The sequence below is a fragment of the Thermobia domestica genome, chromosome 1 (genome assembly GCF_964235325.1).
Source record: "Thermobia domestica chromosome 1, izTheDome1.hap1.1, whole genome shotgun sequence".
Taxonomy (NCBI): domain Eukaryota; kingdom Metazoa; phylum Arthropoda; class Insecta; order Zygentoma; family Lepismatidae; genus Thermobia; species Thermobia domestica.
This window is the reverse complement of record NC_137454.1, coordinates 332,859,667-333,148,024: the sequence shown is the minus strand read 5'-3', so window position 1 is coordinate 333,148,024 and position 288,358 is coordinate 332,859,667. Positions and strand designations below refer to the sequence as shown.

General features: G+C 35.4%; 4 protein-coding genes and 1 long non-coding RNA gene across 5 annotated transcripts; 2 read left to right on the top strand and 3 right to left on the bottom strand.

The window, feature by feature from the left end:
* The first annotated feature begins 80,400 nt into the window (after positions 1-80,400).
* Positions 80,401-80,793, top strand: LOC145681140 (kynurenine--oxoglutarate transaminase-like). Its single transcript, XM_081752579.1, has one exon. The coding sequence runs from the start codon at positions 80,401-80,403 to the stop codon at positions 80,791-80,793; it is 393 nt and encodes a 130-aa protein (XP_081608705.1).
* Positions 80,794-83,065: 2,272 nt separating this feature from the next.
* On the bottom strand, positions 83,066-205,189 carry LOC145681133 (uncharacterized). The gene is made up of 6 exons (XM_081752565.1): positions 205,142-205,189; positions 202,450-202,534; positions 176,147-176,221; positions 140,477-140,525; positions 136,003-136,141; positions 83,066-85,867 (listed from the first exon to the last, which is right to left on the bottom strand). The coding sequence occupies exons 1-5, from the start codon at positions 205,187-205,189 to the stop codon at positions 136,006-136,008; spliced, it is 393 nt and encodes a 130-aa protein (XP_081608691.1). The 3' UTR covers positions 83,066-85,867; positions 136,003-136,005.
* Positions 205,190-207,341: 2,152 nt separating this feature from the next.
* Positions 207,342-207,842, bottom strand: LOC145681125 (uncharacterized). The gene has a single exon (XM_081752552.1). The coding sequence runs from the start codon at positions 207,840-207,842 to the stop codon at positions 207,342-207,344; it is 501 nt and encodes a 166-aa protein (XP_081608678.1).
* A 699-nt stretch (positions 207,843-208,541) lies between these two features.
* Positions 208,542-208,988, top strand: LOC145681118 (uncharacterized). Its single transcript, XM_081752542.1, has one exon. The coding sequence runs from the start codon at positions 208,542-208,544 to the stop codon at positions 208,986-208,988; it is 447 nt and encodes a 148-aa protein (XP_081608668.1).
* A 21,885-nt stretch (positions 208,989-230,873) lies between these two features.
* On the bottom strand, positions 230,874-283,155 carry LOC145668017 (uncharacterized). Its single transcript, XR_014127943.1, has 4 exons — positions 283,072-283,155; positions 258,003-258,179; positions 248,839-249,048; positions 230,874-230,980 (listed from the first exon to the last, which is right to left on the bottom strand). It is a non-coding gene; the product is annotated as an uncharacterized LOC145668017 (long non-coding RNA).
* Between the last annotated feature and the right edge of the window lie 5,203 nt (positions 283,156-288,358).

Below are 288,358 nucleotides of genomic sequence, written 5' to 3'. Positions count from 1 at the left end.
CAATGTTTTTACTATTAATTACTAACTCATAACCGTCTGAGTCAGAGTCATTCATCAGCTCTGCAATTTCATTATCGCTAAACATTTTGCCTCTTCTTTTTGTAATACCGCCGCTCGTGAAGAAATATCCACTTTTTTTTTTTTTTTTTTTTTTAATCAAAAAGCACAAGATATACTCACGAAAATATAAATGCCCGTTCGTCCGTCTCATTGCAATGAACCCATATGATATGAATGCGTGTGTAAGTTTTTGACGCCTACGAACCGAAGGGAAGTATTGAAGACTTAATCAGTGCGACGTGATTAGACGCAAATACAGCCCTCGTCACCTACTCATTGCATTGTTTTCTTTCGTTGAAAGAAAACAAAGGACCCATTCTGTGTTACTGTACATTCGGCAAGGGAATTGATCGCAGAACTTGGGTGAACACGTGATTGCCAAGGCACATTTCTTTTTAACCTTTAACATGTTCGTAAGCTGGAGAGTGTGTATACTGATAGATCTTGAAGTAGAAATGGAGCAATTGTTTATAAATATTAGGGAAGATAGCAGGAGCAGCGATGAGTCAACAAAGTCATGACGAAAGTGAATGAAGTAAATAGATTAAGAGATGAGTTTTTGGATGTGTTACTTCAACGTTTTATTTCGATTACATTGAGATGTGTACACTCATGTCCAAAATTATTGTCGCATATCTATAACTGTCTTCTTGTAAGAATATAATTTGATAATGATTTTGCAGGGTACTTTTAATACTGATACTATATGTAGAGTCGGGAAATGTATATTTGTGGTAAATTTCATAGGAAAAGAATACGAAAATTAGCATGAGTAAAACAAAATGTTGCTAAATGGATAAGAAAATTTTAGTTTCGTTTTATTGTTCTTATTTACTGCTCTTTTGACATGAAATTTTCCACATAGCCTACATGTCTTTGCCGATTATACACATACTAACATTATAAGAAATACCAGGCGAATTCGTTATCAAATTATATTCCTACAACAACATATTTATAGACATGCGACAATAATTTTAGACATGAGTGTACATGCATTAATGTTTTTATGATTTGTAAAAGGTTATAATAAATACTTTTTCCTATTACATTCTTATGAAGTAGGCTACGCGCTACAAGCTTCCTGAACGCGACAACACTGCACGACAGCGTTGCCGCACTTCCATTTACTGTATGCTGTTTCTTCATATAAGCGCGGGGAATTTAAAGATTGGGTTGCAACATGGCTCACCGCTTAACGCAGAGAACATGTTGAAGTAAACATATTTTTTTAAAAAATAAATACTCTACGAACTAAACCCTTTTTTGTTAATAGTTCCAAATATTTGGAACACTAGACTTCCAAATTTTCGAACAGTATTTTGTACGTTTCTCTACCTACCATGGTAAAGGAGATCAGAGCTTCGCACATTTGTTTTAATTACACAAAAAAATATCAAGTGATGAAAATTGAACTTTTCACAACTTACAGTTAATGGATGCATCTACATATTGTACACAGGAAATTATTTCACGTGATCTCTTTTCTGAGATATAGCTCTATAAACATTGATCTACCAAAAAAGTACGAAAAAATACGCACTTTTTCATTAATTTTTATTTTTTTCTCACTACATAGTACAAAGAAAATTTTTATGTCTTAAGTATTAAAAAGACAACATTCCAGCAATTCCAACGAGGTACGACAATGCAATATAAGTTTTGACTGGACGTCACGGCAGCACCGCGAAGTCAGGGGCCTATCTTTATGAAATGGATAGTAAGTGAAGTTCGCTGGGCACTTTGTTAGTAGGGTGCAGCACCTTCTCCTGCTTCTCTCTAAATAGAGATGCGTGCACAACGTGTCATTACCCCGTTTTCCCCAATATATATATTACCAAAACTATTTCGTAGTTATTGTACTTACTTTTCTGTATAGTATGTAAGATTACTACTTTTAGACATATATATTATCTTGGGAAGTGAATACATTACCTAACTTATAGAGTTTTTTTTGGGGGGGGTAAACTAACCTAAACTAAGCTAAGCTGAGGCTTACGTATAGATAAATACAATTAAGTAGTAAAACTTGGAAGAAAAAGAAAGTTCTTAAGTCAAATACAAAATTTTGCGTGCGTGTTTGTATACTTAATAGCAAGAATTTTCTATTACTCTCATTTGTAATAATATAATAAATGTTAATTAAGTAGCATCAGAACTTTGAAACATTTTAAAATAACCTAACATAACACGAAAAAGCACTAGCACACAAAAAAAATTCAACCTTGTTATATTATTGGGTCAGAAAGACCCCACATATATGAATCACAGTAAAAAAAAAAAAAAAAAAAAGACATATGTATCCCAGGGTTAAAGAAGTACGTGCCATTGCAGATCATGTACGAGTTTTTTGATTTACTTCTTCGGGCTAGATAAATAACTCTGAGCAAGAAATTCAGCTCATATTTTTCATTCATATTTTTGAGCTCATATGTTTTATCTTTTAAGAACATTTTGCAATACTTGGAAGATTTATTTTTTGTATTAAAAAAATATAGAAATGTGAATGTTCAAACTTGTTGATATAAACTCAACAGACAGTCTATTCCTATGTAAACCAACCACACTTTTTTGGGGGGTTTGGGTCGTATAACAAGCACACGTTCGATATGAATTTTTAGCATTTGATTTTATCGAAAACGATAAGGTACTGCAAAGATTATGTGAAAGTGTTGTATTGTTATCAGTTTTACGTATCTGTGCAAATTTTAGATTTGAGATTTGTATATAAGTATGTTAGATTTAAGTAGCAAATTTTGACTCTTAACGAGTCTGACATAGTAAAAAATAATACAGAATTTACCATTTATCATTTGTTTCTTTCTTATAAGTGAAAGGAGAGAATGAAATGCAACTTACCACAATCATAGATAATGTTATTCTACAACAGAAAATATGAACCTAAAGAATTTTCAGTGTTGCTATCCATACAAATTACAGTGTTGCCAGAGTAATATTTCCCACAAAATCTAAGTTAAGGCAGCGACTAGAGGAACGAATTCAACTACATTTAATTACGTATCATGTTGCCTTAGAATATTGCGAACTACTTTTTAAATAATAGTTATATTTATTTTGTAATAAACAAAATAGTTTCAACATGCAGTTATTAAAATTAAATAATAATGTCATTTAAAATGTAGTTCACAGAACACCAAAATAACTTTATATGTAATCAAACGCAGTTGAATTGGTTTCTCTAGTCACTGCCTTAACTTAGATTTTGGGGGAAACATTATTCTGGCAACACTGCAATTTCTATAGATGGTAACACTGAAAATTCTTTAGGTTCATATTTGTTGTTGTAGAATAACATTATCTATGATTTAGGTAAATCGCTTTTCATTATCTTCCTTCATTTATAAAAAAAATATGAAAAAGAAATATGGTAAATTTTGAATTATTTTTAGTATGTCAGGCTCTTTGTAAACAAACAGGAAGATAATATATTAAATGTATAAAAGAAAAGAGCTAATTCTGTTTATCTCATTCAACACTCGATTAAATATTTTGTTTTAAGGGGGCAGACTACTAAATATTTTTGAAAAACTAATAATTTTTCCTTTGTCCGTTTTTCGTAAGTGGAAAGAGGTAATAAAATGTCACTTACCACAATAATAGATAATGTTATTCTACAACCGAAAATAAGAATCGGAAGTTTTTTCAGTGTTGCCATCTATAGAAATTACAGTGTGACTAGAATTTGAATTACTCAAAAATCTAGGTTAAGGCAGCGACTAAAAACATGAACTCAACGGTAATTGATGATACATCATGCTGTCTATGTTCCTTGTTTACTACTTTTTAAATAATGTTTCTATTTATTTTGTAATGACTTATTTATTTTGTAATAATTTATGTAAGGTTTGTAAAATAAATAGAAATATTATTTAAAAAGTAGTAAACAAGGAACATAGACAGCATGATAAGTCATCAATTACCGTTGAGTTCATTTTTCTAGTCGCTGCCTTAACCTAGATTTTTGAGTAATTCAAACTCTGGTCACACTGTAATTTCTATGGATGGCAACACTGAAAATTCTTCCGATTCGTATTTTCGGGTGTAGAATAACATTATCTATTATTGTGGAAAGTTACATTTTATTACCTCTTTCCACTTACGAAAAACGGGCAAAAGAAAAAATATTAGTTTTTCCAAAATATTTAGTAGTCTGCAGCCTTAATGGAAGTACTATGTAAAGGAAATGAGTATCCTTGTCTTCCATATGCTCTATTGTCAGATTTTGTTTTCACTTAATGGTTTTCTGCATCATTAGAACATGAAGTTATGTTTACATTAGTGTTACTAGCTCAGTAAATGCTTAGTAATAATACCTAATGCAGTAAACATCAAGATAAAAAAGGAAACTAGGAACTGTTTACTTTCGTTGCATACAAATTAAAATTCTATATATTCCGTTTTTGTATTGTTGTAATATTTAACGATTATTGAAAATACATATGTGCTAATGCATTTTATTGATCTGTACAAAGGCTTTTGTGAAATACAGTGTGGAGCCATTAACCATTTGGTTTTATGACAATATTGCTGTATTTTAAATGCAGTCAATATTATGGAAGAATTTTACGTGTTTGTTTTCCACATTACAACCAGAGAATAACGTCTTTCAGGTTTTTCCAGAGAATTGCTTCTAAAATATATGTCTGTTCGTTTACTGTATATATATATATATATATATATATATATATATATATATATATATATATATACAAAGCCTGTTATATCCATAAAGTGTATTGAGGTTGAAGGTCATATCAATTTGAGGTTGATATTTTGAGGTAAGTAGATTCTACAAGTGGCGTTGCAAGAGTGATAAGCACGGTGAACTCAAATATCTAAAGAGCTCGGTCTAGGCTATATGGTTAGTGTGCGCTTCTTTGCTGTGGGAAACCCGAGTTCGATTCCCGGTGGGAGCTTGTTCGAATCCCACGTTGAGCACGTCTCGGATCTATGTCTTATATAACTTCAGTCCTGAAAGGGACGCTAAATTCACATCACATGAAAATCAAACATTTTAAATATCATAGAGGGTCGAGAAATATATAACATTAAAGATCATAATGAATAATAAATAAATAAATAATAATAATCATCATCATAGGTATCCTGCCTTTATTGGCAGGTCACTTGCCGCAGCTGAGAAGCCTCCATGCTCCACGGTTCTACGCTATCTTCTTCGTCTTCGCGTATGATCTTTCTGTTTTTATATCATCCATTAATTGTAGTCTCCTTCGCCCCCTCCCTCTCTTTCCCGCCACCATACCCTGTAGGACGTCCCTCATGATACAATCTCTTCTTAGGCAATGTCCCAACCAGTTTCTCTTCCTCTTCCTAATAATATCTAAAAGTGTTCTTTTCTCACCCACCATTTCTAACACTCTTTCATTCGTTTTCCGCTCGACCCAACTAATTCTTTCCATTTTTCTCCACACCCACATTTCGAAGACTTCCAGTCGATTTTCGTCACCTTTGCATAATGTCCACGTTTCCGCCCCATACAGTACAACACTACGCACGAAGCATTTTATGAGTCTTTTTCTCAACTCTTTATTCAAGCTCCCACAAAACAGATTTTTCTTCCTCCTAAAGGCTTCTTTCGCCATTCTTATCCTTGCTTTTATTTCACGTTCGCACTTCATGTTATTAGTAAGAATACTACCCAGATATCGAAAACTGTTCACTTGTTCTATTTTCTCCCCTCCTACTTTTATATTTGACACAGACCCCTTCTTTTCAATTACCATGGCTTTTGTCTTTCTAACATTTATTATCATCCCATATTCTTCAAAGCCCTTTCTCATTTTTCTAACATTTTATTGATTTTCTTTTCAGATTCTGCAACAAGCGCCATATCGTCTGCAAATCTTATGCTCTAATCATTCTATCTCTTACCGAAATGCCATCATCATCATATAGGCTCTTTTTCACTAACTCTTCTAGATAGACATTAAATAGTGTTGGCGAGAAGCAGCATCCTTGTCGAACTCCCCTTCCAATTGCACTCTCTTCCGTCAGTTCTTCCCCTATCCTAACACTTACTTGTTGGTTTATGTATAAGTTTCTTATGAGTCTTCTATCTTTCCATTCCAACCCTATCTTCGTTTGAACTCCCAACAACAATTCTCAATTCACGCGGTCAAAAGCCTTTTCTAGATCAATAAATATTACATACACCTCTTTTCCTTTTTCTATAAATCTAAATAAATAAAATAAATAAATAAAAGATAATGTTTTCTTAGTTTTGTATTTGTCGTTGTTCACTATCGGCAATGAATATTCAAGCACACAAAGAGTTTGCCAGCTTGTGTATAAGTGTAGAACGGCTGAAGCTGTATGAAGACATTCCTATTATCAATTGAGGAGCGTTTTTTTTTAATTCGATAGAGCACAAAACATCTTTTTTTTTTTTTTTTTTTTTTTTTTTACAACAATTGCATTTTTGTTCTTATTGTACATAACCTCCATCGAGTTTGACAAAAGTTCATGATTTAGTATTCTATACACACGGCATATTTCGATATCTGTCAATTCTGATTTCACACCTCGATTGGTAGCTCAAAAAACATACCAGGAAAAAAAGCATTCCTCCCTTTCTCAAAATTTTCTCTATCGAGTTTTGATAAAACGGTCCTCAATTATTTTGCAAAATCAAACTGACCCCAGAACAGTAACTAAGCGAGATCGAGCTGCAATTCAAAAATTGAAATAATAATAATAATAATAATAATAATAATAATAATAATAATAATAATAATAATAATAATAATAATAATAATAATAATAACACGAACCCCTCATGCAGAAACTCTTCCTATGCAAAGCAATGCACGACAGTGATGATTTCAGATTTTCTGCGGAGGAATTTCAGTACCCTGGGGTGAACAGCAGTATCGTCTGACTTATTTCAACGTAGAACTTAATTTTTTCTACTTTTTTTTGTGGCTAGCTATATATATATATATATAAGGGTTGTGTCATTATTTAATCAAAGTATTTGAAGAGGTTGTAGTCAATTCCCTGGTGGAGATGTGTTTGACTATATGTATCAGGTCATCTAAAATTTAGTGAGCCTTTTGCACACGAAAAGGGATTAGGCTCCCAAATCTCAGGTTATATGAGTTGCAGGGGTCCGGCATAGCGTCATTTGACAAGTGACAGTTGAAACTAATAGATACACAAAAAGTGTTTAAATTTTTAAAATCAGACGTAAGATATTGCACAAGAAAGATAAGTGAAGTTTCTGCTAAACATTTTGTATATTTTATTTTGAAAAAGGTTCAAGTCCATGAAGAAATTTGTGCTAATTATAGGCAAGACATATTAACAAAAACATTAGCCCAAATATTGTTCTCTTGCTTCCATTCTGAAGATTTCGATGACCAAGGTGCTTCTCGCAGTGGACGGCCAATTACAGCAAAAGTGGAACATATTCTTTCAAAAGTCGAGTGATACCAGTACGTAAGCAGTCACTAGATCACCAATGACTTAAGCATCCATCATAAAACCGTGTTAAACCATTTGGAGAAGTCTGACTACAAAAGGAAACTCGATGTTTGGATGCCGCATGATATGATACAAAAAACATTTACTCGATAGAATTCCCATCTGTAAATCTCTAGTAAAAGGCAACGAACTTGTGTCATTTCTAAACGGTTGATTACAAACAATGAAAAATAGATAACTTACGACAACAATGTGTGCAAAAGATAGTGATTGAAGTGAGGGAGAAGTTCTACAATCCGTGGTAAGCCGACACAGATGTTCAGAGAGATTATGTGATAATATGTAAAAAAAAAAAAAAAAAAACACTATCACCTAACAGTTTCAACACAATAACTGTGTCTTCATCAGACTTCCACTTCTTCTGGCTGCTTGGGATTTGGTCATCACTTACATACTCTCCAGAGATCAACTTTTAATTAGGCTCCGCCCCTTCAGTAAAAAGTAACACTTCTGTGGCTTTCACTTTTTAGGTGCACACGTGTCCAATTAAAAGTTTACTTTTTTCGCTCGATACATTCAGTCCTCTACCTTATTTTCCTTATTAATTTTTCCTCTTTCTTTCTTCTTTTTTTTCATTTCTTCTTCTTTAAGCAGAATCTTCTCCCAGTCTTTATTTATCGAGAACCCTGCATTCCAATTCATCACCTTGTCTCCTGCCTTCATAATCTTCCTGGCTTCTTTCCATTTTCTCACCAAAGTTCTGTTCTCTACTTCTTCCCACCCTATCCTGTGGTATCCCTCTTTCTAATGCTTATATATGGTATTGTTGGCCCTTTCAATCTTTCATCATTCTGGTGCTGTTTTATCCATCTTCTTTTTTGTTTCCTATGTAAATTTTACTACACTCCGCGCATCCTACTCTATATATTACTCCTCTTTGATCTTTGTCCGCTATTGCTTTTCTCTTGTTTCTTCTGACTAGTTCAATTATTATGCTTCCTCCTTTTCAGTAGAATAATTGAACTAGTCAGAAGGACCAAGAGAAAAGCAACAGTGGACAAAAATCATAGAGGAGTAATACATAGAGTAGGATGCGCGGAGTGTAACAAAATTTACATAGGAGAAACAAAAAAGAAGGTGCAAGAAAGGATAAAACAGCACCAGACTGATGTAAGATCGAGAAGGGACAACAATGCTCAGTGTATTGTTGTGTGGTAGTACAAAATGGAAACGAGGCCTGATAGAATAGTTTCAGGAAGATTATGCTGTGCGTTTCGTCAGATTGGAAGGGCATCGTGCATCACGTACTGCTGGAGTTGGGCAGAACGCAGACCTTTGCTATCTGCAATTAGCGTGAAGAAAAAAAAAGAGAAAAAAATGAAAACTCCTAATCAGAAAGAGTATCGCATATCACGCTAAAAAAAATTGACCGCAATACATATTTAACGATTTGTTAGAAATTACGTTAACTTGTCTCGGAGGTTTCATTGCGTCTATCATAGCCTGGCCCTGGCTCTGTCGGGCTATCATTACTTTCGTTGTCTGAAGAACTCCCTGATTGGTGTTAACTCTAATAATCGGAAATAAGATTTCCGAACCCATGAAATAGTTTCTGTCAAAAATTTCCAGCAAACTATTATTAGCCTATTGATCATTTAACTATTTGTCAGTTACACTTTATTAGACAATTTGCCATACTGATGAAAATAATGAGTTCATTAGTTTATTAGAAAATAGGGGGTGAGTCCGAGTATCCCCCTTTCCCTGGCATTACTAGCAACCATTTCATTTGAACACGTTAATCTAAGCTTTAGGCTATTATTAATATCTGGCAGGAATATCAAAAGTAGTTGTATCTCTGAAATCAATAAAGTATATATCTGATGACACTGTCCCACCAAGTAACAGATTAGTACTATTTGCGACCCATCTGTCTATTTTTGTACACTTTCTTTTCAGTTTGACGTCAATAAAGAATATAGCAACTTTCTGATAGGAAAAGAAAATAAATCCTACATATTTTATGTACAAGAGTACATAGATGTTTACAAATGATTGTAATAACTTCTTTCCCCTTTAATTATACAAAAACATTAACAACTGGGTTCATGGAGTTCACGCTTAGGATGGCATGTAACCTGAAATAACTTGGGATTCATAGGATTAAATTAGTTTCGAAAAAGGGCTTTGAAAGCTTGTCACAATTTTTTTTTATTTATAGCTACGATGTTGCCTGAATAATGACACAAGATCTCAACGATAAATATCAAACAATAAATGCTTTTCATATTCTCGATTTTGACCTCAAAAGGCTCAAAACATTTTAGACAACCTAATATTCCTGCTTGTGATAAGTTAGGAATGAATGAACACGTACTAATAAAGTTAAAATTGAAATTATTATCCTTTATTGAAAGTGTGCGCGAAACTCTTCCTGATTTAAGGAATTGAACTGATGAACACCATCAATATGTTAGCTAACTTGTGACTTCACTTTGTGAAATCCACAGTGTACAAATCTACCATACTTAGACTGCTCAAAGACAGATGGTGACATAATGATTGAAATTGTTGGACGCGCCATCGCTGACTCAAATACTGGTATATTAATCCGAAAAACACATTTTCAAATGGTGCTACCTGTAACGTATTTTCTACTTTATGTCACAGAGGATAGCCAAACGTAAGTGATGCTTAAGGTACATTTCTTTCAGAAATGAATGTTATTTTTAACTGGACGGACAGGCGTGTTATTAAAGACAACATTTCCTTTATTATCTTAGTGAAAGAAAAACAGATCACTGTGAACACTAAACTTATGGGCAGGTGCTTTAGGAAACCACGTAGTTATTGGTCCTTTATCATAAGTGGAAACCTGATCTGTGGCCGTTATCTGCTACTCCTAATGAGAGTACTCAATCCTTTGATCACTATTGTAGAGATGTATGAAATCGATAAGGACGGAGTATTGAATTTTGATCCAAAAATTATTATTTTCCAAGGGATCCTCCACCATCACAGGATAGTACACGACTATTTGAACTAATATTATGCCAATTTACATAATTGATCATTTGAATAGTTATCGCGGTCACATCGATTGAAAGTCTATGGACAGCAGTTCATAGAACTAGTCAAGATTGTAACTTTGATAGGTTTTGGACATCTACAATTTTAGGGAGAGGTACATAATGGAAAAAGTGAAAGTGGTGTCAATCTCCTCAAACGTTGAAACAAGGGAGTTACTTCACACATTCCTTGGATCGATCCTATATATCTACAATTTTCGAAATTGTCAAAAAATAAAAATAAGATAGGGATGCCACCACACCACCTCAAATTAGAACAGCAATGTGTTAGTCACTCCACGAAAATTTGCCCTTTTGATGGACAGGATTCCTTTGGTCTTGTTTTGTCAAATTATTTCCTTTGATTCAGGATTCTAGGGGAGATTGTCCCTTGAGACCATAAGCTATGTTCCTGGCAAATCAAAGATTAAATGTATTTTAATCCAAGGTCCTTGGTCTTGTCTTAACAAATGAATTTCTTACGTTCAGTATCTTAGCGGCAAACCATTCCTAGAAATCATAAGCTAAGGTCACTGGAGATCAAATGTTAAGGGCTAATATAACTTATTTCTAACCTCTGTGTTAAATAAATATGTTCTTTCTGCTATGTTCCACTAGATTGGTTACTTTGTAAAGATATTGACCTTATAAGTCCGGAAAGAAACATGAAAAATATGGATTTGCATTAGGTTCAACACATCAATTAAAAAAAAAAACATCGAGTCTCTTTTATCACCCTCTATAAATTTTCATTTATTTGGGAAGGGAAGTGTATTACTTCTGTCTCTGTGGATATGCAATACATGGAGTGGATTTTGAGTTTAACATCCCGTTCAGCAGCAAAGCTGTATAAGACGGGACCTATTGATTAACTTGGAATCTGAACCACATGATCTTCCGCCGAGAATTGAACCCTGGTCTCCCAAACCAAAGGGGTATACGCTAACACCTTAGCTACAAAGGTGTTCGTGCTTATATACATGTAATTTTTATTTTCAAATTTTAATACTAAATATCACTCCAGTAAATATCACACAATTATGGAAAGTAAATCTTATTCTGAAATCTCTTGACAAGTTTGACGCTTTCTGTTGAGAACGTAGAAAGGAAGTATTACTCAATGGTAAACATATGCATGGAAAGAAGAACACAGTCTACATTTTAAACGAAAGAATATTTTCAACATTATATTCAATTACTATTAGTTGTATTAGTTATGTTGTCGTAACTAACTGACTTAGGAAAGATAACAATATTAACATTAACATTAACCTGTCTCGAGTTTGTTCAATGCATTTTATGTTCAAACAAATGTCAGAAAGAATCGTTCTTACTTACCTGAGGAAATAAACAGAAGTAGGAGTACAATTTTGTGTAATCTTCATAACATAAATAGTACTTATGAGCCTGAATGTGTAAATTTGTATATGTAATTTACATTCTTTTTCAATTTCAGGTTCTCCTCCATCGTATATTTTAATAAAATATTATTCATATGATTAGATTTCCGTTGTAATAACATCATGAATTATATCAAATACTTCGTTTGGAGCTTTTTGGCAGTTTGTGAACTAAAGCAAGTAACAACATTAGCAAATAACTTGCTACTGGAATCAGAATATAATTTGAAACTCTCGAATACCATTACAAAGCTCTTGTCGTATACATTACCTGACACACGACTTGCTACTATTTTACTGAATGGAAATTATGCGTCATTCCAAAGGTACAATTTTCCAACAGCAATCGGAAATATCATTGTACCGTCAGTAATTACTGATGTTAAGAGGTTATCCTTTACAAGTTACACTCAAACAATACAAATAGTAGGCGATGGTATAATTTTTGTGGAAACCTTTCAAGAGTTTCAGAATTTGATTGAAAATATGAGTATTCCTAATATAAATAGAAAAGCAAGATTCTTGGTAATTTGTATCTCACACATAGAACCTGATGTTTCAAGTACAGTAGATGAACATCCTACACTCTATGTATCTCCTACTTTTACAATACTATTCAACCATGAAATATATAGAGCTGCAGTAATACAAATTCATGTACCGTTCATAGAATGGAGTAATACTCATAGTAATTATAATATAACTGAAAATATCTTAATGACATCATGCCATCCTTTCTTGAAATTGTGTAGCACTCAGCAACTAAATCTTGAAACAATTGACCAAATGAGGAATATTTTCTTCAATTTGTACTCAGAAACAAACTTTCACAATTTATATGGACATACGTTACTTGCAACTACTCTTTACACTTCCTCTCCACCAGTTTTTGTGTTCATAAATAGATTTGGAGAGAATTTGCTATCGGGATATTTACCGAAGTTATATGAAACTTTGAGTACTGAGTTGAATTATACGATGAAAATTATTAAGATCAATAACTGGAAGGAATATGGAACGAGGCACAAGAATGGTAGTTGGTCTGGTGTTGTTGGTGATCTTCAGAGAAAGAATGTTGATATCGCCCATGGTAGTTTATTATTAAATTTCGAAAGACATTTAGTCGCAGATTTTTCAAATTATTATGAGATACAATCATCAGCAATTTTAGTACCCAAAAGTGAGCGAGTACCGTCCTGGAGAAGTTTGTTTCGAATCTACGAACTAGATGTATTGACTTCAATATTAGGGGCATTTGCTGTTATGTTTCTAGCATATAAACTAGTAGAGAAATTAACTTTTGAGGAAAAATGGTTGAAACCCTATTATGCATTCTTCAGCATGTTTAGTGCTATGTTACAAATTTCAACATTGCAGCCTAATTCCGATTCTGTCCGAATTCTCTTTTTTACTTGGATATATTTTTGTTTAATTATATCATCTATTTACACAGGTTCAATTGTCAGTGTACTTACAGTACTACGATATGAAGATGACATAAATAACATTACATTAGAAGAATTGGTGAAGTCTAAATTGACACTCGCAGGCAACAAATATTACTACAAATTATTAAATAACAGTTCTAACCGTCTTCTGTGGGATTTATACAAAAGATACAAGTCTGATGTAGATTACGAAGTATTGGTAAGATGTATAATAAATAATGAAAAAGTAGCATTGATTTCAACCAATGTCATACTTGAATATTTCTCCAGAAAATTTAAATCCTCTTCGTCTTGTATTGAGTTTTTCCATTTTTTAAGGGACTCTTTTGGTATTATTATTCGAGCTATACCTTTTCGGAAAGATTTTCCTTTTTCTACACGAATTTAATGAAGTAATTGGTAGAATACGTGAAAGTGGACTAATTTCAAAGTGGTATTTGGATGAAATGTCGAAGGCAAGAGAGGACAGTGCATATCAATCAGAATGTGAAAGTAACAGAGCACTCTCGTTGGAAGATATGCAATCCTCTTTCTATATTTTGTTCTTGGGTGTCATTATAGCGCTTTGTATTGTAGCAGTTGAAGTTGTTTACTATAGATACAGAAAGAAGAACACATAAACAGATTATACTTGAAAATAGAGAAAATAATCTTTAAAAAGTTGAAGACGTAAATAATAAATTAGATTTGTTTATTTAGTGGTGATAGTGATAGACCAGTAAAACTTCTCTATGAGAAATGCACCATATTTATGATGCATCATATTTTGAATTACTTAAGAGATTTTTACAACTTGTATGATGGACAAAAGAATTGGGAGCACGTTTTGTAAAAATAAAATCGGAACTAGATAAGATAGGACTGTAAATAAGCTATCGATTAAAAACAATTTGTTTTAAATGTAACTTATTCTAATTTACTTCTTTACAAGATGTAAATGTCTAAGTGTATGCTGCCAGCAGCTCCGAAATCGTGCTACCTGACATGCAAGTAATTTTAATTGTATGTAATAATTTGCCAGAATGAACTATTTACAGAATGATTTTCTTTGTGACCTTCCAGACAGTGTCTCGTGCAAGCTTCAGTGAGCATAGACACAGGAGTTACTCAGAAGATTAAGTAGTTGAAAACGTAAGGTTGGACACTATTGTTAGATCACATTAATGATATTTCCCTGTCAAAATGCGTCGCTATTGCTGAGATTATACATTAAAATATGTTTGGGGAATTAAATGTAAGGTTTTGGAGTAAAATTTGTACACTGTGTACAGAATTTCATTATGGGCGACATATATTAGTGAAGAACATACTATTGGACAGAAGAAAACATTAGAGGTTGGAGCTTAGGCGCACTTCTAAAAGTACATTTTATTTTTAAAGTGTATTTCTGTTATTACCGAGTAACCGTGAGACCTAAACAAAACATTTCATTTCATTACATATCCTAACTTCATTTTATAAAGCAAAAAAGGGAAAATTTTCATTCTTGTTTTATATTTTTTGTTTCTTTTACCTGTAAGAGAAAATATTGAAAAATTGTATATCTACGCATAAATCTCATTAAGTTTTATATATGTGCTGTGCGTTGATGTAGCATAGTGTGAAAAATTTGTTTATAGAGTCCAATCTATTGACTCGTGTATTACCCCTAAGCCCGTTGTTTTATAGTCTCTCTAATTACTCTTGTTAAGTTTTAAATTGAACTGCTTTTACTGTAAAGCTGAAGGGTTTATAAATCACGCAGAGTCAGTCAAGATATTTAGGTGGGTGAAAGGGCAAATGACTTAAACTACTTATCACATCATAAATGGATAAGGAACGGAAAAGAAATGTGTTGCCACATTAGAATAAAGTAAACGAAGATTACCATGGAAAGTTGATATTAAAATTACTTGAATGAAAAATAGCCTAGAATCATTTATAAATCAAATGAACTATCTTCTTCAAGGTCAACGTAATTTAGTTAACAGTTCAAGAACTTGAAATTTGATAAAAGTGAAGATGAGCTCTAAATGATTGTATGAATTCATCTGCTGTAAGTCAATTGGACATTTCTGAAGCAGATTAAATTATTATATGCTATCGTTTGTATCTTACTTTTACATTTTTAAAGTTTAACTATCGTCATCTGGTACCAATAAGAAGGTTCCATTTCTTTATTCTGAAAGTATTAATATTCTAAACGGTTAAAGCTTAACAAATGTTGGGAAACCACAGTAGGCGAATAGTAAACTGTTGAAGGCGAAGAATTGATAGAAGCCCAAAACTACGTAGATTCCTAAGGAAATAGCAGACAACCAACGTAAGAACGGCACTTAGTTAAGTTACAAGGCTTGTTGCTACATTGTCTCAAAGCAAAATGTTTAATATCATCTGTTTCAAAAGATGCTACGTAAATTTCGCACAGAACACAAAATTCATTCTTATTGTATGTCAGCTTGGAAATGAAACTAATGTAGGTAATGAACCATCACAATGATATTTCAACTTGACTTCTTTGATTTTCTATGTGCTATACAAATAAGTATAAAAATATTTAGAGAATCTCTACAATTCAACTTATATAAAATATATGTTAAAATTTTATTATTAATATAGACGGAACACATGATCTGGTACACACACAGAAATGAATCGATGATTTAATTATGTTTAATAAGTAAACTGGATATTAGTTTATGATGTCAATATCGTGCCTTAAGTGTTAACTCTTGAAAGTCCGTGCTCGCATCTGTTACTTGAAGGACCAAGGGGAACTGGGGATCAAATTTGCCCACGCTGATTTTAAGTAGCTTTCAGAGTATATTTCTTCAATTTGAGTTAATGCGTTGAACTAAATTTCAAAAAATAAATTTTTCAAGGAATTGTGCCTTTTATCTGTAAAAAAAAAGTAGAAAAGGAACGGGCTCCATACAGTGTGTAAAACTGCTTATATATTATACCAAATTTCTTACAATACTATGCAGAAAATCAGTATTATAACTAACACTCGACAAGTTCTTTGAAAGCTTAAATATTTCTATAAAGCAGAAAATAACTTTTTAAAAAGTAATAGGGATTTTAATATTTTATATATATATATATATATATATATATATATATATCAAAGGAATTTTGGGATAAACAGGGATGGGTAGCACCTGTGACCAAGAAGTGATCAAATCGGCCCGCACAACATGAATACCTTTTTTTTAACGGAAGAACAATGCACAATAATATTCCAGTTGAAAAAAGCGAAAATGAACCTTTCTTCAAAAGGAACAAAAAGAAAAAACATAATCCTGAATACATATTAATTCATACAAACTAAATAAAAAAAAGAATTGACCCCCTGGTGTTTCTAGGGTTAAGATGTTCTTTAGTGAGTGCTCTGATATGAGGTATTATTTTTTTTAGACTTACGTTCTTCTCCTTTCGTAGTGGCTTTCGATTATATTGAGATTTCTTAATTGGTTTAATTTACCCTCCAAAAGACGTGAGACGATACATCCTTGCAAATACTTAGTATTTCTACTAGAATTTCTACAATATTTCTAACAAGAAAGTCCAAAAATGAGACAAATCAGTCGATAGATTCCATTAAACTCAATAAAATTATATAGTTGTGTATTAAACCTCATGTGATAAAATCAATAAAAAGAATTTGATTTTAACCTACATATTGAAGCTATACGAGAATCACGCTATGTAGAGACTGATACCTAATCCTTTAATAGGCAATCATTGATAGCATTAGCATTAAAATATTTAGTTTGCTTCTATGGTTGAACCATGTGTTCGTGATCATAATTTCGTAATTTTTAAAATATTTCTGTACTTTGGTTACAAAATACAGGATGTTTATTTCAAAGTAACATTGCTATAAAATATGTCTTATGTGTGGCTACTGAGGAGCATTGCCCTATTATGGTCAAATATCATAAGAACGCTCTCAGTAATTAGCAGCAGTTTAGTTGTAATATCTTCCTACAGAGCAAGAAACCACAAATAAAAAAAAATTAAAAAAAAAACTTTCGTGGAACGTAGAAGATAGAGCTTCTACAATACTAAATTTGACTGTCACCTGTTGACGAAGATTAGAAGTATTTAAAGAAGCGAACCACAAATCATGTATATGAATATTGTATGAAAGCAATAATGCCAATTAAATGATCACTGCAGTTATAATTCGTGCGGATAACGCAATAGAATGCGATATTGCTTGAGAGCAACAATGCCAAATAAAGGGTTAAATACTTTACAATCAATATCTTCATTATTACACTAGCAAGCTGTAGCCCATAACAATTATTAACACTATAATTTCTGTTCACCTAAAATCAAATCCGAAGTTCACACATGTATCAGTCGATAGATAGCATCAAACTTAATAAAATAACATGGTTAAGATTAAATTGCTATGGATAGTTCCTAAGAAAATCGAAAAAAAAAATGTTATTTTGCAAAATGCATGTACTATGTTGCCAAAATATTTTTAAAAAATTGAGTTGCTACAGAGCATTTCTAATTTGTTTATGTACGGTATGTGCAAAAACTACCTGTACATTGTGTACAGTTAACTAGTAAAGAATGGGAAGTAAAAACGAAATTCACACTTCAACGTAAGTGTACATGTATATACAATGTATTCATGTCCACATAAAATTCTCATTAACGCACGTTTAAGGTTTGAAAGCGTTCCTTATTTCTTCCATCCTGGCTACATAACCTGCCCACCTGAGATTCCTACACTTGATGACTCTAACAATGTTTAGTGAACCGTATAAATTATGCAGTTCCTTATTATGAAGTTACCGCAATTACCGTTCCTCTTGGGTACGAATATTCGTCTCAGGATCTTGTTCTCGAATTCTTTTAGCCTACGTTCTTCTCTCAAAGTAAGTGTAACCATGTTTCGCATGTAAGGTTGACGATTAGGACAACAGGCATAATTATCGTTTTATATATTCCAATAGATAATATATTTTACTTAATACACATGCAGGATTTCGCTTCACAGCTGTGAAACTATGGTAGATATTCGAACTATGCAAATTCAATATTTAAACATGTATAACTTCCAGCTATAATAGAGGAATAGTGAACATGTTAATTTGTTTATCTGACGCGGAATCAACATCAAAAACAGTTTCTTATTATGTCTTAAAATTATATGTTGAATCGATTCCAATGAACCACTTGTCGCTATGTACACTGTTAAAAATAATTTCTTAAATTTGAGAAACCTTTTATTTTCTGTTCATTGAAACAATATTATCTTAGAAATGAGATTTGGCGATTCTCATTCATAACGAAAGTAACAGTACGATATTTTTTTCGTTTCGCTTTATGCAACCTCATCTACTTTTCTTCATTTCTCATTAATGAGAGTTTCAAACTCTTGTTTCTAAGAAAAGATATTCTCAGCGCACAGATAAGAAACGGTTTCTCAAATTTAAGAAAGTATTTTTAACAGTGTAGAATTACCATTTTTTTCTATGACTAACAAAGCAAAAACCAAAAATATTTGATTTCTACCACTAATGCGGTTTGAATAGATAGTTAATAGAGTGTTACGCACCAGATGTGCGATACATTGTGGTTTGATTGTATCAAATATACAGGCAATCAAAAATGTATTTGTGTCGACAAACATATTGCATACAGATCTATCAGAGATGACTATTAACAATAATAAAAGTAAATAAATAAATTTATTCTACTATAGTATTTTATGATAGGATTATCTATAATAAGAGTATGTATACAGGCTATTTTCATGTATTTATTATATTTTATTTGAATTTAGATTCTTCGAAAATATAATAACTTCATTTTTGGTAGTATAGAATTTCCAATAATTTCGATATATTATTATTATTTCTTGGTTTTCAAAATAAGTTATGCCATTTTGAATGAAAGGAGTTCTTCATAGTTAGCAGTTCTTTGCAGCCTAGGTATCCAATGTTGAAAAAAAACTTTTCACAGCATTTGTTTAGGTGCTAAAATTATATTGGTTTGGTTCCTTTGAAGTAGTGATCTTCTATCCGCAATTAGCGGAGATTTTCGCATCATTCTATTATCATAGAAGCCTTAGTAGTGTTTTCGGTGTGTCACCATGGAGGAGAAGGCTGTAATTATCGTCCCCAGATATAAAATAATAAAATTTCCAATTTATTACCTTCTGTACAAAAAAATGAAAGACTTAATTTACAATAGTAATTCCAAAGTATTTACAGTATCCTCTCATCAACAAAAACTAAAGCTGACGACAGTTAAGCCCTTCGGGTGGCATTTGGTTTCGTCATTGTTTGTAGAATGATGTTTAGCAGCCATGCTACCTTAATAGTTCTCGTTTTTGTTTATCAGCCGTGAAGTCTGAGTTAACAGCCTGGTTAAAGTAATAAGACAAAATGGACTAAATTAATACCAAAGGATAAATTTTATATGTAGTACTACTATTTCATATCTGAAGAAGATTGAATATTGGTATTCGTTACTTGTTTGTGGGTTTTAGAATCTGTACCTGGAAAAGGAATACTATTTCATTTATCAGGATAATAGTTTCTGGTGAGAGTCTACCATCCTCCTAGCCTAGTAAGCCTAGAGTTAATAATAAAAAAAGTGAAGGTTTGTAAAATGATTCGGTTAGTTCATACATTGGAAGTATCAGTGTTTAATTTGCGTATCGATCATAGCAGGGAGTGATGATTTTAAAACTTTGTTTTGCAAAGTGATTTTAATTTTCAACATGTTTGGATAAAAAGGAATCCCCTTCAGGTTGCCATTTGCGAAATAATTTTACCATGTACAAATCTTAGGGAGGAACATTTTCATTTCATATCTCGACATTAGCCTAAGTTGCATTTGCACTTTCAAAATGTAAAAATAATTAGTCAAAATAAAATCTCGCTTTCTGAAGCATGGTAGTTCCGCTCCTTCGAGCGTCAATTGTTTTACTATTATTATTTATAGTTATCTTTTATATAGGCATGTTTGCTTAAACATGAAATTCCAGCTATTAAAGCTAAGGGAATTCAAAATTGCCAAAGTTACTTACAAAAATGCTTATCGAATTTAACGAAAATAACTTGCTGGTCTTATTTGTTTAAATATTTATCGTAATTCCAAATAAGTTATTGTTAATCCTATTTACTTTTGGTAAGAACTGTAACGAGTAGGAAGTTAGATAACTTTCAAGTAAGTGTCAACATTTGTTAATGGATGCAGATTTGGAACGCGGTGGCGTATCTTCAACAAAGTGTCTGGTCTTATTTTTAATCTTATTTCGGCATTTACCTTTAGGAAGGATTTTTTTTGTTTTTAAGATGCCTGTGACCATTCATTTTAATATATTTAGTTAAAAAATAGTTCTACCAGAAATGACAATTGCATCCGTCGATCATGTGACCTTTCTTACCTTTTAAGCGGATGTGAAAAATAAATTGTCACATACACACCGTATGTGTATCTTGTGTACCTAAATCAAATTTTATATCATATAAGAACAATGTGAAGTACCATATCGTATTATTAAGTTATGTGGTTTTGGCTCTACCAAACAACATCTATACTACCACTATTGTTTGTGCTCTCAAAATTTGGAAGTTGTGATATATGAAGTTGTCAAAATTATTGTTTTGAATACTTTCGTATATTATTACTATCAGATAGTGCAGATTTACAAAGAGGTTGCTTTATTCTATAATTGGCGATACTATAAATTATCACTGCTAATTTGAATTCAATTTCTCTTCCATCATATTTATTTGGCGTCCAGAGACATATTTAATCCCTAATTTTATCTTTATTAGTAAAGTTCAGGAATTGTATTCTTTCAACGTAAACTCTTTTGAAGAGTGTGGCGTATGCCCCTTCATTTCTAATATGTCTTTACGAAATAAAATAGTACTCAGTGTTAAATAACGAACTTGATGTTGTGTCTTTTTTTATGTCATGATGCCAGAGATTTCATAACACAAGGTTGAAATAGAAATAAGAGGTTAAGGTAGATTAGCTTAGGGGTATAGGTTAAGATTATTTTTTATTTACTTTGTTGTGTGTGTCTTTATTTTCTTGTATTGTATTGTATATTGTGTTGTCAAATATTTGGAAAGCAGGTACCTAACTGTAAAATAAATCATGCAGAATGACAGTCGTGAGGCCAATTGAGTCTCGAGTGGCATCAATACTTAATGATCATGCATGAGTACGAGGAATGAAAATGTGAAGTGGACTTAAAACACTGTAGATAAAATACAATCACGATATGGTGCTGTAACATAGACGTGATGATGTGAAACAGTCTAAACCTGTGAGTGTTAAATGCTGTCTAAAATTCTATATTGGGCACATTATAATATTGTTGAAAGACAATATAAATTTGTCAAACATGACCTCAGTATTCTAGCTTTCAAATAATATTTTATAAATTCATGTAAGCCAAGAATTAAACATTAGTGATGTCAGAGCCTTAATGTTTTTTAACTGGTCATTTGTAAACGAGTTTATCTGCTGCTCCCTGATGTCTCTAATAAATGATATTTGACGAAATCTATTTCATTTAGTACAATGAATTCATAATAATTTTCTTTTAAGGCGCTCCCTTGTGGCTTAGCGGTTAGCGTACGCGCCCTTGGCATGAACTCGATTCGATTCGTGGCATGAACTCATGTGTTTGGATTCCACGTCTCATATAACATCGCTGCTGAAAGTAACGTTAAGCTAAAGAAAAAAGTATTAAAAAAGTGAGAGAAATTTCAACGCACAGTTTTACAGATAAAAATCGATTTAGGTTATCGAACAGAAAAAAAATCCTATATACATCAGTTATTGTGAGATATGAATCAGTTTCAATAGAGACGAGAAAGTTTTACAAATCATTACATACGTTGTTTAAAAAGGATATCCATTAGTGTTTATTGAATGTACAAAATTGTCAATGTTTTGTACCTTGATTATATCTTTTAATGAATATCTCTCCATTAGTTAACCATTAAAAGATACAATCAATGTATAAAATATTAACTATTGTAATACCCACTACGTGAATGAGTAATACCCAGATCACTTTGCTTCACGAGGGTACAAACTTGGGACATTAAGTGCATTTCTTAGCTTCACGAATTGGTGGTGTACTGAGAGGGGTTATTCATTTTCGATAAACAGGTTTGTAAATACTGCATTACTTTACTGACTAAAAATTACGACAATAATGCATTGCTTACAAGGGACATCACCCAATTGTCCGGCTCCGATTTCAATGAAATTTTTCTAGCTGATAGAGGATATATATGTATTATTTGTGATGACAGAAATTTTTGCCATGGTGCATGTTTTCTATTTTTTTAAATAATTTTTAAGAGTTGTGATGTGGTTATTAGAGATTACTGCTGAAGTCCCGTACTTACCTTTGTAAACGGAGCGTTAATGAAAGAACAACCATGTAGATACATATAAGGCCTAGGGAAAGTTGTATGGTAGGTATGACCTTGACGGCAGCCATCTTGAAATCAGGTCATTTTGAATTAAGGTCAAGTGTTTTAAATGGGAATAGGGTAATATGATACATAATTTCGGGCTAGAATTTAATCATGAAGACAATGGTGAAGTTAGTTTTGAGATATACCCATTTGGAGAAAAGTTGCAGGCATTTAATTGTTTACTTACTACGTGCCAAAGTCCCTTACCTCCACGTCTAACCCGCGTAGTAATGATAATAAGTGGATAAAAGCTTCGGTAATACATGTTATGCCTAGAGGGAAGTGATACGGTAAGGGTATCCTTGACGCCAGCCATCTTGAAATTCGCCATTTTGAATTAAAGTGAAGTTCGAAAACTGGAAACCATAGCATGTGACATCTCATTTTAATAGCAAATTTTCCCAAAAAGTCAATGGTATGCTTATTTTTGTTCTATAGTTAACCAGTATGAATTTAGGACTGCTTTTAATGTGCACCAAAGTCCATTATTCGATCTTTCAAATTCGCAACACTCAGAATTTTCACCGCATATTTTAAGATATCAACTGGCACTTTGCAATTGTTGCCATGGCTCATGTTTTCTAAATTTATTACATTTTTTTAAGAGTTGCGATTTGTCAGTTCATGAATAGTGTTGAGATAAGCATCCAGCAATTTTTCTTAGTTTTGAAGACTTGCCATGTAATTATTTATTTCTAATACCTGCCCTTCAAAAACTCGTTTACTGACATGAATCATCGCATAACGAAACAACTCCAACTTTGCATTCAGGTAATACCGAAGTCGTAGCTTGTATAGTAGATGAGACGAAAAATCAAATGAAAATTCATTTCAAAAATAAAAACGAAATACGATTGTTGTGTAAATCAAGGATCTTTTGTTCTGTTTTATATTTATTTCTTTATTGTATATTTATTTATTTATTTTCTATGGTAATTTTCTAGCTAGTCATACAAAAAAAAATGTCATTCGTTTTCTAGCGATTGTTGTTGATGATTCATATTTGTAAGATTTATAATCAGTATTGATCGGGAACTCAATTAAGTTACACCTCTTTATAAACAAGTTACCTGTTTTCATATTATGTTCATGGTACAATGTTTTGGGAACAGTCATATTATGCCACTTTGATAATTTCTATCATTGCTGCTGTTTTTTTAAAGTTGTATTTATTAAAAATATTTTATTGCTTGTCGTTTGCGCAACATGCAGGCTACATTTCTTGATAATTTTGCGTTCGTGTAACACCAGTTTGTTATAATTTCATTTGTATTTCTTTACGTCACATAGGTCCACAGGTTCTTTATGTATTCTCGTTTAAAGTAAATCATTACATTGCAAGTCTTCAAAATTCAGAAAGATTGCTGAATGCTTATCCCAACACTATAAAATATTCACGAACTGACAAATAGCAACTCTTAAAAAATGTAATAAATTTAGAAAACATGAGCCATGGTAACAATTGCAAAGTGCCAGTTGGAATCTTAAAATATGCGGTGAAAATTAGGTGTGTTGCCATTTTGAAAGATCGAATAATGGACGTTTGGTGCACATTAAAAGCAGTCCTAAATCCATACTGGTTAACTATAGAACAAAAATAAGCATACCATTGACTTTTTGGGAAAATTTGCTATTAAAATGAGATGTCACATGCTATGGTTTTCAGTTTTCGAACTTCACATTAATTCAAAATGGCGGGTTTCAAGATGGCTGCCGTTAAGGATACCCTTACCGTATCACTTCCCTCTAGGCATAACATGTATTACCGAAGCTTTTATCCACTTATTATCATTACTACGCGGGTTAGAAGTGGAGGTAAGGGACTTTGGCACGTAGTAAGTGAACAATTAAATGCCTGTAACTTTTCTCCAAATGGGTGTATCTCAAAACCAACTTCACCATTGTCTTCATGATTAAATTCTAGCCCGAAATTATGTATCATATTACCCTATTCCCATTTAAAACACTTGACCTTAATTCAAAATGGCGGATTTCAAGATGGCTGCCGTCAAGGTCATACCTACCATACAACTTCCCCCTAGGCCTTATATGTATCTACATGGTTGTTCTTTCATTAACGCTCCGTTTACAAAGGTAAGTACGGGACTTCAGCAGTAATCTCTAATAACCACATCACAACTCTTAAAATTATAAAAAAAATAGAAAACATGCACCATGGCAAAAATTTCTGTCATCACAAATAATACATATATATCCTCTATCAGCTAGAAAAATTTCATTGAAATCGGAGCCGGACAACTGGGTGATGTCCTTTGTTAGCTGGTTTTGAAATAAATTAAACAATATTACAAAGAGTAATATATGCTTACTTCCATATAAGAATGTAAACGGAGAGATATATAGAATGATTTGTTGTTATAAATACTTCCCTTATACTAAAATAATAGATAATTTTTCAAATCAAACTGAAAATTCAGTCAGTTTTATTCTAATTATCGACTTTAGCACCTTCATATCTGATTAAAAATAGTATTATAATGTTAACTTTAAAAGGATAGTGAATCCTAAAGAGGCACAGAACTAGGTTTTTTATAAGAGTTGCAGAGTAAGTGTTTTATGAGTAGATCTTCGTGATAAGTTTGACTTGTTGAAATATCACTCATTCAATAATACAAAACCTGTGTCATTCACGATATTATATTTCAAATGTTTATTGGAGGAAGTCGAATTTCAAGCACTTTCAATGGAGAACTTCAGACACACGTATATTGATGGTAAGAATCTCTTTCTCTCTTAAGTGTAAAATTTGGCAAAACCTTATAAATCCATAAAGTAAAAATGTATGCTTAATTTCAAAGTTCTACGTCCCAAAATTTCTAGAGATCCGGTAAATGTCGAGAGTGAATCCACACCTTCGTTTTCTATCTTAGAGAATGAATATTTAATCTTATCCAAAATCCTGGACTAGAGGACAGAATTCCTACAATAAATTCGAGTGTCTACACCTCAAACAGTTTAAGACATGTTGAAGGTGATAAATTGTTGAAGCCACCCTTTTCCTTCGGAGCCGAATTTGGTAAAAATCTTTTATACCGAGTACTTAGTATATTAAGAGAAGACTTGTACATGATTTCAAGTTTCTATTCCCAAATGTTTCGGTGCTATGGTGAAGGCGATATATAAACATTTCAAGCCAACTTTTTTCCACTTAGAGGCTGACTTTTACAAAAATCTCCATTATCCGCAATCTAATGTTTAAGGGCTCTGGTCTAATTGATAGTGTGTGCTCGCTTTCGTAGCACAGAGTTTTGTGTTCTATTCCTGGTGAAACAGAATTGAATAATTTGAACGCATTATGTTGGCTTCTATTCCACTTTAAACTATAGATCCGTATCTCATAGTGGTTTGGTGCTGACAGGAACATTAAACTTCAATCCAACAATTAGCGTTTAAGGGAAAGACTCGTACACAATGTCTGCCTTCTAAGCCCAACTTTTTTGGAGATTAGATTATGAGTGAATCAGTGGATCTTCTCTTTAATATGTATAACATTTTACTTTTGTAGAGAATTTCTCTATGGAGGTTGACAATGTTTACATTATCCTATTCAGGCACGTAGCCAAGGGGGGGGGTCCGAGGGGGCCGGAGCCCCCCTTCGAAACCAGAAAAATGAAAAAAATTAAGTTAGAATGAAACAAAATGAAACGAGAAAAAGAAGAATCAGCTTTAAAAATATACAGCTACAGCAAGCGTTTGGTTACTCTTTCTTATGAGGAGCTTTGTGTGAAGGAAACGGGGAGTCAAGTTAAAAGAGGTTATTGTTGTAACGGAGCATTCCGAATACCATCTAGCTCTATGCTAATCCTATGGACTACAAATGACGATTGCTAAACCGGTTCGATCAGAAAGACTCTCAGGTTGAAATTAAGAAATGCTCCCAATCACCAATAATATGAGCTTGACAACATAGATTCCAGTTACACTTGTTAAAGAACTTTTCAATTTCGCGTTAACACTAATCCATTTTATAGAATGTCTTTACTGCCGAAAGAGATCTTGTTGCTGTTCTTGACGGCATTAAACGAAGATAAGAAAAAGAAGAAAGAAGACGCGAAGAACCAAGTTCGAATGACCTCGGAAGACTATATCGTTTTCAGTACTTTTTTAATATTCTTTTACTGAAGATTTCTTTATAGATTGTTATTGAAATACTTATTAACATATCCTCATTTTACCGTCCTAACCAACCAACATAGGTATAGATTGATCGAGCCCTTGGTGTGATAACCACAGTACTTTGTCACGGACCCCCTTTCTATTACGAAATCCTGGAAACGTGCCTGGTCCTATTTATGAATACAGTTTTACAGCAACATTTATCCTTGAGATTCTAAGAATTTACAGAAGAATTCACAGAAGAATTTATTTGTAGAATAGTCCATTTAAGTTTAATATATTTCAAGGGTTATGGGGACCTTAAAGATTTATGAAACAGAACTTTGTCCTGTTAAATAGGTTAATTACGTCGAATATTAAGATTATTGTCCAGAAATACAGTTATTCAAAGTGAGTGGAATTACTATATTTCCTTTACCTCTTTCGAAAACCTTCATATAGCAGTCATTTTAGTTTCACATCGAGAATGTTATTCACTTAATCTACAAAGAAAATGCATTCACTAGAATGCCAATTTATTCAAGAATATATTTAAATTTTTTCGATTTACGAATAAACAGATACACATTACCAGTCATTAGCTCTGGACTCCCTATGTATGAGTAATAATTTCGGTTCGTAATATTTATTGTACTATGATGCCTCTTCTTTCTCGGTTGGCGTTAATTGGTTTCCATTCATAGAACGTAGAATAGAATCTTATTACCACAGCACCGAAGACTTAAGACCATACTAAAGGCTTCCAAATTAATTTTCACTCAAAAAGTTTCGAAGTGTGTTCTTTGAAAGAAACTTGAAAGAAAATAAGTCAACTTTTCTGTATCAATTTGAAAAAATCTGCATACATGTGTAGCATACTGAAACATGAAATTATTCAATCGTAGCTTACCTATATCTTAATCCTTTTATGGGAAAAGTGTTTTATTAGTTGACAATCCAAAAATAACTTATGAAATCATATTAAATCTCAACATTGAGACTATCCATTCTATTTATTGATATTTACTATATACGTGAATCTCTGCAAAAATGAAGATTTAACACACCAACACGAATCACTCGATACACTTCGTTATTTTTAGAAAATAGAGATGATGATTCATTACTATAAGTTTCTAAGTTCAATTTCTAAGTATGTTGATGAATCAAAGAAATCATACGAAGTATTGCTATGTAAAGAATCTTTGGGAACCAAGAAAAACTAGCAAAGAGAATCTTTCCATTTGTTGTGGATATACATATCTATGATGTCGTTTATCCTATGAAACTTTTCAGTAATGCACCTCTTTTGTTCTGTTTTATTAATGTTATTGCAAATACATATCAAATGCCATTTTAAACTAAGAACTATGCTTAAGAGAATTTTCCAGATAAACATCAGGATGTATATAAGTATACCAATGAGTATTCAATTGTTTGTTTACCAGACAAATAAATTCCTTGAATAAAAGTTAGCCAGGATATTCAGTCACGAAATTTGAAAGCAGTAACTACCTGATGTGACAGAAAGATGTTAACAGTTTACTTTCGTCATGTATTGATTTTCAAATAGCTGGTAACGTTTCTTGTTTATCTTTATATTGATAAAACTGAAGTGTTATTGCAGTCAAGGAAATCTATTTTGTTAAAATTTTCTCTGTTTTCAAAAGCTTTAAAACTTAACTTTAGAGATTTCTATTTATGACATCAGTGAAAATTTATAAAGTATTTTCACAACACATAATTATAGGTTGTTGTTACAAGAATATGATTAGAATGTAAAGTCAGAAACAATATTAAATATAGGTTAGAGCTATCCAGCGCCGTAACTTATAAATATATTTTAGAAGAGCAAGCATCAATACGCGTATTTGAGCCCCCTTGAAAATTTTTCTAATACTTGGGCCCTCTCTTTCCATCTTTATCTTACTGTTTATGGGCCACCGGAGCCTGTGGGCCTTCCTGCACGGTAAGGTCTGCGGGGCCGTTACTAACGCAACTGGGCCCATTCCATACATGACAAATTAATTAAATGGACAATATTGACAAATCTCAAAGCCATACGAATAAATATCATTTCTAGGGCTCTTAATAGTAGACATTTTTTTTTTACTGAAATTGGCCCACGACTCATTTTTGTTTTACTTACCTTTAGTATACTGTTTTGTTTATGTAATGTAGTGAATCTGTTTGATGCTTCATTTATAATTTCATGTTCATATCGTATATGGAGTAGGACAATTTTGTCTTAAAATGGGCCCCTCTCGAATGGCTGGGATCTTCCCTAGGGGGCAGTTGTCCCCTGCCTCCCTTAAGTTACCGCCCTGGATTTATCATTTCTTATACCTACAACCTATATTTAATATTATTTGTGACTGTACGAATCACTTTTCAAGTTATTAAAAAAATCTATTTCAGTTTCCTGAAAGATTAAGTATTATTTATATCGAGTCACACCATCATCTTCACTACTACCAAAAGTTAATAAAACTATGAACACCGAAAATGAAGAGGTGTGTCTTGTTCTTCATTGCTGAGGTAGAAGCAGTTGATATACCAAACCTATTGCTATATTTGCTGCATGAAAGCTTTTGTGTTCTTGGGATATCCATTAGAATTTCAAAGGAGACGTGAAAGATTTCTCAACCTGTAGTACATTTATCACTGCTGATACGTGAGCCGCTTTTGGTAGTACATAAGGCTTATGGTGGTATCAACAATTAACGTGCTTTGGTGGTACGCCTGTGCAAAAAGTTGAGAACCCCTGATATTGATCATTTAGCTTTACTAATTCGTGGTCACAGATTTGAGTAATACATTTTCGATAGAGTAGTTTGTAAATTGTAAATTTCACTTGAAGTTTAATTTGAATTTCATTATATATATATATATATATATAATATATATATATATATTATATATATTATATATTATATATATATATATAATTTGTGTGTGTGTGTGTAATAATAACAACTTTGTTAGGTGCTAAGTAATTACCTTGAAAATATTTTCTAATTTTGAAACTTCTACTATAAAAGTTGACAGCTTAAATAAAATACTTTAAATTGAGCTGAAAGTACAGTCAATTTGTATCTAATTATTAGAGAATAATAATCGGCTTCTAAAGTTAGTTATTTACCATTTATTCAATTTCCCGGTACTGTGATGATGTGAGAGTAATAAAACTATAATTATTTAATTTCTAAGTAAATATATGCACTTAAGTGCCAACAGGTAAGGAACAACTACTACCTAATAACGTTTGGAACCTTCGCAAACATGGTAAGTGCAGTAAATTGACGTGAGAGGATTAGACAAATCACTTGTAGTCCGTTGCTGGCTGGACTATGTTGATATGCTTGCCCCAATTTCTATTCGAATTTCGGTTGTTGTTGCAGGTGGAGAATCTTGGGCACGAATGGACCCTTAGATGATGTTTCAAATTTGCTCAATAGTGTTCATGTTCGGAGATCTTGAAGGCCAAATTATGCGTTGGAATTAATAAAGGGCTGGGGAAGGTCACCAAACAGCTGGACATAGCGATGATTGCTAAATGTTTGGTTCAAGTGGACTAGAGAAAGTAAACAATACCATATAAACATGCATAAAAAAATTACACAGTCACCACCAACTTGAAGAGAACCTTGTTGGCAACTTCTGTCGATGGCTTCATGAAATTTGTGCCACACCTGGACACTAACATTTGCGTATAAAAACTGCAAACGTGAATAATCTGACCACGCTACACGTTACCAGTCATTTAAAGTCCAATTCTCATGTTTCTGAACTCATGTGAGACGCCGCTGTCGATGTTAAGCTATCAGTACCGGTACTCGTGTTTCTTTCTTTGCTATTACATTGATGTCTGACACATTGCTGGGACATTGTGTATTTGTAGGTGCTGCCAGAACACGCACTGCTGGTTGACTGTTTGCCCGAACGAATTTGCCCATACGTTGCCAGTCGTGGTTATTCAGCATACGAGAGAGGCCACTGTGTTGTTCTTGGTGAGTCGTAATGCCTCCAACGGGGTACTCGCAGTTCACTTTTGATACTGTGGAGCATCTGAACGACTTTCAAAATAGAATGCTTCATTCGCATAACACCAACACTCATCCCACGCCCAATGCCTATTAATTGCTACCGGGATTGTCATCACCACTGTACTACACGTTCACTCACAAAAGTCCAACTGACAGCAATAAGACTGTTTCACGTGATTCCATATGTTTTCCGCGATGTTCTCGCGACACCAACTAGTTTCCTATCGCTATCTCGTGACTTTTGACACTTAAGTGTACGTGTAACAAATTTATAATGAATTAGTTTTTATACTACGTTACTTTTATAGTTACTAGGTTTATACGTATTTTAATTATTTCAATTCTTCCAACTTTAGTAAAATAATTCTTAGTTTCCAAATATCCTTTTTAGTTTCCAGGTTAATAAGCTTGGTAGTATATTGTTACTCTATTGCATCACTAGCCCTTCTAGATACATTAACTATATAGAGAAGAATTTACTGTCTACAGCACTCAGACAATGGTGTTAGTTATATTCATATAATTCAATACTCTGAAGAACACATAGGATTATTAGTTTATAAAAAAAGGAAATAGCCAACGTTATTACTAACAGGTTTTTAAAACATTTTGCAATGTTTTATCTTGTATAGGATGCATGTATTCTTGATCATGAACATTGTACTTTCTCTTGACATCCTGCTTGTTATTGTGGTCACTGGTGAAGCACTGATGAGCACGATAGAAGAAGAAAGCAGCGACTCTGAATTAGCAAACGTTACCAGTGAATTTGTTGTAACAATTTTAGAAAACTATTTCCACAATACCAGAACGTTATTGCTTTCAGTAGATGACAACTTGAAAATTAGTCACTCATTTATAAGCAAATATAAAAAATTTGTAGTAAGTGTCAAAATGAATGCAACCCAAAAATCTGAAACAAAAGTAGTTGACAACTTAGAAGGTGCAAGACACTCAACGAAGTACCTTATTCTATTGAGTGATATATTATCATTTCCAAAATTGTTTGAGTACACTCAAGAATTTATATCATTCTGGAATTCACGATCGCAAATCATTGTTGTTCTTATGACTGATTACTATAGTGAAGAAGTAATAAATGAAATGTTCAAGATATCTTTTCAGAAAGACATATTAAATATTATTTTCATCGTTTCTGCTCCTGTCTTAAATTATCATGCTTTCTACACGTACACGTACTTTCTAGGGATGCGCTCGAGTCAAGACATGTCTCGAATCTCGACTCGACTCGACTCGAATTCGAGTCGAGATTCGAGTCGAGACACACGTTGTAAAATTCGAGACGAGTCGAGACAAACGTATTTCTCGACTCGATTTTTCGTGAAAATCTCGACTCGACTCGAATGTCTCGAAAATCTTTCTATGATTTTTAATATTATTTTGAAGAAAGTATTCACTCAGAAACAGCCTTGAAACCAATTGCAGCATTTATTACTTTAGAAAATTATAGAACGCTAAACTTAATAGTTAATCTTTCGAGATCAAGATTTAATTTTCAGCTCAATTAAGTTAATTAAAACTAATGTCATGATATTGATTGTACTTCAAATATAATAATAATAATAATAATAATAATAATAATAATAATAATAATAATAATAATAATAATCGATTATCTACTTTGTATAAAACTCTTATCCGTAGCCTATACGTAGTATGTACAAAACTATTGCGATAAAATTAACTTCATAAATTCTCTGAATGAACAATTGGCAGTCTATAGTAATTTAGCATAGTTATAATTATTGTTTTCGTTCCCATGAACGCAATAGGACTACATAACTTCTGGATTATTCGCTTTCGTAACTATTTTGAGGCTTTAATGTGTTGCAGCGTATCACGAGTTACGAATAATATATTATTATTATTATTATTATTATTATTATTATTATTATTATTATTATTATTATTATTATTATTATTATTATTATTATTATTATTATTATTATTAGATTTATGTCTTTCGGCAGGTCCTGGGACTAATGAGGATTTTTTTTGCTCAATTTTAGATTGTGGCCTGGAAATGTTTCTTCCACTTTTCTCGATCTTCAGCTTCCTCTTTTAACTCCCAATATTTTCTCCTACCTTTCAAATCTTGGATCATCTGTGTTCTTTTTCTTCCTATTCCTCGCTTCCTTTCCATCTTTCCTTCTATGGCGGTGTTAAGAAGACAATTTCTTCGCAAGATGTGTCCAATCCAATTGGCCTTTCTACGAAGAATGGTGGCTAGAAGTGTCATCTTTTCTCCTATCCGTTTTAAAACATCTCCGTTTGTTGCTCTCTCTGTCCATTTTATCTTCTCCATTTTCCTCCAACACCACATTTCGAAGCTCTCCAAATATTTCTTCTGTAACTTCCCTAATGTCCATAATATATAATGTAACATTTGTGGTACATCACATACGAGACTATTTTACATGGTATATTACAAAAAATGGACTGCTTGGATGCCAAGAACTAGTAAATATAGGTACCTTTCACTTCTATAGATAGGTATTTTTTGAAAGGATTTTTGTAAATACTAAATCATAAAACAATAAACTACATACAGTAGTTACGGTTTTGGCTCCCAACATAAAAGAAACTTGGATTGTCCATGAGATATTGAACTTCAACTTTCACTCCTGCAAAATTTCAATTTTTTTAGGCCACTTGGCATCAAAGCAGTTCACTGTAAGATAAATACACTCCTCATTTTACTCTAGTAACATAGTTGTTCAGAAGCCTGGGATTTCCATCCTCTCAAATGACAGCTGAACGATTGCTTGATACATAGGAGTAATAGTGTATTAAGTTTTCGAGTTTTGGTGCATCTCCGTATTTACACACTGATATAACTTTTAATATGAATTTATTTAGCTTTCTTTTGTTATTGAGTTAACACCGATTTCTCTCCGTTATCATGGAGGTGTTCATTCGCTGGATATTGATTCTGCGCACTGCTGAAGGAGAAATGGGTTTAGTAATTTTTATTTTCCGAAATTCACGTCCGAAATGTATTTCACTTACTTACTAATCTTTTTACAACGCTATTTGCTTTTTCTTTCTTTCTTTTCATGACAATTCCAAATAGTTTTGTTTGGTGCTGGGAGTATATTTTATATTCACCTAATAAAATTACAGATTGATTTTGTAATCAATTTTAAATTTATAAAAACTATTAACTACACAATCAAATCGCGCTAATTGTTTAATGCATTTCGAAGGCTTTTGTTTTTATGCAGCTCATTAAGGAAAATCTATTTCATAATGGTAACATTCATTACTTTAAATACTAAGAAACTATAAAGGCAAAGGCGACTCGATCTAGCCCCGAGGCCGCTGTGACTCAGTGGCACAGCATTCACCCTTGGTGTGTGAAGACTCAGATTCGATCCCAGCTGGTACCAAGTGGGCTTTGTGGCATAGAAACACCGTGTGTGTGGACTTTCTTGTGGTTCTTTAGTTCCCTTCCACTTACTTCATTCCACCATTTCATTCATTCTCAACATCACCGTTTTCTTTAGCTTACAAAAGACTGTTTACTTGCCGACTAGTTTTATTATTGTGAACTGAAACTCAAGTACGCAGTTATCTTGGATATTTCTGTCCCTTTTTATTTTACAACTTGAGGTGGGATGAGGGTCAGGATAGATCTAATGATATACCGTTGAAAGAAATGCTTCAGTACAGTGTCGGAAGCGGTATGTATTGTTTATGTTACTTACAATGTTACTTCACTATAAAATATAAATTCACCCTTTCAACCCTCCCCTTATTCGAATACAGTGAACCGACTCTTTTGCTGAAGAAAGATGCTAAGATAAAACTGAACTATCTGTGTCTTAAAATTTTCTTTGAAGTGCAGTCTTTTGTGTTTGTAAGGTTTTGCGAGTATGTTTTCACATCAATATGAAAAGATAGCTAGCCAAATGTTTAACCATGGACTCCTGCTGCGAACTGACCGTGACTAAACACCTGATCTCTCTTTGCTCATTTTCTCTCGCACACGTGAAATGGGTTTGTTGTTTCCAAAACAAATGGAAAGACAGTTATCTGGTGCTTTTGGTTATTTTCCCCGCACACAGGCATCATTGCTATGTTTTAATGATCAGAATAAATATCAAAACCATCCGATACACATGATACAAAAGAGTGAACAGAGGGAGGCAAATATTATAATAGACCAAGTTTTCCGCGTGGTACCGCGTGGCAACAATACTTCATACTTCTATCATTTGGTGCACATCTCTATGAAGTTGTTTTCCACATAAATATAGCTTACTTCTTTTCGAAGTAGCTCCTTCGTGTTACAGCTGTGTTTAGTTTTGTTTCGTGCTAGGATGAAAGGGAGAAATGCAACATTTGCTTCTCGGTGAACTTATATATATTATTAAGATGAGCGGTAATAAGCGAGGTTTAACAAAGGGATCGGATCTACAATTTAACGTGTAGTTGCAGTCCGTGTTGAAAATCGAACCAAATCTATGTAAGGCCTATTAACATTGAGCTCTTTTGTGGTAAAAGTGAACTTTAGAAACACACAAAAGACTTGAAACATCAAGCTAATGTAAAGGAATTGCAAAATGTACTGCATCTTTTCTGTGGCAAGGAACATGTGGTGCACAGCAACTCAAGAATCGTGTTAAGGCCAATATTTTTTTTTCTTCTTGCCGAACTTAATATCCCCTTTCACACCATAAAAGAAAATATAATGTTTGTTAAAAGAAAGTGCACCTAATATTTTTAAATTTTGTTTGTGATCTTATCATGCATAATTATATATAATGCTTTTCATACACCGAGAATGAATTCAACTGTAAGTCATAGCAACTCTAAAGCGATAATTTTCAAACTTATTTATTGCAAGATATTGTAAATTTACGGTATCTATCTTATTGGGTGGGAAATTTTGCGTCTAATCGGAAAATTTTATGACTTCGGACAGGAATTCGCAGTTACGAAATTTGCATCACTGTCTTCTGAAAGGATGTCTCGAAAAAATACTATTGGAAAATAACTGAAAACACAAGATGAATTAGATAGCCAAATTTACATCATCTTGGTGCGTCATCATTTTTCTTTAAATACTTGTATTTAGTATTCGATTTGAGTTTAGTATACGTTTTAGCATCGAGGCCATATGAGACGTGAACTTACAAATTAATGTGGGATCAGAACCACAGGAGTTCCCACCGGAAATCAAACCTGGGTCTCCCGCAACAAAGACCCGTACGCTAACAATATTTGGTGAGGGTTCAATATTTGGTAATGTGTACATAAAGTTGTGGAATTGCGCTTGTATAATGTTAGTAGTTCTACCTAGGTACTAACATAAATTTTCACAATACTCAGCTTAATAAAGTATCTTTAAAAAGAAAATGTCAGTCTTTATGTTTCAGTTCCTGGTTCGACTGAAGAATGGTACAAATTCCAATGACCTTTTTTGGGATCCTACTTTATGCAGTAGATCCATCATAAACTGGGTGTTTGATACAGATATAAACTAAAAACTTACAAATATAAATTTAAGTCACATTCAAATATCTTTAAACTAAAATTGAATGTATACATATGTTGTGTCATTTACTAATTCATTTTTATCGTTTGTGTAAGAGTCATGTTAGTTCTTTAATACAAGTACATGAATACAGTTAGCTCCTCTTAATGAAAGTAAGTGGTGACTGGTCTTTAAAATTAGTGTGGAAAGATAAGTAAATAATCTGACATAATTTAAAAAAAAATCTATCGTAATTCAGACCCGTGCTTGGCATCATTGATTGTCTCAAGTGTAGCAACCCTGACTTAAAGGTTTTGCTGCGAGAAAGATGGATTCTCTGTTATATATCAGATATATAGTCTCAAGTTGGAGCAGTATTCTCTATGACAAGCTTTGAAGCAGGCAGTATATCTGTTGAAATAAGTTATTTCTGAGTGTATGACTGGAATTAAGAACTATTTTGAGTCAGTTCGATTTGTTTCTTGTTAAGCCTAGGTAAATCAATCCCCAGATAGAGAAATAGATTACTCTTATGTTATTTCTTAGCAGGGTGGAGGAAAATCATGATTTTTTTAAAAAATCATTTTTGTTGATTTTTTTTATTTAAATCGATTTTTTTTATTTAAATCATGTGTAAATAACTTTTTAAACATTTTTTGATTTAAATCAAATCTTTCTCCTCGTATAATACAAGTCGCGAACTGAAGAAAAAGCATTAGGAATTAGTATTAAATGCTAATTACGCCATTTAAGTGGAAGAATTGGGGTTGAATTTTGAATTATCCCTAATCTTAACCTATATCAATCCCAAACAATGTTTTTTTTAACTCTTTTAAATTATGGCTCTTTTTAAAGGTAAATTATTGACTTTTAGTCAAGCAGCTACAGCATCATCCCTATTTATCCTAGGATCATGGTACATACATCACTCTCTTTAGAATAGAACAGTTTTTCAAACGGTAACATTCACATTTCCCTATCGTGTCCCTCAAGCGGGAAAATTTGAGAGTATCGGATTTTTTTATTTTTAAAAAAAATTTGATCCCCTCTGGACTCTCCTGTGTTAATGCACAGATCCCAAAATCAACTGGGAAATACTAAGGGGTGTACTAAATATGTGTACAAAATTTCAAGCTTCTATCTTGTGTACTAAGGGTGAGGAAACTATTTAACAATGATCTAAGAACATTCCCACAATGCCCCAGATGACCCAGATGTAATATAAAAATTTCATCAGACATCCCTATTTATCCTAGGATCATGATTTGTGCATTATTCTCTTCAGAATAAAACAAACTTTCAAACGGTACCCTTCACATGTCTCCATCATGTATCTGGGGCGGGTAAATCAAGAAAAAAGGAATTTTCTGTTAGAAATATCCTTTTTTCTTAATATTTACCTCTGTGGATCCCTCCCCCTGTTTTAAGGCAGTGATCTAAAAGAAATCTGAAAAATACTGAGGAGTGCACTGAATAAATGTGCAAAATTTCAATCTTGTAGGTGCAAAAGTAAGCCCGCGAAAAACAATATTCCCCAAATACCCCAGATTTCCGTATAAAACAGGATCTCAGGTAACAGTTTCCTGAGACATCCCTATTTATCCTAAGGAGCATAGTATGTACATCATTTTCTTCAGAATGGAACAGCCTTTCAAACGGTACCATTCATATGTCTGCATCTGAGGCGTGAACATCACGAAAAAAGCTATTTTTGTTAAAAATATCCTTTCTTTTTTAAACATTTTTGCCCTCTGGACCTCGCTGTTTCCACGCAGAGGTCTGAAAATATCTGAAAATTATTAAGGGGTGCACTGAACGAGTGTCCAAAATTTCAGTTTTCTGAATGAAAATGTAACCCGCCAAATAATAATAATAATAATAATAATAATAATAATAATAATAATAATAATAATAATAATAATACGCATAACAAAAAATATCTTTTTAAATTTATGATATCACACACTATGTCTCAACGCAGAAAGGCGTGAAAGCATATGTAACCTGTTCTAAAATGCCTCCAGTCTTAAAGAAAACGAAGTAAAAAGCCTTATTGGTACTTTTTATTTATTTATCTATTTATTTATTTATTTATTTATTAACACAACTGGCATTACTGCCCAGTTACAGTGTCTACATATGAACTTAAATACATAATGTTACAGTATAACATAAAACTTGAATACCAATATATATATAATGAACCTGATGCTTGAACACATAATACTAAATTAAAATAATACATTTTATCTTTTTTTTTTTTTTTTTTTTTTTTTTTTTTTTTTTTTTTTACAAAACACTCAATACTAGTTTCTTGAATGATTTTTCTGAACAATGAAATATGTCTACATCTTCGTAATCTTTAATGATTTTATTGTACGTAGCACAAATTCTCCATGTAGGTGACATATTCAGTGCATTTGTACGTGCCTTTCTGCAGTAGAATAGGCCACTATTTTCCTTGCGTGTTTTGATGGATGGAACCTGTATCATTATTTTTGTAGTTATGTCTATACAGTCTATTTTGTAGTGCAAAAGTCTGTGTTAAAAAAGGAGATCGTTTAACGTCCGTCTTTGTTCAAGTTTCTGAAGTGTAAAGTTATCAAGTAAATTATCATACGGTTCGTATTTTGGGTAAAGTCCTGTCCTCTTGTACGTGAGAAAACGCATGAATTTGCTTTGTATTTGCTCTACTTTTTGGCTACGTACTTTCACAGAAGTGTTCCAAAAAAGTGAGGCATATTCAATTTTTGATGTGGGGGGCGCGGTGGCTCAGTGGTAGAGCGTTCACGTCTGGTGCTTGGGGTCCCGGGTTCGATCCCAGCCCCCGCCAAGTGAACTTTGTGGTGGACAAACACCGTGCTCGTGGGTTTTCTCGGGGTTCTCCCGTTTCCTCCCACTTTCTTCATTCCACCATTTCACTCATCTCTCATTATCACCGTCTCCTTTAGCCTAACCGGCATAACCGTGGGACGTAAAACTTAAAGATTTATTTTCAATTTTTGATCTTACGTAAGAAAAATAAAGCAATTTTAAAGTGTTACCATTTATAAATTCTTTGGACGTTCTGATAAGTAACCCAAGATTTCTATATGCATCTTTGGTAATATTTGCCACATGATGCGCAAAGGTTAATTTTTTATCAAATATCACACCTAAATCTTTAATTGTATCTATTTTTTTTAATCGAATAATGAAGATTCTACCCTATCACCTAAAACTAGGTGATATAATTTAAAAGGTTAAGCATTAAGGAAAAAGTACAGCAACATTTATCAAAATGACACTCTTTTTCAATAGCTGCTGATATTTGGCAGGGGTTCAATTTTTAAAAACTCAGAACTAGCTTGCGGCATGAAATACATAAATTTCGCTTAAAGTTATAAAATTAAAAAAAAAATTGGAGAGGGGATAGGACCCCTCTAAATACGTCCTATTATCTGGGAACAAACAAACAGATACGCACAAAAAAAGAGTTTTCGTTTTAAATGTCGGTGGTTATTTCTCCGTTGGAATAGTTAACGATTTTAAAACCCAGACCCAATGTTACGAAAAGAATAAAGCAGGATTGCTCCGTTACCTGTTCAAAACGGGATTTTCCCTAATCATCCTCTGCATGACACTTGTTTTCATACTATACTGTACATTTGAGTCTCATTGTATTATGATTATTAACTTTCATAATCAAAATAACAGAGCAAAAACGGGATTTTACTTATTTTCACTTTAAATTAATTTATTTCGTAATTCGATTTAAATCAACGAATTTTTTAAAAGAACAATCAAGTGATTTAAATCTTGATTTAAATCGTGATTTAAATCAATTCATCCTGTTTCTTAGCAGGGAACAACTAACATTTTCACGGAAGACAGTGTCTGTTTATGGATATTGACATTTCCACGTTTATTTAAGATTGCTAGCAATACCTGGTTTCTATAGTAATGGAGCAAGTCGTAGGGATTTTAGAGTAAGAGCCTTATTTGAAACGTGAGTGCGAACTTAAAGAATACTGACTGGACTCAATTTTCGGTGCGAGAACTTGACGACTGTTTTTGTAGAAACTTAACCTCAAACGAAAATTCTGCTGAAGGCACTTCACTTCTCTGGTGAGAGGAATTTTCTTATATTCAACCAACTCAATCCTATAAGTAACAGAATTAGCCTTTTTGATGGAGAGTCTCTTTATAGACCATTCCATGTTCAGGACTTTATGCCAGACAGCTTTCTGATTAATGAAATTGTCTTTAAGATGTTGAGGGAGTATGATGTAAGAAAACATGTCCTGGTCTCTCATGATTAAAGCAAGACTTAGCTGCGTTAGAGAAAATCGGTTTGAAGTTATGGTCACTCCGGACTGAAAAGTTGGTCTGTTATTTCATGACAGTTAACTTAAAGAAACTCTTCTCAAATCAGAGTACCATTCTTAAGCACCAAAATATCCTGTATGGACTGTAGAAATGCTTTATTTATCAAAGTTTTCCTAAACGTGTGGTGTGTACTGCTCTGTGCTTGTTAATTACCCTACACAAACTTACCGGGCCGTTAAAATTTTTACAGGTAAAGAAGTACTATCAAATATCATTGGGCTCCCTCCACCTTTTTACTGATGTCGGACGTCGTAGGCTGAGCAGACTGGTAAAACAGGACAGGCAGCGAACTGTGGCGGAACAAACATAAGACTTTAATGCTGGGCAAAGTACAAGTGTGTCTGAACACAGTGCACCGAACACTCCCAACGATGGGCCTCCGCAACCGACGACTCATCCATGTGCGAATGTTCACAAAACGACATCGGCAACTACGACTGAAATGAACACGTGACCATCGCTACTGGACCTTGACGCAGTGGTAGAGCGCTGCATTGTCTGATGAATCCTGATACCTTCTTCATCATGACGATGGGAGGGTACGAATCCATCGTGTTGCAAGGGAATAACTCCTTGACACCTGTACTGCGGGACGGAGACAACCTGGCGGCGGCTTAATTAAGCTCTGGGGAACATTCACGTGAGTATCCATGTATCTAGTGGAGCTTGAGCAAGGCACCATGACGCCGAGGTGTATCGCATACTGCTTGCAGACTACGTACAACCCTTCATGACGACCATGTTTCTCAACGGTAGTGGAATTTTTTGACAAGATAATGCACCATGTCACAAGGCCAGGAGTAATGGAGTGATTCGAGGAACATAGGGGCGAGTTCCAAGTCATGTGCTGGCTCTCCAACTCGCCGGATCTGAACCAAATCAAACGCATCTGGGATGTGATTGAACGTGACGTTAGAGCGGATCATCCCCTCCCTGGAATTTACGGTAATTAAGTGACCTGTGTGTGCACATCTGGTCCAGCTCTCCCCAGCGACCTACCAAGGATCATTGCGTGCATGCCAAGACGACTCGCCTTTGTTATCCGTGCCAAAGGTGGACATACTGACAATTAGGTAGATAGTCATAATGTTCTGGCTGATGTGTGCTTATATTTTAACTCGTATATTTTGTCTCGACTCGAATTTCGAGACTTCTCGACTCGAATTCGAGTCGAGTCGAGACAGAACATGTCGAGTCGAGACAGAAACATATTTTCAAGTCGAGACACGAGTCGAGACAACATTTTCTCGAGTCGAGTCGAGACAGGCTTAAATCTCGACTCGACTCGACTCGTGCGCATCCCTAGTACTTTCCGTTTATTGAAAGGTCAGTGCAAATGTAAAACGGAACCTCATATATGCGTCAAATTTTCATAAATATGAAATGAGTGCCAACCTATTCCCAGAGAAGGTTAGAAACCTCCATGCATGTCCCCTGGCACTTACTAGTTTCAATATGCCACCTTATCAAATCTTCGAAACACATTCCGACGGACAATTTGACTTGAGAGGTATGAGCGGAAAACTTACGGAGACATTTTCTACTAAATTAAATTTCTCCTTACTACTGAAATACGCAAATAACCTGAAAGAATACGTACAAAATCTTCCTAATGGTACTTCACGTGGTACATTGATCGATGTTCTAAATGGATTATTTGAAGGTGATATAACTTTTATGTCTACAATTGAATCTAACTTTAAAGTATTTGAACCAATATTTGCTAGAAATTTAATTTACGGATCTTTTGTTGTTCCAATATCTGGTTCATATCCTAAGTGGTTAAATGTCTACTTTCCATTTCAACCTGAGACTTGGGCAGCAACTTTGATTGCATTTATACTTTTTACTTTTGCCGCGTATATCACAAGAATAATTGCTTTGCGTAGGAAGAAATCTGTATTGCTGATTTTCTTACAAAATCTATGTGTTTTGCTGGGAATCTCAGTTAAGGAACCTGAAAACATTTTAAAAATAAGAACCGTATTCTTAGCTTGGGCTTTTCCAGCTTTTGTTCTCTTTAGCTGTTACCAGGCTGCTTTTTTGGATTTTTGACATCTCCTAAGAAGTATCCTCCAATTGACACTTTGCAACAAATGGTGAAGTCTGGCATCATGGTTGGTGGATTACACGAACATCGTCGATACTTTCAACACTCTTCAAACCCAGTTATCATGGGCATATATGATAATTATGTAGGAGTCGATACTCTGATGGAAGGTTATGAAAAGGTAACCCAAACGAAGAACTATGGTTTCTTTTGGAGTAAAGCTGACTCAGAATACATGATGCAAATGGATGCATTTCTGACTCTACCGGAAATTCCTTGATGCATATAGTTTCAGAATCATTTGCTTATTATCAAGGTTTTTATAAAATGCGAAGAGGTTCTTTATTTGTTGACGTGTTTGAAGAGATAATTGAGGCTTGTGATTCCACTGGTCTCATTCACAAATGGCACCAGAATGTTATACATTCGATTTCAGCAAATGTAGCACAGAAGAACTCCAACTATGGATTTCGAGTGTTTGGGATTTCTGATTTATTTGGTGCGTTTTGGCTAGTTATCTTTGGTTTGTTCTTTAGTTTTATAGTTTTTATAATTGAACTATTGACGAGTAAGTTTAAACGAAAGTTTAGATAAAGAGGAAGATTTAGTTAAGTTTACGAAATACTTTGACACTGTAAGTTCACGCCAATCCGAGTGTTGTTAAGTGATTAATGAATATATTCATCTTTGATAAAGCCCAGGAATATCTTATTGTTCACTAGTGACAAAACATTCAAGTTACTCATAAAGTCATCCTACTTCGGGAACATTTATACTATTTAATTATTAAGTAAGCCAAATTGAATATTTTATTAGAAAAGAGTAAATATTCAATGATTCACATCTTAAAGTAAATACACTGGAAAAATATGCTGAAGTGTTGATTGGAGAATGAGCGGTAAATTGAAAGCGACAGTGTTAGATTGTGTAGTCTGGCGTTAGTTCTAACAGTGTAGTTTAGTTTATTCAAGAATGATCTTTACAAAGATATTAGAAACTTAGTATCATAAGGGATTAACTGATTGAAGCCTTAATATCAAAATAACACAACGAAGTTAGTAAGAATCTAAAGTAGGTAGTGAAAACGCTAAAATAAAGAACAGAAAACATAGAACGAGCAAAGCAACTAAAATGTTACGAACAATAGAGACCACCTGACGTGAAATCCAAAGCGAAAAGAATCAGAGAACATTAACCCTTTAACTGGCACAGTTTCTGGAAATGTGCACTCTCAGGTGGCAGACGTAGTAATACGTCGTAGCCACAAGAACTGTAGAACTATGAAATAATGATGTATGTTTCACACAAACAACAATAGCACTCAACAATAAAGAAAACAAACGTTACAAAGACGTCCCCGCCTCATCAAGACGTTTGCTACTGTTTTGAAATACAGTTTCTGCTTCTTTTATAACAGCAGCAATGTTTTTCTTACGAGCAACAATGTGCTATTTATTATTCCAAAATTCAATGTCGTTTGCTCATTCAGAGCCATCTATTCATTTGTTTTCGATTTAAATGTAAGAATAAAAGTTTTCAGGAGAGACCTTCGTCATTGCCACTGAACATTAGTGATGTTTCAGTCAAGACGTAGTACTACGTCGTAGCCATTTCCACTGCATATATGCCTTGACGTAGTACTACGTAATAACCAGTTAAAGGGTTAATTAGTGCAATTTCGAATGCGAGAATAGGGCCACAGAATACATTGTTATTCCCCGAAAACTCAGTAATATTATTAAGCTTTTCTACATGTTGTGAGACATCTGAGTGTTCAGGAATTTATACAAGAATGTACCCTATACTTTGTGGAACAATACATTTTCAAAAACTGGACAGTTACGGCCACTACGTGCTAAATTTGAAAGTGTGAGATGATAGTGCCCGGTAAGCTAGCGAGCAGTATCACTTCATCTCATATTAGTGTGCGACGACATCCTCCAATTGTTCAATATAACTTTTACTGAGTAGAACTCATGTTCAATTATCTTGTTTCAATCTTCTTACTAGTGAGAGCACGAGCACAGGAGAGACTGCTCTAGTGCAACACATGTCGATTGGGAACTCTTGGCTGCCACCCAGCAGACAACGACGATATAGTTCTGATGGGGTCATTTTATATAGGTGAATATTTACTAAAGACTTTCTGTAAGTTTATAATACTGCTTTGAAGATAAGCACGTAATAGTGTATGGCCAAGGGCAAGTGCAACTGGTGTTAATTTAACAGTGAATATGCAACATAAGTGATGCAGACTAAATCCTGAAATGTTCTCATTCGTGACGAAGACTCAAGCAACACTCAAGCAAGCAAGACTCAAAATATTTCAGATTGTCCTGACTTAGTTTCTTCATTGAATTTTCATGTTCTTTCATTAAAAGCCCATAAAAACATTAGATTCTATTACTGTAAAAACTAATATATTATGAAATAAGCAACCTGGAGAACAACAGCTTTGTATAATAGAATGTGTGCAAGTAACAATAAATTGGATAAATATGATTTGTCGCCTAAGACATTTAGAAATGCCGTTATGAATATGTAATTATGAAATTCTCAGCAGTGTAATTGGGCTATTGTGTTGACAATATGAAAATAAATAAATAAATAAAATACTTAAAAATGTAACAAGCAAAAGAAGAGGTGACCTAACAAAGAGGCTAATTTAAATGCTACTGACCACTCAAATAGAAAGTTACAGAATTACATGGCCTCTGCATTAGGGTGGAGCGAAATGGGGGGGTCGATTATCAAAGGTTGTCCAACAAAATAGCACTAGGAGTCAAAAGTTGTGTATTGACTAGTATAACATTCGTGATTCTTTTCATAATTTTTTAACTTCATCTACATTCCCCGTAAAGGCCTTAAAATTTTGCAATTTTTATCAAAATTTGATATTTTTTGAAAATATTAAATTTTTTTTAAAGCTGCCCAATGAAATCGAACTAGGTGACTAAAGTTGAATAATGACTAGATTAACTACACTGTTCATGATTTTAAAAATAATTTGCATCTTCATTCTCCGCAAGGACCTGAAATTTTGCAGTTTTTATGGTAAATTTCGAAATTTCACTTAAAATATTATAAAACTTCTAAAATCCGCCAAATCACTCCACACTAGCTTAAGGAAGAGTTGTGTTCACTACCATAACACCCATGATATTAAAATAATTTTCGTGCTTTATCTTATTGCCTGCTGGAACCTTAAAATTTTGGAATATATACGGTAAATCTCAAAATTCATTGAAGACACTGACTTTCAAGAACTATCTGCTAGACATCAAGCCTTGTGCGTGACTAGTATAATTTAGATGATTTAAAAAAAATTTTTCTTTGTCTTCGTTACCTCCAACAAGTTTTAAAATGAGGTTTCACACTAATATCTAAAAATATATTGAACATAATATTAAGATACATTACGTAAATTTAACAAGTTTGCATTGAATTTATTTTTGATATGCAGCTTTTTGCTGGTTCCCAGAACTCACCACGAGGAGCTGGCTGCATGTAGAGTTCCGCCCATTCACTCTACCTTTGGAAATTATCTCTTTAACTCTTTGGTTTATATTCAGATTTTGTTTCGAATGTGGGCATAATTGACCTATCCAAAAACGTTTACTCTGATAAATCCATCTCGAGCTAAATCATCCTTCACACGACGGTTACACACTTCAGACGAAGCTTCGATAACAGTTTTAACGCACTTCTCGATTGCTTGGGTATGACATGGCAAATGGAAAACAGACAGGAAGATAGATTAATCTTCCGTTACATATTTCTGTAGATCCTCCTCGAACAAATGTCACGTCATTGGTGGCTCGGTTACTTTGGGTTCTTTCCAGTTGATTAGGTCAGTGTAATCCTGAGCACTAAAGTGTAATGCTGGAATACTGAACTTAAGTACAGGAGGTGTTTACTTTGAGATTCTAGACCTTGTGTCAAGGATTCTACGCATAATTAGTTTTCGAATATGCTTTCGATCACCGGCGAGCTTATATACCAGTAAATTCTCCGGATGCTCGAAGAAATCATTAAGATGAATTTCCTAGCTCAAATGACCTTCAGTTCATTGTTTAAATACCGTGAAAAGGATATAGTACGATATAAGTTCAAATAGTTAATGATATCGATTCTACTCTTTATCTTAGTGTCAACAGCTGTTATCGATTAAAATCAATTGCTTCGGGAAGTGGACCTGGAATCATTGTAAATTTATTAGACGCACAGACACGGACACCTTTCCACAGAGACGAAATGTTAAACGAAGGCCCTGGTTGTGCTGACATATATGGTTCTTATATAGTTCTGGTTCTATTATATATGCTAATCAAAACTTAACTTCTTACCTCAGGAAGGTGTTCAATGAAGGCGAATTTTTGACAATTCCAAATTTAAAGATGGATTCTCCCGGTATTCATGTTCAATGTCGTACAATAATACCTTGTATTTGTAATGTTACAACCTACATTACTGAACGTTAAGCACACCATTCAAACTTTGCATCTCATACTAATTCAATTATTTCCCGCAAAAATTAAAATTTCCGTTAAATATCAAGTGTTACTTTTAACAATATATTTTTGGTAGGTTGCTCCCATAAAGGGGGAGTAAGCAAATTTAGAGAAGTCCTAGAGAACATTTATAAGCATATCTTTTTCCAATTCTCAAACTTAATTTGTGTATCGTTCCCAAATCTTAAGAAGAGTACATTAATGTACCTAAGTCCTATATATAAAGACATAATTGACTTTACACCTAACGGTATAATTCTGTGTAGTAGTAAAGCCTCATATAAGAAAATAAGTCATATCAATATCCTCCAAATTCAGATTTTTTGGTAATTGTTTACCAGTAGAAGAGAAAAGCAAAATTACCCAAATTTACAAGTTATGTATATGAGCTCCAAGGACCATTTACCAATTCTCTTTTACAATCCCAAATTTAAAAACTGGTTCTATGTACACTTCTTAAATGTTAAGAATAGTGCATCAAAGTACACACGTTATATGAAAAGAGAACTGACACCTGTATTAAATCATACAATCATAAACGCTAATCGAAGTACATAAATTAGGTCAATAACCGACCACGTGATAATAGGTACTAATATTTGACAACCACAAAAGGAACAAATAGGAAAACTTCAATTTACAGTGAGTCCTAGAGAACATTTGCGAAATTTTATGTTTTGGTAATTCCCAAATTTAAGGAGTGCTTCTTACCCAAAAATTAGAAAAAGACATCAACGTACCCGTTTTATAAAAGAGTTGAGTTGAGTTGATTTTAGTTTAGCGTCCCTTTCAGCAGCGAGGCTATATGAGACGTGGACCTACTGATTAACGTGGAATCCGAACCACATGAGCTCCCGCCGGGAATCGAACCCGGGTCTCCCACGCCCGGGTCGCCTACGCTAACCGCTTAGCCACGGATGAGCTCTCGTTTTATAAAAGAATGGACTCCTACATTCATACCTATAACCATAGAAGATGATAAGTATTTACCAAAGAGGAGGTAAAAACTGCCAAATTTGAAATTTTTAACATGAAAAGGGAACTAGATGGACTACCCGTGATATATATTTGGGCCCTAGGGAACATTTACCAACTATTGTTTTTGACAATTCCTAAATTTAAGAGATGATCTTAGCTACTCCTCTCTTAAATATACAATTGTGCGTTAATGTACCCATATCTTATTCAAAAATATGGACATTAATACTCAGATACATAACGACATATCGTGATAAACCCTAAGCAAAGGGAGGATAAAACCACCGACATTAAAACATTCGGCAATTTTATAACCCTGAAAGGGCACAAGTTGATCCACCTGAATTTACAATGTTATATACTAAGCTTCTAGAGAACATTTAACAATTATTGTTTCTTTTTGATATTTTCCAAATTTAAAGCGTGGGCTTAGGTACTCCACCCAAACTTTAAGAGCTGAACATCAATGTACCAATGTCTTTGAAAGGAAATGGACCTCCATACACATTAATTTAGTCATATAATGTAATAAAGCCTTATCAGAGCAGATAAATTAGGTCTAAAACCTACGAAATTTAAATTTTTGGCAAATTTATACCCATAAAAGGAAACGAGATGGACCATCCAAACTGTATATTGTATACTGTATATTATTATCCTAGAGAATATTTACCAGTTATTGCTTCTTGTCGATTCCCAAATTTAAAGAGTGGCTCATGTACTCATCCCAAAATTTAAGAAGGGTAACACGAATGTACTTATATCCTATAGGGAATGGACAAACCTGCAAGTCCACATAACCATATAAGGTAATAAGACCTCATCAAAGAGGATAAATTGGATCAGGAACACTTGGTAATATGTAAATTGACAAAACATAATGATGCAAGTATTTCCCTTTTCGGCTTAACCCTGTACAAAATTCTTCAAATTTAGACCATTTAACCAGCCTATCTAAATTTATGGAAATGTCCTACTTTTGTTCTTGTGAATGCAATCAGACAATACAGAAATACTTCACTAATTCGCACATACCGAAAATTAAGAGAACCATCAGGCAATAAATAGCAATCAACACATAGTGATTAATAGTATTCCCATTGTAAGTTTTTCATTCCGTATTTCTGAGCGCAACTAGCGAATTTCTAAAGACTGTGTTAGGTATAAGAAATGTCATGAAGGCATTACATTAGTTTCTAGTAGTGAAGTTATGGTTCAATTTGTCTGGTAATGTGGGAGGCAGAATGAACACTAGTTAAGTTCAAACATGAGTATGATTGTAGTTTCTAAGGAAATTTGAGTTTACACGCATACCCAGCGTCAGTAATGCGCCTGCTCAATGCGGATGCACTGCGGCACTACCCTGTGATCCAGCCATCTATAGCCTATCCTGAATAGAAATATACGTACCTTATCTGTAGTACCCACCTAGCACAGGTTAGTGTGTTTTCACTTGATAGACGTTTGTATGGTTTACAGTTTTCAGGTGAATTACCCATTCTGTACGGAATTATTTGTAAATGTGCCAAGGGAGTAACTTCTCTTGAGTATATTAAAGTATTAATTTTTAAATAAAAGTTTATATTAATCAGTTTTATAATGTGGTCCTCAAACACTTAACCTAGACACAAACTTTCATTACTTTGGAATGAAGTCATTTTGTAAACGTGAATTGATTTCTTTGACTCATGTTTCAATGATTCATGTTTCAACACCACGAGGGAGATCTCGGTTTGATTTCCGGTGTGAGCTCCTACGTCAGGCTATACATCCACGTCTCATCTAGCTTCAGTGCTGAATGGGATACTAAACTGTAAACCAATCAACAAATTAGATTACAAGGCAAGTTTATTATTATTATTATTATTATTATTATTATTATTATTATTATTATTATTATTACAATTCTAAATTTTATACCTATAAAGGTAAATCTCACTCAAGCATACACGTAAGAACATCGAAAGACAGTGGATGTGAGAGGTAGTATTCGTGAAAATTACAAAGTTTAGAAAATAAAACTATAGAGATACGGAAGCTTAATATATACACACATGCGACTTTCAGGTGACAAGGAGAGTTATTTGAGCTCTTAGTACAGAAACATATATATCAGAATAAAGTAAACAAGTACATATAATTACAGAGAGGAACTTTCGATACCTTGGAGACATTATTTTATATAACCGTCCCAATGGCCATAACCAACTGATGTTATCAGACATGTTAGTAGTTCATAAAAATAGTATAAACTTCTAGTGATATATAAGAAGCTGGCAGACTGTAGAACTAACCGTAATAATTTCTAACTGCATTATATTGCCGAGTTGGATGACTGGATAAAAGAAAATCCAATTGTAGTGAACTTTGATGATCAAATTAAAATTTTACTCAGAATTCAGGATCTACATGTGCAATCAAACAATCAACTTCTCAAATCTGTGCACAAATGATCCTACATATGTACAAAGGAAAGTATTAAATTTTAGCATTCTGTGGATAAGTTGTTACTAAATATAAACAAACACTTTGTACTCTCAAATAAACACGTCTGCATCTCAGTCCTTAATAATAAAAATATAATCCAGTATTATGTTTATATTCCAAATTCATCTTGTTTCTTTTTGAGTATTTGATATTTCTTCATATTTGAAATTATTTTCTGTTTCAAAAGAGAAAAAATATGAGACATGACTTGTGTTTTAATATTTGATCCAAACAAAATGTACTATAATTAAGAATCGAAAGCGACTTTTCTTACCAACATCCCTTCTTTCGGTTTCATGTTTAGTTACATTATTAACGACATGAATAACATTAATATTATTATCACAACAACAGCTACTTGAGCCAGAACAGTTGTTTCTTTCTTCAGAGATTTTGTAAACAAGTATCGTTTGAAAAAAATAAAATACACGAAGCAAGTACCAAAATAACTGTGTGGCACATTTCATTTAAAACGGAGAAAAATGGCGAAAACTGATGTAACAGCCAAAATACATCAATGCTTGACTCAAAGTTTACGACTATACTACGGCCATATTTTGAAACGTAGCATAGTTGCAAACTTTGTCTTAAAGATTGCTGTAACGTAAACAAATGTGTAAACTTAACCTTGTTCTTGAAAGTGCTTACTCCTCAGGATTCATTCAAGCTGTTTCTGCAAAATCAACAAAAATTTACTTACTTAGTCGTCCACTTGCAACTGAACAATATAAAATATTGAAAAGGGTTTCCAAATACTTTATAAAAATCGGAATCAATCACTCACAACACTATATAATAATGAATGTGATTATACATTGCTGGTTTTAGAGATTCATTAACATTATACACTATGTAGGCATCGTATTTCAATACTGCATAAACACTGTAAAGCACAAGTCGCTTGAAAAATGGATAAAATTAGCATAAAACACACAAGAAGACAATTTCAATCTGAATATGTAGTTGGCATCGTTGGTAGTATCATTCCACTGCACTAGAGAATAGTAAGAGCTCCGTAACGGGTTTGTGCAGAAAACAAATTAATTGTGATGTGCACCATTATTCTTTTCACTGTATGGCATGTCTATAGTGAGATATCTGAACAATACAAATGCTCAATCCAGTGTATAAGATTAAGTATAAGGGTTGATACTTGTGGGGGGGGGGCAGGTGGGCAACTGCCCCCAGGGACGCTTTCCGTCGTTCGAGGAGGGCCCACTTTATGACAAAATTTTCTTATTCCATATACGATACGAGTATGAAATTATAAATGAAGCATCAAACAGGTACATTACATAAAGCAAACAGCACACAAAAGGTAAATAAAACAAAAATGATTCGTGGGCCCAATTCAGTAAAATATATCTACTATTAGGGGCCGTAGAAATAATATTTATTTGCATGATTTTGAGATTTACTAATATTGCCCCTTAATTAATTTGTCATGCATGGAACGGAGTCCGTGGACGTGCGGGAGGGCCCACAGGCCCCGGGGGGGCACAAAGAGAATGCGAAAGATGGAAAGAAGGGCCTATTTTCGAATTTTGCGGGAGGGCCCAAAACATCTTTTTCTAGGGGCCCAAATGTTCATGCTTGCCTCCCCCAGAAAAACATATAAGTTACGGCACTGTTCAGTATAGGTGTTATTATTGTAATGTACAAAAAAAAAAAAAAGTATTGTGACCGTCTGCCCGGCCACAAAACTATGTTTTTGGACGACCAGTGTATTTCTTTTTAACTTTTATTCATGCAACGAAATTACTATTTTACTCAACTAAAAGCTATTTCTCTTTTGGTGAGAATTTCAACTCGTTCTGTGTATGCAGGTGTTCTTCAGTCGTTCTTATCGCTTCTCACGATAGAACAAAGAAGTTGTTGTTTTCCAATGCAACACTCATCGTCTCAACAGAGTATTTCGTCGTAGCAAACTTATTTTTTTCTTTCTGTAAAATAGTTTCCAACTTATAGTCTTCGTCACCATGACTGTTTTGCATATACGTTTAACTTAATTACATTTATTAACATTGGGAATATTTTTGAATACGAAGTTGATATTGTGTATGAATGATATCGTATTTATCGTGTTCTCATGCTCTCGCATTACGTCATCCGTCCTGCCGTGAGAACAAACGTTCCTATCCTGCAGGAGTCGTAGGTGGGATGACTCATACACACCGTTACAATCGTTCGCTTCTTTCCACTGAACAATTTTACCTATAACAGCAGTGCATAAAAATCTATAACCATGGGAAGAATTCATTAGTTAAGATTGCTACACTTTTTCAACTATTATTTCCAAGCTTCTTTCCCACGGGATCAAATTAAATGTTGCCAGTATTCTTTATTATAAAATCGACACATTGGCAATGTCTATGAATGCGGCAAACATTAACATTCTCTTTATTATTTTAAATAGTGCATTGTCAACCCTGAGTATCGAAACGGGTTATTCCCAAATGCGAGCAGAAGCAAGAAGTTAGCAAGGAGAATCCGTTGTAGCGGGAGTGTGGAAAAGTTTGCCGGAGGAATAGGCAGTGCAAGACATCGTAAAGAAGGATAGTATAAAGAATTTTTTATTAGTGCTACATTAATATATACAGGATAGGAAGCAAGATAACAAATAACTTCTGGAGATGTAACGTCTTTTAGGAATCAAGATACCTCAATCAGCAGTATTCCCCCCTTTTCCCCTCGTCATCATCACATAGTGAAAATCTTAGCATAATACGAAGAGTGAATATATAGTGCTAGTGATATTCAAACAAGGGCTATATTTATAGTGTTCATATAGAGTGTGTGCATATTTACATCTCCCATGCAGTGTTAAAAATTTATTCTTCATTTTGCTTATTCGATTGCCGTAGAGCAATTTCTTCTGTTTAAGCATTTAGCTCTGCCAAGTGAGAATTTTGTGTGTTGTTAATATATATATATATATATATATATATATTGTTCCGTACCCACATATATCTATACTCAATAAATAGGAATTTACCTAAATAAATATCACCGTCTTCATTCATGTGTGTGTGAATTCCTGCGAGCAGACGGCTTGCCAGTTACGTGTATGTATGTGTGTGCATACGCAAAAGTAAGTATAACACAACCTGAGTCTCAAAAGCATCAACGTGGCTCATGTCAAATCACTGTTCACATTTCAACATTATCAATCTGCGCCCAACAGAATATGAGCCTGGACCAGGATTGTTATCAGCTGTTTTCTTAGGGAGTTCTTCGTGAGTCAGCACCCAAGGGAAACGGTAGGTAGCAATTTTAATGACGCCCGAACTAGCGACACGAGCCAAGACCGTCAGTGATTTGTGTATGGAGACAGTAGTTACATATGAATAAGTATTAATAATATTGGAATAGGAAATTTCATTAATCATATTTTCTTTTTACAGGTTGTCCCAATACAAATAATAATAGCAAAACTTAGCACTTTCGTACCCATACAGTGTTCCGTAGTATATGTATTTTATTTGAATTCTATTTACACTTATTATTTGCGATTAGTAAGTGTATTTTCATTATGGCTTACCAACAGGTTGACATACTTAAGATACTTGAACAAATACAAGCTGAAAATAGAGAACATTTTAAGAAAAATGAACAGGCCCTGAATGAGAATAAGGAAAACTTTGCAGAAATAAGAGAAAAATTAGACAGGCAGGAAGAAAAATTAGATAGGCAGGAACAGGCACAGAATGAGAATAGGGAAAACCTCGCTAAGTTACAAGTACAAATAGAAGCAGTTGAAATAAAATGCGATGAGGGAACTACCAAAATAGCTGATAGAATACAAGCGTTAGAGAATAAAGTAGACCAAAATATTGAAAGAGTTCAGAGGGGAGTTGAACATAATACAACAGCTATTCAGCAGAACAGAGATAACATAGAACTTATAGTCCGCGACGTACATTCAATGGGAATGAAAGTAACCAAAAACACAAATCATTTAATGGGTATATCCGAAAGGTTAGAATTGACACAAGGACAGATAGAGGCTAATCACACCATTTGTAACGCTAATAAAGAACGTTGTCTCGTAGCGCACAGAGAAACGGAAAGTCACTTAGACGAAATACACGACGAAGTCGTAGATTTGAAAGAACAGGTTCGAAAGAACGAAGGGTCACTTCAGATGTGTTACCAAGAGATTAGACAGTTAGATTATCACGTCAAAGTTAAAAATGAACAGACTTTCGAAAACAACGCTGAAATTAAAACAGCACAGCGTGATATAGGAGAAATTAGGCACGATTTGGCGTTAGTATACCAAAAAGTAGAAAGAATCGAAAACAAATCACGGGAATCGGAACCTAATATCGATAGTGACATCCATGGTAGAATTGGATACCAACCTAACAGTGATTCAGCTTACACCGAACATAGTGAAGTTAGCAGTAGTGACGAAACTCATGTTAAGCTCATTACTAATAGAAATTTTAAACGTAATAATCGTGAAACTAGACATAGGGAAGTAGAAACAAGTAAATTAAAAGACCATCTTACACCGAAAATTATTGCGTATTTACCTAAGTTTAAAGGTGATCCCGCTAATGAGTCAGTGCACACATATTTGCGTAAGTTAGCATTAGCTGCGGAAGTTGCAAAATTGTCAGAAAAAGCCTTAGTACAAGCCATACCTCATGTATTGTAGGGTGTAGCCTTAAGCTGGTACTACACACGTAATGAGGAATTTAAAACTTTAGAAGAAGTTAAAAAAGCGCTAGTCGAATCTTTCGCTGGAGACGCGACGATACAGCACAGGCTGTCAGCTTGTGCAACTCGATTCAATCCTAAGACTCATGATTCAGTACATGCTTTTGCTTTAGATCAGTTTAATAAACTTAGAGAACTGACACCGCAATTACCAGAGAATTTAATATTAACAGACATTATACATATGTTACCTCAGAGATTTCGTACGGAACTTTATTTACATTCTTGCACTAATATTAGGGAATTTTTGGCGTCCATTCAGAAATTAGAAACATTGTATTTCCAACAAACTAGAGAGGAAAAACATACGCAGGGTAACAATCCTAATAATAGACAGAATCAAACTTCTCAGAATTATCAGAGATCTTTCGGTTATGGTAACAATAATCAGAATAGGTATTACAATCAGAAAGTTAATAATACCAAGGCTCAAAGAAACATTAATTGGAAAAGGGGACATGCAAATGATCGTGACAACAACGATCGACGACCACGTTCTCATAATCAGAACGCTAACCACGAGCAAAATCGGAATCGTAACCCCCACGATTACAATAAACGACCACAACCACGTAATGGTAATTCCAAAGATCGAAGAAATGACAACCGAAATAAGAAAGGTAGAGGTAATAAACCATTTTACGCTCGTAATAATGATAAGCAGAATAGGAATAACGAACATGATTATAAAAGGTCAAATCATCGTAACGAACGAGACTCTGATTCTCAGGGAAACCGCTAAAAGGCTGTACTAGGGGTCGAATATCAGCCAATGTTAATCATTTTACGGAAGGCCCAAATAAATATTTTTATGTAACTCATACGCACATATGTAACTGTAAAGACCCAAATTTAGCCAGAAGTGATTGTGAATCGGACACCGATAGTATAGACCACTATGTTAATTCTAAGTCAACTCAGATTTCCTCAAAAATTAAAGTAAAAGTTTGTAATACAGATGTAGAATGCTTATGCGATACAGGTTCGGATCTCTCTCTTTTATCTTTGGCTCTTTGGAAACGTATAAGTGTTGACGTCACGGCACCAAAGCTAACTCCAGCCGATGACATTTTCCTAGTCGATTTTAGTGGGTCTGTGAAAAGAAAAGTAAGAGGCTATACGTTAATTACAGTACAAATTGATAACATTTCCATTTATTTAAAAGTCTATGTTACCGAATCACTAAACCAAGACCTTATTCTAGGATTAGATGCTCTTACAGCTCTAAGTAGTAAAATAGATTTATCTCAGGGTACTATTTCTATGGAGTACAACAACTTAAAAACTCTTGTCGACCTTTTACCTGACCAGCACGAAGTAGAGGAAATTTCAGATGACGAAGAAGGTGGTATTGCCGACAAAAATTTTTCGATCTCAGCGTCCACATTCGTCAGGCAACAGGCTACAGATGAACAAATTCGAGATGCTGTGAATCGAACCCACAACCTTACATCACAACAAAAGAAACAATTACGTTTTCTTTTATCCGAATATAGGGATATTTTTACCAACTATCCTGGACTTTGTAAGGATTTTGTGTATGAAATGGAAGTCAAGACGGACAAACCACTGGTTCGAAAACAGTACGCTATCTCACATAAGTATTTACCTGATGTTCGAGAAGAGATTAATAAATTATTAGAGCTAGGGTTAATTTGCCACTCCAATTCTATCCACAGCAACCCCATCTTAGTTGTACCTAAGAAAAATGGCAAACCGAGAGTATGTGTCGACCTGCGCTTGCCGAATAAATATATCGAACTACGACAAACTAAATCAGAAGGTATACAGGACCTGTTGCTGAAGGTGAGGTGTAAACCATTCTTAAGCTCTCTTGATTTAGTGAGCAGTTACAATCAAGCGTTACTCACTCCCAAATCACAGGAATACACCGCATTCAATTTTGAAGGCCAACATTATCAGTATCGTGTTACATGTTTTGGATATAAAAATGGTAGTAGTGTATTGAATAGTATGTTACAGAGAGTATTAGGACCCGAACTACACGCTAAAATATTAAGGTACATCAACGACCTTGCATGTTTTACTGACACTTTCGAAGAACATCTTCAGTTGTTAAAACAAATTTTTCAGAAATTTAGAGAATTTAATCTTACTCTCAACATTGAGAAATGTTTATTTTGTACGGACTCTATTCCTTTCTTAGGTTTTCTCATTACCTCTGAAGGCATTAAAAAGGGTTCCAAAAGTGTGGAAGCTGTACGCAACCTACCCCGACCTACTAACATAAAATCTTTACAATCTGTTATAGGACTTTTCAATTGGTCTCGTTCTTTTGTTCCCCATTTTTCAGAGAAAATGAAACCACTCTTCGAACTGCTTAAAAAAAGGTAAGAAATGGCGTTGGGAGGATGCCCACGAAAATGCTTTTCAGCAAATTAAATCCGATATATGTAAAGATGTTCTTTTATCACATCCAGATCTTGACTTACCCTACTATATTGAATCGGATGCCTCTCGGCTCGGAATTAGCGCAGTCCTTTATCAATATGTAGGAGATAAGAAAAAAGTAATCCAATTTATTAGTAGGACTCTGACGTCACCAGAATCCCGATACAGCGTGAGCGAGTTAGAATGTTTGGCGATCATCTTTGCTGTTCGAAAATGGCGTCAACTATTAATTGGTCATCATGTCATTTTCATTACAGACCACAAAAACCTCAGCTGGTTGGACAAAGCTAAACCTTGGAACACCCGTCTTTTAAGGTGGAGTATTGAATTACAACAGTTGGATTATGAGATTCGTTACCAGAAAGGCTCCGACAATTTGTGTGCAGATACACTTTCACGTTTATTTCCTTCTACAGATCTACCCACCAAACGTGTTCATTCTTTACAGGTCATTCAAGATGAAATCCTTAAGGTATCACCTGAAGAACTTCGCCGTTTACAACGCGAAGATTTTGAATATTTACCTATTATTTCTTTTCTAGAAGGTGAAGTAATGGAGGAGTTACCTCGAAATTCCAGAAACTGGTCAAAATTCTTTAAGTTAGATAATAACATTTTATTGTACAGAGATTTTCATTTCCCTGATTCATGGAAAATTTGTATCCCTAGATCTTTAGTGGAGAAAGTAATAGTTGCTTATCATGATCAATTTCATCACCCAGGTACTGATAAAACAGTGAGAATTATTTCGAAGTCATTTTACTGGAGAAAGATGAGGTCTGATGTGAAGAAACACGTCAGGGATTGCATCAAGTGCATGCAGTTTAAACCGGATCAACATCCACCTGCACGTTTATTGTCTACTAATGCTTACTTACATCCTAGGGCATTGTTAGCTTTAGATTTCCTAGGGCCCTACCCCACAGGAAAAGGTGGCGCTCGTTTTGCATTGGTTACAGTAGACGTATTCACTAAATACTGTACAGCTTATCCTTTGAAATCTGCCACAGCTACTGCAGTTCTTAAATGCTTATTTGATATCTATATGCATCACTTAGGTCTAGTGGAAGCTGTCCTCACTGACAACGCTCCAGTATTTCACAGTAAGAAATTTTTATCGAAGATGCAGGAATATAATATCAAAGTACATCACACCACACCTTATCACGCCCAAGCTAATATTACAGAACGGTCTAATAAAGAAATTCTTTGTACTCTTAGGTTGTTGTGCAGTCAGTCACATCAGCAATGGGCTGAGAACTTAACTCAGGCAGTTTTGTTACATAATTACTCTATTACAGAGAGCCTTGGAGTTTCTCCTGCGAGTATACACCTTAATATTCATTTTTCTCGCCCTATTTTCAAACATTTCGGTCTACAGATTTCTGAAGATTTTGATGAAGAAGATGGCATTGATTGGTCAAACAAACTCCTCATGGCAGACCACCGCAGAAAATCGACTATCGAGAAGAGGAACAAGCGATGGAATCAAACCCAACAACGACGTCGCCTAGTGGTACAAGGTGACTTAGTCTTTTTAAGACAACGAAATATTAGTAATCTACTAAAAAGGGAAATCTTCAAGTTTTTCGACATTTACAGGGGACCCTTTCTTTGTGTAAAAGCCCTTGATAATCGTGTTGTCGAACTTATCGATCCCACGACAGGTGAATATATAGGTTTGCACTCCATGGACAGGACAAAACTTTGGAATCCGACGCCTGAAACCCGAAAAATTTGGTTAACTTTGGCACAAAGGCAACTCCCAGAACACATTTTACAAGATTTAAATTTAGTAACACCTGACACTTCCAATAATCTTACTTCGCTTACTCCTAGTGGAAAATTTCATTTATCCAAACCCAATGAGGAAACAGAAGAGGATGGTGTGAATGGTAATCCGAAAGACGCTTCCCAAGTAAAGCAAGTTCATACCAATAATTTAACATCTACCCGTTTGTTATCTTTATATTTAGGAGATCCTTTGTTGAAATATTATTTCAACACTTCTTACTGGCAACCTTCATTTGTCAAACTGATCGTTCCGAACTTGACTGGAGGACTTCTATTGAGAAGAGGCCTATTTTGAAAAAAAAAAAAGGCCAGATTCAGCAGACTTTTTATTAAAGTTTTTGACTCTTAATATGATTAAGCGTGTTAGCGGAATATGGTACAAACGTGTCTAATGTGGTACATTGATGTTCTATATCGAGATATGTCAAACAGTGTAGACTGTTTAGTCTTAAGATGTTTTACATTAAGATTTTACGTAGTTTTTTCCTTGTCATAGGAAACACAAGAAGATATGTATTCAAGACGTACGGTCGTATCCTTCGGTTGCGGTATTCACCGTAACTAAACATTTCTTTTGGAATCTAACCAATCTATTTGGGTTTCTTATTACCATTTCTTTTTGCTTCTTTAGCATCTTGATACGACCGATTTTTCGGGAAGGAATTTTAGGGTACATTAATAAGGGATGTAAATTTATTTTCCAAGCTACATTCTAGGTAGACATGGCGTGGTGAACCATGAAATACTTGGACACCCCAGTAATTAACCCATCATTCGGTAATTATTGGAAATTTTCTTCTTCCTTGATGCACACGTTGAGATTTCGTTGTAACCTGTGTATTCGTATCCTGTATTTTAGACATATGTTTCTGTGTATATTGAATATTAAAATTTAATGATGTTTCATTGTATTATTATTATAATGTATTTTATGCTTGATGAATATTTCAATATTTGTGAATTTACCATACGTATTGATGCTATTTTCATATTTCAACAGATTTTTCCACGAAGAATCCGAAGTATTTCTGTGTAACTGATATTTTGATTTTGTGAAATATTCGTGTATGATATTTTGTCTCATGTATTTTAAGACTATGTTAGCATGTATTGTGATATATTTCAAATATTTCTTTTATTGCATTTCAGTAATCGTAACTTTTGTCTATTTACTGGAACAAGAACGCATACAATTTGAAGAACTAATTACTCATACCATGCCAACTAGTTTCCATTAATTTTGTCGATGCCGAAATTTAAAATCTATCTAGGTGAAATAATATTCACGTTAATATTCTTGTTGTTAACCATTTATTTAGATTTACAGCTGAAAAGTAAAAAAAAAAAAATTATTCGAGAAATATTATTAAAGTCTTTATCTTATTTCAATGTTTCGACTTACAGCGTCCTATTTTCATCGATAATGAATATTTCAGGAATGTTTATATCTTGTGTCTTTATCTTGATATCCTAAGGAATTACTTGTTATTGTACTTCTATACAATGAATTGCTAATAGGATTTTGTTTTAGGCATACGTTAGTTAAATCACAATTCGAGATGGCGAATGTGTGAACGTTACGATAAATATACATGTGTCATTGATGAACATGTTGAAGTATACTATTGCACACTTTGTGGACATTATGGAAGTGCCGATGAGCATCCATTACGCCCAGGCTAGGCGTTTGTTTACGATGGAATTTTGCATCATGAGAGATGATTGCATTTATAATATGCCTATATATTGTTGTCATGCATTGTTGATTTTGTGTTAACAAAATTTCATTATCCTGTTATAAGCATTAGGGGTTGGACTTCAAGTATTTCCTTGGAAGTATTCAAGATCACTATTCCTTTACATTTTTATATTTTGTTTTGAACATGATTATGTTCTACTGACGTCTTGTGTAACATCTCACTACCACATAAAGACTAATGAATATTCTTTTATATGTATTTTTCGATAATGGTTAACTGGTTTACTTTAATAAGACTAACGAACTGTTTAGATGGAACCTGGCATCTTCATCAGTTAATGGATGAGATCAGTTAAAACGAGTCAACGAGATATATACGTACTGGCATGCGGACTCGTAGAGTGTTTTGGATACACTTGGATGAAGAAATAACTCGTAAATGTTTTTCAAAAGAATTCTTCTTTGTTGAAGGTATATATATGTGTGTCTTACCCATATTTTGGGAATTTAAATTTTTTGTTTATTAGTATGCAAGATTTTGTGTTCTCAGTTCACACAAAATTATCTCACGAATGTTTATTCGTCTAAACCTTCAGGATTGTTATGATTTAACATCCGTTCACAGGTGAATTAACCTATATTTTACGATTATTCACAATCAGATTTATAAATCGATTTTTTTAATTCTCTTTGAAGTTAACATACTCACTCGATATATTCCAGTATTTTGAAAATATTTAGCGTTTTATATTATTACATTTTATCTATACTTGTCAATTTTTATTTAAATATTTTAACTATTCAAGCATGAATACTTTTGAAAAAAAAACTGACGAACTAAATATATATATAAAAATAAATAAATAGAAACAAAACTATATAGCCCTATAAACACTTTCACATATACAGGTGAAACCACGTGTTCGTTTTCACGTAATCAGTTTAGCCCAAAGTGTTATACGCATCACAAACAAATAGTGAATATACCAAAGCATATTTTAAAGCAAATGTTCACAGTGAAGCGAGAATATTTATTCTCAGTGTTGAAAAAAAAAAAAATAGAGGTTTTCACTTATGTGCTATAATTGTCTTCGCACCCCATAACCCCAATTGTCAAGAAGACTGGATTTCACCGATTGGAACTTCCCTCGCAGAAGAAAGAAGAAAGAAGAAAGAAGACATCTAGATATGGAATTTTCAGGAACATCTCATGGAATCTGGAATCAACTGATAGTCATGCATCTGGATCAACAGTGTTCTAAACGAAATAAATAGCCCTAGTGATTCATAGTGAGAAATCAATATTATTTTCGTTATTCACTGCGAATAGTGTTTATCGAAAAACATTGTTACCAGTGTTTCCCCCATAATCCTCCATACCCAGTGAACCAAGAACAGTGTTGCCAACTCCGTATTTTGGAAAAGAAGCCACAACCTCCAAACTTGTTTTGCCATGTGTTTACCCAGGATTCTCAACACATTACTTCGCTAACTCGTAATGTGTTGTTCCCTTCCGGATCGCCAAGTTGTGACCGTCTGCCCGGCCACAAAACTATGTTTTTGGACGACCAGTGTATTTCTTTTTAACTTTTATTCATGCAACGAAATTACTATTTTACTCAACTAAAAGCTATTTCTCTTTTGGTGAGAATTTCAACTCGTTCTGTGTATGCAGGTGTTCTTCAGTCGTTCTTATCGCTTTCCACGATAGAACAAAGAAGTTGTTGTTTTCCAATGCAACACTCATCGTCTCAACAGAGTATTTCGTCGTAGCAAACTTATTTTTTTCTTTCTGTAAAATAGTTTCCAACTTATAGTCTTCGTCACCATGACTGTTTTGCATATACGTTTAACTTAATTACATTTATTAACATTGGGAATATTTTTGAATACGAAGTTGATATTTTGTATGAATGATATCGTATTTATCGTGTTCTCATGCTCTCGCATTACGTCATCCGTCCTGCCGTGAGAACAAACGTTCCTATCCTGCAGGAGTCGTAGGTGGGATGACTCATACACACCGTTACAATCGTTCGCTTCTTTCCACTGAACAATTTTACCTATAACAGCAGTGCATAAAAATCTATAACCATGGGAAGAATTTATTAGTTAAGACTGCTACACTTTTTCAACTATTATTTCCAAGCTTCTTTCTCACGGGATCAAATTAAATGTTGCCAGTATTCTTTATTATAAAATCGACACATTGGCAATGTCTATGAATGCGGCAAACATTAACATTCTCTTTATTATTTTACATAGTGCATTGTCAACCCTGAGTATCGAAACGGGTTATTCCCAAGTGCGAGCAGAAGCAAGAAGTTAGCAAGGAGAATTCGTTGTAGCGGGAGTGTGGAAAAGTTTGCCGGAGGAATAGGCAGTGCAAGACATCGTAAAGAAGGATAGTATGAAGAATTTTTTATTAGTGCTACATTAATATATACAGGATAGGAAGCAAGATAACAAATAACTTCTGGAGATGTAACGTCTTTTAGGAATCAAGATACCTCAATCAGCAGTATTCCCCCCTTTTCCCCTCGTCATCATCACATAGTGAAAATCTTAGCATAATACGAAGAGTGAATATATAGTGCTAGTGATATTCAAACAAGGGCTATATTTCTAGTGTTCATATAGAGTGTGTGCATATTTACATCTCCCATGCAGTGTTAAAAGTTTATTCTTCATTTTGCTTATTCGATTGCCGTAGAGCAATTTCTTCTGTTTAAGCATTTAGCTCTACGAAGTGAGAATTTTGTGTGTTGTTAATATATATATATATATTTTGTTCCGTACCCACATATATCTATACTCAATAAATAGGAATTTACCTAAATAAATATCACCGTCTTCATTCATGTGTGTGTGAATTCCTGCGAGCAGACGGCTTGCCAGTTACGTGTATGTATGTGTGTGCATACGCAAAAGTAAGTATAACACAACCTGAGTCTCAAAAGCATCAACGTGGCTCATGTCAAATCACTGTTCACATTTCAACATTATCAATCTGCGCCCAACAGAATATGAGCCTGGACCAGGATTGTTATCAGCTGTTTTCTTAGGGAGTTCTTCGTGAGCCAGCACCCAAGGGAAATGGTAGGTAGCAGTGTTGCGTTTAATATTCGAGTGTTTAAAAAATGTGAGTGTAGATGTTATTCTAAGTGTTCTGTTTCTTCTCAACAAATGGGATTTCTATTCATCATCGAAATTTATAAACTAATAAAGCTAATATAAAGATAAAAACTAAATGTATAAATTATAAAATATGAGTTCGGTTTTTGTAAAATAAACGATATTTTTAAGAAAATTACGTTACTTGATTTATCTTAATCTAATAGTAAATGTTATAGAAGTCTATTATTTGCTAATGCCTAGTAGACAAAATAATAGTTTTTAATATAGTATATATATATATATATATATAAGTAAAATTGTGTAAAGGATACAAACATATTGTTATAAATAAGATTGGAATATTATTTATCTTATATCGTATTTTGATTTATTTTGTCTATAAAATAGTCTCTTTGCTCTACAGTATCATAAAATCATATTTTAACTGTCCGTGCGGCAAATTGAGAATACTATACAATACTTTAACCCGAAAAGATCCCTTTTTATTTCCTTTTTTTCTTTGATTTCCAAAAGTGAGGAGATTAGAATTTAGTCTAATCTCGACAGAGCTTTGATAGCTTACCAGCGCTTCGTCTCACTGGCCAAATCAAAACGCTAAAACACTTTATGTTCTTTATAACCTTGGTATTGAATTTCAATCATTTTCTAAAGTTATTCCTAGTTATCTTAGTCATATATTTATACTACTCATAATTAATTAGTTCTTATTTTCTTCATAACCTAGTTGTTAGATTTCTTTTCTTAATTTTGCCCTATCTGTTGTTTTAAAATCAAGCAAGCTTTCTTATTCTGCTTGTTGCTTATCATGAAGATATAAAGAAGCATTTCAGTTAAGCTATTATGTTTGCTTCGTTTTCTTATCATTTCTTTCTATTGCTAGGAATTATACCTTAATCGTACATTTTTTATCTGGTCATTGATGTAAATTCAGCATAGTTATTGTAGTCAATTGTGAGAAAATTACTTCTTGCTTAAAAGTAATCCTTAAAACTACATCTAAGTAATAATGAGATGAAATCAAAATAAAAATATTCCTTCACCTATATACACACAATGCAACGATCCTAGGTTTCTAATCCTAGTTTTTCTCTCACTTTATTTTTAAGAATACATTCTAGAATAATTTTTCTTTAATATATGTGCATAAACTTATAAATTTAAGAAAATCATCAAAGGGATACTGAGAAATCTTATAGTTCATAAAATCTCATCTACAACATCTGCTTTCTGAGAGACAGGTTCAAAATTGAATCTCGAACTAGATACTGAAACTACTTATTTAACATGCTCTGGTCTACTCCAGCTCTGAAAATAGCAACTATGTTGTCTTTTCTTTTAACTGAAAACATTGTAGCAGATTCAGAAGTTCTGCCAGCCTTAACAAGATTTGTCAGTATCGCTAGATATTTTATTTTGTGATCAAATTTGATTGTAATTCTCTATCTTTAGGTGTAGTTTTAACAATAATCCACTTACATTTATTGAATAAGTTTTTCTTGATTTCACTTTCAACTGAATTTTTGTACTTAGAAGCAGGAGTAAAAGTGAGGGGGAACGCGAGGAGATGCCATCCCCCATCTCCAAAAAATATGTACGGCGTCCCTCTACTTCCTAAAAATACAATGGGCAAAGATAGGCAGCCCATTAGATAGGCAGCCAAAGATATGTTGCACAGAGGTCGGAAACTGGAGAAAAGCGGTCAAAAATCGATTTTGTCCACTTCGCCGCCTAAGAAATCGGTATTGATATTTGATTATCTGTTGCTTCAAAATCCGGAGTGTCAGCACATGAGAATATTTTCGATGTAAATAAAATGCATGTAAACATGAACAAAGAAAAATGTCGAAACATCAGTAAAAAATGAACCAAACAATATGATATGTTTTAACCATTTATATCGCTTCTGAGGTCGACGAAAGCGGTTCAATAGTACATTGGACTAAAATACTGTGTGTTTCGTGAAAATTTTTATTTGTTATCCATTGTCATATCATTTATATGATGGCTTTGTTAGTGTTACCGAAAAGTTACATATACACTGATGTTAGTAGCTTTGCAGTCTAAGCTTATCCTTCCTTATCTGCAAAATAATGCTTATTGAGTTGACCATGAGTAGTACAAAGGTTGAACATTTTAAGTAGCTGCAGCCAAGTGCACCTGAAGGACTCAGTCCCATCTAACTGGAAATGTGTGATGAATAATGTTGTGATCACAATTGTGATCACAAAGGGAAAAGGCATATTGTCTTGTACATAATTTGGATTGCCCTTCGTCCCTGAATCAAAGTTGTAGCGAACTCATACATATTGCAGTGATAAACTATCAGTCATGTGGAGCTGCTGTAAATTACACGTCAGTGCAGTAGTATATAAGAAGATTCTATATTGAATTCTTTAATTTTACCGAAACAACATAATCCTAATCTAAATTACATTCCAAGTGTTTCTTCGAAGATGGTGCAGGTGAAAAACCGCGAACTCTAATTTTGTATCCTAAGGCCAAACACTCATTTGTTTTACACCGTCTTTTTATTAGCTGCACATACAATTAGAGGGAGAACACATTTAACCTGTAACCGCTTCTTGCATGCATTTAACTTCTGTCATAACTTCGTACTGACTAACGATGTCTAATTCACATATGGCGTCAACATGTTATGTTTTCAATTTATAAACTGTATGTATGATATGATTCACGATGGTGAATTTCAAGATGGCGACTTTCATTGTTCTATGTCCTCCCCAATTTTACTTCACCGTTATTACTCCCCTACATTGCTCCTTTGGTTATAGTTTGCAGTATTTGACATTTATGCAGTATTTGACATTTTCCACACTTTTGAACCACCCTGTATATGTAACTGCACGTATTGTAGCAGGAGTTCTTCGAATCACTTTAAAATCGATTTAGAAAGGACAATTATATATAGAATGATAGACAGACGTCCGTCAACTTCCATTATTTCGGAATAAACTATTTTTGTCCGCTTTTTCCAAGTTTCCGACCACTGTGCGGCGTGATGTCATGCTGCTACCTACCGCCCCCCTACCTTTCCAGGTCCATATTTACCCTAGCTTAGGAGAAAAAATGAAATGAAATCTTTAAGTTTTACGTCCCACTCTTATGCCGGTTAGGCTAAAGGAGACGGTGATGATGAGAAATGAATGAAATGGTGGAATGAAGAAAGTGGGAGGAAACGGGAAAACCCCGAGAAAACCCACAAGCACGGTGTTTGTCCACCACAAAGCCCACACGGCGCAACTTGGGATCCCCAATTTAGGAGAGTACTCTATAAATGAAGGAATACTGCAAGCATGCAGCAATACTTGCTTCTTAATTCAGGTTTTGCCTATTTACCATCACTTCAGACAATTGGGTAATGCAAATTTTTAGTACTCATAGTGCTGTTTTGCTTTAACTTATTTTTAGTTATTAATAAATAATTACAATTCTCTTAATATCTAATGTCTCTTGGCTTAAAATTCTAAATCACCTTAAAATTATTGAAGTACCAGACAAGTGTGGGCGGGTTTGCGTTTTAAAATATCTCTAGCCGTTGAAATCGTATTGAGACAGATAAAAGAATGCATAAGATCATAGTAATTATGTTGAATTATTCGCTGCAGCTGTTGAAATAAATTTATATAAGTGTTGTAGAACAGTTTTTCTGGGATGGAACAGTGGGCGTAAGCCACACAATAAGCTTGCACCATGTTGTCATATGCTTAATGGCACTTTTCTCTATATATTTGAAATGGCGAAGCCTAGCTCTCCGACATGTTGATATTTGTAATTTATCTTAATTCTATGTTCTAGTTGGGAGTATTTTGCGAGACGTACAACAAATGAAATGTCATACATCAATCTTAAAAGAGTTTTACTTTGAATGTCTATTTATGCGTCTTTTAGTGAATTGTCTTATGCACTGGAAAGCCTAGCGCAGACAGATTTCTCTGACACATACCTGATATATCCTCATGATGACGAATATTCAATTCCGGGCTTATTATTGCAAGTTCAGCTCCAATCCTGATATGGTATTGATTGGTGGCGAATTCGTATCTCACTTGTCAGATAAAAAGTAGTGATGACAAGTAATCGTTTACTAGTCCTGTAAGGATTCTGACTAACACTCTCCATTTCGGCGGTGTTAAACTTGAATACTATTTAAACTTAAAATAGATAAATGAAGCATACAAAACTTTAGTTATATCCATGATGCAAGTGGACATACAGGGTGTTTCAAAACAACATAAACAACGTTTGGGAGGTGATTCCTGACACCAAGATAAGACAAAACGTATATATCAACTTGGGTGCATAAATGCTTCTTTTCGGAGTTATAGGCCGCCGAAAACATGAAAAAATGAAATTTAAAAGTCCATAGCTCCAAAACCTTGGGACCTGCCATAGTCGGGTCAAGACTTCACTTAGGAACTAGTATATGCCCAATCGAAATATCCAAGTTTCAGAATCCTGCGGTACTTCTGCAACATTTTTTAGAGGTGGTTGGTGAGTACTTCAAATTATATGCCAGTAGCCAATCTCCCTCTATAAAAATTGTTACGTAATACCATAGGATTCTGAAACATGAGGCAACACGTTAGAAATTGCGACAACTTCCCTGGGATGTTTCATTGCCTCTGTCATATAACCCTTACCTTGTACTATCAGACTATCATTTATTTTGTTCTGTGCAGAACTTCCTGACTTTTGTTAACCCTAATAATCCCACTTACGGTAACTCGATCCCACGAAGCAGTTTTTGTTAAAAAAATTCTAATAAAATGTTATCAGACAATTGATCTTTATTACTTACACTAACTTTCCATACTGATGAAAAAATTAGTTCGAAAGTATCTTAGAAAATCGGTATTGAGTCCGAGGAATCATTTTCCCTTGAGACTACCTGCAGTCACTTCATTTAAGCATTACTACGATTTTATCCAAGTATCAGACTAATATCTGACCAGAATACCAAAAGTAGTTGTATCTTCCAAGTTTCTTAATTAAATAAAGTATGTATCTGATCACAATGCCAAACCAGGCAACAGTTTAGTACTGTTATCAGTTGATGTGTCTATTTTTATACAACTCCTTGCTAGCTCCATATCAACAAAGAATGTGCGGGCTTCTTGAAGAAAAAAATAAGTCCTACAAGTTTTATAAACGAGAGTACATGAATGTTTATTAGCCAACAAAATTGATAATAACTCCTTTACCTTTAATTATATAGAAAAATTACTAAGTGGGTTTGTGGTTCCGACGCTTAGGATACCCTGTAACTTGAAATAACTTGGGATTCTTGGGATTAAGTTAGTTTCGAAAAAGGCCTCTGAAAACAATGTACCACAATTTCTTGATCAGAAGCTTAAAACGTTCTATTGTTGGGCACTACGATTATACCGGAATAATGGCAAAAGTAATTAAACAAAACGATGCAGATTATTTTCATACTCTAAAATTTGACTTAAAAGGCTCAAAACTTATTAGGTTACCTGTTATTTATATGTGTGAGACAGTTATAAATGAATGTACCTGATGAAGATGAAGTTTATATTAGTTTTCTTTACGGAGAATGTGGGCAAATCTCGTTGTGATTTAACGAATTGATTTGATGTGAGCCATCAATATGCTTCAAAACTTGTGACTATATTTTGTAAAACTCACGGTGTAAGCTTAGTCTGCCTCAAGACACAGTGATCAAAATTATTGGGCGCATAATCGCTGATTCAAATTAATGGTATATTAATCCGACAAATCGTAAAACACATTTTCGAGTAGTGATAAAAATACATGTTTACCCCAATAGAAAATGTACATCAAACAAGAACTATGAGAAGATGATCATAATGTGAGTATCATAATGGGTTTTAGAATTCTGGGACGCAGAGAATGTGCTGAAAAATGCAAAAGGACTGTGCGTCCAGCAACTTCTAGCAACCAACAATAACCAGCGTGTCAATGACTTGAAAATAGGGCACATTCGAATCAGGTTTGATGAACTAGGGAAGGCAACATGTCTATCACGGGGAACCCTCCACACCATGATCCATGATAATTTGAAGATGAAGAAGGTGTGTGCACAATGCGTGTCCAATTCCCTCACCATTGCGCAGAAACAGAAGTCTGTGGGGATATGGCAACTCTTGATGCAACAGTACAGTGCAGATTCAGCGGAGTTCTTTGAGCGTTGGTCACCGTCGACGAATCATTGTTCTTCCATCTGACTCCAGAAAAAAAGACAGTCTATGGAATGGAAGCATCCTGGGAGAACTCATCTCATGGAGTCACGGCCGGGATTATTCGTGCAGAAACAAATGGCAACTATGTTCTGGAATCAGAAAGGAATACTGCTGATGGATTGGCTCCGTCCCAATAAGACCCTCAACAATGATCGGTACTGCAGTTCACTGCACCAACTCCTCCAACGCATTTAACAACGCCGCCGCGGAAAAGTGCGGTCTGCTCCAAGACAGTAATGTGCCGCTATATGCTAGTCAGCAGACCATGGCCAGCTTGAACTATGCACTGTGCTCCCAGATCCTCCATATTTGTCGAATGTGGCTCCGATCTACTATGTCCTATTCCACACAATGAAAGTGGTCATGTAGCGTAAAAAGTTAACCATTAATGAAGAAATTTATGCAATTGTCCACCAGTTGTGCCATCATACATCCAAATATTGTTTACTACGCAAATACAGAAGCTGTCAGAATGATGGAAAAAATGCATAAACATTACCGGGAAATAACCGTAATTTGTTTTCGTTTGTTCAGTAAATTGTTTCTGAAAACACAAAAAGTATAGTGTCAATCATTTTACAACGAGCCAAGTATTTAAGAGATGAGTTGTAAATTTCAACTGTTGGATATGTACTAATAAAGACGACGTTTTCGTCTGGAGAGAATCCAATTCTCATGATCCTAGTGAGGGAAAACCAAGATTACTGCGAACACTAAACTTATGGGCAGGTATTTTAGGAAACCGCGTACTTAGTCCTTTGTTTGCAAATGGAAACCTGATATATGGCTGTTATCTGCAATGTCTTATGAGGGTAGTCGATCCTTTGATCAGTTGGGCTGTAAAGAATGCAAATGATAAGAGATGTTCCATTTTGATCTCACTATTATTATTTTTGAACATGATGGGTGTCTGCAAATTATCACAGGACAGTAAGCGACCGTCTAATGTAACATTATGCAATTCATGATACTGATGAAAATTCTACATCGATCAGGTTTCAGACACCTACAATTTTGGAGCAAGATACATTATTTTAAAAAATTGAAGTCTTATTACTCAACCTCCTCAGATGTTTACATCCCACCTTGAATGGATTCTATAGGTCTAATATCTTCAGAAATGTCAAGAAAATTGAGGGGTTGCAACCACACCACCTCAAATTTGAACTGGAATATGTTAGTGAGTCCAAGAAAATTTTACAATTTTGAAAAACAAGGCTCCTTGATCAGCCTTAACAAATATTACCTTTGATTCAGTACACTATGAGTCAATTTTCCCTTGAGACCAGAAATTAAAGTTCTTGGAAATCAAAGTTTAAAAGTATTTTAATCAAGGCTGACTGGTCTAGTCTTAACAAATGAAATTATTACATTCAGTATCCTTTCGGCAAACCATTCTTAGACAGCTTAAGTTAAGGTCACTGAAGATCGAAGATCAAGGGCTGATAGAACTAACTTCTAACTTCTGTGTTACGATTTGAATTATTGTAAATACAATTTTTCTAATGTGTTTCTATCAGGTTGGATACTTTATAAAGATGTCACCTCATATAAGTAAAAAAAAAAAAAAAAAAAAAGAAAACATGAACTATGAATTTACATTTCGTTCAATACATTAATAAAAGAACACCCAACCTCTTTTGTTTCTCTTTATAAATTTTCATTTATTTAAGGAAGGAAATGTATTATTTCTGTGCCTGTTTATATCCAATTGCTTATTCAAATGTAATTTTTAATTTCATGATTTAATAGCAAATTTCATTCCAATGATTACCACATAATTATGATAGTAAATCTTATTTAAAATGTCATGGCAAGTTCTACACTTTCTGTTGATAATATGGAAAAAGTAAACAGTGGGACTATTCCAAAGCAAACATTTGTATGGTAAGAAGGACACAGTCTAACTTTCAAACGAAAGAATCCTTGCTACTAACTGACTTAGCAAATATTAACCCATATACCTATCTCAAGCTTGTTCAATACATTTATGTTCAAACAAATGTCAGAACAGAAGTGGCAGTAGAATTTTGTATAATCTTCATATCATAAATCGTATTTATAAGGTTGAATGCGTAAATTTGTGTATGTAATTTTGGTTTCTTCTATTTTCAAGTTCTCATGAATCGTATCTTTTCATAAAATATTAGTGACAAGATTAAAGTGCAATCCCAATAACATCATGAATTATATCAAATACTTTGTTTGGAGCTTTCTAAACGTATGTGAACTAATGCAATTAGTAACATTACCATTTAACATACTATTGGAAACAGAACAAAATTTGAAACTCTCGAACTTTGTTACAAAGCTCTCGTATACATTATGTGATACACAAGCTGATAATATTTTACTTAATGGAAACCATATGTCATTTCAAATGCATAATTTTCAAACAGCAATAGGAGGTACCACGATACCTTTAGGAATTACTGATGGTAATAGAATATCTCCTACAAGTTACACCCAAACAATTCAAATAGTGAGCGATTGTATACTACTTGTGGACACCTTTCAAGATTTCCAGAATTTGATTAAAATTACAAGTATGTCTAATATGAACACAAAAGCAAGATTGTTGCTAATGTGTATCTCACACTTAGAACTTGATGTTTCAGGCCCAATAAATAAACATTGCACAAAGGATGTAGATCCTATTTTCCCACTACTATTCAACCATAAAATATATAGAGCTCCAGTAATACAAATTCATGTACCATTCATAGAACGAAGTAATACTGAGAGTCCTTATAATATAATTGAAAATATCTTAGTGACATCATGCCATCCTTTCTTGAAACTGTGTAGCACTCAGCAACTAAATTTTCAAACACTTGACCAGATAAGGAATATTTTCTTGAAGTTGTACTTAAAAACAAACTTTCACAATTTATATGGACATACGTTACTTGCAACTACTCTTTACACTTCTTCGCCAGTGTTTACGTTCATAAATAAGGGCTGTGACAAACATCTTGGCATTTCAGCTAAACGAATAAAACGCAAACTCTGGCCTGACGTTGCCAAATGGTAAAGAGATGTCGAATAAAGCAGACAAACTACAGCTCGACCAGTGACAGGGGATAGACGTGGATGTGTGCAAAATAAGCGTGGCAATACCGCTGGCCTCTCATTTGCTAGCAGCATTTAAAGGGAACTTGGAGCGCCGCCTTCAAATGCCAAGATGTTTGTCGCGCCGTTTAGATATGGTGAGAATTTGCTTTTAGGATATTTACCGAAGTTATATTAAACTCTGAGTAATGAATTGAACTGTACGATGGAAGTTATTCAGATCAATAGCTGGAAGAAATATGGAACGAGGAACAAGAATTGTAGTTGGTCTGGTGTTGGTGATCTTCACAGAAAGAATGTTGATATCACCGTTGGTAGTTTATTATTAAATTACGAAATGCATTTAGTAGCATATTTTTTAAATTATTATGAGATACAATCGTCAGCAATTTTAGTACCCAAAAGTAAGCGAGTACCGTCCTGGAAGAGTTTGTTTCTAACTTACCATCTTTATGTACTAGCTTCAATATTAGGGGCATTTGGTGTTATGTTCCTAGCGCATAAACTATTAGAGAAATTTAATTTTGAGGAAAGTCGGAAACATTGTTATGTGTTCTTTAGTATGTTTAGTGGTATGTTACAAATTTCAACATTGCAACCTAATTCCAATTCGGTCCGAATTCTCTTTCTCACTTGGGTATATTTTAGTTTAGTAATATCATACATTTACACTTGTTCAATTGTGAGTGTACTTACAATACCGCGATATGAGGGTGACATAAATACATTAGAAGATTTGGTGAAGTCTAAGTTAACTCCCGCATGTAACAAATACAAATATTACTACAAATTATTAAATGGCAATTCCAGCCGTGGAGTACCACAAGGGTCTGCCTTATCACCTTTGCTTTATCTTCTATATGTAGCAGATATGCCACCATTGCCACCAAACACACATATTTTTCAGTATGCAGACGATACTGCATTTCTAACATTAGGCCGAACTATTCATCGTATAAGTACTGAAATTAATGCAGCAACTCAAACTTTTCTCACCTAGTGTACGAAGTGGCGTCTGAAACTCAACCCAGATAAAACACAAGCGATAGTCTTTCTCCCGCCAAAACGCAGATCACGAGTACATCGAAATCCTTCACTACTGAATATCCAAGTAGATAACTCTCAGGTTCATCCAGCTAAACATGTAACATATCTGGGTATTATTTTTGACCACCACCTCACTTGGCGCTCTCACCTTCAGAATGTAATACAGAAATCATATAACAGTATTAACCTCCTTAAAAGTCTCACGGGTACTACTTGGGAATCACGAGCTAATGCCGTTCTTAACGCCTACAAAGTATTCTTACGACGAGTCCTGACTTACGGATTCACTGCATGGATAGCCGCACTCCAGCGTCATTATGAAAAACTGAAAATACTAGAACGACATGCCATACGAATAGCCTACAGAATAAAACTTCCTAGTCCTACTCAAGATCTTTATGAAATTATGTCTTTTCCACATCTTCTGTTCCATGTTGAAGCTTTACGGAAGAAGTACATTACTAACAGATTCGAGTCCCGGCATCCCTTACTCCTCACCACAATGCAAGCAGACATCCCTTTCAATCCACCTCACAAATTACTGGATACACCTTTATCGCTACTCTTTGCACTTTACCGCTATACCCTACCTCCTGAACATCCGGATTTAGACGCAGTTGCAGCTTTTTCATCATCCGTCGTGCCTCATTACATAGCACCTCCATTCTCTGCACATTAAGAACCTCATGCCTTAACAGGGCACCCGTTTGTCTCCATCAGGTCCAGAGTTGGAGACAAGGTAACATTCATTTGTTACACTATCACGTATGTGTTGTGTTCTGACAGTGCACTTCATGTTCCTTTTGTCATTTAGTTCTCCCATTTTTTTACAATAATAAAATAAAATAGACCCTGAATAAAATGATTATCAAATCCAATTTAATGAAAATAAAATAGAACATCCTGTTCCTATTTTACGAACATCTCATAGCCCATCAAATTATAACTGAGCTCCAATGAATTATGTGCATAATCTCTTACCGCACAGAAGGCGCAACCTTCTAACGGCTGCTGGCTTTTAGCTGGCATAGGAACAAAAAAATCCAGCCGTCTTCTGTGGGATTTATACAAAAAGTACCAATCTGATATGGGCTACGAAGTTTTGCTAAAAGGTATAACAAATAATGAAAAAATAGCAGTGATTTCGTCTAATGCCACACTTGAATATTTCTCAAGAAAATTTAAACCCTCTTTATCGTGTATTTAGTATTTCCATTTGTTAAGGGACTCTTTTGGTATTATTATTCGAGCTATACCTTTTCGGAAAGGTTTTCCTTTTCTACACGAATTTAACAGATACAGAAAGAAGAACACTTAAACAAATTATACTTGAAGATAGAGGCAAAAAATTCTTAAGGAGTTGAGGATGTTACCTAGTGGTGTTTGTGATCGACTAGTAAAAGTTCTCTGCGAGAAATGCAACATATTTATGACGCTTCGAATTTAAAATTATATAAGAGATTTTTGCAACTTGTATGATTGACAAACGAATTGGGAGCATACTGTATAAAAATCAAATCTGAACTAGATATAGGTAGGATTGCAGATAAGTTATCAGTTAAAAAGAAATTTTTTAAATGTAACCCATTCTAATTTACTTCTTTGCCAGATATAAATGCCTAAATATATGCTACCAGCAGCTCCGAAATTGTTCTAGGTGACACGTAATTATTTTTAATTATATTGACTAATTTGCCGGAATAAACTATTTACAGAATGATTTTCTTCGTGATCTACGAGACATAATGTCTGGAGCAAGCGTCAGCGAGTATAGACAGAGGAGTTACGTGAAAGATTAAGTAGTTGAAAAGATAATGTTGGGCATTATTTTTAGGTTACAGTAATAACAACTCCCTGTGGAAATGCGTCGCTTTCTTAGATTATATATTAAAATATCTTCGGTGAATTAAATATAAGATATTGGAGTGTAGTGCGTATGCTGCGTACAGGGCTTCATTATAGATGTTAGTGAATATGACGGTGGAGCCTGGGTGCCTCTAAAAGTACATTTCAATTTTATAAAATTGCAATTCTATGATCACAGAGTAACCATGAGACTCAAAGTAAAAATTTCATTTCACTACATATTCTAATTTTGTTTGAAAAAGTAAAAATAGGGAAAACATTTCATTCTTTTTTATATTGTTTTGTTTGTTCTAAAACAAAATAATGAGAAATAGTACATCTACCGTCTAATTTATGTTTACACATGTACTGTGAATTGATAGCATAGTGCGAGAAAAGTTGTAGAATACAACCTTTTGACTCTGTATTATTCTTAAACCCTTTTGTTTTATAAGTTCGTATTTCCAGGGACTACTTATGTTATTCTCTTCACTGACGACATGGATCATACCGCATCTGAGAATCGAGACACAGATAAGGATGCCGGAACAAAACTCATGACTAAGATGTCTGAAGAAAATAACATAGTTTCTGGAAATAAAATTACTCTTGGTAAGTTTTAGAAGGGTTTAGAGATCATTCGAACTTAGTCAAAATATTTACATGGGGAAAAGGCCCAATGACTTAAATCACACCATAAATGGATAAAGAACGAAGAAACGTTTTACCAAATTAAAATAAACTAAACGAAGGTTAACATGCAAAATTGATAATAAAGTTATTTGAGTTCAAAATAGCTTAGAAACATTTATAAATCCAATGGACAATAGATGAAACTCAACTTAATTCAGCTAACAGTTTAAGAACTTGAACTTTCATAAGAGTGAAGATGAGCTTGAAGTGATAGACGAAATGATGAATTCATCTGCTGTAAGTCAAGTGGACGTTTCTGTAGCAGATTAAATGTTCTATAATAACGAAGTCGTTTATGTTACTTTTACACATTTAGAAGTTTTAGTGTTGTTCGGTAAAAGTAGAAAGGTTTCATTAAGATAAAACTTTGTTTTATTCTGAAAGTATTAATACTAAACGGTTAAACCATATAAATGTTGATAACCCATAGAAGGCGGATGGTAAACTGTTGCAGGCAGAGAATTGATAGAAACCCGAAAGTACGGAGATTTCAAAGGTGACTGCAGACAATCAACTTATGGACAGCGCTTAGTTTGTCACAAGGTGTGTTGCTAAGTTGTCTCATAGCAAAATGTTGAATATCATCTGCTTTAAAATATGGTATGTACATTTCGCACCAAAATCAAAATTTACACTTATTGTAAGTGACAGTTTGGGAATGAAACTAATATAATGAAGAATTGGAGTGATATTTCAGCTTGTTTTTCTTGGTTTTCCATGTGTTGCACAAATACATATAAGAATATCTGAAGAAGCTCCACCATTCAGCTTAAAAGAAATTTATATTTTTATTTTGTTAATATACACGGAATGCAGGACCTGGTACACACAGAGAACTGAATCAAGGATTGAATTACATTTAATAAGTAAACTTGATATTAATATATGCCAATATCGTGTCTTAAGTATTAAGATGTTCTTTACTGAGTTGTTTGATATGAGGTAAATTCGTCTTTCTTTCTGGCTTCTGATTATATTGAGATTTCCTAATTGGTTTAAGTTAATCTCCAGAGGATCTGACGCGAAACATTTCTCAAAACAATGTATAGTTCTACTACAAATTCTTCAATTTCATATGCGTTTAGAAAGTCCGAAAATAAGCCATATCAATCGATAGATTCCATTAAACGTAATAATATGTGTTACACACATATGTCGTCTTCATACGACGATGAAGTGAAACTGTAGAAAAATTTTAAAATAAAAGGTTCAGGATGTCAATTTTCAGATTCTCCTGATATGATTTCTTGAATGTGGAAGGTGTCCTGTAATATAATATTTTATTTCTTCGATAAATAGACTGTAGATAACGTAAATCCAATACAACATACCTTCAGCACATGAGTGAGCATACACAAAACTATGGATGACGGCTATACACTAAAATTAGCTCCAAAGATATGAGAAGTACATACCTATATGAAGGCATCTGTAAGGCAACACTGACAACAAAGGAGACATTTATACTTTGGGCCATAGACATGATAAATGAAAAGGATTCCAAACGCCAGCTTCACCTTTAAAAGTTTCGGTATATATCTCGCAAGAACTATTAATCACCAAGGCGGCTTCCTTCCATAAAATCACCATGACGACGTAAACTATATATCAACCTGGTTAGTTGCAGATGCTAATTTATAAACATTTCCTGTACTTAGGTCATATCTGGTATTTAATATAATAAATCTAAACTAGACGTCATCATACTCACGTTCTAGTAAAAATACATAATAAATGCATACATAATAGTAAAAAATACATAATAGCAAAATGCATTATAAATCATTCAGTATACAACGATACTTGTATTTTTACTTGTATTTTATACTTGCATTTCAACACCTTTGGGCAGAATGTACTTTCAATTGATGCACAAGCTATCCAAGAAAAGGAAGAATAAATATATAAAAAGGATCTATAGATGTAATTATTTTGCTGTTGATATGTGTTGCTGTTTTGTCATAAGAGAGTTTCGTTGTCATAGCAACGAAATATAAATAATACATAATTCCAGAACCATCTTGTAAAACCTACAAGCATAATCTTTAAGGTGTGTATTAATCGCAGTAATTATGGGCCATAATAAACGGGAATTATTAAATGCACTGTGAAATGTTTTATGGTGTTTTTAGTAGCCTTATTTATATGGAAAATATAAACTGAGGACCTTACGTTACATAAATTTCGGTGGTTCCACCAGATGATTGTATTTTATTTGGATTATATCGTTATAAATTTTGGTGGTTTGCCGCCAGGGCCTTAAGAGATTCGTACGAAGCTTAGTAGACAATCTCCTAAACCGTAATATCCTAGGTGTGCAGATTGACTTTAAAGCTACATAGTGATTTTGTTAAAAGGATCAAGACGGAGTATACTTTGTTAAGGAGTGGCACAAAAAATTTCAGAAATATCAAAATGAGTCTTCCTGATATTGGAAATACAACTGAATCAAATGGTAACAGGGAAATGAACTTCTCTGACATAGCGGATCTCATTAATCAACTTGGCAATAAAATCGATCAACAGATGGGACAATTAAAGCATGATTTTGGTGAACGAACGGACCAACAAATGGAACAAATAAATCAGCAGTTTGGACAATTGAGGCAAGATCTTGCTGAGATAAGGAATCAGCATTTTAGACCATGAAGCAAGAATTGAAGCAGAGTTTACATCAAAATTCTACAGAAGTTGCTGGAACTGTAATCTCTGAACATAATAACCAAAGTAAGGAGTTACAGGAAAATTTGTCAGTTACTCGTCACAGGTTAGCATGAATGCGTTAAATGAACCTGAACCTTCAACAGATACTATAGAAATTACAGATCCTGAATTGGCGCCGACGAAGAAGTATGACATCATTGATTTAAACATATGGATGAACTTTGCTGAGTGTTCGGAAAAACATACTGCGGTATTGGTTGCATCGGATTGTCCTGACTTCTCTCTTCATTCGAATGTTTTTAATTGCCTTACTGATGCTGTGTGTAACGAAGATTTTAGTATGCATCAATATGCGAAAAGTTATAGTCATTTTCGTCTAGTGAATGCTATTGATAGTTTGTATTCACGGTATATTCAAGATGACATTAATATTGGAGATGAAGTAATTGTAATAAAACCGTTTAATGATATGTACCTGGCATTGGTTCCTGTAGCAGGATAAAAGATGATTACAGTAGTAGTGAAACTCAGAAAGAGAACATATATTCCCATTAATGTTTGTAGTGCTTGGTCGATGGAGTCGGAGCTGTTGAAATGTTCATTCAACGAAACGACCAAAATGCTAGTAGTGAACGATCCGATGGTGCTTTTACAAAACGTGATGCAATCCTCTGACTTCAGTCATCTAGGTATGACAATGCAAAATTTTGAAAATCGATCAATGATGCAATGAAATACTAACCTGAATCAAACTAACTTTGATCGAGTAAAGTGTGATCTTAATGTGAACCGTAATGTTAGATTTACGTATACCGGTAAGATAACAGAACCTAATCCTAGTAGCAACAGTAACAGTAATCGTGTGACCGAACCTAATCCTAGTGATAACAGTAATAGCAATCACATTACACTTAGAAAGCATGTAATCATTAGATGTAATTTCCCTCGAATTGAATTTCGTAGAAATTCCATAGATGGCACAAATGCTCTAAATGATAATCAAAGAGCTCTAGAAGTAAATAACGCGGAAGACTGTATTCTGGTTTCTGACTTTCAATGCAAATTAAATTAATTTCTTGGTCATGCAACTTAAGCTAAAGTTACGGCGTCCGAGAAAACCGTATTTAATTGACTTTTGCTTCATTTCATTTTAAATATCGTTATGGTTTTGTTTGATATTTATATTTCATGTGTGTTCTATAAAAGCAATAATGATTATTCATTTCAGAAATGTGTGAACGAAATTATAAGTCAAATAAATATTACCAATAAGAATTTCATAATATATAATAAAAGATTTGGAATATGAATAATACTTATCAAAGTTCAGATAACTATGCTAATTCCTAATATGATAAAAGTCCCGCAAATAAGACCCTACCTATGTATAAGGCCAATTAATCTTAAAGTTTTCGAACTAATGGACGTAAAAACTGGAAACCTTTTGGATTTACGTAATATTAATGAAGTTAAGTTAAGGCGTCCTTCAAAGCATAGTAAGAGTAAATGGATCCAATTAGTTAAAACATTAGTTTCTTCGAAAATTGTGACTGAAGTTAACATGGACAACACATAATCTTTGAGCTCATTCTTAATACGATAGTCTTTTTATTTGTGTTACTTGTGTTAGTTTTTGTTGTAATGTTAATTATTGTGTTATGTTCTGAATATTGTCAATATTTTAATTTTAATTTATATTTGGTTTGATTATATCCTGTATTTCATCCTTCATTGTGTATAATAGTAATTATGTAAATGTCAAATTCTGTTCACGATCTTCGTAATTCTGTCCGTTGAACTGAGATATAAATTGTATCAAATTACATCTTACGTTATGTATCAATGGCCACAAAAGGACATGAAAGTTAAACAACTATTAGGCCGGAATCCGAATGTACTTTATGTTCGATGTTGATATATATATATATATATATATATATATATATATATATATATATATATATATATATATATAATGAAATTAATTAAGATATTAGAATAAAATATAAAAATATTATTGTATATGGAATATAATGGTGTAAATTATAATGTTATATATACAACGGTCATTTGGAAAGTCCAGTGCTTCGTATGTAATAGTGAACGTCCCAGGATTCTGTTTTTATTTTTTTAGAGAAAAAAATAAACGTCCATTTGTTCAAGGCACCATATACAACGATACGTGTATTTTTACTTGTATTTTATTACTTGTATTTTATACTTGTATTTCAACATTTGGGCACAATGTACTTTCAATTGATGCACAAGGTATCCAAGAAAAGGAAGAAGAAATATATAAAAAGGTTATATAGATGTAATTATTTTGCTGTTGATATATGTTGCTGTTTTGTCATAAGAGAGTTTCGTTGTCATAGCAACGAAATATAAATAATATATAATTCCAGAACCATCTTGTAAAACCTACACGCATAATCTTTAAGGTGTGTATTAATCGCAGTAATTATGTGTCATAATAAACGGGAATTATTAATTGCACCATAAAACCCTCGAATTGAATTTCGTAGAAATTCCATAGATGGCATGTTTTATGGTGTTTTTAGTAGCCTTATTTATATAGAAAATATAAACTGAGGACCTTACGTTATAAGTACAAGCACCTCAGTGATGATATAAAGGATTAGAACATATCGTTAGGTGAGGTGTTAGCAGTTGGGAGCCCTGGACTTAATTTACTCGAACATAGTTTTACTTCTGTTCATCTTCGAACTATATGTATGATATTTTAATAATAATGTCTAATTGTACAGAAAAAGTTTAATTGCCATTAATTAACTTACAATGTAGTTGCATAATCCATAAAATCAACAAATCACTCAAACAGTGTCAGATAATCCGTAACTATGTATATATTGTATTACATATTCGATGACAATCTATATATTTTTATTATTCTTAACGTTAGTTAGATTTCCGATTTATATTCTTTCGGAATCAATACATATTTAACATGTTGTGCATATGAAATCATTTTAATTAACGATATAAGTTTTATGAACATATTTTATGAAATATTGAACACATTTAATTATAATATTTAATAAATCTTCTATATATATGTATATGTAATATTTTACAAGTATTTAAAATTTTACATTAAACGAAAACCCATCTTATGATATTTCTTAGCATAAATAATTTCTGACATAAGATACCAAATTGAATATTTTTCTTACTTGACCGGGACGGAACTACTCAAAGAGATATCAGAGTTTATTTTTCTGTAATGGAACAAATCTACAATTTGGTTCGTTACAATTGATGTAGTTGAGTGTTGAACCTAGTGAGTGGTTTTCGAGAAAATCTATAAAAATGAATTTGATTTTAAACCTTCATATTGAAACTGTACGAGATCTACGCCACATATTAGGATAAGCATATTTAAATTAACCATCATCAATATCTTCATTATCAAATTAACAAACTGTAGCCCATAACTATCATCGAACTTACACTATAATTGCTGTTCAACTAAATTAAAATCAAAAGTTCATACATGTGTCAGTCGATAGGTAGTTCCAGACTGAACAATGTAACAACAATATAACTAAGATTAAATTGCTATAAATATTTTCTGAGAAAATCGAGAAAAATGAATGTTACTTTGTAAATAGTACGTAATATCTTGCCTATATTAATTAGGATTATTTTGACTTGCTACAAAACATTTCTAATTTGTCTGTGTACGGTATATGTAAAAAGTATTTGTACAGTTTTTGTAGTTAACTAGTAAAAAATAGGAAATAAAAAAGAAATCCATACTTTCAAGGCAAGTCTACAATGTAGTCATTTACCTACACAAAGTTCTCATTAACTCACGCTTACCAATTAAGATTGAGAAAATGGAAAAAAGTACATTAACACCAGATACTTTTCACAAATTAAATATGGAATAAACATTTCTCTTGTTTCTGTGTTGAAAGTGATCTGGAATGGTCGAAATATAAGGGAACTTCAAAATTGAGAGATAAATAAGAAAGAAAGACTAATCTTTAAATGGATGGTCTCACGCCAAAGTGAACTAACTCCAAATTTCTATTTTTGAGTTAAACATGGGAATAAGTTCTAAATTATGTAGTCTTTCTTATGCCAAAATGAACCAAGCTATTTTGTAAAATGATATTTTTTTACGATAGGATTTTTGTTTGGCATGAGGTTAGCAACACTGGGTTTAGGGCGACAGAGCGAACTATCTACACAAACAAGATGGCTTCTCCGGGAGTTAGTTCAAAACGAACGCTGAGAAATGTTCGCGTTAATTATGCAGATGAGGATGATTTTGACATAAGTTGTGGATCCTCAGATGTCTATAAACCAGATTCTAATGCGGGAACGTCTGAGACAGGCAGGCATATTTTGTTTATTGGTCAAATTAGATCAACAGAGTAATATTGTGTTTCTTATCCTGTGTTATGAATTCGAGTTAAACTCTTCAGATGTCAAAGGGAACTAACTTTAAAAAACAGTTTGCGAACGCTCGTGTGAGTGACATATTAGATGTATAACAGCATGGCAACTCTCGCAAGTATATTACACACTAAATGTTAAAATTATTGGGTATTAGTGACCAAATACGGAATAGTATACTTTTCTCCAGAGCAATTTGTATTTAGTTCATTTTGGCATGTCAAGAGTATTATCACTTTTCATCAGTTCGAACGGAAAGAGATGGATCATAGCAATAAATAGAACTCTCAGAATCCTGATGTATGAGCAACTGACGAAACAATAAGAGTATTACAAGGCTGAACCCGACCCATGACCCGAGTAGCTGTTTGACCCGACTCGAAGCTTAAAAGCTTGACCTGACACGTAACACGAGTACATCTGACCCAACCCGACCCGTGACCGGAGTTACTCTGACCCAACCCGTGATCCGAGTTAGAAAGACCAGATCCGTGACCCCAGTTTCCCTGACCCGATTCGACCCGTTTGAGAGCACTAATTAGTACAGAGGGAACGTTGACAGTATTCTACTTTCTGCGAGTTACAACAGACTTTTGAAAATATAACTCGCACAAACTAGAATACTGTCAGCGTTCTCTCTTCGTATCAGTGGCAAACCAAATACCAAAGTCTTATGCCATAGTGAACTAAGTTACAATTTGTACTAATATTATTGTATTTTGCACTATTATTTTGTTGTTACCCACTTCATATTCGTCGTAGTTAAAAGATCAATGTTTGTAACAAAAGATAGAAAGAAAGCTATATTTTCAAGTGTTATGTAGATTTTTTGAAACAACTAAAACTTTAAGCTTGATTTCTCGAAAACCTGTTTTTGGCGGTTGGTTTACTTTGGAATGAGACCATATATAGTTGCAATATGTATGCTAACCTATATATTATTCGAAATTAATATCTGAAACAAAAAATTAATAAAAATGTATTCCATGTAACGTAGATTCCTGTCACCACGGCACGACGTGTCTTCAGGTTGTGGATAGAGGAGAAGATCTCTGCGAACGTATAGAGGTTAGCTCTGAATACGTTGAATAAGCAGTCGCAAATGGGTGGTCTTCCATTTCAGGGTTTGACGTGAGGCTAATAACCACATCCTGCAAAGAAAAGAAAGCAAAAAAGACTTGTTCACAGATATTCACATAAACCAGATCCAGTTTCTACTTTGGATTCCCATTCCTGCGAGATCTATCTTAACAGTATCCTTTCATCTGCACCTAGGTTTTCCTAATGGTCTTTTCCGATTGGATTTCCAATTAAGTATGAAAGCATTCCTATTTTCTTCTATTCTGAGTAAATGGCGTGTCCACCTGTGCCTCCTAAACTTGATGAGCATAACAATGTTTATGAAGTTTTCGCCATTTCCGTTCTTCTTGGGCCCGAATGAGTTGAGTTGATTTTGAGTTTAATCTCCCTTTCAGCAGCGATGCTATATGAGACAAAACCTACTGATTAACGTGGAATCCGAACCTCATAAGCTCCCGAGGGAAATCAAACAAGAGTCTCACACGCCAAACACTCATACGTTAACCGCTTAGCCATGTAGGAGCTCTTGGATCCGAATATTCATCTCAGGTTCTTGTTCTCAAATACTTTCAGCCTACGTTCTTCCCTCAGAGTAAGTGTGACCATGTTTCGCAACTATGCAGGATAACCGGCATGGTTATAGTTTTATATATTCTAATAAATAAAATATTTTATTTAATACATAAGCAAGTTTCGTTTCACAGCTTTGAAACTACGGTAGATATCCAAACTATGCAAATCCAATATTTAAACATGCATAAATTCCAGTCGTAATAAAAGAGTAGTGAAATATGTTAAATTGTTTATCTGACAGTTTCTTGCTATGTCTTAAAAATATAGGTTGAATCGATTCGAATTAACCGCATGTTGCTATGTATCACCATTTTTGTTCTATGACTAATAAAGCAAAAACTAAAAAATGATGATGTCTACCACTTCTAGTTTGTAGAAAGGGTTATTAGAGTGTTATGCACCAGATGCGCGATACATTTTGGTTTGACGGTATCAAATATACAGATAATCAAACCTGTATTTCTGTTGACAAATGTATTGTATACGCATCTATTAGAGGTGACTATTGACAATAACAAAAATAAATAATTAAATTTATTCTATTATGGTATTTTATGATAGGGTTATCTATGATATTTTATTAAATGAAATCTTTATTACATCTATATGATGAGAGAGTACTTAGATTCTATTTTCATGTATTTAGTACATTTTATTTGAATTTAGATTCTTGAAAAATATTATAATTCCATTTTTAGTAATAGTGGAACTAGCAATAATTTTTTATTTTTTCAAAATAAGATACGTCAGTTTGAATGAGAAGACTTCTTCGTAGTTAGCAGTTCTTTGTAGCCTAGGTACTCCATTTTATAAACCGTTATCACAGCATTTGTTTAGGCGTCCAAATTTTTATTGGTTTAGTTCGTTTGAAGTAGTGCTCTTCTTTCACCAAATAGCGGAGATTTCCCCATCATTGTATTATTATAGAAGCTTTAGTAGTGGTAGCTGTGTGTCTCCACGAAGGAGAAAACTATCATTATCGTCCCCAGATACAAAATAATAAAATTTCCAATTTACTACCTTTTGTACATAAATGAATCACTGAATTTACGATAGTAACTCCAAAGTATTTACAGTATTGCACATCAACAAAAACTAAAGCTGACGACATTTAAGCGCTTCTCAGGTAGCATTTGTTTTTATCATTTTCTGTAGAATGATGTTAGGCAACCATGCTATCTTAAATAGTTCTCGTTTTTGTTTATCACCCGTAAAGGCTCAATCAACAACCTGGTTGAATTAGTAAGACAAAACGGACTAAATTAGTATCAAAGGACAAATTTTGTATAAAGTACTACTATTGCGTATCTGAAGAAGAAGGAATATTGGTTTTCATTAGTGGTTTGCGTGTTTTGGAATCTGTAGCTAGGAATGGATTACTTTTCTGGTGAGAGTTTAGTATCCTTTTATAACCTACTAGTGAGCCTAGAGTTAATAAGAGAAAAGAGAAAGTTTGTAAAACGATCTGGCTGGTTCAAACATCGGTAGTATTAGTGTTAATTTACGTTTCGATTGCAGCTGGGAGTGATGCATTTCAATTTTTTTCTGTGAAAAGATTTTAATTTTCAGCATGTTTCGATAAAAAAAAGTCCCTTCAGATTATCCTTTGCGAAATAATATTTCTTGGTACGTTTCAATACAGAGTTTAGGGAGGAACATTTTTCATTTCATATCTGACAGTCACCCTAAGTTGCATTTGCACTTTCAAAATGTAAAAATAATTAGTCAAAATGAAATCTCGTTTCTTGGAGCATGACAGTTCAGCTGCTTTGAGAGTTATATGTTTTGTTATTATTATTATTACGTATAGTAATCTTTTATGTAGGCATGTTTATCTAAACATTAAATTTAAGCTATTAAAGCTAAGCGAATTACAAATTGACGATGTTACGTACAAGATTGAATATATATTTCAAATGAAAATATCTTGCTGCCCTTACTTTTTAAAATATTTATCCTAATTCCAAAGAAGTTATTGTTAATCCTGTTTAGTTTTGGAAATAACTGTGCTGCGTAAAAATTTAGTTCACTTTGAAGTAAGTGTTACCATTTCTTTTTAATGGATACAGATTTAGAACAGCATGACATCTTCAACAAAGTGTTTTGATGAAGTGAAAAGTAGCAAATCTTATTTTAAGTCTTATTTCCGCATTTAACATTTAAAAGGAAAATTTATTTTTTTTATTTTTAAGATACCTGTGACCATTTATCTTAACATATTTCATTAAAAAAGTAGTTCTACCAGAAGTGACAATTGCATCCGCCGATCATGTGACCTTTTAGATCTTTTAAACGGATCTGAAAAATTAACTCTCAAAAATTCACTGTATGTGTATCTTATGTACCTAAATCAAATTTAATATCATACATAAGAACAATGTGAGGTACCATATAGTATTATTAAGCTATGTGGTTTTGGCTCTATCAAACAACATTTATACTACCACAATGTTTTGTGCTCTTATAATTTGGAAGTTGTGATATATGAATTTGTCAAAATTATTGTTTCTAATTAGGAATGCGCGTGAGACAAGATTGTGGCTGTCTGGACTCAAAAATGTGCTGTAAAAGTGATGTCCCGACTCGAAAAATTTATTTTTCTCTATTGGAAGAGTCGTGTTTCGACTCCAAGTTTTTCAGGAAAATACTGTCTCGACTCGTCTCGTGCGCATTCCTATTTCCAATACTTTCGTAATATAATATTATTACTATCAGATAGTGCAGATTTATAAAGAGGAAGCTTTACTCTCTAATTGGCGATACTATAAATTCTCACTGCTAATTAGAGTTCAATTTTTCTTCCATCAAAATATTTTTCTGGCGTCCAGAGCTATATTGAATCCCTAATTTTATCTTTAGTAGTAGAGTTCAGGTTTCTTTCAAAAAACGTAAACTCATTTTGGAGTGCAAAGTATGCCTATTCATTTCTAATATGTCTTTACGAAATAAAACAGATCCCTGTGTTAAAGAGTGAACTTGATTTTGTGTCTTCTTTTTATGTCACGATGTCAGAGATTTCATAACACAAGGTTAAAATAGAAAGTGCTATAGGTTAAGATTATTTTTATTTACTTTGTGATGCATACCTTTATTTTCTTGTATTGTAGTGTATATTGTGTTGCCAAATATTTGGAAAGCAGGTAGATAACTGTCCTATAAATCCTGCATGAATGACAGCCACGAGACCAATTGAAAATGAAAATGAAATGAAATCTTTAAGTTTTACGTCCAACTCTTATGCCGGTTAGGCTAAAGGAGACGGTGATGATGAGTAATGAATGAAATGGTGGAATGAAGAAAGTGAGAGGAAACGGGAGAACCCCGAGAAAACTCACGCACACGGTGTTTGTCCACCACAAAGTTCACTTGGTAGGGTCTGGGATCGAACCCGGGACCCCAAATATCAGAGGTGAACGCTGTACCACTGAGCCACCGCGGCCCCCCGAGACCAATTGAGTCTCTAATGGCATCAATACTTAATGATCATGCATGAGTACATGAAATGAAAATGCGAAGTAGCCTTAAAACACTGTAGATAAAAGAAAATAAAGATTTGGGGCTACAGCCCCCTTTCAAAAATAAAAAAAAATCACCGTAAATATCCTTACTAGGGGCATACGAGAAGAAGGCATTTTTTAATTAATGTGAAGTTTGGCACCATTGTAGCAAAAAGATATTCGTTTTTCAAATCTTGAATGTTGTTTTGGTAACGCACCGCCTTAGGGGGTCACAGGTGGCGATGCATAAGATGATGGATCTTTATAAAAATTCCTAATTTTGTTCCGGAAAACCAGTGAGCGTCAAATTATTAATAAATGTTACAGAATTAATATTCCGATGCTCCTTGCATGTGCCAGTGACTTATATGGGGCTACAGCTCCCTTCCAAAAATAAAAAATACCATAAATATCCTTAGTAGGGACATAGGAGAAGAAGTTATTTTTTAAAAAAATAAATTAATGTAAAGTTTGGCACCATTGTAGCAAAAAAGATATGCGTTTTTCAAATCTAGAGGAGCAGTACCTTGGTTATAGGTAAGTCACTTTAGACGTCATCATCGCTATCAATGACCTCGAATACCCATGAGCACATAAACCCATGCAAATTGCGCTGTTTTCATATTTTGACCAGGTTGTTAGGTTTCCGACCCACTGTACAGCGTTGCCATCTTTTACAAAACCTTACTTCTCAGCTTTTACAAGATACAGAATATTTCGGTCAGTATGTGACTTATACTAGCTTTAAAAGAATACTGCACTAGTGACCATTTCCAAGTTATTGTACCTCTTTCAAACTCAATTTTTCTCTGCTGTTGATGACAACACTGTTTAACGGGCCCTTCTAGACTTCCAGTCAGCGTAAAAAGTTCTTGCCAATATTTAATTTAAGGTGAACAAACATTAGAATCTCACTCCTTATGTGTGCCACGGCGTCTGTATTTAACACACGTTTCACGTTATTTCTCGAAAAGTTTGCAACACTGATCTGTGTTTACTATCTTTTTTGCCTTTATTTACATTGTTACTTCCAATGATGATATCCCATTTTGATGATTCGATTTACAAAAACAAAACTTTCTTTTGAGTTGTTCATCCGGTGATATTCGTCAATACACGGACAGATGTCGTCCTTTCTCTAGTTGCTTCGTGCAAACTTTCGTTTCTCTGTCTCTTTTAGTTACTCCGTTACTACGGTTGGACATTCTACATTATATGATAAGGTGGAAACGTCATTTCATGTCGTTTGCTTTGTTGTCAAATCGGCACGGGGTAACGTTCTCGTAGGGACCTGATATTTCACTAATGCATGTTTATGGTCAGACAGAATACATATAGTGGGTGTGAGTATCAATTGCACACGCAACACGAAATTACCCTTAATAAGGGACACCCTAATATACAGGGTGTTTCGAAACAACACAAACAATATTTGGGAGATGATTCCTAACACCAAGATAAGACAAAAAGTATAGACCAACTTAAGTGCACAAATGTTTCCTTTCGGAGTTATCAGATGCCGAAAACATGAAAAAATGAAATTTAAAGGTCCATGGCTCCGAAACTATGGGACCTATCATAGTTGGGTCAAGACTTCACTTAGGAACTAGTATGTATCCTATCCAAATATTCATATTTCAGAATCCTGCTGTTTTTCGACAACAATTTTTATAGAGGTAATTTGTAAGTATTTCAAATTATATGCCAGTAACCAAACCCCCTCTGTAAAAATTTTTACGTGAATGTGTAGGAATGGCAGCCTATAACTCCGAAAGGAAGCATTTGTGCACCCAGGTTGGTCTATACTTTTTGTCTTATCTTGGTGTCAGGAATCATCTCCCAAACGTTGTCGGTGTTGTTTTGAAACACCTTGTATATATGGTTGTGCATTTAAAATTTTCCACCCCTTGTATCTCGTAATAGAAGTTTTTGTTTCCAAAGTCCCGAAACACGCACACTTTAGTATTGAAGGGACTGATAATTGTGGCAAAATCAACCGCACTCCTTCACTTCCTGTGAAATTGAATTTTGTTAGTTTTACGTTCTAGGCATATGCAAGCTAGGCTAAAGGAGACGGTGATGATGAGGAATGAATGAAATGATGAAATGAAGAAAGTGAGAGGAAACGGACAAAACCCGAGGAAACCCACGCACACGGTGTTTGTCCACCAAAAGGTTCACTTGGCGGGAGCAGGGTTTGACCCCGGGACCCCATGCCCCAGAGGTGAACGCTCTACCAGTGAGCCACCGCGGCCCCTCCCACTCTCTGTGGTCTAATGGCGAAACCATTTTTCATAATGGCAACATGGATCAAATATCATATCATTTGAAAGCATATTTGATACTAGTTATGAAAGTATGATAGTTTTGAAATTTCGCCAAATGCGCTTTGTGAAATCGCGTTCACAAATGTTACCCATTAGACACAAGAATTCTCAAACAAGAGTATGTTTAGCGTTAGTAAATGTTATGAATACTCTCAATTAGCAATTGTTCTTAGAAATCTATGTCAGCAAGCAGCATTGTGAGAAACATTACACGTGTCACCTCATTTCCGGTGATCTAGTGGTGAAACCTTTATTGTTAAATGGCAACATCTGTAAAATAATATATCATATAAAATCCCCTTTAATCCTTGATACAAAAAGGTTATTATTTAAAAAGTGTGCAACAGTGTGGGAGAAATTACGCTCAAATCGTTTACAAATCACAGTAACACCAAATTATACAATGACATTTCTTTCGTATTAACCGTTCAATAATATCTGTTATGTATTAAAGTAACAGAAACATCCGCAAACTGTGTTGTGATGAACATGACACATATCGCCTTAGTCGGTATGGTCTAGGGCAAAACGTTTGTTTGCTCCTAATTAAAACATGGGACACGTAATGTATGTAATACCTTTTTGTAAACGTATTCGGTCTAATTTACAGATCATAAGGGATACAGGCTGTGAAAGTGCACATTGCAGAAACAAAACTGTCCACATTTCGGAAACAGAGAGCACGATAAGTTTCCCAGCGAGCTAGTCATCTTTGGCTTTGACGTGTTGACTTGAATTGCGTTGTTGTCGAGAGTCCGTCAAAGAATACAGGCACAATTATTATCAAATCTTACTGTTAACGTGATGAGACACGGATCACCGTGGCTCTGTGATAGAGTATTTGTATTCGGTAGACCTGAGTTTGATTTCTGCGGACGACCAGCATAACTGAGAATTTGCCAGAAATGCTCCTGTGTCATAACCGGGGAATACCGGGATGGCGCCTTGATAATCATCATTGCCTGACAACTTTTCCATCATCCTTCCGCTAACCTATCCCGCCTTGTGCCATAGTTGCTTAAAGTACATAAACTGAACGTAATGCAATCCAGTACATGGACACTAATTGTGTTTTGTTAATAGTCGCAGATGAAATTGATTGCATGAAAGTTCATGGCGATTGGCCGCAGATCATCTTCCAACGAACGCTATCTCTATTTAACTTAAAAAAAAGTAATGTGCAAGTTGTACTGTCTGACTACTGCAATTTGACCGGTAGATAATGCACACAAAATGCGAGGCGGCGTTACGAATATGTTAGTTACACGATTCCTGTACTAGTTTTGAGTTTCAATACAAAGGTAGACTTGTACCAGTGTTAGCTGAAGTGTTTGACATCGAAATCCTATTGATACGTGTGATAGATACATAGCTAGTACATATACAAACACTAAAGTCTAAGTACTGAGGTGCTTCTTGATAGTGATTTATTTTGTGCGTGTCGTTTTGTGTTTTATGGACTTCCAGCCTGTGTGAGTTGTCTTTTCTATTGTTTAGAAGAATGGGTTACAATGTAGAGGAAGGAGGTGATACCGTGGCAATACACTTTCGCAATAATAGTTGTAAAATGAAATGAAATCTTGAAGTTTTACGTCCCAGGATTACAGTACGTAACACACTTGTTCGTACGCTGTGAATATACTGGGAAAATTGCTCTGTAACCGCCAAGAAGTGACCTTTGTGTACTAGCTTTGTTTTACTTTGTTGTAGTAAATATCACAAGCACCAATATATGAAAACCACGAACCAAATGTAATATGTAAACCCTCAAAATAGTGAAGAGAACGAAAAGCTCTTTTTTTATGCAACATACTTGTTTGTACACTAATTATGCTTTCAGAAGGGCAGCACCTTTTCTTGGTCTCTCTGATCTTGCTACGTAGTCGCCCTCTAGAGATACAAGATACATTACGAAAGACGAGAGTGCACGGTAGTTTACGCTGTAAATCTGCTTTGAATAAAATGGAATGTCGGAAGGAGTTAAATAGTGATTTGAAAAAATTGAATGTAAATCTTGGCTTAAAAGGTAATTTACTCAGAAACGTAGGGAAAATTGTGAAAAAATTCCATTCAACTATTCAGTACATTGTGAACAAATTTAAATACAACGGCTCAACCAGATATTTACCGTGCGGGGCACCAAAAAAGAAACTAACTGAGAGAGATGATAGAACGATTATGAATGAAATCAAAAGAAATCCTAAAATTAGTTTACAACAACTTCGTCCAGTAGTAGAAAGTGTACGTAGAAAAGTAGTATCCAACTAGACAGTCCGTAGAGAGCTGTGAAAATACGGCTACCATGGTAGAAGGGTGAGGAAACTTCCATATGTTAACAAGAAAAATCGTTCTCTTAGACGTGAGTTTGCTAAAAGACATCTGAATGGCAGTCAGGAATTTTGAGATAGTGTCATCTGATCAGATGAGACAAAAATAAACTTATTTGGCTCAGATTGCATCACAAGAGTGTGGAGAAAAGCAATCACCACACACGGGTCATTCAGATACCTTTTAGCAAACTCACGTCTAAAAGCAAGATTTTTCTTGCTAACATATGGCCATTTCCTTACTCTTCTACCATAGTAGCACTCTACGGACTGTCTAGTTGGATACTACTTTTCCGTGCGCACCTTCTACTGCTGGACGAAGTTGTGGTAAACTAATTTTAGGATTTCTTTTAATTTCACTCACAATCATTCGTTCATGTCTCTTTTAATTTTTTTTCTGGTGTCCCGCGCGGTAAATTTCAGGTTGAGCCGCTGTATTTAAATTTGTTCACAATGTACTCAATAGTTAAATGGGATTTATTCACAATTTTCATATGTTTGCAAGTAAATTACTTAATAGGCAAAGTTTACAATCACTTTCTTCAAATTACTACTTAACTTTCGCCACCCCATTTTCTTTAAAGCAGATTCACAGCGTAAACTGCCGTGCACTCTCGTCTTTCATAATGCATCCTGTACCTCTAGAGGGCGACTACGTAGCAAGATCAGAGAGACCAAGAAAAGATGCCACACTTCTCAAAGCATAATTGGAGTACGAACAAGTATATTGCATGAAAAAAGTGACTTTTTGTTCTTTTCACTATATTGAGGGTTTACATGTTACATTTGGTTCGTGGTTTTCATATATTGGTGCTTGTGATGTTTCCTTACAGCAAACTAAAAAGAAAGCTAGTACATAAGGTTTACTTTTTGACGGTTAGACTACAGTTCCATCAGTATATTCACAGTGTACGAACAAGTGTGTAATACATACTGTATGTCGGCTAGACTAAAGGAGATGGTGAGAAATGATTGAAATGGTGAAATGAAGAAAGTGGGAGGAAACGGGAAAATCCCGAGAAAACCAATGCACACGGTTGTTGAATAATAATTTTGCTAGAGCTACAACTCGATTTTTTAATAGAAATCATCCAACCAGAAATGCATTCCATCAATATATTTCACACCTCTTCAGGAAACTTACGTCAACTGGGTCAGCACGTAACAAGAAACACCATAGAAAGCAGCATTTACGATCGGAAATAAATGAAGTGGCGGCTGTGAGGCTTTTCTTCATGGACAATACTCAAAGCACTGGGCAGGTGTCGCAAGTGTCGGGAATAGACAAGACTAGCATATTGCGCATTTTCCATAAGTTCCCATACGTTCAACCTTACAAAGCCCACCTTCTGCACAAATTCAATGAAGGTGATGGTGATAGACAAATAGTTTTATGAAATAATAACCAAATAAATAACCCTTAAATCCCGACGTCAGAATTTTTCACGTAAACCCCGACGTGGAGTCCCACGGACTCCAAAATATAATCTACAAATATATGTTTGTGTACGTAAAAAGTACTGTTTTTAAAATTTTATTTCTTTTGCTTATTTTTAATGGTTTATGTATATTATAATGTATTATTACACACTTGAGTTAAAAAAACACTACATCAAAACATCAACTAGATTAATAATATGACCATATTACATTGGTCGCATTGTTCATAGTTACAAAGTTTATTTACTGTTTCTAACACAAAATGCTGTTTTTTGTTGTTAGAAAAGGATATCAGAATACACTGAAACCACCGCATCTTTAACAAACACAATAGTTTATAAACCTGCAGGGCACGAACATCACCAATGTTCCTGTACTCTACTCCTTGTCTGTTCATCCGTAATAAAATTCACCCGTAGCACATTTAGGCTTATCAGATGAACTGTCACTGCCATTTTGTGGTATCTCACTTGCTTTCATGGTCACTTTGACTGACGGCCTTTTCATCGTCCACATCCGAAAACAATATGAAACAAATCCTTACCCACATCGTTCATTATTCTTGTGACTTTCTCTGCAAATTTTGGTTCAGAAGCCTTAACTGTGGACGGCAGAGACATTTTCAAAGTGGATTGTGACCAAACAATTCAATTTCGACTGATATCACAATTGAAATTCACCTTATCATCTGGAAACAGTAAATCAGGTATGGCACAGAAATGTTACAAAAACCCCGAGATGAAGTCCCACGGACTTCGTACAAACGCTCGAGCAGCACTGAAATAAATTTTCAGCACACTCGCCGCAGAACAGAGATCAAACTCAACCGACTAGAAGGTACTGAGAACGGTGTGGAGCTAGACAAAAATAAAAGGACATATATATAGGTATACATTACTCGCAGAGTCCGTGGGACTGCACACCGGGGATTAAGGGATAAGGCTAAATTCGAATATACTTGCTAACATATTTTTCTCTCATGAATGCACATTCTTGTTAAGTAAAATTGAAAATCGACATAGATGCTGTTATTGGAGTGGTGCAAATCCAAAGACCCCATTGAAACACATACACGATATCCTCAAAGATTAAATGCTTGGGCCGGCATCTTTGGTGACCGTATTGTTGGCCCTGTCTTTCTGCCACATAACTTGAACGGACACACCCATCTTGATTTGTTACAAAACTTTTTGAATCATATGATCACTGAATGACCCAACCAATAGTTGAAAATGATCCAACTTATTCGGAAGACGTGATATTTTTCCAAAAAGATGGTGCGACACCCATTATGATGTGCAGGTTAGGCAGCTTTTAGATAAGAGGTTTCATTATCATTGGATAGGTAGGAGAAGTGATAGTGAGTGGCATGTAAGGTCTCGTGATAGTTCATCTTTTGATTTTTGTTTCTGTTGGGGCACTAAAAATCCAAAATCTGCGCCACAAAGCCACATTCAGTACATGACCTGCGGAAAAGAAAAGTGGCAGAATGTCGAAAAGTAATACCAGAGATCTACAGAATGTACGCAGTCATTTTGAGCAACGACTTTACTACTTTATGGAAGTTCAGGGCGGGCACTTCGAAATTTAATAAAATATGGTTTATGTTCCCTGGCACTAAGCAATCCACATTTTACAACTATCGCTTGAAATATGATGATTGTTAATGCCATCTAATGAGCACGATTAGTAATAAACACAGATGGGAGATATACAAACGTTACAAAACAGTTTCTACGACGATGCAAGCCTCAGAATAGAAGCAAAATAAATAAATAAATAAATAAAATAAAAAATAAAATAAAATAAATAAAAATAAAATAAAAACCAGAGATGCACATATGTGCACCTATTGACTGAAGAGATTATACTGAGTATTTCGTACTGTACATATCTACTGACACACTATTATCTATTAGAAACGAACGGAAATGTAATACACAATAGGTCTACATGTGATTTCTGTCTTCATTTTTAAATATTTTTTAAAATTTCTTTTCCCGATCTCCTTATCACACTTACAAAATGGGTCCGAACTATTGAACGTTCTTCAGAATTAATTTTAGCACCCAGCCAGAGAATGTGGGTTAAGTCGTCAAATTCGCACAGTAATGTCGCAAAAAGATTTTACTACAACAGAGACAAATTCCAACTTATTGTATGCAACAGTTTCAATCACAATATTTTGTATTTATTACTATAATTCCAAATTTATTGCAATGACAGCAAAATCAAAAGCTCTTTCAAATATTGTGTCAATTGATAAATGCTGAAATTTACACAAATTAAAAGTTTCATCACTATATCCCAAAGTATGGTGCAGTACGGTCAAATGGTTAAATGGAGTGCAGAACGTTATTATCTTCTACTGCGTGGTAGTGGGGCGAAGAACGTCGAATCTTAAATTTGGAAAGTGGAAACACTACCAATTTATGACTTCATTAACAGTGCAATTCAAAGCATGGGACTACGGAAAATAGTCATTAAGGGCCTTATGCAGTGTCATTCTGACGCGTGATTAGTGCCATACTAAAAAGTTCGACTAACATGTTTCCTGCAGTAATCAGTCCTTTAGTATGATGCTAATCATACGTCAAAACGACTCTGCATAAGACCGTAAATGTCCAAACAGATAGCATTGTTGTAAGTCAGGGTTGTTTTGTTTAAAACAAAATGTTTAAAACAAATGATTAAAACTTGTTTTAAACAATTGATTTTGTTTACAACAAATTTTGTATACGTTTTAAACATTTTGTTTTAAACACGCATATTTTTAATTATTGTTAATTGTTGAGTTATAATGTGCCTTTTAAAAAGTCGCTCTCCAAAACCTTTCTGAAATGAAAGGAGCCATCTCCATTAGTGATAATAGAGTGACAGTGAGTTGTTCACGATGATCTACTGACGCTTCAAGTGTTCCATCGGTTGAACCAGCCGAATCAGGTAAATCTAATACATCTAGGAATGATTCAGTTGCCAACATTAGCATTTATCTACTACTACTAAATCTACGAATGTGTTACCATGTCCTCACTGTGGAAAATATTATGCGAATTCCAGAGGATTAGCTATACACATCGGTAAAAAGCATCAGGTTATAAATGAGGACGAAGACTGCTGTAATATCGACAATAATAGCTATCCTGATTATGAAACTACAAGTACTAACATCTCTAACCGCAATAAAGGCACACAGAACTTGACGTTGTCTAACCTGGGCAAAATGTTAATATCGTTAAGGTCCTCAACACATATTTTAAGGCGTGTCCCTCGAGGTGCTCGAGCTGCAGTTGCTGGTGCACTTGCCGATGTGTTACTTCATATAATATTTTCAAACGACAAAAAAGATTGGATCAACTAGTTTCTATTTCCATTAGTTGCACTAAGTGCTCCCCCAAAAATCAGAAAATGTAAAAAATCTTACCTCGTGGGTAAAACAAAGAGTTCGTCTTTGGTGTGATGTAGGTATTGACGCCTTAACCTGGCATCCAACAAAGATCAGAAAATCTCTTCCAAAACAGAATGTTTCCAATCTTAAGATTGTAGAAAACAAACTTGCAGATGGTGACATCCGTGAAGCAGTCCGTCTACTAATGTCAGATGATACTGTTGCCACCCACGACATTTCTGTGTTTGAGACGCTATTGGAGAAGCATCCAGCCCACCCCAGTGAACTTATTTTACCGAATCTTCCTGATGACCCAAAGAGCTGTCAAGGAGATTCAATTAATGTAGTTAAGGTAGCTATTAATTCCTATCCACCTGGTAGCGCTGGAGGTCTCGATGGTCTTTGCCCTTCGATTTTCAAAGTTCTCCTATCCTGTCAAGTACTTCAATCGAAGGAAAAGCTCGTAAAATCATTATGCGATCCGTTTAATTTAATTGTTTCAGGAAAAGTTACCTTGGGAGTTCGGCCATTGTTTTTCGGAGCCAAACTTACTGCTCTTAAAAATAAATCTCTGGTGCAGATATCAGCCAAAATTATATGCTTCAGAACACGGGAGCATTTTAAGAACATTTTATCCACTTGGTGTTTGTACTCACAACGGACCCGAAGCGGCTGCACATGCAACCCGAGTTTATTTTTCCTCCATTCACAATGCTCCTAAGGCTATCTTAAAGCTGGATTTTCGCAACACATTTAACGAGCTTCGCTGGGATTCCATGCTCACTACAGTGTTGAATGAATTTCTTCAATCTATCCATATATTTACTAATGTTACGCTCAACCCAGTGATCTATTCTTAGGTGAAGACACTATTTCATCCCAGAGAGGAGTACAACAAGGTGATCTCCTGTTCCCAGCACTTTTTGCTATAACCATTCATTACTTAGTGAAATCAATCAACACTGAATTAAACATCTGGGTTTTGGATGATGGGATTATCGCTGATGAACCTGATGTAGTTCTTTCAACTCTACCACTAATAAATGAGAAGGCATCTGCATTTGACCTAGATTTGAACCTTTTAAAGTGTGAAGTTGGATTTCTTGGGTCAGATGAAGCCTAGTTCAACCTGTTATTTAAAAAAATGACGAAGATGCCCCAGGAATAAGTCTCCTAACTAACCAGGATGCTTGTCTTCTAGGCGCCGCTCTCACAAAGGAAGCGTTTACCAATAGAATATTTTTTGTCTCGTCTCGCCTCGATTTCTGTTCATGCAGCTTTCTTCTTCTACGTGCCTCTCTGTCGATGCCTCGTTTAAATTGCTTCTTAAGATGATCTCCGTCTTGGAATAAGACTCCACTAGTGTAGAAATATGAACTTATCCTTAAAATGGGTCTAGAGTCAATTTTGAACTGCTCCTTGAGTGACGACTCTTGGATGTCAGCATCCTTTCCTGTTGGATTAGGAGGTCTTGGTATTCGACGAACCGTTGATATGGCGATTCCTACCTTTCTGGATCTCTTCGTTTAATAGAGGCTCTCCTTCCACAAGGTTACCACTTGGACCCAGATGAAATAGTTGAAGAAGGCTCAAGTAAATGGATAAATACAACAGATACGGACCTTCCAGAAATCAGCAAAAGAGGTTTTCAGACATCTTGGTACACACCATTAACAGCACATTTTCATGGACGTCTTTTACAATCCATTGCTGTTCCAGAGGATAAAGCTAGACTTCTTGCTGCGTCATCCCCCCATGCTGGGGCATGGTTAAACGCGTTACCTTCCCTCCAGTTAGGTCTTCACATGTCTAATGAAACCTTTCGAATCGCAATAGCTTTAAGACTAGGTTCAGATGTTTGTGAGCCACATCGCTGTACAGCTTGCTGTGATCAAGTTACCCAACCCGACCTGCATGGCCTCTCATGCATGAAGAGCACTGGCAGGAACCCCACACATTCGTCTGTTAATGAAATCATTTTGCGAGTCCTCACAACGGCAGGAATTCCTTCCATTCGTGAACCGTCAGGCTGTTGTCGTTCTGATGATAAACGACCTGACGGCATGACATTAATACCTTGGATGAGAGGCAAATCACTAGTATGGGATTTTACATGTTCGGACACATTTGCTCATTCAAGCATCCCATTGACTGTTATGAATGCTAGAGAAGTTGCTAGACGAAGAGAGGCAGAAAAGGAAAGGAAATACTAGAATCTCCTCGACAAATTTATTTTTGATCCAATAGCCATCGAAACCAGTGGAGCATAGGGTTCTAGAAGCCTTGATTTTATCAGAGAGGTAGGCAGACCCATATCTATCGTTTCCGGAGACGTTCGTTCAGCATCCTTCTTAGTACAACGTATATCCATTGCGGTCCAACGTGGCAACGTTTTCTCAGTTCTCGGTACGTTGCCGCCTGAAAGGGAACTGGAGGAGATATTTCTTCTTTAGTATAACATAAACAAGTAACAATATCATAATTACAAGTGTTAAGTACACTTTTAATGTAAAAGTGATTTCACAAAATTCTAAAAAAAATAATTATTTAAGTTAATTAATTGATAGTTTAAATTAGTTTAGCTAAGATCGTCATTTTATCTTATTAGCAACAATAGAAAGCATCTATATAGGAATTTTCAAATAAGTATACTTGAAGGAGATTTGCTGCTGCCAGGAGTCAATGAGAAGAAAGATGTCTCAGCTGGTGTATGTACATAAAGTTGTACAATTATCCTGTAACTCATAATGTCTGATGAAGTCAAAAAGTTAGTTGGTGAAATTGAAACAAAAGGTTATTTGTTAAATTGTGGTTCTGGAATTAAAATATCACAGGCCTTCGCTGTTATAGTACATGTTGGTTATGAGTCTCCGTACAACTTGGCATCGTTTAACATGAGTTTTACGGGAAGAGAAAGGACATCATTTGGAGCAAGTTTATTAAAGTAACAACATCAGATAAGAAAAACGACGATACGAGCTCGTTGCAAAACGTGTAAGAAATAAATGGATGGTTTACTTCAAAGAGTGAAAAATTATTATGAAAAATGTAATGCTGTGAAAAAACTGGAAACCCAAACAAATGATAAAAGTGTTGATCCGAAAATTGCTTCTGATGATTCTAAAGTCAGTGATGTGGTTGAGATGCAACTGCAAACTTCAGGTAAGAACTAAGTTTGTATCAACAATATTTTTTTTTCATGATATTATGAAAATTTTACTTCGTCCCCCTTTCTCACCTCAGTTCTAAATTTTCTTAAAAACTTTACATCTTGGCATAGCTTGTATGAAGCGACCAGGCGAGAAAGCGCAAGGTATGGCAGTCGCCCGCGTAACTAACCAATAAAGCGTGATACTTATTGTTGCATCAGTGCCGAACATCAGTTTCCGGGACAGTTTTATCTCAATTTGTTCGTCTGTCTCTATGTATGCACTAAGCTATAAGACGCAATTTTCGGTCTTTTAAAATTAAATTTTGAGGGTGAATGCACGAGACGTCGGAATTTGCTGTATAGATTTTGACTGCGATCCGACGTAAAATTTCAAAATTAGTGGTTCAGATACCACTTTAAACAAAAAGCAGTGTCGTATATAGCCTTGCTACTGATACAAGATTGTAATCAATCAAACTAAAGAAATTAATTTTATGCGTTTGGAACAAACTTGGGTTGCAGGAAAAAATTAGCTCCAACTTAGTTTTTATAAATTACTTTTAGATATGGGGTTTTCAGAGCACGAGGGATCCAAGTCCATTTTCAGAAAGGTTCACTTTTGCTCAAAACGTAGTATCTTCGTATCAGATGGACATTTCAGTCGCTCCAACCTCTTTTAAATAAAACATCTTTGATATCTTCCTGCTTTCTTTCAATGATTGATTTATTTTATTTGGTTTATTTAACACTCCTTTTATGCGCGATTTTTTTTATCTATACCTTAACGTGGGAATCGTATTTCGGATCATGCACTTAAGCCGCTTTGCCACAACAGTAATATGGTTTTTTTTTCATTTCCTTAGGAATATTGCTTCGGCATCACTTTTAAAACTATGTGTAAAAAAGAATAAACATCGACACACAAGATGATAATCTGAAATCTAGGAAATGAATTGAATTGGTTTTAATTTGTTCTGGCGTTACCAAAACAGTACTTATGTTTTTTACTTCAACTATTTAATATAAGCATTTCATACTATTGTTTGTTTTAGGATGATACAAGTCTAGTTCATGTATATGCTATCTTTGGAAATGCAGTGGAGTTTTGCTTATCCGACATAACCAGGCAGGCAGAACGTCGGGTAATATGAACGTACTAAGGCAAGACCTATTAAATGTTAAACTATGTTATAATTTTACATATTGTAAGTAGTAAGATACAGTAGGGTCGTAAGAAGGACCGCCAGTTGTTTACTTAAGATAACAGATAATAGTAATCTGATGTGGATAAGGTTGATACGTGGTATGTTTCACAATCAGGAAGTTGATGCAAGAGGCTGATGAAATTGAGTTAGTTTTTTTCCTGGTGGTAGTTGAATGACCTCCAGGCCCCATAACCCGTCCCTGATCCTTCAGGGACACACCGGATGGCCCCCAGGACCCATACAAACAGCATGTGAGCAGATAAAAAAATGACCCCTGCGAATGACCCACCCCCTCCTCCTGAATGAATTAAAAATGAAATTATATTGTAACATACTTATACACTATATATTTTTATTCTTTCGTATCTTTTAATTACCGTAATAATTACTCGAACAAGGTGTGAGAAGTTAAAAAATACTCCTTGTTAAAAAAGGGACCCTTCCCTGCTTTGCAGTTTATGTAATGGTTCGTAACTTTTATTCTTTCGTATAGCAAGCTATACTCGTTGGTAAAAATATGGCCAACTTTTCACATGCCATGGTCTTCACGACCCATACAAATAGCATGTGAAAAGTTAAAAATATAGCAAGCTATACTCATACACTTTGTGTGTGAACATATTTTTTAATCCCTTTTATGCATAACATGATCGAACAGCGTATGTGAGAAATTTAAAATAGCCCCATATTGGAATCGAACCTGGGAACCCTACAGGAATTATATTATTTGCGCTTCATTAAATTATTTCTCTCATAATTATTCGAACAGTGTGTGAGCATGTGAAAATGGAAGGGGAATCTTTATTCATAAGGGACTTCATCGTTTATTGGATCGTATGCCAAGGCATACTCATTGTTAAAAATGTGAGGATACTAAAGACGGAGTGTTGTTTTTGTACATCCGTCTCCGACGAACTGAAGGAACGTACTGAAGGAACGAAGCTTTCGCTTGCTTTTGGAACCCGGATGAAGTCACCTTAGTACCATTAGATAAACTTGTTGTCCCTTGATACATTACTAAACAACATGTGACTACGCCACGATGCCAAATTTCAAACGAAAACCGTCGACACATACACGGTGTAAGTAAATAAGATTGCCTGGGTATTGACCTTAGTATGACCGTTGATACATGACTAAACATCATATGACCACGCCACGGTGAGTAATCCTGACCGTTGACACATGAATAAATATCATATGATCATTAGAGAAATTTGTTGATTTTACATGATGTGAACACGTGATGGGTATGAAAATACTTTAAATACAGGTTATAAGAGAAAATATATAAAGATACATCATGCAGTCGTATGAGAAGGATCACTGTGGTAGAAATATTGAAGCATCATCATTTGATGCTGAAACAGAATTATATGAATTATCATCTTCAGATGAAGAATTTGATATTGACGCAATAGATTCACCAGTGCTAAGTTTCAGAAACCCCGGCATCATCACCAACTTCATCAAGATTTTAGAGTTTAGACTGTTCTTGTAATAAACAAAATGTGGACCGAGAATGTATAAAGAAAACTATTGAAACATGGGAATTCAACGACACGTTAATATGTGATGATTGTACCATGTTTACCATGAAGGATCGTACCATGTTTATGCTCATGATTGTATGAGTGTACCCCCAAAATCATTGGAAATTCGTGCCTGGAGTGTTATAGTAAGCCCTAATGTTGAAGAAGATGTGTTTTGCCTGTATTCCAACATTCACATTATTGGAATATTAACAAGAGAAAAATTTTATGAAGCATATTTGGAATTATTAAATGATACAGACTATCACCCGGATTTACTAAAAGTTCTATTAAGAGAAGACAGACGGAAATCGGACATTGCAGAGTGAAAAAATGTATCCGAGTAGTGCTAGTGTTTTGTGTGTGTTATGTCATGCTGAAAATATTAATGTGAGTTGTGTATTAAAAACAATAAAGGTATACTTACGCGATAATAATCCAATTGAATGTATGGAATGCACATTAAATATTCTTCATGATTGTACTAGTCTTCATAATACTGGATCATTTGCAGTGAAGTATTTATCTCTTGATAAAACTCTTGTTGAACTTTTTGAAGTTTATGAACAGGAACATAGTGAAATCTCATTTATATGCTTTATGCGTAAAACTTGTGATCTTTTAAAAAAATACAGAATTTGTTGGTCAAATTATACCATTATTCATTCAGCGAACAAATGAAATTTCACCTTGCGTAAGTCAATATATTATTGATATTCAAGATTTTAAATTGACTGATAACGAATTTATTATTCGTGAGTTTTGTCTAAGCGCATGCGATGATACAGTAAATTTCCATTGCTTGGTAAAATCACCAATATAATATAATTTATTGTCATTAGGTTGCCAAAAACAAATTGATTGGTTAACATTAAATTTACATGGTTTGACCTGGGATAGTAAAACCAGATATACTGTATCATTCATACGCAACCTTGTATATCAATTATGCTTAAAGCATTCAACCTTTTATAGTAAAGGTTTAGAGAAATCTCTTTGGATTAAGATATTATTTGCATTAGATGTTATTGATTTAGAAACAAAATATTGTCCAGCATTAAATGGTTTGTGTGGAAATACATTTAATGAATATTGTTCTTTTCATAGAAATGTAAAGAAATCAGGACGTGCATATCGTAATGCAGAACAATTGAATTACTGGTGGAAATATGAAAGATCAACAGCATTAACTAATGCATTATCAAGATTGTAATGAGGAATTGTAAATTAAATGCATGAATATAGTTAAAAAATTTTTATTGTAAAAATAATGATAAAAAATTATATACAATAAAAAAAATAAAAAATACTTTGTTTCCTTTTTATATTTTTTTTTACATGTTTATAAACAATATCATCATTCTTTTTTAAATTTTTGTTGTTAAACAATTTTAAACACTTTTCAAATGATTACGTGCGAATAATATGATGCAAAAAATATAAAACAAAATATCCACATAACACAGAATCATCGTGCTGATATTGTTCACTGTTTGTAAAATATATTTTAGTATTTTTTGATAAAAAGTTTTTTTATTTCCTTGGGAATGTCCATAGCAAGACTGTCAAAATAGAAACCATGTTTTTTCTCATTAATGTACACTGCGACCCAGTGTGAACCACTTGAATCGGACGAATCAAGATTAATTACATGTGCTGCAGGTGGTTCTACCATTACAGGAAGTTTGTCAATAGGATAAATCCCAGTAACACTTGCACCAGTCACTTTATCAATCACTAACATTTTTCACAATTCGTCACTATACATGATCATTATTTTTCTTAATTATACTAGGTATGTAATTATCACTGGTTTTCACATGTAAAACATAATCATACACTTTTACATATTCACTATATAGTAATGCTTCATGAACACTGCACCTATATTGTCCAAAACGATATTTATTATGTGCACACTTGTGAACGTGAAAACTTAATGCAGTATACTTTGGACAGTCTATTTCTTCCAAATTTGTAACATTTCTTTGCAGAATTTCTTCAAGAAAACACTTTCTAGTTATTCCGTACGTGTAAATACTGGTAGTATTTGAACAATATGATTGAAGTATCTCCTTAAGAAGTGTATACTCTACATCGTCTTCGTGCCAGGTAATGCCATATACATTTTCACTTAGATATTTCTTTGTATTTATGTTTGGCTCAGACAACTTATTTAATGGATATGATGGTTTAAATATCCAATTTTGTAAAAACGGAACGTCAGGATTCACAATTGCTAGTTCCTTTACAATAAATTCATCATCATTATTATGGAATGCGGAGAAGTGTACAACAACCCTCATTCTACTCAAGTGAATAAAGTAGAAAGTGTTATCAGTATAAATATTTCTATCTTTGTCTACTTGTGCTAACAAATCAAATTGAACATAGACAATACATGTAAGCGGTTAAGTTAAAGTTTCTGAAAATGATACTTTTAAATTTACAGGAGAATCACGAACTACATCCCAAGTGTTATCATCTAAAGTTCCAGTTGGAGATAGAATAAAAGCATACAGAGCATATCTGTTAGGATATTCTTCAAGAGTAACAGTATGTGAATAATTTTGATAATATATACCAGTACCTGATATCAGAGTATAGTAACTTAGAAGGTATAAATCATTATTAAAATCAGGAGTAAGGGGGTTGGGAGGGAATGATTTTGAGCCGACATGTAATTGCAGTTTGTTAACGTTAAAGTTTCGGAACTCATAGGGATTAAGATGTGATTTCCCATTGAAGGCTGTGTTGGAAATGAAACCAATAACCAGGCCTTTAGGAACATTACCCAGAAAGAGATTATCAAGGTTATATGACTTGACTTGTGCAGGAATAGTATAAGATCTTCTTTCTACTCTTGTGAGAGTTAACTTGGCCGTTTCTGAAACCATTCGCGTATTTAATTGCATAGCTAAATCAGCAGCGACATCAATGCGTCGTACATGAAGATTAACTTCTTCAAGTTCAACTTTATAACTTGTATTTTCAGGAGACATTAAACAAAAGTTATCTTTACTACGATGTAATTTTACACGTAAGCTTACTTTATTAAAAAGCATTCGATCTAAACTCACAATATGAGAATGAAGACGTCCGTACATTTCAAAAAATTTGCTATTTTTTATTTTACTGGCACGCTTTTGAAAACCAGCATTATTATTATCAAATTTATTGAAATGTTTTGCAGTATCTTTATGCCACATGGCACATGCTAAATGCGTTTGAGAAGCATCATAAGAATAATTTAATAAAATTTCAATGTATGCACGATAAGGATAAGATCCTGATGAAGAACTAATTAATTTATCATTTAACGAAATATCAATCTCACTAAATAATGAATGTAAGAAATTATTTACTGGTGCAACAATATCATCATTAACTAAATTTGTACCATCAGCTTTTGTAATTTTAGAACGTACATAAAGATATAGATATGCAGGATGAATAAATTCTCCTGTTTCTCCAGGAATAACAAATTCAATAGTCCTTGTGATGTTAATGTAGAAATTGGTCGATATTCAGCATTTATAGTTGCTTCAATAGCTGCCTGTATCATGGGTATCGAAAAGGAAATCAAATTCATTGGTATAGCATTCAGAACTATCGGAATTTAGGAGCAACATTATGAAAAGAAATCTTTTATATGTTTACGTTTTGTTGGTGGTAGAAAAATTACCATTGCAGAAGCCTTCCTTTTGCGTGACAGTCTCTTACCACTACCAGTTAGCAACTGTCCAACTTTATTAATAGCTTTTGTCTTTAAACTATCACCAGCTTCTTTTACACGTGCACGAACCGCTTCTTTAAATGGTCTATTTTCCAATACATCACCCGCAACTTGTATACCGGTTTGTAATGCTTGACGCCCTACAGTTTTTGTACCTTATTTAAGAAATGGTAAAGCAAATCGAAATAACCCTTTAAAGAAACTCCCTATACCATGTCCCCTTTGATATGCAGGTCCTGAAAAATATGGTATTCCACGTCCACGATGTAAAGTAATACGTCTAGATCTCATCTTTATTATTATTATTTAACTGATGCAGGAGAGCGTTTAAAATGAAGTGTTACGGTCAGTGTCCCAGATCGGAATGGCAAATTTCGCCCTGCATGATCATTTAATAGTATTTCAATTGTATTAAAACAAAATTTTGCAAGAGGCATATAATGAATATCTTCAAAGGTAATTGTTTGAACTTTTCCATATTTAATATCAGAAATTGTTGCTATATTCAATAATGGCGCTTTTGTATCACCTAAAAGTTGATATTGTATAATGTCAGTATAAATAAAAATTTGATGTGGATATCCAATAGCTACGTACGGTTGTTTGAATCCACGACCTTCTTTTACAAGATCTGATTTTTAAGAAAAACCTAGTTGTAGAGCAAATGTAGGTGACAATGTAACAGATTCTACACGTTCATCGCATTCAACACGTACAATATTTGAAAAGCTTTATCGTATAAATCTTGATAATGTATACGATACACTGTTTTCGAACTATTGGTCCAATATTTTGTTGAAGTTTTACAATATCAACACATACATTAATTGTATTGGGAATATTATAATCTAAATTACATGGAAATTTGCTGCGTGTTAATATTAAATCAACATTTCTAACTTTTGTGTATACTACATTTTTAATATCATGTGTATTTTCATTAATAAATCCAAAATATGTTGTAATCCTGGTTTAATACCAATCATACCAGTCATGTGTAAGGTTTGAATTCATCTTGCAGACTGAATAGAATCTGAACTAATCCACGAATTCATACTTGACGGATATTCCAACCATTTTACATACATCAACCCATTTTTACGTTTTAATAATTTTTCTTTGAATTTATAATTACTTTTTGCAATTCTTGTGCATATAATACTCCTTTAATTTCTTCTCCATTTCAATCTTTTAATTTATAAGTTACAGGATTAGATTTAATACATTTATCTACAATAAATATTTCTTGTGACCATTTAGGTAAATATCCTTTTTCCAATACATGTTTATACTTACTGACACGAACATAATCACCCGGACTAAATTTACAACTTGTATTCTTTTTATTTACTGTATTTCCGTATAATGTTTCCCACACTTGATTTACATTGGAATCATTTACTTCTGCAGGCGCCATTTTAATACTTGAATGATATGAATGATTATGATTATTGACAATTTGATCTAAGACATTAATATACTGATAAGTATTCTTTGCAGTAAAGTAACGATACAATTTTTCTTTTAATATTCTTATAAATTAATTTTAAAATGAACACTATAATGATTAATTTCATACTCATTAAACAATTGTTTTACATGACGATTATAAAATTCTGTACCTAAATCGGTTTCTATATTAAACACGGGTAACTGGAATTTAAAAAAAATTTTCTTATTGCTTTTGCCATTTCAGGACCTTTGTTTTTAAGGGGACACAATATACATAACGTGAAGAAATATCAATACAACATAATATGTACTTATAGTTATTATTATACTTTGCAATATTTTGCATATCTGCCAAAACCATTTGTAATGTTTCATTTTGTGCACTAACATAATACTTTTTACGTTGAAAACTTTACGAACTGGTGCATGCAATGTATATGCATCTTGAGAGGCTAACCAATTGTTAGTTTTGTTTTTAAATAATTTTGTTTTACTATGTAATGTTTGTATACTCGAGAAAGAATTAGGATTTGAATCATAATATATTTTTGATATTTTTTTATTTTACATACTATATTCTTTCCAATGTTTAAATAAATTAGATACTGCTTTAGGACTGCATGATTTTCTTATTTTACGAATACGTTGTCTTTTACTAGTACTACTACTACTAATATTCAGTTTTGATGCTGGTGTGCCAATAAATTCTTTAGGAACATTAAGATCTTCTAATGAATTTTTGAAATCATGAATACCTATAAAATTTCTTGAATATTTTCTTGTACGAACAACATCATTTACTAAATCTATAATAATTGAACCAGGTATTGTTTTTCCTTGGATACGTACTATACCAGACTTATCCCACTGAATTTTATCAGAATTTGTCAACTGCTTTAATAATAGATCTGTGTTTCTACGTAGTGTTTTCGGTACTGATTGTAAAATGTCTGATACAAATGGTAAAATAGAAGCATTGTTATCCTGTTGCAAAGCAGAGAAGGTGATTTTTCTTCTTGTTCATCCTGAATAACGGGTAATGTAATATTCTTATGTGAAGAAGATGATGTATATTGTAAGTAACGATGCAAAGCTTGTTGACATAATTTCCATTTTTGTTGTACACTAAGATCATGACGTTTTAAAATATTATTCATTTTTTCATCTAAACGTGATTGATGTGAATCTATAGATTTAAGATTGGATCGAATTTCATGTATTGCATTTTCAGGAACTAAAATCATTTTACGTAATTCTGACATGATTATCGACTAAAAATACTACAGCCTACTGCTGCTAGAAGTGGTCCCAAAATTAATGGTAGAAGCGCGCCACCTTTTTGTAGTAACAACTTCTTTTTCTTCAATGCAGTATGCTGCTGAGATAAAGGGCGCAAGATCTTTTTATGTCTACGTAATCGTTGCTCCTGGCGCGGAATTAAAGATCACTGTTAGATCACTCAAATAGTTTCCAAGTGGTAACAAAGGTTTCTCATCTTTCTTCTGTATATACATAATACTGTCAGTGTCACAGTAGATGCCTCTGTCTGGTCCTACAGTCGTCAGTAGTTTGTAAAGTTCAAGTCTAGCCCACGAAGTAACAAAGGCGTCTAGTATAACATTGGAAAACGCAAGAGGTGTGTTTCCAGTTTCAATGTCTCTGTAAGTGATAATTAAATGATCATCAATAATTGAGACCACACTTTGAATTTCATACCGCGCCGTTGTTAAATACCTAAAACGTGACTTCGTCACTAACGATTACACTAGTGTGACATATCAGTGCGCTGTCCCCATTTGCCATATAATGAGTTGAGGTAAAGTTTTGCACATTGCCTCAAACCCGGGTCCGTCCTGATGTTATCATAATTTAGCTGCATGCTTTCATGGGCATAATAGTCCTCGATATATTTTTGTTTGTCTTCTTCAGTTTTATAATAAGCAGGAAAACCAGAGGCTTCCTGCTTCGTCTGAAGGAAGGAATTCACATAAGTTCCGAAGAACCCACCTTAATTCCCCTCTTCAGGATCCATGACTTCGAGTTCCCATATTTCATGTATATTGAGTATTTTGTATCCTTTTTGAAGAGCGAGGTGTAACTCTGGAGTACAAAATGTCCCTGTAAGAGCACACTCATCGTCACCATGAGTACAATCGTTAGTGTTTTCCTCTTCCATACATGTACGGCAGAGACCGAAAAGTAATCGACCTCCCGCAACGTACGGAATAATTGGAAAATATAAGTCTTTCGGGGGCAAAATAGTGCATTTTACTACACCATGAATACTTTCCACGTGTGGAAAGTCCGGTCCCATATGTATCTTAGGCGATTTAACCGGCGTAGGTTTACGAAACATCACATATGGATATAACAATGTAATATCGGCGTATGCAATTTGCTCATTACCCGTACAATTGACGTAAGATTTGAACACTTCAGTGCGTCCGCCATTGTAGCAGTTCTTGGGAATAATGAAATCAGGCAGGTTACTACAACGTACTTTAATAAACCTTTGTACGTCCTTATCCGTCTTTACCTTTTTATCTCAAGAACATTCCCAGATTTCATATGGGTTTATACCTAATCTTTTCAGGTACTTCCGGCGGAGCATTGTTTGTTCATATCTTTTCCATCGTGTTGTACGAGTCTTGCGCATCATGCAAAATGGCGTCACGATTGTAAGGGTAACAACGCCGGCACGAATGCCAGTAGCAGCCCATAAAGTCGAAGGCAGCGTTGAGTCCTTCATGCCATCCATCGACTAGGTACCTACCTATGTACGTTTCCACTCCTCTCTTAGCATGATGGATTTCTATCCCTAATTGTTTTTCCATATACATAAGCCATTGCATAGCTTTTGTACTATATTTTGTCTTATGATGAAAACCCAACGCGGGAATTACGGAGATACTATTCTCAAGTATGTACAAAGTATGATATGTACGCATCGCAAGACGTGATGAAACATTGCAATGGTGGATGATGTGATGAAACATTGCAAACCATTCGTTTTCTCTTCAATAATGTCACTAAATTTGATAATCGCTTCTGCTAGAATTCTAACATCATTTTCGCAATAAGCAAGCATTTCCTTTTCGAGGTTAAACTCCTCGCCACTTAGCGCACGTTCTTGGTGCCAGGCAATTAATTCTTGTTTTTCTTCGGTGCTTCGTCCTTCAGGGTCATAGAATTCAATTGGGGGATAGAGGCCAACATAATTTTGATTTTCTTCGGTATTAGATAAGTATGGGAAGTCTCCCTTTCGTAAATTTCCGCGCAAGCCTAAAGTTTTGGGGAGTCTGCTTAGTCTACAACCAAGGAACAAAAATGAATCTTTAAAAAAATACGATTTCCAATGTTAATAGTAAAAAATTTCTGACCCTGAATACTCACATTAGGAATAATATGCTGCTCTTCTATTAGATTTCTAAGGTAGAAAAGACCATTATATCTGCTATCATTGTGTGCCACACAAACTATACGTCTAAACTCAGCTCGGTCTACAAGTACGTGATAAATAAAGTCAGTCATTGTCTTAAAAGAAAACGAACGATTTCCATTATTATCACCCCATGTCTTACAGGGCTCATCGATGCTTTTACTCATGCAATTGTAACAAATATGCTTACAGCATACAAGCACTACTTCATGTCCCTTTCACCGCGCGCATTTGGTGCCTTTAACATCGCTTCTACATCATAAGCAATGTACATAAACCTATAAAACTATTACAGGCTTTTGTCGTTTAACAAAACATGCATGGGTGATATCTACATATTTACATGTTAAACAGAAATGTTCACCACATACATGATCTGATTTTCGTCACCTGTTATCAAAGATGGTACCGCAATTATTGCAGACCTTAACATTATCACAAACAGATCTATTCGCTTCATTACGCTTTACATGATTCTCAAAACAAACATTCTCAGCTAACTCTCTATTGCATGCATCACATTTAATTTTCTTACTCGTATAATCTCGCACGTGTTTGCATTCGCAAGGAGAACAGTGAGTTTCACACTTATGTTTATATGCTAATCCATTAAAACCTTGCAAACAATATTAACAATACCTCAATTTACCAAGAAAACTTTTAATATACGGAATGGGCTCAAAATGACCAACACTGTCACCTCTCTAATAGTAAATAAATCTTATTTTCTGCATACTCTCCTGGGTAACGTACTATATACTCCCGGTTATTTTTTCAATTTCCTCATAAACCACAATTTGATATTCACCATTCAAATATGATTGGAACATCTCAAGGTCTTTAAAATCACAACCCCCCTTCGCCTTAACGTCAACACCTGCCTTCTCGCAGAGAACTTCTGCCCTAACAACCCATGATATTTCTTTTTAAGTTATATAAATCGTGTTTTGTACCGTGAAGCTTTACTTGCCACCAAACAATCGCCATGGGAAGACAATACATATTATTATTTTCTATGCGTATTAAACGCTTTTCCAAATAATCTTCATGTTTGCAATATTTTTCAACAGCACTTGTTGCATTTCATCCTTTCCCATGCATACTCTTTTCCATGTGGAACCGAAAGAGTACTTCTTGCCCCAAAAGGAAATACTCATTTGAATTTAAAACTCGTTCAATTGAGGAAAGGAGAGTTCGAGCAAAAAAATCGTGTTTTCTACTAAATGGGACATACACAGATTTGTTTATTTTACTATTACTACTATCTATGTACAGTAAAATATAATCTGTGGGGCGAGCGTCAAATAACACATGTTCTAACGCAAAATTAAAGTTTAAATATAGGCTTCTGGATTATCAATACGTATTTCATTATCCACAGGTCTAACCACGATTTCATGGCCCGTAAGATGAAACTTACGAAACCTTTTTCTGCTTTCTCTTACAACTTCGAAATTACTATTGCTCTGATTTTCCCCGTCATTATTATTATTACTATTACTACTACTTGTTTTACTACTACTATTATCACTACGTTTAGTACTACTTGTACTATTATCGTTATTGCTCCCATATCTACCCAATATTGGATCAGGGGCGTGTGACGGTCCAGGTTGAGGAGTAAATTGGATCCCATAACCATGGTTATCCTGTACACAATGTTTAGGTTGGAGGTTGTATACAGGATTTTGTCCCTGAACCTCTTGCGTGGGTATAACCACAGCGTTGTCAGCATTTGTCCGCAGCCAATCTCCTCATTTCTTCTTCTTCAACGGAATTTAGATTTACCCCTTCTAAAAATGCCAAGTTTTCATTACTTAATAATTGTGAGTTAGTATCACTCAAGTTATGAGTTTCTTGAGGGGTCACGGCTATGGGTGTTTCAAATGTAGTTAAGCATTCATTCGAAACAAACGGCAAGCCAAAATAAAAAAAGTTGTATAGCTCGGCATCTTTTATTCTATCTATCTGTCCTTCTCCGCACGCCATTAAATACATGAATCTGTCTCGAGCACAATCATAAGATTCTTTAGTATGAATGAATCCAAACAGAAAAAAATCTAAGATGTCGGCACTGCTTACGCAGTGCTGTAATAATAAAATGTCATTACCTTCAAAGTCACGAAGAGCGCGCAGTACAGCGTCGCATCTCTCTGACCCACGATGACCTAGCCTTTGCATTTCCATAATCGCCTTCCACGTGCTAAAGACTCGGGGGTAGAGACCACGCAACACTTCTTGCGGGTAGATTTCATCAACCATATTAAGTTCAGCAGCTGGGCAAAAGAAATCCATCTGAAATAATAAAACGAGAAAAAAGTATTTTAAGTTATCAAGTTCAGTTTAATATATGAGTTTCACACAATAAAAAGAAAGACAAACCAATAATTTTAAGTCTTCAGTTCAATTATATTCATACGGAAAGACAGAGTCAACAAATATTAATATGTTACAACGAAACGATTCAAAAATTTTAAGTTATCGTAATATTATAATGATATGAAAAAGGAATATTCAATTTCTATAATTACAAAGTCACTCTCTGTTCTTTAATATTGATTGATTGTTTAATAAAGTATTAGTAAGTACAAAAATATAAAACACACCTTTTTGATGCTTAGTTGTTCTTCAAAAAATTAAACTCTAAAATCGAGAAAGATGGTAAGCACGCGTTGCTACTTTTCTTCTGCCACTGCAGGTTTTTTATTTCTCGGCCAAAATTAGCACACTGTAAAACGGGAATAATATGTTTAGACTTCTATTATCAAAACTGCGTAATGTGTTTATATATATATCATGCATTGCGTCATAATTACCAACAAGTTCATACATGTTTTCACCCAACCCTCTAGTACGTGCTGCCCCCTAACGGTCAATTGCAAAAATACTCAGTACACTCTAGCACATGTAGGAGATGGTTCATGTCTTGCGTTGTCGTCATTCCATTTTAAAATAACTTAACCCCTACAACAAGTAATTTATTCTCAGACTAAAGGTTTATGCGTTGCGTTCTCCTCATTCCATACGATTTTTAATATTGTAGTGTGTATGCACTCCCTACAACAAGTAATTTATTTTCAAACTAAAGGTTTATACTTTGCGTTGCGTTGCGTTTCAACATTTCATTCTAAAATAGCTTAAGACCATGAATATAGTCTGTATGCGCCCCACAACAATTAATAATAATTTATTGTTCTCAAAATATGTCAAAAGATCCACCTAACTTGTCTATGACTAATTTATATCTAATAAATCTTGCTTAGTAAAGAGCTAGTATGTCGCTAATTGGTCTGTGACTAACACACTGTGTCTTACTAACTTGTCTGTGACTAATCTATAATTAATAATCCTGTTTAGTAAAGTACTAGCATATCGCTAACTTGTCTGTGAATAAGTCATGATTAACAAAGTCTTGCTTACTAAATCCAAATCGCTTGTATTGCATTGTAGTTTGCGTAAATAAACCATCGCACATCCAAAGAGCAAGTGGGTTGTGTAACGCCCCCTTCCACCTAGACTCGCCTAATCGAAACCAAATTGAGAGTTTATTATAAAAATTAAAAATAATTAAAAAACACTCAACCTGGGCTCAAATAAAGCCTGGCAGAGAGGGCTTGAGAGCGCGGAGTTGAGCCGTATCGTGAAAACTGCTCCGAAAATACAGGCAGAAATCACAGATGCAATATTTCTCTTTCCAAGGTAAAGCAAACACAAAGTGAATAAACACCAACACAATGTTTCAGTTTGAAATATAATAATTTTATTAAAAAGCTAGGGAGGTGTATATATGCTAAATCGTTGGCATAGTACATATACACAAAGTTCTATCGTGAAATAAATAACTATCGTAACAACTATTTCTTCCGTCAGTTAATCTGACTAATTTTTCCAAACTATCAACTTTAACTTTAGTTTCAGTAGCAATTCTTTTTCTAAAGCCAACTTTTAAATACATTGTTCAAAGAATCAATAGTTAACATTTAATATTTTCACCAAATCTTGGATTTTTGACAAGTAATAAATCTCTTGTTCATTTCTATGAATCTCAACTACTCAAATCCAATTTCAATCATGAATTGACAAATTTTCTAAATAAGTCTCCTGACAATATTTACGACAATCTGTGATTAATATTAATTCAAAACTGATAAATTAAATTGTTGTTGTTCAGTATAGCTAATTTTAAACCTGTTGACAACTTTCGAGAAAAAAATCGAGAAAATATACGTATTTCGAGAATAAAAGAAACGTTAACTTCGTACCAGCTTAAATATATACCAAATAGCTGCAAAGAAATTACATAAATTAATAATAGAAATACTGGATCCGAAAAAGGTTCAATTATCAATCCAATGTTTCCGACAAATTTAGAAAAATGAGAATCGCCACTTAAATCAGAGAGGAATCTTCTTACTATTGGAATGCAAGGGTCCGCGAGTTTAATCCCTTTGGAGACAAAACTACACACAACCGCACAAATTCACACTTTTGCCGAATCACAACTACTATTAAATAGAAATTAAAGTAGCAACTCACCTATTATCCGATTACTCAAATCTTTACCTATCGCCTTCCTTCCTTTCGTTGTTAACTTGGCCTCTTTGACTGAATAATGGACTGACAACGATAGCAATTCTTCGGTCAGTGCCAGATAGCTTGCTCTTAAACCTTTCGTGATTCAAACCAATTCAAACAATAAATTACGACGTTACAGAGTTTCAACATTGGACAATTCCTTGAATTACTGGTAGAAACGAAGTCTAAGCCAGCAATCACTCCAAACTCTAATAAGACTTGCCCAACACTATGAGTTTTCTCTCCTATATAAATTTCTTTTTTTAAAAAAAGGAAATATTTCAGAAAGAAAGGAGTGAGAAAACAGACACAAAACATATGTCGAAATCACTCTCTGAACTCGGAAAATAAAACAAAATGAGGGTTTTATTAACACTATATTTTCAATGCTCACTTTCTCTCTTCGACTCTGTAACTTTTCACATGCACTAAAGCAACTTTTTTCCTTTTCAAATTCTTCTTGAATCACTGACAACTTGTTCCACAAAACGTAATAGAATAACTCACTTAATTCAAGAATAATAAATAGCGATATTAACTTTTCTGGCACGGAACTCTGATTTGCCCAAGTTGAAGTATTTAACCACATGTCCTGCTGCCACACATAACCTAAGCCGAGAACACGTAACAGTCAACAACTCCAACTCCTCCGGATGACTACAAGATACTAGACAACGTAACCAGGTGTTACGGTGCCAGGTAGAATCGGCGAGTTAAGCCACGCCCCCAATCGATCGCGCGCAAACCTCTTTTTTTCTCTCCAGTTGTCACAGTATATGAATTTACAGTCTATTCCTCTTTACATATTCCTTTCAAATTTACTGCATCTTTTCTCTTCTTCTTTTTTAAAAAAGAATTTTTTTTGCAAAAGTGTACTAATAGATTTAACAAATAACAAACTTTTACAATATTAATATAAATAGTAATATTAATACAGTATATACAATTTTTCCTCCTTGTACATATCCATTCTTCGATTTCCAACAACTCAGAAGGATGGGATGTTGCAGTTGCAATGCAGTTTGCGTAAACAATCCTAAATATCGTAAAGGTTACATTGCAGTTTGCGTAAATAATCCGTCGTAAATCCAAAGAGCCAGTGGGTTGCATTGCAGTTTGCGTAAATAAACCTAAACCCATATAGTAACATTTGACTAAACCGGTGCATATCCCTACAGGCTACATTCCAAATTTACGTAAAGCATTTTCATTTATTTTTATTTTACAAACTAAGCAATACATTTACTTTTTTGCACTTAAAATTAAAGCACACCAAAAGCCATTCCCATTCCATAATGATTTCTTATTTATTAATCTCTCTGAATAAAAAACCTCTTCCATTACCATTCTCTAAGTACACACAGAATATGAAGGTTTACTAACAATGCTGTCCCCTAGCAAGGAAATTGTAAAATATTCAATATAGTGTGTGTTCTAAATGACTAATTGCGTGCATGGAGGTAAATATAAATATTTTGTATGTGAATTTGTGAAAAATTATTTTCATAGTTTGTAAAATGTAATCTAGTGTATTAAATAATTTATATATAGAAACAATTTTCTTCAAACATTATGAAGAAGAAGAAAACAGTGTGGAATAGATATAATGGTGAGTACACATAAGCTAATTTTTTCTATAATTTTAGCATTAATAGTATTCATTCTTTTGTACGACGATAAATAATGTTGCATCGAATAAAAAGAATCTGTGTTCAGTACATTTGTCTGTGCTTTTACGGTTTCACTACCGTTAAAATATAGCGGATCCACTAGCGTTGAAATTAAGCAAATCGATTCCATCTCAAATCACGTGGTAGTTCAAATTGGTGTTTTCTTCAATTATGTATCCACTATTATTTCATACTTTTTATTCAACTTAAAACATTAAAATCTGGCGTTGCAAACATTCTTAAAATCACAAATACATTTGCTCAAAGTTTTTTATAGCAATTAAAAATTATACCGTCAACATGAATGAAAACCATGACCAGCTTCTGCTAGGTGTTCCAGTTAATTTATTATTAAAATGTAAACGTGTTTTCTACGTAGGCTGAGCAAATGTTCGTAAATGAGGCTAGGTTAAGTTAAACAGTATTCCCAACGGTCCTTGAAGGTATTTAAATGATATCTAGTATTTCCGCCGAGCAAATGTTAGCAAGTCTACCGGTAAATAAATGCAAGTTGGTGTTTTAAAAAATTAAATTATATTTCATAATTGTCAAGGCAGGGCAGGCTAAGGACATAGCAATAAGTGCAAATTAAATTCAGCACAGTGCGCTTCATTGGATCATCCGCAAAAAAGTGAGCATGAATTAAATTCAGGGCAGATGCGTAGCAGTGCGTGTCCAGGCGAGAAAGAAGTGCTTGCGTTTATACGGAAGTAGGCGTGCAACGATTAGAATAAGCTAGCAATGAAAAATTAAATTCATTAGTTCTCAAGGCAGGGCAGAGCAATGCAGGAGGGTATAGCAGTGATGAAAATTAAATTCAGGGCCGTAGTAAAGCATACGCGGAAAGGGTGCGGACTGATTAAATTCGGTGCGTTGAAGCGACGGTGAAACACACGCGAAAAAAAGATGCGCGCAAATTAAATTCAGGGTGGTAAGGTGACGGTTCAGCACACGCGAAAAAGGTATGCGTGAATTAAATTCAGGGCGGTAAGGCGACGGTTCAGCACACGCGGAAAATTTATGCGCGAATTAAATTCAGGGCGGTAAGGCGACGTTGCAGAACACGCTTAAAGGGTGCGCGCGAATTAAATTCAGAGCGGTAAGGCACCGGTGCAACACACGCGGAAAATATATGCATGAATTAAATTCAGAGTATATACGTAGCAGTGGGGGTCCGTCTATAGAAAAGCAGGCGCGCCAGCGAGTAGGGTAAGCTAGTACTCAGGGCGGGGCAAAGCGAATGTTGGGTGTGGATTTAAGTTGTTCCCAAGCAAGCAAGCAAGAGTTCACAAATAAATTTAGGCTGGTAATTCATTTATTCCGTATTACCAAACGCGCAGCAACAAGTTAAAATGAAATAGTAATTAATTTATACATTATTATCAATGGCAAATAATGGTACTTTACGTTAGGTTAGGTTAGTAATTTATACAGTATCCCGAGCGCGATTGAATGCAAATTAATTTGTACTATAATCTCAACAAACGTGGCGTAGTAAAGTTAGGTTAGGTTAAGTTAGGTTAGTGTATACTATATTCCCAAACAAGTGTGTGCGCAAGTAAATCAATAAAAAACATACACAACATATGTTAGTTGGTCCCGACAATTTATTATGCAGTATTCCACAGGTCACGTTACCGATTGTGGGTTGGTTAGTGTCTTACAAATCAATATTAAGAACAACTTTCAATATAAATTTACGAGGCGCGTCAGCGATTATGCGTAGGCAAATAAATCACTTAAATAACAAACTTTTGATGGTGTCATTCAATAAAGAAACGTATGCATTTTAGGTAGGAACAAAACAATAACTTACGTTTTTCTTTTTGAAAAGATGCACGAAAAAATTAACACAGTATAAGCACTAATAATAATAATAATAATAGAACATTTATTCTTGGGGGATTTATATATAGGCTTTTTTATTTAATCATTTTATTAATGCGAGGGCGTTACTTTATTTAGTAAGGATGTTTCATTATACATACGTGCATTAAACTTTGCATAGGACAATTTTAACTTTGGGTTAAGTTCAAAATAGTTTATTGAGCTTGAGTTGGTTAGGAAATATCACGTTAAATCATCGGCGTATGGGAAGCATTTAAATACAGATAGTCTGTTCAAATTTCAACTTTGGCTAGTTTGAGAAATAGTTTATTGCATTCACTAATACAAATAGGGAATTTAAATTAGGTTTAATCAAAAACATTTAACATTTTTAAGTGCATTAATCTCTGTGTGAGATGTTTAGTATGGGTCATCAAAAATTGCTAAATGTTTGTTCATTCGTGATCTGTTGTCGTGTACCAGAGGACAGCGAACTTATTTTTCAATTTCAGTATCTATCAAATAAAACAGATTTATCTGTAATTAACCATTTGTCATATGTGTGCGTTAGCTTGTTTCATCATACACGTGATTCTAATACATCGGATTATCGCTCTGTTTAACCATGATTCCAAGTTCTAAGGAAAACATGTAAATACAAAATATCAGTTAGGCAACAGTCATATGAACATGATTTCATCCTCTCGTGATCATCTGTGTATCAACCCTTCGTCATCAATCCGATTAGAAATCAACTGCGCCAGTACAAAGACCGTGTGACGTCAATATGTCGTGAGTCTGCCTATCTGTCAGAAGTCATTTCAGTCTGATAGCCTCTAACGGTAGGATGTCTTTCCACAATTGTCCGAAAACTTCAGTTCATGTCTTGATTTCTTCGGTGATGGATGTACAAGAACCACGCTCTGGCTTTAGGATCCTCACATACAGTTCGAGTAAATTACGAGAGAAATAATTTAATGAAAACGATCCAATAAATGATGAAGCCCCTTATGAATAAAGATTCCCCTTCCATTTTCACATTGTTTAACAGAGAGCTTCTAGTGAAGCGCAAATAATATATTTCCTGTAGGGTTCCCAGGTTCGATTCCAATATGGATTTATTTTAAATTTCTCACATACACTGTTCGATCATGTTATACATGAAAGGGATTAAAAAATATGTTCACACACAAACTGTATGAGTATAGCTTGCTATATTTTTATTCTTTCTCATCCTGTTCGAATGGGCCCTGGGGACCATGGCCTGGGGGCTATATTTTTACCAACGAGTATAGCTTGCTATACGAAAGAATAAAAGTTACGAACCATTACATAAGCTGCAAAGCAGGGAAGGGTCCCTTTTTTAACAAGGAGTATTTTTTAACTTCTCACACCTTGTTCGAGTAATTATTACGGTAATTAAAAGATACGAAAGAATAAAAATATATAGTGTATAAGTATGTTACAATATAATTTCATTTTTTAATTCATTCAGGAGGAGGGGGTGGGTCATTCGCAGGGGTCTTTTTTTTATCTGCTCACATGCTGTTCGTATGGGTCCTGGGGGCCATCCGGTGTGTCCCTGAAGGATCAGGGACGGGTTATGGGGCCTGGAAGGCATTCAACTACCACCAGAAAAAAAGCTAACTCAATTTCATCAGCCTCTTGCATCAACTTCCTGGTTGTGAAACATACCACGTATCAACCTTATCCACATCAGATTACTATTATCTGTTATCTTAAGTAAACAACTGGCGGCCCGTCTTACGACCCTACTATATCTTTCTACTATGGTAAATCTAATAATCATGTTTTATAACAAACAAATGCACTCTATTGAATCAGGGACTATCCAGTGTGAGTTTCTGGAGAATATCTCACTCCGAAACTCAAACACTGTTTAATAAGCTTGATTTTACCCTTTTAAGGCTATTTTATATCAGATTACTTTGAGTCAGTGTCCAGACTTTGAGTAATGTGTTGTTTTCCTGTTATAACTCTAAGAACATACCGTTATGTCATTCATTCCAGGTGGAATTAAAGAACACTTTTAAATCGGATTAATATTTCGTTTCTGTTCTGTACACTCAGTGTCTTCTTGCTATTTTTGTTATATAATATACGTACACAGAAAAAATCCGTTCTCCGGACAGCGGTATATTGTACAAATATACGGTATGCTCTTGCTTACTATAGAAATCAGTACGGAGCAAACGTTATCCGTATGCTACATAGGCACTACCCTTAGATGTTACATCATGCCATTGCAGGATGTCTGACATCTAACAGTTTTACGTATATCACATGCATATACTTATGTTATCTTCGTCAGCTATATGTTACATACGTCCATTTGTATGTGAGATCCTGACCGCCTACATTGTTTCATACAGAAAGTAACGTCTGCTGTACGTTAAGTTCAAAAACTACAGGAATTACGCATGTAACTTATCTTTTTAAGTACGCCACCTACATTTTTCTCAGTGTAGCAGACAGATTTCCTTAGTTACATATCTCTCGAAATATTTTTTATTTTGTTTGTGGTACAATGCAGTTTGTTCAAAGTAAACTAGTTCATAAATGAAAAGAAATAAAAAGTGTAAGAGAAATACATAACTGTATTATTATTATTATTATTGATATTTTATTGGTTTTTTAAAGAAATAGTATTAAGTGTTTACGAGTATTTGTGTTGTACTGCATCCGAAAAGTAAACCTAGTTATGTGCCTACACTGAATGATAGACATATGAGTCATTGTGTAGCCGGGCGCGCTAGGCGATAGAGTCCAGAGTATCAAAAAATGGACTATGACCCCAACTTGCAGTTCTTCTTGATTTATGCTGTTCTTACGGCAATGTTATGTCGGATAATACGATATGTGGAATAAACGAAGGTTGGTGTTTCAAGCAACTAAATCTGTAAAATATTCGTGTAAAAATCACCTTTCAATCTCTAGCTAAATTTGTGGGTGATCGCACTCTTTGGTTTATAAAGTATAGTTTTATTTAAAAAAAAAATACATTTTGAGATTTGCTACATTTTTTTTAAAATAACGGCAAATTAGTCCATTTCATCACGACAAATCACATTCGGTACTAAGATGTCTGTTTCTGTCTATATATATATATCACACTGTGCTGAAGACAAAAGATTCTCTTTTTTAAAAAAAAAAGAGGATGAGAGAAGAAGCTATACAACAGTATAAACTGAAAACAATCGTTTTTACCAATAGTACTATAATCCTGAATAAATGCATTATTAAAGCAAAATATCAATAAGTTATTTTCTTATTATATTGTTTCGGTTCTTATTAACATAAATGTTAAATACTTCCTATAATGTTTTGTAAAAAAAAGATAGGATAGAATGGGATTCCACCTAGTGTTAAAATAATATAAGAACTACTATTCCACTACTCTACCCACCTAACCACATAGATTACTTTTAGTTTTTTTCTGTTTCTTTAACAAATTAGTTCCTATAGCCACGAAGCGTGTCACTTTCAAACTCAAGACAAGTGTTTTTCTGTTTGTTTCTATATTAGGGTACACCATCTTGGTTAGAAAAGCTAATTTATATTTAGCAGACAATCTAGACACTAGGTTTAAACCAATAAATGTAATGTTTTACTCCACTTTCCAATTCCTTAAATGCAACTTCTCTATTGGAAAATGTCAAATTCCCTTCGTAATCGTTCTCTGCTATTGCAAAAAATCCCTCAAAAGTTACCAGTATACACAAAACCGAGCGTAATTTTGTATTTTGCTTATATTTGTATTATTTTGTTATGCTTTTTGGAAATATTTTCATAGATCGACTGCTTTCTATTGTCTCCATTTACTAATAACTGAATTTTATATATAAATATAAGCTAAGTGGAATAAATGCGAAAGATCGTGAGTTACAGTATACGCGCAAGTTTTTTTTTTCAGCATGAGGTATAAGAGAACATGAATATTTATGGATGTTCATAATAACTCCTTTACCTTTAATTATACCATTTAATTAGTTATACTTTAACCTTTTGCGACGTTCTGTGTGACCGTAGAATCACGGAAAACAATAGAGAAATGATTTACAAAATAGTGGTTAGCTTTCAATGGTATACAGAGCAAATAAAGTAAACCTGCGTAAAGAGACTGAATGCAACTGAAATCTGAATGTTGTGCTGGATATATGGAGCACCAAGAAGGGACAGAGTGAAGAATGGAAGAGTAAGGGTAACAACCAAGATTGTAGATATCAGAGACGACCCCAGAAAGCAGATTGAAACTGTATGGGTATTTAATAAGCATTACAAATGGCTATGTGGTCAGAAGAGTGATTTCATTTAGAGTGGATGGGAAGAAAATGAATGAAAATGTTTTGAAATAATTTCAGGAAGAAAGATTAAACAGGGGATGGATTGTGAGATAAGGTTTTATGGATTGAACTCTTCAGAAACTTCGATGTCACATAACTGGGAAAAGATGGGGGAAAAGAAGAACACATTCTCTTTTGCAGCCAATTCTTCCTATAAGTATATTCATATGAGGACTTTTAAGTGTCTCTTAAGCCTACACAATCTTCTTGGTCCTCCGCGTCGGAAACCTCCTAATTGTCCCTCCAAGCTTTTGTCTCAAGATTTTGTAAAATTTGACCCACTTAAGGTAGAAAGATGGAACTCGATACATAAGTCTAATCTAATTACAAATAAGCGGACACGAGGCTCAGCGTTTTCAAAACTTCCGGTATTAAGGACGTTAGTTTCAATATTGTTTTTTATCACATAACATTTAAAGTCGTTTGTATTTTGTGATCACGTCACGAGAAAATAGCTGACACGATTGAAATGAATTCGTATATCTCCAACTGGGATTTTATTACACTTTAAGTAGTTGAGTTGATTATGAGTTTAACGTCTCTTTCAGCAGCGAGGCAATACGAGACGTGGACCTACTAATAAACCAAGTGCTGCCGTCGGTAATCGAACCCGGGTGTCCCACGCCAAAGGCTATGCTAGCCGCTTAGGCACAAGGGAGGTAATCACTTCGAGTAAAATTCGTATCCCAAGAGGGGAGAGAAGTTTCAATAGTTTAGTAAATAGAATACATCAAAAATCTCTCACGTTAGAAAAATAGAAATTAAAATTCCTGTTTTAGAAAGTAAGTAGAAACGTATCATTACGTTTTCAGAATTCACGGAAATTTTATAAGGTTTTAATTCTCTACTTTGTATTAAAAAGTACAACTTTTTGTAGCAAACGTAAGGAAACGATAATACCTTTTAAAATGATTTTTTGAATTATCACTTGGATTTAGCTGTGTTTTTTTATTATTACATGTTGATTGTCTATCCTAAAAGGTACGGGAATTAAATATAATACCATTCAATTATTTTCTGTAGAGATATACGTGCAAGGAATGATATTTCAACTAGTCTATATACATAATATAACAAAACTATCTAAATTATTATAAAATACATGAAATAACTGTACCAAGTGAGACGAAAGTAATTGAAACCAAGAGACAAAAGATAAAAGTTCTACAATTCGATCATCAAGTTTCGAAATTATTCATTGACAGCGTGGAGAAGCATCTGCTAGATATATAGTAAGTTTTCTAATCCTGTGTGCAATTTAATGGTAGAGTATTGTGGATGGTATCATTTTGATCCTTATAAGGTAGGGAATGAGAAAAGTGATGGTGATTTTTGTATCAGACTCTTCTTGTGTTGTTATTGGAGGAAGAACCAGATTCCGATATGATAGTATAATATTTTTCAAATTATCCATGCTGGTTTTCACTAGAGGAATACCGAGCATCTGCGTTAGTCTGTCCTAGTTTCTATCATGAGAAAGTTTTTCCAAAGGAATGTTTTTATGTATATGCTGGATTCTATCTTGTACATGACAGGAACACCACCTGTTGTATTTGATCCCTTATTGCATATTTAAGAGAATTATCTACGTATGTGCCAAATACAACATGAAACTCAGAAAACTCAATATATTCTGAAAAAGATATTTTTGCAGCATTGATTTGTCAAATCAGAAATTTTTCTTGTCTCCTTTCCTACTTTCAGTTTGTGCATCTCTGCCACTCCATCAAGAATTGGGACTGAATATATTTCTCCTTCATCTTGGATTGAACTAGCCAGATTTATGTTGAAGCTCTAGCAACAACACAAGAATATGCTGATACAAAAAATCACATTACATGCCCTCTTCGCAAGTTTAAATGGAGCAGATTTCTAAACATATTTTCTACTGATACCGATGTCCTTGTACTGGGCGACGAATTTCTACAATAAACTTCTACAGGATGTTTGGTTTCCTGTCTCAGAAGCTAAAACAGGTGAGATTTCTGTTCTTACGTTATATCAAGCGTTAGATCACAAACGAACTGATGCTGTGATTGGATTGCATCCTCTCTCAGGGACTGATACCATAGGATCATTTTATGGACGGTAATGAGACAGTACTTGACACTTTATCATCTCAGGAAATAGATACTTTTAATGAAGAAACGTTCCGAGTTCTGGAAGCATTTATACGCTCTATATACATAAGAATCCTGAAGATAACATCCCTGAAAGAATTGCGGTGGTAGTTTTTTCACTAAAAAGCAAGTCGATGGATCATGCATGCGTCCAACTCAAGATACTCTACCTTCGGCCATAAAAAGAGCACATTTTCAAGCCCTAATATAGAGTAAAGCACATATTGCGAATCCTGAACTACTTACAGTGACTGACTGGGGTTGCACTATCAATGAGAAAGGTCAATACAGTACGAGCAAATAATGTGTGATATTCCTTGTGGACCTAAAGAGCTTATCTCAGCGATGAACTTGAATCATGGTTATTAGATGGGTACCTCGAAGCGGACTATGCAAATATAGAATCGGTTAGTGGGATAATGCGAAAGATAATAAGCTCTCGTGAAGTAAGAAGGAACTGAGCACTGTCATAACTCGGTTAAGGGAGAGCCTTTTTTATGTGACTTCTTATTCTATTCTTTCGTGAACCAGTCCATCCGTCTTTCGATCTGCTGCCGATCGGTTGAACAGCTTAAAATCCCTGTGACGTGAAGGAACGAATATATGGAAATGCTTGTGTGTATTCTTTGACCCCCTTTTAACTGTTTCTTGTTTTTTCTTAATGCTTTCTGAATGTAGTGTCATGGCGTAGTGTAGTGTACATTAAAATATTAAGAAGAATTAAACTTATGAAGATTGAAGTAAGAAGGACAACTTCGGATTCTGAAAGTGTCCCGATGACTAACGGGTGAATTCACACCAGGAGAAGAGTATCCTTTACTTTTCAGTAAATGAATATAAGAAAACACATGACTGGAGTACTTATTCCACGATATTTAAAACATATTTCTAAAATACTTAGGAACATCTACAGAATTAATATTAATATGGATCACATAATATAATAAAATGTAGGAATAGGGATAATGATAATTTAAAAAATATTAAGTACTTTTCTTGAGTGAAATATTCGATTTTTTATACTGTTCTTTTAATTATGTCTTATATAACAACGATTTTGAAAATAAAAAATATTCTTATTCCAGGCTCCTTTTATAAATTTAGCTATTTGGCATAAATAAATAATACAAAAATGATCATTTTGTCAAATGAAATATTTTTCTTAAAAAAATCCTTTTTTTGAAATTTTGACCAAAACGGCTACATTTACGTAAAAGATGCTAATAACGTAATGTGTAGAACGTACTTAGGCCTTGCTTTAAAAAAAAGAAAATTAAATTGAATGATTAGGAGCGAAGTTATATGGGGTTAGGTTAGTTTCATGTTTCCGCACCCCCTTCTCCCTCCCAGTCGCGGGTCTGACATGTCCAACTTCACCATACACCTTATAACAAAATGATACCATCCACAATACTCTACCATTAAATTACACATGAGATACCGGCAGTGATGAAAAATTTCCGGAAAATTTTGAAAAGGAAAATTTTCCAGAAAACTTTCCGGAAATTTTTCCGATTCATAAAAACATACTCCGCTTATTCCTACATCGTTGTTTAGCCGTGATGTAAGGTGAAAAATTTTCTTCTATATTTTTCCGGAAAATTTTCCGTTCTCAACAAATATTATCGATCATGTAACAGTTCCTCAGTATTCAAAAAATTGATTAAAATCATGTATAGAAATGTTAAAAAGTGAAAGATAGTTTAAAGAATCTGAAAATTTTCATGGCACAGACAATTTTCAATACTATGTAGGAACAAGTGAAACAATTTTTCATGAATCAAAAAATTGTCTGTCTTATACAGTGATGAAAATTTTCCGGAAAATTTTCCGATTCATAAAAACATACTCCACTTATTTCTACATCGTTATTTAGCCGTGATGTGAAGTGGAAAATTTTCTTCTATATTTTTCCGGAAAATTTTCAGTTCTTAACAAATATTAGTGATCATGTAACAGTTCCTCAGTATTCAAAAATTGATTTAATTCATGTATAGACATTGTTAAAAAGTGAAAGATTGTTTAAAGAATCTGAAAATTTTCATGGCTCAGACAATTTTCAGTACTATGTAGGAATAAGTGAAACAATTTTTCATGAATCGAAGTATTTTCTGTCTTGTATAGAAAAATTGAAGAACTTTTTATGATTCGGAAAATTTTCATTATTTTGTAGCAAAAACTAAAACAATTTTTTGTGAATCGGAAAGATTTATTGCTCTGTAGAAGCAAGTGAAAGGAACTTTCATGAATCGGAAAATTTTCATCACGATGTAGAAACAATAGAAAAAACTCTTCATAAACCGGACAATTTTGTACATTATGTATAGTGATGTTTGGTCGAAAATTTTCCACTATATTTAACTGCACATTCAGCTATAAAATTCAATTCCTGTAGAGGGAAGTTACATCAATAAATTATCATTTTTCCAGTTAGCTTTCGGAAACCAGAAAATTTTGTAATATTACAATTTGGGAAGTAAAAATATACAGTGTTTCTCTCTCTCTCTCTCTCCCTCTCTGTCTGTGTGTGTGTGTGTGTAAAGTGCAGGGAAAATACATCGAGTTCGTAGGGAACAAATATCCCACTCCAATATTTAAAATGTAACAAGAAATTGAAAAAGAAACCTTTGTGAATTTATCAATTTCAGAAACAGAAAATTCCACTATTTCTTCACATTTAGGACTGCCTATGTAATGAAATAACTACATAAAAGTTCCTTATGAAGATTATTTTTGTAACAGAAAATAAGAAAAAATGATTTTATTGTGTTTAACACTCGTAAGTCATAATTTCAATATTGGAATTTTGTATAAACAACATCATAGAGCAGATATTTGTATTGTAAACCTACCATTATTATGTATAAAAATGTATTAGAAATAATGACGATTCGATAGAACAAGTACATATATATATATATATATAAAAATGTTTTTTATTTTTTAAATTAAAATGAAATTACTTGTTGCTTTTAGAACGCAGCGCTAATAGTGCAGCTTTTTATTAGTGATGGGCAAAACCGGTTTTATAAAAACCGAAACCCGAAAAACCGACATTTCGGTTTCCTCCAAAACCGGTTCGGTTTCGGTTTTCTCCTAAACTGGTTCGTTTTTTTTACCAAAACCTGTTTCGGTTTTCTCCAAAACCGGTTCGGTTTTTTACCAAAACCGGTTTCGGTTTTTTCCAAAACTGGTTCGGAAAACACATAAAACACATAAAACTATTTCTGTGGAAATGGATTCGGTTTCCGGAGAACAACGAAACACCATTCTGGACAGAAATAGAACAAATTTTGGGAAAAACCGGAATCGGTTTTGAAGAAAACCGAATCCGGACCAGGTAAAAACCGAATCGGTTTTGGAGAAAACCGACAACCGGTTCCGTTGAAAAACCGAACCGGTTTTGAAGAAAACCGAAACCGGTTTTTTGGAAATTTTCAAAACCCGGTTTCGGTTTTTCTAAAAACCGAAAACCGAAAAACCGGTTTTGTGTGTCCATCACTACTTTTTATGTTTCTTTTATTATTTTATTGGAAGAACGACTACACAAATCAACTTCCTTATTATTTATATTTCACTTTCTCTTCTGAATGAATATATGAATAAATAAATGCTTATTTCCAGAAAATGATCAGTATTTGCTTTCATGAGCTAATTAAACTCGAATTTTGGGTAGTAAAACATTTACAGTAGGCACTTTATATTATATCTACGTATTTATAAATGTTGCATTATGTAAATCTATAAAAGTAGTAACGCTATGAGAAAACCGTCTTATGCGTATTAAACTGAAATCTAATATTGTAAGATTAAAGGTGGATTCTGAGGAAAGAACGAATTGAAGTTTTTGAAACATTCTTGAAATGAAGAATCGTTAGATTTTCACTTCATGAAACTTTTTAAGACAATATTTATTACCAATAATTTTTACAGCTAAACAACGATGTAGGAATAAGTGGAGTATGTTGTTATGAATCGGAAAAGTTTCCGTTTCAAAATTTTACGGAAAATTTTCATCACTCTACAGGACAGACAATTTTTCGATTTATGAAAAATTGTTTCACTTGTTCCTACATAGTACTGAAAATTGTCTGAGCCATGAAAATTTTCAGATTCTTTAAACGATCTTTCACTTTTTAACATTTCTATACATGAATTAAATTAATTTTATGAATACTGAGGAATTTTTGCTTGATCACTGATAATTGTAAAGAACGGAAAATTTTCCGGAAAAATATAGAAGAAAATTTTTCCACCTCACATCACGGATGAAGGAATATGTAGAGTGTTTTTATAAATCGGAAAACTTTCCGTTTCAAAATTTTCATCACTGATGTACAGTTAAATATAATGGAAAATTTTCCACCTAACATCACTATACTTAATATCCAAAATTGTCCGGCTTACGAAAAGTTTTTTCCACTTGTTTCTACATCGTGATGAAAATTTTCCGATCTATGAAAATTCCTTTCACTTGTTTCTACAGAGCAATAAAACTTTTCCGATTCACAAAAAGTTGTTTTACTTCTTGCTTCAAAATAATGAAAATTTTCCCGAATCATGAAAAGTTCTTTAACTTTTCCATATAAGACAGAAAATATTTAGATTCGTGAAAATTACTGATATTTTTTAGAACGGAAAATTTTCCGAAAAAATATAGCGGAAAATTTTGCGAAACGGAAAATTTTCCGCTTCACATCACTAGATAGCGGTAGAAAACCCACTAATATTAAAGAAATGAAATTATAACCAGGTAATAATTGGGGATTGGTAGGATCAGAACAGATGGCCTCTACTTTAAATAAAATGGTATTATAATCGCTTTATAGGTAATCTAATAAGAATTTAAGTGGCATTAAGAGTTATAATTGTATAGATTGTAAACAAAATTCGGTTTGTTATTGGATTGGATAATAGCAAGCCTTTCAGGCTACAGTTTAATTTGGAATCTGCATAACAAGAGTCCCCATCGAGAACAAAACCTTGGTCTACAAACCGCACTAACTATATAGCTACGGGAAGATCTAAACAATGTCTGGATATGACAGTAAGGCCTGCTATACACTGCAAGATAAATCCTAGGAAATATCTTAGGATTTATCTTCGGAAATATGTTATGACATATCTCTTAAGAAATTCTACCGTTTTGTGCCATACACGCGAGGAGTTTTCCTGTCTGACCGAATGACGTTTTTCAATATTATGAAATACTTCTATTAATAAAAGTACAAAATTGATGAATACCTATGCTAACTACACTGCAGATGCTTCTAATATTAATACCAGGTGCTATATTATTAAATTGGATACCTCTAAAAATAAGCATAAAAATCACATGGCTGCTAGTGTAGCTTTTGGTGCATCATATTTTAGAAGATTTATAGGTAAAATTCAATATTTTGCATGAAAAGATATGTTTATAAAGAACAATTTTCTGCAAGCAATAGAATTAAATACAACGTAATACACTTATATTTTACGTTTACAAGTGTAGGTGTACTGGTACAAAATCGTTATAAGTATTTTACGACGGATAAAATAAGTGAAGGACAATGTTTACCAGAAGGGATGTAGCTATTTTATCTAAGAAATTTTACAATTTCGGTAGTTTCTGTTCACATTAGTTTAGTTTTGGTTAGTTACAGTTAGGATAGGTTAAGTTAGAAAAGATATGTGAAAGTAGATACTATTTGCAAGAGGAAGGAGGTTTTGATGATTCAGCAGCATGCTCAATTTATGTCGAGAACAGAACCCAACCCCTGCGGGGCTTCTAACCCGTTTCTCCTACTACTACTATTACTACTTATACTATCGATCCGTATAGTAAAACTGCATGTTTTAATGTTTTTACTGCTTTGCTGTAGGTTTGAAGCTGGAGGGGCAACTGTAAACTTAAGCCGATTATATTAGCATAGGGGCTTAGCATATGTTATTTTTTTAAATATAGAATTTCGCTTTTTTATATTAATATTAGGTTAGTTTAGTTCATTAGGTTAGATTTGTTTAGGTTATGTTAAGTCTAAGTACTTGCATCTTCAGTCTCTCCTGTACATTTTGTATCTTTTACGTTCTCTTGGACTCCTTCTGCGAAACATTTACCTAAGTGAGTGCATATAAAAGATGAATAGTGATACTATTTTCCACCACCGGTTTACAGAAGCTGTAATTTATGTTTACAAGTGGAGCGCTACTACCACGATGCCATGACAAGTGCTATTCAAACTAGTATCATTGCCAAAACCCATTCATTTTCACTCCTCGCTAACGCTCGGGCCCCCTATTCGCCCTGCTGTGACTCGGTTAGATAGCATTTGTGCTATTCAGTGGCCACCTAGCACACGTCGATTTGTGTTTTTTGCACTATAGTTTTTATACTATACATCCGGACGTCATATTTATAGGCAAATCGTAAAAGAATTGTAGTATTTCAATAATTGCTTTTGATGGTTTCCTTGAATTTCATCTATGCCATGTGAGACATTTCCATGTCGCTCGGTGCAAAGCATTTAAAAAATAATAGTAAGGAAATGAGAGACTAAGTGACAATTACAACTTATAATTTTTCAACCATTATTTCGAGTGGTGCAACAAAGTAAACCTGCACGATCAGAAGATAAATTAGCAAAGCATACCGCATCAGTTGTTTGTTTCCACTTATTTTGTTTTTACTTTCTCTCACCTGGCGTCGCTTAAATCTAAATCTTATGAATTCTCTTTTCGAAATAGAGCGTGTTCTAAAAAAGAGAAATCTCATAGGATCGTTCAGAACACAGGAAATGACATGCGATCTGATGCCATACGTTGAGATATTGACTCTAGGACAAATCGTAAGAGATTTCCTTGGATCTATCCTATAGTTTATAGCAAGCCTAAATAACTATTTGAAACAGAGCTATTAATGGGCTCTGTCTAACATTGTTCAGGTAGCTCCCTGTATCTGAATAGGGTCCTCCACAAGACCGAAATGTTACAAGATTTTGGTAGCGAGATAGATCTGAAATAGACTTACTCCAATAGAAACAAGCATCCTTTCTGAGACAAGACATTACTTTCACAGCAACTTTCCGAGAAGAGATAGCTTCAAATCTAGTATTGTAGGCAACCCTACAGTTGGAAAACTAACTTTCGACTGAAAAAATAATAACCAAATAATATCTCTGAGTAGTTTCATTTCTATTTCTTAGAAATAAAGTATTAATATCCAGGTATCGTTCAAGATACGACAGTACAGTTAAATTTAGTCAAATTATATTTGAATAATTCTAGAAGAATAACTGGAAGCTTTGGAAGTGAGTGTAGAGAAAAGTGTAGAAAATTAGTTGGATCGAGCGGAAAATGAAAGAGAGGGTCTTAGAAATGGTGGCGAGAAAAATGAACAGTTTAGATAATATTGAGAAGTGGAAGAGAAACTGGTTGTGACATTGCTTAGAAAGGAACTGAATCATGAGGGACGTGCTAGAGGGTATGATATCAGGAGAAGGATAGGGCGAAGGATGTTACAATTGGACATCAAAAGAGAAAAAATGTACGTGAATATGAAGAGGTAAATCGCGGCATGTAATCTGTGAATAATGGCAAAATACCTATTATGACGATGATGATGATATTGCATGTGCTGCTCCAGGATCACTCTCAACTCCTGTTGCATGTGGCTGATCAATAACGACTTCTTCTAGTTCGTCTTCGGAGTCTTGGCGGTTCCAGCCGTAGTTATTGATAGCACTGGAAGTATAGTGAAAAGATAAAAATCGTAGTTCACAATTATGTAAATAAATAGTGTGAGCATATGCAAATAAAGAGTGTGACAAAGTTGATGGCGTGTGGGCTAGGTGTATGAAACGAAGGCTGCGACGCAACGTTGCCATGTGGTAAAGGAGAGTGGCTAAGTAGCCACACTACAGCCCGAGCAAGCGAAGAGATGACATGAGAGATGGGGTTGTCTACCACCACTATTTTACATATCATAATGACATGCTGCAGGTGGTTGGCGTAATTTAAAGAGAGACAAAATGTATCATCAAACCTGTATTTCCTCTTTACTTTGACTGTTTTGTCCTCGTGCTCGAAGTGCACCTTCAAGATCTATCCCTTCGTCCTAATTCGCTTTGGTGATGTGACCCAGATTCACACCCAGGGAATAGGATATGCCAATTATGCGGCCGGACCGAAATCCTGAGTTTCAACCACTTATATCTTACTGATTGAGTCGGCCCTGCTAACAAGTCAGGTCCTTCCATACTCTGAAGGCATGACAGTCGACGTTATAAGCGAAGCTCACCTTCCGCCACTGCAAGCACCAGCTTTTGCACTCCACGGTTCAACTACAGCTTGTCAGAGTTCATCCCAATTCGGGAGCCCCGTGCAAGAGAGGCTTTGATTATTTCCGGCCCTTTCTACTTCTATCGTTCAATAACTACCAACTTAAGCGTAGAGATACTGCGCGATACGCTTCCGTGTCACATTCCGGATACAATGGTATGTGTTAGGTCACCATTTGGGTTTGATGCCAGCCTATTATCCAAGAGAAATTTCTCCCTTCAATTGAATCGGAAACCTTTACCCAGATAAATTGAATCGGTACCTTTCTCCAGTCGCCGTTCGGTCCACTTCCAGGGAGTAGACTAACATCCCATTAGTAGGATTGTCCAAGCAATATAGCATCTCCTCTAATTGTGGTAGAGCTACACCCTACATTTCCTTAGCTAACAACTGATGAAGGATGTCTGGGAACAGACATCGTCATTTGTGAGCTTCCGCGACCTACACTGGCAGGCTTGTCCAAGCAATACGGGACAACTCATATTTTACGTCTTTAGGCACCATTCACGCGTTTTAGCTATGTTACCTTGCGAACCTAGTGATACGTGTATGTCACCATTTGCATGGGACCATTACACTCTTTCTCGGTACGGTCGCCTAAAGAATGCTGCACTTCTTATATTTGAGATAGAGGTATACCATGCATTACCAGATCAAATTATTGATGTAGACTGTCTCCTTTTAAAGGCAGGTGCAATTTAGGAGAGGCGGCTATCTTAGAAGGATCGTGGATTCTGCACCCACTAAAAGAGTTAGAAACCTGCGAAAAAGGATTATCTCCACTACCTATCCCATTCCGGACTCGAGAGCACGCACTAAACGTTCATTGAAGGCTGTACCACCGACAAAGTGTGAATTCGTCCACCTTGGTACACCACTATCCCTCTTTCATAGTTTTAGTGCTCTTATCTCCTGGACCCAAGGACACAATCTAGTTGCCTATTGCAGAGAACAGCGGAAGCCTTACCTCTGGATTTAGGGAAGGCATTTCACACGAGTGTTTTATCGATCTCGAGGAAGAGTGAACAGATGACAGATAAACTCATGTCAATGTGTACAAAGAGGAAACGTAGCTCTCTTTTTGGTAATGTCGAATTGAAATAGCATCAAATTTGTCCTACGCTTTAGATAAAAATATAAAATTCTATATAACTAAATAAAATTATTAAAATTTTCTATAAACAACATATATTTATAACAAAAGGGCAGAATATTTTATATTTAATATACTGTTAGTTGGTGTATGCTTTCTTTTATTCCAACAAAGGGAGGTAACGAACAACTAAAAGCAGAGTTTCGCATTAAATCTCTACGTCAAGTTCTTTTGCAGGTTGTGAATTAACCTTTCTTCTTTTTAAATCTCAAAGTCGAAAAATTCAAGAAAATAGCAAGTACGTAAGATTCGTTGGAAAACATCCTTGTATTTGCTTCCCAAAAATTAAAAACTAATTTCAAGCTCAATTCAATAAAAACAGACGTGATCGGGACTATAATATTGACCAAGACGTGGATACTTCATTCCATTTCTGATGAAAGTATATACAGATTCTAGATCGGAACTAACGATATTTTTGCAAGACACTAAGTCCTACTGGTACACATACTTAGTTTTCAAAGTGAGACAAGTACAGTTTTACATTGTAATAAACATCGAATAAGACTTTATTTAACTTCGTCTAGGTGAAAATTAAGAAGGATTGACATTAAATCAAGACTTTTCGTGGAGCAACTTCAATTTTTTTCAAGATCAGGGTCAGCAATGTATTTTTTTCTGTGTTCAGGCGACTAACTTGCCCGGTGCACGTTCCAGGCAAATGTCACAGCTACGCCCCGTATCATATATGTATTTTCGTTTTCAATACGTTTCCAATCCTGGAGTCATAATAAGGCTACTACTTTCAACTACTGCAGCAGTGAAGAGTTACGGTTGTTGGGAAACAATCGTATTTTTATTTGTTGAATGTAAAATAAAAAAAAACATTTAGTAACTCAATTAGTGATCGTCTGTTCATATAGGCAATAGTATCTGGAGTACTCTTACATTGAAGATTTTTAACTAGTTAATAGTTTTTGTGTAACATTAATTAAGGGGTTCACGTAGACAAGTGGTTACGGTATGGACTTCCTACCTACGCACACAGGTTTACATTTCCGCAGATCTAAAATTTAGAACGAGCTTCAATTTTAGTTTCAGTCCATACTGTGTGTGGTATGAAAGATTTTCTTCTGTGGAGAAGGTAAGAGAGATTTGAATGATGAGAATAAACTGGAATTCATGAACATTAATGGATACAAAGATTTACGAACTTATTTCGTTCGATCGTTCCCGATTTGAAATTTTCAGTTAATTTCAACCATTTTCTAATTCATTTGTAATCAGTGTGTTTTTTTTCTTTTTCTCACATACAGTATGTAGTGAAGTAATACATTATGCGCACAATTGATACATTATCTTATAGAATAACAGGCTCCAAACAATAGAAATCAATTTTAAAGTGGATATTTTTATCAACTCTAAAGCAAAAGCGTGTTTCATTGATCTCAATATTACTAATAGTCGCTTGCTCTTGACATGTTAGATGTAAATTGGATTACATCTACCTAGGAGTTTTTGGTTGCAGTTAAAGTACTGAACTCCCCCTAACAGACTTATAACAGGTAAAAGGGAGATAATTTTTCTGGTGACTGTACATTTATAAAAGAATCTTACAGGTAAAATTCAAAATATCAATGCTATTTCAGAACTAAATAATAGGAAATCATTTAGATGGATGTGTGTAATCAAGACAAATTGAATACGGAATTCTAAGTATTCCATTCTTTCAAAATATGTACATATGTTTGCATGATCTTTGCATGATACTATACTTACGATTTTCTGGAGAACATACCATATAGTGTTGCGACGTCGCATAGTTTTAGTTGCTGATTCTATAATTTAAGGCAGGCAAATTGATTTGTCGTAAAATATCCTGACAAGTCCAAATCATTTTTCTTAAATTTGATTAAAACTGTTTTCGAGTATTAGAAAACAAACTAAATACATACTGATATTCGAAAGAGATAATTCCGTAGCACCAATGATTCGCACAGGAGCTCATAAAAGCTCTTCCACCATTCCTCATTTAATTTGATGAAAATCCGCTCTTTGCGCAGGAAAGGAAATTTAAATATAGGTAACTACTTTGGGAAAATTTACCTAGTGATGTCTACAAGAAAGGATCAGCACACCCAACTTTATTCAGAACACGGATATCATAACAGTTTCAGAAAATTTGGTTAAAACTAGTTTTCGGGAGTGAGAGAAATTTAATTATTCATCAACTATGGTAAAGAAAAAAAAGATATTTAGGCGTCGGAGTATGTGCAGAAATCATTTCTTGGACATGTGGCAGCTCTCATGAGAGGGGTTGAGTCTATCATTTTTACACAATTCTTTGTAAGTAATAAGACTAAACTACTGTTTCGCAACAATAAAATTTAGTTAGCTTAGATTTAAGGAAAACTGTACATGCTCTTTGGTAAGATTTATTTTTACGGTCGAGTGTGAAAAATCTAATTTGGAAAGAAACGTAAATAATTATTATTAAATTAATGACATTAAATTAATGGAAGATTTTATGGAAACTCATCTCATTCAAGGTTATAAGCTCCCGAATAAAGTGGGAAATACTGAGAAGTGATCCAAAAATTAAAATAAGTGTTTATTCTTCACTTGTTAAATCTGTAAGTCCTTACCTATTGATTGAAAAGACTGGATTATTAATCACGACTCTAATTTCAGGACCTGCAATAGAAGCAACATAATACAATTAATATCAATCCTAGTAATCAAAGATTTATATGTATGCTAAATATTCCAAGTATACTTGAAATTTACTCTTAATTTACTGGGTAATTGTCATTCGCCGAAGTAACCTGATGTGGTCCCCAATGACTTTTTGTTGACCCATGGATAAAAGCAATAATGAAAAGAAGGCATTTTGATGACATAATGGCTAATACAACGGTATCTCTGCAGGCCATTTGGAATAGAGTTCCAAAGAAATTTTTTGAAAGCTGGAGTACGCTCTGGCTTTCGTGTATTGCTTTCCAAGGGTGTTTGTAGGTGATCACATCAGTATTCCATAACAATACATATAGCACATTTACGAAATAAGTTTCCAAACTTAATATCAGACCTTGTATACACTTAGAAAATAAGGAACCACTAATGTAGGATGAAAAAGATCTGGAGCATTGTTACTAACTCCATAAATTACTCACTTACAGATTCATTCATCAACAGGATGTATGTTCTCCTTACCCGTAGGTAGGCTCTTGCGAAATATGATTCCTAAGAGAGGAGCGAAGGCTTTCATTTCTGTTTTTGTTCGCTGGATCTCCAAAACTATTGAGCACAGAAATTGTAAAAGCTTATATTGCCCAAAATTTTCTATTATTATTATTTCTCAGTTTAAACTGGTTTCATCTTTCGGTTAAAAAATTGCCAAAAAATCAAATTCGGAAGTTATTGACCCATGTTATTCCCTTTGATGAGGTTTTATTACCTTATATAGTTATATGGAAGTATATAGAGGTCTATTCTCTTTCTTAAGATATAGGTACATTGAAAATTTAGGAGGAGTACATTACTCCACCCCTTAAAGTTTAGAAATTGCCCAATTTAGTATAAGAGTAAAGGGCCCAAACAAATATAAATTTCGTTCCTTTCATGGGTAAAAATTGTCAAATATGTAAATTTAGGATGTAATTGAACCCCCTTTGATAAGGATGGATGTGTACAGGAATTCATTTCCTTTATATCTTGATGCTCACTTTTTAAAATTTGTTAAATACATAGGACCATTCCTTAAATTTGGGAATTATCAAATATCAAAATTCGGTAAACGTTCTCTAGGACCCATCGTAAATGTTGGTGTCTATTTTGCTCACTCTTATGGCCAAATATTCAAATGTCGAAGATTATTGACCTACTTTATCTTCTTTGATACGGCTTTATTATTGAATTAGTACAGGATTTATTACCTTTTTCATAAGACAGATGTATATTTGCGCACCAATTTAAATTTTGGGAAGGGTACATTTCTTATTGTCAAATCAATTATTGGAAATTGTTTTTAGAATATGAATATAAAAATTGGGTGGCATACCATTTTTGGGTAAATCATTGTATGATCACGTGGTCAGTTATTGACCTATGATGTGATTATGGGTCTAGAACATTGCTACATTAATGCGTTCCTCCTAAACTTTGAAGGATCACTTTGCTTAAATTTGAGAATTGTCAAAATCAAATTACGTCATTAGTTTTGATTATTTCCGTCTATGGGCCAAAATGAAAACGTAAGCAAAACGATACCACGTGGGAGGTGATATTGACCTTGATAAGGTAGTGTACAGGGATTTATTTCTTTTTAAAATTCGTGGAAGTTATCAAATAACACACGTTTAAACAACAGTTGGTTCTGTTTATTTCTTTCGAAGGTGAACAATTGCCGGAAGTTATTGACCTCACTGAGACCTAACTACAGCATTTAATTATATGGTTCATTCTAAGATTTAGGTATATCGAGAGAGGTATATAGAACCATTCTTTAAATTTGGTAATTGTGATAAACAAAATTTTAATATGAGGTGAGAAGTTTGAATATTCAATACCTGATTAATATGAATTTTAGTTACAATATGAGAAGTTTGAATACTTTGAATTTTAGTCACAATTCATAGTCTAAGATCTTTGGTGGTGGTTGAATTTACTTCGAGCTTTAGAAAGTTGATAGGTAAACTTATTGTATCTTATGGGGCGTTTACACTTAGTCGATTTAGTCGCACGACTAAATCGATTCGCTGCATTTGCCACTAAATCGAAGCAACTAGGCCGAATCAGATTGATGGATGTGTTCAATTATTTCAACCACAGAAAATAGAACGTCTTTTAATTCAGTTGCCAGTCTATTAGTTGCCTTCGATCAACAAGCGATTAAGTTGAAGTCCCGTTTACACGGTCGATTAAGTTGAAAGTGACGTCAATTCAACTGAATTGAACGCAAATCGACTAAGTGTAAACGACCCATTACGACTCATAGTTTAAAGGCAATACATAATACAACACTTTGAAATTTAGTCACAAGGTGAAGTAATCTGATCACTAGCACAGCTATTGTTGATGCAATTTGATTGCCTGATCACTCTTTCGTGCAATCTGATTGGCTGATCATTTTCAAACTTTTACTGCATTCAATTTTAAGTTTTGTTTAACATTTATCGATTACTGTTTAAAAATTGGGTTTGAATATTTTCGTTCAACTTTTTGCACTCATTGATAAATATGATCAAAACCGTTTATTTGTTAATCGAATAGCAAACAACCGGATAAAGTTCGACGGCTAATCGTGAAACGTGAAATTATTTCAGTTGAATTTTGTTTGAAAAATATTTTCGTTTCATAATTTTGTTGGTAAAATGTTTGCTTCAAAATTTTATTTGAATTATTTTATTTCAAAAATTTTTTGAAATTTTTTTGTTTTAAATTTTTGTTTGAAAAATATTTCGTTTCAAAATGATTGCAATTTCGTCAAATTTTGAAATGACTTTTTGTATCAAAATTATTGTTTGAAAATATTTTTATTTGAAAATTTTGATTGAAAAATTTTTAGCCTTAAATTTTTTTTGAAAAATTTTTTAGCTCCAAAATTTTGTTTGAAATTTTTGTTTAAAAAATTTTGTTTTAAAATTGTATGTAATTTTTTTCAAAATTTTTGTTTTAAACTTTTTAATTGAAAATTTTTGTTTTCCAAATTTTTAGTTTGAATTTTTTTGTTTGAAATCTTTAGTTTGAAAATTTTGTTTGAAATTTTTGTTTGGAATTTTTTGTTTCAAAATTTTGATTTGAAACTTTTTAAGTTTGTGTACTCTATGATATAGAACTGGAACTGTTTAGAAGAGAAACATCCTGCAACACTGCTTATCACGATGGAATAATACACCTCAGAACAGGGTATAGTACTTTAAATGAAAAACACAAAGCATTGAAATTTATCATTTTATTACACTGCACATACATACATCCGAGATAAAGGATCTGGATATTGTTGATATATTTTATTTTGTACTTCTCTCACTAGTTTGGTCTTAGCGTATAATCTTAATTCGAATGAAGTCTTCTAAGGTCTATTGCAATATCGATAGGTGGAAACTCAAGGTACATATGATCATAAATAAACTGTTTATCAGTACAGGTATGCAACCACAAACGGTATTGACAACCAACACAAAATCGATATACATGTTGTGCAATATGCATAACACACTTTTCAAAATAGTATTTTTTTAGAAATATATTTGTTTTGTTGCACACTTCGACTGAATGTTTTACATACTTGAATACATTGATGAATTTGGTTCATTCCGTTTGTGTGACGTCAACCATGTTGTGAGGTATTATCTGTCAGGAAAGTAAATGTACACCTATTTTTCGAATTTGGCATTCCTGCGCTTCATCCGTGGAGAGTATGAGAATTAAATCAATCAAATGTTTACTGAGGGGCAAAAAGAAAAGTTAATCTGAATAAGACATTGCAGAGGGGCACAAGCTGTGAATACGAATAGTGCATAGTGTAAATAAAGGACGACACCGAAAGAGAAAGCCAGAAACAGCTCTTAAACGGACAAAAAAGACTAAAAGTTGTCGAAGTGGGAACATAAAACACAAATAAAACAAATACACCGACAACTAAATATTCACCACGGCATGGTCTTGGTATAATGGTTAAGATGCTGGTTTACAAGTGCAAAGATCGCCAGTTCGAATCCCCCCCAAGGACATTTTTAAAAAGTTTTGTTAATAATGCATACAGCTCATGAGAGATGGTAAAAGAAGTCGTATTTAGTCTTTCGTAGCAATTATTATTGATAATGTTTAGCACTGATAATACTTTTTGTCTTTGCGTGTTGCTTTTATTCATTTCTTCATTTGGAAAAAGAAGAATCTGCGAACAAATGCCACCAAAATTCCTTTTATTTTAAATGTAAACGCCATTTGCAATTAGTGAAGAATAAACATTGAACGTTCGGACGTAGCTGGAAAAGTAAGAAGAAAAACATAGAAGTGGAGCGGTTCGACAACATACTCATGGTTACTAAAATACAATTTCTACATGCCTTACACCTCCCGACCACGTTTTGAGAGAACAGGAGGAGATAGTGGGATGAGACCAACGTTGGACACCGTGGACCCATTAGGCGCATCGAAAAACTTAAAGGTGGGGGAGCCAGACTTCCTTACTTATTTCTACATAATAATAAAAAATTATATTGTCGAAATACACACACGAGTTAGCTAGTAATATTTCATATTATTATTATTATTATTATTATTATTATTATTATTATTATTATTATTATTATTATTATTATTATTATTATTATTATTATTATTATTATCTACAGCGTCTTTTCATTACGTGTGCATGTTTGACATGAGAAAAAAGATAAGATCCATCATTCGTAGAGAGAATAAGAATAGCCAGTTACTTTAACTGTGAAGGACGGCGAAAAATACGAAAAGAGTGATTACCTGTAGCGAAAAGAAATAATATTTGGTCTAGGAATTAATTCGTGCGGTTGGTACGCACACATTGAAGCTGTAGTACAAACACAAAATACATAAATACCTTAAGAAAAATATTGTCCATCGCTAGCCACCACTTTCGCCCATCTGTCAGGCAATGTAAGGATTCTGTGGCGAAAGAAGTCCTCATCCTTGGAAGCGATCCAGTCAGAGACCCATGTTTCGATATCTTCTGAAGAAGTAAACCGCTGTCCAATCAAATCGTTGTTCATGCAATCGAACAAGTAGTAGTCCGAAGGAGCAACGTCTGGTGAATACGGCGGGTGGGGTAAAACTTCCCATCCGACATTTTCTAAATAGGTTTTGACCGGTTTTGTGACATGTGGGCGAGCGTTATCATGTTGAACAATAAGTTTATCATGTCTGTTCTTCCATTCTGGTCGTGTTCTGGCCAGAGCTTGCTTCAAACGCATTAATTGTCGTCGATAACGTTCTCCATTCATAGTTTCACCCGGTTGCAGCAGCTCATAGTACACCACACCTTTCATATCCCACCATATGCACAGCATAACCTTTGCACAGTGAATATCTCGTTTTGGTTGTGATGGACCTGGTTCACCTGGTTTCACCCAGACCTTTTTTCGTTTAGGGTTCTCGTAATGGATCCACTTCTCATCACCTGTAATAATTCGATGCAGAAACCCCTTTCTGCTCTGTCGTTGAAGCAGCAATTCGCAAATGGTTTTTCATCTTTCAACGTCTCTGTCTTTCAATTCATGTGGAACCCAATGTGACATCTTTTGAATCATTCCCATGGCTTTCAAGCGTTTGGAGACTGTTGTTTGATCAACGCCTAATGCTGCTGCAAGTTGTTCCTGCGTTTGACACGAATCTTGCTCGAGCAATGCTGTCAATTCTTCGTCTTGAAATTTTTTTGGCTGTCCAGCTCGCTCTTGGTCTGCCAAGCCGAAATCACCACTTCTAAATTGTGCAAACCACTTCTGACACGTTCGCTCAGCTAGAGCATGGTCACCATACACTTCCACCAAAATACGATGACTTTCAGTCGCACTTTTCTGCATATTGAAGTAATGCAGCAGGACACCCCGCAAAAACACTTTATCATTCACAAATTTCGCCATGTTCACTTAACTACAAACTGGTGTTGTTGACGCTTTAATCCACTGCCCTATACTACGAACGATACGCGATGACAGGGGTTTGCAACACATGTGTGGATACACGGAACTGTGGGACGCTCCGTTTGTTGCGCCATCTCTTGTCCACCCGCACGAATTAATTCCTAGACCAAATATATTCTCTCAAATGAATAAAAAATCAAGCCGAGATAGATTCGAACTCGCATAGACGGCGCGAAAGGCCAGTGCTTTCTTCACTTTTTTCACTGACTCACCGAAGGTCTTTCAGTAACTTACTTATTGCTAATTTTACTTGCTTCACTCGTTTAATTTGCTTTTTCTAATAACTTGTAACGACAGGGACACGAACACAGAAACATCGAGGACAGTTAAAGATCATAAATGCTCTCTTGCTGGGAATCGAACCAGGAACACCATACACCAAAGGCGCACGTATTAGTCACTAGACCAGCGGGGAGGACACCGCTTATTCCCTGTGACGTTAAGGATTACGACCACTGTACTGTCAGCTATCACTTCTGTGGGTTGTATACCTTGATCACATGTTTCTTCTTTGCTGCAAGAGTTAAACCTACATTCTATGTAATACATGAGGTATTTAGACCTACATGCTCTTCAGATAATGTAATAAAAGGGTCATGCTGGGAATATAAAAAAGAACATGCCTTGGACAAAACGGGAACTATTGGCATCAGAAATATTTATCTACGAGGCATGTGCAGTAGTATATTTCAGAATAGTTACTGTTTAGTTCAGTAAACGAAAAAAAGCAAATATGTCGCGTCAACGAGATCGACCAGAGTTGACAGAGGCGGAAGTAGATGTGTAGTAATACAACAACTTGGTTAAATTGATAATTGGTTCTTTATCCTGTAGTAGATCGTATCACAACTTTACGGGAGAGCAGAGAAAGACTTACTAACGCCAGCATATAGTAAGCTTTAGTAACACGATCATATAGACGCAAATGGATGTAACTGTGATTACTACAACTTGGATTTAACGAAAGCCGTTTAGATGTTCAGTGGTTTGTAGGGTTGTATAAGACACAAAAAGATAAGACACAATACAATTCTTCATACCTCAGCTTCCAGTAGCTAGATATATGCAATTTCTGGTTACATACTGAAACTGTTGTCGGATTTTAATACATGACGTATTGAAGATTACAAAATGCTTTGCATTACTTGTTTGTTTGTAGACAGCTACTAGGTTAGTGTGCTGAAAGATTGTGTATAAACTAGGGATAGCCAATTCCGGAATTATTACTTTCCGGACTCCCGAAGGTAAAACCTGACAAATTCGGAATTCGGAAAATCCGATTTTGGAATAATTCCGGAATTCGGAAAAATCCGGAATTTAGAAATTTCTGATTTTGTTAACATTCCGGAATTTGGAAAAATCCGGATTTTTTCGAAATTCGGAGTTTTTCTCAATTCTGAAATTTTCTAAATTCCGGATTTTTTCCGAGTTCCAGAATTCTTCTGAATTCCGGAGTTTAACTGAATTCCATATTTTTCCGAAATGCCGAAAGTGAAAGTTCCGCTTCCGAAAAATGAATTTATTTTGGTTAATATGAATCGTGGCGGAAATGAGTCTTTGACCAGGTAATGGCGACTGCTTTGAAAGAAATGGAGAGTATGAGAATTCAATCTGTCATATTTGTAGTTTCGTGTGGAGAAAAAACAAACATGTGAACCGACGGCTTAAAAACAACTCAACTCATTAATGTAGACTTTGCCGACATCATAAAAGAAATGCAAAAGACATTTTGAATCGAAGAAATATAACATATAAGTTTGCAAGCGGAGACAAAGAAACCTAACATAATCAGACTAAAGACGAATCGCTTACAGCGTAGCGATCGCGGTTCAGTGGTGAAGGTGCATGTGCGAATGCACGTAGCAATTTTTTTTTGCTTTAGGATTTTTGATGGCGATTGATCGGCGATGACATTCGTTTTATTATAATCAGATATTTGAATACTCGGATGTTTCAATACTTGAACTATCAAATCTTCAGGAATAATAATAAACCAATAATAATTATTATTATCTCTTAGAAGATTGAAAGCTAGGAGCTAATTATCGCTCAGATCATACCGTTACAAGCAGAAACGTGACATTTGTAAAGAATATTTCGGTTTGGTTTAATGTTCCTCACGAGAAGAGGAATTTCTCATCTCGTTTCTAAAACAAATAAAATAACATGAGAATTAACATTTTACATTCGAGACGGGACAAGGCTAACTCAAAATTTTCGTCTCTCTTTGGAGATGAAAACCGAGACGAGACGAAAAGTATCGTAAATATTTCCCGTCTTGTCTCGATTCTCGAAATAGTGTATGTCCATTCTTTAAGTAACAATTGCTCTGTAGACTGAATCTCATAGGCTATTTCGTTACATTGTATTTCAGAGCTCATTGAATTATGCTCTGTGTAGGTATTTTTGTAGCAAAGCTTTTATATTTACATCTGCATATCCTAAAAATTAGTATATTATATGCCTTACTCTTGCGTGATATTCAGTTATATTTATTACAGTTATTTTCCTTAAAACATACAATAGAATACTTTCTACATGAAATTTCAATGGAACGCTCTAGTTTAAAATGTTGGTAGTTGCAGAGGTGTGTCTTGAAGGTACTTAACCCTTTCCCTAAAATCTCTAATTTTAAGTAAGTTTTGCCAAATTTTAGAGCAAGTATAAAGCTTTTAATACCATTTTATTATTATTATTATTATATTATTATTATTATTATTATTATTATTATTATTATTATTATTATTATTATTATTATTACATTAACACTGTGCATAATCTTTAAAAGATATGCGGTTTGTATCTGAATAGTAAAGGCTAATTGACTGTCGATCTCGGTCGTCGAGAAGTCATCAGGAGGCAAGGACATCAGTCACGTTCTGGGTTTGAGTTCCGAAGGGGCAAGTATTCGGGCTCGAGCCAAAAAAATATTAAAAGTTATAGGCTTCAGCCAAACATGTTCAAAACAGCTGGGACCGGGTTTAGGTTTTTAACGGCTCGAGCTGCTCGGCTTACAGCTCATTCACTATCGAACCGAACCGAGAAGTGAACGGAATGTTAACAAAATCAGAAATTTCCAAATTCCGGATTTTTCCGAATTCCGGAATTATTCCAAAATCGGATTTTCCGAATTCCGAATTTATCCGGTTTTACTTTCGGGAGTCCGGAAAGTAATAATTCCGGAATTGACTATCCCTAGTTAATCACAATCTTTCAGCACACTAACCTAGTAGCTGTCTACAAACAAACAAGTAATGCAAAGCATTTTGTAATCTTCAATACGTCATGTATTAAAATGCGACAACAGTTTCAGTATGTAACCAGAAATTGCATGTATCTATCTACTGGAAGCTGAGGTATGAAGAATTGTATTGTGTCTTATCTTTTTGTGTCTTATACAACCCTACAAACCACTGAACATCTAAACGGCTTTCGTTAAATCCAAGTTGTAGTACTCCCAGTTACATCCATCTGTGTGTATATGATCGTGTTACTAAAGCTTACTATATGCTGGCGTTAGTAAGTCTTTCTCTGCTCTCCCGTAAAGTTGTGATACGATCTACTACAGGATAAAGAACCAATTATCAATTTAACCAAGTTGTTGTATTACTACACATCTGCTTCCGCCTCTGTCAACTCTGGTCGATCTCGTTGACGCGACATATTTGCTTTTTTCGTTTACTGAACTAAACAGTAACTATTCTGAAATATACTGTTGCGCATGCCTCGTAGATAAATATTTCTGATGCCAATAGTTCCCGTTTTGTCCAAGGCATGTTCTTTTTTATATTCCCAGCATGACCCTTTTATTACATTATCTGAAGAGCATGTAGGTCTAAATACCTCATGTATTACATAGAATGTAGGTTTAACTCTTGCAGCAAAGAAGAAACATGATATCATAGTATACAACCCACAGAAGTGATAGCTGACACTACAGTGGTCGTACTCCTTAACGACACAGGAAGTGAGCGGTGTCCTCCCTGCTGGTGTAGTGGCTAATACGCGCTCCTTTGGTGTTATGTGTCCCGGGTTCGGTTCCCGGCGGGAGATCATTTATGATTTTTAACTGTCCTCGATGTTTCTGTGTTCGTGTCCGTGTCGTTACAAGTTATTAGAAAAAGCAAATTAAACGAGTGAAGCAAGTAAAATTAGGAATAAGTAAGTTACAGAAAGACGTTCGGTGAGTCAGTGGAAAAAAGTGGAGAAAGCACTGGCTTTTCGCGCCGTCTATGCGAGTTCGAATCTATCTCGGCTTGATTTTTTTATCCATTTGAGATAAAGTATTGTTTCTTTTCGCTACAGGTAGTCACTCTTTTCGGGTTTTTCACCGTCCTTCACAGTTAAAGTAACTGGCTATTCTTATTCTTTCTACGAATGATAGATCTTCACCTTTTTTCATGTCAAACATGCACTCGCAATGAAAAGACTCTGTTGATAATACTACTACTACTACTACTACTACTACTAATAATAATAATAATAATAATAATATGAAATATTACTAGCTAACTCGTGTGTGTATTTCGACACTATAATTTTATATTATTATGTGTAAATAAGTAATTCTGGCTGGCGCCCCCCCTAATTTTTTCGATGCGCCTTATGGGTCCAAGGTGTCCAATCCCACCCACCTCCTGTTCTCTCGATATAAGTTATAGACATTTTGCCTGAAGAGGGCTCTGTCGTGGCCCCAACGACTCCCCATGACAATGACTCTTCGTTCATTTTGCATTGAAATCAGTGGCGTAGGGAAGGGGGGGGCGGAGGGGCCGGCCCCCCCCAAAGAGGTCCGACAATGTACTTTGGTACTTTGATGTTTGCAATGTTTTATATATTTTTATGCTTATATATTTTTTTGTTTGTAATTTTTCTATATGTGCCTATAACAGCACTTGCCCCCCCCCAAACACACATCCTGGCTACGCTACTGATTGAAATCGCTTATTTCTCTGAGTACTATAAGTGCATACTGCCCAACGTTGCTCCCATTACTACAATTTCCCGTTCTCTCGATATAAATTGCTAATATTTTCTTTGTAATTGAGATATGGCGTTACAGTCATTAAGTTTGAAGAAGAATTGAGGAAGATATTGCCTTGCCACAAACAACGCCTATTATTATTATTATTATTATTATTATTATTATTATTATTATTATTATTATTATTATTATTATTATTATTATTATTATTATTATTGTTGTTGTTTTACTTATCACTAGTGTTGCCTACCTTTATTTGTAATGCAATGTATTACTAAAAAGCAAATCAAATAACATTCATCACCATTCACGCTCCCGAACTCGAAGTATATGATTTACAGTTCTCTGTGTTAAGGGAAAGCACATTTATTATATTATTCTTTCAAATAACACGTTTCATAAGTTACTTCACCTTCAATGTGTAATTTCATATCTTCACTAATAATTATCTTGTTCCGATAGGGAAATAACCCCCTCCTGCAAAATGCCTGACCGTAGCAAAAGGACGTGAATCTTCTTTAGGCGATTAATCGGGTCCAATATTTCAATAAAAGAGAATAAGTCCTTGCACACAAATATTTCAGTAAAAGAGGAAAAGTTATCCAAACTTTCTGAATACCTATTTATAGGCGAAATTTGGTTCCCTTGGAACTTTTTAAGTTTGAAGGGCCGCCATTTTGAACATTTTCATCTGATTATTCTGGTTAACGAACTCATCGAGATATTTCAACAATTAATGTTTGTGCCAAGTTTCGTCTCAATCCGCTGAAAATTAGGGTGGTTATGGGATTTCCAAATAGCGTTATATATATACCGATAGATAGATAAATAGACACACAGAGGGAGAGAGAAAAAGTGTTTTGCTCCCTTCTCGCACCTGTGGTGCGTCAGAGCTAAACCGGGCGTCTTTGCAAATCGTATTGAACAGCCTAATCGAAACACAAGCCTCTTACTTGCTAACGTAGAAACGTGGTCGGGAGGTGTAAGGCATGTAGAAATTGTATTTTTAATAACCATGAGTATGGACTCGAACCCCTCCACCTCCATGTTTTTCTTTTTACTTTTTGCAGCTACGTCGGAACGTTCAATTTTTATTCTTTACTAATTGCAAATGGCGTTTACATTCAAAATAAGAGGAATTTTGGTGGCATTTGTTCGCAGATTCTTCTCTTTCCAAATGAAGACAAGAATAAAAGCAATACGTAAAGACAAAAAGTATTATCAGTACTAAACATTACCAATAATAATTGCCACGAAAGACTAAATACGACCTCTTTTTCCATCTCTCGTGAGCTGTATGTATCATTAACAAAACTTTTTAAAAATGTCCTTCGGGGGGATTCGAACTGACGTCCTTCGAATTTGTAAGCCAGCACTTTAACCACTACAGCAAGATCATGGCGTAGTCAACTTTTAGTTGTCGGCGTATTTGTTTTATTTGTGTTTTATGTTCCCACTTAGACAATTTTTAGTTTTTTCTCCGTTTAACACTTGTTTCAGGCTTTCTCTTTCAGTGTCGTCCTTTATTTACACTATGCACTATTCGTATTCACAGCTTGTGTCCCTCTGCAATGTCTTATTCAGATTAGACTTTTCTTTTTGCTCCTCAGTAAACATTTGATTGATTTAATTCTCATACTCTCCACGGATGGAGCGCAGGAATGCCAGACTCGAAAAATAGGTGTACATTTACTTTCCTGACAGATAATACATGCAATGTACTCTTTTTGTGTAATACCAAATCAGGATCCTGCCACCTACAGTCGGACAATTTCTCCATGCCGACCAGATGCCGCGGTCGGATTTCAGGCGCCGGACACCGCCGTCTTTCCGCGCGATTTTCGACCGCGACGAACAAAAACAGAGTCTTTCACCAAAAGAAAACAAATAGAGTTAGAAGGTAATTTGTGCTTTAAAATACGAATTAGGGTTTGTATTTCCCTCGTATAAAGGTTTTTTGAAACAGTCGGCAGACAGTCGGACGACGACTGCCAAAAGACACTGCCGGCAATTTCTTGAAAAACGACGTCGGCAGGGCGTCGGCGAAAGTTTCAATATCGTATACTAGAGGCATCGAGTCTAATTTTGGAAAATGAATAGAGCCTGTATCTTATTTAATGATGAAGTAAATATTGAAACTGTCCGAAGGTTTTTCTTGTGGCTGGGCAATAATTCAATTAAATATGTCTTGTGAAAACAGAAAGTCGACATGCACCGGATAAACGACCGCGGAAAATAATGGTTGTAAAGATGTCGAAACGCTGACGGCGGCCTGGCCATATCAAAAGGTAAATGAATGAAAAAAATGTGGTAAAGGGACTGCACGTAAAGGGTATATGAGAAGTAAATATTTAAAATAAAATTACAAGTACGAGAGGATCCTTACAAACGTTTTGAAGAAGACGGCAAACAGTGGACAGACCGACCGCGAGAAATGTTGTCGGAAAGACGCCGAAACGCTAGTGGCGTGCTGGCCAGTAAGGGAGCCGAAAGAAGGTCGGCAAACAGCGAACGGACCGACCTCGGCAAAGATGGTCGAACAGGCGCCGAGCCGCCTTTGCCAGTGAAGAGCCTCTGGTCTCGCTGCCTGTATGTTCCGTGCGTGTTCTTCATTTGTCACTTGGTGATGCAGTGTGGGTGGACTGCTTCAAAGTTTGTTGATTCTTATAGTCAAGTTAAGGTGAGTTTACAAGTGGGAAAAGAGTTTTTGTGTGATAAAAATATTCATTCATTGGCAACTGTACCAAGTTGCTGGTTAAGCAAATATCACGAAAACATGATGTGTAAGTGCCCTTGGTTGGGAAGACGACAAATAAACTAAATATTAACCTTCTAATAGTATTCCATGTGAAACCTATGAAGTGGAAGAGCTATATACATGTATTGTGTTAATTTAATAATATGCATATACATTTCAAATTTTATATGTTGTGTTACATATGTTAATTGTTGCTGCGCATGAAAAAGAATCGGTTATAGTATGTTCCGCACACTGGCGTCTCTGGCATGTAAAATTTGGAGGGAACATCAAAGTAAGTTATTTAAATGGTACTACCTAGCCCAGCCGGTTTATTAACTTCGATTCTATTTGTTACTGTAACCATTTCAATTCGAGGTCTCTGTTTGGGTGAACATTTATTTGTAACCACTCCGTGTAATCTGGTCGCTGTTCGTGGTTCGTGGTCCTACCACTAAGTATTCTCCTGAGACTGGAACTTACCTGGACAGGACAAAGGACCTCTCCAAAAAGAGTTACAAATTGTTCCCAAATCGCTCGTCGGTCTCAATGATGAGATGAGCATTAGGCGCCGAGAGGTTCGGGTGTCTCGTCTCGAAAACTTCACGGACGATCAGACGGTCATCCAGACCATAACGCACACAAACATCGCTCATACAAACAACGAAAACGCACTGGATTAAATAACACTATACTTATTTATTAGAACACTATTATATAAAAAGAAATAACGAAGAGAAATTAAAACAACACGACACAGAATATGTGTAATAATTTTCATCACTGAAATCACACTTTGCCTTTTTAAGGCAATGTAGCCCTTTATATATGTATGAGATTATAATTCAGATTTCACTACAAACGCCTCTCACACCATTGACGCACTTGGGGGATTAGCACTGGGGAGAAGTTCTCGTGACAAACTCAAGAGGAATTTAGTTGCTGCGCCAAACAATACTGAAGCGTAAGGATGAATCTTCAGCAAAATAAACAAGAAATTCTCCAAAGTAGAATGCTGATGTTGGAGGACGCGCATATAACTTTTTAAACGCACAAGGTCTATGGACCTGGGACTTCACTAGTTGAGGGCTGGCCGTAAGAAAACGTCCTTCACCGGCTAATAGCTTGTGCCCTTTAACACACAATCGTACTTGGTTTTCGACGCAACATGCGTGGTGGATGCGTACAACACTGGAGTCAAACTCCCTGAGCACCAAAGCTCAAGGTACGGGCTGCAATGGTCAACCGAAGAGTGTTGGCAGTTCATTCCAAAAATCACTCAGTTAAAGCACCTATATGCACATGCAAGCAGAATATGGAAAATAATTTGTGTTAATTTTAGTCAACTGCCTATAATGCACTAGACACGGCGATAACTCTGACGTGAGAAAGTACAGATAACGAGCTGGAAAATAACGCAGTTGGTGCCACTTTGGTCATTTAAATACCTGTTCTGGTCTGTACTGCTCTAATCTATTGCAATATTTCATAAGCGAATAAAGAAAACACTTAATTCAGTTTCCAATAACTATAGAATATATACTGTGCATATAATAAGTCAGGGAGAAACACTGAACTGGTTCGTCACTAACTGAAATGTTCTCACCAAAAGCAATGTTATACATATATATATATATATATATATATATATATATATATATATATATATATATATATGTATATGTATATATGAAAAAGCGATGAAAGACTTTTTTGTCCAATTGTGTGGGAAAGAAGCAATTCCCACCGAAGAAAGAACTTCTATGCGTTGCAGAATAAAGTACAAATCGAAAATAATAATCACTGTCTTTACGAAATATACAGAGTGTCCACAAGAAATCCTTCTATAACCTGGTAGCGGTTATATTACCTTTCCACTTACCTTTACGGACCCCCTAAGGTATATCAAGAACTTGTTTACAATCGTAGGGGCCGAGGTGTCTCAGTAGTAGAGCGTTCACCTCTGGTGCTTGGGGTTCCGGGTTCGATCCCAGCCCCCGCCAAGTGAACTTTGTGGTGGACAAACACCGAGGGTTTCCTCGGGGTTCTCCCATTTTCTTCATTCCACCATTTCATTCATTACTCATCATCGTCGTGTCCTTTTAGCCTCACCGGCATAATCGTGGGACGTAAAACTCAAGGATTTCATTTTATTTCATTTTTCGATTACAATCGTTTCACAGAATGAATATTATATTCCAAATATATATAATTATTATTATTTATATAACATTCTGTCGTTAGTACATAAATTAAATTAGAATAAAATATTGAATATGTTGTACTTTAAAATATTGGGAGGCGCGTCCCTTTCGTCTTTCTGCCAGAGACTCCCTGTTCTTGCGCAATAGAACGTTGATTTAATATTGCATAATCGCTTTCAGCTACGCCCGAACAAGACATGCAATAAGAATAAGTGGGTAGGACTACGACTCAAGGTACTACTCAATTTTAGGAAATTTACCGGGTCAATTGCAGAATTTGTTTAAGTTTGTGAGGACGAATGAGTGAACGTCAGGTAATGGGAATAGTAAAAGTTAAGAAAGTGGTTGTTTTCGATGTAAGCTTCACTGTATGTGGAGGCGGATAGGCTAATTCGCGTAGAGGTACTGTTGTTACGATATAGTGGAGCGAAATGCAGTGTTGAAACTTGCGTGTAAGTCAAGGGACTGACATATCATGTGTGAGTTATATAGAACTATTAAAAAAGGGAGCGCGGTGGCTCAGTGGTAGAGCGTTCACATCCAGTGCTTGGGGTCCCTAGTTCGATCCCACTTTGAGCCGTGTGGACTTTGTAGTGGACAAACACCGTGCTCGTGGGTTTTCTCGGGGTTGTCCCGTTTCCTCCCACTTTCTTCATTCCACTATTTCATTCATTTCTCATCATCACCGTCTCCTATAGCCTAACCGACATAACCGTGGGACGTAAAACTTAAAGATTGCATTTCATTTTTTATTTAAAATCGAGCAACAGTTAAGAAACTGTAGTACAAAATTTTCTTCTTGAAATTTCTAAAACTTACAAGCTTTAGTTTTGGAGGTAAGTGGCTTCTAACTCAAGGGCAATGTATTTCTGCAGTGTACGAAAGCTGTATTTTATGTTTGGAACTGAAGCATTACTAGTATGAAACCATAGCAAGTAATATTGAAATATGTATTATTAGCAAAGCCCACATGTTTTCACTACCCTCGCTTACGCGTATACCCCTGTCGCTGACGCACTTGCTCCCTTCGGACACACCCCAGCGCTACTGCGCGGGCCCAACAGTGTCGCACTGCCCTATTTAGAACTATTTAGAACAAAAATATCTGGCAACACTGTTTATCATGATGCAATAGTTTTCGCCAGAAGATGATAATCCAGTCTCATCAGTTTTGTATCATATATAAGGATAGTTAGTATTCATCATTACGTCATCATGGCTACTTTTCTGCAGTTTCTAAACACACGTGGTGTGATGTAATTATTTACCAAGATTACTGATTTACAACAGAATATACCTTATAGAATCTTAGCTATCCAAATGATACCTACAAAATTTGGATTAAGAATCTTAGTGAAGATTGCAATTAATAAGAATATAGTTTTAACAGCAAGATATTTACCCATGGAAGCGTCAAAACAAGAAGAAATGTTACGTTTCTTGAACACTGGATCTGCATTTTTATGCTTCAAAGGATTTTTGGGTCGGAGTCATCAACTGGAACTTAGTACATAACCTAACCTGTGAATTTGGTTTTGTCAACAAAAGCTCTATGATTTGTGATGAAATCATCAATGCAAACGTCAGTAAATTCCGTGTCAGCCTCTAGGCAATAACCCCTGAAATCATTCGAGCAATTGCATTTTAGGTGGAAATATGTGTACTTCTAAAGATAAAGAATTCCACTTCACAAGCTATTATCCGATAAATATATTTAAAACAAAACATGTGACGGTTGGTATCTGTGCTTCAATGTTTGAACCTGTGTTTCGATTGGACAAAGAAGAACAATTTTGTGTACAGCCAGCCACAAATGTAATTCCCCCCTAAGTAATTCCATTACTTGGGGTCCAGATCTTTTGCGGTTATGAGAACGCCTAGACAGATGCAACCCAAGTTACACGTAACTTTTCAAGGCACTGACAGCTGTTGGTAGCACTGAGTCAAGTCTTTATGCAAGTAAAATTGTGAGTAGATGACGCACGAAACATTTCTCCGTTCTGAGATCAATCTCTCTGGATCAGAGCGTGTTCTCCAATAAATATAATATGTTTATTTATTTATTTATTTATTTATTTATTTATTTATGACTTCTTTTACGTGGCGAAGTTAAGGCTCTGCAGCCTTCTCCGAGCACTTAACCACGTGCATACATTATGTATTTTTTTTAAAAAAAAGCACCAATATATAGAAAATATTAACAATTACAATAAGAAAAGTACTGAACCACATAAAAAGAGAATATACTACTTAAAATAAAAAAATGGTTAAACACTTCAAAAACAAAAATTGAAAATAACATACAATAGAGGAAACAAAATAACATGGAGAAAACCTAAATTGCATATTGCCTATAGCGGTAAAAGAAGTATGAATATATAAGCTGTACCTACAAATTAGCATAGGTTACCTATTGGTTGTGTGTTCATATGTGGGTTATTAATAGTCTGGTAAAAAGAAGATGCCTCATGTGCTACCAGTATCCTTATCTTTACTTAAGAGAAGGGAATTTACAGATTTTTTAAATTTGGCAACTGTGGAAACGTTGTGTGTTAATTGAGGTAAACTGTTCCAGAGGCGTGTAGTACTTACTGTGAAGGATTTTGAGTATGAATCAGAATTGTGACTGGGTATGGAGAGCAAGAAATTATCTTGTGATCTTGTGCTTCTAGTATGAAAGTCAGATAAATATAAAAATCTACGGGCTAGATACGATGGTTCTGACGTAGTCAGTATTTTGTACAATAGGGTAAGATTATGTAAATTTCTTCTTCCAGCTACCGTCAGCCATGACAGCTTTTTATAAAAAGATGTGAGATGTTCCCTGTAAGTTATATTGAAAATAAATCTAATGCAGGCATTTTGGACTCTTTGCAAGCGCTTTGATTGATTTTCTGTTAGATCAGAATAGACTGAGTCGCAATAGTCAAGATGTGGGAACACCAGTACCTTGACAAGTTTGATCTTCAAAGATATTGGTAAGAAATTTCTTAGTCGATTTAACGTATGCAGGGCACCAAATGCTCTCTTACAAACTCCATTTATTTGATCTGACCAGGTGAGATGTTGATTTAGTATGACTCCCAAATTTTTGACAGTTGTAGAGAATGGAATAACAGTATTGGACAATTTTATATTTGGGAACTGATAGATATTAATAGAAGAAAGAATTCTTTGGGAGCCAATTAAGATGCACTGCGATTTTGTTGCATTTAATTTTAACCCATGAGCCGTAGACCAGTCACTGATTTTGTTTAACTCAGTATTTATTTTCTCAATCGCATTATTAATATCTTGTTGGGGAAAAGAAGCATATAACTGAAAATCATCAGCGTAAATGTGGTATCTCAATATTGCTGTGTATGTAACGTATTTTTTATTATATACTGTATATTCAAAGAAATAAAAACACTGATCACACATGAATCAGAAAATGCTTGAAAGTAGCTGAAAACATCAAATCTAGAACAACTACTGGAAATAACTTTGTAAATGATTGTCTGCATTGAGAGATCTTCTCCAATTCTCCTCATTCCAACATCTTTTTCGTTCTAGGGAAGAAAAGATCTTGCTTATCACACTGGGTATGCATTGAAATTGAAAAGGAACACTTGAAAAAGTTTCAGCCTCGCCGGGTCTACCGAACTCTGGTCTACCGAACAGAAGTTCAATGTGCTAACCACTCACCTACCGCGCCACTTAACCTTCCACCAAAACTAGTAACTAGTTAAAATTGTTTCATGGAAAAATATTAACAAGGTACTCAAATATAACAAAAACAAACAAATATAAACAAAATATAAATAAAAATATAAATAAGAAAATATAAGCAACTTGTGTGAGTCTGAGTGTCTTAATGACTTACTCGAGATTTCCTCAAAAACAAGTTATATACACGTTGCTCAATGAAGAAAGTATCACGAAATGTTCTCCAAGTTGAGCCTACGTCATCTTCAGAACCGTAACTTGTGGGGAAGCAACTGCCCCCAGAGAAGCTCCCCGCCGTTCGAGGGAGACCATTTTCAGACAAAATTTTCTTACTCCATACATGATACGAACATGACATTAGAAATGAAGCATCAAATAAACATAATACATTGAATAAACAAAACATCACATAAAAGGTAAATAAAACAAAAATGAGTCGTGGACCCATTTGAGTAATATTTATTCGTATGGCTTTGAAATTTATCAATATTGTCTCCTTAATAATTCTGCCATGTATGGAATGGGCCCAAGAAGTAACTAATGGAACCGCAGACCTTGCCGTGCGGGAGGGCCCACAGGCTCCGGAGCGGACACAATAATTAGAAATCAACTTTTTCTAGTGACCCAAAGAAGCATATTAATGCTTGCCCGCAGAAAAGAGTTGAGTTGATTTTGAGTTTAACGTCCCGTTCAACAGCGAGGCTATATGAGACGTGGACGTACTGATTAACGTAGAATCCTAAGCACATGAGCTCCCACCGGGAATTGAACCCGGCTCTCCCAGTCGAAAGGCTCCCGCAGAAAAGAATCTAAGTTACTGCTCTGGTCATCAGTTGCAGGGATGTTCCCGATTTACATTACATTTCGTCTTTAATATAACTTCTAATTTCCAAAGAAGAAAAGACAACAGAAATTATTTTTACATTCTTTAAGTTGTATCAACACGTGTAGAAATAGACATTTCTAAGTTTATGTTCTATAACTACTAGTTTATTTTCTTATATTCATATGAGGAGTTTGTGGTAAATTGAGGCCACATGATCATGAGGGTGCTGATCATGAGGCGCAATCCACTAGAGGTTCGAATTCCTCTGAAGAGCGAAGTCAGAAGTTTAATTGTCCTCTGTATCTCTGTGTTCATGTTCCTGTATTGTTTGGAATACGTCGAAAGCACATGAGGTGCCAGTGGCGAACAATAGTCCGGTAGGGGCGATTTCTTAAAAAAAATATGAAAGCAGGAAACTCTCATTGCAGCTACTTGGGTTCAAATCCCGTCTTGGTTATTAGTAATTTTTCTTAATAGGGAGATAATGTTTATGTGATTGCTATTGCAATTATGTTATTCCTTGATCGTTATTATTATTATTATTATTAATATTAATAATAATAATAATAATACCACAATCGAAAGAAAAAGTAACATAGTCGAAGGTATTCATAGGAACAGAACAGATATAAAGTATGTCAGATGTTTCTTAGGTTTACACATGAACGCAATAATATTATTACGTTTACGGATTTACAGATAGAACTACCATTTTATGAGAAGAAATGGAATATAGAGATTTCTTAGCTGATAACAGTAATGCATTTTGTTTCGCCCTTATTCTAAGTAGAAAGTTGAGGTGACATCTTAAGTAGGATCATTCTCGTGACTAGCGATCCCTATTGTAAGTTCGATCACTATTAGCAATTTGTGCACAGCTACGAACAATTCCTTGGAACTCATTTTTGACCCATACTACAGCAGTAAGGACGTGTTGATCCCTTATGTATTCATCAATTTCTGTCCCATCACGTTACTTGCCAGACAGTTACGAAGCTTGATCCAGATGACGTAATTTTGAGTTATTGGCGTTTCACCTGTAAAGGACGTAGTCTCAACTCTTAGACCCAGAGAATTGAATATTTTTCATGTTAGTATACATCAGAAGTATCAGTTTTGTAGATTGTAAAAATTTACCGAATTGCCACACCCGGACTCGAACTCGCGTCTCCAACATTATAAAACTAACGCTTAAGCCACTACTCTAAGACTTCACTGCTCTTGGAGAAGGAAAAATGGAGCTGTAGTGAATTCAGTAATTACACACTTTTACGATTCCAGTGTAATAATGCTGAAACTTTCAGATTTCCCAGAACCGCCGCCATTTTGCACAGGGTTGTCGTAGAGAGTCGAGACTTGCTCCATTTTCTTCCATTTCACAATAACTTTCAAACGATGTGCTACTTAACCACGCTTGCCATTTGAAAAGTTATAGTTGGACCCCACCTGGGAGCCTGTGGGGGCCCTGGGACAAGATGTTTTAACTTAAAGTGTTCTCACATTTCTCAACTTTCAAACGTTGTGCTCCTTAACACCCCTTGCCATTTGAAAATTTTGAGATGGACCCCGTCTGGGACCCTGCTTATATCCAAAAATACTTATATCCAAAAAAGTGTGTCCTTATAAATGATGGGATATGTGTTCGCCGAGCTTTCCATTTACCCAACCGTTTTGGAACAAATGACCAGGTTCGAACTATTCTGTAGCTTTGTAGTTTTTATATTACAAACTATGTTGTAACTCACGACATTCCACCCAGTGGCACGTATAACTTTGAGATTCGTATAGTTAGAATATATTAAATGCAAACACTATTGTCTTGTTCGGATCTCAGCGGAGCCACTTCGTGACCCTCCCTTGTTAGTGGTAGGATACTAGTTAAAATCAGGATAAACTATTAAATTGGTGTCACTGAAGGACGGAGGATAAGGGCGGCATATTTTGCTTAACAATTCACACAACTTCTGTCAAATAGGTCTGTCTGTTACATTGCTACAAGTTTTTTAATCTATGGCTAAGAGTGTCAACTTGTTGCATGTATTAGACGAGTTATCAGTACCAATTCCAATATTAAAGAAGTGAGTATCGATTCACAGTGTGAAACGAAGATTTCCGAACTATGTGAATTCATTAATCAAACTTGAAGTACTATTATTATGTCACAAAAGAAAAAGCAATGTTTTGCAGGATAGTGTCTTTCTATCACCTCTCGATTTAATTAAATGTTTTAAAGGACTAATCCTTAACTAAATCGATAAATGTATTATCTTTCGTTTTGCAGCTCAGACAAGATACGATACAAATATAGTAAACCTTAATAGAAAGGCGAAACAGCTACGTTCTTTTACAAGCTTGAAACTTACGAATATTAGCAATATATATTTACAGAGTAGGGAGTTTCTGCTACATTATTCCGTAGTTCATTGGATCCGTACAGAACTACGTCCCAGATGACCCGTGTTCGAAACTTCTTCGTGCTTTGCTTGTTTTTCTTTGATTAGGTAGGACAACAGCTAAAAGAAAAATATGATTACAATTGTAATTGATTCGACATTCTGCAAATTTTGTTGTTATCAAGCGAAAAAGATGAAGTAGAATTTTACAAACGTAAAGACCATCCTAAATTTTAATGTTAATAGAAACTATGACGAGGTTTACAGCTGAAAACTAAGTTGAATTATCCTCAATTTTAATTCATAAACAGCTATGGGCAACGAGATGGGTTTCAGTTATTTTGAGTGTGGTCAGCACATTGCCTTTTGTCATCTTTATTTCTGGAACTAAATATAACTAAAATCAGTTTTATTCTTTAGATATACGATACTCATATTTAGTTTTAAACAAAACAAAGAGCGCAGTTCAAAATGTCATTACGCCACATTTCTTTCCATAAATAATTGAAGCAAATGAATATATTTATACGTGCTATTGTGGAAGATAATGTGACAAGCTTTTCGGTACAAAGCCGTGCTGAGAACTATGGATGTAAGGTGAGGTGAATTTAAGTAGCCTGTCTTTGATTATTTTTTCGCAGATAATTGATATTACAAAAAGAAGAGATATTGGCCTATAGGAGGATACATGATCTTTAAGTCCTGATTTATATATTGGGGTCACGTGAGCTAGTTTCCAACTGGTGGGATAATACCCTTCCTTGAAGCATCTATTGAATAAGATAGATAGAGGAACCGCAATAACTGAAGCAGTTTTGTTAAGAAAGAAAGGACTAATTTTATCAGGTCCAAGTGATCTATGTGTAGATAACGATAGCAAGAGAGCCAGAACTTCGCCCGGGGTGGTAGAGAGAATGGATAAGGTGTCCGAACAGATGGGGAGGAGAGGAGGGAGATGGGTTGTAGAGGGAAGGGAAGTAAATGTTTTGCAGAAGTAGTTATTGAAGAGATCTGATCTTTGATCATCACTCGCTTCAGTATTTTCATCTTGAACTGTTGCCGGTATGCCCGGAGATTTTGTTCTAGATTTAATTACAGACCAAAAGACTTTAGGGTTACTAACAGTAAAATCACCAATTGAGTCCATGTATTCAAAATAATTACGCCGCTGTACTTTCTTGGCAAGGCCTCTAATTCTAGCAAAGTTTTTGTATGTGTAGTCACTCGGATGTGATTTTCATGTGTGTAGTCACTCGGATGTGATTTTCATGTGTGATAGAGTCCAGGGAAGCTTTTTGTTTTTAAGAAGTTCACGAAGTTCATTGTCGTACCAGACCGGAAACCTGTTCGATTTTGATGCTTTCACCGGCACAAAGTCCTTTATGGCTGAGTGGACAACAGATGTAAATAAGTCCACAGCGTCGTCAACAGTTCCTACCTCTAACAAACATCAAGGAAACAGTTCAATAGCAAGGCAGATGTCACCCCAGGGGGCTTTCTTCCAATATATTAAGAACTTTAAATCTTGAAGAACTCAGCACAAGTTGCAAGTTCAATGGTTTTAAAATTGTCGTTACAAATGACCAAACTAGTGATAAATCCAGGAAGTGGTTTATTGAACGAGCTCCTACTTCCTGATTTGTCTATAAATCACAAATACCTAATAACATTAGTACTAGATGCTGTATTTTAGGTCAAGAAATAGTTTTCCTTTGTATATAGTTCAAGAAGAAAAGTAACGTCAACATTTAGCAAATGTAGTTACTCATCTTTAATGTCAAAATAAAATGTCAAAAATAGTACACTTCGCTTTCTAGAACCTATTTATGGTGGTAACCCATATATCAAATTACTTTTTTAAATTTTTGAATACTTCTGAATGTTTTACTGAATGTTTATTGTTATGTATACATGTTTGTTCTGTTTGACATGAAAATAAGTTTATTTTGAAGAAAATGGTATCCAGAGCCCTTTCTAGAATATATGGTATTAGTTGTGGTGGTTGATTTGAGTTTCGCGTCCCGTTCTGCAACGAGGCAATATGAGACATGGAATCCGAACTGCATGAGATCCCGTCGAAAATTGAACTCTGGTTTTAGAAAAGGGTATCTATCTGACTACATTCAGTTCTTACCTGTTGGGATTGGAACAAACGTTGTATTAGAAAGTACGGATGAAACTGGTTAAGAATTTTCTGACCTGGAATCAGCCAGACGAGTGACTCGGACAAATCTAAGGAAGACAAAACATCATCATACACACGAAGAATTTGTATGACACTTATAGTTCTATCCTTTCCTGCTGGTCTAGTGACTAGCGTGTGCGCCTTTGGTGTGTATAGTCTGGGGTTCGATTCCCGTTAGAAAATAATTGAAACTTTAACTAGCTAGCTAACTTTTATTAATTGTCCGTCTCCTTTAGCCTAAAGGACTTAATCGTAGGACGTTAAACTAATTTTTCATTAATGTTCATTTAATTTTGAAATGTGATTGTAGAAAGACGATTCTGCGCTCTCTTGTTACTAAATATATGGTCGCCTACCTCACTTGATTTGTGCATCTTTGTGTATCGACACATAGCACTGAAAGATAACTTCAAGTTCTATAAGAGTATAAATCCATTGATTTATAGAAGAGATAACTTATATGAATTTCTTAGAAGGGTTTGTCAAACTTCAGTAAATCGAGTCCGAAAAACTTGCCGTGTAGAATATAAGAAATACCACTTAATCCAATCAGTGTTCTATTAAATCTTTTTTGTGCAGAGAGTGGCCAAGACTGCTGCATTTCTTCTAGTATGAAAAGATAAATAAAAGTAAGATTAAAATTACATTTGATGAGTTGGTAGAGTAAAATACTGTAGCGCTGACATTTCAGCTACTTCCGGGCCATCGAGTCAGTCTGAATAATTAGGTTTCTTTGAGTTGCTGCATTTATCAGAGTGGCAGCGGGTCTCAAAACAATTACGACTCGAGTGACTTGTATAAAAGTCGTGACCAAGTGATCTAAGTTGCACTAGTGATAAATAATTTACGAAGAAATAAGAGTTTCTTCTTCGCAAAATGAGGAAACTCAACATGATATTGTATATAGCCAGTTTAATTTTCCTTTTCATCAGAAGTACTTTCAGATTAGGTACTAATGGTAATTTATTATTGGAACAATTTTCAATACTAAAAGGTACTGAGGAAAATATTTAACTAAAGCTGAGAAAGTTGAGAAAAGTATACAGGAAAAATAAAACCTTAAAGACTATGCATGCAAAATGTCTGGTGCTAGCGTTTTGTAAGCTTTTGACAAAACAATGGCTGGACAGGAAAGAAAATCTCTTTAGAAATGAAACTGAAGAATGTTTTAGCATTCAAGCTTAATTTAATACTAGTGCCATAGTTATATTCAATGTAAGATTATCTTACAGAAAAAAATCACTGCACGAATGTTGATTACATAGAAAGTGTTATTATGTATTGTTCACCACATTAAACATAACTACTCATACTTGATATCAAGAAATAACTTACGCATGCAAGGCAGCACCAATTCTATTAACCTACGTCTGTATTATACAAATGAAAAAGACATTGTTTAACATAAAGGAAATGGTTGAACAGTTCGGTTTGAAGTTTTTAACATAGTTAACATCTACCTGAAACTGGGTTGATGTCACGTCATATTTATTAAAATGGGTATCCTAATAGAGGAGACAGGATTAAAAATACATAACAAATAGAGTACTTCACATTAGTGAGATGAAACTTAGTATATAAAATCATTTCTTTGCTAGAGTTGGAATTTCCAAAAACGATGGACCACGTGGCCACAGATTTGTAAGGAGGAGTTTAAATGCCGAGTTTCATCAACTTATTATTATTATTATTTATTACAATAACACTGTGTATAAACATGAAAGATAGGCGGGGTTTGTTGATTGATTGATTGATTTTTGAGTTTACTGTCCCTTTCAGCAGCGAGGCTATATGAGACGTGGACCTACTGATTAACGTGGATTACGAACCACATTAGCTCCCGCCCGGAGATAGACGGTTTGTATCTGAATGCTAAGAAACTAGTTGATTGCCAACCTCGGTGGTCGTGAAGTCTAGGAGTCAAGGACATTGTTCACCAGCTTCTGAATTTGGGTTGACGGTCTACATTGAGTATTCGAACTCGAGGAAAACATTATTAAAAGTGGTAGGGAACTGGCCAAATATGTTCAAAACTACTCGGCTTGGGTTTAGAATTTTCAGCGACTCGAGCAGCTCGGCTCACAGCTTATTCACTATCGAGCCGAACCGAAAAACGAGCCGAGTCAATAGCTCACCCAACCGACCCAACTAGTGCCCTCGCCTTAATTGCGCCGAACGTAGCAGATGGCTCATTCCAACCAAGCCGGTTCGAGCCGATGGTTCACTTCAAGCAAGTCGGTTCGAACCATCGGCTCAGTTGAAGCGAGCCGAACTGAGCTCATTACAAAAATCTCTTGTGATCTCGTTTTCGAGACTAGACTACATGTGAGCAATGTCCTCTCTCGTGAGCAATAGTAAAAGTATTCCATATTACTGCTTATATTTCTCTTGGGTTTCGCTTTTAAAGTGTAATCAGGCCATGGTTTCAAAACGAGTTAAAAAGAGCTGAACGAGCGAGCCATTTACAAAATTTGACAACTTGAAATTCGAACTCAAAAACAGTGAATTGGCTTGGAACTCGACTCGAGAAAATTATCTTTGACTCGACACGAAACTCGACTCGAATTCAAGTCGAGTTTCGAGTTGAGTCGAGTCGAGTTTCAGCTCGACTCGTGCCCATCCCTATGCGTTACAAAAATGGCTGCTTATTATTCTGCTTAATGATAAATAAAACAGTGTTTTATGTAAAATTAAAAATACAGAATATAGAAAAGCATTACACTACAGTTAATAAAATGAGAACACATGAACTGGGGGTGTATCAAAACTTCAGTAACTAAAATCAATAAGTGTTTTTAAAACTAGTTGTTCCAAACTCTATATTCAACGGGACTGATTATCTCAACTCAAACTGATCTCAAAGAACTCCAATATTACATGCCATCAACAAACTAATTTCTAGTAATAAAGTCGGCCTGCTTATCAGAACACAGTTTGTTCATATTAACCTCTTAACGTTAATTATATCACCCTAGTTGTTGATAAATATTTCCCGCAGGGGCACTTCAGACACATTACTTTTAAATTCTGTCCACCATCATTTTCAGCGTTTTAAAAAAAAGTATTCTTTCAAATGTTCGAACGGTAAAATATTTTCCTTCTCCATCTTTATAAGGACAATACCAATCAAAGGAAAATGGACTACCGGAACCATTTCACTCGTAGTTCACTCACTGAATGTATTGATTTTTAGCTGTCAAAATCTATGACAAAATCTTCCAGGTGTTTGCAATCAGTACACGTGATTTCCCTCCTCTTCGAAAAACAGCAAGTGACACTATAATCTTATATGTTTCTCTGAGTGTCTGTGACTGTGATTATGCTCCATTGTTTCATTCTGAGAAATTTACTTACAGGAAAGAAATATTTGTTTTCGAAAAAAATGTACATATGGTATATTGTAGTTACTCATCCGAAATGTAACGCGAAAAAAGTAACGAAACGTAACTGGGTGCGTTACTTAAAGGCTTTTAACGCGTTACAGTTACAGGTACTTTGGAAAAAATGTAACGCGTTACTAGCAAACGTTACTTAAAAAGTAACGCTTTACTTCCGTTACATTACTTCCCAAGACTGAACTCAGTTGAGAGCATCAGATGATTACGGAGAAGAGGAACATCTTAAGATATGGGAAACGAAAAATAATTTTCAAATTCCCTGGACGGGATTCCATCCATGAACTTCACAATTACTAAGCATCGCCTTTACTCACTCATCCATGGAGCCACACAGAACGAGAGGCAGTCATATGTCAGGCACAAAACGTTTGTTACTACCAGTAATTTTTTGTAGAGGGTGAAGCTAGGGAAGTTCCAAGTTTCTAGTTTTTTTTTTTCCTTGGCACTAACTTAATTATTGTTGTCCCAGCCTGGGAAGAATATTTTCCACCCCTCTAGAAAATTTCCTAACAATTTTCATACATTTTTAGCAACACAACATTTATCGATGGCTGTTCTGCATAATTAAACTTACACAAAACAATTATTTTCAATTCTATGAATTCCAGTACCAACTAAACAGAAGTACTGCATATGAAATTCTATATGTCGCCAATAGTCTTACAGAAAATATCCAAATTCCATTTTCTATTTGGAACAGAGGGAGGCACACACGCGGGGTTTAGGGAGCAGATTGTGCCCATGAGATTTGTTTTGGAAAGGAGGGAACATAAATTTACATTCAAATGGCAAAATCACACGTTTAGTTATACCATAATTTTATTTTTAAGAACGCCAAATGCTCAGGAGAGCGAATGTATTCTTTTTGGCTTGAAAGAATAAAATTATGGGTGAAGGTGGAAGCGAACAGACTAATGATGTTCAGGAGCAATGAATACTACCAAGCAATGACGTAGCCAGGAGGTCTGGAACCCCCGACATTTGTAAAAGTTGCTAAAATAACGCCTACGATTGCGATTTTATTCAAACTTTTCCCGGACTCCCCCTAAAAGAACCTTTAGGTAGCCGTCCCCCGATATCAAATCCTGGTTATGCCCCTGCTACCAAGTGATGCATTCTCTGTCACTAAGAAAATGCATGTTTTCCGCGAGATAGTATTTTGTCACTTACTATGAGAATGAAATCGGTACACAACACATTCTTGCTACCACCTCGCAATTTAATTAAATGTTTTAAATTTTTAAAAGCTCAATCCCTAACCAAATTGATAGATGCATGATCTCTCTCTTTGTAGTTCACACAACACGCTATAGAAATGTAAAACTTAATAAAAGGAAAAAAATGTTCTTTCACGGCGTTAAGTTTACGGTAATTGCAATATATTTATACCGTAGATATCTTGGGTACCTTATTCCGTAGTTCATTGGATCCGTACAGACTGCCCATTCTCGCGACCTTCGTTTGAATCTTCCTCCTACTACTTTTTCATTTTTATCTTTATAATAAATTAAATTCGCTTCAATTGTAGTCCGTAATTACCTATGGTCAAGGAAATGAAATTCAGCTTTTTTGTGTGTGATCAGCACATTGGCTTCCATCATCTCTATTTCTGGAAATAAATATTACTAATTTTGGTAAAAGTTTCTACATCAAATCGTTTTCTTTTTTGTTTTGTTTTGTTAGGTTTCTGAATACTTCGGAAAATTTTAACAGAATGTTTGTTATTATACATTTATGTTTGTCCTGTTTGATACGAAAATAAGGTTTATTATGAAGAAAATGGTCGAAGAGCTCTTTCTAGAATTTCTGTTATTAGTTGTAGTAATTGGTTTGATTTTAGTGTTCTATTCAGCAGCGAAGCTATATGAGACACAGACTTACATCTTAACGTGGGATCCGAACACACGGGCTCCTGCCGAGAATCGAACTTCGTTTTTAGAAAAAGTATCTAACCACAGTCAGTTCTTACCCGTTAGGGTTAGAACAGACCCTATTATTATACTGGTATTGGGAAGCAGTAATGAAACTGGTTACGAATTTCGTGACCTGGAAGCAATCACATTCGTGACCAGGTATGATCGGCGCAGACCTTGAGAGGACGAAATGTCGTCATACACACGGCGAATTTGTATGTTATTGTTAGAAAAACTACGTGCTTTCTGCTGGTCCAGCTACTAGCGCGTGCGTTTTTGGCTCTTGTAATCTCGTGTTTGATTCCCGTTAAGGGTCAATTAAAATTTTGCTTTAACTAGAACTTACTTTCATTAATCATCCGTCTCATTGAGCCTAAAGGACTTAAACGTTGAGAAAAGTATATGGGAAAAATGTTAAAGACTATACATTGAAATGTCAGGTGCCAGTGTTTTACAAGCTATTGACGAAATAATACAAAGACAGGAAAGAAAATCTCTTGAGAACTGAAACTAAAGTATGTTTTAGCATTCATGCTTAATTTGCTACTAACGTGACACATTAAATTCAATGTAATATAAATATTACACATAAATTCGCTATTTGACTATTAACGTAACACCTAATTTTTTATGTTAATAAATAACTAAAATAAATAAATAGCAAGACAGTAACAATACTATTACTCTATACCTGCATATTATATAAATGAAAAATACGTTGTCTATCATAACGAAAAATGGTTGAACCGTTTAAAATGAATATTTTTAACGTACTTAACACCTATCTCGGACTAGGTTGTTAAGGACTAGCTCCGGAGAGTAATACTCCCAGAAGTAGTAACTAAATATACATAAATGAAGTAGTAGGAGGAGGAGGAAGAGGAGGGCAAGAACGTGTTAGAAGCCCCGCAGGGCTCGTTTTGTTCCACTTTGAACCTCATGATAGAAATTTTGTGACCAACATAAACCAGCTGCCTACGGTAGCGCGTGAAAAAATGTACGTGGTTGTTGGTTTGTTGACATGCCTTTTTCTTTTTGTTAAATTGCGTATTCTAACAGAGGAGAGGTGGTTAAAAATTTATGCCAAAAATAGAATATCTAACGTTTGTGAGATGAAACTTGATATATAAAAAACTTATTTAAAACGAGTATTATCAATACACAACGCGGAATATGTTACATTTTATTGCTAGTTAACATGGAATATTCAAAGTATTTACAACTGATTTGAACATTTCTACTGTTTTATGTATTATAAATACATAATGAATTAATATTTCACTTGTAGTTACAAACGGGTACTTTATTGGTTGAACCAGACAACATAAAATAACTCCAACAGGTATCGAACCCAGTACCCTTTCCACGGGAGAAATGGGTTTCCCCCCATTATATCTGGCTATTGCGCTCCTTCAGTTAACACCTTAAATCTGCACTACTGCTTCGCGAAGGATGGCCCCCAAGTTCATTTACCAAAATCTGCTTTCTCCAAGCTAGTTAATTCTGGCCGGGCTTTTCTCATGTTTCTTTCATACAATACATGTTGTAAGCTGGGAAAAGAGTATTAAAAATATACCCCAAAAATAGGAATAATAATAATAATAAAAATAATAGTGGTGGTAGTAGTAGTATGGATAATTGGAGTAATAATATTTTTTCACATATTCAAAGTTTAAGACCTAAAAGTAACGGGTTAGTAACGCGTTACTTTCGAAGTAGGGTAACAGTTACTTTTTGGGGTAAGAACGCGTTACATTTTAAGGGAAAGTAAACTAACTTGTAACGCGTTACATTTTACAAGTAACTTACCCAACAATGACTGAGTTCTCCACTTGAATTCAACAATTGGTAGTGGGATGATCTCAGGATCTAGCGAGCTTTTATATGTCTATTTACAAAATCAAATTTGCGACACAAATGGATGTTATCCGATCATTTGGCTCCAATTCTAAATTTGCACATGTGACTGTATTTCTTCTTCATCATATTTGCATCTCGCGTTCTCCAGTGTCGTCAGCTATGACATAAGATGGCTTTAGAGCAAACCTTCAAATCATAAAAGTGCTATACCAATGGGCTTACTATCACTAAGCATTTGATTGAAAGTATGTGTTTTCACACTGAAGGAATGAGCGATTCGCTCTTCCTACCCCGCTGAAGTGACAGAATATTTATTAAGGCTCTACAAAGGCATTTCAGTTTAAACGACTGAAAAAGTGTTCATTCCAACAGTAACAGGATTAAACTTTCACTGTTTATTGCACTTTATCTTCACGAATAGGATAAATATCAATAATATGTTTGCCATAAGAACTACACGTCTGAGATTCATCTCATTTTGGAGAAATGACGCTGTAGATGGTAGTACGGGCCACCAATGTACGGGAATTTTCACTGCGTGGCGATTGTGCCACCCACCTTCCTTTAAAGCTAATTCGGTTGCAATAGTTCCCGACAAATGCATCGGACTCAACTAGTGGAGCACTCTTGCCGTAAATCTCAATATCGGTGTACCATCCAGAAGTGTCTCTTACTGTAGACGTGAATGGTCCATTTCCGGATGTTCTGCTTTCTTCGCATGGGTGCGTTCTATCTCATTGCCTTGCGTGGACCATGGGAAGTATTTCGTACATTTAACATTTTCCGATATCTCTTCTCGTTCTCAGTATATTCCTCATAATCTCATTTTGAACCCATTTTCATGCTCCTATTTGACCCTTTCAATGTGCTTGTTGGCCGATATAAAAAAGTACGTGTCGCTTCTTTTTCGATATTCTCTATGTCTGTGCAATCTTATCACAATCGGCGTGTTACACCGAGGTACCCTACCTTGTTAGAGTCGCACAAAAGGCAGGGAACATGCTATTTTGTTTCCTCTGTGACATAGAGGAATCGACACTGAACCATTACGATGAAGACAAAAACAGCTGTCTGGATGTTTCTCTTGCTAGTTTTCTGGAATAACAGCTCTGGGCAGATATATAATCATACAAAAATTTAACATATTCCATATTGAGATTCTTCTACACATTAAACGGGGCAATTCATCAATGACAAATTTAAAAGCATTGACATCTGGAAACAAGATATCGGGTACAGAATGTAGTGGGGGTAGTGGAAAGGGATCGATATCAAAATGTTTGTAAATATTTTCTTTTTACACATTAAAAGTTTCATAAATGTACTTCTTGTTTTGGTGTAAAAGAGTCAAATATGTTCTCTCATTGACAACTTCATCTATTCAAAGTTTAGGCATCCAAAAGCTAACTTCCAAGAGGAACTTTTATAAAATGAATGGTTTTGAGTTAGCATACATTGACTGGAAAATAGGCCAAATATGTTCAGCAGCAGACATTAATATATTGATAGCAGACTAAGAGTTTCTAGAATTTCTTTCAGTCAAACTATAATTTCTTGATTGTTCATCTGAGAGTAGCTTGTTTGGGTTAAAATTTGCATACAAATCTAATTGTAATCAATTTGAAATAATCATGTACTACCAATAAATCGACTGAAAATAATTTCCAGTCTTGCAGTACAATCAATTGAAGTGAATAAGTAAAAACTATCGATTTTGATTAACAGATTCACGTTTTCGTATTCTTGGTAGTAAAAGCACTATTTTCTTGAGGCAGAGACAGAGAATTGTCTATAGAGTAGCAACGAAGAAATTGCAGGAATGTGTACCTACATAAATTAATTTTTTATCTACCTTTGGTAACATTTAATGTAAAATTAAAATAGGGAAGTATATTTAGATTATCGTTTAAGAACCAACACTAGAAACACTAGAATGCTACTCTGGCTTACATACAAAGAAGAAAATAAGAACAGTAAAAATACTACACTGTTCACAAAAGAAGGGGAAAAGCAAATGTCTAATGACTTGAACTTCTTCTGAGGAGCTAACAAGGAAGAATTATCTGGTGTTTTTATTTTAATTTTTCTACCTAGTATTAGTTTTTGAAGTTAATTCATTCTTAAGGAGGTTGGTTTACGAAAAGCTCCCATATATGTATACTCTGTATGCCCATATATCCGCCCAGGAGGCACAAAATTACAAAAAAATATATTGATGAATCACAATCAATTTTTGCAGGATATGGAAGGTCAAAACTTAGAAATCGAGTTCGTCGGTGGAGATGACCCACCCACCGTGTGCTAGAAATAAGCCATTCATGGTTTTAACTTGATCACTATAAGTAAAAACGATAATAGATAGCAATAACAACGAATAGGGGTCTCCTGCAATTGATTAAGCATCCCAAGAGTACATTTCATGCCTATCAGTAACTCTCAGCTAAAACCGGAAGTAATTTAAATGCATTATAAATTTCGATTTCAATACTCATTAACATAGGGGAATAGCGATAAGAGATAGTGAGAAGCAATTTTCTTACATCGATTTACCTCTCTGAGATAGGTACCATCTTCACTCTTATCTCAGTGTTCAAACTGACAGTGGCAGAAATCAACCACTTCAAGTTTTTGTGTTGTTCACTGTAGAGTAAACACGGTAATAGATATTGACAAGCAGTTTTGAAGGGTAACTGATGCACAACTTTACAGTAAAACATATACCAACCGGAAGAATCGTTTGCAAGGGGAATTGTTCCATCCATTCTGGTTATCGGTCAACTAATAATCATCGTGCTCAAGTTCAGCAGAAAACTTAGTATATACTATCCTTGGGAGGATTATTCTTTTCAAGCTCAAGTTAGCTATGGTGATTTTCTTGATTTTTTAGAGTTTAACAGCGTGGCTATATGAGACATGGACATACTGCTTAACATGAGATCCGAACCAAATTAACTTCGGTCAGGAATTGAACGTGGGTCTCTGAAGTCTCAGACACGCGCTAACCTCTTAGCTTCTGGGCTATAGTGAGTTTAACGATAAAGTTGATGGAGGCTATTTTAATAGTGCAGTAAATCTAGGACTCTCACGCCAAGTAGCAACACCTGTTGTGTCTGTATGGCAAGCTTTAGGAGCAAGTTGATAGGGTTATCTGATTAGAACCAAATTTATAGCACGCTCACGTTTCTGTGGGAGTGATGAACAATGCGAAATGTGGAGAAGTGCTGATGGGTAGACTACATCCTTGAGCCGTAAAAATATTCCCTTTGCACACTGTGAAAACTGTGACATGAAACTCCTTCATGTGCTGTACACTGTGACACTGCTAGATTTATTTCTCATGTTCATCATATGTATATCCCCTGTTTTTCGTTCTTCAAGACAATGTCAAGGAAACATACTCTTTGTACAGTAGTCTACAGTACTTACCTTGCCGAGAATTAGACCAAAAATAGTTCACCAAACCATTGATCGCATTACGGATAACTCCTACAAGATGTTCCACTGTAAGTAAATATTAAGAAATATTACTTGAATGCAAAAACTATATAAAAATACATCTAGATATACTTCTCTAACACGCAATGTACGTGACCTTGAAAGCTCACAACCATATCAAATGTGCTTAAAATATAAACCGCTCATCCCCACCAAAAAAGTAGTATGAGTAGATTTGCCAGATTTTTGAAACTCCAACCAGACACATTGTTAATGCCAATATTTTATTGAAAATTATTCTGGATTCCCGCGCCAGTTGCGTAGCAAGAATTCACAGCGGTTACTAGTCTTTAGGTTTAAGTTCACATTTGCATCGCCAGTTGGTTACACTTTATTCTAGAAAGAGTACTCATCATCACCATCATAGGTGTTCTGCCACTACTATCAGATCACTTGCTGCAACTAACCAGGAGACTTACGGAAGTGTCACTCACCGGTTTGAATGAAACTTTCCATACTTCTGGAACATCGAAAAATAATCGAACGCATTTTTTATTTCGGAAATGGTGAGGGTTTAAAGTTAGAATCCACCCTTTGAACGGTAGGAGTGGTCTCCAAGCATAAACAGAAAACAATCATTTAATGTAGAGGAATACATATTGCCAGACGGCTTTTAGAACAGCTGAAACACATCTGACATCAAAATTACAAAATTCAAAATGGCGGATCCAATATGGTAATTAGAATTACAAAAAGTCTTCTGGTTTGAAATGCTGTGTAGTTAGGCAAGAACAATCACAGTTAGCAGGGATTATTGCGAGAAGGTTTCTGACATATATGAAACTCCTTTGTGTACGTACTTTAACGGGATGCTTGATTAAAATATATCCTTGCGCTTCGTACTATTAGGGGTGCTTATTTGAAGTGAGTCAGTTCACCTCTCACTATCCGGAGTGATTATTGAAAGTGAGTTTCCCCTGCCTCTCACCATAGTCCAAGACAAACTCTTTAAATCTGAAAATGTCCTTGTGAAAGAACCAAACTACGGAAAATTAACAACAAGTCTTGTTAGATCATGGTTTCAAGAGGTTTTTTGTCCCAGCGTCTAATGCGAAGTCCATTTTGTTATTTGATTCGTTTAGTGATCATAATTCATCAACTTTTGAATCTATTTTAAAGAACGAAAGAGTATCTTAAAATAGAAACCCTTCCTGCAAGAACAACTGGTATGATCCAGCCTCTTGATTTGTTCTTCTTTAGGTCGTGGAAAAACTTCTTGAGACATTTATCTGATATTGTCCTTCTCTACAACAATAACATAATAAAGGTTCAATCACTGATTCATAATCAGTTTTATTCTCCCAGATTTGTAAATCTTATTAGGCATTCGTGGTACAATATCGGTTAAAAAGAAAAACGCCTCCGTTTGAAAATCTCGTAACATTTTGTTTCAAAGATTCTGCAACATATTGCGTTTTGTTTACAGTTATTTCCATAATAAGTGTGTGTGGTGTAAACGATGTTTATACATCACACATTTTTTGCGGAATATCATTACTGTAAAACGTTTTCTCGATAAATTCATAATTATAACAATTGAGGTTATATGAAGTTCTGACGTAGTGAGAACCTAGGGGACTCACTTTAAATAAACACACCGATTAGTGAGAGGCGAAAGGACTCATTTCCAATAACGACCTCGAATATTGAGAGACGAGGGAGTCACTATAAATAAGCACCCCTAACAGTGATAGGCGCAGAGACGCATTTTACTCAAGCATCCTGTTAGAATACGTACAGAAAGAAGTTTCAAATCGGTCAGCAACCTTCTCGCAATAACCCCTGCCAACTATGATTGTTCCTGCCTAACTACAGAGCATTTCAAACCAGAAGACTTTTTGTAATTCTAATTACCATATTGGATACGCCATTTTGAAACGTCAGATTCTGCATCAGCCTTTCTAACCCCGCTGGCAGTATGTTTTTTCTACATTAAATTATTGTTTATGTCTGCTTGGAGAACACTCCTACAGTTCAAAGGGTGCTTTCTACCCTTAAACCTGCAGCATTGCCGAAATAAAAAAATATTCTGAGTTCGATTATTTCTGAGTTATAGTCGATTTCTCTCCAGTTGTCAAAAGGTTCAATATTTGGTATTTTGGTTAATTTTTAAAGTGAATAGTCAGTTTTTGAATTATTATTAAAGACAGGGTTTTGTTCTATGAAATATTTGAAGACTGATGTGGACAAAGTTCATTAGCTAGATTTGACGACAGAAATTAGGGATTAGGAGTAATCTTGTTAGAGAAGAATTCCAGTTTTGATATTTTTAAATTTTCCTGATTTTTTATTAAATTTTTAATTACTGTTCTTTCTGAATTGTTTTGATAGATTTGGAATTTAATTGATATTTGAGATTATAAGCCAGAGGTTAAATTAATTAGATTGAAATTGGACGAATAATTTGCAGACTAGATAATCGAAATCTCTAATGGTAATTGACTTGTTATTTTAATACTGTGTATATGTATTATTCAAACGTTTTAGAGCATATACACCACCCTCATATCGCTTGCAATAAAATTGTTATTTATGAAAAATTGAATCATTGGTTTTTTATTGTTTGATCAGTTTATTTTTGAAGTGTTTACCTTGTTTGAAATATTTGATGTGAAATTTGGATCGATTATCTGCTACTTGCATCGAGGTGGATTCGTGATATGAGACAGCCCCATCAAGCTCACTATGTCAGGTTTTATTCGAATGAGCCCAGATTGGCTGTTTGAGTTATTAATTGGATTGTTAAGTTTTGTTTTGTTTTTTGTTTTAAAAACTCTTAATTTGGTTCATATGGAGGAGACTAGGCGGAAGTGGGCGTTACGATCTCCCTCTGCAGGTGACCCCCAGCCCGCATACAATGGTAGCTGAATTAGAAAGTCATCGCTAATGGAAGTATCATCATTGAACTCAGCGACCGCGAAAACTATGCATTTGATACGAATATCGGTCATATATGATTATATTTAAGTTTCTCGGTATCCTCAGTGACCCCCGGCCCGCAGCCGAATGGGGTGAATTTGGAAGTTATTCCGATCGGTGTTTTACAATTGATCTCAGTGGTCGCGAAAACTTGACACTTTGTTATTTTCTACTATTTTTTACATGTCTCGGTAAACGCCTTCCCCCTTGAGACCTCACGCGGCACAAAAACAAACTCCTTATATATATATATATATATATAGTGTGTGTTCTGTGGTAACTCTCGTCTGAGGGAAGAAAAGTCCCTCCAATCATTTTGTTATTGGGCCAAAAGAAAATGTTCATTAATGCAAACCATGAGCACCAGAAAAGATTAGAAGTATACATACGTGTATGATCTCAGCGAAAATTTGTATCATACAAACAATATACACAAGATAAGGGAATGCGCTTTTCTCTTTTCTCTCAAAAATCAGATTAAGGGGGCAAAAGACCTTCCGGAAGTTTTTGGAGCTAGTTTTAAATAATATAGAAAACCACATCCAATTTACTTGAAACTTAGTGCAAACATCGCAACAATAAATAAAGGACGGTCATTTTCCTTTTCTTTGAAAACTGGTGTAAAGAGTTAATGGCCCCTCCCGAAATATTTTGCAGCTAAATCAAAAAATAGATCAATATGACTAATTCAGTTGTAGCTTCTTTTATATGTACATTACAACGATAAAATAAGATATGAAGTTTGTCTTTCAATGCCAGTGTGAGAAGAGGTAGAACGTCTAACTCATTTTAACTTGTGCATACGTACACTCATGTCCAAAATGATTGTCGCATATCTATAACTGTCTTCTTGTAAGAATATAATTTGATAAAGATTTTCCAGGGTACTTTTAATACTGATACTATGTGTATAATCGGGAAATGTATACTATGTGTATAATCGGGAAATGTGTATAATCTTGAAATGTGTATATCGGGAAATGTAATGTACCAATGTATGTATACTTGTGGTAAATTTCATAGGGAAAGAATTATAAATACAAAAGTTAGAATGAATGAAACAAAATCTTGATAATGGACAAGAAAGTTTTATTTTCGTTTTATTGTTCTTATTTACTGCTCTTTTGACATGAAATTTGCCACATACAGGTCTTTGCCGATTATACACATACAAATATTATAAGAAATACCGGGCGATTTCGTTATCAAATTATATTCCTAAAACAACATATTTATAGACATGCGACAATAATTTTGGACATAAATGTACATACTAACGATAAAATATGAACGCTTTTTTCTTTCCTGCGGAAACCCGCGAAAGGAACAACACATCTGAACATTTTGTAGCTAACTCCGTAAGTGGCAATATCCCCTTCGAATTATTAAGCAGAGATTGTCGAATACGTCATATCAATATGTACCATTAACTTGCAACTTCGTACAACAGCTGAACAGGAAGGAATCCAGAGGTTAGCCTGATGGAAAATACCCCAGAAGTTTAGAATTCTCCCGAGAAAATCATGTAACAATTTTATATTATTTAGATTTCAGTTTGTATTTTACACCGAAAGAAGCAAAAATGTAAAATGTACAATTTCTGTGTAACTCTATTTACAGTATAGTAGAATTTTAACAGATACGGATCCAATTTATAGCCACTCTTATTATAATAGGGTATCTCGGAGATTTTACTTTATGCCCGTTGTTTCTAGAAAAATGAAATTTTATATTATTTTCTAAGGTTGCTATACAAATCGTTTTATACAGAACACTCACTCCTTGCAATAGTATTCTTGGCTTGGACTGGTTTGGTATCGTCTCGAATTATAAATTTATCTCTGTCTCGTCTCGACACATCGAGTCTCAGTCGCATCTCGAGACAATATTGTTCTACTCAGTATAGGTGCCATCTTTGCTTTGAAGAAAGGTATTTTACGACTCGTGTTTATTAAAAAAATGGTCTCCTTTGCTATAATGAAGTACATTGCATACTTGTGTATTATTCTTCCGCAGGCTGTATATAATTGCTGATTGTATGGCTACAAATAGTATAATGCTATGAAGATGACAGCACCGTAACTGGGAAGTTTCCCTGGAAGGGCAAGAAGTAATATTTGGGTCCGCAGAATTTAAAATCTCAATAAAGATTTGTATTACTTCTAGAAGCACGAGTTGGTGTTTAGTGGAAGTAGAGCACAAATTAAATTTATTTTATACTTAATTTTAGTTTCTTTTTTAGATAATGTTAGACTAGTAGTAGTATTTTAAATTATTTTCAGTTCTTTTAGAAATGGAATAGTGGTTCCAGATAAGACCATTGAAAATATTCTCTACAAAGTGCTGGAGGCAGAACGAGAATGAATTGGAAAAGGTCTTGAGAGGGGGGAAGGAAATCCCTGCCTGTGAGCAGCACATCTGTTCGCAAAGGTCAAATTGGTGCCGACAATGTTCAATGTTCCAAAAAATGTTCGTTATTCTTGATCTAAGATTAAATGTAAAATTGAAACAATCATCCACGTTCTATTGCTTTTCTGTGTACATTTGGAGCATCTTTAGTTGTTGAGTACCATGCTTCATTAGATATTCATGAAATAAAATTAACATTATCTGATGAGGACTGAGAAACCAGTGGTAAAAGGTATAAGATCCTCGATATTTATTAGCCAATGCGCCTTCGGTGATACACCTTCAGGATTCTGTTCAATGACAAGGGGCTGCAGTGGCTGCAATGGAGCAATGGAGCATTCACCTCTGGTTCGTGTGATCTTCAGTTCAATCCAAGCTCGCGCAAGTGGGCTTTTATAGTGAACAAGTCTCGCGTGCGTGAATTCTCCCGTTTCTTTCCACTTTCTTGCCGTTGAACGATCCGCAGTGATAATTTCTCCTCGACACAAAAAGACATGATGGATCACCTCCACCATAAAACATTATCATATCAACCCCTTCTGCGGGTGGGTGGTGGTATTGGAAAATATGTTCCTGAAGTGATCACGATACAACTACTGTCCTGATCGTTTTCGATTGTTGTCTAAAGTCCTGATTGTTTACAATTGTAGATCTATTTTTTACAATCTAATGCAGGAAAACGTCTCGGTTATTCCATACACTCAAAGAATAGCATACCTTTCAACGGCGATATTATCCGATGTCAACTCATATAGCCATTAATCCAACTTTTTGTACTTGCTGATTGTGTGGAACCTCGAACAATAGTGTCATGATCTGTATCAAATTCGTTTACAATTTTAGGAATACTTTTCCGAAGATCTGCTTTCACAGTTATCCTAAGGAGCTCATAAGAATATGCTATTGGTCGGTGGATGCGGGGTTTACTTTTCAATATTTTCACTGGCACGAAAGTTTACAAACCAATATCATGTAATGTGTTCATTCACCACTTCTGGAGCAAATGCACTGTTTGTATTTCGCGGCTAGATGTAAGGAATATTTTAACTTGAACTCTTGAACAAAATACTAATCGCATTTATGCGTTCTCCATGATGTATTTTCACACAATCCTGTTCAACGACAAAGGACTGCGTGGCTCAGTGACAGAGCATTCATATTTGGGCGTGGGCGAAGGTAACATAAAATTATACGAGAATGACAACGCATTTTGGGAGTATTTGGGAACTGTGTCGGGCATCTTGAGTTTCGTTCCGTAGCGGTTTGCATCAAAGCAATGCAAATTTTGTGTTTTACAGTATTTTCTGATAATCGACGTAGTTATAATTACTTGTTTCATTATTTACGTTACGTTGCCAAGGCTCTTTTATACTGGACTCCTTTGTTGCTAATCGCCTATTTCAGCGTTCTTTATAACTCGCACACAGTGACACACCAACGGGGTCTAACGGGTCTGGATTCCCCTCAAAACATCCTAACTCTATATATATTTGTACACTTTCTCAATAAAACTATATTTGTTCAACATGGAAATGATTGATGTAGCATGAAAATTTGATCTTAAACTTCATCTCTACTCTTTCTCTTACAAGAGGAAGCGGTGGTTCAGTTGAAGAGCGTTCACTTTTGGTGCATGGGGTCCCTGGTTCAATCTCCGCCCACGCCAAGTGAATTTTGTGGTGGACAAACATCGTGTACGTGGGTTTTCTAGGGGTTCTCCCGTTTCCTCCCACTTTCTTCATTCCACCATTTCATTCATTTCTCACCATCATCACCGTCTCCTTTAGAATAACCGGCATAACCGTGGGAGGTAAAACTTAAAGATTTCATTTCGTTTCTTTATTATTATTATTATTATTATTATTATTATTATTATTATTATTATTATTATTATTATTATTTGCTTGTTTGTTCGACAGAAGTGTTCACCGAGCAACACTGACATCCTTCCGGTGTAGCACCGAGGCTACAGGAGATGTAGACCAACAGTCTAAGGTAGGATCTAAACCATCGTAATGCCTTCAACCTCTTCCACCGAAAATCGTCCCAGGACCACGTCCATCAAAGGAGCGGGCTATAGGTTTTTAGACCAGCAGGAAGAGCATAGGCGTTACTAAAGAGGAACTACTCCCAACTAGCAACTGCTCATTACTCCAAAGAAGAGCTATTATTATTATTATTATTATTATTATTATTATTATTATTATTATTATTATTATTATTATTATTATTAATAATAATAATAATAATAATAATAATAATAATAATAATAATAAAAATGTACAGGTGTTATAAAGGTCAGTGGTAGCCCAAGCCATCAAACCAGTATACGGCAACTGTTATATATTAGTTTCCCTAATTCATAACCCTTTGTTCCTGTTTGACTTAGTCAAGCTTAAACAGTACTGAATAGGCAGAGTGGTAAATAATCTGCACTACTCAGCCTACTACTGGTAAATCATTTGTAAAACTAGTTTACGTATGAACTCGAGTTTGACTTATTTAATTTGAAAAAGAAAATACAGGGCTACTCAACAAAGTAAAAAAAAAAAAAAAAACGTTCATAAAACAAGTAGGTTTCTGTAGTCCAATATTTTCACAATTAATATTGGAACCGCAAAAGGTAATAGATTTCTACCACTTCCAATTTTAGTAGATTAGAAAACAGACGAAATGTATATTTTTGGGACGCTTAACTGATCGCAGAAATCAACTTCTTGTTATCTATTACAGATTTATTCTATAACTCTCAATGTTAAAACAGAAAGTTTCTGATTTTCGACCACTTCCCGTTTAAATAGAGGCTTAAGACAAAGATGGCAGCTACTTTTAGAACGCCGAATAGAATACAGAAAATCGCTTCTTACTGTTACAATCCCTGTTCTATGGATATGACTATTGAAACCGGAAGTGGTTCATTCCTACGACTTTCGGTTTCAACTAAAGATCAATAGAGGACATGAAAGATATTCTTGCAGTTGCGTAGCGAGAAACTCATCAAGGAGGCGCTTACACACAAGAATTTCACATATATATATACAGGCATGGGCGCCGATCCTGAGGGGACCAAGGTGACCCGGGCCCCCAAAAGCTCTTGTGGGCCCCTTATTGTATTTAAGGGGTCTAGGAAAATTTGGTGTGGGAAAATTCCGTGTAGGAAAATTCCTTCTAAGAAAACTCGGTGTAGGAAAATTCGGTGTACGGAAAACTAGGTGTGAGGAAATTTAGGTGTAAGGTAGATTCGGTGTAATACATATTGAATATTACCAATTACGATAATTTACGACACTTCATATTGTGAAAACGAAAACCATAAAATGTAACGAATAAAATGTTATTACCTATTTCAAGAAAAGCATTTTTTTTGTTTGCCTTGAATCCAATACCTCTTGCATGTCTTTTGCGGGGTATTACTATTGTAATGAAACCATGAATTGAGAATTTAAAAAATCATTTTTTTATAAAAATTATAATGTCAATTTGGTAGGTGAAGATGGAACTAAGTTTTTTGTAATATTTTAACTTTTGGATACATGCATCACATTATTTTTAAAAACTTGACTTACGGTACACTATAAACTACTTTTCATCACACGATGAAGCTGACACTTTTTGTCAGAAACAAAACAATTACAACTATAAGTTCAGAGAATAGTTATAGGAACAACTAAAAACACCTTTCCTATAGTACATCATAGAACATATACAAAGTGATCCTTTTAAAATTCACGCATTTCATTTGGGTCTAGAATTTCTAACTGAAGTCCAGTTTTCATGCGGTTTGTGGCAAATGATCAAGGAACGTTGGGAGATTTATGGAACTATGTTTTCTGGTTTAAATTCATTTGTGGTGATATCGGCCACGCCTCTAGAAAAACAGCAAATATTCGCCACTGTACCGAATTGGAATTAGGTGAGATGCCGTGTGCAGATTTGAGTTTCTTCGTTAGATGGCAACCTCGTGACGGTCAATAAGAAACAGGAAACTGGGACGTTGTATTGAGAATTATGCTGTGCTATCGATATGATCAGGACACAGTTACAATAATGTACTCTTAATGTTACAATAATGTAAGTTAAGCTAAGCCAGTACTGTAATCCTATTTTCTCCTTATTGACTTCTTCTCCAATCAGATCTAGACGTTTTAGTTGCATTTATTTTTACAATTATGAGTAAAATATAATAAATAAATAAACTATGAAGATTTTGAAGCATTTAGATTTAAACATTTACTTATAAAATATAAATAAAATCGTTAGAACTATTTTTTAAAAATCTTCAGTTTTCAACTTTACTCCTTCAGTAACCTACCTCTACTTTTGGAAGTCGAAAATTCTATTACAGCATAAAGATAGTTTCAAATTAAATGTTGGTACATTGAATGCAGTAGCCTCTATGCTTCGCTAAATCATTAGGGCAGACATCGAAAAACTAATTTCTCGTCATGTACGAGTCATGAAATATTAAAATCCGTCAAAATCTATAATTCAAATTATTTCACGATCACATTTTTTTAATAGTAAAAGTACGTTTTACACAAAGTTTGAACTTATAACTAATACGCTCATTTATCCTCAAAGTTGAGTTTTTAATAAATCCTACGGTCTACTACAACGAATCTTTCTTTGCACCTAACATTCCCCACACCGAGTTTTCCGTACAACCAATTTTCTGTACACCGAATTTTCTTACACCGAGTTTTCTTACACCGGATTCCTACACCAATTTTCCTGCTCCCGTATTTAAGAATATATAATATATGGAATAATTTGAATGCAATTTTTTTTAAAATCCTCATATATGCCTTCTCCATCTAAATGGGCCCCCATTTTACAGAGAAATCGGTGCCCTTGTATACAGGTGCAGATCCGAGGGAAGGCTGTAAGAGATATAGTCCCCCCTTGACGCTCAGGTATACACTGGTTAAAATGGGCTTCAATTCTGCTTTACACTGGATAAAGCTGGAAGCTATGGCTTAGCCCCTCCCTTGGTCATATCCTGGATCCGCCACTGTATCTATCTATCTATCTATCTATCTATCTATTTATCTATCTATCCACCTATATATATATATATATATATATATATATATATATATATATATATATATATATATATTAGGGTGGTCCTTATTTATATGGGGAAAAATAAATTTAGGAATTTCCTTGGACTCACCCCCTAAAATGGTTCCATATGGGACAAAATTAAGCCAGGAGAGAAATTAGATCCATTGAATAATTTTAAATGATGCCCCAAACGACCTAAAATTTTGAATGCGTTTACAATACATACACCTGTAGTATATGGGGAATAAACTCATGTAATTTACAAACGGCTTAAGGGAATGGAAAGATATCTTGGATAATGGAACTAGAGGAAATGCCCAATCTAATTTTGTATAGCATTATCATCACGGCCATATTGAAGTCCGCCATCTTGAATTCAGGTCAAAATTTTCAAATAGGAAGAGGGTCATGTTACGTATCATTTTGAGGTGGCGTTTTCCGAGAAGCACAAATCCCGTATTATTTTCAAGCTACCAATAATCTTATAAGAGTTATTACGTGTGAAAAACGAAATGCTTCGATGCAATGTTATTTTATTGTAGTTATGGACCACAGATTTGTGTGAATTTTGGAAGTATTTTACATAAACTGGAAACAAACTGCTAGAGAAAGTTAAATCTTTGTTTCCCCATGAACTACCAATAAGTTTTTCCATCAAGATGATTCATAGACCAGTATGAGGAAAAAGAAAAAATATAACATGGAAGAAATTGAAATATCCCTTATTTATGTAGTACTGTAGCTTTGGGGTAAGTTTTCAATAGGTTTCCAATCTTATATACTACACAGTTCACTTTTGTCACATCTAGGAAAATATTATTTATGAGAATTCACTATGTGCAAAAGAAACTGTTTCTGATACTCATTTTTCGTAAAAACGATGTTGTAATCTTCTGTTAGTTTCACTCCCCTTTCTGCTGCATCGTTTATTACGGAGATGAATTTAACTATTGTCTTTCCTTGAAGATAGTCATTGTTATCTGACCATGAAATCGGATCACACTCAAGAAACCCTTTGGTTATTTTAAATCACGAGAAAAAAATTGTTTGTTGTATCAAAATCACTGATTTCTCTTTTTGCAAGAATTTTTATGGTATTATCCTTGCCTCAAGCCTCTTTGCTGCTTCACGATTTCTCCTTACAGTTTCAATTCTTTCAACCAATTCTTGTTTTCCACTATGTTAACTTCATCATCAAAAAACTCGAATGCTACGTATTCCTCCTTCAAGTATCACAGATGTCGAGAAAATTTAGAAAGAGCCACTTCAGATAATTCATTATCTATTTGCCTATAACTGTACAAAGCTTTCAAAAATTGCAGGTCTTGTAATGGTGAATGGGATACTTGATCACATTTAAATCAAGCTTGGACATATAGTCGTATCAGAAAAATTCATGATCTCCGAAGACCCGTTTCTATTTGCTTCGTTAAACGAAAATGTTGGCGAAAGAGAAATATTTTTAAACAGTATATTGCTTTTCCCATCTACCTTGCATGGTGAATTGCTCCAGGTAAACGAAAGAAAACTCTTCAAGAAGGTATGCCATCCAAGAATGTCAGTTCTAAAAATTTACTGTAATCTTCTCTGCGGTGTCCTGCTTCTATAAGTTTGATAGCAAAATTCAATACTTCATTTCTTACATCTGAAATGTTGTTCCTTACGTCATTATCATCATCAATTCTGGAATAAAGTTAGTACAATCTATTTTAGACCAAGCGTTCTGAAAATGCTTAAATAGGGGAACGTCCGGTCCAGATGCAAACGAAACACAACACTTGTCAAATACACATTTTAAAACCAATTCATAAATGTAGTGTCTACAATCAAGGTATAGAAGATCATTTTGGAGCATCTGCTCTAGCAGAATGAAAGCACCGTTCACATGACACATATTGCAGAAAATAGTGTGACAACAAACTGCCTGCACGAACTTTACCAAGTTCCATTCTTCAAGCTAATGAACTGTAGTAGAAACAATATTTCGTTGTCCTCTTGATGATGACAAACTGAGAACACCAATTAGCCTCTCATGAGCATGTCCTGTAATAAATACTGATAACCCGTCGATAGTCTCTCTACCAGTCAAATTCGGCAGTAGTTTTCCGTCTCATTGCACAACTAACGCACTTGATGCACTCCGAAACTGTTTTTGTGGTCTTATGCAACTCCGCTACGGATTTTCTCTCAGCATCGATGCATATTTTACTAGTTCTTTTACATTATGGCCTAATGTTTCTGCCGAGAATATGTATTCTCGTTCTATCAGTGGACTTGTATCGATCAAGAGCAGCAACCTGTTTAGGAGTTTTAAAATTAGTTTTTCCTCTTTTACATGTCTTGCAGGGTCCGGGTGCACACAGACACATATTTACATTTTATCTTACATACTCAACTGGGTTTTCCTCTTCATTTCTTGAAATGCTTACTTCCGTGTATTTTGGTGTAAAATTCACACAAATCATTTTCAGAAGTGCATTTTCCTTTTGCTTTCCTCTTTCTAATAAAGCCGCGCATATCCCTCTTGTTCTTTTCGAGCCAAACTCATGTCTTTACATTTAGTTGTGTAAGAGTTATTACTTGTGAAAAAGAGAAATATTTTCACAGGTAATAATTCTTAGACGACTAAGGCTATCTTTAAAATAGTGCCAGATTTGTGTTTCTGGTGAAACACCACCTCAAAACGATATGTCACATGACCGTCTTCCTATTTGAAAATTTTCATCTGAATCCAAGATGGCGGACTTCAAGATGGCCGCTGTGAGGTTATTCAATGAGGCTAATTTTTCTCCTTCTTTAATTTAGTCCCATATGGAACCATTTTAGGGGGTGAGTCCAAAGAAATTAGGAAATCAAAAATTAAGGACCACCCTAATATATATATATATATAGGGCCGGATTTAGGGGATGCAAAGATGCACTTCCCCCCACCCCTTCGTTGTAAATATACACTATCTAAAATTAGAAGCAAGCAGTGAAAATAGCAACACATTCCGAAACTTTTTGCCATCATGTTTCCATTTGGGGCTTAAAAGAAAGCAGAGCTTTGCAAAAGCAATAGTTTGCGTTGATTTTCTGAAGGTTGGAGGAAAAGGATTCACCAAGCAAAATAATATAACTATTGTCAACTACATAAGAAAACAAGTCAAGAGGAGAGAAGGACATTTTTGTCAAGCATTCCTCTTGCGTCCGTATTTAAAATATTTTCCTTCGTTCTATGTATTAGTGTTGTTAGGGGTAAAGAATATTTTCACATGTCACTTTGAAGAGTTTCAGTATGATTAGTTCTTTTGGTAGTTATAAGCAGGGCCGCCCACAAGGGGGATGTATGGTGCAAGCTGCGCCATTGAGAAAAATTTTGGGTGGGATTTTACTCTACTTTCGAACTAGCAATTTTACTGTCGGAATAGCATTAAAACATGATTTTGAGAAGCTAATTTTCAAAAATTTTTCGGGGTGAACGCCCGTACCCCCTGCTTCGATACTCGATGAATGAAGTACCGCGCAAGTAGCCGTATGAAAGGAAAGGTTGGTTCGTTTTAAGAGAAGGGCCGCCCACAAGAGGGATGAATGGCGCAAGTTGTGCCATCGAGAAAAAAATGGGGGGAATAAAAAGATTGGGGAAGAATTTTACTCTAATGTTGAATAAGTAATTTTGCTGTCGTCAGAATAACATTGGAACACGATGTGATTTTTTTTTTTAATCTCGAGAATTAATCCCCCTACCCCCTGCTTAGAAACTCTATGAATGAAGTACCGCGCAAGTTGCTATATGAAAGGATGGCGCCAAGTTCTGGTGAACAACAGTTACAAACACTCAAGGAATCACTTTCAAATTTAGATTTGAAACTTGCCTATGTTGTCTGTTGAAAATTGTAAAGTAGTTTGACATAATTGTGAGCTAGTGGTAACATTACAGACAACAGCCAAGTTTCAAATCTAAATTTGAAGTGAGCCAGTGAGTGTTTGTAACTGTTGTCCACCAGAACTTGGCGCCTATTTTTGTGATTTCAATTCTTTTTAAGACCACTCGTACTTGGCTCTTTTACAGGAATGTTTTTTGTTGTATATCACTTCTTTTTGTAGGCTAATTTCGAGGATAACATTTTCTTTTGGTATCAAACTCAATAACTTGTAACTTACGTCTTACTTTTCATGTACAAGGGAATTATATCAATATTTTGTAAAGAAAAAAATAATACTACTAATTGTAAAAAAAAGAATACCTGTGCCATACACAGTGTGTAGAAGTTTTTTTATACCCTTCAATATCCTTATAGAACATATTTAGTATTGTACACTACCAAGACTACTAATAAAAGTAATGCCATTTTTATAATTACTACTGCCCCTACTACTACTACAAGCATTCTATAATACTACTACAGGAAATAAAAACAACAAAAATAACACTTACTAGTACTATAAAAACTACTGCTACACTGGGCAATTGTTTTTAGAGGACTTGAGTTTTGAGGAGGGAAGAGATTATTAGTTTTTAGGGGGGTGCGCCATCAGCTTTGGGGGTAATGGGCACCCCTGGTTATAAGTACACCCCCTCAGACAATTCTGGATCCGGCCCTGTATATATATTTGGTCTAGGAATTAATTCGTGCGGTTGGTACGCACACATTGAAGCTGTAGTACAAACACAAAATACATAAATACCTTAAGAAAAATATTGTCCATCGCTAGCCACCACTTTCGCCCATCTGTCAGGCAATGTACGGATTCCGTGGCGAAAGAAGTCCTCATCCTTGGAAGCGATCCAGTCAGAGACCCATGTTTCGATATCTTCTGAAGAAGTAAACCGCTGTCCAATCAAATCGTTGTTCATGCAATCGAACAAGTAGTAGTCCGAAGGAGCGACGTCTGGTGAATACGGCGGGTGGGGTAAAACTTCCCATCCGACATTTTCTAAATAGGTTTTGACCGGTTTTGCGACATGTGGGCGAGCGTTATCATGTTGAACAATAAGTTTATCATGTCTGTTCTCCCATTCTGGTCGTGTTCTGGCCAGAGCTTGCTTCAAACGCATTAATTGTCGTCGATAACGTTCTCCATTCATAGTTTCACCCGGTTGCAGCAGCTCATAGTACACCACACCTTTCATATCCCACCATATGCACAGCATAACCTTTGCACAGTGAATATCTCGTTTTGGTTGTGATGGACCTGGTTCACCTGGTTTCACCCAGACCTTTTTTCGTTTAGGGTTCTCGTAATGGATCCACTTCTCATCACCCGTAATAATTCGATGCAGAAACCCCTTTCTGCTCTGTCGTTGAAGCAGCAATTCGCAAATGGTTTTTCATCTTTCAACGTCTCTGTCTTTCAATTCATGTGGAACCCAATGTGACATCTTTTGAATCATTCCCATGGCTTTCAAGCGTTTGGAGACTGTTGTTTGATCAACGCCTAATGCTGCTGCAAGTTGTTCCTGCGTTTGACACGAATCCTGCTCGAGCAATGCTGTCAATTCTTCGTCTTGAAATTTTTTTGGCTGTCCAGCTCGCTCTTGGTCTGCCAAGCCGAAATCACCACTTCTAAACCGTGCAAACCACTTCTGACACGTTCGCTCAGCTAGAGCATGGTCACCATACACTTCCACCAAAATACGATGACTTTCAGTCGCACTTTTCTGCATGTTAAAGTAATGCAGCAGGACACCCCGCAAAAACGCTTTATCAGGCACAAATTGCGCCATGTTCACTTAACTACAAACTGGTGTTGTTGACGCTTTAATCCACTGCCCTATACTACGAACGATACGCGATGACAGGGGTTTGCAACACATGTGTGGATACACGGAACTGTGGGATGCTTCGTTCGTTGCGCCATCTCTTGTCCACCCGCACGAATTAATTCCTAGACCAAATATATTTATATGTATGTACGTAAAAAAATGCTCTAGGATGTTACTGGATTTAGACTTCAGGTTTCGTCGCTAGAAATCATTATATATACCGGCCTGAAAAGGTCAGAAATATAGCATTCGAAGCGAATAACTGACCATTTATAGGGCCAAATGAAAACATTCTCACACCCAAGACTATAATTCAGCTCCTTTCCCTCCCGCCAAACAAAATATATTCGTAGTTCTTGTGTTGTAAATTACAATGATCACATTGTTGTCGCAATGAATTCTGCATTTAGTGGCGACTACAGAAAATTTCACTTTGAATGCTCGTTTAGGCAATATCACTAAAAGACAATAGTGTATTATAATATGTAATACAGAAACGTCCACGCAGAAAATTTTTAGTACAATTGATCTATTTATTTTATAATAGTCTATTCAAGACGGGGGAGAGGGAGCAAAATATGTGGCTCTAGGTTGGAGCCTAGGTCCTACATAATGCCTGAACACTAGCACCGGTACTTATGTGCACCATGTGGCTGACTAGAGTAATATTATTTTCAGTTTTCTTTAGTTGCACGGTATAGAGAAAATGATTAAATTTGCTTAGAAGTAAAGGGAAGTTCAATTAAATTTCCTTTCGCCACAGCCCATAAAGATCTCTGGTCGGCCAGATGGTGCTCTATCTTCTCGGTGACGCGTGGCTAGCCAATCACAGTCCAAACGCCATTATTTTTGGCTTCCCGGACTGGATTTGATAGCTCTGGGTTCAGATAGCATCCCAGTTGCCTCATGATACTAAATTAACACTGAATAAATTTGGTGCTACTACAGGGATTAATGAACCCCTCACATCAAAGTAGCGCACACAAACAATTCTTCTAAGCTGGAACTCAGTAATGTAAAAGCACTACAGGTATATATTTAATTTTAACAAACATTTTTTGTTTAATGCGCTCCATTTCTTATCGAAGTTAGTAAGTTAACAATACCACAGAAAAAGAGATTGAAAAGATGAAGGATACTGTATATAATAATTTGATGAAATCTTATGTAGGGTAAAATCCAGAGCTCCCAGGATTTTTTTAAAGACATAGCTAATCGTTGTTTTTCTTTGTGATAAATTATGACCAGGTGAACACAGCCAGTGGTCGGAAGCTCCTAGTGTGTGTAGCTGCGGAACACAGCCTCTGTTACCGATCCCAGCCGAGCCGAGTCTGCATATGGCCAGGCTTGGCCACCAACTAAGTGATATTTGTTCTTAGATGATGAGCTACTTGTCTAGCAAAGGATTCCGCACTTTTCTTATGGAAAGTGGCATTCGGCTAATGTTGTTGAAACTTCGCTGGTTGATAGTTCTTAACATGTGGATCAAAAGTCTCAATGGGCACAAAGACCGAAATCCACTCCTTCCCCCCCAGAAACCGCCTCCAATTAGCTGGGGGGGATTGAACTGATTTCAGCATGTAAAACAATTTGTTCTTTTAACCAACTCAACAAGGACCCCAAACAACCACATGTTAGACTATCAAACTACCCCATTTGATACCGCCCTTTGCCCCCCACATATCCCCCTCGCGAATTACCTTACGGATGTTCCATATTACTGTAGTTTATAGTTGCGCGTATGTGTTGAAATACCTACAGTTTTGGTCTCACCGACGATATAATGGGTTTCACGTATCGCTGATTACGAATCTGAGGTGAGAGTTCAAGAATTCAAGATGGAGGATCAAAATGGCGGATCAAAAACACGAAACTCCTGAATGTAGCCACAAATGGCTGTTTACTAGGGTATTTTGGGTCGTTGGTTACGAATCTGAGGTCAAAATTCTTGAATTCAAGATTGCAGATCCAATATGGTGGATAAAAACGTCGAAGCCACAAATCGTAGTAGACTAGAGTGTTTTCAGATCGCTGTTTAAGTACGCAACATTCCTTGATACTTCAGCCACCAACCATGTAGAATTATTCTACACCCTTGCCCTTCACCAAAACCCACCACAGATATCTTAATGCTGAACGGTGTTAAAATAATTCATCAATTATCTGTTCATTATTTTCATCATTTCGGTTTGCAGCATCTAATGTGGTACTTAGCAATGAGTCATCGGGATATCTAATATTCTGTAAATGTCGTGCATGTCCTAAATACCACAAGACATTTGCAACGTGCGCACATGTACCTAATGTACGAGCACCGCTTTGACATGTACAGTAGTAACCTTGAATAACATTTTGATCATAATCCTGGTCATCTTCATCATTGGCTACATATGCTATGAAAACTTGATTCTTAGTTGCATTGCGGAACCTTGAGTAGAGACGTATGCGCAGGAATCCCGGTTCAGTTACGTTTTCGTCAAGCTGGAATTGCTCATCTTTATCTCATATTAGTTTATCTTGGACGTAAGAGGATGAGAGATCTACTTGATGTGTGCCTACAGTCAAATCTCGTAAGTAGTTTAAGTTAAGTACAGAGAAATCAATTAGGCCTTGATCATTCAGCGGTACCCATTGACCGTTCCTTCTAATAACATTATCTACCTCCACTCTTGCTTTAACAACGTTCGGCATGATTGACTTATTTCTCATTTCTCTAGCTAATTCAATGGTTGCATCTTGTATGAAAGTAACGGGATGGTATCTGTTCAAAATAGCTCCTGCTATGCGATAGAAACTATTCAGTTTCTTTGCATGTTGCAGATTCAACGTTTGTGCTAGAAACTTAAAAACAGATCTTAGATGCCCGTTTCTTGCCTCGACTATCCATCGACTTTTAGTAACTAGTCGAGAAGTATTCGCATCTTCTGTTGATAGTTGTCTTTCACGTGGTAGTAGGAGTGCGGGCATTCTATGATCAATTCCTAAATATTACAGTAAAGGAATTGCATCGCGGTATCCTCTATCTACTAACACAATGACCAGGATTATGATCAAAATGTTATTCAAGGTTACTACTGTACATGTCAAAGCGGTGCTCGTACATTAGGTACATGTGCGCACGTTGCAAGTGTCTTGTGGTATTTAGGCCATGCACGACATTTACAGAATATTAGATATCCCGATGACTCATTGCTAAGGACCACATTAGATGCTGCAAACCTAAATGATGAAAATAATGAACAGATAATTGATGAATTATTTTAATACCGTTCAGCATTAAGATATCTGTGGTAGGTTTTGAAGGGCAAGGGTGTAGAATAATTCTACATGGTTGGTGGCTGAAGTATCAAGGAATGTTGCGTACTTAAACAGCGATCTGAAAACACTAGTCTACTACGATTTGTGGCTTCGACGTTTTTAATCACCATATTGGATCTGCAATCTTGAATTCAAGAATTTTGACCTCAGATTCGTAATCACCGATACGTGAAACCCATTATATCGTCGGTGAGACCAAAACTGTAGGTATTTCAACATACGCGCAACTATAAACTACAGTAATATGGAACATCCGTAAGGTAATTCGCGGGGGGGGGGATATGTGGGGGGCAAAGGGCGGTGTCAAGTGGGGTAGTTTGATAGTCTAACATGTGGTTGTTTGGGGTCCTTATTGAGTTGATTAAAACAACAAATTGTTTTACATGCTGAAATCAGTTCAATCCCCTCCAGCTACTTGGAGGCGGTTTCTGGGGGGGAAGGAGTGGATTTCGGTCTTTGTGCCCATTGAGACTTTTGATCCACATGTTAAGAACTATCAACCAGCGAAGTTTCAACAACATTAGCCGAAAGCCACTTTCCATAAGAAAAGTGCGGGGTCCTTTCCTTCAGATCCGGCCAATATTTACTTAGAAATGAAGTACCATAACAAGGAAAGCCGAGCCTGTCCTTGGCCGAGTCGGCCACCAAGTGTACCGGTCCTTATTCTTTGGCTGATGGGCTACCTGTCGACCAAATTTCGATTATATTCGGCCAGTAGGTACCGAAAAACAAGATACAACGTACAAGGCAAGTCGAACCGAGACTGTCGGCGACCGATCCCGGGTATAATATATAATGATCTTCATTCCTTAAGCGATACTTGACCACCAAATTTGATTTAAATCTGACCAATAGTTACCGAGAAATAAAGTACCACATACAAACAGAGCCGAACCGAGCCTGTCCTTTGCCAAGTCGGCCACCAAGTATAGAGATTCTTTGGACAATGGGCTATCTGCGCACCAAATTTCGATGATATTCGGCCAGTAGTTACGGAGAAATAAAATAGAACATACAAGGCAAGCCGAGCAGAGCCTGTCTCCGACAAAGCTCGGCTATCACATGTAGTGATCTTTATTCCTTAGATGATTGGGTACTTGTGCATCAAATTTGGTTTAAATTTAGCTGGTAGTTACCGAGGAACAAAGTACTACATACACATATACATAATTACATCTGGAGTAAAACTACAAGCTCCCTTATGCTTACTAAGGAAACTAAAAAGAAAAGTTCTAACATTTCAAATTGAACATACTTCATGTAAGCAGAATCTACTTTCAACATTACAACACTAATGGGGGGAGCTTGAGCCGGGTGAGCCCCCTGACTACCACTGTACTTTTGAGACACTTGAGAGCTATTCGATTGGAGAAAACTGCTTTCATCTATCTTTTACCACTCTTGCTCTATGTATACCAATATTTATTGATACGAGAAATTATAGTTGAATGAACCACTTCCGGTTTAGAGAGTTAATAATAGAGATTAAATATGTTCTTACGAAACAGAAACCCGGATCTTAATACGTATTACGTTTTTCGATCTATGATGATCAATGATCAAACCGGAAATGGTTTATTTAAACCACTTTCGGTTTGAGAAGACTATTTTAATAACAAACTCAATTCCTAATTCTTGACTCTTTGTATTTTTACCAAATTTGGTGATGATCCATGAAATACTTTATTTATTTATTTATTTATTTATTTTTGTCACACACGGACACACGGGAATATTGCAAATATATAATGGAGTTTTGGTAAACCAAACTCTAGTTATTCAAAAAACTTACAACGAAAACTTGATTTTTGCCATCCCTGCACACAATTAATCCGTTCTAACCACAGAAATCGTACTATGTGTTTTTGTGATAAATATTACAAAATGAAAAAAAAATCTATCCTTCCGGAAAACAAAAGAAATAGGCAAATATATAACAAACATTTAGACTTTTTTTGGTTGTACATTTGTGAGTGGAAGAGATTAAAGCTACTGCTTGGAAGGAGAATAGATCCGTTTCAAGCAACAAAAGATGTAGAAAAGCAATTGGAAAAATATTCCATACTGAGGATTCAAAGATCATTATCTTTGGTCTACGAAGTATTTTGTTGACAAATGAATCACACCAACTTCTGCCGAGAAAGCAAATTCAGATATTTGCCGTCGTAAAGTTGTGGAAACTCAGTAGGCAAGTTGGGTGGGTGGGAAGGGAGTCTGCTCAAGGCGTAAATGATTATGAAACTGGAGGGGTAGACACGGGTTTCACTTTTCAAATTGTCATAATACATCCCTCCTCAGCATTTGTTCTTCAAAGAGTATCATCCGTAGTAATTCATGAGGTTTGCAAGTGGTCTTTTGACTCTTTACCTGCAGTAACTCAATACGGAAGAATGCATTACAATTAATCCAAGTAATTAGGTGCAAAATTCTGACAGTCATCTGAATTGCATTACTCTTTGGCAACAAAATTACCATCTTTGTGCAAAATTACAAGTTCCTAAATACAGTATTTTCCAAGATATTTATGAATTAAATTTTACGTGTTATCTTATGAAGATTTTGAAGCCTCTGATGATGGGAAAACATCCCCTTAAGCTGTAGGTCATGTCTGACAGTGGCGTAGCCAGGGAGGATCACCCGGCTTACGCCCCCATTAGTGCTGCGATATTGAAAGTGGATTCCGGCTTACATACAGTATGTTCTATTTGTGATCCTGATGTTAGGACTTTTCTTTTTAGTTCCCGGCGTAAGCCGAATGGATGTTGTAGTTTTACTCCAGAGGTATTGTAATTATGTATGTGTGTATGTAGTAGTTTATTCCTCGGTAACTACCAGCTAAATTTAAACCAAACTTGATGCGCAAATACCCAAGCATCTAAGGAATAAAGATCACTACATGTGATGATCGAGCTCGGCCGGCGACAGGCTCTGCTCGGCTTGCCTTCTATGTTCTATTTTATTTCTCCGTAACTGCTGGCTGAATATAATCGAAATATGGTGCGCAGATAGCCCATTGTCCAAAGAATAAAAATCGCTATACTTTACAAAGCGACAGGGAAAGGACTGGTTCGCCTTTACAACAACACAAGAACTAGAAATATATTTTGTTTTTTGGAGGGGGAAGGGGCTGAAGTATAATCTTGGGTGTGTGAATGTGTTCATTTTGCCCTGCACATTGTCAGTTATTCGCTTCAAACGCCATATTTCTGACCTTTTCATGCCGGCACATGTAATGACTTCTATATATTGATTTGCTATATATTACAGGCACGTCAAGAAACCTAAAGTCTAAATCCAGCAACAAGATAATAATGGTTTTTTTTAATGATATAATTTATGCAAATGTCTATCGCCAAACTGAAATATGCAGTCACCAATGGCGAGCTGGTGATCGAAAATTTCAACCTGGCGACCAATTTGGTACATGGTTTTGTTTTATATTAGTTAGGCGGGCTAGGAAAATTCTGTGTAGGAAAATTCGGTGTAAGAAAACTCGGTGTAGGAAAATTCGGTGTACAGAAAATTCGGTATACGGAAAACTCGGTGTGCTGAAATTTAGGTGTAAGGTAGATTCTGTGTAATACATATTGAATATTACCACTTACGATAACGACACTTTACGACACTTCATATTGTGAAAACGAAAACCATAAAATGTAACGAATAAAGTGTTGTTACCTATTTCAAGAAAAGCAAACTTTTTTTTTTTTTTTTGCCTTGCGTCCAATACCTCTTTCATGTCTTTTGCGGGGTATTACTATAAACTACTTTTCATTACACAATGAAGCTGTCACTTTTTGTCAGAAATAAAACAATTACAACTATAAGTTCAGAGAATAGTTATAGGAAAAACTAAAAATACCATTTTGCCTCACGTTCTGCCCCAGACAGCAACATAATATGGTCGTTAGTGAATAAATTACAGGAAACAGTTATAAACTAAATTGCTTGCAAGCAAAAGAAATGTCCTTCCTGCTTCCCTGGGGGCCATTGCATGTGTAACTTAGCTCCGGGTTCGATCCTTGGTGGAAAGTGAGCTTGAGCTTCAACCACATTGGTCAGTGCAAGTCTGTTGTAAAATAAACATATATGGTGACTACCGACAGTGAGCTCCTTCATGGTAAAGCGCTTAACGTACGCGCATTTGGCCTGGGAGACCCGGGTTCGATTCCCGGCGTGAGCTCATGTGGTTACGATTCCATGTTAATCAGTAGGTCCCGTCTCATAAAGCCTCGCTGCCGAAAAGGACGTTAAACTCCAAATCAACTCAACTATCGGCAGTGTCATCACAAGAAGTAAAAGTCTTACCAATAAGCTTATAATAAAAACTTCACTCTTTGGTCATTTCTCTTTTTCCTCTTTTTAAATACAGAACAATCAAAGTAATGCTATTCTCAAAGGACATGTGCCTGGGGGCCTAAAATGTTCACTGAATCTTAAGTATGAGGAAAAAGAAAACAGACTGAAAAACGTGGAATTTATTTACTAGTATAATGGAGAAAGCCAACCTTATACTCCCGATCGCCAAGGATGTTTAAACGTTACTCAAGCGTAAATATTGCACAATTCTTTAAGTTATCCACCCTTGAGTTTAACACTTACGTGTCACTTGGTTTTCCTAATCCTCTTGTAATTACTACAGGGTGTCTCGCGTGTCACATCCCAACAGAAGTCTGCAAACGTATTCACACTCCATTTACCACTGTAGCGCCTCTCCATGGCAGGTATTTGCTGGTGAAACCTTTCCCCGTGTTCGTCAGAGACCTCTCCCAAGGTGTACATTTCAGGGAAGAAGTCCAGGTGGCAATGCAGGAAGTGTAACTTTAGGGACATATTACATCCCATGTTACGAAATGAAGTAATTAACCTACCCACAATGTCTTTGTAATCAGATGACTTATTATTCCCTAGAAACTTACTGCACACATCTCGAAAGGTCTCCCAAGCCTCCCCTTTCACTTCATTAAGCTTAAAAGAAAATGTAGTATTATTAAAAACGTCTCTGATTTGAGGTCCCGTTAAAACACCTTTTTTCACTTTGGCCTCGCTGAGTCTTGAGAATAGTTTTCTGAGATGATTAAATGCTTCACCATCCCGGTTCAGGGCCTTGGCGAAGATCTTCTTGAGCCCTAATTTGATATGAAGGTTTGATAAGAATATTTTCTCCTGATCCACAAGATGTTCATTAGCCACACTCATCTCCCCTGGGACCAGTTGCTTCCTTGGCGGCCATTTTGTAATGGTGTACTGATTTTTGGCTCGACTATCCCAATGACACAAGAAGCAGCAGTGCTTTGTGTAACTTCCTTGTAAACCGGCGAGGATGGCAATAACCTTAAGGTCAGCGCACACAGACCACTGGAAATGTTTGTACTTTATTTTCTGCAATAGGTTTCGCATGTTCTCGTATGTTTTTTTTCATATGTACAGCATGAGCAATAGGAATGGCTGGCTTTTCATTGCCATTGTGTAGTAACACTGCCTTGAGACTTATCCTAGAGGAATCTACGAATAGCCTCCAATCTTCATTGTTGTAGTTCAAATTCAGTTGTCCCATAAGCGATGGAATGTCACTGCAATACACCAAATCACCATCCTTTGTAAAATTACGAACTAGGCTCACCTCTCTTTTCCTATACATCGATATACTCACATCTTGGTTTAGTAGATTCCATTGTTGAAGTCGTGATGCAAGCAACAGGGCCTTAGACTTGGGAACGTTTAAGTCTCTGATCAGATCATTCAGCTCTTCCTGACATATCACATGTGGTTCCTTAGTGTCAGGCACTGGAACGTAATTAGGATCTGACTGTGCAACATCCTCACAAGCAGCAGGTTCTTCATCGGATGAAACACTGCACAAGGTTAATGAGTCTGGTGGTACGGGTACAGGCAGACAAACATCATGTTTCACAGGTCTCGCGGAATCCAAGTTAGGATACTGTATTTTATGCTTCATGTTTTTTGAGAAACCTTTTATATTAGTCAGGCAGAAGTAACAGTATGAAACATGATCACGGCCTCGCGCCAAACCATGAGTACGGCGAACGGCATCGATTTGTGTGTAGTTTTCAACCATCCTGTGAGAGTACGCGCACACGAGTTACAACTTTGTTTCGGAGCCCAAACGCGATCCTGGTCGTAGATTTGACACCCGAAATACAGATGGTAGTTTGCCTTCAGGAACGGTGACAATGGCCTACTTTCTCCCTTGAAAATCACCTCCCCACATATGTAGCAGAATGAATCTGTCGAATTGTTGCAAGTTCTCGGCATGTTCGTTTAATACAAACGTCAATATTTTACACAGGAATATTTTTCATCTACGGTATACACAGATACAGTTGTGAAGTAACACACAGTGTAACACCACCTTCTAACACGAAGATCAACTCGAAACTGAACTATTTGTTTCACGCGACAACGTGGTGTATGTCTTGGCGCCTTTTTTCAACAATCTGTCTGTCGTCTAGACAAAAGGGAGCCGACGAATGATCGCAAGTTGATTGCGAAACCTTTCTCCGTCAATAACGCCTAGGTTTTAGTGTATGCAGTGTGGAACTACAATAAATCTATGCAACCCAAGGGGAGGGGGTACGTTTCCGGTGGGACTGAGCTAGAGAAAAGAATGTTCCTGGGATATAGCCTAGTAACAGTTCTTGGATTAAGATAAAAATTCAGAATTGTGTACTCCAAACACGGAAAAGACATTAAACACGAAAAATACGATTTTTCTGTCAATTATACAAACAGCACCCCGCCAAAGAAACCTTACGTGCGGGAGCTTTCTCGATGAGATATTCATAATCAGCTTCTCGAAATCTATCCGATAGACCTTCGTAAAAATTCAGAATTATACACTCCAAACACGGAAAACACATATTAAATACAAAAAGTACGGTTTTTCTGTCAATTATGGAAACAGCACTCCGCCCCCCCAAAAAAACCTTACGTGCAGAAACTTTCTCGATGAAATATTCGTAATCAGCTTTTCGAAATCTAACCGGTACACCCTTTCACCCTCGTAAAAATTCAGAATTATGCACTCCAAACACGGAAAACACATATTAAATAGAAAAAATTCTATTTTTCTGCCAATTATGGAAACAGCACTCCGCAAAAAAAAAAAAAAAAAAAAAAAAAAAAAAAAAAAAACTTACGGCCTGGAATTTTCTCGATGAGATATTCATAATCGGCTTTTCGAAATCTAACCGGTACACCCTCCTAAAAATTCAGAATTATGCACTCCAAACACGAAAAACACATATTAAATACGAAAAATACGAATTTTCTGTAGATTATGGAAACAGCACCCCGCCAAAAAAACCTTATTTGCTGGAACTTTCTCGATGAGATATTCATAATCAGCTTTTCGAAATCTAACCGGTACACCCTTTCACCCTCGTAAAAATTCAAAATTATGCACTCCAAACACGGAAGACACATATTAAATACAAAAAAAAAAAAATACTATTTTTGTGTCACTTATGGAAACAGCACTCCGAAAAAAAAATAATAAAAAATAATAAAAACCTTACGTGTTGGAATTTTCTCGATGAGATATTTGTAATCAGCTTTTCGAAATCTAGCCGGTATACTCTTTACCCTCGTAAAAATTCAGAATTATGCTCTCCAAGCACGGAAAACACATATTAAATACAAAAAATACTATTTTTCTGTCAATTATGGACAAAGCACTCCGCCAAAAAAAAACTTTAATTGCTGTAAGTTTCTCGATGAGATATTCATAATCAGCTTTTCGAAATCTAACCGGCACATCCTTTCACCCTCGTAAAAAATCAGAATTATGCACTCCAAACACGAAAAACACCTATTAAATACGAAAAATAAGATTTTTCTTTCAATTATGGAAACAGCACTCCGCCAAAAAAAAAAAAAAAAAAAAAAAAAAAAAAAAGAAAGAAAGAAAGAAAGAAAAAACCTTACGTCCTGGAACTTTCTCGATGAGTTATTCGTAATCAACTTTTTGGAATCTAACCGGTACACCTTCCACCGTCGTAAAAATTCAGAATTATGCACTCCAAACACGAAAAACACATATTAAATACGAAAAATAAGATTTTTCTGTCGATTATGGAAACAGCACTCCGCCAAAAAAGAAAAAAAAAACTTAGGTGCTGGAATATTCTTGATGAGATATTCGTAATCAGCATCTCGAAATCTATCCGGTACACCTTTTCACCCTAGTGGGAGGATTTTCATGCCGACCAGTGTTATAATTACTCGCTTATTTTAAATTATACACTACACCCATTAGTATCGTTAGTAAGCTTAGATACATTTCTATTAGGTTTATTTCAGGTGAAATTAGTATTTTTCATCGTTTATGGAAAGTATAAGCCTGGAACATGAAGAAGAATAAAAAATTCTTGAATTTTAGAATTGTTACTTTGTTGTCAATTTGGAGCTAAATACTTCTAAAAGTATGCGTTTTATAAAAAAATGTTTCTCTATAAAAATATTGTGTTAACTACGTTATATAATACTGTCTCTTTATGTTCAACCATAGAAAAAAATATTGCTATTTTTTTCTATGGTGGGTGGTGTTCATTTGACACTTGCAGCAGCTACACACTTTCCACTATGGCGGGCAATGTTGGTTAAATCTCAGAGGACTTTTAGTACGTTGTTTAAAACATTATTCACAACATCGGTACACATTTTCAGCTTGTTACTAACTTGTTCCTTTCTTCATTAAAATTTGAGCTTCATTTACTAAACTATGTGGCCATTTATGATAAGAAAAGGATTCCCTCACAATTATCCGCTTCCTCAAAGCTCAATTAAACATCTTTCGAATTTTTTCAAACAAATTCCTTTATTACAAGATGTCTTATAAATAAAGAAAACGCAGTAAATATTTTACTTACTTTTTAGCCTTCTATTCACTATTTATTTGCAGTTTACAATAGAAAACTACAAGATCATGCAGCATACAAAGAGGCTGCTCACGTCAATGGCCGACAGACTTGTTACCGGAAGTTGACATTACGGGTGTGACGTGGTATCTGTCGACGCTTGCTCCGATGTCTTTTTAAAAACGACAAAATTTTTATAGTTTACTAATATAATATGTCGTGAACTAAAGCTTGCTTTTATAAAAACTAAATTTCACTTTCGCTAGTCTCAGTCCAGTCTTCTATCGTATTAAGTTAATCGTAGATTATATTGGTATTGATCAATATTAATATTGAATCAATACTAATACCAGTTGTTGAATTTAATTATATGCAATTACTGAATATGCAATTTCACACAAATTTAGAAAAAAAAAATCTGTTTAAGTTGGTACATATACTGGCAATGTTCTTCGAGCATACTCAACTGGTTTTAATTTTAAAGTAAGGTTTAGCTAGTGGTAAATATGTGGAAAAAAATTGGTTTATCATGATAGAAAGTGGTTCTATCTCTATGTAGTAATAATTTACTTTTTCAGATTTACATACCATTTTCAGTTCATGCACTCCTTCATCTTCGTGACACAATACTGCCATGTATTAACCTAGCATCTTATTTTGTATAAGATAAGATATGATTCTTTCTCTGATACATACAGTCTTAGATTACGATATCTTTAATCCCACTTGAAAGATAATAATTATCTGATTTTGTGAATTGTGTTTGCTGCTCAACAGGTTCAAAAATGAATGTTGACTAGCTCAGTACTTTGTTCAATTTGTACCCCATTTTGTCCAATCAAGAAAACGATTTTAAACATTCAAATAAACGAGAGAGGGCCATTTTTAAATTTGGACAATTCTATCACCTATAGTGTGACATCTTCAAATTTGAATTTTAAGTAGCTCAGAATTTTGTATAATTTTGGTCCATTTCTGTCCAACCAAGGAAAAATTTGTAACGAGGTAGAGTCATTTCAAAATTTGGCCTATTCGATCACCCATCTTCAAATTTGTTTTAACTAGCTCAGAATTTCCCGCCTAGTGAACTTTGTGGTGGACAAACACCGTGTGCGTGGGTTTTCTCGGGGTTTTCCCGTTTCCTCCTATTTTTCATTCCACCATTTCATTCATTTCTCATAATCACCGTCTCCTTTAGCCTAACCGGCATAACCGTGGAACGTAAAACTCGAAGATTTGATATATAGCTCAGAATTTTGTTCATTTTTATCCAACCATGAAAAAATTTTGTACTATTCAAATAAATTAGGAAAAGCCATTTTTTCAAAATTTGACAATCTCACCTGTAGAACGACATCTTCAAATTCGAATTTTAACTGCCTCAGAATTTTGTCCATTTTTGTTCAACCAAGAATCAACATTTTACCATTCAAATAAATAGGGCGGCCCATTCCGAAACTTGGGGCTGCATTTGGTTGTAGGTAGTACAGTATCTTCAAATTCGAATTTTAACTTGCACAGAATCTTGTGCTGTTCTTGAACCTTTCTGTACCACCAAGAAAAAATGTACCTTTTAAAAAACGAAGGGAGGCCATTCCAAAATTTTGGGGCCCATTTAGTTCTAGTGACCTGCTCAGAACATGTACTATTACGGAGTTCCTAAAAAAATCAGGGAAAGGAAGGGAATCTGATTTTTGTCAGGGGAAATCGTCAGGGAATAGTTGATGTCTCTTAATATTAGGAAAAAAATAGTCTTTCCCGAAAATTTAGACACCTTTGAAGTACGAGCCATTTGAAGTAAATGCCATTTAAGGGCATTTGAAATTTAGAGATCATGCAGCGAAAGAATTTAATATAGTACGTGACTGATGCACTATATTATATGAAGCCGTGCTGGCCCATAATTTGTGGTTAGGTTCTTAACTCTGAAATTAGTTCAGGTCAGCATCTTCAATCCCTTAATGCAGACAGAGTGTAACGTCTCTAAAAGTCTGTCCTGATCTATGGACTTTTAATCGACTTCAATGAGCAGAAGGCTCTGAACTTAAACCATTTACATACACAAACACATTATATATATGTTTGCATAGTTTTAGAGCTACGGCTACCCAAAACCGTGGGAAAATAAACTTTCGGGGCGAATATCTGCAAAACTAACAGCCATTGAACTGATACGGCACGTTATTGTCTGAGATTTATAATCTGCTCTATCCAAAAAGGTATAATTATGAATCGTATAATGACGGCGCAAGGGAGTTCCCCACAGGATGTCATGTATCCCGCTTATTGTATTAGGGCAGATGGGCCTTATTCATAAGAAAGGAAACGACGACTCAACAAGTAAGAAAATTTCGTTGACAGACTATCGATATTTATAACAGAATCAAGATGGCGAATGATTTTTCGTGTGTTATGCGTGGTTGCATAACGACGGCAGATACTGAATGTAGTGGATAAAATGAAATTAAAGTTAATCATTGCATTTGCAGGTTCATGACGCTCAATCATGACCTATGTGCTACAGGAGAGATATTAATAATACGTACTGAATTTGGAAAAAGAATGCAATGAGGATTTGGGAGAAGAACTGAACTATCCTCTGGAAAAAAAATAACAAAACGAAAAGAAGAACAATTGATACAATAAGAATTGAAGCTTTCCTGGTGACGAATATTATAGAGATGTTCTCGGGATATAGCCAGGTGAAGTCTGACGATAGAGCCCACGTTTCAAGAACTGACATCGTTCTCGTCTTCAGGGCGATTATACTCAGACCAGTTCGTATGTACTATATGTAGGAGAGGTAAGTGGGGGGTCTTAAGAATCCGTGTCTGATTGGATAGTCTATAGCTTGACGCTGATTGGCCGTATTCATATAGACTTTCTTTTTGACTGGTGTCCACATCTGGCTGAGTTGAAATCCTGTATACCCGTTGATATTGTTGGTTTCTTGAAGTATGGCAAGAGATTCTTGAATTATCCTATCCGAGTGATTTGAGCTCTTTGAAATAATTTTAGTGTCTGAAAATAATATTCTATGAACTTCCGTTATACTGTGTTCCCCCAGGGCTGATTTCTCGGGATAAAACAGCTTGATGTATCTTTCATGCTCCTTGCATCGATGTTCTATTTTTCGTCCTGTTTGTCCTATGTAAGTTTTCCCGCATTCGCAGAGAATGCAGTATACTCCTGGAGTTTCAAAACCCAAATCGTCTTTAGCTGGACGGAGTAGTTTTCTGATACTTGATGATGGTCTATGTATAACTTTGATGTTGTGTCTCTTCATCATTCTTGCAATTTTTTAGGATAGCTTTTCAGTGTAGGACAGGACTGCAATGCTGACTGGATTTTCAGATTCTATGGTGGTCTTTTTACTGGAAAAGGTTCTTTTCAGGGCCTATCGGATGTCATCTTCCCTGTATCCATTCTGCAGTAAGGTCTTCTTGAGATGTGCAAGAAGACCCATTGTCAGTGCGTTTGGAAGCCCAACTTACCGTGTGGCTAAGTATCTCACCTCTCTTCTTGAACCACTAGTAGGACAGTGTGAACACCACTTCAAGAATTCATATGAATTCGTGGAAATATTGAAGACCATATCCCTTTTTCCAGACGACATCGTAGTCTGTTTTGATGTGGTATCTCTGTTTAACAGGGTTAAAGTACAAGGCACGTTAAATTTACTCAGTGAACACTTACCGCCGGAGATTGTTGATTTATTCAAGATCACATTAACTTCCACATATTTTCTCTTCGACGGACAGTACTATGAACAAACCGACGGCGTTGCCATGGGTCACCTCTCTCACCAGCAGTGACAAACTTCCTCATGGAAAGCTTCGAGCAGAAAGCACTAGAATCAGCACCATTAAAGACATCGTATTTCTATACGTATGCTGATGATACCTTTGTCATCTGACCTCATGGGAGAAATTCAATGCAATCGTTCCTTGAAGTTCTTAACAATTAACACAGCAACATTAAGTTTACCATGGAAATAGAAACAGAAGTCTGCATACCATTTCTAGACATCCTCATTCGTTGGAAACCTGATGGAAGTCTGGGCCACAGTGTTTACAGAAGAACTACCCACACTGATTTTTATCTTAATGGAAACAGCTTTCACCATAATTCACAGCGCAACACGGTCATCAACAAGCTTGCAGTTAGAGCAAAAGCCATCGTGGACCAAGAAAGCTTCTCCAGTGAACTTGCACATCTCAAGAAGACCTTACTGCAGAATGGATACAGGGAAGATGACATTCGATTGGCCCTGAAAAAGGCCAGTGAAAAGACCACCATAGAATCTGAAGATCTAGTCAACATTGCAGTCCTATCCTACACTGGGAAGCTATCTAGAACATTTGCAAGAATCATCAAGAGACAGAACCATACACAGACCATCATCAAATATCAGAAAACTATTCCGTGCAGTTAAAGACGATTTGGATCTTGAAACACCAGGAGTGTACTGCATTCCCTGCGAATGCGGGAAAACGTACATAGGACAAACAGGACGAACAATAGAACATCTATGCAAGGAGCATGAGAGATATATCAAGCTGTTTTTTATCCGGTGAAATCAGTGCTGGGCGAGCACAGTATAACGGAAGGACATAGAATATTATTTTCAGACACTAAAATTATTTCAAAGAGCTCAAACCACTCGGATAGGATAATTCAAGAATCACTTGCCATACTACAAGAAACCAACATTATCAACAGTATAAAGGATTTCAACTAAGCCGGACATGGACACCAGTAATAAAGAAAGCATATATTTATATGATCAATCATCGTCAAGCTATAGACCATCCAATCAGCGACATGGATTCTTAAGCCCTCCACTTACCTCTCCTATATATAGTGTACGAACTGGTCTGAGTATAATCGCCCTGAAGACAAGAATGATGTCAGTTCTTGAAACGTGTTCTCTATCGTCAGACTTCACCTGGCTGATATCCCAAGAACATCTTTATAATTGATACAATGTTCTTCATCACAAACTCGTTTTGCAGTGGATATAGAATGGGAATCCTGGCCATATAGATGCACACTACAACAGCGTTACCATGTACCCCTTTTACTCTTCTTACGTAGCGAACAACATATTGTTGACAACGAATGGGAGGCGATGATACATAAAAGAAATTTGCAAGACGATGATTAAAGAAATCTGAAAATAGTTAAGGGAACGATATTATGCTAGACAATGGAAGAACAGCGAGGAAACCCATGGACACGGAAAAATTAACATGTTTTATTTCGAACACAACGAACCATGATTTTAGCAGTCTATGACCGTATACATTGATAAATTCATACATAAACTATAAAATGCATATGTCAGCAATGAAGAATGGGTGTGCAAGTGATTTCACAGAAGACATAAGGGATTTCCAGAGATGCTCGGACGTAATGGTCTGTCCAAATTATGCAAAACGTAAACCTTGACGGAATGCGGTAATGAGAATTCGACCTAGAGGCCAGAAGGGGGTCTTTGTGTTTATTGTGCTTGATTTATACCAACTAAACAACAAATAACAGTAGCAATGAAATTAGAACATCACTACATATGCAAAAAGTAGCTTTATACGAATCTCTAAAGAAGCTGCGCAAAACGTCGTCCTCCGATATCAATACAGGCATTGCAAAGAAGACAAAGTGAGCCCCAATACGTGTTAACATATGTGGTTTCTCCGTGATGCTTTCGCTAGAGGCAACAATTCTTGCAGCTAGTTCTTCTTCAGACAGTACAGGTTTTTTGCACACTAGGGCTTTCATATGCCCGCACAAAAAAAGTCTAATGGGTTTAGGTCCAGTGAACGAGCAGGCCATCTTGCAGGACCACCTTATCCTATCCATTGTTCCGTATACTCATGAATCAGGTATTCATGTGAGGAGTGGGATCTTCTCCGCCATGTTGGAACCAAATGTGTTGATGAGGTCTAGCGGAATCTCTTCCAATAATTCTTGTAAATTGTTTGCCAAGAAATAATGATAAAACTGTTTATTTAAGCAAGCTAGTAAAAGGTATGGACCAATGAGGCAATCTCCCAAACAGAGATGGTCATTTTTCCTAACCAGCCCTCACCCTCACCCTCAACTGACGCCCCTCACCCTCCATCACCCTCACCCTTCATCACACTCACCTCCATTGACGACGTCTCCTCACCCTCTCTCACACTCCCCCTCCCTCACACATCACTCTCCATTGACGCCCTCCCCTTACCCTCCCTCACACTCACCCTCCATTGACGTCCCCACACTCACTCTCCATTGGAGAGCTCCCCTCATCCTCCCTCACACTCACCCTCCATTGACGCCCACAACTTCACCCTCCCTCACACTCACCCTCCATTAACGCCCTCATCATCACCCTCCAGTGGCGCCCTCACCCTCCCTCACACTCACTCTCCATTAACGCCCTTACCCTCAATTGACGTCCTCACCCTCGCCCTTGCTCACACCCACACTCAAATGACGCCCTCACATTTACCCTCAAGCAACTAAATTAATCAGGACACGACAAACTTAAATGTGCCCAATATAGTACGTGTAAAATAGTACGTACGTGTAATTCCCCTCTAAGGTGTGGAATTTTCAAAAAAGCTAAAAAAAGTTACTTTTTATGGTAAATTGGAGTTCCAAGTTTTATCTTCCTAACTTCAGAAATCTGGGAGATACAGTTCCTTGGGAAAAAAACTACCATTTACTCTTTTAGGATACACGTTTCCGAAAATCCTTCCTTATCCCTTGTTTTTGTGACAAAAGGAGCATTTTATGTAAATTGCAAATTCCTCCCTATAGAAATATGGTCTGGCTGATAATGAGTCACTCACTTCTACTGTTCTATATAATAGCATAGTATTGCTATTATTACTGAAGATTTGAAAATAAAATGCTGCATATGAAATCCCAGAAAAGGCCAGATAAAAAGTACGTATGACAAACAAGCGGGGTTGAAGTAGGGCGGAAAGTATGTAGGAATTACGAAGGGGGAGCGCCAGGTAAAACGATGGGAACCACTGGGCCCTAGGATAAATCTCATAAGATTATTTATTTTAAAAGTGATTGGCGGTTAACAGGAGAGATCTCTCGTATCTATACGAATAGCGTACGCGCCTTTGGTGCGGGAAACACAGGTTGACCGATTCCGACGGGACCTCATGTGGTTCGGATCCATGTTATGCTGAACGGGATGCTAACTCAAATAAAAAGAATGAAAATAATAGGCGAGGAAAAAGCCTCATTGAATTCGAATGATTAATTTTAAAGTGAAGAACTGAGCTAACTGGCTTTCTGTTGTAACAACAGGTGCTAGTCATTTTATCTTAATTAAATCTTTCTTTTTTTTAACGTGTAGTTAACCTTTCATTTTTACCATGTTGCAGGACCGGCGCGAGAGGGGGTCGAACCGTGCCACCGCCCAGGGCGGCAAGTTTAATGGGCGGCAACATTTGAGAAAAAAGAAAAGACTACTATCAAAATGGAATACTTCGTAATAGGCCCACATGGAAAAATAAAATTGTGTTTACCTGAGAATGTAATTGAACTTATTTTACTCACATTCAGAAAAATACTCACTCAGGAAATTCAGAGCATACCCCCTCATTTTTAATTATCAAACTACTATCCACAGGTACAGTATGTGATCAAAAGTATTCGGACCCCCGCCAAAAAAACATACGTTTTTCATATTACATGCATTGTGCTGCCCCTTACTGCCAGGTACTCCATATCAGCGACCTCAGTAGTCATTAGATATCGTGAGAGAGCAGATTGGGGCACTCTGCGGAACTCACGGACTTCGAACGTGGTCAGGTGATTGGGTGTCACTTGTGTCAGAAATCTGTAGACGAGATTTCTACATTCCTAAACATCCCTAGGTCCACTGTTTCTGATGTGATAGTGAAGTGGAAACGTGAAGGGACACGTACAGCACAAAAGCGTGCAGGCCGACCTCTTCTGTTTACTGAAAGAGACCGCCGACAATTGAAGAGGGTCGTACTGGGTAATAGGCAGACATTTATCCAGACCATAACACAGAAATTCCAAACTACATCAGAGTCCACTCCAAGTACTATGACAGGCGGGAGTTGAGAAACCTTGGATTTCATGGTCGAGCGGGTGCCCATAAGCCACACATTACGTAAGTAAATGCCAAACGACGCCTCGCTAGGTATAAGAAGCGTAAACATTGGACGATTGAACAGTGGAAAAACGTGTGGAGTGACGAATCACGGTACACAATGTGGCGATCCGATGGCAGGATGTGGGTATGGCGAATGCCCGGTGAACGTCATCTGTTAGCGTGTGTACTGCCAACAGTAAAATTCGGAGGTGGGGTGTTATGGTGTGATCCTGTTTTCATGGAGGGGGCTTGCACCCCTTATTGTTTCGCGTGGCACTATCACAGCACAGGTATACATTGATGTTGTAAGCACCTTCTTGCTTCCCACTGTTGAAGAGCAATTCGGGGATGGCGATTGCATCTTTCAACACGATCGAGCAGCTGTTCATAATGCACGGCCTGTGCCGGAGTGGTTACACGACAATAACATCCCTGTAATGGACTGGCCTGACTTGAATCCTATAGAACACGTTTAGGATGTTTAGGAACGCCGACTTTGTGGCAGGCCTCACCGACCTACATCAGCAGTCCGTGAAGGCTGCCATTCCCCAATAAACCTTCCAGCAACTGAACGTATGCCTGCGAGAGCGGAAGCTGTCATCAAGGATAAGGGTGGACCAACACCATATTTAATTCCAGCATTACCGATGGAGGGCGCCACGAACTTGTAAGTCATTTTCAGCCAGGTGTCCGGATACTTTTGATCACATAGCTTATTTTGTTCAATATTTCCGTTGCAGCGCCTATGACCTATTATTGGAACGATGAATCGTTTCCCGAAAACCGTTTCTCAATAGCTCTTAACCGTTTTTGAGTTATCACCAATATTGTTGAAACCAGAAATGGTTCAACATAGCTTCTGGACTAACTCTAAGATTGGTGAAAGAGATGGAACCTAATCTGGCAATGCAGAATTGATTCCCGAAAACCGTTTGTCGGTAGCTCTTACCCTTTTAAGTTTATGAAAGTAAATGTTGAAACCTGAAGTAGTAGTGGATCCTACCACTTCCAGTTTTAGTAGAAATGCAGGAGTTAAGGTGCTTCCTTTCATATCCATCTGTTTCCGAAAACCGTTTGCCGATCGCTATTACCGTTTTTTACTCATGGTCTTTAATTTGAAACCGGAAATTTCCGATTTCAACCACTTCCGGTTTAACAGATTGACTGCCAAGGTGATTTGAAGGTACCTGTAAAGTAGGAGGTTGTTGAAGGAGATGCAACCAATTATTGGGATGCTGGATCGATTCCCGAAAACTGCTTGTCAATAGTCTTCCCGATTTTGATGTGATACCTTTCGACAGACAGACACACAGACGGACACAGCCGTTCTATAAGACTTCCCTTTCATATGCATAGCGTAGTTTGGAAGTCGAAAAGTACGTATATAGCCAAAAGCAGGAAATATCTTTTTATTTGATAATTAAATATGAAGTTATTTATTGCGGCTTGCAGCTATTTACTTGTCTTATATATATTTTTCTCTTACTTACAAGAAGAAATAAAGCTCTTTCTTAGTTACAATTTCAGAATGAATGAATATATGAATATTTATTAGTTTCTCTTCTGAACGAATATATGAAAAAAAAACATTATTTCCTGAGAACTTCTAGCATTTTTAATGGGTTACTTTCGTTAAACTTTGAAATTTTCGGTAGCCAAAAACTTGCAGTAGATATTTTTATATGTTTCGTAATTATTATTTCTATAAAGTGAAAATATATAAATATAGAAAAGTAATAAAGCTATGAGAAACATCTTGTCTTCGCGCATGAAAAGCGTATGAAACTGATGGAATATTGATATGACTATCTTCTGTGAACGACGATTAATTCTAAGAAAAAAAACTACATTACATTTTCAAACATATTTTCCAGAAATGAGGAATTGGAAGATAATTAATTTTATGAACCCTTACCCTCTCCCTCAATTGACGCCCTCATCCTCAGCTCTCTCACACTCACCCTCAAGTGACACCCTCACCCTCCATTGACGCCCTCACACTCACCCTTCCTCACACTCACCCTCCATTGACGCCCTTACCCTCACCCTCCCTCACACTCACCCTCCATTGATACCCTCACACTCACCCTTCATTGACGCCCTTACCTTCACCCTCACTCACACTCACCCTCAATTACTTTATAGCCCTCAACCTCCAACGCCCTCATCCTCAACTACTAAAATGAGGGTGAGGTGAGGGTGTGGGCGGCCCTTATGAGGGCAAAATGAGGGAGGATGACCATCTCTGCTCCCAAATATTCATTGTAAACATGTATTCGTGACCGATATGGATTATGACGTGCGAATTCTTCGAGTCCTATACATGATTATTTGGGCTATTTCAACACAATATTTTTTGTGAACTACGTTTCGTCACTAAAGAGTATCTGCACTGGAAATATGTTCACACATGCGATGGAATCACTCATAGAAATTCACACTTGGATTTCTGTCTGTCAGGTGCTGTACTTTTAGTAAATGAAAACGTAACTGCTGTTTTCGTAATTTTTGAATTGAGGTGTTCCCTGCACTCGCACAAGAGTCCTTGTGCTTACTGACGGTTATTGTGCTACTGCTTCTAGTATATCGTGTTCCCATCACGAATCCTGTCAGTCCGCGGAACAGCGGTGAAGTGCATATTTGAGCACAGACCCAGTGCGTAACCGCGGAAGATATTCGTAAACATGGAATGATGAGGAGTTTGTATCGTGGGGTATCTTTAATATATCTGGCTGCCGTTCGCCCATGCCCACCAGCTTCGTCATACATGAAAGCTATATTCGCTAGTTCCTCAATTTGATAGTTGGCTATTTTCATTTTACCACTCGATAGTCGTGATGTTGTTCAATAACATGCTAAGTAAATACACCTAACAGATAGGATTGCAAATAGAACGTACACAAAAGAACTCGCTGCTGACATCTCACGGACATTGACCACACGAATTCAAAACAATGCAATTTATATCACTCTTGTACCTTAAAGCACGACAGCGGGACGTTATTTGAGGTCTGCAGGAAACAACTACCCTTTCCAGAGTTTAAGAAATACACATACTTTCATCAATTATTTACTAATATACCAATCACAAACGTAGAACACTTGTGTCGTTGGAGGATCTTGATCCCAAGCAAAATACGAAATGACCCCGCTGTACGAAGTCAGGAAAGAAGCGACGTGACAGCCGGATGGCTATGTGTATGTTCATGTGCATGGCTGTTACAAGTTGTGGCAGCACTGAAATGCAAAAATGAGTCACTTATTAGGGTTTGACCCTTATCATCAGTCATTTTTGTATGATCTATGACAGCTGCATTGAATATGACCACTATGATATTGTCACGATATGTTGCTTACTGCACTCCTTATATTAGTGATTTATAACTTTTCTCAGCATACACACCTCTACAAATAAAGTCATGACCTACCATTAGGTTCGAATCAGTTGTGACCTCTGGGAATCTAACCCAGAATTCTTTGGTTACAAGGGGTGTGTGATATTATTAATCCGTTGTGGCCAATGTGAGTGCATTTTGTCGCACTACAAGTATATGGGTCCTTTTTCGATTACAATTATGTAGTGTTTATTCCACATGTTAAATGAGCACCTTCGTGCCTAAGCGGTTAGCATACACGCCTTTAACGTGGGAGACCCAGGTTCGATTCTCGTGGTTAGTATTCGACGTTAATCAATACGTACTATATCATATAGCCTCGCTGCTGAAAGAAACGTTAAACGGAAAGTCAACCCAACTCCACATGTTAAATATTAACTTAAGAGTTCAAATTTTCAATCTTATTTGTTATGACGTCGTTTCATTTGTCACGAATCAGACCCAACTGTCAAAACGGAATATTCAGGGCACCACAATTCCTTTGTGGAAGTCCCTGCACCGCCATTCAAAGATTCAAAATCATGCATTTTGTTACAAGTTACAGTTGTTACAAGCTCTGCGTCCTGATGACAAACGCAAACATGTGGCATTTTGTAACTAGATGCTGGATGCTGTTGACAATGATAACATTTTTGCACAATGCATCGTGTTCAGTGATGAAGCGACTTTCCGTGTTAGTGGTCAGGTAAACGAACAAAATGTTCGAATATGGGACCTACAGAACCAACATGCAGTCATTGAACATGTACGAGATTCGTCCAAAGTCAATGTGTTTTAAGCGATATCCCGATCATCTGTTTACGGGCAATTCTTCTTTAATGGAAACACGGTTAACAGTCAGCAGTATCTCAACATGTTACAAAACTGATTGTTCCCGAGGCTACACGAAGACAACTTCATTTTTCAACCAGACGGTGCACCCCTCACCGGAGTTGTCAAGTGCGTGAATATCTGAATGAGACTCTACCGAACCATTGGATTGGTCGTCAAGGAACTGGCGACTTAGCATGTCTTAGCTGGCCTCCATGGTCACTGGATTTAACATCCTGTGACTTCTTCCTGTGGGGTTTCGCTAAAAACAACGTTTATGTACCACCACTCCCACAGAACCTGGAAGAGTTCAAGAACCGGATCCATACTGCCATAACTTCAGTGACGCAGGACTTGCTTGCCCGAGTATGGGAGGAATTTAAATATCGATGTGATATTGTTCGTGTTGCTGATGGAGGACATATTGTACATTTGGACTTTGAACTGTAATTTGAACTTGAGAGATTCTTAAATATGTATGTAAAATGTCATATTCGTATGTCTTAAAGTTTAATAAATATATGCATTCGAAATACGTATATTCTTTTTTTGAAACAGGGTGTATTACATGATAATGACGCTACTCTTGTCATTGATAATGACAATAAAATTGTAGATGTGAGTGAATGTAAACAAACAATGTAGCTACTAGTACCTATGTACAATGTTAAGTGTATTCGATACTTTTTTGTAAAACTGATGAAGGATATACCATAACAATCTGCAAAGTGTAAGTATGGGGTGTTGTCTATATTGAAAGAAATGAATGATGGATCGTGCGAATCGTTCTGTGCAGTGGTCAGTGCTTGAGATATTTTCATTTAAGTTGATAACCCCTACTCCATTATCCTTATCGTATATGTGAATATGGGTTGCAACAAGTTGATTTTAGTACTCAAGTACTTATTTGTGGTGGCGTATATGGTTTGGGTATTTTTAAAAATTGGGTGTCTTGTGCATGTACCTCTATGAAATAAAATATGAATAAATGAAAATAAATGAGTACGTATAAATGATAATATAGTGAGTGTAGTTTCATAATAAGATACCTTGTAGTAATTGTGAGTCCAGTTTACTTTTTTGCCGCTAGTTAGGGTAGTACTTGAAATATAAATTTATGTACATTGATGTATGATAGTGAATGTTTCAAGCAGTGGCCCCGAGACGTAAGTTCGTACGGAAGGGAATGTTGTATACCTGGTTGGCTACATTTAAAACTAGCAACTTGACTACATCATCGTAATTATTCAAAACTGAGATGAAAGTATTGTAAGCAGAATAAATTAGTCGAATAGTGAAATGAATAGCGTCGCTGGGAACGATTAGTATTTCATATTTTTTAAAATTCTCTAATTACGCATATACAAACCAGACATGTAAATGTTTGCATACTCTGATAGTATACTTCACCTGAAGATGTGGGTAGTGTTTGTCTCTTAAATATTTTCGTACTTCTTAAAAGAACTTATAGAATGTTATATCTAATTGTTGAATTGTTGTGCAGTTAAATTAGACATGGTACCTCGACATTCGACTCGCAATTGCATCAGTCCGCTGTTTGAAATCTTTTTTCTTTAATATTGTTTATAAGGATTTAAGTTAATCATTGTTTGCGTAGGTGATAGGGCAGAAGAAAGTGAAGAATATATTATATTTACTACGGTAAAATTTTATTTTTACCATTCCAGGATGCCGACACCCTTTCTCTCTGAATCCTCATTTCTCATACTTCTAAAGATATAAATTAAATATAAGATGTAAGTGAAATTAATGGCATCTCAAGACCTCACAAGTCTTGCGGGTTGGTAGTGACCGGCAAGATTTGGTTTATATTAACCTGCCATTAGGAAATTATTCTTTACTTAATATTCTTTATTTTGGTTATCCCCGTTTTGGTTAGTCCTTTACTTACTAATTTCTGAACTATTTTCTCCATACCTTAACTTAAAATTTTCTCCTTGGTTTCCTAAGGAGTAGGATTTTTCTTTCGAAGTTTCTAAATTAAGACCGCGCTATCCTTCCGGTAGATCCGGCCGTAATCCCCATGGACTTGGCAAGACACAGAAAGTGGTAAGAATTTCGTAAAGCATTCCTTTGCGCGATCGTTATCGAGGACACGAACTCGTTTTCGTTTATGGGCAGACATTTTATTCCACTCATTTAGTGTGCCACCCATTTCGGCATATTAAGATACATGTTTGGTTTTGAAGAAAACGCTTTCTCGCATTATTTTACGATTCGATTATCTTTCTTGTAGTATCTAGTATTCTATATTACCTTCTTCTGTACACCTCTGTTCCCTTCTACGAGGGGGTGCTGATAAGTTCTTAGCTTTACTAAGAAAAATAAGACAAAATTAAATTTTTTTGATGGATTTATTCAACATACTCTCCCTTCAATTCGATGCATTTTTTGCTTCGGGTCTGCAATTTATTTAGGACCTCTAAATAAAACCATTTTGGTTGGGTGTCAAACCATGAGTTTACTGCTGTAATTGCTTCAGAAATGGTGGCGAATTTTTGCCCTTTCAAGTGTTTCTTTAAATTTGGGAATAGGTGGTAGTGTGCCGGGGCCATGTCAGGTGAATATGGTGTGGGTGGTGCAAGTTTCAAACCCTCAGCTAGCCATTTTTTGCATCGCAACATTGCTCTTGTGAGGAGATGCGTTGTCTTGAAGGTATCCAACTTTTTGGGACAACTTTCCAAGGCGTTTTTGCTTCAGCTCTGAGTGAAGCCTTTCCAGTAATGATGCATAGTAAGCTCTGGTTATGGTGTTACCTTGTTCTAGATAATCAACAAAGATTACCCCATCTTTATCCCAAAAAACACTGGCAAGAACCTTTGAACTTGATTTTTGCACACGAAACTTTCTGGCTTTGGTGAACTACTCTGACGCCACTCTTTTGATTGTTCCTTTGTATGTGGATCATATAAATAGATCCATGTTCATCCTCCGTGACCAAACGTCCCACAAAATTAGTCCCTTCCTGCTCAAAACGGTGCAAAACCTCTTTGGAAGCAAGCACTCTTGCACGCTTTTGATCGTCTTGCAAACATTTCGGCATCCATTTGGCAGAAAGTTTGTTCATGTGCAAATGATCCCGAAAAATGACACCAACGCGTTCACGGGATATACCTAGGTCCTCTGCTATACTTTTAGCAGAAATTTCTCTGTCTGTGAGAATCATTTCATGAACCTCTTCAATGATTTCTGTCACAATCAGTATGGATGGTCTCCCAGGGCGGGGATCGTCTTCAGTACAAAATGGCCTGTCTTAAATTTCACAACCCAGTTCTTCACTGTGGCATAACAAGGTGCATGGACCCCCAATTTTGTTGCATCTCACCATGGATCGTCTTTGCAGATTTCCCGTGGAGGAAGAGGAACTTCATCACCGCTCGACTCTAAATATCGTTGAACTTGTTGGGCTGCCCTGCCATCTCAAGCACTCTCCTGAAAAAATAACTTTCCTTAGTACCAATGTTTTAATATTTCGTCACAAACATATAGATACATGTAGCTTTCAAATAAAAACAAACATTATAAATATCGGAAGGGGAAGGGGCAAAGCTAAGGACTTCCCAGCACGCCCTCGTAGTTGTCCTTCTATTCCTTCTCTAAGATTTTTTTTGTAAACTACCCCCCACAGTTCAACTTGACAATTTACGTAACCACTAGTATTACTGATTGAAATCTAGAGATATTGTCTGGATATTCGGTTTGATTTGCGCGAGAAGTTGTGAGTTATGATTTGTAGCGTTATATACTTCTGTTATATGCCAGGGTACAATTTACCATCAATTGTTTTGACCTGTCATAGTCGCGAACGATTACTCAGTGTATGGTTTACTCTTATCTACAGTGAAATAACTTCGGGAATATTTTACATTTATTTTTTTAACCTTGTCATATCAATACGAAATTTCTGGTCTAGCATACATCCGTGGTCATTGCATTCAGCTTGGTTTCAATACTGCACTAGAGACGAACATTTCTTATCTTTAATGGGCTCACGATTTTAGTGCAAAATTCTTTTAACTCTTTGTTATTATGTATTGTTACCTGCAAAATGTTCATTATTATAAACCGATTTACAATATGAGTTCACTATTACGTTGCACAATGTATAATATTTTGCGATCGTGCCTGCCTGTTACTCTTAATGTCTACGATTTTCAAATCACTAAGGATTAAGTAATATGTAAACATGTTTTTTGTTTCGTGCGGATACTCATCTGATTTGTCGAGTTTTTGTTGTATATGATATTTTTACGCAACCCTAAAATTATTATGAACTGGGTGATTTACTGTAAGTTGTATAAGATGATTAAATGTATGTGTATCGAACTATAAATGTATGGTAGATGCCTATTTATTTACGAAGAGTGTAGTATGATGTTGAGATACGTCGTATCAATGGAAATTAAGGGTTTATTACTTTCCTCGATCGGTTGCGATATGATGAATACGTTCTGTTGTTGTGATTTTGTAACCTCGCCAAACATAGAACCTCAATGTATCTGAGTATACGTTTTCCTTTCCATGTTATTCCTTTCCTTGTTATTTGATTTGACCTATATATGTGCCCATACCTCTATGTATCTTCTTACTAATGGCATGTCGAAAGTTGTAAAGAGGCAGGTTATTGTGACCCATGGCTAATTTGAGACCCATAACTAACTAAAGGACAAGTGATCCATATATCCATAAATGTTGTGAAATCTAAAATCTTTATTGTAAATTACATCTCTATTTCTTCTTTGCTGCTTATGAATCTCCAAAGTCCAATAGTGTCATGTATCTAAGTGAAATTACAGTGATTAATTCGTAAGTGTTAAGCAATCTTTGCAATGAAAGTTTCGATATAGCTAAAGTTTTGTGACAAGTCTAATTAGGGCATTTTCATAGTGAATACTCTTCATAACTAATTATAAAACATATTAGCGTAACTTCAGCCATTGAAATCTTCAAAATATCTAAATTTTGACTATACTCCAGGTAAGTGACGAAAATAAATTTAGTTTGTTTAAAACCTAAACAGTGGATTAAGAAAATCTCAAACTAATATAATATTATATAATGACTATGCATACGAAATATGTTCTAGTTTGAGATACATAATCGTTATAATATGTGTACGTTGAAGATAGACCCAGCGTGCGTAGACGCTTCACAAGTGATAGTTTGGACACGCAAACTAATTGATATCGTTTAAAATAACGGAAAAGATACCCATGTCAGAAATAAACTTCCATTATTTTTGAATAATTCAGTGAACGAGATTCGATCTCCTGTTACTAATGTTTAATTCATAGTGATCCATGTGAAATCTCATAATTAAAATATTTATGAATAGATCCTCACATTTTAAGTAAATTAATATATATTTGTATTTATATGTAACTAATTTTTCTGTGTTCCTATTATTAATAGTTGTAATAAATGTTATAAAACTGTAGTTAGGTACTAGTTTCTTTATAAAGCACTATTTAACCTAGTTAACTGTATTCATATATTGTCAAGTAAGGTATGAATGCATGATTCAATGAATGGCAATTCTAGTTTTAAGTAAAGAATTTTGTTGATATGTGTAACTGATGTTATGTGTATGTTTTAATAGGAAAATGTGTTGATATATGATTCAGGACTAAGATCATGAAAGTTGCTAATATTCGAATAACTCGAAACGGCTCTAAAAGGCAAGCCAAAACAATGGAATGCAATTAGAGACTATAACTGTTTCGGTCAAGACTTCAAGAACTCCAATTCATGTACGATGAGCTTATCGCTTTAATATTTTTCCTGGCTAATCCTAACACGTCTTTGGTTCACAGCATTAGATTCCGTAAATGAATGAAAATTATTTTTTAAGAAGAAATTACATATAGAACAATCGAATTAACATTTCTCGTCACCTGGGCCAGGTTTAGGTAGCTGCAACTGGTGTATTTACCTGGATCCAAATTTGGTTTGTATGAGTGTCTTACAATGGATAGTTCTTGGGTCTGAAGTAATGGAATGGGGTTAATAATGAATCTTTTATAAATTCTTAGTCCCCTTTACTACGTTTCGATGATCATCCCATATTTTCTTAGTTTCTATTTCTTCTATTCTTCCTCATTTATCTTCTTCCATCTTCTCTATAGACCTATCTCATACCGACCTCATAATATTTTCTTCTTGTCTCTGATTCTCTCCGAGATAATATATTTCCATCAGAAGCCCCTTTCTTCCTTCTATTCTTCTTTTCTTCATCTTCCTCTGCTTCGTTTATCTTCCCCTTGACTTCTCTATATCTCTCTCTTAGTTTTTCTCTATTTTGAATAAAACTTAAGGAAGTCGGGACTGGGTGTTGTCGCCATACGCGCAGTCAATAACTTTATTTCGGTTTTTTAGTATCTTTTGGAGTCCGATATTGAATAACCATTAACGAAATACATATAAATATTAAATTTATCAATTGATTTACTTCGCGTACTAAAATAAGCTATTAATGGTTGTGTATTCACAAAGTTTAAGATGGCGACCACTCCTACCTCTCACTTATTCTTTTCACTCCCTTCCTTCTTCCTTTTAGCCATCTTCGAACGATATACCGAACTCTGTGTATTTTTTCGAGTATGAGTTGGTAGTTTTAATATATCAGTTGATACGGTAATTCAATGAAACAGTAGTGGAATAAGAAATAAAAGATATACAGATTTGTCCACGAAAGGCGCACACTTTATTATTTCATTGTTTTGACTTCGACACGGGAAAGTCGCATATAGGTCAAGATGGGGAGATGGTATTATCTGATAAATAACATCTCAAACAAAATTAGTCATGAAGATAGAGATATTGTTCATGTAATAGCTTACTCGCCAAATGTTATATTACTAACATTTTCTACAAAATTGATTCAACTGTTAATGTGGTGTAGAGTTAAAGTGTTAGCTCGCTAAACCGAGGGTCTGGACATCATGTGCTTTTATCCACCTATGTGTTCTTTCAACGGAGCATGTTAAAACTTTTACATAATAGACTAGTAGTTTGTCTTAATGAAATTAATACTCATATACGATGTGCAGGTAAAGAACAAAACTAACTGCATAGAAATATAAATTTGAGTCCGATAAAGTTGATCCTAAAAGTGTAACTGAGCTGAGATACTCTGTTCCAACAAGTAAATGCAAGTTTTCCTCGGGAGGTATCTTCTGCTCGGTACGCGTAGGTTTCTACCATCTAACAATTTAGTTAAATACTTTAAAGGTTTTAAAAGGCAATCTCTAACAAAATCGATAAATGTATTATGTTTCTCTTTCCAGTTCCCACAAGAAACTATAGAAATATCGTAAAACTAATAAAAAAAAGAGAAAAACTACGTTCTTTCATAGCTAGACACTCCGGCTATTACCCATATACTTACAGAGTAGATGACTTGTGCTGTCTTGTTACGTAGCACATTGGTCTGAACATTGCTTCTACTCTCGCGCCAAACTTCAAACCTTCATCAAGCTATGCTTTCATTTTCTCATCGACCAGAAAAACTACAGGAAAAGGAAAAACACGAGTACAGCTTAAGGTATAATTTGACATTCTGCACTTTTCAATTTATTTATTTATTTTTTATCAAGTGAACAAAATGAAGTGGAATTTTACAAGTGTAAAGACCGTTCTAGATTTTACTAATAATACAAACTACGAATAAGTTTTCAGCTGAAAAATAACTTGAATACTATTCAATTCTAGTTCATAATCACCTATTGTTAACGAAATAAATTTCAGATGTCATGTGTGTAGTCAGAAAATTGGCTTCCGTCATCTTTATTTGAGGAACTAAATGCAACTAAAATTATTTCTCCTCTAGATATAAAAAGGGCACGGTGGCTTAGTAGTAGAGCGTTCACCTCCATTGCTTGGGGGACACGGTTGTATCCTACATCGTGCCAAGTGGGCTTTGTGGTGGACAAACATTGTGTTTGTGTGTTTTCTCGGGGTCCTCTCACTTTATTCCTTCCACTCTTCCATCCATTTCTCCCCATTACCGTTTGATTTATCGTAGCCAGCACAACAGTAGGACTTAAAACTTAAAGATTTCCTTTCGTTTTCCCTTTTGATACAAAATACTCTCTTTGGATTTTAACAAAAAAAGGGCACAGTTCAAAATATCACTTTGACATTACATTTTGTTACATAAATAAATAAAAAAACTGAATAAATTTACACCTGAAAATGGCAAGGGTAATGTGACAAATATTGTGAACATTTCTATAACAAGCAATGATTTACAATAAAATAAAATACAATGAAGACCAAGGTATTGGAAGCTACCAAAAGTATTTCCACAAGTATTTCCACAAGACCAAGACCAAGACCACGGATTCCAGTGCATGACCAAGGCCAAGGCTAGAAGTGCAAGACCAAGACCAAGACCACCCCAGTCTTGGTCTTGATCTTGCATTTGCTCATCACTAGCAGCCACATATAGTGATGCTGTGAATTTCAGTGAAAATGAATGAAATAGTTATATGTTGTAGATCTTCTCATCATGATAAAAGGTCTTAATGGATACAACCATAAATTATTCACTATCTAGTCACTACAGTTCCAAATTTTTGAAAACAGCCGGGTATAACGATATTTTGGCTTTCGGTGAAAATGAATGAAACCCTGATATGTTTTAGAAGTAGTGATCCTCAAAGAAAGTGTTAATTTGTGGCTATCAAGTAACGATACGTTTGTTGGTAGAGAGCATATTCGCATTCAGGTTGTTCGGCAAGGGCCGGCGATCTTTCTACGAATTTGCAGGGCTTTCCTTTGTCTCAAAAGACTAACATCGAGATGTTATATGTACTGAACTGGTAATGGCCGCTACTTTCCGCATCCGGGTTGTTAAAGTCTAAACCTTTTTAGAGTTTCATACAATACTACCAAAATCCCAGAATATCGTTATAACTTCTGATGTTTTTTAATAAAAATTTCACTCCGTAGTGGCGAAATGGTCAGTGATTGATGGTTGTGTCCATTAAGGCCCTTTCTCAGGACCACAATATCCAAAACATGTCAAAGTTTTAAGCAATTCCAGTGAAATGCAGAATACCATTATCTTCTGCTGGTTTCGCAAAAGATGCACTGTAGTTGGCAAATGGTCAGTGATTGGTGATTGTGCCCAGCTAGATCTTCTCTCATGATCACAATATCTACAACATATGACTTTTTCAGTCATTTTCACCGAAATCCAGAATATTAGTATCTACGGCTGTTTTCAAGAAAGTGGCCCTGTAGATCTAAACGGTCAGAGGCTGGTGGTTGTGTACATTGAGGTTTTTTCGTAGGCACACAATATCTACAACATATCACGGTTTCAAGAAATTCCTCCGAAATCTGATTTCCATAAGGATTGTGTGGGGTCCTTTTCAACATAGTTGGGCTTCAGACCTGGGATGTTTTTTACCATTTTACTTTGACGGTAGTACCTCGGGGAGGAAGGAGTGAGATATATATGTAAAAATAAATAGAACTTAATAACTCTTGAGCCACGTGATCGATCTCTGTCAAATATGCCATATAGATGAGATTCGGGCTGGCATAGTTTTTCCCATTTCACTTCGACATTGCAACTGTGAGAAAGGAGAAGATATATAAAAATGAAAATGACTACCTTTGTGGCTTAATAACTTTTGCACCACCGGACCGACTTCGATTAAATTTTCAACATACATGATGTTAGAATCTCGGAGTGCTCTTATTATTTTATTTTGACGATGCAACTTAGGGAAAGGGATATATTTAAAAGTGATAGAAAATGATCAATATTAGTGTCGAATCCATAACACTGGTCCGCATGGGTATTGTTGTTTTGAAAATTTCACGTGGATTACATGTTTTTGAGGTCGCTCATTCAGAATTCGGCATTAATTTTTCCTATCACCCGAGATTTACTAGCAATTCACTAATTCCGCTGAAACCTAATCGTATCTGTTTGCTGTGTAAATCATGAAACGTTTCCTAGATCGCAGCAGTGCGTCCGTAAGCAATTATGCAGCTGATGTAGGTATGAGGAAAGAAAATTACATATAAATTTAGTCCTTGTAACTGATATTTACTTTTATCTACAAATTAAATTGTATAACGTGCATAACAATGTCCCACAGAATCCCTGGTGTAAATTCTTTTGTAGGTCATAGACTGATTTGTTCAGTTTATGTGGGAACAAATCAACTTGCGTAACATTAGGAGTTTAGTTTGCTTTGCTTCTTCTGTGATCCTGTCCTGTAGACAAACAAGAAATGGCACGTCGTGGTGGTAAACATTATCCGAATGTGTTTCGTTATAGTTGCAGTGATTTTTTTCCTAAGAGACAACGACAATGCTCTTCGGAATTTGCTTATAAAGCATGTTACGCATATTTTCATATAAAACTTGATGATCAATCAAAACTATAGTTTCCACATAAAGTGCGCCGTTCTTTTGTTGAATCTTTGGGAAATTTGAATAAGGAAAAACAGGTGTCTATTGTAATTCCTATGGTTTGTAGGGACCGAAGAATCATACTGACGATTGTTGCTTCTGCTGTTGTGAAACTGTTGATCTCAATGCTAGAAATAAGAAGAAAGTAGTTTACCTGAATTTTGATCAGTTATAAAGCCTCTGGGTCATGGTCCAAGCATTCCTATCTCAAAACCTTCATCACGGCTATTAATGATTCTAGTTCGCCAAGCCAGAAAATTAACATAGAAAATGATAACTTGATTCGCCTAGCGGTTCATCTCAGCATATACTTTTTTAACAAAATGATCTTAATTATTTGGTTCCGGACTTAAATCTGTCGAAGGAGTCAGCAGAAGTTCTTAGTTCTAGTCTTCAGAAAAGGAACCTTCTGACATCTGGAAACATTTGAACGGTACAAACAAAGAAAGACAATTTTAACCCTATTTTGTACAAGAATATCTTGTGTACTGTTGTGGTGTGTTGGATTTGCTTAATAAGTTAAGTTTTCCACTAGCTGCAGATTGTTTGTTGATTCTAACAAAACAAGTTTAAAATGTGTCGTTTTACACAATGAAAATAAGTGCCCATCTGTACCTACCGACCATTCGATTTCAATAAAAGAAACGATGAAATTAATAATAAAGAAAATTAAATATCAAGAACATGGGTGGGAAATGAGTGATGATTTCAAGATTTTTGGGCATTTTACTAGAACAACAATCTGGATATACAAAGATGCCATGTTTCATTTGCGAGTCGGACAGAAGTGTGCATCAGGTAAGAAGTGAATGATCATTATGGGTACTTTGGAATCCAGAATCAAAAAATATTTTACATGAATGTTTAGTTTGTTAGGACAAAATATTACTTCCACATCTTGGCATTAAATCGGAACTCATTAAACAATTTGTGAAAGCACTTGTCAAATAGAAACAATGTTTCAAGATTATATGTAATAAATTTCCATCCTTATCTTATGGAAAAGTGAAAGAAGGCATATTTATTGGTCCCGATATACGGAAACACATGGAAAACAGAGATTTTAAAGCAACAGGGAATCCAGCTGAGAGAGATGCCTCGCCTTCAAAAGTGTAATAGAGATTTTTTTCGGTAAGTACAGAAGTCCAGATTATAAGAATATTGTAGAAACTATGTTGTTGAAATTTCAAGAACTTGGGTGCGACATGAGTATTAAGATACAGTATTGCATTGATATCTGGATTACATTCCAGTAAAATCTTGATCAAGTAAGTGAGAAGAAAGATGAGTGATTTTATTAGATATGAGATATATATGGATCATAGCATGATGGTGGGTAGGTGGAGGTTATTATGATGGCGGATTATAGTGAAGCATAAACAGACAAATTGCGGAAGAAAAGCATAAGAAACTTCCCAAAGCTTACAGAAAAAAGCGTTTGAAAAACAACTGAAAAGTATTTGTTTGCCTTACATATTCATGAGATGTAGGGTTATATATATATATATATATATATATATATATATATATATATATACATATGAATATATATATTTTTGTAGGTGAATGTATTTATATTCATTCCGATTTTAATTTCAGTACAAACATCTGTATAGTTCCTTCGTATTTCTGTTCCCATATATAATATATCCATATAAATGTTGTGGTATTGGTTTGGATTTTCAAAGTCAATTTGCAGAAAAACCTTGGGTGATAAGTAAAAATGCACTTCATTTTCGGAATTAGCGAGTCAAGAACTACTAAACTTATCTATGAAAACGAAAACAACTTTCAGATGGTTTTCATTTGCAGCCCTGTGTAGTTTTCGGGGCTGCTTAGATGAACATTGACATTTTTCAATGCCGTTTGAGTTCAAATACAGCACCACAAGTTAGGGAGGTTAAAGGTATATGGCCCTACATATATATGATCGAAAATTACCTATATTATTGCCGAATCCATAGTATTCTGGGTCACTGAGACGAGCTGTCAAACTTTTGATGCCGTTTAACCCTGGATTGCAAACCTTATTTTGTGCCTATGTGGTTACTAATCATTCGTGAATTATACGACTCAACTTTAGTTTTTTAAAATTATTTTTGTCTATATTATTATTTTTTAAATATGAAAATGGGTTTGTTTATAGAATTACATCAACAATAATATTGGATGTCTTTGGAATACTTTATTGAACAAGTCCATGTAAAAAGTTATGTTTATAACTTGGTAGCTGTATATTGGAATTACAAGTATGGCGTCATGAAGAAATAGTTACATATATATGTGCAAACCATTTTATAGACATTAGAATAATAAATAACTAAAGTAAAGGGACCGCGGCAACTATGAAGCGTAGCATTTTGCATATAAACTTCTAAAAAATTAATTAGGTGTAAACTTGAAAGTTGCCTTTTCAAGCTCTGTCATTTTTCCGCGTCACACACCACGCAATACAAAACTCTTATTTTCAGTAAACATCGCATTCATCCAATGCTTACACAAATGTGTCGTCGTTCTCCTTTTCCCTGACGGACAGTAAAAGCAAGTTTTACTTGTTCCTTGTGGCGGGTTTGCCGTAGGGTTAGTAATGGGGATGAGTTTCATTAGCAGTATCACTAGAGTCTTCATCAGAAGGTATCTCATCCTACAAGCTTCTTAATGTTTATTATCACACGTTCTTCCTCACTAGTACGTCACCCGTAGTTTCTTCATAACGAAGAAAATAAATACTTACAATACTATAACACAACTCTTTGCACTGTTTATGGTCCAAAAGCACTCATTTACTGTTAAAAACAAGAAAGTAGATTTCTCAAAATTTGAAGAAAATACTAACGTGATTACAAACCTTTCGTAATTACGACTAGACCTTCAAAACATGCATGATACAACTATCTGACAAGGCTCTCAAACCAAAACTAGTCTCTGCTGTAAAAGCTAGAAAGCTATTGGGGAGCAGGGCGGCCGCGCATTTGCGGTCCAGCGAATTCAACAATTTTAGTCATGCTGTTTCGTAAAATTTACGAGTGGTTTGTAATCCTGGGTTAAATCCAAATTCTCCCCTTTATGCTCAAAATGAAATGTATTCTTTCCGTGGGAAGGACTGTATTCTGCTAGTATATAAAAAAATGAAAGGAAGTGCTATTTCTTTTCTTCCTTGCATTTTACTCCGGTAGCGTGCTCGCGGAGAAACGTCATTCCTCATATGTGACGGGCTTAATGATAATAAATGGTGGTAATGCTGATAATGCCAATAAATATGTATAATTATATATATATATATATATATATATATATATATATATATATATATATATATATATATATATAAATTCAACTAGTTATTCAATTCGTGTTTAGAATTTTGGCTGAGTACTTTCACTATGGAGAGAAAATAAGTGTCAGTATCAAAACCCGTTATCGATTAGATGCACTCTAGGAGCTTTTTGTGCACTAAGCAGTACTAATAGTACCTGGAACAGAGAGAAAACTTTGTATTATAATATTTAGACTTACCTTAATATCAAAATCTGATGTCAACATTCAATGACGGTCATCAAAAGAACCACATGTGGAGTATTATACCATAAGGATGATTAGACATGCTGGCAAATTTTTTCCTCTTCTAATTTGGTTTCCCTAAGCATAAATGTACATGTTAAGATTATGGTTAAAAACATATATTCAAGCTTACTTAAAGTAATCAATATATGCTATCGGAATACTTGCGTGAAATTTAACTTTGAAAATCCATTTTACACAGTTTACCTTTAGCAGTGTGTTTATGCTTATTATATAAAAAAGGAAATTATTTTATCCTAGTTCGGAGTTATATGAAAGTATGAAACACTAAATTTCACAGCTTTACATTACGAGAAGATTGTTCGATGTTTGTTAATTGTTTTACTTATTTTATTGTTCGCTTTTAAATTAGTGTTATTTAGATAGAGGGAACTAGGGTTAGTTACGTAAGAGTTTGCTGTTGAAAAGCATACTTTGTAATGATTGATAATTAGTATTTCTTTCTCTGGGGTGTAAAGTTTCTTTTCAACATGTTAGATGAGAATGCTAACATTACCCTGTGTAGAGCTCTAATGTATAATAGAGCTGCCACTCACTACCAACTTTTGACAGCAGAACAGGAACCAAGAGGGCAAGAACCTTCTTGTGTCTACATCTGCAACCCAACTGCTTTCCAGATATGAGGTATTATAAGGTATATAATATAATATTAAACTACCCTTCACAGTTTACAAAAATAGGTGACCCCTCAAATTTTCACCGTGCTCCGTTCATCCCCTCCTAAGAAATTAAACCTTGAGTCGTTGTAATGTGAAACGTAAACTGAGCTGGTTCGTGAAGCTTTATTTATTGTGAGAAATTCGTTACACTTTTTCTGTATCGTATTTAATTTAATTTATTTACATCACTAATGGAATTACAGTTTATTTATCCCATACTTATTGTTTGGCGGAATAATATTGTTATACGTCAAACAAATAAACTGTTAATCATCTGACAAATTTGAGTAAGTATCAAATTCTTCTCTACAACTTTGTGGTGAAGCTTTGTGGTTGTTCAATTACTTTATCCATAGTCCAACACATAACTTCAAATATGACTGACAAAGAGTACTAAGAAATACGAAGACAAAAGACAGTTGTAACTCTATTTCATTCCTAAGCATTCATAGTATATCTTAAAATACTTCTATAGTCTTACATGAAAGCTTTCAATTAACTGTCATTTCTTTGTGAAACATCAAGGGGTTGATTGATATAGGTAAGTGGTTAGCGCATTGGATTTCTACGCACAAAACTGCAGTTTGAATCTCGAAAGGTGTGCATTTCAAATTCAATCCATACTCAATGTGAAAAGCAAGCACACATCCTGATGAAAAGGAAAAATATATTGTACTGATGAAAATGGCATGAAATTATAGTAGGTTTATGGTTTCCTTCAATTGTTTCAGATTTGATATTTTCATTTTACAACATTCACTTGTATTTCAACAAGTTTCTAACTCATGTGCCACCACAGTCTTTTTCCTTTCTTCTCATATGGAGTATGTTGTAAAATAGTACATTATACTCACAACGTATTATAGTGCTTTTAATAATGGCTCTCATTGAAAAATAAGCTCCAAAAGAGATAGTTAAATCTTAAAATAGAGAATTATTTCGTGCAACAACTCTACAGCACAAGTCTGTTTCAATGCTCCACAAGCTTATCAAATATCGTCTACTGTTTGAAATGTTAGAGAAAAAATTAGAAAATAATACTTGTTAAATTCCACTAAAATTGCATATGCTTGTTTCGCTGTTAGTTTTTTTGTATAAACTTCTTATGAATAAATATATAATTTTAAATAAAATTTTGTGAGGTAAATAAAATCTTAAGAATAAAATCTTAAGAATAAATCTTAAGATAAACAGATTTCAGTAAAATTTGACCATAAAATCAACGTAATTTTTAACAATGTATATACCTTTTTATTATATCAATGCAGGAACTATATTTCTTCACCATTTTATTGCACATATTATCATATAATCAGAACAAATATATGATATTATTAACTGACCTGTAAATTTCTCCATAATGAAAATGAAACATTTATAAAAATATTTCTCGAAAGTTTGCTGTAACGAATTTTTACAATTATGTTCAAATAATAAAATTATTAAGCTTAAATTTGTTGTATTTTGAAAACAACATTACGAAACCACAAGCATAATTTTGATCAATGACCTTCAATTTTGTTTAGGATCACTCAATTCCATTACTATAGAATTTGTACGGTTTTCGATAAGGAATATATGACACATAGATTGTAGAGGCCTCGTTTGAAGTTAACTAAATAGTTGAGAGAATTGAGAAAAAACCGAAACAAATGATAATCTGATGGTGACAGGTTTGAGCAACATGGTTGATACATTAAAACTTTCTATTCAAGTGTTGACAGCTTCTGATTGGTAAGGAAAAGATGCATGCATTCTGGTGTTGTTAGCGTGGTATACATCTTTTCTGCTAAAAAGTTCCAGCTTTTTTAAATTATTAAGTTCGTTCTTGTTAATTTTCGATAGTACAGGTTTGAGTCTAAAGTTCTGCCTTGAGCACTAGTTCATTATGCACGATGCTCTTCCAATATCACCAAACGCACAGCATCCTTGTCACGGACTGTGGAATGTCTGCTTTACACATGATGTTTAAACGTATTCTAGTGGAGTATCCTCTTTTCATCACTCGTGATCAATCGCTTCAGAAATATTCCTTACATTTCAATACAGACCTGCACATGGAATTTCAATCGAGCATTTTCTTATTTTGGCAGATCCGCTGGCTCTCAAACTTCGAACTTTATTCTATTTCCAGCTTTATCTAAAATGCTTGCTGATGGATGTTTAGGTCATTGATGATATCTTGACCACTTACATGACGGTCTACCTCAACTTTTGTCAGGATCTTCATTACTTTTATGTGTTTGGTCAGCCACTGAGAGAAGCGTTTCTAACACCGACATTTTCCGAAAGAAAGCGACTGAACCATCTTCTGCTGTTCTTTTAACAAGTCTTGCCCATAAAGAGCATAAATTTATTCGGAGGCCTGCGCAGTATTTGTGTAACGCAAGATCCATAAAAAACAATGCAATCCTGAGGCGGAAAACCAATTTGTAACGTAAATTATTTTTGTATGCATTATAGCGTTACCCTTCAGCCACAGTCCGAATATTTCTAATCTAGTCTACTATTTTACCAAAATCCACTTAAACATTCCATCTTGATATTACCTTTTATTATAATACGTAACGAACTAAACATTTACACCCTTTTAATAACATACTCGCTGTTATGACGACCAAGTAACACATATCACCACGTTACTATATCAACATAACATAAATCACAATATCAGAAAGAAATTGATTCTATTTCCTTTTATATTTTCTTCTTCTTCTTTTAGCTACCTTCTGCATATTTTAATAGCACATATTGTCCGTAAATACAAGTAATGATATTAAAAATTACACAATATCGTTATATAATGTAGCCCGAACAATATGACTTTTTGTTTACAATAATAGTAAAAAAGAATCCAGGACCGTTAGATATTTCATATTAATTGCCTAAGTTTCTGAATGACCCTCGTATATATAAAAATTAAAATTCATATAATTAAAGATCATATTCCTTTACATTGATATCATTTTTCATAATTAATTTTATTTTAAATATTCTTACAATTCATCGACGCAAAGGAAAAGTACATTTAAAATACGGTATAAAAGTTATTTATTTTTAAGTCCTTTCGAGGCCATTAATACTTGTCATAAGTCATAAGTTAACAAAATCTATATTATTTTCTCCGGTATACTTAAGAAGGTTTTGAAAAGATATTATCATGACATTCATATAATTGTTTTTTTGAACGAGAAAGGATCAAAGATAATTAACATCATAACAAAAACTAATACAAATAAATAAATTAACATATTAAGAATTAATATAAAGGATCAAATGTAATTCATGTTAATTTTGGATACAACTTGAGAAGGAACCAATGTCTTAACTAACAGCATCCATTTACTTTTAGTATATTTTGAAGGACTCCATAACTTAAGTTCATCAATATTGCGTAAACCCAAACGTTTACCAGTTTTTACATCCATTAGTTCGAAAACTTTAGGATTAATTTGTTTGATACACAAATATGGACTTGTACGCTGGAGTTTTACCATATTAAGAATTAGTATAGTTATCAGAACTTCGATAAGCATTATTCATATTCTAGACCTCTTGTTATATGTTATGAAATTCTTATCAGTGATATTTATTTATATTATCTTCATAGAATTCAAAAAAAGTACAAATAACAAACGAAATCATAACGGTATTTACAGTGAAATAAAACAAAAATCAATGGAATACGGTTTTCTCGGACGCCGTAACTTTAGTTTAAGATACATGGCTAACAAATTCGTTTAAGTTGCATTGAAAGTCATAAAACGGAATACAGCCTTGCGCGTTATTTACTTCTACAATTCTTTGTTTCTTATTTTGTGAATTTTTGTCATCTATGAAATTTCTACGAAATCCAATTCCAGGGAAAGTAGATCTAATGATGACATGCTTCTTAAGTGCAGTACGATTACTATTACTGTTGCTACTAAGATTAGGTTCGGTTACATTACCGGTAAAATTAGGTTCAGTTCTCATTCGTTTTACCGGTGGCGAAATGCCGTGTGTCCTAACAGGGCTGTATTTGTTCTTTCCACGATATTCACATTACTTTGTCCTGCCACGGTTTCTGTCCCACGAAGACTCCATCTGGGCATCCAATGTATCTCTGTCCTGCTTCTTAAAAATAGACTCATCGTTGTCAGCGGATAATTTTTATCTGACTTCTTTCCCTTTCTGTCAATCTACTCTTCTCTTCGCAGATCATTTCGACGTCCATTTGTGTACTCCGTCCTCTTTCCTCGGAACTTATCTCTCCGCTTGCGATCATATTCATCGTTGCTGCCTTCCATCATTAGCCTTGCAACCTTATTAGAAATAAGTTCTTTGTTTCCATCCGCTTCAAAGGTTTGCAAAACAGGAACAGAATCAATACACTGTGAGTCACTGTTTGTCTGTGAATTATCACTGGATGGAAAATTTAGACAAATTCAGGAGTCATGCTGATTGTCTTGGAAACAATCACCGTTCTCCGCATACTCGTTGTTTTGATCCATTGCACTCTGCTCTGTTTTACGATGACTCTAATCTAATTTCGAAAGTAACTGTTGTGTCATCTGCTTTAAAAGTTGTGATAACTGTTGTGTCATATGCTGATCATTATTGTCCACTTGTTGCTTCATTTGCCCAATCTGCTGATTCCCTTGTCCAATCTGCTGATTCATTTGCTCACTAAGTTGTTTGATAAGGTCAGCTATGTTTGAGGATATATTTATTTCTATATTACCACTTGCTTCAGGTGTATTTACACTCCAGTAACACTCATCTTAATATTTCTGTAAATTTTTCTTCCACTCCTTAACAAGGTATATTACGTGTTGATGGATTTGATAAAACTGCTACATAATCTTGAAATCAATCTAAAGGTTTTCCTTAGTCAATAGACTAGTCTTTATTAAGTAACGTTATCTTATTCATGAATTATGGCTAGTATACTTCGAAACAAATCCACATGTAAAGTTAATTATTTAGAAGATTGTTTACTTATCTTCTCATAAATCTCCCGAAATCCTGAGGCGGAAACCACCAATTTGTAACGTAACTTATTTTTGTATATTTTATAGCGTTACACTTCAGCCGCAGTCCGAATATTTCTAATCTAGTCTACTATTTTACCAAAATCCATTTAAACATTCCATCTTGGTAATAGTTTTATTATAATACGTAACGAACTAAACATTTACACCCTTTTAATAACATAAATTTTGATTCTACAAGATGGATCCTCTGTTATATCTTATATTTCTTGTTGTTTTGACTACCAAACAACACATATCATCAAATTACCATGTCAACATAACATCAATCATAATATCAGAAAGACATTAATTCTATTTCCTTTTATATTTTGTTCTTCTTCTTTTAGCTAGGTTGTGCATATTTTAATAGCACATATTGTCCGTAAATACAAGTAATGGTATTAAGAATTACACAATATCATTATATTTTCGCCCTTATCGTAATCAAATAGTAAAATCTAGGATAGTTTTGCAAAAGGTTCACTCATTCGCTATGAAATACCTTACGTCTGATTATAAGAATTCCTTCATTTTTCGTGCTACCTGTAACTTTTTGCTGTCAAGCCTTATTAGGCCTGACATGTTGCGGCTTATACATAACTAGCAGCGTTCACCCCGCTTCGCTGCGGTCACCCCGGAACGCAATAAACTTTGTTACTTAGATAATTTTTACTTTTTCGCTTTCAAGTGATATGATAAAAACCATAGAAGATTGCAGTAAATCTTAACATTATATCGCCTGTCATTTATGTTAACCCTCCCCGCTTCGCTGCGGTCATCCCGGTGCTGGCATATTGTAAAAGTGTCTGTAAAAATAAGCAAATCAATTAAAAAATTTTAAACAGAAGATTCAAGCTATTTTCCGCTGTATATCGCCTGTCATTTATGTTAACCCGCCGAGTGACACGGTCATGCGGGTTGCATATAAATACGTTTATTTTTACCTATGATGAACTAATAACAAAGGATTTGTACGTTATGGACACTTGAATGGTCAATTATCTCAAGACACTGGTAATTAAAAATTAAAGTGATATGATAAAAACCATCTAGGGTCCAAATCCTAATAACTCCCCAAAAATGAAAGAAATTGGTTCAGCCGTATTAGCGTGATGAGCGGACAAAGGATTTTGTACGTTCTCTTTTATATATATAGAACTAGCAGCGTTCACCCCGCTTCGCTGCGGTCACCCCGGAACGCAATAAACTTTGTTACTTAGATAATTTTTACTTTTTCGCTTTCAAGTGATTTATAGCGCCTGTTAGTTATGTTAACCCGCCGAGTCACAGGGTCATGCGGGTTGCATATAAATACGTTTATTTTTATACCTATGATGAACTAATAACAAAGGATTTCTACGTATGGACACCTGAATGATCAATTATCTCAAGACACTGGTAATTGAAAATTAAAGTGATATGATAAAAATCATCTAGGGTCCACATCCTAACAACCCCCCAAAAATGAAAGAAATCGGTTCAGCCGTATTAGCGTGATGAGCGGACAAAGGATTTTTTGTACGTATTGACACCTGATTGGTCAATTATCTCAAGACACTGGTAATTGAAAATTAAAGTGATATGATAAAAACCATCTAGGGTCCAAATCCTAACAACCCCCCAAAAATGAAAGAAATCGGTTCAGCCGTATTAGCGTGATGAGCGGACAAAGGATTTTGTGCGTTCTCTTTTATATATATAGATATATGTTAGATTTAGGGTACTAACACCATCTCATGAGCAAAAGGCTCAATACGTTTTGGGATATTTGATATATTAAAACAAATACAGATATTATATTCTTTTGATCGTGTTTCGTGACTTGAATTATGTGGGATGAGAATATTTTCTCGAGAATGTAAACGAGAACTGAAATAATATTTCAAGAACGGAGACGTGACATTAAAATCTTATTTCTCATTTAGTCTCCTCACACAGGCAGCATTAATTAAATAATATGCGTAGAATATAAATAATCATTTAGCACCAAATTTCTTGGCTTAAATAAAGGCACTAGAATGTTGTGAATTGTACAAGAAATGCAAGAGTATGTAGTTTTCGTTTTATATTTCTTGGCTTTACTTTGGTATAATGTTTGTGACTCATGAAGCCTCTTTCTAACACTAATATGAGATTTTCCCCTGATATTGATGTCAGTCTTCCATCGACTAAAGGAAAAGGTAACTTCTCAAATCAGGCCATTTTGTTTATACAGTGTGATCAGACGATAATGAAATATTTACATAATCGACAAAAAAGAATGGTAATAATAAAAAATGGTGAAACACGTAAGTGTAGTACACATTAAATTATTAATTGAAAACTAGAAAAGAAAATATTATTAAACAGCCTTATGATATACCGCATAATATTGTGCGTTACTCTTATGTTACTCTACATTGAAAATGTATAAGGTGCGTTCAAAATATATGTACCATTTGATGTAGACTCAAAATGAGCGAGAACATTTTAGTGAAATTGAAGAGGATAGATTATTAAACTTTAAAGAATAATTGTGAAACATTGAAAATTTCTTAACGGTAGTTTTACCTTTCTTAGATGCGTAGCTGAAGATAATTATGTTCTACATTCAAATGTGATATAATGGGTTCTTTATAAAGAAGCAACGATTTGCCGTAAAATTTTAGTTTGCATGAAGTGAAAATGCTCCGTGTATTAATCAGAAGCTGAAAGATGTGTGTGGGGACAGTAAACTTGCAGAAAATTCTGTTCGAAAACCTGTCCGTGAATTCACGGTAGGTTAGATATCAACGAATGATTTGTCAAAGATTGAAAATTCAAGTTGTATGACAATCTCTGAAGACATTGCCCGTGTTGAGAACCTAGTATTGAATAAGAAACGGCGAACTGTATTGAGCATCTGCAATCTAACGGAGTTCTCACATGGGATTCTGGAACGCATAGAAACTGACTGCCTGAAGCAGAGAATGGTCAGTTCACGTTCACCCCAAAGTAGTTGGACAAGGTAAAGAAAAGTGTCACGCAGACAAATTCCAAATGACTAACTTTGAATAGAGTGTTGCTAATGGATAACTGACACCGTTATCGTTATAGATAAAACGATTATGTTGGAAGAAAGGCAGTCGAAACAGTGGGAAAATTCTTCCTCATCCCGACTCAAGAATATTCTTTATATTCCGTCAAACGAAAAGTTCTCCATCCATATTCTGGGATAGAAGGGGTATAATTCTAGCTCATTATGTATCAAAATCATATACAATTACTGTGTGCAGTTTTCTGAGAATAGATTGTTTTCGGCATTGCAAGAAAATCGACCACGGCAGTTCAAAGTTTCTTTTGAACTGAGACAAAGCACCGGAGCATTTTTTTCAACTCTTTGTAGCACTAACAACTCGAACTCTCCGACGTCCACCATATTACCCAGATCTTTCTACTAGTGAATTCTGTTGTTTCTCAAATTCAAGGATTCCTTGCCGCTCGGATATTTTTAATCCGGAAATTCCCTCAGAATGACCGTAAACTAATTTCTCAAAAGCACACCCCAAAATTACTTCGCTGATGCTTTTAAGAAGTTCATGCAAAGCTTGCGGCCAAGATTACATTGAAAATTGGCATAAGGGTTGTAAACACGATTCTATCGAATTATTAAAAATGACCAGTGCTAGATGTAAACAGCGTATGCTGTTAATATGTAATTTGTATTATTATTACGTCAGGACGAACAGTTTACAGTTTTACTGGTGCTTGAAACATCCAAAGTTATATTGCAGGTGATGTGTTTATTATATCTATGTAGTAGATAACGTAAAATATATTATTATGTACGATGTTGACACGTATTATATTTATAAAAATATTCACAAACTATTACGTATGAAATTAATACTTGTACAAAATATAAATTTTATACAATGAAGAGAAAAAGTCCATAAAGAGAAAAGTAAGTACAAGTGTGAAAGACCACCATTGATAATATTAGGAACCTTTTAGTGTAGTTTCTTGCTACGCAGTACGAATTGTAACCTGAAACAGAGAGAAAACTTCATCTTTTAATAGTGAGAGATATTCGTAACAAAATCTGTGGCTTAAGGTTGAAATTCAGTCAAGGAACGAACCACATGAAAAGCATAACATTAAAATTATGATCAATGACGCTGGCAAATTGTTCTCTCATCTCATTTGGTCATTCTAAGAGCGAACGCACGTACAACTTAAGATGTTGTATAGAAAACATTATTTTACTACGAATTATGAGAATTATATATTGTAGGAATATTCAGCGTGAAATTTAAATTTCAGAAACCATTAGTTTGCACTTTTCGCTTTCAGCGGAGTGTGTTTTCACTTGTTTGCAATAAAAAGAAAGAAATGGAAAAAGAAAGAAAATAGTTTATAATTAATTGAATTAGTGAAACTTTGAACTTCGTAGTTTTCCATTACTAAAATATGTTCAGATGTTGTTCATTCATCATCTTTTTTAGTTTCTATTCCCCGCTTTTAAAGGTGTTATTACAATGAACTAAATTCGGTTAATGTCGTTAGAGTTTCTTATTGAGGAATCTGGTTGTAATGCTGTATAACTTTTGTTTGTTTCGTTGAAGTGTAAAGTTTCTTTCCAACATAGTAGATAAGAATGCTGACTGTTATATGTGTAAAGCTCTAATGAGTAAAGAGCTGCTTGTCTGGATATAGCAGACCAGTCAAAATTTATTTAATATTGTTATATGTATTCTAAATTTATTATAGGTGCTGCAGTAGATATTTCAATAAGAAATTTGCATATAGCGTTAGGCTTACTAAATAGGCCTAACAACTCATAAGCATTACCATATATAAATTATAAAACTATTCTGCAAAAGAAGCATTAACCAAAATGTACCACTAGAGACGTAGTTTAATACCACATATGATTTTCACTGAAAATGACATCAATATAAACTCATATATATAATTTAGTAATATAAACAGATACGTAATATACTCCTGTAAAAGACATATAAACGAACATAAAAAACGACAGCGAACACAATACTTTTTTTCTTTTAATATGTTTGCATATTGCCATTTCTAATTCACATAACACATCTTGCCAATCTCCCAACATCTTCCCCCGGTCTCTGCAAGACAATGTTTTGTACCATCTCCTTTCTTTCATCTTTGGACCTAATTGATCGTCGACCTCTGCACGATCTCCCTTCTTGATCAAATTCCTTGCCATACTAATTTTGAGCACTAAGCTATCTGAGCGCACAGCTCCACTTACATTTTCGAGCACACAGCTCCTGTTGAGCACTAAGCTCTCTAAGCACACAGCTCCACTTAAATTTCTGAGCATACAGCTCATGTTGAGCACTAAGCTCTTTGCGCACACAGATCCTGTTGAGCACTAAACTCCCTGAGCACACAAGTCCATTTAAACTTTTGACCACTAAGCTCACATTTCCTTCTGTGACTTTACTTATGACCTTTACCATTTCTTTTTCACCTTGACCGAATTTAAGTTTGCGTACCTCAAACAAACTTGCATCATCATTGCAATAGCCGAATCATAAATTTTTTATAGCGTTGATCCGTTTCAAGTAAGACTGCGCCATTTATTATATGTATTTTAAATTTATTATAGGTGCTGCAGTAGATATTTCAATAAGAAATTTGCATATAGCGTTAGGCTTACTAAATAGGTCTAACAACACATAAGCATTACCATATATAAATTATAAAACCATTCTGCAAAAGAATCATTAACCAAAATGTACCACTAGAGACGTACTTTAATACCACATATGATTTTCACTGAAAATGACATCAATATAAACCCATATATATAATTTAGTAATATAAATAGATACGTAATATACTCCTGTAAAAGACGTATAAACCAACATAAAAAACTACAGCGAACACAATACTTTCTTCTATTAATATGTTTACATATTGCCATTTCTAATTCACTTAACACATCTTGCCAATCTCCCAACATATATTAGGATTAATTTTTCGTTGTGTAATAGGCCAACAATTCGATGAAATGTAAGTGGCTCCCGATATAATTTGTGATTGTCTCTTTACTATGTACTAAACAATATATTCCTGGCTCAAAATTTTATATCCGTAGCCTATTAAGTTTACCTTATGAAAATGTTAAAAGTTTACTTTAAAACTCAAATGGTTGTAACTGAAGCTTTGTATTGATGTTTCCCTATCTACAGGTGTAGTTTTTGAACCGTGAAGTCGACAATTTTGACAAAGTTGGCAAAACGTTTCCTATTTTACCTGTATTGTATATCTAGTAGCTAACATTTCTTTTTACAAAATATTTCCTACGTTTCCTTAGCTGTAACATTAAAGAGCTCTGTCATTGATAAGAACTGTTTCAAAATTCCGACCAGAATATTTTTCTTTATTGCTTTTTGTTTTTATATTCCAGAATTACAACTGTATATGAAACCTTTATAATAACAGAAAAACTATGAAATATCTTACCATTCTTTCAATAAAAAAATTAATGTCTTAATTATGTCTGACGACAGTGTACCTTTTAAAAGTACATATGTTTATGCCGCACATTTCGTTTGAATTATATCAATGGCATTAAACGACTAATCAGGGACGACGCCACAGGGACAAGGACCTTATAGTAACTACGTTTTCCCTCAAGTTGTAAATCAAGTAATATGAAATTACCTGCGCTCCCTCAAAAATAATTAACCCCGACTCCATTGCCGCATCACGAAAAAATGAAGCTTTAGCTGTCGCTGCGTCTAATGTAAACAAAGCTGATTTTTACAGTTTTATTTAAGGTAAGTAATGCACATATACACTTTCCAGATTTCATCTTTGTATTTATTTATTTCCATCATTACGAATGGAATTACAGTCTATTTATTTTATACTTAATATTTGACAAAATAAATGTCTTTATATGGCTATCAGATTAAAACTGTTAAATTATTTTAATTATTTGGGCAGAAGTTGATTTTTTTGCAACTTTGACCACAATTATTTCCTCCGTACTTATGTTAACCTTGGGAAAACAACATATAATTCCAAGTAACAAACTGGCAGACAGTGCTAGAAAATAGACAAACAAAAAAAGTTTTAAATGCATTTAGTTCCCAAAGACTTGAAATTTGTTTAATAATGATGTGATTTTTGTAATAGTCATAAAAAGGTATGCATTAAGCTCGATAGATTGATTTCCAATTAATAATAAAATGAACCGATATTGGCATTTTATATTGATACCGAGGAAATATTAATATGCAATTAACTTTAACTGCTCAACTAATATTTTTTTTTTCAAAAGACGTTCCAAATTTTATATTTTTTTATTTATTACCTTTGTTCTACATTTAAGGTAAAAGTGAGTGAAAGCAAATATTAAACTTACACAAAATTTAGGCTCGAAATAGGCACTTGAAAATTGCCGATTTTAAAACCACGAGTATACTCGTTCAAGATACAAATAAATGTATTTTATTATTGGTGTTACTTTTTGAAGACTTACTGGTGTAAATAAACTAAAACGAATGTTTACAACATGTATAAAGTGTGTTCAATTTATTGAAATTTAGGCTGATGAAAATTTAGGATGATCTTTCCACAAAAATTACTAAAATCCCGAATATCTAAATTCTACAATAAGTACTACCAAATTATACTAGAATATTGTGCAAAAGCAAAGGAAATATATATTTTGATGCGTATCAATTTATTTTAAAATATTTTAGAATACAGTATCACAAGCTAGTAATAAAATAGCAGAGTTGCATTAGAAAGTCTCCGTACATTTTTAGGAACAACACTGTTTCAATATTTATTCCTATATGGAAAGCTGTAAAACGGGATAAAACGCACAAAGCTACTTTCAATGTTCTTTAATCGTTCAACATACAACCACACAGAAAACGAGAAACAATAATATAAATAAATATTCCTTTAAATTTATACTGCAGAAAATTTTAATACTATACAAGAATATACCACTATTTCAAAGAGAAACAAGCAGATAAGTTAATTTCTGATACACTGTACATTAGGGTGGCCGAATTTCAAGGTGTTTCGAAAATTGGTTCGGCGTATTGGTTAGAGGCTCTCTTTTAGTGGGCAAAGTGTAAAGTTTTTTTTTTTTTTTTTTTTTTTTTTTTTTAGAATTTTTACTCAACGTTTTCATGTGCCGCATCGAGGTTTTATGAAAAAGGTATGGAACACACATTTCATGGTAAAATATTTCACGTTTCTGGCTGTGTAAATTGCATATATTCTGGTCTTTTTAAACTTCAACTTTGGAGACAGTTTTAACTATACTTAATTCACCTTTTCAAAACCACTTATGTGCAGTTCTTCGCTTAAATTGGCTAAATTTCAACACTTAAGACAAGAATGTTGCGTTTTTTATATGCATGTATAAAAGTGGATTTACTTTTTTAGCCTAAGAGTAGAGTTTATTTTTTTCTGTAATGCAATTCATTATCAACATTCTTGACCAAGTATGCTTAGGAAAAAATAATCCAGAACTCATCACGACTTCGAGATCCACCCTCCCGCCTTGTTTAATTTTCTGCCACGGCCTTGTTGTGTCCTCACTTACTTGCTTTACTTTTCTAGATTTTATAATCTTTTTTTCGACTAAAATTTTGGCATTTCCTTGCGAGAAAGCAAGGCACATCGTATGAATCAGTCGAGACTTGCTGGCCCATACACGAATTGAGAAGCTTGCGTCACCGAACGCATCATTAGATCTACTGCTTTGGTATGACACGGAAACGCAGTTATTTCTTCTCCGGGTATTGCAGCTGACTTAATATTTTATTTAATTTCGTCGTCGGAGAGCATGTTTGTGAGAGGAGGTTCTGTAGGGGACAAATTCTTCCACTCCACCATATCATAGTAATCCTCCGTGAAAATTTATTTTAGGAACGGTGAATTCTGGATTGATTTATCCTTTTTATGAAGTTTTTCTTCTTAATGCTCCTCCAACAAAGTGTACGAACTTTCGGACTAGCATCCGTGATCATTCCAAGAAGAAAGTTTTCCGGGCGAACGAAGAAGCCATTCGTACGTAATACAGAGAATACTATCTGCTTAGGTTCCTGGGTAGAAATTGGGATAGTCGTCTAAAGTTCCATAGATGACGCGATCCTACACAGCACTATGGCTTTTCCTTGATGCCAAAAAAGACCCGGGAGTATACCTTGACGATGTATTGTAGAAGACACACCAATGCCTCGCAAGTCTCGCTGTGATAATGTACAAACAAAGAATGCGACATACGGTGTTGACCCAACATGACCGGACTACTTAACCGGGTTTTTAGTTCGCCAAGTTTTAAGAAAAATATCCTGAGAGAATTGCTCTGCATATTGCTACTAAATATTGTTGGTCCGCACTGAGGTCTTAAACTTTTGCGAATTCATCCAACCAGTCAAGATTTATTGGTTGGTATTTTACCAAGTGCGCATCCTCACAGTTGTCGAGCTTTCTTCCCATAGGTCCCGAAAGTGTTTTTGGACCCGATGTTCCACCGTCGAAATGTGTTATTAAGTGACGAAGCGGTAGTTTATTACCATGAAAAAGACAAACAATAAATTGAAATTCTTTATTTAGTTTTTTAAAAGATAGAGCCCGTGTTGGTTGATGTACCTTCACAGCCAACTGCTACCAACTTTGATAGATCAGTTCCGTTTTCATCCAGAAATTTGTACACGGACGCGGCGATATCCTCTCCATTACCAGACTGCGACACGACGTGGTCTAAATATGTTGAACCTGGTTATTCCTCTATTATTAAATGTTTTTCGATTAGCCGTTTACACCAATGTTTTCCTTTTTTCATTTGCGTTAGGGCCTGGTCTATTATACCATTGAAAGACGTCAACCCTACCAGATTTTCCAGATAAGTTGCCATTTTCTTGAACAGCTGCGCTGAATTTCCTCTTTTCCCTCCTGGTCTTATTTTTATCAATAACGTGGTCTTTACGCTTCGTTGAAATGATTCCTGCATCTTAAATTACTGCACTACCGATATATGGGATTGCCCGGAGAAGAAATAACTGTAATTTCGTGCCATACTCAAAAAGTTGAACGAATGGTGCGTTTCGTGACGCAAGCCTCTCAAATCTGTGTGGGCATGCAAGTCCCATCGGATTCATGCGATGTATCTTACTTTCTTGCAAGAAAATATCAACATTTGGGTCGAAAAAAGATTATGCAATCTAGAAAAGTAAAGCAAATAAGTGAGGACACAACAAGGCCGTGACAGAAAATTAAACAAGGCGGGAGGGTGGATCTCGAAGTCGTGATGAGTTCTGGGTTATTTTTTCCTAAGCATACTTGGTCAAGAATGTTGATAATGAATTGCATTACAGAAAAAAATAAACTCTACTCTTAGGCTAAAAAAGTAAATCCACTTTTATACATGCATATAAAAAACGCAACATTCTTGTCTTACGCGTTGAAATTTAGCCAATTTAAGCGAAGAACTGCAAATAAGTGGCTTTGGAAAGGTGAATTACATATCGTTAAAGCTGTCCCTAAGGTAGAATTTAAAAGAAATCAGAATATATGCAATTTACACAGCCAAAAACGTGAAATATTGTACCGTGTAATGCGTGTTTCATAGCTTTTTCATAAAACCTCGATTCGGCACATGAAGGCGTTAAGTAAAAATTGTAAAAAAAATCTGGTACACTACGCCCACTAAAAGATACCCTCTAACCACTTCGCAGAACCGATTTTCGAAAAAAGTTGAAATTCAGTCCACCCTACTGTACATGTATTTTTTACTAGTATCATTACGTGAATAATTAATTGCCTGCACCGCAAAGTACTACCTAAAACTGGTGAAATGAAAGTTGACACTGTGTACTTCGCATAAAGCTAGCAACGTAAGAGTTTGCTGTTTAAACTTCCAGTCAGACTCTTTTGTGTTGCACGAATATTCTCGTGATCATAATTTATAGGCAAAATAAAAATCCCGAGATAATCCGTTATTTAAGTTAGGCTGTTAAGAAATACTTAGATTTACTTCATACATTTATACGCAACAATAGATTTACTTCATACACTTAAACAAAATATTTTAAAGATTTGAAACAATGAGTTAGAATTGTTTGGCAAGTAAATAATAAAAAATTTGAAACTTGTTGAATTCCTTTGGAAATGCTGTAATTTTTTTCTTTTTAATAATTTTTTTAAATATATTCCAATGAAAGCCCCTATAAATGAATAAAAAACTATTAATCAATAGATAAACAATAACTGATCGCAGATTTAAAAAACACGGCAAAACCTTAAAAATAAAAGCAAAATGAAAAAGAATATTGGAGAATGGACACGAGAAAAGATTTCTACATGATGTGAAGATGTTGGAAAAGCTTATTGTCTCAGATTGTCTACTCGGTAACACAATATTCAGACTACAAGAAAAAATATTATGCAACCACATAATCAATGTTTGAGCAATATCTTACCTTATGATTGCCTAGTTTGTAGCCAGTAGCTGCATGACAGGCCACTAAAAATTTGTGCCAAGGAATAACGTTGTATGTGAGGAAGTACTATGGAGTATATGAACAACAGCGGGTACGGTAATAGTACCGAAATCTATTTTTTAAAACTGCATCTCTTGTACAAAACACTAAATTAACTTGGCGTGGCATGGCAGGTTACTCTGATGCCAGTTCTTAACAAAATAAAAGGAAGAAACAGATTAGTTGCACCAAAACACACACTTCAATTCTACAAGTTGTTTTTATGCCAATCTTTAACCAAAATAAAAACAAAATCGGTTGCATCAAAACACTTACTTCATTCATATTTATATGGAAGTGAATGTAAAATATTTTTGTTACATGTACTGCATCATATCCTCCAGGTTCTCTTTCTCCTCCTACTTCTTCATGAATGATAACGGGCCCGGCCTAAGACAGGACGGTTCTCTGTAATTATGAATGACTGTAATGAAGAAGCATTTTTCCAGGTGGTGTATCTCTCTCAAGGCAGCAACAAAGGTAGGATCGTGTATGTTTCCTGTATAGAATGCCTACATGCTTATAAGGTGGAACATTATTTTTTCTTCTGCATATTACCAACCGTTATCATAACTACACATAATACATTCACAGTACCCAATACTATATAACATATGTAACTGTAAAAGTTGAGATGCGAAAAAGATAATTTTTTATACCTGACCATTTACTGTTTGATGCAATAGTTTAATAGTGTCATTTGGACATAATTCTTGTTTCTTAGTTACCTCTAATAAAATTCATTCTTCCCTTTTCTAGTTTTTATGCTTCTTCTGCATCCTAGCTTCATGCATCATGCTTCTACCATCCTTCCATTGATTTGTATATTTTCCGTTTTCGGCTTCTATGAATCTCTTACACATCGCTAGCAGATAAGTAACTCTTTGCATATTACGTCTCGAATGTAACAATCTTCACTTTAACGATGTATGATAAATCTGCAATGAAAATATTGTAACAAACAGTTACAAAATCATGTTGCAGCAAACCGGATGTATATTAAACTGCACTCTACCAGGAGCATTGGTATTTCACGGGATGAAAGTATCGCCTCCATTCATTAGACTGAAAATTCTGACACAAAGTTTATGTTTTTCTTCTGTTAGATAAAGACTATTATTTTACCTTCGAAAATAAAACTTGTAGAAGTCCATTGAAGATACTATATTTTTCTTTTGTTAATAGTTTTAATCGAACCCTCTACAATTGAATAATAAACTATTAATCAATAAATGATAAAAACTGACTGTTGATCTGATTGACTCATCAAAACGTTAAAAAGTTACCGTAAACAGGCCATAACGAAAATTAACGAAGAAAATCAACCTATTTTGCAATAGGTTATAGAATGGAAAATAAAGTGTAATGGCGTTTGTTTTTATCTTCAATGCTAATAGAATGAATAGAATAGGATGAAACATAAAACACAAACACCAATATGTCCAACAAACATTTCAAATACATCAAACGTTTCCAATAACCTAGAATCTTCTTTAAAAATTTTCATTTTATTTATTCACAACGAATCTATCTTCTCTAGCAGGAAAATACTTCTTACAAAATTTAACATGTCCTTTTATTCTTACTTGGGGATTTTCAATATTCTCAAGACACACAGTATTTTGCGTAGGTTTACTTAATACACATAAAAGTTCACCACAAAATGGAGCAATGTCTGGACAAAGATGTTTTTCAGCAAATAGTTTTAACATCTGTTTTATCAAAACTGGATCTCCTATTTAAAGATTACCGGTACGTGTTTTTGCGAATATACTTATTCACTATGCTTCCAGACTCTTACAATGTTCCTACAAATTATATAAAACTTCTGTTCTTTGTTTTAATCCTCCTCTAATACCTCCTCTAATAACTACTTCACATCTAAAGGACGAAAAACTTCTTTGCCATAAAACTTTTACTTGGTGCGTTCCCAATACTTTCCCTTTGGCTAATGTTTGGTACTATATGCTATTTTTGATAGTAATTCGGCCGAATTCCCAATGACAGTTAAATAGACCTGTGCCAAAATTCACAGAGTTACTTACGGACACGTTTCACTCATTTTAACCTGTTTCAGAAAATAAGCACCTTCATTCATTTGCCTTATTTCTGTCTTCTACAGCCAAAGTAACCTCAATGAAAAATTGACTTATAAAGGGTTTCCATTTTATGGAAAATCCTCCAATGGTTTTACATTCTTACTACATTCAATTTTTTATTGACTACACTCTTAGCTGTTCTGAGAGAGAATACCCCGACCAACGCTTGAGTAGTCGTGAGGCAGCCAGTGGCTTTACGTCATCAATCACTCGCACAACAGGTCTTGAACGTCAATGCTGACGTATTGCAAGACTCACTAAAATGGGTTGTCACCTGTTATCTTCGAAATATTGAAAGAGGATTTCACTTACCATAGCTTTTTGACAATTACACTAATTAAGCTTAAGAAAACACTTCAATCAATAAATAAATCATATTATCCATCTCCAAATGAAACTACAAATGAATGACTACCCATGGCCAAATATAAGGCGTTATCTTCTGCGCCCCGTCCCTCTTCAGATGAGAATGAAATTAAAGTTCAAGAAAACTAATTGGACACTAATTGGGATCTAAACACCAAACTCATTGTTCATGCATATAAAGTTTTTGTTCATCCTACTATTAAATATGAACGCGTCGGCTGGTTATCAGTTCCACAAAGGTTTATGACAATCTACAGATCCTGGTACGTCATGTCTTACACTTTGCTTATTCATTCATGCCACGCTCTCCGACTCAAAGATTTGCGTCGTACAACAATACTAACAGTAATACATCGTCTGTTCAGGATCCGCTCTTGCTAATTCAATGCCACATATCAAAAGTTCATCTGATTTTTCAAGAGCTCTAAAACTTGACACCAGCTTTACCACGTTATGCTTATTCACCAATAGAGCATCCTCTTGCTAACCACGAACGTGATCAGACTTCTTCTCTATAAATCAAGTCATCACATTTATAGTCACCGTCCCTTCATCTATAGCATATAACTTCATCAATGCACCACTTTACCGTTTAGTAACAGGGCTCCAAGTGTCTAAACCCACTCTGAGTAGCTCGTGAGCGGAAGATTAACACCTTCGTCACAACTAACATTCAATAGCCTTGTGTTCTGTAACCTGCATTTCACGTCATCATTTACATTACACACCATGCTAAAACCTGCTTTTGTATGCGTAAATAAAAATGTAATAAACAAATAAAACCCTGATATCCATCTGCAAATAGACCTATAAGTAAATTGATACTCATGGCACAGAGAACGCGTTACCTTCTGAGGCCCACTCATCTTCTGATGGGAATGAAACTGCTCCTAAGAAAGCGGTTGACTCACAAAAAAGTCGGTTTTCACATTCTACAGTGTTGAAACAATGTCTTACGCACTTCAATGGGAAACTCGATGTCATTATTTTCCATATCCTAGTTGTAGTAGTTGCAATTTGATTTCACCTCATCAAATTATATTGTGTATAATCAGTTGTTCACAGTAATGTCCATTCCACTGTGTGAGAGAGGAGTGAGAGTGATGGGACGAAATCAATGTGTTACCGAATAATTACTCATACCTCAATATTGAATGTTAGTTATTAGGATACATTCTGTGTAAATAATGTAGTTAGTAGAATCTTCATCAAGATGTATATTGAAGGCTAGGAATCTCTTATACGTTCTTTTAGGACGGAATCTTGAATTATGCAAAAAGTTATTTGTAGGCTTACTTAGAACTCAATTGGTAATGGAATCAATTATGTCGAGTAATGAATTGGCGTGCAATAGATATCTCATATGTAATCACTGTGTGTGTGTTTGCTCGTAGTAAGGAATCTCTTATGCCTAACTTGGTAGTTTGGATCATACTTCTTTGGATTATAATTATTTTCACAGTCACATACTGTTACTTCTGTGCAAGATGATTTTCTTCCCAACAAAAAAGTCACTCGAATCTACAAGAAAGAAGGAACAGTGTGACCCTGAGGGATAGACCAAGCTGAGACACGCGAATTGTGATCACAACATCGGGCTATATCAGACGCAGAACTGCAATGAGCGTGGTGTGTTTACTCTTCGCTATTGACTTTTACACCTGCTTTCCAGGGTGTCGTCCACATTGTATGTTATGATGTATCTGGCAAAGTTTGTTTTTGTGTTTGGAAAGTAGAGTTCACACAGTGCATATTATATGAGTCAAAATGCGTCACTTTACTTGTGTTCATGGGAAAGAATCCCTTTCACCTTTGAAGGTACTTTCTTTTTGTTTTTGTTTTCTTTTTGGTGATTTTATAATGTTAACAGTAAACTCGTTTAAGATAGTATCACTCAATATTCATAGAATCAGTTCCGATCATAATAAGGCCCTTCTAAAACAGTTTCTCTAAAGCCGCCGACCATATGTTTGCTTTCTACATCAGATGTCAGTTCTCTCCTTACATCATTGGAGTTTCTTACAGATTACCAAGCTATTATTAACCGCGATCAAGAGACTGGAGTCGCGATTTTGGTACCAAAGGGTGTCAGTTATGATCATGTTGTGTTAGCATCTGAAGAAAGGGCTATACGTTGTTATAATCTGTTCATATGTTTCATAGCATTGTATGGGCATTCTGGTTTTTTACGTACAAAAGAGAGGAATGAGTTTTATGCAACTACCATTCCTTCCTTACTTCCTACGGGAATTCCTCATTTTATAATTACCGGGGATTTCAATGCAATTGTTGATCCCCGAGATTCTCTGACGCCTACCACGCCTTGTCCTACTTTGTCGGAGCTTATTCGTGTCCTAAAATTAAAAGACGCTTTAGTTGTGTCAAATTCAAAGCATGCATTCACACACTGCACTACTACGACGAAGAGTAGAACGACAGGGCATACATTTCAGAGAGTTTATGCACTGTGGTGAAACAACAATATACAATTCCAGTGGCGCTGTCAGATCATGCCGCAATTGAAGTAGCTTTTAAAATGACTTTCTTTCTACCACCGGCTCGGGGTCCTTCCTATTGGAAGATTAATACTGAAACCCTGTCTCACCCGCAGGTTGTAGCGGAATTCTCGCGTCGATTACCTTATTAGTGTAACATGCAGCGGTACTATCCCTCTGTGATTTCCTGGTGTAATTTATATTGTAAACCTAAATTACAGTATTTTCAATGGCAAGGGCGGATCATCAAGGAAGACGACCACCATTTACAAGAATTTTTATATCAAGCTTTCTGCGAATTTTGGAATGCTCCGACTTCTCTGGAAAACCTGGCTTGCATTAACGGTATCAAACACCGATTGAAAACGATTTACTCCCATACTTCAATCAGTGCGTATTTGTCGGAAGACTTTTATCATAGTTTTCCGGCGGAGACTATAACTATTTATCATGTTGATTGGATTTTGCAACAACGGCATTCCACCGCCATTCACGCTCTCATTCTGGAAGATGACACTACCACTACTAATTGTTCGCACATTTTACAAGAGTTCACGCGCTAATATACAGACTTTGCACGTGCTCGTCCCATAGACTACACATATGACCCGGACTTTTTGTCCACGTTATCTCACCATCTCACGGATGATGAGTGTCAGACTTTGATCAATCCCATTAGTTAGGAAGAAATTTACGAAGTCCTTAGGCGAACAAAGGGCCGCAGTACCCCCGGAGAAACGGAATAAAAATATCCAGTTTTATAAACATAATTGGTCTCACCTCAGTCCCTCTCTTACCGCTTTATTTAATGCTTTGTTACGAGGCAAAGCAGTGGGTCGTAATACCGCCCTCATAGTCCTCATTCCGAAATCCCGCTCCGCTCATTATGTTCAGGACTATCGACCTATTTCTTTATTGCCCGTCGATCTTAAATTGTTCACCAAAGTGCTCACAGTCCGACTTCGACCAATCATCCGTCACTACATTAGTCCTTATGTGGCAGCACTCCATGCTACGCATAACCTTTCAAATATTCTTCGCTCTTAGCGCGATATTTCTTTTTAGTTTCATTTTCGGCAGGTGCCCGCGGGTGTATTAGCTGTAGTTTAGAAAAAGCCTATGACAGTTTAGATCACTGTTTTTTGTTGCGGGTACTGGAAGCCTGGAGGTTTCCTTTAGCCTTCTGCACAGTTATTAACAATTTATATACCACGGCCAATTTCTGCATCCAGATTAAAAGACATCTTTCCCCTCTTATTAAGCTGAAACGTGGATTAAGGCAAGGATGTTATCTGTCGGCGACACTTTTTGCATTCGCATTAGATCCTTTACTTAGACAGTTGGCCACCCTGGACCCTCCCGTTTCTTGAGTCAAAATATATTTGGGTACGCGGATGACGTCACCATCACCGGAGTGGATATTGTTCTTATGGCGTGGGTTTTTGCAGTGTTGCAGCCTTTCGCACTTTGCTCCGGATTACAGTATAATATCCAGAAAACTAACCTATTACAGTTCAATGATTTTCATTTACCTGCTAACAAGCCTGGGGTGCCGTGTGCACCTCACGTCACTTCGCTCAATATCCTAGGTATCCCGTTTACGTCGCAACCGACTCCACTTTTGAGGAGATTTGATTCCCGTTGTTATTACAAATTCGCCAGCTTTTGTTTTTCCAGCGTTTCCGTCGCCTTCATTTAATTCATCGTATCCACTTTATCAATATTTACATTGTAGCCAAACTGTGGTACTGGGCTCGAATTGTTCGCTAAGCGGTTTGACTCTTTATTCCTATGGAATATTTGACGTGGCTTCGATTTTCGTATTCCACGTACAGGACTCTATCTTTCCCGTTCACAGGGAGGGTTGGATCCCTAAGACAGTTTTGTAGCGTCCGCAAATATCATTCTATATCTGCTCCCTCATTTTTTTCTTTCTCTTTTCTTTGCATGTTTATTGCAACAGAATTGGCGTCTCATTCACTTCATTTAAACTCCGAATTCTGTTGGGAAGTTTTGCTGTTAATTTTCCTAGCAGGAAGCCAGACATCCTGTCTGCCTTCAAGTCTCGCACACGAGTTCCCCCTTTCTGACCTGTAGTGCAAGATAAGTTAAGATAAACATTCTCCCCTTTTGGTTCTATAAAGAAGCCTGGTTCTTTTTCTATATTTATGTAGTCTTTTAACAAGTTAGATTATTATTATTATTAGTGGTAGAATATTGTTAAGAAAACCCATATAGTTTTGTGTATCTTTTAAATGTCATTTTCTGCTTCTAAAAGAAGATTCTTTTTCGTTCTTCGAAACATTAAATATATATGTAGGTCTTTGGTAGAAAACAAGTAGATAAACTGTCGAAGGGTCTTGAGTTCATTATGTATAAAACCTTTCAAGTTTATTACTTGAAATCTTTTATGTTTAGTATATGTTTTATAGTTTAAGATATTGTTTGTACAATTCACTGTAAATCTAGATGTAAAATCATTCTTCCAGAGAAAGGGGCTCACACACCTAAACCCAAGGACTACACATCACACGCACACACATGCGCACACACAAAATCTTATCTTTTGCCTGGTTCCGCCCAAGGCACCTTGTTCTAGCCAATCTAGATGTTAATGGCATGGTTTGTTTCAATAGCTAGTATCTCCGCCCCTCAGAGTGGAACTCTTCCGAGCTCCTATGCACCCGAAACCGTGTGCAAAGCCAATAATCTTTCTTTTCAGGATACTGGTCCCCCTCGGGCTCCGGCCTAGGTACTTTTTAGATCTCCACGCATGCTCAACCTCTGACCTCACGGTCTTGGTGCAACGTTTGCACACGTTACTATTTTGCATCCAGACCGTAAATTGGTGCCGGTTGCACCCCCGATCGAGGCCCTTAAAAACGCGTGTTTTGGGCTCTCTCATCGGACAACGTCCCTCTCCTGAACCCCTCAGAGACGTGCGGCCTACGAGGAGTACGCAATTCGTTAGGTACGTCTCAGTTCAGGAACTTATCACGAAGAAGTCTCTAGTTGTCCAACCCTCTGCCTTCCAACCTCTCTGCCTCCACGGAGGCCTGCCTACTCACTCTCTTGGTTACCTATCTCACTCTCTTGGTTTACCCAGTACTTGGCAATCTGTTTCTGAAAACTCGATGGCTCAGCCAGGGTTCTCCCATAATTGCTGGTCGGCTTAGGAAACTGACGGTCAAAGTACTACCCTACCTAATCCTCACGGTAACTTGGCAATCTGTTTCTGAAAGCAAGACGGTTCAGCCAGGGTTCTCCCATAATTGCTGGTCTGCTTAGGAAACTGACGGCTAAAGTTACCTCCTTCCGAACTTGGCAATCTACTTCCGCAAGTTTCGCTACAGCCCGGACTCGCTCCAGAAACTGCTGGCAAGCTTAGGAAGTTGACGGCTAAAGTTCTGTCGCACCCCTATTTGATGTGTGTTTTGACAGACTCTAAGTTTATTGCTTAGCTGGCTAAACACACGGGTAATCAAATAGTTACACCCTGTTTGATGTCTGTTCGCAGACCGGTAGATCAAACGGTAAACCCTTACACCTTCCTTGTTTGATGTCTGTTCGCAGACCGGTAGATCAAACGGTAACCTTAATTCCTTTTGGTAACCAACTTTGTTTGATGTCTGCTTAGCAGACCGGTAGATCAAACGGTAACCTTTACACCTACCCTGTTTGATGTCTGTTCGCAGACCGGTAGATCAAACGGTAACCTGTTCCTAACCTCTGGTAGCCTACCCTATTTGATGTCTGTTCTGCAGATCGGTAGATCAAATAGTATACCCCTTACCTACCTACCCACTAGGACTGATTCGTGCCCTCCCAGTCTAGTGCAGCTTTGTTTTATTTGTAACAGTTAAGCTCCTTTTAATCAGTGAAGTTATTTACTGAGTTTATTTTTATAAGTGAGAACTATCTTTGGAACACCGCCACGTAAGTTAAACTCTTATATATATATACACAGTACTTACACTATCGCCCCGGCTCTGTTTCTTGTAATTTGCTTAGAGCCAATAAACTGCAGGCTTACTGCAAGGAACATATTTGTCGAGTTTTGTTTCAAGAGATATCCCAAAGGATTGTTTGGTTATCAAACCTTAATCAGGATAACGATTCCATTGTTTCCACTAGAAGTTAAGTCTTGGCCCAGGCCAACGCTACCGTGTAATACTAAGATTCTTCAGACTATTTTGTTAGCTGAGTTCCTGTTTCCAGTATAACTTTGCCGCTCGAGTTATAGTTGGTGTTTTGCAGAAACTTTGGTTGACTAATTAGAAGTATTTTGGTAAATTACAAAACTCTCTTGTGTGGGTGCCGGTCTAAGCAAACGCATACCGCCGGCCCGCCACAGTTTGTCTTATAGCTCTCGGAAAGTTTCGAGATATCGATTCCACAGAAACGCCATTGGAATTGTTGTTCATATTTCCACCATTATGTCGCATGGGACTTCTTCTTCCTAGCGCTATTCTAACATGTGCCCTTTTTGGGTGAATCCTGTATCAAGCCCGTTAGTCGATGGAACGTATAATAATACCACACAGATTATGTATTTAGTTATTACACCATTTAGTTAATTCACTTACATAGGTGTTTGCTTACAAATATGCATGTATTTAAAATATAAACTGAAACGATGGCAAATAGGTTTGTCAAGCCTCTTTTTTAATTTTACACTCTTGAAGTTGTAAACAAGAAAACATGTGTGAGAGTAAGATATTTTACATTATACGATGTATTTTTATATGATTCATTGTGAAAATATACATTGCAGTGTAAAAAATTTACATTGAAACACGTATTTTGTTTTACAATTTTAGGAATGTAAATTTATACACATACACACTTGGCAACACACTGCCAAGGTTTTTGTGTATATTAATCTATTAAATTTACACACTGAATAATAGAAGAAATTAACATAAATAATACCTTTTGGTTTCATTCCTCTTGGCTTAGTACAGAGATAGAGCTATTGTCGATGAGGTTCGCACTCAACACTTACAGCAAACAGGTTTTCCTTGGAGATCTTTGTAAGTTTGTATTGACAATAAAAAGAAAACTAACTCCTGGTATGATGACATCTTACAAATATAGTCCGGTACTTATCTGGAACAAAGAAATGTAAATCAAGAACTTAGAAATTAGAAAAACGAGGAGTTCATAGTAGGCTAACAATTAAAATGTCCTATGAGCTCGAGAATTATTGACGATTAGTTTTGTCGTTATTGAAAATAGTCATTGGGGGTGTACTAGATCGGTTTTAAGAAATCTGCAGTTTAGAGTTTTATTCATGTATGTATTTGAAACTTTGTGGTAACTTCAAGAATTTTGATGCTTTGAATACAAGATATATATATATATATATATATATATATATATATATATTATATCAGTATGCATATGTAATACACTAAATTATAAAAGAAAATATCTCAAGCATAGTAAATGACATGCTTTGCTCCGAGTGACGGTGAGGTGGGTAGAACAGTTGGTCAGAGATCAACTCTATTTTATCACATATTTCATATGGTTCACTTACAATTTAGAATCTGATCAACTGTGCTAAAAATAAGTTAAAATATAACATTAATATTATGTTAGATGTACATAATTGTAGCCACAAATTTGTGATGTCCTGTTAGTGTGCATTTGGTAACAAATCTTCTTTACAAAATATGTAACTTTTGGATAAATTAAAATCTTCCAAGCATAATTGAACTCTTATTCATAAATCATTATTTTCTGCATACAAATTGCAACTTCTCTGAACACCTTCACAGTATTCTTGATACTTAACGAATTTCATACTGTATTCAGTAGTGAAATTCCCTTGTCGTGGGACTGGGAGGAATGTCATTCCACAAAACCTTCATATGTTTTTTACTTCCGAAACATCTTTGACAGGAAATTCCAGTAAAAACGCTTACCTTGACTTGGTCTCGATCTCGCAACTTGATTAGGAGAATTTAATAGTTCTGGTCTCTGCCTAGATTGTCTCAAATTACCCATTAAGAGTGTCTTTTGGCATGGCGAAGGAGGACCTGCTGAATTCCATTCATCTCTCATCCTAACATTTCTACTCAGCACTAGATTGCTCTGCATGCCCACTTGTATAAGGAAAATAACTGAAAACAATATTTATCGTCTCACATATGGCCAATCTGTTTATTGGGTGAATTTCAGTAGCTCTGAAGTTAACTACACCATTAGCTATTGCGGCAATTTTCCCCCATGCTTGTCTGAATAGGAAGCAAAAATGTGCTTTCGTTATTGTTCTGCTCGAATGTTGAAAGATTCACTCATTGCAAACTTACCTGAAGAATATTCTTAGAGCTAGAAAAAAGGACTTGTCTACACACTGCAATGCATGATTTGGAAAGCGTAGGAATGTTATGTTGAATGCCGTACTCAATTACATCCAATGTTCTGCGACCTGCACGCAGTGTTTACCCATGATTGGCAGAGTTCTTGTGGTTCCAGATTTGCTTAACCCCTTCGGGATCCTATGGTACAATTTGTACCATACGCATTTTTCATGGTACATTGCGTTATTTCTCTTCTATTTGAGCTTTTTCGTCCGGTTTTTTTGTTTTCCAAGTCCAGAGGCCTTGTAGAAGACATTACGTATGGTTTCAGATCGTCCTGCGTCCAGACATAGGAGGTGATGACGTCATAAGCCAAAAATTTCTTTTCTCATTTTCTAAGCGTATGTTCAATATTTTTTGGCGGGCTTAATTTTCCACGTAGAAGATTGAAATTTTGCACAAACATTCACTCTACTGAGTAGTATTTACCAGATTTTTTTGTTCCGATGTCAGTGTTAAAACAGGGGGGAACCAGAGGGGCAAAGGGGTGAAAAAGGAATATTTTTACCACCAAAATCCCGTTTTTCGTCATTTTCCCGCCTCACATACATGATGGGGACACTTGAGTCATACCGTCTAAAAGGCAGTTCCATTCTGAAGAGAATGACGGTCGAATCATTGTCCTAGGGTAATTAGGGACGTCTCAGGGATTTTTCGAAAAATATACTTCTATATAGGGAAAAATGGGACATGGTGGGTATATTTTTTTTGGCGGGCTTACTTTTGCACCTAGAAGATTGAAATTGTGCACAAACATTCAGCCTACCTAGTAGTATTTATCAGATTTCTTTCAGATCTCTGCATTAAAACAGAGGGGGTCCAGAGGGGGAAGAAACTGAAAAAAGGTATTTTTACACCAAAAAATTCCGTTTTTCAGGATTTTCCCGCCTCACATACATGATGGAGACACGTGAGTCATAGCGTCTGAAAGGCAGTTCCATTCTGGAGAGAATGACGGTCGAATTATTATTCTAGGGTAATTAGGGACGTCTCAGTGATTTTTTTTCAAAATATACTTCTGTATAGGGTAACATGGGGAAATTTCTGATTTTTTCTGGCGGGTCTATTTTTGCACCTAGAAGATTGGAAATTGTGCACAAACATTCAGTCCACCGAGTGGTATTTAACGGATTTTTTCAGGATTCTGCGTTAAAACAGGGGGGTCCAGAGGGGCTAAAAGTTGAATAAAGGGATTTTTAGACCAAAAAATTCCTTTTTTTCTTGGAATTTCCCGCTTAGATACATGATGGAGACATGTGAATGGTACCGCCTGAAAGGCAGTTCTATTCAGAAGAGAATATGGGCGACACATGACCCTAGGGTAATTAGGGATGTCTCAGGAATTCTTTTCCCTGAAATCATAGTGTTTTGTGGTAATTTGGGGCATTGTGGGAAATTTTGATAAAATTTCTCCCTCCCTTACTATTCAAGATAGAAACTTGAAATTTGGCACACACGTTCAGTATACCAGGTACTATTTCTCAGATTTTTTTTAGATGGCTACGTTCACACAGGGGGGGTCCAGGGGGCCAAAGTCGAGAAAAAATTTCCCCTCCGAAATTTTCACTTTGACATTTTTTCTCCCGCTTCTGGTATATGGTATGAGCATGCAAGTGGTACCATTTGAAAGCCAGCTCTATTCTGAAGAGAATGAGGTATGAACCATGAGCCTAGGATAAATAGTGACGATACAGTAGCTGCTTGACTGAAAGTCTAAAAAATAGCCCAAAAAGACAGGATCCGGAAAGGGTTAAACCACTCAACGAATACAGTTTCCTTGACGTATTCAGAATCAGCCGTGACCACTTGCGAGGTTGTTGGTAAGCTATCAAAAAGTTTACATGTGAATCGTGTCCCTTTGAAAATTAAAAAGAATGGGAGAAACGTTTCATTTTAGTTGCAACAGGTAAATACTTCCATATTGTTTACCCCTTCCTTTTCATTAGTAGAGACCACGTTACGTTATTCTCCAGCAATGTACAACGCTCCAAACACAGGTTTATTCGTTATTAAGAGATAAACCGATTTCATTGACGTTAAAGATTCTTCCAACTTTATCCTGCAAATTCATTTTATTTATGTATGTATTTTCCCAACCATCGTAACATTCTCGCACAATCTCTCAAGCTAAATGAAACACCACATCCTGTAAAATATCAACAGATATCTAAATAAAACGTTCTAGGTAGCGACGAAGAAAACTATGAAAACAATCATATACTGTCTCACAATTCTCTCCTTTAAATGAATGCTCCACTCAGAGTCATTCTAGTGCAATTGTGTCGATTACTCTATGATATGTGAGGAAAGTATTTCTTGGCAAAAGTTTACAGCCAATATTTTAAGGCATTTCCGTATTTATCACTAAATACATGTCGATCACCACTGTCCACTTTTGTTACCTTCGCTCGTGCTTATATGTCTGCCTGATGTATAATATGAAACATTGAGCATTGTTCTCTTACCATTACCTGTTTTCTGGTCGCACAGCCAGTGGCGTCGCCTTGTGCAGTTCGCAAGAGCACGTGAACCACCAAGTGTCGTGACTGTTTGTTGCTCATTGTCGTTTCGTTTTTATTCTTCGCTTGCTTTATCCCTTGCGTATATGCGTTCCATCATCACACCAAGTTCACAACAGAGTAGCGAGCGTGATAGGCTGCTCTGTGTGTAGTACGCAAGGGATACGCGGGCAGCTGAGATGAGGAACTGCGGTCTTCTGACGTTCAAATCAAGATTTGTATTTCCAGTATGTAACGCTTTAAACAGAATCAAAGAATGAACTTCTGCGTTGACAGCACTGTTGACTAATCTCCAGTAAGTTGGTGTTTTAAACAAAATCAAACATTGAACTGCAACTTAAAATATATAGAAGATTATAGTAGTACTATATACTGTACCTTATTCTTTCAATCAGTTATCTACATTTCTTTTTTTCTCATTTTCTTGTAATGAAAATAAACTAATGGAACAAGCAAAATTACGGCTTTCCGAGGTAGTACCAAGGGAATGGGAGGTTTAAAGCCCTTCCCCAGAGATTTTTAAGTTAATCCAGAATAAATTTAAATTTAAATTTATTTTCGAGACTTTTTTAAATATGAAAAATCTCTGATTGTTCTTTAGCCTACGTTTTTTCCTACCTAAATAAACTAAATGCTTGTAAGAAAAGTAAATAGCTTATCAAAACATGTTTTACTTGGTAATATTGCTACAATATTATAATCTTACCTTCTGTATTGTGGGAACCTGAAGGAAATTTTGGATTTGATTGTTTTTTCAACATTCATCTTTAATACATGCAAAATAGAAAAAGACGAGTATTGAGATTTGCAGTAACGTACGTTCAGCTGTAACCGGAAAGGTTTTTTTCTTTGGAGGGTGGCAGAATAGTAATGAAGTGTCTTGAGATAACAATGCAAAAGTACATGGACAAAGCGTTCCCAATTAAAGGTGCCTCTGCAACTATCATAATAATTTGATACATTGTATGTTTCGTGTATACTGTTAACAGTTCACTAAAGAGCAAACATGTCAATTCAAATATACGAGTTGAGTTGATTTTAAGTTTAACTCCCTTTCAGCAGCGAGGCTATATGAGACGGGACATACTGATTAACGTGGAATCCGAACCACATGAGCTCCCTCCGGGAATCGAGTCCCGGTCTCCTATGCCAAAGGCACTTACGCTAACCGATTAGCAATGAAGGAGCTCTTCAAATATACGAGGTAGAAGACGTTTGCAGTCTTGACATTAATGGAGATTCCATTTTGTATATTGTGAAATTGATGGTGAGTCTGTAGAAGGAGAATGGCATACAACAAAATTCGTGAAAATCATCGCAAATATTCTAAAGTTGACTTCAGAAACTGAAAGGTGTGTTACCATATTAAACAATATGAAAGAGTTTAAAGGAGTACCGTAGCTCAAAACAGTCTCAGTGTATTAGCTATAGTATCAGCAGAGGGAAAAAAATGAAAAATCTTAACTTCAGAAGATCATTGATTAGTTGATTGCTTAGAAGAACATGAAAAGTAATTTCATATATGAATGAAATGGAGTATTTATTTATAAATTGGTACTTTTCGTTATGTGTAAATATTTATATGGTTACTTTCACTGATTATTTATAGTTTTTCTTATTTAGAATGCTGAAAGAATTGTAGAATAGAATTTTCTAACTACTGTAAACTACCGAAAAATTATCTCACAAGACAACACTGTGTACAGCCTCTACTATCGACAGTATTTTCCAGTTTCCACTTTATCATTGATTCTTAGTTCCGTTTGTGCGATTTCTGAAATAAGGGTGTAAATACGTTCGTTAGCTGTGTAAAGGGTTATAGTTGTTAGGGTAGTTCAATTCACAAATATTTAGGTACTAAGTCTGTTCAGAATTTGAACTTTGGTTTCGAGCATTGATTAACATGTAGCTGCTTCGCTAGTGATGTAAAACTCTTCCAGACATTTTGCCGTGTAAGAATAAAAAATAATAATAGTATAATTTGTTTTCTATTAAAATTGTTTATATTCTTCTATTCTTATAATATAACCATCTTTGATATGCAAACCATGTGGACATTGTACTACTTTACATTCGTATGCTGGCAACACTGTAGAACACCGACCCACTCATTAAAAAAGGGTCTTTTTTAGCAGTATCACTTTCCTCTTGCCTCAGAGTGCGCAAGTGCTGATACAAATTTGTTAATGACTTAATATTCTCTGTATTTCCTACGCATGAATCATGTTCAAAAGGTATCTGATATTAATTTATATATATAATAAATGTATTCATATACCAGAATCCTACCTTAATCTCCTTCAAAGTAACCCCTAAAATCCGTAATGTTACCCCTTAACATTCCCACCTCTCATATCTTCTCATTTCTTATGCCGATGGGGTTGAACTTGAACTTAAATAGCATCAAGAGTATCACTATTCAGCTCATCGACCTCGAAAATTATAAATTTGACACTAATGTTGGTCTTTTTTGATTCTTTTTACATTTCATACCTTCCCACTCGCTAGCTAGGAATGTTAGGGGTGTTTTTGTCTCTACAGTATTTTTTTTTCTAGATTGTAAGTAATAAATGTAGGAAGTTTGGGAAATAGCTCGAGTCTTCCAGAGTTATGCTGAAACATAAAAACATACACGTACACTCATGTCCAAAATGGTTGTCGCATATCTATAACTGCCTTCTTGTAAGAATATAATTTGATAATGATTTTGCAGGGTACTTTTAATATTGATACTATGTATATAAGCAGGTAAATTTCATAGGAAGTGAATTATAAATACGAATATCAGAATTAGTAAAACAAAATGTGCTAAATAGACAAGAAAGTTTTATTTTCGTTTTATTGTTCTTATTTACTGCTCTATTGACATGAAATTTACCACATACATCTTTTTCTGATTATATACGTACACGTATACGTATTTGCAAATATATATAGACTGTTGAGACACCTATATTTTTTTTGTCAATTAATGTGAAATTTGTTGTTGTTGTAGTAAAAAAGGTTTGCATTTTTCAAATCTAGAATGTTATTTTGGTAACACATCGCCTTAGGCGGACACGGGGGGGGGGGGGGCATAAGATGGTGGATTTTAATTTTAAAAAATACAAATTTTATTCTGGAAATGCCTGTGTGTGTCAGATTAATCACAAATGTCGCAGAATTAATATTACGATCTCCTTGCGCCTGAACAGTGACTAATATGGGACTAAAAGCCCCCCTTTCAAAAGTCACATTAAAAATTCACCATAAATATCCATAGCAAGAACAAATGTGAGGAAACTATTTTTTATCAATTAATATGAAATTTTGCTGATATTGTAGTGAAGAGTTATGTGATTTTTAATAAGGAATGTTATTTCGTAAACGCGCCGCCTTAAGGGGGCAAAGGAGCCGAAACATAAGATGGTACATCTTTATAAAAATCCAAAATTTTATTCTGGAAATGCCAACGAGCGTCAGATTAATCACAAATATCTCAGAATTATTTGTCCTATTCTTCTTGTCTGTGTCAATGATTGATATGGGGTTACAGTCCCCTTCCAAAAGTCTCAAAAATTCAACATAAATATCCTTAACAGGGACAGATGGGAAGACACTATTTCCTTACAAATAAAACGAAATTTGGTGTTATTGTAGTGAAGAGGTATGTACTTTTCTTAATATGGAATGTTATTTTGGTAATGAACCGCCTTAGGGGGGCAGAGGAGGTGTAGCATAAGATGGTGGATCTTTATAAAAATCCCAAATTTTATTCTCGAAATGCCAGCGAGCATCAGATTAATCACAAATATAACAGAATTAGTATTCCTAGTCTTCTTGTATGTGTCAGTGATTGATATGGAGTTACAGCCCCCTTCCAAAAGTCACAAAAAATTCACGATATATCTGTTTACTAGGAACATATGGAAAGGAGCTACTTTTTATTCAAGTAATATGAAATTTAGCCGTATCATAGTAAGAAGGTACGAGTTTTTAAAATCTGGAATATTATTTTGGTAACGCGCCGTCTTAGGGGGGCCAGAGGGAGTGAAGCATAAGTAGGTGGATCTTTATGAAAATTCCAAATTTTATTTTTGGAGTGCCAGTGAGCGTGAAATTAATCGCAAGGCGGGCAGAATTAATGCTCTGATGCTATTCCCATGTACCAGTGACTGATATTAGGTTACAATCCCCTTTCATAAAATAATAGAAATTCGTGATGAATGCCCTTATCAAGGATATACTGGCAGAAGCTAAATATTTTTCATAATTAAGGTGAAATTTGTCATTATTGTCGAAAAATGTTTGCATAGAAAAAAAAGTTGAAGCGGTAATAGGATAATATTCATGTGTTGATCTCTTTCACGATATTCATGAATAGCGTGAACTCAAAATTTAATTGGTCTAATTGGAGTTCCAATATAAAATGTGGAAAGGTGTTTTTTTCTAATTATTTATAAGAATTTTGCTGTAAATTAACAGTTATTTTAGTTAGAAAATACATGGCCATTTTGCGGCTTCAATTCCCCTTCCTGATTTCAAGATATCTTTGAGAACCGCACCACTTTCTCCTATTAGAGAGAAATTTGGGGAAAGACCTATTTCTATCTGATCAAGTGCCGAATGGCCACCAAGAAGTCCAGATCTTACACTATGTGATATTTTCTTGTGGGAATTCTAAAACAAATTGTCTATCAATAATCATTTAACAATGTACATGACTTGAAACAGAGAATTGTCCACAGTGTGGAGATGATCACTCCACACTGTTAAAAATTTCCTTGCTCAGAAATGAGAAAAATGCATGTTCAAAACAAAATAAGTAGTTTTTACTCATATTTGAGACAAAATGTCTCATTATTTTCAAACGTGTTTTCATTTGTGAGCTCAAGGCAAATTTTCAGGTTCCAGTTTATTAGATTTTCTTATTTCTTAAAAATGTGAATGGAATAGTGTATGATTTGCAATATCATAGATGATTGAAAAGTAACGTAAATAATCTCACCGAAGTAATGTTACTATGTTTTACTAGGGAGTAATATTGATAGGGCCTAATTACTATACAGGAAACGAGAAAAAATATTTCAGTTGTAGCAGAGTGCGAATAGATATGAGTACGCAATAAGGTTATGCGGCTGAGATGGCGTATGAATACACCATACCATTACGAGAATCGAGGAAGTAAACAACATGTGAAAATAAACATATAGATTCGAACAGACAAGATTCATGGAAGTTATTACCTGTGTTGTATTAAAATTAATATTGTAATGTAAGTTCATGTAGTTTAATGGTGGAACACTATTGTAGTAATTGAACCGAGTTTACAGTAGGAGCACAGGTAAATAATAAATGGATTGATTACTGGAAATATACTTGATCTTATGTAGTAATAAATAGAATGGGGAGGCATGTCAATGTTTTACACCCTTTTCCATTCGTTATAAGGTGCAAAATAGCTTATGTATGGAAACAAAGAACACACGTAAGTCATCTGTGTAGTTAGAAACAGCGTTGAAAAAAGTGGAATTTATTATTATGGAATTGCAATGCAAAGGTACTTTGTACTGATCACCTAGCATAGATTGGCTCCTCCTATTTCCCTTTTCAATGTCATACGTTTGCAGGTTATTTGTGGCATATAGTCACTCTGCGAATTGAATATTTTGTGCAGATTGATTATACGAATCCATACAACAATTTATGAAATATATACTTCTTTCCGCATTCACTTTCTATACCTTCAGCAATCATTTTTCAGGTGTGCACTTGCATTGCCAAGTGCAGATTCATTTTAAGAGGTCTTGTTCAAAAACACCAAACAACCTGTGCTAGATGGCCACTATAAAGCACGAATGCTATCTAACCGAGTCAGGACATGTGCGCAGCATGTTATGGCGCGGGTGCGTCCGTAGGGGCAGGCTCGTCAGCGGTGGTGTGTATACTCGTAAACAAGGATTATGGAAAACCACTGCTTTCACGATACAAAGATATCTTTTTGTTAAAGTCATTTGCTTGTTGCATTCGTCGCACGTCATATTGCCCTCTATTAATCTACCACTACTTATCTTATGGGCGAATACGTGCATACCAGGTTCGACCTTCATTAATATATTTCACGCATCTCACAAATATGAGTACACCATATTTTGATTACTTACGCACTAGTCCATTAAAATATTATTTCAAATTTCTTCTGTAAATTTTACAAATATGTGGATTCGTATAATGAATCTGCATGGAACATTTTTCCCAGGGGGAGGGATGAATTTCACCCATATACGCATCCAGTTGTCACACACGTACACACTCTATATAGACAGAATTTGGAAAGTTATCTCTACCAGGGATGAAAATTTTCTTCTCCAGGAGCGTGAAATTTTTCTCAGAGGGAAAATCCCTGGCATCTCCTGCACACTGCATATAGCAATATACCCATTTCTTCTTAATTTAACGTAGGAACCACGATAGCTAAGTGGTAGAGTGTTCACTTCTGGTGCATGAGGTTCTTAGTTCGATCCCAGCTCGAGGCAAGTGGGCTTTGTGATGGATTAACACAGTGTGCGTAGGTTTTCTCGGGATACTTCCGTTTCTTCCCACTTTCTTGATTCCACTGTCTCATTCATTCTCATCATCATCGTCTCCTTTACCCAATCGACATAACTGTGGGACATAAAACTCAAAACTTTCATTTTTTTTAAAATTTAACGTCCCAATATTGTGCTCCGAGTCTAAGGGAGACAGTGATAGAGATGAATGATAATGAAGTAGTGAAAATGTGGACGTTCGTTGCTTAGCAGTTTTTAGAGAATTTAACTGCTTAATTTTTCGATTTGCAGTAAAACAAATTTCGTTATAAAGGAATGTAATTTTCTTGAAATGAAGGTTTAAATATGTTATATTTTAAATAATATAACTATAGATGTTTATTTATTATACACTCTGTACGTACTAATTGTTTGACTTTTTTGCATTTTTATATTTTGTTTATACCCTTTCCTCTTCTTATCGTATTTGATAACCTGTTTCTGTGCACCGTTTCTCGCTTTAGAGAAAGACATTTCTCATTTTTTTTTTTTTTTTTTGAGAAATGTGTTTTCAAAATGGGGGTTATATGCCTCATTTGCTCAGATGTTCCTTTCTCAATTTTAAGAAAGAATACATTTTTTCTCAAATTTGAGAAAACATTTGCACCCTCAGAAATAAGACATAATTTCTCGCGATTGAGTAATTATTTCTCAAAATTATTTGAGGAAATCAAAATCTCACTTCTAAGAATGTATTACTCGGTTCACAGGTAAGAAACGGATGTTCTCAAATACGAGGGTTTTTTTCTCGAATTTAAGAAACAATTTTTAACAGTGCAGATATGTTGGAAACGGTGTTTAGATTGGCTTCAGTAAATAGCATTATATCTTGCTCGTTCAGAAAGCATGCTAAATGAAAGTAAGTTGATTTCATCTGTCATATACTTAGGTTAATGATATTCTTAAACAATTAATGATGATAGAGCCACAAAGTGTTGTTTTCAAAAGGAATAATTTTGAAGATATGATTCTTCGCGAGGCAATTTGTTTTCTTCTACAACCGTGCCTCCATACTATACGATTTCTTGATGTATTTACATGCGCAGTACACACAAGTATTTTGTTCTGTGGGAAGTTGGATAATACGGTTATTGTGTAAGAAGTAGGGAAAATATACCCTTTTTTCCTTCAAAAATATAGTAAACAATATTCAAACTGAAACCTCACCTACCAGACTTTTATTTTTTAAAATGTTACTTTTCATTAAGATTTTTTTTTGGGGGGGGGAGTTCCTGTTATATTTTCCATTGCCATTTTGTGTTTAATTTTGAGTTGGTTCTCCTTAAGTGTGCAGAATATATGTTGGTGATCTGTATGCGTGATTTTCTGCTATAAAAAGTCCTGATTGATCCTTAAAAATACAAAATTCTTTGATTATACTCCAGTGACGCCAGAAGATAAAGCTACGTGCATAATCAGTTACACTTTATGATATTTATTTGCAGTAAATTCAAGATTTATTTATTTCATTTTATTGTAATAATGACAAATTACATATTTATTATAATACATATTTACCTTCTTCCCGCATGTTCCTGCTAAGAATATTTATAGTGGATTTTTGTGATTTTTTGAAGGGGCTTTTGGCCCCACATCAGTCACTGGGATATCCAATGAATAATCGGAATACTAATTCTGTGACATTTGTGAATAATCTGACGCTCATTGGCACTTCCAAAATAAAATTTGGAATTTTCATAAAGATCCACCATCTTATGCTTTTCCCTTTATATATATACCTCTTCCTTACAATAACGTCAAATTTCATATTCATATTAAAATAGTTTCTTTCCATCTGCCGCTGCTAATCATATTTAGGGTAAATTTATAATCTGACTTTTGGAAGGGGGCTGTAGCCCCATATCAGTCACCGACACATGCACGAAGCATCCGAATATTAATTCTGTAACATTTGTGATTAATCTGATACTTATTTTCTTTCCCAAAATAAGATTTGGAACTTTAAAATAATCCACCTACCACCTTTTTACGCCCTTGCCTCTAAAGGGGAGTTTTACCGAAAATTATGTTAGAGATGAATACACTAGCATTGCGGATGAGTATTATTGCATTTTGTAACAAATAATACTCATTTGGCCCAAATCTTTAGCAATAATTATTGTCGAAAGCTGCTTTCAAAATTTAACATTGAATCTCCCATAAGGAAATTTAACTCTTGTGTTTACGCCCACAAAAGTGGGGCTAATCATTGATTTTTCTTATTTATTTTTAAACTTTGAAACATTCAGATATTTTTTGGACTGCTCAGGAGAGTAATACTCCCGGAAATAGGAACGGAAAACACAGTTCTGATTGGTTGGCGTTATCTATGTCTTGCCACGTTGCATTCAAATAGCAGAATTCAGACGACTGTTGTTGTTGGTCCTCATGGCCGAGTGAGCTAGCGCGGCGTGGCGTGAGTTCAAACCCGGCCCGAGGAAAGTTTTTTTAACATTTTTTTTACATTTTTATAACACTTTTTAAATTAAAATAATACGAAAATAATACTCAAAAGTGTGATTTACTTACTTTTGTGCAGATAAGTAGTAGTAGTAGTAGGAACGGGTTAGAAGCCCCACAGGGCTCGTTTTGTTGCCCTTGTACTCTATGATATAAATTTTGTGATCAACTTAAAACAACTGACTAAGATAGCGCTTAAAACAGCTGGCTAGAGTAAAGCGCGAAAAAACATACTTCCGGGAGTATTACTCTCCCGAGCGGGAGGACTAGCTCGGGAGAGTAATGCTCCCGGAAGTAGAAACGAGAAACACAGTTCTGATTGGTTGGCGTTATCCACTTCTTGCCACGTTGCTTTAAAATAGGAAAAATCAAACGCTTGCTGTTGTCGGCCTTCGTGGCCGAGTGGGCTCAGTTCGCATCAAGCAGCCGTCGAGTCAACACGGGTGCTCTGGTGCTTCCACAGTGTACTATAGCCTATAGTATCCTAGACCATATATACGTTAAGTGTATTTCATAGCTCTGATTACTATATCAAAGCAAAACTACTGAAGTAGGAGTTATACTCCGTACTCTCAATTATTGCCGTTTCGGCGTAGTGTCGGTGTATCAGTGCAAACGTGAATATGGAATATAAAAAAGATCTTCAATTTAAACTGGAATTTGACAAGAAGTTCCGTGCAGTTCGACCAGTCCCCTTGGAAATCTACCATTGGATGAACTCCACTTTCCCAGGTATTTTTGATCATATCAGTGCCATGCAGTTAAATAGTGAAAATTTTTGTATTTTTCTAGAATTCAAAACGCAACAGGAATACGATGACTTTGCAGCTCATGCCCCTAGTGAGGTCCCATTCACTCATTCAAATAAGGAAGTGAGTTTTGTTCGAATTATTTCCGCAGCAGATCCGACTACCCTTCTTCGTGTGTTTGAGTTCCTATCGAGGCTCCGAACAACTTATTGAGTGAGGCTCTTAGTGCATATGGTTCAGTGATTAAAATAGAAGATCAGGAATGGGCCCCTCCTTATCCCCCTGGTATTAAAACTGGAACTCGCCATGTACATATTAAACTGACATCTTATGTGCCATCCCGACTTCTAGTCCATGGTTATAAAGTAGGAGTATCATACAGTGGACAACCGATTACATGTTTCCGATGCCAAAGCTCTATGCACACCGTAGCGAACTGTGTACTGAAACGGGGGGCTCAACCCCGAGGGGCAACGAGTGTAATCCCGACCACTTCTCCGTCAATTCCTCGCATGACAGAACTCGGAAAAGTGACTCCTAAGACATCCTACAAATTAGCCCCACCTGTCATTTCTACGAAATCTGGTAACCAAGAAGATGATCTTGAGCATCTACCCTCGGTTCCGGACCCAAAGGAGTTCCCTGCACTTACAATAACGTCTCTTGAGAAAGCAAAGGACGATACCCAACTTCCCAGTAAACGAGTGCCTTTATCGCCTACATCGGAGGCCTCCGGCATACGAGTAGAGCAGCATTTCACCTCACACAACATGGAGGTTGAACCACATCCCTCACCAGTTGAGGATAGCGAGGTCCCGAAAGAGACACAGGAAGAGCATCTTGAACCCTTTGAAAGCGAGTTTCTCCAGCATGAGACACAAGGAATTAAATTTAGCGATGTTATTTCTAAACAAAAAAGACGCAAATTATCCCGGAAGGAAGAACTGAATTCTCACTTGGAAGGCAGCCAAGTCTCTCTGTCTTGCGATCGAGACCCACGGACTCGCCCACAGCAGGTGTTTGAAACAGATACATAAGGTATTGGTCTTCAAGGTCAATGGATACGAATTCACCCCAAGTAGTGTGGTGTGTGCCTCCGTTGGTTTGTTTTTTCTCTACGTCACGTGTGTACAACACAAGTGCCCTCCGATTCTAATAGTGCAATAGTGCAGAGTGGAACAGCGGTATTTATCACGTATACAAACAGGAAATCCTTGAGTGTTAGTTGTGTTTAAATCTACCATCGCCGTATGGTTTTATTTTTACCTGCAGCACTTACACTCACTGGACAAAAAATTAGTCACCCTTGTGCAGAAGGAGAGATGAATCGTAAAGACTGTACAGATGGCGCAGCAGTCGAGTCACGTGCACAACTGTGCGCGCACTGCCTCTACGAAACCATAAGGCAACTTCAGTCAGTGAGACAAGTGTGTTGCAAGTGGACAGTGTCAGTCAAAATGGGTAAAAGTAACGATGTAACAGAGTGGCAAAAAGGGGCAATCGTGTTTGGCCGTGCCCATGGCCATACGGTGATGGAAGTTGCTGGATTTGTTGGTGTTTCGCAGTGAACTCTTCAGCGCGTGTACAAGCAGTGGTGTCATACACGTGGCCACGAAACACGGCGTCAGAATTGTGGTCGGAAGAAGATCAGGACTGAAAGGGACCGGAGACGCGTTTCTCGGCTTGTGAATGGAAATCGGTTCCAAACCCGACAGGAATTGCTGCAGACACTGAATGCAGGTCCATCCCAACCTGTTAGCGAAAGAACATTACGACGGGAACTGCATGCATTGAACATTTGGAGTCTGGCACCTCGCAAGAGGCCATTGCTCACACAGGCACATAAAGCTGCGCGTCTTCAATGGGCGAGAAATCACCAAACGTGGACAGTAGCTGACTGGTGGAAGGTAATGTGGTCTGACAAATCACGTTTTAGCTTGTATTCCAATGACGCACGTCGTCGAGTGCACCGAAGGCCACATGAAATCTTTCATCCTGAATGTGTGCAAGGCCATGTTCAAGTCGAATGTGGGTCTGTGATGTTTTGGGGGTGGTTTTCTTATCATGAATTGGGCCCGCTTACTGAGGTCACCAGTACAATGAACCAGCATGTGTATTTGAACATTCTGGATGAGCAAGTATTGCCTTTCAGTCAACATCTTCATGATGAGTATGCTGTGGAGACTCCTGTTTTTCAAGACGACAACAGCAAAGTTCATAGGGCTGGAACAATTTGTGCGTGGTATGATGAACACTTCGAATCCTCTTCCATCTAGATTGGCCTGCAAAGTCACCAGACTTGAACCCCATCGAGAATCTGTGGGACATGTTGGAACAGCGGGTAAAACGCCGAAATCGGCATCCACGCAGTTTGGCGGATTTGCGCGATCAAATCCTGAACGAGTGGCTTCAACTAGATGTGAGATACCTGCAAAACCTTGTGGACTCGCTTCCAAACCGAATCCAGGCAGTTAACAAAGCCAGAGGTGGTGTTACACGCTATTAATTACTGCTGTTCACGAATTCTTGAGGGGTGACTAATTTTTTGTCCGGTGTGTGTATATTCATAAACATCTATCATGGATTTTGTAAGTTATTTTTTGCTTCACTTCTTAGTTTTAAGACTCATATTAACTTTGAGTAGCGCAAACTTACGTAGATATCGACATTGCACAGAAGTGTTATACTACGACATTTTCCTCTATATGACTGTGATAAACTCTTTATCCTTTCTCACGATAAATTTAAATCGCGCAAGTAGTGACGATAAAAAAGCATATTTAAACCAATTTCTCGTATGTCATAAACCGGATGTAGTTTGTGTGCAAGAACTTATACATGATTCATTTCACAATATGATGGACTATGATGTGTTTGCTAATTTAGGACCCACCACTGGAGTAGGGATGTTTATCAGAAAAGGATTTTGGCATACCAATCTTACTCTCTCCCCTGACGGACGTATTATTCATTGTGTCATACAGGGGCACCTGGTCGTCGGACTATATTCTCCTTCTGGCTATACAGCTAAGAAGGAAAGGGCTGAATTTTATGGCCAAAGTTTGCCACAATTCCTGCCTCCTAATATTTCTCGTATGGTAATCATGGCTGATTGGAATACCACTGAAACCATTACAATTTCAATTCCGCCCACCCCCCCTTGTCCCGCATTTTTGGAATTTTGCGGGCTTATCACTTAAGGGATGTAGTCATTGTTTCCAATTCACCGAGGACCTATACCCATTGTACTTCACATTCGAAAAGTAGGATTAACAAAATATACGTCACTCCTGACTTATTTCACACTATTATTGACGTACAGACTATTATACCATCTTTCAGCGATCATGCAGCGATCAAGCTCCACATAAAAACAGATCAACCCTTGCCAGCCCTTAGCAGGCGAGGATACTGGAAGTTAAATACATCCTTACTTCACCACGACGGTTATCGGGAGGAACTGGAACAACAATATTCCTATTGGGAAAGGATGCAACAATATTTTCCAGATCTCGCCTCTTGGTGGACGACATTTCTTAGACCTAAGATCGCTCGGTTCTTCCAAGGTAAAGGACACGAAACACGACACGATCGGCAGTTGATGTTTGAATTCCTCTATGAGGCATTGCGTCAGGCATGGTGTGCGGCCCCCTCACTACAGAATAAACGCACAGTGCAACAGCTCAAACTACGACTCCAAAATCTCCAGGCTCCCACACTCATGCCTTCTTTTATTAATGAGACCACATATTATAGGCTTGCCCAGGAAACGGTCACTATTTACGACGTTGCACGTCTATTGCACCGGCGGAAACAGGCTACAATAGTAGCTTTCCGACTCCCGAATGGTGATATGACTAGTGATTCGATTCAGATCCTAAATGTTTTCCGTGAGCATTACCATAAATTAGTACAACCCCGACCTTCTGACACCAATGTTAAAATACAACTCAGTTTTTGTCGATTATTCCCAAACTGATTACGGAGGAAGAGGGTCGTGATCTCATGCGCCCCATAACTTTTACTGCCTACCGATCTGAAACTTTTTACCAAAATTCTGACGGCACGTTTAAAACCCATATTGCAAAAGTATATTAGTCCATATCAGGCAGCCACCCACCCCAAATACAACATCTATTATGTGTTACGTTCGTTACGGGATTTTATAGCGTACGTGCAAACTCGGCGCATTAAAGCGGGGGTCCTTGGCATAGATTTTTCTTCCGCATATGACTGCGTTGATCACGGGTTTCTTCTTCAAACTTTAGACGCTTGGGGATTTCCTCCTGCATTTCAACAAGTCATAAGACAACTATACCAATCGGCCCAATGTTGAGTACAGATTAACGGTCATCTTTCTGACATATTTGCTCTGCAACGCGGATTACGGCAAGGTGATAGCATCTCGACGAGCCTCTTTGTGATAGTTCTAGATACCTATCTCCGGGCTCTGGCTAACATTACCTCTCCCGATATACCGGAATACCATCAATTACACGTCTTCGGATTTGCGGATGACGTAACCTTAATAGGAACTACGCCCAAAGAATGCTCACCGCCATCCGCATAACTGACGAGTTCACCCAGTGCTCCGGCTTGGCATACAATAAACACAAGACCAAACTCCTGTCATTTCACGGATTCTCCCTACCCTCTTTACCTGATTCACGCTCTCACATTCCCGCGGTTGATGTTTTAACAGTACTCGGCATAACTTTTCATAGCGATGTACGCAAACAAATGGACGCTGTCTGGCGTCCTATAGTTCATCAGATTAAGCAGATGCTATACTTACAACGGTTCCGAGGTCTGCATATCATACATAAGGTCCAATATCTTAACCAGTATGTTGCTGCTAAACTTTGGTACTACGCGCGCACCTTTCCCCTCCCTTCTGTTTACGCTCGCCAAATTGAATCTGTATTTATGTGGTTTCTTTGGCGGGGCTACTACTTCCGCCTCCGCCACAACACTATTTATCTTCCTCGCAGCGAAGGGGGCCTTGGACTCGTAAACATTCGTCTTAAAAGTCAAGTTTTCTACATGCTAGATGCGTATCAAGACGTTGAGCCCCACATGGACTATACACGGGTGTGGATCGAATGTTTCTGGCCCGAATACTCCCAACCAAGAAATCCGCCTTTCTGCAGATTTGGCAAATTATGTCCTACCTATGTCACCAATCTTGTTCAAGCATGGACATATTCTGGTGAGCTTGCTTCCCCTACTACATATACTCACCAAACCTTATACCAGCAATTGTGGAGAGCGTCACTTGTAGATGTGAGAGTCCGGGTACATGATATGTTCCCCAATAAACAATGGCGCCATATTTGGCAAAATCTAAGAACCAATGTCCTCCCTTTGCACATACAAGCGGTATGGACGACCATAGTTCATCAACTGCCTGCCACACAAGAACGACTTCTGCGCATTGGACGTACCACAACCCTCACCTGCAAATATTGTGGCCACTCCGACACACTATCTCATCGCTACATGTCATGTTCAGGTGCCGATATTATTTGGAACCTCCTCCTTCGTATGTTGAGCTTGATCTGCCGTACACCTGTTCCTTTATTTACAGTCGATCTCCTATTCTTTCCTGCATTTCAGTATTACCCAAAAACCAAACATAATACGGTCCTCTGGTTAGTTGGTACCACATTGTTATATGTTCATCATTCCATGCCGTGGAATGATGAATGCTTATATTTCGACTTTCTACAACGGGAACGCCGCAAATATTTTTCAGTCGATCTCGAAAGACAATCTTTCAGTGGTTTCTTGCAAGCAGCTCTGTTCCACCTGTCGGGAAAGACCGGGAGGCCATGAATTGTGCTTGTGGACATTTTCATTGTTATGCATAACCATTATCATCGTACAGCGGAGTAGGTTTGCTCAGATCCACATCTTGGACTCTCTTCCCAGTGGTCGGTCATAGATTACGCCTATATTGTCTCCATGTAATTTTGCTATGTAATATTAGTGACAGAGTACAATAAATATTCAGTGGGCTAGCGCTATATGATAGTAATTAAAGTCCCTTTTGCCGCGAGTTCAAGCCCGGCCCGAGGATTTCTTTTTTTTACATTTTTTAAACATTTTTATATAACACATTAAATTAAAATAATATGAAAATAATACTTAAAAAGTGATTTATTTATTTTTGTGCAGATAAGTAGTTGTAGTACTTATGCCCTTGTACTTCACGATATAGGGCTCGTTTTGTTTCCCTTGTACTTCATGATATAAATTTTGTGACCAACTTAAAACAACTGGCTAGGATAGCGCGTAAAACAGCTGGCTAGAGTAGCGCGCGGAAAAACGTACTTCCGGAAGTATTACTCTCCCGAGCGGGTCGTATATTTTTCAACAACACTGCCAAATTTCAGTGTGTGAAAACTTCGTCTTTTTCCAGCGCTGTAAAAAATTACACGAATTATGTAACAGTTATATATTGTATTATGTATATATATATACACCGGACAAAAAATTAGTCACCCCTCAAGAATTCGTGAACAGCAGTAATTAATAGCGTGTAACACCACCTCTGGCTTTGTTAACTGCCTGGATTCGGTTTGGAAGCGAGTCCACAAGGTTTTGCAGGTATCTCACATCTAGTTGAAGCCACTCGTTCAGGATTTGATCGCGCAAATCCGCCAAACTGCGTGGATGCCGATTTCGGCGTTTTACCCGCTGTCCCAACATGTCCCACAGATTCTCGATGGGGTTCAAGTCTGGTGACTTTGCAGGCCAATCTAGATGGAAGAGGATTCGAAGTGTTCATCATACCACGCACAAATTGTTCCAGCCCTATGAACTTTGCTGTTGTCGTCTTGAAAAACAGGAGTCTCCACAGCATACTCATCATGAAGATGTTGACTGAAAGGCAATACTTGCTCATCCAGAATGTTCAAATACACATGCTGGTTCATTGTAGTGGTGACCTCAGTAAGCGGGCCCAATTCATGGTAAGAAAACCACCCCCAAAACATCACAGACCCACATTCGACTTGAACATGGCCTTGCACACATTCAGGATGAAAGATTTCATGTGGCCTTCGGTGCACTCGACGACGTGCGTCATTGGAATACAAGCTAAAACGTGATTTGTCAGACCACATTACCTTCCACCAGTCAGCTACTGTCCACGTTTGGTGATTTCTCGCCCATTGAAGACGCGCAGCTTTATGTGCCTGTGTGAGCAATGGCCTCTTGCGAGGTGCCAGACTCCAAATGTTCAATGCATGCAGTTCCCGTCGTAATGTTCTTTCGCTAACAGGTTGGGATGGACCTGCATTCAGTGTCTGCAGCAATTCCTGTCGGGTTTGGAACCGATTTCCATTCACAAGCCGAGAAACGCGTCTCCGGTCCCTTTCAGTCCTGATCTTCTTCCGACCACAATTCTGACGCCGTGTTTCGTGGCCACGTGTATGACACCACTGCTTGTACACGCGCTGAAGAGTTCACTGCGAAACACCAACAAATCCAGCAACTTCCATCACCGTATGGCCATGGGCACGGCCAAACACGATTGCCCCTTTTTGCCACTCTGTTACATCGTTACTTTTACCCATTTTGACTGACACTGTCCACTTGCAATACACTTGTCTCACTGACTGAAGTTGCCTTATGGTTTCGTAGAGGCAGTGCGCGCACAGTTGTGCACGTGACTCGACTGCTGCGCCATCTGTACAGTCTTTACGATTCATCTCTCCTTCTGCACAAGGGTGACTAATTTTTTGTCCAGTGAGTGTATATATATATATATATATATATATATATATATATATATATATATATATATATATATATATATATATATATATATATTATGGCGCTGAATTCGTTTTACAAAAGCAGAGGGGTGTTTCCTGAGAGGAAAACAAAGAAAATAGTTTTAATAAACATAGGGCGAAAAGCGTGTCGTTTACGTGTTACAGGCCGACGAAACAGTGGGAAAATAAACTTTAGACTTAAATATTGCACAAACTACTGAGCGTAGATGTGATGCGACATGATATCAAAGGATCCTAACCTGCTCTATCTAAATTTGCAGTTTTGAGATTTGTGCAATGGCGGCACAAGAGATTCCCTAAAGGACATTAGAGATTACCGGACATTTTATGACGTAAATTAAGTGGACGTAAATTACTGTATATACAACGAATTTAGCGAAATACTATATATATAACGTGGAAGAGAAGAAGACTTCGGGATGTGATTCTACAGCTAAAAACAAGAAAAGGTTCAAATGAACAGGTTCAACGCGGCGGCGCTTTCGAGCAGTAGCCGTGCGACATTTCGCCGGCCTCCTTATTCTAAATGCAATTTCTGCCAAATAAATGGAGATATTGATGTCGGGTCAAAATAATGTAAATAAAGACATACCACACGAAAATGATGGCGCAAGAGAAAGAAGCAGAGCGAACGGCACTCGCTTTTATGTAATATATTATTTATTTGAAAAAAAAAATAAAGAAAAAGTGTGTAGCAATATCCTGCGCATTCAGTAAACTGTGACATCAGGTGAAAAAGGCTGAAAACCACTGATACATGAGTCTTAGAGTATCCATGCATCAGGTATACTCTCAGGAATTCTAAAATACAAAAGGCATCAAAAATTAACAGTCGGTAACATAAGTGGCGAGTACCTTTCAAGTCGACACTAGAGAAAAGGTGCGCGCACAGAAATGCTCAGTGGGAGGAGGCCAAAGTATATTTGTACGGGGTCCAATACGTATACTCGTATGTAGTATTGAACCTATCTTATTTTGCACCCTCTAAATCTCTCTCTTATTCTACACCGCAAGACTACAAGTAATTGTTAATTACTGCCACGTACATTTTCAGAAAAAAATGATAGAACAAGATAACTTTTATAAGAAGAAAGGGAGTACAGATGAAGCGTAAAATCAAATTTTTAGCCTAAATCAATTATTTCTCTATTAAACAAGTATTGTTCTGTTAACAAAGTCTATAAATGTTAGTCGAGTTACGATTTTTTTTTGAGGGGGGAAGGAGTCTGGACCCAGTGGACCGCCGTGGGTGTGTCCCTGCTAGAGATACATCAATTTAAACTGAAATTCTTTAAATTGTACTCGAAATTTGCTTTGTTAAGAACAACCTCAGAATGAAGGTTTGCCAAATGTGAATGAAAATAAGGACAAAGGGGCTCTAAAGAAACTAGTGCAAATGATAACAATGTAATCATGTAAAAGTTCATGAATATCATAGATGATATTGCGGTTAAGCTATGTATTATTTAACCCCTACATGAATTAAGCTTACTAAAGCTGGATCAACTGAAAAATATGTAAAAAGAAAAAAAAATGTTACTATGTATTTCCAGTGTTAAGAAAAATGCGACTGATCACATTGCTCTAACATTTCGAGAAACGTTTGGTCCAAAATTGGCACAACTGCGCACCTGAATCCTAGGAACATTTATAAATGTGAGACGTTGTTTTATATTAATAGCCAGGGCCCGGATCTTGTTGACCTAAAATTTTTTTAAAAGTGACCTATAAAATGACACTAAAATTCCTGTAAAATGACCCTAAAAATCACAAAAATTGACCTTAAAACTTACGTTTTCTCAAACTTTTATTTCATTAAACATTGACATTTTTTAATATCCATTGGATTTTTAATTAATGAGGTCTTTTCTCATTCATATTCAAAAAGTTTTGTTTCAGTTAGTTGCAGTCCATTTATCACTTATGTCCATTGATCAGTCCATTGTACGGCATTGTAAGTATTGAAAGCGTAAGTTCACTCCCGAGTTGAAACTAGGAAGCACTCTTAAACAATAAAACTTAGCAAGTTTAGACTACATGAAAATAATAGATAAAAACACGTTTAAAGCCCTTGTACGCCTTCTAATGCATTTTTAGTTATTCACGTGATAACATTCTTTGTAGTCAATAACCCAAAACTATCTGTTTGGCCATCTACCAACCCCTGCCTTTCGTTAACCAGCTACAGTTTAGTTTTCATTAGCTTGTTAAGAATGCAGTTTTTCCACTCCAATAGTCAGGAAGTAAGAAAAGAGATTATTCAACTTCGTCTTTTCCACATCCGTAAACAGTTTTCGTTTTAAGATTTCCTTATGTAGAAAAAAAGAATAAAAAGACCATAAGTGACCTAAAAGTTACCTTAAAATATTTAAAAAATGACCTGAAATTTCAAAACAGCAAAAAGAGACCAAAAGTTGTTCCTAAAAAACTATATTTTTAGAACCTAGAGTTGATGGATAACGTTTTTACTTGAACTTGCCTTCTCCTATGCGTAACAGAAGAAAGTTGACTTATCAACAAGATCCGGGCCCTGTTAATAGCACTGTTTTCCAATGGAACTAAACATGAAACCAGGAAAAACAGCAAATGTTGCTTTTGTCGCCAAAATCGTCACACTCACAGAAGTAGACAGAATCGTCATTAAATGGCAGAGTAAGCAAGGATGAGTCGAGCAGGTACGTCGCGAATTCACTGTTATTTGGCATTTGGGGCAAAAGCTATACATTGGCTCGCAGAAGCACGCATTAGTAGTACTTTGCGGATTCTAAAAGGAGTTAAGATGAACAGAGTCTGTGACAATATCGTAAAGAGAAAAGTGTGAAGGAGGAAAGACGGTTACTGTAATCATATTGTAAATGATAAATCCATCGCGAAGACAAAAAAGTTGCTACAGACTACAGTAATTAAAATATTCAAGTTGCCGGAAATACATAGATCAAGTACCTCATGATGATTACACAAATAATAATTTCTCGTGATATTAGATTAACACTAACTTAAAAATTTTCAAACAATTTTTAATAAATATCTAAAAACTTACTAACTCTATAGACTATGGAACTCGAAGATTCAATACCTGGTTCACAAAACCTGTTCATTGACTTCTGTCCTTGAAGATGATGATGATGAGAGATGAGTGAAATGGTGGAATAAAGAAAGTGGGACGAAACGGGAGAACCCCGAGAAAACCCACGAGCACGATGTTTGTCCACCACAAAGCCCACACGGCGCGAGCTGGGATCGAACCAGTGACCCCCACAACCGGAGGTGAATGCTCTACCACTGAGCCACCGCGCCCCCTCCTAATAATGTTAGGTAAATGGTACAAATTACGCAGTTGCTCGTTATGAGGTTTTACTAAATAAGAATGGTGAAATCTTAATTTTTTTTATCACTTTTGTAGCAGGTAAGTAAGTTATTCTGAAGTTCTATTCCTTAGAAGTTTCGAGAAAATGTAAAACTAAAGTTTTTTTTTTCATCAGTTCTTCTTATTCAAATGTGCACAGTTACCTTTTTTCTTTCACAAATACATACCTATAGGAAAGTTGGTAGAGTGTTTGCTTCAGAAACTATTCACGGTTTCCCTTGAGTAGACCAGAAAGACTGCTTTGGAACTCAGTGTTTGGCGTGAGAAAAGCCAAAAATTGCCACAAAGATAAGTGTTTGGGGTTATCAATGAAAGCTTCGAATGTTTCTTTTTATCATCATTAAATATTTATGTAACTGATTATTTTCAACAGTCTTTGCTTCTTTTTAATATATATGTGTGTGTGGTTGATATGTGGTTGATATTCCCATTTGCTTAGAATGGGATTATTTACTTTCTGTAGTCAAGTAGCCAGATAAAACAACTGAGTTGATTTTGAGTTTAACGTCCCTTTTCAGCAGCGAGGCTATATGAGACGTGGACCTACTGATTAACGTGGAATCCAAACAACATGAGCTCCCGCCGGAAATCGAACCCGGGTCTCCTGCGCCAAAGGCGCGTACGCTAACCGCTTAGCCACGGAGGAGCTAAAGATAAAACAAACTTACCACATTATATATATATATATATATATATATATATATATATATATATATATACATATATATATAGACAGTAAACCCTCGTTAACACGAATTCCAAAGGACTGAAAAATCAGGATTTCGTGTTAACCGGGGACCCAAATTTTATTATTCGAATACATTTTCTCCATACATAGGCACTACAGTATACAGACTATACATACCACTACAGTATATTATGTATGTCATAGAAAACACTAGAGATGGTATCGAGACGAAACTGAGTAGTCTCGGTCTCGTCTCGGTTCCAAATTTGAGACGAGACCAAGACTAATCTCCGTCTTGATACCATTCACAGAATTGTATCAAGACGAGACTGAGAGTGTCGGTCTCGTCTCGATTTCGAAAAGCACGGCTCGGTATGAAATTCGAGTTAAGATCGAGATCGAGACTAGGGATGGCCATTTCCGGAAAAAGAGTTTTCCGGTTTTCGGAAATCACATTTTCCGTTTTCCATTTTTCCGGAAAATTTTCCGTTTTCCGATTTTCCGGAAAATTTTTCGTCTTCCGTTTTCCGGAAAATTTTCCGTTTCCGTTTTCCGGAAAATTTTCCGTCTTCCGTTTTTCCGGAAAATTTTCCGTCTTCCGTTTTCCGGAAAATTTTCCGTTTCCGATTTTCCGGAAAATTTTCCGTTTCCGCCCTTCCGGAAAATTTTCCGTCTTTCCTTTCTAATTTTCCAGTTTCAGGGAAGAATTATATTCAGTTTTCCGTTTTCCCTGAAAATGTGGTCATCCCTAGTCTGTAGGAAGTTTAACCTTTTAAGAGTTCTGGTATATTTATATACCATGGCGTACTATCGTCTTTGACCGCTTATTTAGGTTCTATAACAGGTATTTAAGCCGGGATTTTTTTTATTTTTCAAGTCAAGGATGGACCAAAGAACACCGCAGATGCGTTTTGGAACCGGATGGTCAACTTGGCGGCGCCAAGTGGTGCAAAGGGACGTGACTTTTATTCTTAAGGCAAATTTCAAAACTTTTTCACGCCTTTAGTTTTCAAGATATCAGATTGAAACTTGCATAAGGATTGTGCGTACCTTTGGGTATTTATCAGTTTTTTTTAGATCCCTACGTGAAACCGGGGCCGGGCCCGAGGGTCGCAAGTGTTACGAAGGTGTGATTTTTTTCAGAAAAATTCCGTTTCTTTTCGGTTTTTCCGGCTAAGGTTTATGATACGGACACGCGGTACCGTTGGTAAGTATGCTCTATCGTGAGAAAAACGAGGTATGAACCATGATCCTACAATAAATAGTAAGGAAGCAGTAGCTGTTTGAGTCTAAAATTTACGTCAGAAAGCGGATATCCTTAAAGGGTTAAACTTCTTGCAATCTGACCCCTTTGTTACATTTCTATCTGATAATTCATTGTTAAGAGCTCTTCTTTGTTCTACCAGTCTCTCAAGCATTCCATGTATGCTATTCCACCGAGTTTTAACTTGCTGTATAAGGAAATGTACTTCCAATTCTAATAATCTTTACTGTTTTTCCAGTTCTGACGTTGCCAACGTACTATGTTTAAAGTGGGAAACAATCCGACTAACAACACTTAACATTTTCTCGATTTATTCTATTGCAAGACCCTTATTTATACAGATTTGTAGGGTCTGAGCAAAACAACATATGCTTGCATACGGAAGTTCTCGTACCGCACTTGCGATATTACTAGCATTGTCATAGACAATTGCATGTTTTTTATTTAAAATATTCCATTACTCTGCAACATGGGCTAAGTGCTGAGTTAGGTTTACCCTTGTGTGCCTCACTTCTATTTCAATGATTTGAAGGACTGAACTTATTGAACTTACATGGAAGCATATAGTGGACTGTGATTGTAATATAACTTTCCGTAGCCTGCGAAGCCCAGCTATCTGTTGTCAAGTCAATCGATTCCGCAGCCACACTTCTCCTTAGAAAACAAGGCCTCAATACGGCGAGTCACAATTTGCCTGGATGGTGAATGGTAACTTGGTTCTACTTCATTCATAAATTCAAGAAACCGAATTGCTTCAACGAAAGGCAAAGGAAGAAGATCCTTTGGTATCATATTACTTATTTTACTATCAAGCACCTCTGCTCTTGCGGAAAAACAAGGTTTAGGGTCTCTGAGATAAGACAGAATTCTTTTCTGTTTCTTAAATACTACTATATTCTCTTATTTGTAAAACAGTTTTTCTGGGATCTTTCTGTTCCTTTAGATGCATTTGAGCGTGCGCCAGGTGAAGCGATAATCTGAGATATAGAGGTAGCAGCACCTAGATTATCATCTACGTTTATGGAATAATAATAATAATAATAATAATAATAATAATAATAATAATAATAATAATAATAATAATAATAATAATAATAATAATAATAATAATAATAATTAGGAGTTCACAATTTAGTAACAAAACATGAATGTAGAATAATAAATAGAGCAACCCACATTATTCTTTATTTTTTTCCAAACTATGCTTTATTATTAATTTCAATCATTGTTTTACATTAATCGTGTATAACGTATAATATTTACTATACATTAAATATTCTAAATATCTTGATCTATTTATTATTTTATGCAACCAGTTTCTTTCATATTTAATGAACTTTCTACCTAATGCACTGTAAAGAGAGGCTTTACTCGAGTAAGTTTTTTTTTTTTTTTTTTTTTTTTAATCACTTGTGTGCGCCTTAGAAGTGCATATATACAGAAAGGGAAAGTAAAAGATACCACCAAAAAGTACAGAAAGTGCTCAACTTCAAGAGGTACACATAACAATATAGTGTGGAGTTCTTGTGTACTATTCATTGTTGGTGGAAGTTTTCTTCTTCTTGTCCTTTGTTCTTTTCTCCACGTCAAAAGATTAGACCAAAAAGTTTACAGAAATAAAAATAAGCTTTTCATTGTTGCATTGTTATGTTCTCAATGATTTTGCATTGTAAATATTGTTTCTTAAAAATATTAATACAGTATATTAAACTTGAAGTTAAAGACATTTTTTAAAGAATTGTGCTATATCTTTTAAATTATGCTTTATGCTTTATTTTCTAAAATTATGCTTTTAAAATTAATTTCTTCTGGACCCTTAGACAGAAACAACCGTGTTCAACATACCAACCATATGTGTAAATAGCTATTATGCTTTTTATGCTTTGTATGCTTTTGGGTTGCTCTAATAATAAGTAAAACTTTCAAATGCATACAGAAACATAGACAATAAGTCAGCATTGAGAACTGAATTGATGTATCGATGACTAGGTGGAATCGTCCTTCAGTTTAAGAGAAATTAGCGTAAAAAGTTACGAAGAGAATTATGTGGAGTAGATCATTATATGAATAGCTGGCGCTAGTTTCAAGTAGTGCTACATACTATGGTATTTGTAGTCAATAGTACCGGTATTTGGAATTCGTGACGCTTATAGTTGCAAGATGGGGGTAACACTAGAGTAAAGTGTAAAATTGAATTATATCAGTAGAATTGAATTTATCTTAGGGTTAAAAATTCTATGGCACAGGTCGGATACAGAGATGGAGTGGGTCAGTGGGTCAAGTGGGTCAAGTTTTCTGAGTGGGTCAGTGGGTCAACAGCATGTGACCCACTGTGACCCACCACCCACCGTGACCCACTGCGACTCACCACCCACCATGACCCACTGCGACCCACCGACTCAGTCTGATCTACCGACCCTATCTGATGACTGCATTGTAGACAGTATCTTCTGAAGACTGGTAAATTTGTCTCCGTTTTACTTTCAAGACTTCATTTCCCTTCCTTTTCCATTTGTTTCTGTCTATTTGCCTGAGGTGAGTTTATCTAAACAAGTGAAAAAGGAACTTCAGGCACTTTTGGATATTGATATTTGTAATTGTAATAATAGCAATAGGGTTTATACTACTACTTGGCTTTCGAGACCTGTGAGTTTTTAGAGGAGCTAACTACTGGAAAAATACATTTTTGAATCACTGTAATATATAAATGATTACATAAAAATTGAATGTAACTATGTGTGCCTGATTATCAAGGTCAAATTGCAAAGTCAAATGAAATGACATTTGGCAGTAGCGTACCCAGGAATTTATTTCGGGGGGGGGTCCAAACTAAATATGAAGCTATTTTATATTAAAATTGCTAAAATTGCCCCTAAAATTAGGCTAAATTTTTAAAAAGTCGAAATTTCGGGGGGGGTCCGGACCCCCGTGTCCCCCCCTCCGTACGTCCCTGACATTTGGTATATAGTTAGGCCTTAATCCAAACTGATATGTTATATTGCTTTCATTATAATACATAATATCCTAAGGAGGTAGTGAGAATCCGAACTTGTGCGAAAAGAAAATGAGTATCTTGCAAGCCGTTAAACTTACGGAGCTGAAATTCAGTGTATTAGCTCTTTATTGAAAATAAACGGAATGTGTCCTAGCATTTTTTAAAATTCTCCTTTGTGGAGGGGGCACTTTCTATATATGGAAAATTGATAGTGAGTTGGTTTGTAAAAATGATCGAAAACGATCGATATTAGTTAAGAAAAAATCAGCAACAAAAAATACAGTGCTTTGCTTCATATATCCATTGCTTTCTACCATAATAATTGTTGAAGCTTATGTTTATTATATGGAGCGCTTACAACACAGGGCAATCAACCCACAAAGTTGTGAGAAAAATAGGCATAAAATTTGTACTGTAAGTTTAATTACATGGAAAGTTTAAGTTGGGATTGTATACATAATTATATGGAAAATTTTACTCTTTTTTTTCCCCCTTTACGTTGGTCTA

Bases quoted from the DNA above. Each gene is read 5' to 3' on its own strand.
- LOC145681140 (XM_081752579.1), top strand. From the start codon at position 80,401: ATGAATGCGTTAAATGAACCTGAACCTTCAACAGATACTATAGAAATT.
- LOC145681133 (XM_081752565.1), bottom strand. From the start codon at position 205,189: ATGGCAGTATTGTGTCACGAAGATGAAGGAGTGCATGAACTGAAAATG. The intron at 176,222-202,449 runs GTAAGGTTTCTT...ATTTACTTACAG, and splicing joins CATCGAGAAAGCTCCCGCAC to TGGAACATCTTGTAGGAGTT. The intron at 136,142-140,476 runs GTAAGGACTTAC...CTATACTTCCAG, and splicing joins CCAGTCTTTTCAATCAATAG to TGCTATCAATAACTACGGCT.
- LOC145681125 (XM_081752552.1), bottom strand. From the start codon at position 207,842: ATGATGAAGAGACACAACATCAAAGTTATACATAGACCATCATCAAGT.
- LOC145681118 (XM_081752542.1), top strand. From the start codon at position 208,542: ATGGAAATAGAAACAGAAGTCTGCATACCATTTCTAGACATCCTCATT.